At 37.6% G+C, this 282,498-nt stretch overlaps 2 protein-coding genes across 2 annotated transcripts; one reads left to right on the top strand and one right to left on the bottom strand.

Annotated features, from left to right (window-relative positions):
- Positions 1 to 98,344: 98,344 nt before the first annotated feature.
- Positions 98,345 to 133,282, bottom strand: CD200 (CD200 molecule). The gene is made up of 6 exons (XM_060098812.1): positions 133,271 to 133,282; positions 129,467 to 129,548; positions 125,709 to 126,029; positions 122,851 to 123,123; positions 120,701 to 120,808; positions 98,345 to 98,589 (listed from the first exon to the last, which is right to left on the bottom strand). The coding sequence occupies exons 1-6, from the start codon at positions 133,280 to 133,282 to the stop codon at positions 98,345 to 98,347; spliced, it is 1,041 nt and encodes a 346-aa protein (XP_059954795.1).
- Positions 133,283 to 133,381: 99 nt separating this feature from the next.
- On the top strand, positions 133,382 to 272,239 carry SLC9C1 (solute carrier family 9 member C1). Its single transcript, XM_060098810.1, has 29 exons — positions 133,382 to 133,474; positions 163,894 to 164,452; positions 170,828 to 170,932; positions 172,088 to 172,188; positions 174,919 to 175,047; positions 185,033 to 185,198; positions 187,997 to 188,125; positions 193,280 to 193,441; positions 196,575 to 196,674; positions 201,153 to 201,296; positions 202,901 to 203,075; positions 215,288 to 215,369; positions 218,052 to 218,218; positions 219,985 to 220,110; positions 223,761 to 223,855; positions 227,129 to 227,248; positions 236,669 to 236,864; positions 240,352 to 240,540; positions 241,827 to 241,976; positions 243,881 to 243,932; positions 245,155 to 245,303; positions 249,025 to 249,150; positions 250,294 to 250,392; positions 250,922 to 251,095; positions 259,313 to 259,444; positions 259,578 to 259,763; positions 261,251 to 261,374; positions 269,564 to 269,628; positions 272,159 to 272,239. Exons 1-29 carry the CDS (start codon positions 133,382 to 133,384, stop codon positions 272,237 to 272,239), a joined length of 4,176 nt encoding a protein of 1,391 aa, XP_059954793.1.
- Positions 272,240 to 282,498: the final 10,259 nt, after the last annotated feature.

The raw sequence follows: 282,498 nt of genomic DNA, 5'->3' as shown, positions 1-282,498 counted from the left end.
TCTCCCTGTGCTACACAGCTGCTTCCCACTAGCTATCTGTTTTACATTTGGTAGTGTGTATATGTCAATGCTACTCTCTCACTTCATCCCAACTTACCCTTCCCCTTCCCCATGTCCTCAAGTCCATTCTCTACATCTGTGTCTTTATTCCTGTCCTGAGTTTGTCAGAACCTTTTTTTTTTTTTTTTTTTTAGATTCCATATATATGTGTTAGCATATGGTATGTTTTTCTCTTTCTGACTTCACTCTGTATGACAGACTCTAGGTCCATCCACCTCACTACAAATAACTCAATTTCGTTTCTTTTTATGGCTGAGTAATATTCCATTATTTATATGTGCCACATCTTGTTTATCCATTCATCTGTTGATGGACACTTAGGTTGCTTCCATGTCCTGGCTATTGTAAATAGTGCTGCAGTGAACATTGTGGTACATGACTCTAAAAGTGGATATGTTAATGGTATAAATGTGTTTTTATGAGTTCAGATTTCTAGCACTCATTAAGAAAAATGGGGTTGGTTTGATAAACAATGAAGTTAATGTTTTAATGAACTTAGAATTGGGATTCAGATTACGCACGGCAATCTTAGAAGTCTTTGCACCTAGTTTATTTTTTATATTAGCTTTGTGGCATTTTTAAACATTCAATTTGCATAAGTAGTAGCAAATGGTAATAGTTTTTTCTTTTGTTTGTTTTATAACTTTATTTTGAAATAATATTAGATTTACAGAAGAATTGCAAGTCCTATACACCCTTCTTCTGGCTTCCTCTAGTGTTAATATCTTATAACCATGATGCATTTATCAAAACTAAGAGATTAACATTGATACAGTACTACAAAACTACAGATTTTTTTGAGCTGTATGTGCATTTTATTTTTGTTTTTGCCTCTTTTTTTATTGAAGTATAGTTGATTTACAATATTATATTAGTTTCAGGTATACAACAGTGATTCAGTATTTTTATAGGTCATACTCCAATTAAAGTTATTATAATATATTGGCCATATTCCCTGTGCTGTACAGTATATCCTTGTAGCTTATTTATTTCATACATAGTAGTTTGTGCCTCTAAATCGCCTACCCCTGACTTGCCCCTCCTCCCTACCCTCTGCCCACTGGTAGCCACTAGTTGGTTCTCTATATCTGTGAGTCTCTTTCTGTTATATTCATTCTTTTTTAAAAATTTTTTAGATTCCACGTATAAGTGATATCATATAGTATTTGTCTTTCGCTGACTTATTTCACTTAGCATAATATCTTCCAGGTCCATCTGTGTTGTTGCAAATGACGAAATTTCATTCTTTTTTATGGCTGAGTAGTATTCCATTGTGTATATATACAACATCTTCTTTATCTGTTCATCTGTTGAGGGACACTTAGGTTGCTTCCATATTTGGCTATTGTAAACAATGCTGCTATGAACATTGGGGTGCATGTATCTTTTTGAGTTATTTTCATTTTCTTTGGATATATACTCAGGAGTGGAATTGCTGAGTCATATGGTAGCTCTACTTTTAGTTTTTTGGGAAACCTCCATACTGTTTTCCACAGTGACTGCACTAGTTTACATACCAGCCAACAGTGTGAGAGAGTTCCCTTTTCTCCACATCCTTGCCAACATTTGTTGTGTTCTTTTTGATGATAGCCATCCTGACAAGTGTGAGGTGATATCTCATTGTAGTTTTGTTTTACATTTCCGTGATGATTAGTGATACTGAACATCTTTTCATGTGCCTGTTGGCCATCTGCATTTCCTCTTTGGAAAAATGTCTATTCTGTTCTACCCATTTTTAAATTGGGTTGTTTGTTTTTTTTGATGTTTAGTTGTATGGGCTATTTGTATATGTTGGATATTAACCCCTTATCAGTCATATCATTTGCAAATATATTCTCCCATTTAGTAGGTTGTCTTTTCATTTTGTCAATGGTTTCCTTTGTGGTACAGCCATTGTAGAGAGGAATCTGGTAGTACCTGGTCACGTTAAGTATGTCTCCTCAGATTCAATTATCTTGCCGAAGTGGCTAACAGAACTCAGGGAAACACAACATTTATCAGTTATTAAAGGACATGAAGGGTACAGATGAACAGCTAGATGAAGGGTGAGGTCTAGGAAGGTCCTGGGTCCAGAAGCTTCTGTTGCTGTGCAGTGCGGGTGCGTCACCCTCTCAGAGTGGATGTGTTCGCCAAACTGAAAGCTCTCCAAACACCATACTATTGGGATTTTATAGAGGATTCCTCACATAGGCATGGTTCTGATTAACTAACTCTGTTTCTAGCCCCTCTTCCCTTTCTGGAGGATGGGGAGGTGGGGCTGAAAATTCTAAGCTTCTGATCATGGCTTTGTCTTCCTGGTTATGAGCCCCGATTAAAGAGTCCACCTAGAATTACCTTGACAGAACAAAAGATGTTCTTTTTTTAAAAAAACTTTATTTTATATTTTTAAAATATATTTATTTAGTTTTGGCTGCATTGGGTCTTCGTTGCTGTGCGCAGGCTTTCTCTAGTTGTGGCGAGCGGGGGCTACTCTTCATTGCAGTGCGCAGGCTTCTCATCGCGGTGGCTTCTCTTTGTTGGGGAGCACGGGCTCTAGGCACGCGGGCTTCAGTAGTTGTGACACACGGGCTCAGTAGTTGTGGTTTGTGGGCTCTAGAGCACAGACTCAGTAGTTGTGGCGCACAGGCTTAGTTGCTCCGCGGCATGTGGCATCTTCCCGGACCAGGGCTCGAACCCGTGTCCCCTGCATTGGCAGGAGGTTTCTTAACCACTGCACCACCAGGGAAGTCCAAAGATATTCTTTTTTTTTTTTTTTTTTTTTTTAAATAGGAGAAATGTTTATTAATAGGTCCCTCCATCCCTATCAACCAAAGAAAAGGCATACCTTAAAATACTGTCGTGAAATGTCTAGGGTGTGTCTGTCTGTGTTCTTGCCACCCTTCACCTTTAAGTAGCTTTTCAAAAATATGTTATAAACATGTTGCTTCATCCTTGCCCTTTTAGCCTGTTAATGTCTAACTTAAGTAAAGCAGGATGCAATCCCCAGCAAGTTATCTGTTTCTCCTTTCTTGGACCATGCAAATCAAAACAGTCTTCTTCTAATGAGGCTGGTGAAAAGTTGTGCCAATTGTGTTCATACTTCAGCTCTTCCAACGTTCTTTAGTTTTTCTTAAATGAGACATTCTCATCTTTGGGCTTTAATTATTCTGTTTAAAAATAAATTTTCGGGCCTCCCTGGTGGCGCAAGTGGTTGAGAGTCCGCCTGCCGATGCAGGGGATACGGGTTCGTGCCCCGGTCTGGGAGGATCCCACATGCCGCGGAGCGGCTGGGCCCTTGAGCCATGGCCGCTGAGCCTACGCGTCCGGAGCCTGTGCGTCCGGAGCCTGTGCTCCACAACGGGGGAGGCCACAACAGTGAGAGGCCCGCATACCGAAAAAAAAAAAAAAAAAAAAAAAAAAAAAAATTTTCAAAGATACTCTGAAGAGAAACTAAGAAAAAAACAACAAAATAAAAGATTTACCATAATGCAGGTACATAAATATGAACTAAAAATACTTTTAAATTAAAAATTAATCTTTTTTATTTTAAAAATTAATCTAATTAAAATTACAGATTAGGCTGGATAGAATTGATCCATTGCTGAAGCTTAAAAACAAACTAGCTATAAATGTTACTAGTTTTCTACACTGCTGTTATAAGACTTGACTGACATCCGTGATGTACTCTGTAATATTTTTTTTTTCCCACTATATTTTTTTATTTTTTTTATTTTACAAATTTAATCAGTTATACATATACATATGTTCCCATATCCCCTCCCTTTTGCGTCTCCCTCCCACCCTCCCTATCCCACCCCTCCAGGCGGTCACAAAGAACCGAGCTGATCTCCCTGTGCTATGCGGCTGCTTCCCACTAGCTCTCTACCTTACATTTGGTAGTGTATATATGTCCATGCCGCTCTTTCACTTTGTCACAGCTTACCCTTCCCCCTCCCCATATCCTCAAGTCCATGCTCTAGTAGGTCTGTGTCTTTATTCCTGTCTTACCCCTATGTTCTTCATGACACTTTTTTCTTAAATTCCATATATATGTGTCAGCATACAGTATTTGTCTTTCTCTTTCTGACTTACTTCACTCTGTATGACAGACTCTAGGTCCATCCACCTCATTACAAATAGCTCAATTTCATTTCTTTTTATGGCTGAGTAATATTCCCAAAGATATTCTTAGTGCTCTTATCACTTAGGAATTTTTAAGGATCTTAGGAGCCCTGTATTAGGAACTGGAGACAGAGACCAACATATATATTTATTATTATATTACAGGGGACCTATAGAATGTTCATGGTTGTTTTGTTTATGGTGACAGGAGTTGGAAGCAATCTGGGGATTAATCATTGGTAGGGATACCAGGTACTGTACAGCAATTAGTTACATAATAGATACACATGAAACAACATGGATAGATCTTAAACATATTGTAAGTTTTAAAAGTCAGTTACTTCCTTTGTAGTTTCCTCTATTTTCCGTTTTTATTTGGTTATCCTCTTTGACATCTCAAACATAACATGTCTAAACCAAAACTCCTGATTTTATATTCACTGCCAAACAGCAACTACCACAACTGAACTGATAACAATAAAAACCCACTCCTTCCAATTTTCCACACTTGACGTCACTATCAACCCCCCCGCCCCGGGTACTGAGCCAAAATTCCTGGAGTCATACTCTCTCTCTGTCCACCCCTCTCCCACTAATACATATCACATCTCTCAGCGGCAAGTCCTGTCCTCTCTACTCCTGTGACACATCCTGGTGCCTGGGGTTCTGTGTATTGAACCAGCAACCCACAAGATTTTAATGAAGGAGGTTGATTCATGGATCACACTTTGAGAAACACTCTCTTGCCCTTAGTTGAGGAGTAAACTTCCTTTTTGATAAATTTTGGGGCTTCTTAAGGAAAAATTAGAGGAAGATATTTTGGGGGAGCTTTTTAAAATAAAAATCATTTTTGTGATTCCATTGTTAATAGTGAATCAACTGGTCTCAGAAGGTAATACCTTTCCAGATTTATCTCCCAGTACAGCTGATAGCATGAAGTTTATATTTAGGGAACAGGAAGTAGCTAAGAGCTATCTCTAGAGCCAATATTGAATTCCCAGTTCCCTTTAATTGTGTGACCTTGGTTCTGAACCTCCAGATACCTCACCTACAAAGAGAGGCTAACATTTTCTAGCCATAGAATTGTTAGGAGGGTTGAAGATGATGATGCATGTAAAGCACTTAGCACATTCATGCTGTAGCTAGTGTGATGACGATAATGATTACAATTGCTGCCACTCTAGAACTTCTGGTTTTGAGGTCAAAATTATCACATCCAGCAGAGGGCAGTGGAATAGCACAAGATGAAGCATTTAAGCATTCTGAATATGGCAGTTATCAAAAACTGCTTCTCCCACTTTCTCTTTGGGTTTTTTATTTTAATGAGGGAAGGAGGTGGATGATATTGGTCAACATCCTTTATGTTTGAGATCCTCACCCCTTCATTTATTGAAGAACAATGAGATCCAGTTTACCCAGTGTTTGCTTGCAGTTATTTGCAGTTTCAATCATCTGACATTTTCCCTGAGATATGTCCTTCATATCTACCTTTCTAAAATGAGAATGGATTAAAAATTTTTTTTGTTTTATTGATGTATAATTGATAAAATTATAATGTATTTAAAGTATACAATGTGATGGTTTGATATATGAATAATTTGTAAAGGATTCTCACAACACACGCATCATCTCACATATTTACTTTTTTTTTTTCTTTTTTTGGTGAGGATGCTTAAGATTTATTTTCTTACCTAAATTTCAACTGTACAATGCACTGTTATCAACTGTAGTCACCGTGCTATCCTTAGATCCTCATACCTTATTCATTTAATAACAAAGTTTATATAACATTTCACCAACCTCTCCCCTTTTCTCCCAGCCCCTGGAAACCACCATTCTACTCTTTATTTCTATGAGTTTGCCTTTAAAAAATTTTTTTTTTAAAGATTCCACATATAAAGGATAACCTGAGGTATTCTTCTATCTGGCTTATTTCTGGTGAAATGCCCTCCTGAGTAATCCATGTTGCAAATGACAGGGTTTCCTATTTTTTTTAAGGCTGAATAATATTGCAGTGTATATATTAACAGTAGTCGAGGGGAGACCACGATGCAGGTGAGACAGCTGTGAAAAGAGAAAGAGAAGAAAGGAGACTTGGGGAGAAAGAGTCTCATCTTGCAGTGCAGCTCCAAGAAAGTGTCAAGACAGATTAATGGGGATCCAGGAGCGCAGATTGCCTATTAGAGAAGCACCCCATCTGCCAGGAATGTCCTGGTTCTACTGCTGTGTGCAGATCCCAAAGGTGTGGCGGCTGGAAGTCATCAGCTTATTACACTCCTTGCAGGAGGCTCTCTCCAGAAGGGAGATTTGAGTGGCATGCCTCCATGACAACCACAGTGAACACATTTTGAAAATGTTAAAGAAAATTGTTATTGCTTTGATTATTATTATTCCCCTTGATATTGCTGCTGCTACAATTACCACTACGGAGCCCAAATATGTTCATTCACTAAATAGAGGTCAAAAGCCTCTGCTGGGTTAGATACCAGTGGACTCCAGAATTCCAATCGCCATATACCACATCCCCTTCAAAGAACATTTGGGTTGTTTTGAAATCTTGGCTATTGTGAATAATGCTGCAACAAATATGAGAGTACATATATCTCCTTGAGATAATGATTTTATTTCCTTTGGATATATCCCAAAGACATGGGATTGCTGGATCATAAGGTAGTTCTATTTAATTTATTGAGGAATCTACATACTGTTTTCCATAGTGGCTGTACCAGTTTACATTCCCTAACAATGTACAAGTGTTTCCTTTTCTCTGTATCTTCACCATCATTTGTTATCTCTGTTTTTTTTTTTTAATAATAGCCATCCTAACAGATGTGAGTTGATACTTCATTGTGGTTTTGATTTGCATTTCCCTGATGATTAGTGATGTTGAGCATCTTTTCATGTACCTGTTAGCGATATGGATGTCTTCTTTGGAAAAATATCTATTCAAGTACTTTGCTCATTTTTCAATTGGGTTGTGTTTTTGTTTTTGTTGTTTTTTGCAGTTGAATTCTATCACTGGTGATAATGGGCATCCTTGTCTTGTTCCTGATCTTAGCTTTTTGCCATTGAGTATGATGTTAGCTGTGGGCTTATCCATGAATGGGTTTTATTATGTTGAGATACCTTCTATCTGTACCTAATTTGTTGAGAGTTTTTATCATGAAAGGATGTTGAATTTCATCAAATGCTTTTTCTGCATATACTGGGATGATCATGTGATTTTTATCCTTCATTTTATTAATGCGATGTAACATTTATTGATTTGCATATGTTGAATCATCCTTGTATCCCAGGAATAAATCTCACTTGATCATGGTGTATGATTCCTTTCATGTATTGTTGAAATTGGTTTGCTAATATTTTGTTGAGGATTTTTGCATCTATGTTCATTGGGGATATTGCCATATAATATTCTTTTCTTGCAGTGTTCTTGTCTGGTTTTGATGTCAGGATATCTCTGACCTTATAAAGTAAGTTTGGAAGTGTTCCTTCCTCTTCAAATTTTTGGAAGACTTTGAGAAGGATTGGTATTCTTCTTAAATGTTCGGTAGAATTCACTAGTGAAACCAAGCAGTCCTGCAGTTTTCTTTGTTGGGAGATTTTGATTATTGATTCAGTCTCCTTACGCATTATTGTTCAGATTTTCTGTTACTTCATGATTCAATGTTGATAGTTTGTGTATTTCTAGTATAATTCATCCATTTCTTCTAGTTTATCTAATTTGTTGGCATATAATCATTCATAGTAGTTTCCTATGATCCTTGGTATTTCTGTGTTATCAGTTGTAATGTCTCTTTTCTTTCTGATTTTGTCTTCTCTCTTTTTTTCTTAGTCTACCTAAAGTTTCTTTGATCTTTGCTATTGTCTTGCTAGTCTCTATTTTTTTTTTTTTTCTGCTCTGGTCTTTGTTATTTCCTTCCTTTTGCTAAATTTGGGCTTAGTTCTTTTCCTAGTTTGTTGAGGTGTAAATTTCGGTTGTTTATTTGTGCTCTTCTTTTTAACGTAGCCATTTATCACTAAAAAATTCCTTCTTATTATTGCTTTACCTGCATCCCATAGTTTTTGGCATGTTGTGTTTTCATTTTTGTTTGTCCGATGGTACTTTTAAACTTTTTTTCTGATTTTGTCTTTGACGTAATCGTTGTTCAAGAGTGTGTTGTTTAATTTCCATGTATTTGTGAATTTTCCAGTTTCCTTGCCTGTTATTGATCTGGTTTTATTCCAAGTGGTTATAAAAAATACTTGGAATGGTTTCAGTTTTCTTAAATTTGTTGACTTGTGACCTAACGTGATCTCTCCTGGGGAATGTGTTCCGTGTGCACTTGAGAAGGATGTGTATTCTTCTGCTGTTGTGTAGAAAGTCCTGTATATGAACTTCCATTGATCTATAGTGTTCAAGTCAGCTGTTTCTTTATTGATTTTCTGGATGGATGTTCTATCCATTATTGTAAGCAGGATATTGAAGTTCCCTACTATTATTACATTGCTGTCAGTTTCTGCCTTCAGATCTGTCAGTATTTACTTTTGATACAGTGATGTTGAGTGTGTTATGTATTTATAATTTTTATATCTTCCAGTTGAATTGATTCTTTTTTTTTTTTTTTTTTTTTTTTGCGGTATGTGGGCCTCTCACTGTTGTGGCCTCTCCCGTTGTGGAGCACAGGCTCCGGACGTGCAGGCTCAACGGCCATGGCTCACGGGCCTAGCTGCTCCGCAGCATGTGGGACCTTCCCGGACCGGGGCACGAACCTGTGTCCCCTGCATCGGCAGGCGGACTCTCAACCACTGCACCACCAGGGAAGCCCTGAATTGATTCTTTTATCATTATATAATGACCTTTTTGTCTCTTGAGACAGATTTAGACTTAAAGTATATTTTATCCGATATGATTATAGTGAACTCTGCTTACTTTGGTTACCATTTGTATGAAATATCTTTTACCATTTCTTCACTTTCAGTCTACATGTATCTTTAATTTAAAAGCAAGTCTCTGCAGACAGTATATAGATAGACCTTGGTCTTTTAAATTCATTTGGCCACTTTGTGCCTTTTGATTGGTGAGTTTAATATTTTAAGTTAAATTATTGATAAGTGATGATTTAACTTTACCATTTTGTTGTTTTCTGTTTGTCTTTCAGTTGTTTTGTCCCTCTGTTCCTCTCATGATTTTTTATAGTGATTTGCTTTGATTTTTTTGCATCTTTTGTGTATCTGTTATATGTTTTCTTGTTGGTTAGCTCAAGACTTGCATAAAATATCTTGTAGTTATAACCTTCTATTTTAAATTGATAACAAAACTTCAGTTTCGTACAAAGCACTGTCCTTTTACTCTTCCCACCTCCAGCACTTTGTGTTCTTGTAGACATTTGGTTTCCTTTTATATTGTATACCCACAAACAAATGTTTAAGCTTTATATTAGGGTTAAAAGTAATTTATACACCACCTTTACTGTGTTATAGACAGGTCTATGTATGTATATATTTACCTTTGTGAGATTTGTGCTTTCACATGCTTTTGTCTTGCTGTTTACTGTGTTTTTATTTCATTTGAGCAAGTCACAGCCAGGATACCTCTGGGTGTGGGTCCAGCATGCATGGGCATTTGCTGCAGCAGTAGTGCAGCAGAAGTCTCAGGCACAGGCTCATGTGTAGTAGTTGCAGAGATAGGGTCCAGGGCGAGTGCATGTTTGTGGAAGAGGGGTGTCAGCTCTGGCACTGGGAACTGAGGGATCCAGCAGTGTACATATGGCTCTGGCCCTGGAGAGGGGGCAGCATTGCACAGAGGCAGCTCTGGCCCTTGGGGGGAGGATGCAGCTGCTGCTTGGGGGCCAGCAGGGAGTAGGGGACAGTGGGGGTGACTCTAGGCAGCTCCATCAGCTGGATTCAGCATAGGTGTAGACAGTGGGAGTCTTTGGCAAAAGCTAGAGTATCCTCAGCAGTGATTAGGGCTGCTGAGGTCCTCTGGTTCTCTTTTTTCCCCATAGGGGATGGTCACACTCATCCCTCTTGGCAATAAGCTGTGCCACACTGGGGGATGAGATGACACAGGTTTGCTTTCTACACTTTTCTATGTGCCATCCTTAGTTTTTGTGCTCCTCAGGATTTCTGAAGCTATTGTATTCTGGAGTTGTCCTAGAGTTATTTTCCTCAGTATGTAGTTGTTGGGGGGATGAGCATTGGATCCTTCTACTCTGCTATTCTAATGACATTACCTGTTTTTAACTTTTGGGTAAATTCCTAGGGGTAGAATTGTTGAATCATGAGGTAGATGTATATGTAGTTTCATTCAAGAACAAAAAATCCTGTCAAATCTTTTTCTAACATGAGATACTTTTTTTTTAACCCACTAAGATCCAGGAAGGTTTTTTATTCAGCAATAAATAACCATAACATGAGCCCACTGAAGCTCCACAATCCTTTGAGAAATGTACAAGTTCCCCCCTTTTTACGGATGAGAAAACTGAGGCTTAGTGACGTGAAGCAACTTGTGTTCCACATCACTAAGATAATGAGCAACACAGCTAGAATCTTGAGTCAAAGTGTATCAACCTCAGAATCCACATTCTTTGTTGATGAGATGATCAGCAGGTCAGTCTAGAGGGTATAGAATGTTTGGGTTGGGAAAGAATGGGGAAAAAAAGTGAGAGAGATAACCCAAAGAATGAGCTTAGAGAGGGAGCAGGGGAAGCTAGAAGGTATAAGCAGATTTGCCATTGGAATTAAGATCATTCAAGGCTACTCTTTTCACCAGGGTCATCTAGGGAAGCTCCCACCTATGCAAACACCAGAAGGGAATCTGGTGCTTGGCACTCCATACCAGGTCAAAAGACCTGGGGGGGCTCTCTTCATCTTCCTACCTCTTCAACAGGGAAGTGTTGGCAAGGATGTGGAGAAAAGGGTATCCTTTTGTGCTGGTGTTGGGAGTGTAAATTCATTCAGCCACCCTGGAAAACATTATGGATGTTCCTTAAAACTAGAACTACCATATGATCCAGCAATTCCACCTCTTCAGTAGATATATGAAGGAAAGGAAAACAGGGTCTTGAGATATCTGCACCCCCATGTTCGTTGTAGCACTGCTCACAATAGCCAAAATATTTAAACAGCCCAAGTGTCAATGGATGAATCAATAAATGAGATGTGGTGCATATATACATGGCATATATATATATATATATATATATATATATATATATATACACATATACATATGTATGTATACATACATATGTATACACACACACATACAAACACACAGGAATATTATTTGCCAAAGAGAAAGAAGGACATCCTGCCGTTTGTGGCAACATGGATTTGAGGGCATTATGCTAAGTGAAGTAAGTCAGAGAAAGAAAACTGTATTATATCACGTTATACATGGAATTTTACAAAGCTGACTCAGAGAAACAGAGACTAGGATTGTGGTTGCCAGGGGTTGGGGAGTGGGCGAAAACTGAGATGTTGTACAAACTTCCAGTTACAAGATGAATAAGCTTTGGGGATCTAATGTACAGCATAGTGACTATAATTAATAATACAGAATCATATACTTGAAAGAGTAGATCTTAAATGTTCTCACCACAAAAAAGATGAGATACTATTTTACATTCCCATCATGAATGCATGAGAGATCTAGTTGCTTCAAAACCTCATCAACATCCATGTTGTCAGTCTTTAATTTTAGCCATTCTGGTGGCTTTAGTTTTGATCTTAAGGTTTTAATTTGCATTTCCCTGTTGACTAATACTGTTGAACATTTTTTTCTGCTTGCTTGCTGGCCATTTATATGTATTCTTTTGTGAAGTGTCCATTTAGATACTTTGCCCATATTTATTGGGCTGTTAGTCTTTATTTTTCATTTGTAGTTCTTTATAAATCCTGCACTGGAACTTTGGCATATGTATGTTTTTCAGATATTTGCTTCTAGTCTATAGCTTGCTTATTCATTTTCTTAGTTTTGTCTTTTGAGGAATAGACTTTTTTTTTTTTTTTTTTTTTGCTGTACGCGGGCCTCTCACTGTTGTGGCCTCTCCCGTTGCGGAGCACAGGCTCCGGACGCGCAGGCTCAGCGGCCATGGCTCAAGGGCCCTGCCGCTCCGCGGCATGTGGGATCTTCCCGGACCGGGGCACGAACCCGTGTCCCCTGCATCGGCAGGCGGACCCTCAACCACTGCGCCACCAAGGAAACCCAGGAGTAGACTTTTTAGGTTTGATGAGGTCTAATTTTTCCATTTTTTTTCTTTGCTTTCTATATCCTTTTTAAAAAACCTCTCTACCCTTAAACATGAACCTATTTGCTGTTTTTCCTCTAAAGACTGTATCATTTTAGTTATTGTGTTTAACTTTAGGTCTATGTATATGGATGAGGTATGGGTCCATGTTCAGCTCCCATCCCCACCCCATCCCCTTTGTTTAAAGGACTTTCCTTTCTCCGTCGGGTTGTTTTGGTATCTTTGTTGAATATCAGATGATCTTAAAAGTATGAGTCTATTTCTGGATTTTCTCTTCTGTACCTTTAATCTACTTGTCAACTCTTATGCCAATACACCTGGTCTTGATTGATATAGCTTCATAGAAGACTTGAAATCAGGTAGTGTATGTCCTCCAAATTTTTTCTTCTTTTTCCCAGATTGCTTTGGATATTCTAGGTCCTTTGAATTTTCATATAAAATTATAAATAAGCATGTCAGTTTCTACAAGAACAATTCCGTTGGAATTTTTACTGGGGGTGTTGAATCTATAGATAGATTTGGAGGGAATTGACATCTTAACAAGATTGAATCTTCTACTCCACGAATATGGTAAAGCTCTTCATTTATTTAAATCTTTTTTTAATCTCAGCAGTATTTTGTAGTTTCCATTGTAGGTGTTTTGAACATCTGAAATTTATTAATGAATATTTTGGTTTTTATGTAATTGTAAATGGTATTCTGCTCTTTGATTCCTGCTAGTATGAATAAAAATACAATTGAGTTTTTTATATTAATGATATTATTATGTAACTTTATCACAACTAAATTGACTTATTTCTAGTAGTCATTTTGTAGTTCTGTAGGATTTTCCATGGGAACAGTTATGTCATTTGCATATAGAAATAGTTTTGCTTTTGCTTTTTAAACTTTATGCTTTTATTTATTTTTTCTGTTTTATTACAATGATTAGGACCTTCAGTACAATGTTGAATCGAAGTGATATGACAGTGCATCCTTTCCATGCTCCTGATCTTGTGGCAAAAGCATTTGATATTTATCATTAGTTATGTTAGCTATAGGATATATGTCACCTTTAAGGAGGCAGTTCTCCATGAGCCTCCTGTTGCTACACATCTTGCAAGCAGATGTACTAAGCACTATTTTGTTCTGGACTACCTTTTCAAGGATATTTGTATAGCAAAAAGCCTTAAAATATATAGTGTCTCCCTCCAGAGCAAAGGGTGGATCTGTTTACTGTCCAATATGATAATGTCTCCCTCTGGGGCAAATGTTGGGCAGGGTTGCTTGCAGCCCATTACAAGAGATTTGACTTCACTAAACTCAGTGTTTCTCTTCTGTAATGTAAGCTACTGTGTGTGCAGGTGGCACCTAGCCCTCATTGTGTCATCCTGTGAAATTGGGGCTTGAGAAAGTAGCACAAGAAAATGATAATACTCTAGCTACTGCTATTGTTATGAGAAATAAACTGTCCTTTACAGCGGACCTAGGAGATTTGTGTCTTCTGCCAGCATCCATGACAGGCTGATTTGTTAACTTGTAAGTAGAGTAAAACCTGTTTACAGTTCTTGACAATGACCTCTGTCAAATTGTGGAAAGTCCCTTATATTCATAGTTTTATGAGTTTTTTTTTAAAAGATCTGATTCTCAGGACTCTCTCTCTCTCAAATTGCAAATCATTTAATATAGTAAATTTAGAATTTTTGGTATACTTGGCTATCATGCCTGTTGCCTTGCTGAATGATGATTATCAGTGTTCCACCACTACATTAACTTTTGCAAATTCAAATAACTTACTCTTTGTGACATTGAAGGGACTCTGAAAATAAAAAATATATGTACTCCAAGTAGGGCTTTTCCAATAAAAAAATCTCAGACTTTTAAAATCATCAATGAGTTGAATTTTGTTAAGTGCTTTATTTTTATCTATTGAAACTATCATATACTTTTTCTCCCTTTTTTGTGAATTACATTGATATTTGAATGTTAAAGTAAACTTAATACACACTATTTGGTTATAATATATTATCCATTTTATATATAGCTGAATTTGATTTGCTAATATTTTGTGGACATTTTACATCTATGTCCATGAGGTATATTGGTCTGTAATTTTCCCCTCTACCTCCCTCCTTCTTCCTTTCTCTCTCTCTCTGTCTCTTTCTCTGCCTCTCTCTCTCTCTGTATCTTTATTTCTCCTTTTTCTATATTTTATAATATTCTTGTCAGGTTTTGATATTTTGGACACACTGACCTCATAAAACTAGTTGGGAAAACTTCCTTTCTCTACTATGAACCAATAAGATTTATGTAAGATTTTTTCCTTAAATATATGATAGAATACACTAGTGCAGTCATCTGGGTCTATAGTCTTCTTTCTGAGAAGATTTTGATAACAGATATAATTTCTTTAATGAATTTGTCCATTCATCTAAGATGTCAAATTTGTATAAACTTATTCATTATAGTTCCTATATTGTCTTTTTAATGTATGTGTGATGTGTGGGGATAACTTCTTTTTTATTTCTTATATTGGAAATCTATGTTCTTTCTAGCTAGAACTTTATCGATTTTGTTGATCTTTTCAAAGAACTTACTTTTGTTTTTGATAACTTTCCCTGTTGTTTGCTTATTTTATTTCAATGTATTTATATCTTCTCTTTATTATTTTCTTCCTTCTACTACTTTAGGTTTATTTTGCTTTTCTTTTGTTAGTTTTTTGAGCTCTAAACTTAGTCCATTAATTTTGACCTTTCTTCTTTTCTAAAATAAGCATTTAAAACTATATTTTCCTCTAAGCACTGCTTTAGCTGCATTTACAAACTTTGATATATTTTCATTATCATTCTATTCAAAATAGTTTCTAATTCTTCTTATGATTTCTTCTTTGACCCATAGACTATTGAGAAGTCTGTTGTTTAATTTCCAAACTAGGGAGTTGTTCTAAATATCTTACTATTGATTTGTAATTCAGTTGTTGTCAGAGCACATACTCTGCACATTTTCAGTAATTTTAAATTGATTGAGACTTGTTATATTCCAGCATTGGTCTACCTTAGAGAACACACCATATGCACTTGAAAAGAATATATATTCTACAGTTGCCGGATATACTATTGTATAAAAATCAGTTAGCTCAAAGTGATTGATAATGTTATTCAGATCTGCCTTTACTAACAATTGCAAGTATATAACAAATATGTCATTCACTTCAGGCTATGTAGTATGTATGAAAAGGAGGGAAGAGAGGGGGAAAACACCTTTTATCTATGAGTTTTATATTTTAGAACTCTGACTTTATTATAATTTTACATTAAAGCTTTCTCTGTATAGTTACTAATTATTAGAGCTACTGGTTGTGATAATTATGGTTAATTACCCATACCTGCTAATAGAAACAACAAAAGGTCCATCTTAAAAATTACATAAAGGTAAGAGGTTGTTGGTGGACCGAGTGGGAGGAAAAATAGTTAAGAGCAGGAAGAATTAGATCAGAGCTATGGTAGTTTGAGACATGATGTGACGTGCTGTTCCCTGAGTCTGTTGGGTTGTTGCAAGTTTGCTACACCATCCCTTTTCCAGTGAAGGAAAAGAATCCACTATCACTGAGTTCCCACAATGTGCAAAACATTGTGCAATGAACTTTACACATGTACATTCATTTTATTAAGTAGATATAATTATCACCATTTTTCAAATGAGGTAACTAAGAAAGGTTAATTAAATTGTCAGGTTTATGTGGTTAGAGAGCATAGCAGAAGACAATGCTTTGTGTTTATCAACATTTAGTGTAATGTTTTTCCTTCCTAGACATGAAAAGTTTGCTTCCCATCTCCCTGGTAATTAAGTGGGGCTGAGTAATAGTTCTTATCAATGAGATATGAGATGTAGCAGTGAAAAGTCCCTCAAATGTCTTCAGTCTCTCCCCTCCCCTCGTACTCAGATGATGAAACTATGTATGGAGAAAGCCTGTTGAGTCACCACTGAAGGAGTGGTGCCCTATAGTTGCACCAAGCAGATATTTGAAAAGTGAGAAGCAAACTTTTGTTAAACACTGAGATGTGGGAGTTGTTTGTTAGTATATTAAAAAATCTATTCTGATTAAAATAAAGGGAGCTGTAATTTGAACCCAGATTTATTAAACTCTGAAAGCCATTGTTATTGTACTACCTCTTCTGTTTCCCCAAAGGCATAGGAATCAGTGTGGATACAGAAGGAGTGCATAGACATCTTTCATTAGCCAGAGGTGTTGAGCTGGATATGTATATTAAGAACCTAGTAAGCACTAGTTGACTACTTTTTAGACTACAGAAATTGGGCTTTTTATCTGCTCTGTGTTGCTTCTAATTACTAACCACACATCAACTGTACACTGAAAAAAATTCATTCTTGCATAGGTCTTTGTTTTTAATACAGGTCACCTGACCTGTGTAGATATTGCTGTTAATGGCTGTTACAGGACTCCCCAACACTGGTTTGCAAAATTTTGAGTGTAAGTATATATATGCATTTTTAGAAGCCTAGACACTATAAAGAGCTGTGGTGTACAATATGGTAGCCACTAGCCACATGTGACTATTTAAATTTAAATGAATTAAACAAATTAGAATTAAATGGAATTAGAAATTCAGTTCCTTAGTTGCACTAGCCACATTTCAAAAGTTTGATAGTCATTTCTGGCTAAGTAGCTTCCATATGGGACAATGCAGATTATGGAACATTTTCATCATCTCAGAAAGTTCAGGTAGACAGTGCTACTGTAGAACTTACATCAGTTTTCAAAGGAGTCTATGACTGCAAAAAGTTTAAAAACCATTTAATTAGTTTAGGTGTTTGCCTCACGGTATATAAAAACAGCTTTGTCCCTAAGAGGTGGGCTGCACCTGTGTTGATGATTCTGTGGTATGAAATATAATGTCCCAAAGCATAATCCCCTGATCCCCTCAGGTTGTGGTAAAGGGGAGTTAGAGGCTTTCTATGTGGGGGAATCTCAGTCACTTTTTTCTGATGTTTGCATGGGAGAAATCAAGGAAGGGCATTATATTAGTGCGCTTGGGCTGCCATAACAAAATATCACAGACTGGGTGTCTTAAACAACAGAAATCTAGCTTCTCACAGTCCATGATCAAGATGCTGGCAAAGTCTGTTTCTGATGAGGACTCTTCTTGGCTTGCAGATGGCCACCTTCTCACTGTGTCCACACAAGCCCTTTCCTCTGTAGTGTGCAGAGACAGTGGGAGAGAGAGAGGGAAATCTCTTCCTCTTCTTATAAGGACACCAGCCCTATCAGACTGATGACTCATCCTTATGATTTCATTTAATCTTGATGGCCTCCTTATAGGTCCTGTCTCCAAATATAGCCACACTGGGGGTGGGGCTTTAACATGAATTTGGAAGGCAGCGGAATGTAGGGGACACAATTCAGTCCAAACAGGTATTTTCTAGAGATGTGAATCACAGTTCCTATAGTGAATGGCAGGAAATGGGTAATTTCTTCACAGAGTAAGTGCTAAGGGGACACTGAATAAGGAAAAACTTAGTAGTGTCAGCCTGGAGGTATGGAAGGCTTTTGAAGGAAATGAGTGTTTCTCATTCGTTTATTTATTTGAGAAAGAGTTATTGAACCTCTACTGCATGCCTCGCATTATGTTTGGCATTTGGAGCATATAAGATGAACAGGATATGATAAATGCCACTGACCATGTCAAGTTAGCTGGTGGATGTGGAAAAGTGCACACTCAGATCTGGGCAAGGTGCTGGTAGCCTGGAACCTTGAGCTACTGAGTCATGGATCCTGTGTGTAAGCTGGGATCTGTGGTTCAGGGTTAGTGTTTTTGTTTTAGATTTCCTGTGATTTCTATGTGATGCAATTAGAGATAATTAGAGATTAGCTGAGAATAGTTTTGCAGAAAATCTGGCCCCCTGGAGGATTGTTTTTCTCTGATTAGTCTTCCAGCCTCAACACGCAGCATTGCACCTCAAAATACTAGAAAGGAGGGGGAAAAGTCTCCCAGAAGAAGAAAACCTTACTTGGGCAAGGAAGCGAGTATGGGCAGAATGATAATTTAGCCAGGCCCTTTCAGGGTCAACTAATGTTTAAGGACCGTATGTTCTAGACTTTAGGGCAAATTTAATTCCCTTACTTTACAAACAAGTGAACGTAAGCCCAGTGAAATTAAAAAGCTTGCCTACACAGAGTGCTAACGACAGCACCCGGAATAGTATCCTGACTCAGTTCTTCTTAGTGCTACTCGGGTGTACTGGTGTTTATTTTATATTCACAATGTTAGTACAGAAATTGAAAGTAAGCCCACAGAAAATTTTACAGCAATTTGACATTGCCACAACATCCAAGCACTTAATCATTTTTCTATTAATTAACTTCTATTGATTTTACAAAGGTATTGATGACAACAAATTGGAAAGAAGAAAACTGGTCTTTCACCACAGTTAGGTTGCGAAGCACTGCTCTAAACTGTGCCGATTGTCAAATAGAACCTGGCGGATTGGTTAGGTTGATTTAATCCATGTCTGGGGGGCAGCTTAAACACTGGGAGACTCTGGCATACCCAGGAGAACAGTGCTGGGTCTCTGCCCTGCTCCATCCTGCTCTCCATCCATTCCTGCCCACACCAAACATCAGTCTCTCCCAAGGGCCTATCACGGATTCCCTTCTTTTCTATCTCTGCACTCCCTTGAGTTCTCATTTACTCTCTCAGAGTCGAATTTATAGACATGTCTCCCAAAACTCTATTTCCTGCCTCAGCCCCTCTCTCTGACTCCAGTCTCTCATTTTCACTGTCCTGTTCCTCCTAGTAAACTCATTTCAAGTTTATAAAGCACAAAATTCTCTTCTCCCCAACCCAGTCACAGCTCTTTGCAATCACTAAGCTCAGACCCTCAGTTATCCTTACTCCCTTCCAGTTTCTCAATGCCCTATCTAATCATGCATCATCATTCATCAAAAACCCATTTTGATTTTTCCTTCAGAATATTTCTGGCACCTCTCTCTCTTTTCACCTCCTCCGCATCCATGGCAGTTCAGTTCTCTGATTGCCGTGGCCTCCTCACTGGTCTCTCTGCTTCCATATGCCCTTCCTTTTTTTTTTTTTTTTTTTTTTTTTGCGGTACGCGGGCCTCTCACTGTTGTGGCCTCTCCCGTTGCAGAACATAGGCTCCGGACGCGCAGGCTCAGCGGCCATGGCTCACGGGCCTAACCGCTCCGCGGCATGTGGGATCTTCCCGGACCGGGGCATGAACCCGTGTCCCCTGCATCGGCAGGCGGACTCTCAACCACTGCGCCACCAGGGAAGCCCTGCCCTTCCTTTTAACGCATCCTTCAGGCATCCTAAAATGCTGTTTTAGTTGGTAGAAATTTCTCCCATTTAAAAACCTTCAGTGATTGACTGTAAGATAAATTCCAAATCTTTAATAAAGGCCCTGTCCAATTTCCTGGTCCCAGTCCATCTTTCCAGCCTTGCCTCTCACTCCTCCATCACATACCTTCTCCTTCCAGACAAGTGGAATCTCTTATTGTGCTTTAAGACATTCCCTACATTTTCTATATTGCATTTTCTGTTCAAGCTATTTCTTCAGGCTAGTGTGTTCTCCCTCTCATCTCTGCCCACTAAATGCCACTCTTCCTTTAAAGACCAACTCAGATCTTACTCTTCTCTCTTTCTCTCAGCATTGTCAGAAGTGATATTTCTGTCTCCTTAACTATAGAATTTTGATTGTGCCTCTGTTGTGGCACGTATTTCATACTATTTTGCATTATAGTTATTTGTATACATGTAAAATCTTTCCTAGATTACCTGCTCCACGGGGACAGATTTCATATATTTATGTGTGTAACTGGTATGTTGAATAAACATGACACATGGATTATAATCAAAACATAACTTTTTTGTAAAGCAATTATACTCCAATAAAGATGTTAAAAAAATCATAACTTTGGGCCTCCCTGGTGGCGCAGTGGTTAAGAGTCCGCCTGCCGATGCAGGGGATACGAGTTCGTGCCCCGGTCTGGGAGGATCCCATATGCCGCGGAGCGGCTGGGCCCGTGAGCCGTGGCCGCTGGGCCTGCGCATCCGGAGCCTGTGCTCCGCAACGGGAGAGGCCACAACAGTGAGAGGCCCGCATACCGCAAAAAGAAAAAAAAAAAAATCATAACTTTATTTTTGTCTTTCACCATTCCTTCAAACTTTATGAAGTAGTAGCAGCAGTCTTCCCCTTACTCTGGGTAAAGTTCCAACAGGCCCATTGCTGTTCTGATCTTTCTTGAGTAATAGATTGTCGTAGAATCATTTTTGCAAACAGAGTCATAATTCAGTAGTCACTATGTTCAATCCAATGTGGAAGACAAAACCCTTGAATTGACATTAAGCTTTCTCTCTTGGCCTTGCTAGAATGTGCATGCTGTCTATTCTCTTCCTGCTTACTTCGTTCCTCACATTTGATTGATTTTAACAAATTGCAATTATCCATTTATATGCTTATTTGTCTCATCTTTGGCCAATAGGAGCCTCTTCAAGTTGGCTCTGAATCCTTTTGTATAACCCTAGTAATCTTTCATAGCTTCCTTGCTCTTTTTCTGACAAGATGTTCCAGGTTTATTTTGTCCATTTCCTGCCCCAAGTCCTGAATCAACTGTTTCTCCAAGAGGCCCTAGTTTTTGGTTGCTGGTTTTGTTTGTTTCATTTTGTTTTTAAATGGGAAATATTATGTCAAGACCACAATTCGGTTTCTAGAGATGCTCACTGCTACTGGGTTGGTCATTGTTTCTAGGCCTCTTCAGTGGTTACAGCTTGGAAAGATCTCCTTCCCTCCCCCTCTCTCTCTCTTCCTTCTTCCACCTTTCATCCCTTCCTGCATCCTTCCCCCTTCCCTCCCTCCCTGCCTCCCTCCCTTCCTTCTTTCCTTCCCCCTTCCTTCCTTCCTCTCTCTCTTTTCTTTTTCTTTCTTTCTTTCTTTCTTTCCTTTTTCTTTCTTTCTTTCTTTCTTTCTTTCTTTCTTTCTTTTTTTCTTTCTTTCTTTCTTTCTTTTCTCTTTCTTTCCTCTTTCTCTTTCTTTCTTTTTTTCTTCTTTTCTTTCTTCTTTTCTTTCTTTCCTTCTTCCTTTCTTCTTTTCTCTATCCATCTATCTCCTAGCTCTGTGCTAATGTATATACATATTTTAGGATAAAATACTTTATACCTCCAATTAAAATTTGGGAATGCTACAGCATCTTGGACCTCGATATTACATCTCTATTTCCTTCCTGTCACAGAGACTTCTGTTCTCAGAGACATAGGGATTGGAACAATTAGATTATCCTATATTTACTTTATCCCATATTACACACATAATAGGCTTAGGATAACAATATTTTTTATTTCAGAAATTTTTTAAGTTATATTTTTTAGTTTTTCTCTTGCTTTGATTTTTCTTCACCAGAAATTTACATTAACTATATAGTCAAGGACTTTCCTGGTGGTCCAGTGGTTAAGAATCCACCTGCCAATGCAGGGGACACGGGTTCAAGCCCTGGTATGGGAAAATCCCACATGCCATGGGGCAACTAAGCCCGCGCACCACAACTACTGAGCCCATGCTCTAGAGCCCGCAAGCCGCAACTACGGAGCCTGTGTGCCACAACTACTGAAGCCTGTGCACCTAGAGAGCCCATGCTTCACAACAAGAGAAGCCACTGCAACTAGAAGCCTGTGCACCGCAACAAAGAGGAGCCCCCGCTTGCCGCAACTAAAGAAAGCCCATGCGCAGCAATGAAGACCCAGCACAGCCAAAAAAAAAAGACTGTATAATTGATCTTTTTTCCTACTTTCAATACTGCTACTTTCTCTCAAATCCCTTTTTACCTATTCATTTCTTTTGAATTTAAAAACTTGTCTAATTTTTCACCTTCTATTTTATTAAGGCATTATCTGTTGTGCTCATTCACCCTTGTGTTCCTTCTTGTTTAGTCTTTGTTTCTAAAATAAATTTCTTTTAGTTCTAATTCTTTTCTGAATTGTCACCTCATTTTGAGTTTTTCTGATCTAAACTATGTTGTTCTTTCATGTCTTGTGTTATTTAATTTCTTTTAGCTCTTTTTAAATCTGTTCTGTGAACATGTCTTTCCAGCATGCTTTCTTTTTTAAAAAAATAAATTTATTTATTTATTTATTTTTATTTATTTTTGGCTGCGTTGGGTCTTCGTTGCTGTGCACGGGCTTTCTCTAGTTGTGACATGTGGGGACTACTCTTCATTGCTGTGTGCAGGCTACTCACTGTGGTGGCTTCTCTTGTTGTGGAGCAAGGGCTCTAGGCTCACGGGCTTCAGTAGTTGTGGCACATGGGCTCAGTAGTTGTGGCACACGGGCTTAGTTGCTCCGCAGCATATAGGATCTTCCCGAACCAGGGCTCGAACCCATGTCCCCTGCATTGGTAGGTGGATTCTTAACCACTGCGCCACCAGGGAAGTCCCCTGGCATGCTTTAATTGTTGGTAGGGGAGTTATTTTGTTCTTTATTCTCTTTTCTTATAATAACTTTGTATGGGATTTGACCTCAATACTTTCCTGTTTCTTAATTAGTTTTTCCAAATTTTTAGAAGGAGGAATGATTCAAGGTAGCTTTTCTAACTGCAGAGAGCTTTATTGTCTGTTTTTTGTCTTGTTTTTGTTTTTCCTTCAGAGTTCAGAAATATTGTGGCTTGCTTTTTGAACTCTGTTTTCCTCCCCCACCTTCATATGATCCCTTTTTTCTCTTCACCTTTATCACCCCTGTCATCTACTTTGATGCCACCCTTAGTAGTTACTGCTTAGGGTAGGGCCATGTTCTGGGATAGAGCCATGTCCTGGGATAGAGCCATGCGGCTAAGTTTTGAAAGTTCACAGAGACTATGCTTCTTCAGTCCTCTTACAGCAGGCTCCTGTGATTACCTGCTAATGGAGTAGACATGCCCTCCCAGTTTCAGCTGCTATTTCCGTTAGGCCCACTGTATGCTCCAGTGAGTTCCTTGGCTATTTTGGGGTTCTACTATTCTCAGGTCTGTCAGATGCCCTGTTGCATCCCTCTACTTCCTCTTGCACAGAGCTGATACCATGCAGATTTATACCTGTGTGTAGTTTGTCCTCGTTTGTGGCCTGTGGGGCAGTTTGTTACCTGGGGTTTTTGGGTTTGTTGCTTTCGGTTTTTTCGTAAATGCTAGGAGTTTTTGGTTTTGCTATGTAGTTACTCTGTTTGTTTTGATGTGGGAATTTGGAAACATTCCAAAACCATGCTGCTACCACCTCCATCTTCCCAAATGAACAACGAACTCATGAATTACATTGAAAACATAAAACTTTCTAAAATTTATTCTGTTTCTCTTAATAAATCTCTTTCAAAGGGAGGCAGTCCCTTTGATTCTTTACAGTTGCCTTTCTTTTTTAAAAAATAGTGTTAAAATATGGTTGCTTGCTTATTGAACTCTGTGTCCCTCTTCTACCTTTATATGAACGTTTTCTTACATATAAACAATATCTTTACATAGATATACTATGATTTTTATGCTCTCTCACTCCCTCCCTTCCTTCCTTCCTCTCTTAAACCAAAACAAACGCTAATAAAAGGGCTGCCTGTGTTTTCCATTATTGACTTATATTCAGGAGGAACTGCGTCAAATGGTGTCCAAGCCCCACCTATATCTTTCATCCTCACCACTTTGGTGCAATTTGCTGGCACCTGCACTTCTTTGTTTATGGGCTTTCCCTAGCCACCAGAGCCTGCTTCGTTTATCTGAGTAGCAGGCTAGACATGCTAATGCCCCTCTTGAGAGTAGTCTTCAAGTAACAACTGATAAGAATTGATATATTCGGTAGACAAAAAAATGACCTGCTCAAAGAGGTACACATCCTAATCCAGTTAAAAATGGAAGAAGGTAGTCACAATTACAGGGAAATTTGAATATGTTATGCTGCTAGCTTTGAAGATAGAGGAAGGGGACACCAGCCAAAGAATGCAGGTGGCCTCTCAAAGGTGACAAGGCAAGGAAATGGATTCTCCCCAAGAGCTTCCAGATGCAGCCCTGCTGTCACCTTGATTTTAGCCAGTATGACACATTTTGGACTTTTGACCTCCAGAACTGTGAGATAATAAATTGTGTTATGTTTGTGGCAATTGGTTACAGGAACAATAGGAAATTCATAAAAATGGTTAAATACACCAGCTTCCTCAGTGCTTGAGTGGGGGTGACTCAGGCGTATGTTTTGTGTTGGATCTCAGAGTTCCTGGAGGTGGGGATTAAGTGCCTTATCTACAGTGGTACTTTTCTAGAAAACAAACCACTTATTTGCTTCCTTCTCATTCCTCTCCAACTTCTTCACTCCCATATTGTGTTGGAAACACCTCCAAAAATACTGCTTACACTCAAGTCCTTGAATTGGGATTTGCTTCTGGGAAAATGCAATCTAAAAGAGAGCTTGAGGTGGTTTTGGTGAGAGACCGATGTAGGTACTTGTTTAGATTCTTCAAGTTTGGATTGAAGAAGAGAGTTCTATATCAGAAATTTTTATCATTTCCAAGGTGCAGGGATGGAAGGGCCTTGGGAAGTGGGTGGAAGTCTGAGACTCAGGTGGTAACAAAATATAGTCCCTGCCTTTTTCCTCCTGTCTTTGGATGTGTTCATTGTGTGGTTCTTCAGTGCTTAGAGTAAGGCTCTGTGTTGTGAGTCTCCAGAAGTGACACCTAGGGCCTCCATGGTCACCAAGGACTGTGAATCTGAGGTGGAACTTTAAGGCAGATACTATAGATTGGCTCACTCTATACCAGGGTTTCTCAACCTTGGCACCATTGACATTTGGGGCTGGATATTTCTTTATTTGAGGTCTATCCTATGCATTGTAGGATGCTGAGCAGCATCCTTAAACTCCACCCACTAGATGTTATCACCCCCGCCTCAGTTGTGACAACCAAAAGTGTCTCCAGACATTGTCCAATATCCTGGAGGGACAAAATCACTCCTCAGTGAGAGCCATTCCTCATGTAACTCCAACTCCTTTTCATCCTGCCTTCTGGTACCCTGGAGGCAGCAAGTGAAGATCATATTCCCCAGACTCTCTCGTAGTCAGGATTCTGTGTGTGAGACTCGGAACATGGCAGTGAACATCACGAGGCAGCAGACAAGTGATTTTTATGACAAGCACTGTCATTGAGGTATTTGTTTTGCTTTGTTTCTAGAACAGTAGTGGTGATGGCCTAGTCTCTGGCTTCACATGTGTTGAGTGCTGTGGAAGTAGTGTAATTTTGTTGTAACAAGCCTACTGGATAACTGGATATTTCTCTTTGCTGTATTCCTTCTCATTATGTGACCTCTAAGTTGGTTTCTTGGCACTTCAAGAAATTTGAAATGAAATGAATTCTTTTGATTAAACTAACTATAGATGATTCTGCTATCTGAAACACAATCATTTTTACCAGGACTGTGTACAGAGAGCATCACAACCTAAACTGTGGCTTTGGCTTCATGAAGGAAGTAGGTGGAAAGATACTAAGAATTTAGACTTTGAAGAGTAGAAAGCCTGTGAACCTAGTTATATGACATCAAACAATCCTTAGATGGCAGAACCCATGCTGCCCAAGCTCGTTACATTAACCAATATGTTAGAGAAAATTCAAAATGTTAATGTGTGTGTGCTGATTCTTGCTGCTTTCAGTGAAGTCCTGCAAGATACAGATCAACTCAAACTATCGGTGGAAGGAACTAGCACTTGGCTAAGAGAGGCCATGGGCTTGTTGCCTGCAATGTAAATAGACTGAGCCTTTAGTAATTGGCAATCTTGCAGAGTTAAAAGATTCAACTCTGGTGTTTACCCAAATGAGTTGAAAACTTATGTCCACACAAAAACCTGCACATAGATGTTTATAGCAGCTTTATTCATAATTACCAAAACTTGGAAGTAGCCAAGATGTCTTTCAGTTGAATGGATAAATAAACTAGGGTACGTCCAGACAATGGAATATTATTCAGCATTAAAAAGGAATGAAGGACTTCCCTGGTGGCTCAGTGGTTGAGAATCTGCTTGCCAATGCGGGGACACGGGTTCGAGCCCTGGTCTGGGAAGATCCAGTTGCTCCACATGCCGTGGAGCAACTGGGCCCGTGAGCCACAACTACTAAGCCTGAATGTCTGGAGCCTGTGCTCTGCAACAAGAGAGGCCACGATAGTGAGAGGCCCGCACACTGCAATAAAGAGTGGCCCCCTCTTGCCACAACTAGAGAAAGCCCTCGCACAGAAACGAAGACCCAACACAGCCAAGAATATATAAATAAATAAATAATTATTTTTTTAAAAAAAAGGAATGAATTACCAAGCCATGAAAAAACATGGAGGTAACTTAAAAGTATATTATACTGAGTGAAATAAGCCAATCTGAAATGGCAGCATACTGTATGATTCCAACTATATAACATTCTGGAAAAAGCAAAAAGGCGACCACAGTGTTTGCCAAGGGTTAGAGGGGAGGGAGAGGGGTGAATAGGCAGAACACAGTGATTTTTAGGGCAGTGAAACTACTCTGTATGATACTATAATTGGGGATAAATGTCATTATACATTTGTCAAAACCTGTAGAAGGTACAACACCAAGAGTGAACCATAATATAAACTATGGACTTTGCGTGATAATGATCTGTCAATGTTTGTTCATCTGTTGTAACAAAGGTTCTACTTTGGTGCAGGATGTTGATGGTGGGAGAGGTTGTGCTTGTGTGGGGGAAGGGAGTATATAGGAACTCTCTACTTTCTGCTCAATTTTTCTGTGAAGCCTAAAACTGCCCTAAAAAATAAAATCTATTAAAAAAAAATCAACTGCTTTCTTACCCTAAGAGTAAAGGCTACTGTTCAGCCTTAGAAGGAGATAAGTTTCTGATCGCAAGGTTTTTCAAGCAAGCCCCATAAGAGTTGTTTGCCTGATAATGGGAACTAGCTCATTTATAAAAATCAGATTAAGAATTAACTTCCCACTTAATCCTCTTTCAAATAGTCTCAGGATAGCTCTCATTAACTGAGAGCTGGAGGGTGGACAAAGGATAATGGCCAGTAAGTAAGTCTTCTGGCTTAAAAATTCACAACTATACCAGCTCCTTAACTGGTTATTTGTGCATGAAACTTACTGAAAAATAATAGAAGAAAATACTACTAGATTTTTGAGGGAACCCCAAGACTAGCTTATAATAGCCTGTGACTGATAAATATCAACACTGTACTTGGACCCCAACTTGCACAAACAGGAAGTAGAATGATGAAGCTGTGCATTCCCCAAAGTCATCCTTTCCAATGCCCCCCTCAGCTGTGGTCCTAAAGGAAAAAGGATCAGTATAGTAGAGCCTATGATGTATGATCCAGATCCCCTTTAGGACTGAAGGACAATTCTTGAGCTGCTGAGAGTGTTCTCAGCTATCAGTCTTGTCTGGGAAATTGCTGAAGAGAAATACTTCACCAAAGGACACACCACCTTTCCTGAAGACAGCCTACATCCAATGACTTGTTGACGCAGGTATATAAAGTCCCGGTCTTCTCAGCCAAGCTCAAATCTACTCTAAGGGGCCAATCCAGTTTCAGGTGTCCCCATGGTTGGCTGAAGCCTTTGCTGAGACCGTATCACAGCCTGGTGTATCCCTCTGCTTAATACTCTTCTCTCCTCTGTCCTTACAGTCAATGATCCCTAGAGCACTCTTTAATAAAATTCCTGTGTGCTCATCTCAGCCTCAGAGACTGCTGTCCAAGGAACTTAACCTTCAAAAACTAGGAAGAGACTTTAGAGGGCAAAGGCTAGGGCAATTGGAAGCCCAAACATAGGAATTTGTCCACTGTTGCAGCAGCAGGATATCCTCACTCTTGTCAGTAGCTACCTGTATTTCCTTTATACCCTTTTCTGTATAGAAATGTGTATCTTTTTCCTAAAAGCTGAAAAGAAATCATATCGGCATTTTTGCCTTTGGTTTGAAGTAACCTTCTATATAATATGGAACACTGATACAACATGGTCTAGAAAAGGTATGCAGAAACTTATGTTATTTTTATCAAAATGGACAAAATGTTACCTGATTAGAATTTATTATTGTCATATAATAATTTAAACTATCGATACTATATTCCTTCTTCATTTGGGGAGACCAGTTGGTTTAAAAGAGGGCCTCCTTTATGTTATGTTTTATCATTGGAAATAACATTTCATTCAACAATCAAAAATGCTTATAAAATCTTTTTTAAACACTATCATATAAATGTTGTGAGCATATGAGTTACCTTTTAGTTCACAGGTCATAGAACCATGAGAAGCTATGTACAAATCTGATGTGGAGAATATGTGTCCTCCAAATACCTTGACTTTGGACGAGTTAGCAAGGTGAGATGTTGATATTGTCCCTTTTGGAGAGGGATGTGTGTTCTTCCAGGGATGTTTAAGTGCTCAAGTTGTGGATGTGGTAGATAAAGCTTTGGCCCTTCTTAATAATGGAATCTAGAAATTTAGTTGTGTATTTTTTCCTGCCTAGATAGAAAATTTCATTTCCAAGTCTTCCTTGCAGGAAGGTGTGGTCATATGATTAAGTCATGTTCAGTGTGTTGTAAGTGAAAGTTTGGTATTGGATTTCCAGAAAATCTCCTTAAAGAGTCTCAGTCATCCCCAAGGTCTGCTCCCTTTGTCCTCTGCCTCTTTCTTCAAACCTATAACTCAGACATGATGACTAGAGCTGAGACCATTCATCTTACATCTTGGACCCAGAAGATGGATGTCAGAGTTAAGATAGTGAAACAAACAAACAAACAAAACAGGATACAGGGTTGCTGATTAATGAGGAGCCATAATATCAACTCTGTCCTGCCTACCTCTATACTTCTTTTGCATGTAAAATAAACAATGTTCTATTTTATTAAAGCCATCACTATTTTGGACTTTTCCACTATATACAGCTGCACTCAATCTAAATTGATATAGAACTCCAGTGGTGTAATCCTAAAATAGCCTTTTGACCTGTCATCACTCTTCCTAGGGAAGGTGAGGGGTGTGCTACCTAGTGGCCTCCATAGTTACCAGGTACACTAAGCTTCACAGGAGATGAATTAGGCTCAAGAACTTCTAGCTTCTTATGGTATTATGGTCCATCTTCATCTACACTATTTCTAAAAGAAATTTCATGAAATTTTATAGTGAAGCAAGTGTCCTTTTATATTAGTAGAGAATATTTACTGGACAATAATATTTTGACATTTACTGGCAATTTGTGTGATGGAGAACAAAATTACATCATTCAATACATTTTTATTGCCACTGAAATAAATTATCACAAACTAAGTGGCTTAAAACAACACAGATCTATTCTCTTACAGTTCTAGAGACCCAGATATCCCAAATGAGTCTTACAAGACTAAAATCAAGATGTCAGCAGAGCTGGTTCCTTCTGGTGTCTCCAGAGGGGAGAATCTGTTCCTTGTCTCTTCCAGCTTCTAGAGGCAGCTGGCATTCCTTGGCTTGTGGCCACATAACTTCAACCTCTGCTTCTGTTGTCACATTTCCTTCTCCTCCAACTCTGACTCCTTCTGTGTCCCACATAAGGATCATTGTGATTACATCAGGCCCACTTGGACAATCCAGGATAATCTCTTCATCTCAAGATCCTTAATTTAATCAAATCTGTGAATTAGCTTTTGCCATATAAGGTATCAGAGGTTCCACAGTTCCAAGGTTTAGGATGTAGACACATTTGGGAGGCTGACTCCACTTATATAGACATCTTGATTAGAAATCATTCAGGAAAGGTGTTTTTCTAATTTAAAAGCAACAGAAATTGTTGCATATATTTACAGTTAGATATGGTTGCCTTTTAAAAAGGCAGCTTCCATAAATCAAAAACTACTATTAAAATGTTTAAAGGCAAAAACAAACTATTTGCTGAAAATATAGCAGGCAAGGTGACAAAAGTATAATATATTCAATATATGCACTATAAAATTCTTTAAAATAATAAGAAAATCACTGACTCTGATATTTTCATAAACAGTTAATTGTGCAAGAACAATTCACAAATGATAAAACACCCCCCAAATCTGTTCATCCTCATTAAGCATAAAATTCCAAAATAAATGGAAAGTTTTACTCTTAGAAATATGATGATCATAACAAGACATTACTAATGGTAAGAGTGCAGTTAACCAAATCTGGATACTTTCATAACTTGCCCTTAGAAATATATGTTGATCTTCCTTGGAAGTTATGTAGCACTAAGTATCAAGAGTGCTAAAAATGTTCATATGTTCTACTCAATAATACCACTTTTGGGAAATCATCCAAAATGCAACAGAGCAAAAATGCTTATCTTTATCTTTATGTGAAAAATTAGAAAAACCTAAACATCCTACAATAGGAAAATGACTAAATAAATAGTGCTGTAATTATAAGATAGAATATTATTCAGCTATTTAAATGTATGCTACTGGAAAGTATTTTTTCCTAATTCACTTGGAGAAACACCTATGGTAAGGGCAGGGAGAACAATCTTACAAGGCAGCTGAGCAGCAGCTAAAAATCTGCTCAGAAGTCAGGAGAACATGCCTCTCCTGGACCTGATCTTTCTGAGTTCCCTTTCAAACCATTATGTGTGAAAATTTAGGTATATAGTTATCTGAGTTTATTAACACTGACTCCAATTAGCATTAAAGGGCTAAACAGGCCCAAAATTCAGTCAGTTACCATTTCTATGGCTCTACTAGATGTTAGAATATGAAATGCTGCACTTCTGAACTGGTTGGTGAATGGCAACTAGTTGCTGCCCTGACCTGAGCCCTTGAGTACTCCCTGCATCCCTGGCCCCCTGGGATCCTTCCTTGGGACCTATCATTTTGGGATCTCTTCATTATTGAGCAACTGAAATGACCGGCACAATTGGGCCTTCAGGAAGCTGCTGGAGATATATATGTATATATATATTTCATTTCAGGACAAACTTCTCCCAAATTCTTTCTTTGACCTTACTCCAAAATAAAACTAAATCCATTTCCTTTGCTTTGAATTACTATTTACTTCATTTGCATGTTCTTTTTCTCATAAAGCCATGTAAATAAGGAGAGGATTCTACTGCTAAGACAAAGGCGAGTGGAGCATGCGCAGTGCAGCTCTGATAAAGCTTTATTTGGTCCAATTCCCACTGTGCTCTTAGCTACTTTCACTTTCGTAGCTAAAAGGATGTGAATTTTCCAAGTTTCTGCCTGCTTTCTATGCCTGTTTTTCACTATTGTTCCTATTGGTTTGGCTGATCTTCACAGTTTCTCCCAGATTGACTAATTTAATACTGCGATTTTTACTAACTAGCTTTCATGCCCTCCCACTTTCTGCACAATAGATCCCCTCTATGCAGAATATCATCTATTGAACAAGGGGTATGGGAAAGCAAAATAAAAAGTTGTATATTCAACATTGTCATAACTATGCAAAGGTAATGTGTTAGACTGGGTGCTCCAAAAAGCAGACTCCAAAACAGGATAAAATATGCAAGGATTAGATTAGGGGAAACGCCTGTGAGAAAAAAAATGCCAGGAAGAACTATTAGACCACAAAGCAAGTGTGATCCTGAGTGACTGCAGGAAATAGGTAGGGTGGAAGAATCCTAGAGTGCTGTGTACCACAAGAAGGTTTTGGCGAGGCTCTAGGGGAGTTCTTAAGTGAAAGTATGTCATTAGAAGTGTCCTATGTCCCTCGGAAATGGACCTACCTTGGTATTTCTGTTGTGCTCAGTCATTGGCTGGGAAGCAGAGCCTCATGGCACAAATGAGGTGATAAATCTCAGCATGCAGAACCTGGGGCTTTTGGTCAATTACACCCTTATATTTGTAAATCCACAAGGTATGCCACCTTTCTTTTCCATGTAAACTCCCTAGTCCCTCCTGGAAGAACAAGTTCATGGCTTCAGACCCTAACATTTTGCTGAGATCTAAAGCTGTAGGCACATCAAAACATGTGGACATCCAAAAAAGTAAAAGAGAAAACAATTTGCAAAGCAATGATGCATCCATAAATTGGTTCATGACACAAGCGATGAGATAAACATACATATGGCACAAAAATATGAGCATATACAAATATAGTACACACAGGTTCCTGGGATATAAGAGAAGTCAACTCTCTCCCTGCCCATGTTTCAGAAATACAAATAAACAAGACATAGGCACTCTATACTTTTTGTATGAGTGGGAGGAAAGAAAGGAAAATACATTTATCAGGATCCTGGTTTTGTGCCAGTCACTGTGGTAAGTGGTTTCACATTTGTTAAACTTAAAATGTATGTTACTATTTTTGTCTCTTATTGAATACCCATAACAAGGTTCCAGGTAAGTGTGATTATTCCTGCTTTACAGAGGAAATAATGGGTTTCAAGGAGGTAATAGATTCAAAGTTAAGTAACTTGTCTAAGGACACACATCTAGTAAGTAACAAACCACAATACATTTCAAGTCCACCAATACAGAAGTAAGGGGAGAAGGGTGTTTTTGGGTGTTGTCTATATATACATTTTTTATTGCAAGGAATTTTTTTTCCCCAAAGCAACTTCAGTCTTCTAATTTTTGCAGCTGAGGGTAATTTATACTTTTATTTTTTTTTGGATCAATCCTATCCACCTCACAGTATGGGATTGATTCTCTCACCAAACATACACTTTAAAGAGCCAAGGGCAAGAGCTCAGTATCAAGTCAGCATCCTTGCCTATCTCAGGTTCTCAGGTGTGGTGCCAATGACTATGAATCCCAGTTTCAGTAAGTGGCCCCTGCCTTGTTTACCTGTCCAGCCCTCTAGTCTTGTTGTGACTACTTTGACCCCTTCCAGTCTTTTGGAGGGTTACAGCTCTTTCCCTGAAGGACAGGCCCAATGGCTGGACCCTTTTTTAGATCTCCTGTTCTCAGGCCTCTAATTCTTTCTGCCCTTTACTTCTGTGGCCTGTTTGTGAAGCTGATCCATCCTTGTGAATTTTCTGGAATTCAGACCTTTAATCTATTACATTTCTCTGCAAATCAAAGCTTTGTTATGACATTTCTGAGTCTCGTTCTCTATGCAACAGTGACTACCATTAACAAATACACATTTTCAAGTTGTTCCACTATCATTATTTTTTGGCTTATTAATACAGGACTTCCTGGTATCCATCTTGTCCAAATGAAAACCTGTCTTTGGTTCAGAAATAATTATAGATATAATTTACCGATCACTTTATATACGTTAGCTCAGTTAACCAACATAAAAGATAGATATTATTACCATCTGTGTTCTACAGAACAGGAAAAATTTAGATATGGAGCAGATTTGGTTCTCTGGAAGCAGACATCAAAATAGATTAGGGATCAACACCTGTGAAAGAAAGAGGGTATAAGGGAGATTGGGCAGAGAAAGAAGTCAAACTGTGATATAAGCCTGACATAACCTTGGCTGACTGAACTGGAAGCTCTGGGTCAAGTATTGCCCATCGACATCCCATGTGGAGTCAAAATGGCCAGCCCTTTATACACTCTCCTTGCTCCATCACTGGATGCAGGCTGTCATGGGAAAGCATGACCTTGGACAAGGGAAATCTCAGCTGAGCAGACCTTGAAGGAGCATACACCTGGATACAGTCTGCTGACTGCATTCCCCAACAGCTAAGAGCAAATATGTCCTTGAAAAAGGATCTGAGTGGTACGTCTGTGTCTACCACAGACTCTAAGAATGTAGGAAATATATGAAAGAGTCTACAGCTAGTAAGTGGCAAAGATTTGATACCAAGTCTTTTGTGGCTCAAAAGTCCATGCTCGGGCCTCCCTGGTGGCGCAGTGGTTAAGAGTCCGCCTGCCGATGCAGGGGATACGGGTTCGTGCCCCGGTCTGGGAGGATCCCATATGCCGCGGAGCGGCTGGGCCTGTGAGCCATGGCTGCTGGGCCTGCGCATCCGGAGCCTGTGCTCCGCAACGGGAGAGGCCACAACAGTGAGAGGCCCACATACCGCAAAAAGAAAAAAAAAAAAAAAAAAAAAAAAAAAAGTCCATGCTCCCCACTAATTTATAATTGGTTTCCAAATATTCACCCAAACTAGTAGTACCAGAATCACTTTTAAAATAGGAATTTCTTTAAAATATGAATATTTGGCCTCAATCCTGTGAGATTCTAATTCAGTAGATGTGGGTGAGATCCAAGAATTCCACCTAGTTAATAAAAAGTGCCCAGGCTGGTTCAAAGGTACACTCATATACAGAAACTATTGCTATCATTGATGAGGAGAGGATACCAAGTAGAAGAATGGAAATGGTTTTAAACACTGTACTACATTTCTGATAGAAGTTACCCAATGAGTTTTGGAGTGTTAAAAAAATTCAGAATCAAGATTCATCCCCTGGGCTGATGTTATCTAAAGTCGGTGGCAAGACCACTCCCGGACCCTGCATCTTATTTTGTGATTGCTGTTTCTCTGATCACCCTTGGGTAAAAATACTGAAGAAAGCACAGCTGCTTCATGGTTCATGAAAGCAAATTCATCTGTAAGTGAACTGAAGAATTTGCCCTGTAAGTAGCTCCAAAGATGTTTGCAAAATGAATTTGAAGATTCCAAATTCTATTTTGCTTTTTGTCTTTCACTATAAAATCAGAGATAGGTTCATGTTTTTGAAATTGTTTCTAAAATACGATGCAATTACTTTTTAAGATGTAGTCAATTCTTCAAATTTGCACATTTAAATAAAAGTATAATTTTCTGATCAAACAGTACATAATTATAATGGGACAAGGATCAAGATAGAAGCTTAATTACTAGATGAGGTATAAATTTAAAGCAAAATTGATTTGTTGCTGAGCTAACAAACTTTTGAGCCAGGCTTCTTTCAATTCTTCTTTACCAGAATGAAGATAGGAGTCAGATTCTGACTGAGGGTTCTGTCTACAGTGGGGCTCTAAGGACTCCAGCTCTGGAGGGACAAAGGACCAGTCATACTGATAAAAGTCACAAAATAAATATCTTTTAAAAAATACATTAGATGTTACATAAGTTTCCCCCCCCCCAAATTTATCTAATTAGCACAGGCATTTTTATATGAAAAAATCTTTAGAATAGTGAATCATGAAGGTTTTATGCTGAGATAAACAACATTTATAGGACTTCTTTCTGGTTTGGGATAATATCCTGAGATCCTTGGCCTTGTGGTTTATGGCTTTGACTTCTGAGACCATTTTAAAGGGACAATGAGCCTTAACTCGGCTGGTATAGGTCATTTGCATTCCACCTTGAGCATGGGAAAGAAAGTTGTGTAAATATTACATAAATACTGTAATATTTGCAGGATATTTACTCCAGTAATGGAAGTTCTAAGAAGCTATGTGTAGTCGCTCTGTATTACAATGTGGTGGTTGAAATGCCTGAATATTTATGTCCCAACACTGAAGGCTAATATGAGGAAATTACAGTGCTGGTTGAGCCCTTTAAAATCAGGAAGAGTGACTTTTCATTTTTGTTCCTCCAACCACTGCACAGTGTTTATCTGAATCAGTGAACACATGATAACTGTTTTTTAACCTTATATACTTAAAACCATTGAAATTTGGCCTTGGAAGAAAATCACCAGCCTCTGAGAGAAAGACTTACAAAATCAACTTCTGTCAATGACCACATATGTCACAAATCTAGATTTTCAATTTGGAATCTCAAATGGATGAATTTAATTAGCTTCTGTGATTAGAAGCTAAGCTAATTATTACAAGTGGCCTTGGAGAAAACAGTCGCATATTGATCCTGTCTGATCTTGAAATTTTCCATTTCTTCCTTTATTGTTTCTATTCTATTTAATCCAGATAATAACCACGTGAAGAATGTTGAAAATGGAAGTTTCCTTTAACTGATATTCAAGGTGTTATTCAGCTCGGAACTTTATTATTTAGAGAGAACATGTAGCCAGTACTAATGATGATCTCATCCCATTGATATTTATCTACAGACTAAAGATAGTTGCCTTTCCTTCATCTGTTGAGGAAAGGCTTCCTGTCACTCATTTTCTCCATAACCTCAGAAGAAGCTTCACCAGTTTAATAAGCATTCTCATCTTATTTTGGGAAGGTAAATCTAAAATCTCTTACATAAAAGAAGTTTCATAATCACAAGCTGTGGAAAGGGGGGAAATGTATACTTACCATAAGTACTTTTTACCATGAATTTCCTGACCTTGATTTGATTAAAATCTCAACCTAAAGATTTCAACAATATAAATTTCTTTAGAGTTTAATTGTTCATTCGCTGAAGATTGAATGAGAAAAACCTAAATGTGGGGCAAAAAGGGTGGTATGGAAGGAGAAGTTAAAGACTGTGCTGATTAATGGATCAGAGCGTTTGAAAGTGAACAGCCAGTTTGACAAGAAGCAAAACCCACACAACAGAGTACCGCCTAGTCTTTCTGTTCATTTTGTTTCACAGACTACTTGGGCTCTTCTTACTGTTCTCTCCCACTTCCTCTCTCTTCTCTATTTATTTTATAGATGTCACTGGAGTAGGTAACCTGATCCAACTCTGAAGAATTCAGGGGAGGAAGGGAAGCTTTCTACTTGAGCATCTGTGATATACAGGAAATGAAGACATCACCTACCATGCTTGGAATCGGGAAATTGCTTTGGGTCCTCTTCCTAATTCCACTTGTAGGCATCTGGAGTATCAATGGTAAGGCACTGACTTCTTATATTTCTCAGGGTGGGTTGGAGGCAATGCTTTCTCTTGCTGATTGTAGTAGGATGTAGTGTTTATGTCAAGTGAATAATGGTAGATGAAACCAAGTAGTTAGACTTGCTCACTGAAGACATTATAGGACATAAACCAAATTAGAAAACAGTATTTAAGTCACAGTTTGGCTGGTTTTCTTAAAAACATGTTCTGATGGTAAGAAAAGAGAATTGGGCAAACATTACAAATAGTTCAGTAGAAATTTATCCCTCCTACTAGCAAAAGTGTTCTGGATGTCATACAGATGGTGAATATATAGCTTGTTCTTTCCAAACTGAAGCTAGAGGAGTGTTGAGGTACTCAGGTGGGTAGGTTAGGTGTTGGATAACTGGGGTTATATCTGATTCTATGGTTACTCTGGAATAATGTGGCTAAATAAAATCTCGCTACTTGCTTCAGCGGGGAATGTGCCTTGAGAATATTGAATGAGACAATGCTGAGAAATATGGGATCGGAGCATTCTGTCTCTGCTTCTAGTATGATGAAGAAGAATGTTCCTACTTGGGTGTCATATGATATAGAAAACAGCTTGGATTCTGCATAGATGATGTTTGGTCACTTTTGCTAAGACTTTATGCAGGCAAAAAAGTGATGAGTTCACTTGCTCCCTTACATGGTCACAGATGCCCGCATACTGTACAGGGGGAAGGGCTAGAAAAAGCTAGCAGAAGTTTCTGATTTCCTGGTTTCAAATACCTTGCCTTATTATCCCCACAAGCACACATACTCTTAAATTTTTCAAATCAGAAAATATGGTCACTGAAATCCTGTAAATGTCATCTTCAATTCTGAAACTGTGTGGTTTGGACTGTCTTTGTGATGCCAGGATGGCACACAACCAGGTGCAAAATAAAAATCCCCTTCACTTAAGCGTTTTCATGTTTCTAAGTATTTGGTATGATGTTGATGAGGTGTAGGATGGCTGACTAGATTTTTCACTTTAGCTACAACTGAAGTCAAATATTATTAAACAGAAATCATACCAGTTTGAAGAATATATAAACTATTCTCTGTGAAATGAAATAAAAGAATATGCAGTGCTGCATCACACTGGGAGTATGGAACAACTCTGTTCATCCTCTCAATGTGCTTACAGAAGCAGACTTGGTGTTAGAATTGGGTTCATTGACTGGCTCTGTCACTTACTGTGTGACCTTGGTTTAGTTTCTTACCCTCTCTTATCCTTATTTTCCTCTTTTGTAAAATAGAAATAATAATAATTGTACCTAAATTATGGGGCTTCTGTGAAGACTACAAATACACTAGATAAAGTGCCTGGCATAGTTAGTGCACATAATAAAAGCTTGAAAAACATTAATGGTATTTTTGCTAATATTCTTTACATCAAGCAACCCACACAATATTCAGTTAAGTGGGAAGCAAGTTTTAACATTATCATTTAAAATAGTTGAGGTTTTGAAGCTAAAATAAAATGAGTAAATGAAATATATTGTACATTATATTTAGCCCAAAGTATAGTGACATGAATTATTTGAAAAATGAAACGGAAAGCCTTAGATAAAGTACTGGCCAGGTATCTTATCCAGCAGTTTTTGGATTGTAGCGTTACTTGAATTAAATTAGGAATAGAGGTTGATGAGATTTCCTGTGATTTGCTTACTGAATTCTTTACATTGGCACAGTTTCAAACTGTTTAAAAATAATTTTTAAAGATTTTTTTTTCCTTTCCACTTCAAAGCAATGTGAAGTCTGTGTGCCTCTTCCCAGGAATGAGGCTGCATACGTAATAAGGTTGTAAAAAAGGTAAAGTTCTCTACAAATTTCCAGCTTAAGGTCTTTCTTTATAATGAAATTATGCTTGCTTGCCTTTTGTGTTTCTCAAAAAAAAAAAATTAGGGGGAACTCTGTCCCTTTGTATCTAGCATATACTTTCTGTCTGAATGAAAGTAATAAAAGTTTCAGCACCTACACATGGAGAGATTCTTCTGGCAAGAACTAGGCTGCAGGTGGAGATGGCCCTTGTCAGTCACCTGCCTCATCCCCAATGAGCGGCTCCAGCTAAGAGGTCCTGGGACATTGTTCAGCTGAGCATCAACCAAGGATCCCAGCTTCAAGCAGCCAGGAGCACTGCAGTTAATGTCTGGCTATAGCAGAGATTATATATGATCCTGAATAAAGGCAGGAGGAAATCTCTGACCACTGCTTATTGTAATAAAAATCAGCCTAATCTGGTCTAGTACCAGAGGCCACTGACAGTTTGGTGCCTTTGAAAACACAGTGGTTGGGGCCAAGTCTCCATGTGGGTCTTGCATGTGTTCTCCTTCTCCTTTATGGTAGTAGTTCAGTGTGATCCATGGATCCATACTCCACATTCCTCCCAGATTCTGTTGCTCCACCATGAACAGGCCATATCCTTGGGTCAGAGAAGAAACATTGGGGCAAAAGTGCTCTGAATCTGTCTCTCATTCCTTCATATTCTGGTTTTGTAACACAGTGTCTTTATCGGGCATATTTCTCTAGCTCTACTTATTTGTTCTTATTGAAATATGCACATTGTATGCCAGAGATAGAGCTCTGCCTTCTGCCAAATGCCTGTGTATTGTTATTACAAAAATGCCTGTCATAAGATATGAATACCTTTTACGTAAATGTCTAGAAATACATTCTGCAGCTACAGGATTTCCTGGATTGAGGTATGAAAAGACCTGTTCTTGTGTTGATCACAGCCTTGAATAGACTTTCCTAACACTGAGCTCTTTAATTAAGTATTGCTTCCTCTGTCCTATCAAAATTTCCTCTATTGTAATGTTGAAGACAAACAGTTTATCTTGATTCACTGGGACTTTCCTACTTAATTTCCATCATTTGTGAGTTTTGCCTTTACTTAGAGTTCAAAATTTGTTGAAAGAAAAATGTTCACAGGCATTTGTAATCAGGTCCAAAAATGAAATCAACATTTTTCTTTGTTCCTTGGAGGCGCAGTGGTGGAGCAGATAAGATCAGGGACTCTAGATTTCTAGATTACTCTCCCATCTCTGCCATTTACTGGTTCTGTGACTATAACCTCTTTGGTTCTCTTTCCTCATCTAAACAATGGGGACAATAATGATATCGAACTTATAGGGTTGTTGTGAGTATTGAGTGAATTAATTCTGTAAAACTCTTAGAACAGTGACTGAAGTTTATTAGCTAAATTTACATAGTAAGTGCTGTGTAAGTTTAGCTAATAATAATGTTTTAGGGTTTTTTTTTCCCCTTTTAGTCCCAAACTTGATTAGCTTGATAGTTCCCTTAAAGTAGTATTGGGAGATCATCTCTCATTTGGGTTTGACAAAAGTTGTCTATAAACAACTCTTGATATCATTATCTCCCATCATCCCCAACACCAAGAAATGAGAACAGAGTTTGGGAGTCATGAGGCTTGAGTTACCTTGTGTCAGTGAATTGTTGTATCATAAGCAATTTGCTTCACTTTTCCAATTTTCTTCACTCTCTTACCTAAAAGAAGCTCAGTATTTTCCACCTTTCTGGTGTCCTCTCATGGTTATGGACTCTGATCTCCATGCTTATCTCCATGGAAGAAATTACTTGTGTGCCATGTGTCTGTGTGTACACATGCAGGGAATCATGTTAGTATGCTCAGAATCTAAACATGTACAACATGAGGTTCACTTTGAACACAGTCCAGGCGAGTGATAGAGGGGCCATGTAGGCAGTCATAGGGAAACATTAGGTTTAGCTGGTAGAGCTCTGTAACTCCTCCTTTTCTCCTTCCTGATAACCACATTTATCTTATAAGCATAATCTGGAACTTACATGTATCACAAACAGCCCATTGTCCAGAAGTGGCTATAAGGAAGGCTGGGACACTTGGGTTCTACCTGGGTGGTGATGACCCCATTTCTTTTTCTTCTGGGGTATTAGGAGAATTAATATTGGGGGACAATTGGCAGTTTCTGCCCACATAGGTAATGTTAGGTATCTTCTAGGGCTTTGAAAATGCCAATGAATCTCAGTGTGATCTCTGTAGTAGAATGTATTAGGAAGGTGAGGAAGTATCTGGAAAAGAAGTAGAGTTGGACTTTTCTCATGTCCTTCCAACAACACATAACCCACGGTTACTCTGAGCATCACATGTAACCACTCAAACACTGAAGGCAACATTTAGAAATACTCACGTTGGTTTCTTATAAAATGCCGAAGGCTCTCTTGAATGCTACTGTCCACAGCTTCCAAGGTATGTTCTAGGCTTTTCTTGACCTGATTTTCTTCCTAAAGTCACTGTGAGGAAGGTGGAAGGCCTAGCATCTCTGAAGGACAGACCCACCTATACCAGACAGTCTTCCCTACCCAGAACTATTTCCTAAATTGTCAACATGAATCATTTTTCTTTAGGGTCTATTGAACTGGCTAAAAACTTTTGCTATTCCAGAGAGATAATTACACATTGGCCAATGAACTCTCCACCAGAAACTCATCCTTATCACATAGGACAGGCAGAACTCTAAAAGACGAGTGATTCCTTTGGCCTGGGGAGACAAAGGCATGACCAATGGGGTAGAACTGCAGGGAGACATTTGTCATTTGGTGGAAATGTAATGAAGAAGTACTCAGAGAAAGCTTGAGAAAGTACCAAAAAGCAAAGGATTTTTACTTCCTAGTCTTGACCAAGACTAGCCTTCTTTGTTAGTATAATTCTCAAGAATTTCATGTCTCATATAAAAGGACTTTTTTCTATGGGATATAACACATTTTCTATCTCTATTATATTCATTTGGCTGGTGAATATACCACATCACTGATCCATGATCACATCACTGCTGATCCCCAAAAGAAGTAACTGTTCAGAGCAGAGGCACTTGGGGCAGACCTTCTGGGTTTCCATCTTGTCTCTGCCTCCCATAGGCCTTGCACCCTTGGACAATTACTCAACTGCTGTGTTGCTTCACTAAGTTCACCCTATCCAAAAAATAGTAATGCCTGGCATTTATTATTATTTATTGTGAATGAACCACAGTGCTAACAACTCTTCCTATGTGTTCCCATGCACTTTCACAACTATTCTACCAGAAAAGAACTTGTGGTTTGGAGTTAACCAGACCTGGGTTCAAGTCCTGGTCCTGTCTGCCTCCAGCCAGCTGGTGATCTTGAGTAAGTGGCTCAGCTTCTCTAATATTTGGTTTCTCCCACTTAAGATAAAGATAATAATAGTAACTACCTCATAGAACTGCTGTGAAGATAAAAGGAAACAATATATGTATGGTACGTAGACGTGCATAACACATAATAAGAACTCAAAAAATATTAGTCATATCCCTATTTTTCTCCTGTCGGGAGCACCTAGGATGGGTTTACAGTACTTTGATAATGCGAAATATGCTGCACTTGTGGGCAAGTGGCAATCAATATGAAGCAGTGATTCTGGAGGTTACTTTCCAAATGTGACTTAAACTATCTGACCTGATGATCACTAAAGCTCTCTGCTTGTACTATTCTTTAATATCTCAAGGAAAGGAAATGACACAGATACTTTAGATGCTTTGCTAACTGTTAGACAAAGCTATGGCAAATACTAGAATGGCTATATCAAGACAAAAAAATTTCAGAATTATCCCAAACTATATAAAAGCAAGAGATATATGGCTTAAAGTCTTAGATTGCTCAATACTACTGGATTAAAGAGATAGTCTTCAAAATATTCTCCAAAATAGTCATATCACATTATGAGAAATTCTAGCCCTAGAAGAAATTGTTTTAAAATGTGCTCTATAGGGACTTCCCTGGAGGTCCAGTGGTTAAGAATTTGCACTTCCACTGCAGGGGGCATGGGTTCGATCCCTGGTCACGGAACTAAGACCCCTCATGCCACGTGGTGCAGCCAAAAAAAATTTATTTAAAAAATGTGCTCTATAAATACCATATGAAAGCAAACTTAAAGAAAGGTTTCACATACCATTTTAAGAAGATTTTAAAGAGAAAATAGTGATAGAAGATGAATGTGAAAATTCTCTCTCTTCATTTCATGGTCTTTGTTTTTTTCTGTTTTAAAAATTTTTAATTTAATTAATTTTTTTAATACAGCAGGTTCTTATTAGTTATCTATTTTATGCATATTAGTGTATATATGTCAATGCCAATCTCTCAATTCATCCCACCACCACCAGCACCCTCCCCACTATCCCCGCTTGGTGTCCACACATTTGTTGTCCACACCTGTGTCTCCACCTCTGCCCTGCAAACCAGTTCATCTGCACAATTTTTCCAGATTCCACATACATACGTTAATATACAATATTTATTTTTCCTTTTCTGACCCACCTCACTCTGTATGACAGTCTCTAGGTCTATCCACATCTCTACAAATGACCCAATTTTGTTCCTTTTTATAGCTGGGTAATATTCCATTGTATATATATGTACCACATCTTCTTTATCCATTCATCTGTCGATTGGCTTTTAGGGTTTTAGTAGTTAGTAAGTTTCACAAATTACTTACTCCCTTCAGCTCCTGATCTTATTCACACCAGCAGCTACACTTGTTAAGCTGGAAGGTACTGGACCATGCAGTTTTTTGTGGTCGGCACACCTTTCTGATTGGTTGATCTGGGTATCTAGATGACCATGGAGTGTCACTTCTTAAATATTTTGAATATCACTCCTGAATGGACATAAATCAGGCCTTTATGCATTGCATACTTGTAAGGTCTAGTTTTTCTTTAGTGGTTAAGTTATAACCACTAAAGGGTATGTTGAGATACATACATCCTTCACCTCAATGTCTTTAGTCCACATACCTAAGGACTCAGCTGTGTCTGCTCTGTGTCTTAGTGCACAGAGAGCATTAGAGTGTGAACTGGAGATCTTTCTCTTCATGAAGCTCTCTCTGTTCAGTCTCATGCTTTCCCACTTTCATACCTTTTCTAAGGCCATCTCCTTTTGCCATCCCATCAAGAAGGTCATAGACAAGATCAGAAGAGAGATACATAAACACATATTTACTCATAATAGAGTAATGCATGTCACACAAAATAGCATGGGACATTTGGTAGGAGAAACATCAAGTGGATGTGGGTTGCTGGAGTGTGTGTGTGGGGGACTGTCAAGTTTGCATAAAGAGGCAGGGGCAAAATGCCATTTGATGAAGTCTGGGCATTTTCCTGCAGGCACTGTAGAATCTCTAAAGGATTTTAGGCAAAAAAGTCTTGCAGTTGGATTTTCATCTTAAGAATGTAAACTGTGGGACTTCCCTGGTGGCACAGTGGTTGGGAATCTGCCTGTCAATGCAAGGGACACAGATTTGAGCCCTGGTCCAGGAAGATCCCACATGCCACAGAGCAACTAAGCCCATGCGCCATACTATTGAGCTTGCACTCTAGAGCCTGCGAGCCACAACTACTGAGCCCACATGCCACAACTACTGACGCTCACGTGCCTAGAGCCTGTGCTCCACAACAAGAGAAGCCACTGCAATGAGAAGCCTGGGCGCCACAATGAAAGAGTAGCCCCCACTTGCCGCAACTAGAGAAAGCCCACGCACAGCAATGAAGACCCAAAGCAGCCAAAAATAAATAAAAATTAAAAATAATTTTTTTAAAAAAGAATGTAAACTGTGACAGTGATGTGGAGAATGAATTGGTGTGGAGAGGGGAACAAGGCCAAATTTGGAATGTAGAAGACTAGTTGCTAAGCTGCGACAATAATCCTCATGAAGTAGAATGAGACCCAAATTAAGGCAGTGACATGAAAACAAATTTGAATGATATTTTGGATGCTGCATTAACTTAACTTGGTGGCTGATGGAGTGGGGTAAGAGACAAAGATGGCATCCAGGTTCTGGTCCATGTGATTAGGTAGATAATGGTATTTTATACTGTGATAATGGGAGGAGGACCAGATCTGCCCTGGAGTGGGGTTTGGGACAGGAGGAGATTCAACCTCCTCCTTGAAGCATTTCCTGATAACCCAGAAAGAAGGGCTCTCTCCCTCTTGGAGATTTGAAAACTCTGAGAGATTGTATCTTGTTCAATCTTTAAAAAAGAAAAAAACCTTATGGGAAAATTGAAGAGCCAAGTGAGCCTCTTTCTGCATCCCCTTTGCACTAGAAACTGTCCCATAACTAAATAGTCATGAACAGTGGGATGTCCACACCCCTGGGTGTGGGCAATAAGGGGGAATGTTGTCTGTACAGAGTTTTAAAGCAAATAAAAGTTGGTCTACTTTTAATGATCACCATGTACCAGCAATTCTGAAAAATATCAGTGATAAAATGTTCCCCCACCCCCAAATATTTTGGTCTAAGTTCTAAATAATTACCATGATTACTCCTAAGTTTTAATAATATGTATGTAAGTTTCAAATTAGCACATTTTCAGTACTTCCCCTTTAAGAAACATTGCATCTACATGAAAGTTAACTCAGAGAACTTCAAATTCAGCTATATGTGTTCACTTCAAGAGCAAATTCATAATGTTCAGAATCACATGAGCTTGCTCTAGGCATAGTTTTTGTCTCCAGTCCCTGTGGTACTATATATTTCTACATTTAAACAGTAGATTTTAAATAAACAATAATACCACAGTGATTAGAGAGACAAAGAAACAGAACGTGTGTTGTTTCATTTCTTTCATTCCATGCAACCATTTTGAATATTTATTTGTTTAAAATTTAAAACAGTGAAATAGAACACAAACTGTGAGATACAATTGTTTTTCTCATGCATGAACTAAAGTTTATATCTGAAATGTTTTATTGATTAATATATTTATAATTGTATCTTTATAATTTATAATCTTTAAAGTGTTGTTTTAAAATTAGAGAATGGATCAAGAAAATAAAACTTTACATTAGTGGTACACTTTAGTAATGGTCTAAATTATGTCTTTTATAGAATTTCAGTTTTAATAAAATTTGCTTATTAATTACTGGAAAATTACGTACATAAACTACAATATCAGGCTGTAACTAATGGATCCAAGTTCACACTGTTTAGATAGATATAAAATTATTAAAAAAATAGTTGTGCATTTTTCCTTTTTTCTATTGTATTATTATTTTTCAAACATTTTTTAACTTGCATCATTTTATTTTTTTCTTTTTAAAATTTATTTATTTTTGGCTGTGTTGGGTCTTCATTGCTGTGCGCAGGCTTTCTCTAGTTGCGGCAAGCAGGGGCTACTCTTTGTTGTGGTGTGCAGCCTTCTCACTGGAGGGGCAAAATTGGGTAGGGAATTAAGAGGTGCAAACTGCTATGTATAAAATAAATAAGCTACAAGGATATATTGTACAGCACAGAGAATATAACCAATATTTAAAATAATTATAAATGCTGTATAATCTATTACAATTTTGAATCACTCTGTTGAACACTTGATAAGAACATAATGTTGCAAATCAACTAAATCTCAATTTAAAAAGTGCAACCATCACCACTATCTAGTTTCAGAATATTTTCATCACCCCAAAAGGAAAACCCAATACCCACTAAGTAGTCACTCCCCATTCTCCCTTTCTCTCAGCCCATGGCAACCATCAAACACTTTCTGTCTCTATGGATGTTTCTATTCTAGGTATTTCATATAAAGAGAATCATACAATATGTGATCTTTTCTGTCTGGTGTCTTTTACTTAGGATATTGTTTTTGACGTTCATCCATGTTATATCATGTACTAGCATTTTATTCCTTTTTATGGATGAATAATATTCCATTATATGGATATACCACATTTCATTTACCTATTTATCAGTTAAAGGACATTTGGGTTGTTTCTACTTTTAGGCTGTTGTGGACAGTGCTGCTATAAACATTTATGTACAAGTTTTTTGTGGATATGTATTTTCATTTCACTTGGGTATTTTCTTAACAGTGGAATTGCTGGGGCTTATGGCAACTATGCTTAACCTTTTGAAGAACTGCCAGACTGTTTTCCAAAGCAGCTACATTAGTTTGCATTCCCATCAGCAATGTATAAAGATTTCAGTTGTCCATATTCTTGCCAATACTTGTTATTTTCCATGAAAAAAGAAATTCTAGTTTCCCCCATGGGTGTGAAGTGGTATTTCATTGTGGTTTTGATTTGCATCCCCATAATAACTAATTACAATTAGCATTATTTCCTATGTTTATTAAGCATTTATATATCTTTTTTGAAGAAATGTCTATTCAACTATTTGCCCATTTTTAAATTGGGTTGTTTGTCTGTTTGTTTCTGAGCTGCAAGAATTCTTTATATTCTTGGTACTAGTCCCTCATCAGATATATGATTTTTTTTAACATCCTTATTGGAGTATAATTCCTTTACAATGGTGTGTTAGTTTCTGCTTTATAACAAGTGAATCAGTTATACATATACATATGTCCCCATGTCTCTTCCCTCTTGCATCTCCCTCCCTCCCACCCTCCCTATCCCACCCCTCTAGGTGGTCACAAAGCACCAAGCTGATCTCCCTGTGCTATGCGGCTGCTTCCCACTAGCTGTCTATTTTATGTTTGGCAGTGTATATATGTCCATGCCACTCTCTCACTTTGTCCCAGCTTACCCTTCCCCCTCCCTGTATCCTCAAGTCCATTCTCTAGTAGGTCTGCATCTTTATTCCCATTTGCCCCTAGGTTCTTCATGACCACTTTTTTTTTTTTTAGATTCCATACATATGTGTTAGCATACGGTATTTGTTTTTCTCTTTCTGACTTACTTCACTCTGTATGACAGTCTCTATGTCCATCCACTTCACTACAAATAACTCAGTTTTGTTCCTTTTTATGGCTGAGTACTATTCCATTGTATATATTTGCCACATCTTCTTTATCCGTTCATCTTTTGATGGACATTTCAGTTGCTTCCATGTCCTGGCTATTGTAAATAGAGCTGCAATGAACATTGTGGTGCATGACTCTTTTTGAATTATGGTTTTCTCAGGGTATATGCCCAGTAGTGGGATTGCTGGGTCGTATGGTAGTTATATTTTTAGTTTCTTAAGGAACGTCCATACTGTTCTCCATAGTGGCTGTATCGATTTACATTCCCACCAACAGTGAGAGTTCCCTTTTCTCCACACCCTCTCCAGCATTTATTGTTTCTGGATTTTTTGATGATGGCCATTCTGACCGATGTAAGATGATATCACATTGTAGTTTCGATTTGCACTTCTTTAATGATTAATGATGTTGAGCATTCTTTCATGTGTCTGTTGGCAATCTGTATATCTTCTTTGGAGAAATGTCTATTTAGGTCTTCTGCCCATTTTTGGATTGGGTTGTTTGTTTTTTTAATGTTGAGCTGCATGAGCTGCTTGTAAATTTTGGAGATTAATCCTTTGTCAGTTGCTTCATTTGCAAATATTTTCTCCCATTCTGAGGGTTGTCTTTTGGTCTTGTTTATGGTTTCCTTTGCTGTGCAAAAGCTTTGAAGTTTCATTAGGTCCCATGTGTTTATTTTTGGTTTTATTTCCATTTCTCTAGGAGGTGGGTCAAAAAGGATCTTGCTGTGATTTATGTCATAGAGTGTTCTGCCTATGTTTTCCTCTAAGACTTTGATGGTGTCTGGCCTTACATTTAGGTCTTTAATCCATTTTGAGTTTATTTTTGTGTATGGTGTTAGGGAGTGTTCTCATTTCATCCTTTTACATGTAGCTGTCCATTTTTCCCAGCACCACTTATTGAAGAGGCTGTCTTTTCTCCACTGTATATTCTTGCCTCCTTCATCAAAGATAAGGTGACCATATGTGCCTGGGTTTTTCTCTGGGCATTCTATCTTGTTCCATTGATCTATATTTCTGTTTTTGTGCCAGTACCATACTGTGTTGATTACTTTAGCTTTGTAGTATAGTCTGAAGTCAGGGAGCCTGATTCCTCCAGCTCTGGTCTTCTCTCTCAAGATTGTTTTGGTTATTCAGGGTCTTTTGTGTTTCCATACGAATTTTAAAATTATTTGTTCTAGTTCTGTGAAAAATGCCATTGGTATTTTGATAGGGATTGCATTGAATAGTATAGTATGTATGGTCATTTTAGCAATATTAATCCTTCCAATCCAAGAATATGGTATATCTTTCCATCTGTTTATGTCATCTTCAATTTCTTTAATCAGTGTCATAATTTTCTGAGCACAGGTCTTTTACCACCTTAGGTAGGTTTATTCCTAGGTACTTTACTCTTTTTGATGAGACTGTAAATGGGATTTTCCCTTAATTTCTCTTTCTGTTAGTTTGTTGTTAGTGTATAGAAATGCAACAGATTTCTGTATATTAATTTTGTGTCCTGCAACTTTACCAAATTCATTGGTAAGCTCTAGCAGTTTTTTGGTGGTTTCTAGGATTTTCTATGTATAGTGTCATATCATTTGCAAACAGTGACAGTTTTACTTCTTTCCAATTGATTCCTTTTATTTCTTTTTCTTATCTGATTTCTGTGGCTAGGACTTCCAATACTATGTTGAATAAAAATGAAGAGAGTGAGTATCCTTGTCTTTTTCTTGACCTTAGAAGAAATGCTTTCAGCTTTTCACCATTGAATATGTTGTTAGCTGTGGACTTCTTATAAGTGGCCTGTATGATGCTGAGGTATGTTCCCTCCATACCTACTTTGTAGAGCATTTCTATTAGAAATGGATGTTGAATTTTGTCAAAAGCTTTTTCTGAATCTGTTTGGAGATGATCACATGGTTTTTATTCTTCAATTTGTTAATGTGGTGTATCATGCTGACTGATTTGCAGATATTGAACCATCCTTGCATCCATGGGAAAAATCCCACTTGATCATGGTGTATGATCCTTTTAATGTATTGTTGGATTTGGTTTGCTCATATATTTGTGAAGATTTTTCCATCCATGTTTATCATTGATATTGGCCATAATTTTCCCTTTTTTTCTGATATCTTTGTCTGTTTTTGTAACAGGACCATACACCATGATTTTTGCATCTATGTTCATAAGGAACATTGCCCTAAAATATTCTTTTCTTGTAGTATTCTTGTCTGGTTTTGATATCAGGATATTACTGGCCTTGTAAAACGAGTCCAGAAGCTTTCCTTCCTCTGCAATTTTTTGGAATAGTTTGGGAAGGATAAGTGTTAACTAAGTCAGAGATGAAATTGGGATCTACAATCTGTCTCCCTTGGGGAGGAGAGGGCCTAACTTCAGAGGGAAGGGAGGCAGCATTCCCTCCTAAACCCAGTGCCTCTAGGGAATGACTGGAACAAAGAGTGTGAAGGATGAAGTAGTGAGAGGGGAAGTCTAAGAGCAGTGTAGGAGACATGAAGGGCCTTTTAAGTTGTCTCTGAAGATTTCTACTTTTCTAATTTTCTACTCTCCCACCTTCTTATCACCCTCTTTCTTATCACATTGATGATTAATGCTTCTGAGCCTATTAGGAATTCATCAGGACTTTGCTTTGATCTTCTACTCTTGTCTGTCACCAGCCTTCCACTCTGTGATTGGTTCCCTCCTGGAGCTTCATGATCACCTCAGACGTTCACTATCTTCCTTCTAAAATTCCAATTAGTTTTATAAACTCCTTGTCTTTAAAGTTTTCCCACTTTTGGTTCATTTCAGCCAAAAATCTTCCTAATATACTTAATTTGCCTAATAAACTTATTTCATAAAGCCACTTTTTTATTGAGTCCCGTGAAGAACATTCCCAGTGCTTACACTATTGGACTCACACCAATCTGCCTCCACCTATCAAAATTCTACCTCTTCTGTCAAGCCCAGCTCATTTCCTAATTCTTTATGAAGACTTCTATGTTTACACTAGGGGAAGTGATTTCTATTTTCTAGTAATTTTATGCCATTTAAGGTTTTTGCCTCTCATTTATCACAGATTTCTTTGTACTGTAGAAATGTGGGAAAATGTCTTTTATTCCATGAAGGGTTATGATATACTGGCAAGGAGAAACTGTGTCATATTTCTTTGGATCATTCTTGCTTCCTTCACAATAGTCAAATGAATTACTTAGAAATTGTCTTTGAATTGGGTGTGGATTTTCCTTTCATGGAGTGATGAAAACAAACATAATGGGAAGAGTGTCAAAGAAAAATTATTTTCTTTATGTACCAGGGAGTACTCAATGAACTGAGTATGAGGTGAGGAGAAAAATATACTCTGAGGACTTCCCTGGTGGCACAGTGGTTAAGAATCCACCTGCTAATGCAGGGGACATGGGTTCGAGCTCTGGACTGGGAAGATCCCACATGCCACAGAGCAACTAAGCCCGTACGCCACAACTACTGAGCCCATGCTCTAGAGCCCGCAAGCCACAACTACTGAGCCCGTGAGCCACAACTACTGAAGCCTGTGTGCCTAGAGCCTGTGCTCCACAACAAGAGAAGCCACCACAATGAGAAGCCTGTGCACCACAACGAAGAGTAACCCCTGCTTGCCGCAAATAGAGGAAGCCCGCGCACAGCCATGAAGACCCAATGCAACCAAAAATAAATAAACAAATAAATTTATTTTAAAAAATATACTCTGAAATTATATTTCAGGACCATGCTTTTAGTAAATAAATATTGGAGGTATGATAGAAAATCTTTCATTTTTTCCCCTTGAAATATCTTTCTTAGGAGGTATTGGGAATTTTCCTGTTTTTATATCTGACTCTGCTTTGCTTTTTATGTTCAAGTTTAGAATTGGTCCATGTGAAAACATGGTTGTGACAGAGTTGGGGTTTGGATGCTGTAGGGGAAGCAATTATCTCTCAGAAGGAAGAAAAGCACTTTGGAGAGCAAAGTCCTGGGGGGAAAGTCAATAGAGCAGCCACTGAAATACACACTGGCCTGCAACTCTGTCCTCCCCAACCCACCTTTGGTAAATCCCTGATTAGGAGCTTCACAAAGCCATCTTAGCAGGAAAGGGGAGGTGTATGAGTGAGCAGGGTGAGAAGCACAATCTTTATTTATTTATTTACTTAAAAATTTTTTTATTTTATTCATGTATAGTTGTGTTACTTTCATGTATACAGCAAGGTGATTCAGTTATAGCTATGTATACATTATTTTTTTCATATTCTTTTCCATTATGGTATAACACAAGATGTTGACTATAGTTCCCTGTGCTATACAGTAAGACCTTGTTGTTTATCCATTCTTTTTTTTTGAATTTTTGAATTTTATTTTTTTGTACAGCAGATTCTTATTAGTCATCAATTTTATACACATCAGTGTATACATGTCAATCCCAATCGCCCAATTCATCACACCCCCACCCCCACCCCCTGCTGCTTTCCCCCCTTGGTGTCCATATGTTTGTTCTCTACATCTGTGTCTCAATTTCTGCCCTGCAAACCAGTTCATCTGTACCATTTTTCTAGGTTCCACATATATACATTAATATATGATATTTGTTTTTCTCTTTCTGACTTACTTCACTCTGTATGACAGTCTCTAGATCCATCCATGTCTCAACAAGTGACCCAATTTCATTCCTTTTTATGGCTGAGTAATATTCCATTGCATATATGTACCACATCTTCTTTATCCATTTGTCTGTCAATGGGCATTTAGATTGCTTCCATGACCTGGCTACTGTAAATAGTGCTGCAATGAACATTGGGGTACATGTGTCTTTTTGAATTATGGTTTTCTCAGGGTATATGCCCAGTAGTGGGATTGCTGGGTCGTATGGTAGTTATATTTTTAGTTTCTTAAGGAACGTCCATACTGTTCTCCATAGTGGCTGTATCGATTTACATTCCCACCAACAGTGAGAGTTCCCTTTTCTCCACACCCTCTCCAGCATTTATTGTTTCTGGATTTTTTGATGATGGCCATTCTGACCGATGTAAGATGATATCACATTGTAGTTTCGATTTGCACTTCTTTAATGATTAATGATGTTGAGCATTCTTTCATGTGTCTGTTGGCAATCTGTATATCTTCTTTGGAGAAATGTCTATTTAGGTCTTCTGCCCATTTTTGGATTGGGTTGTTTGTTTTTTTAATGTTGAGCTGCATGAGCTGCTTGTAAATTTTGGAGATTAATCCTTTGTCAGTTGCTTCATTTGCAAATATTTTCTCCCATTCTGAGGGTTGTCTTTTGGTCTTGTTTATGGTTTCCTTTGCTGTGCAAAAGCTTTGAAGTTTCATTAGGTCCCATGTGTTTATTTTTGGTTTTATTTCCATTTCTCTAGGAGGTGGGTCAAAAAGGATCTTGCTGTGATTTATGTCATAGAGTGTTCTGCCTATGTTTTCCTCTAAGACTTTGATGGTGTCTGGCCTTACATTTAGGTCTTTAATCCATTTTGAGTTTATTTTTGTGTATGGTGTTAGGGAGTGTTCTCATTTCATCCTTTTACATGTAGCTGTCCATTTTTCCCAGCACCACTTATTGAAGAGGCTGTCTTTTCTCCACTGTATATTCTTGCCTCCTTCATCAAAGATAAGGTGACCATATGTGCCTGGGTTTTTCTCTGGGCATTCTATCTTGTTCCATTGATCTATATTTCTGTTTTTGTGCCAGTACCATACTGTGTTGATTACTTTAGCTTTGTAGTATAGTCTGAAGTCAGGGAGCCTGATTCCTCCAGCTCTGGTCTTCTCTCTCAAGATTGTTTTGGTTATTCAGGGTCTTTTGTGTTTCCATACGAATTTTAAAATTATTTGTTCTAGTTCTGTGAAAAATGCCATTGGTATTTTGATAGGGATTGCATTGAATAGTATAGTATGTATGGTCATTTTAGCAATATTAATCCTTCCAATCCAAGAATATGGTATATCTTTCCATCTGTTTATGTCATCTTCAATTTCTTTAATCAGTGTCATAATTTTCTGAGCACAGGTCTTTTACCACCTTAGGTAGGTTTATTCCTAGGTACTTTACTCTTTTTGATGAGACTGTAAATGGGATTTTCCCTTAATTTCTCTTTCTGTTAGTTTGTTGTTAGTGTATAGAAATGCAACAGATTTCTGTATATTAATTTTGTGTCCTGCAACTTTACCAAATTCATTGGTAAGCTCTAGCAGTTTTTTGGTGGTTTCTAGGATTTTCTATGTATAGTGTCATATCATTTGCAAACAGTGACAGTTTTACTTCTTTCCAATTGATTCCTTTTATTTCTTTTTCTTATCTGATTTCTGTGGCTAGGACTTCCAATACTATGTTGAATAAAAATGAAGAGAGTGAGTATCCTTGTCTTTTTCTTGACCTTAGAAGAAATGCTTTCAGCTTTTCACCATTGAATATGTTGTTAGCTGTGGACTTCTTATAAGTGGCCTGTATGATGCTGAGGTATGTTCCCTCCATACCTACTTTGTAGAGCATTTCTATTAGAAATGGATGTTGAATTTTGTCAAAAGCTTTTTCTGAATCTGTTTGGAGATGATCACATGGTTTTTATTCTTCAATTTGTTAATGTGGTGTATCATGCTGACTGATTTGCAGATATTGAACCATCCTTGCATCCATGGGAAAAATCCCACTTGATCATGGTGTATGATCCTTTTAATGTATTGTTGGATTTGGTTTGCTCATATATTTGTGAAGATTTTTCCATCCATGTTTATCATTGATATTGGCCATAATTTTCCCTTTTTTTCTGATATCTTTGTCTGTTTTTGTAACAGGACCATACACCATGATTTTTGCATCTATGTTCATAAGGAACATTGCCCTAAAATATTCTTTTCTTGTAGTATTCTTGTCTGGTTTTGATATCAGGATATTACTGGCCTTGTAAAACGAGTCCAGAAGCTTTCCTTCCTCTGCAATTTTTTGGAATAGTTTGGGAAGGATAAGTGTTAACTAAGTCAGAGATGAAATTGGGATCTACAATCTGTCTCCCTTGGGGAGGAGAGGGCCTAACTTCAGAGGGAAGGGAGGCAGCATTCCCTCCTAAACCCAGTGCCTCTAGGGAATGACTGGAACAAAGAGTGTGAAGGATGAAGTAGTGAGAGGGGAAGTCTAAGAGCAGTGTAGGAGACATGAAGGGCCTTTTAAGTTGTCTCTGAAGATTTCTACTTTTCTAATTTTCTACTCTCCCACCTTCTTATCACCCTCTTTCTTATCACATTGATGATTAATGCTTCTGAGCCTATTAGGAATTCATCAGGACTTTGCTTTGATCTTCTACTCTTGTCTGTCACCAGCCTTCCACTCTGTGATTGGTTCCCTCCTGGAGCTTCATGATCACCTCAGACGTTCACTATCTTCCTTCTAAAATTCCAATTAGTTTTATAAACTCCTTGTCTTTAAAGTTTTCCCACTTTTGGTTCATTTCAGCCAAAAATCTTCCTAATATACTTAATTTGCCTAATAAACTTATTTCATAAAGCCACTTTTTTATTGAGTCCCGTGAAGAACATTCCCAGTGCTTACACTATTGGACTCACACCAATCTGCCTCCACCTATCAAAATTCTACCTCTTCTGTCAAGCCCAGCTCATTTCCTAATTCTTTATGAAGACTTCTATGTTTACACTAGGGGAAGTGATTTCTATTTTCTAGTAATTTTATGCCATTTAAGGTTTTTGCCTCTCATTTATCACAGATTTCTTTGTACTGTAGAAATGTGGGAAAATGTCTTTTATTCCATGAAGGGTTATGATATACTGGCAAGGAGAAACTGTGTCATATTTCTTTGGATCATTCTTGCTTCCTTCACAATAGTCAAATGAATTACTTAGAAATTGTCTTTGAATTGGGTGTGGATTTTCCTTTCATGGAGTGATGAAAACAAACATAATGGGAAGAGTGTCAAAGAAAAATTATTTTCTTTATGTACCAGGGAGTACTCAATGAACTGAGTATGAGGTGAGGAGAAAAATATACTCTGAGGACTTCCCTGGTGGCACAGTGGTTAAGAATCCACCTGCTAATGCAGGGGACATGGGTTCGAGCTCTGGACTGGGAAGATCCCACATGCCACAGAGCAACTAAGCCCGTACGCCACAACTACTGAGCCCATGCTCTAGAGCCCGCAAGCCACAACTACTGAGCCCGTGAGCCACAACTACTGAAGCCTGTGTGCCTAGAGCCTGTGCTCCACAACAAGAGAAGCCACCACAATGAGAAGCCTGTGCACCACAACGAAGAGTAACCCCTGCTTGCCGCAAATAGAGGAAGCCCGCGCACAGCCATGAAGACCCAATGCAACCAAAAATAAATAAACAAATAAATTTATTTTAAAAAATATACTCTGAAATTATATTTCAGGACCATGCTTTTAGTAAATAAATATTGGAGGTATGATAGAAAATCTTTCATTTTTTCCCCTTGAAATATCTTTCTTAGGAGGTATTGGGAATTTTCCTGTTTTTATATCTGACTCTGCTTTGCTTTTTATGTTCAAGTTTAGAATTGGTCCATGTGAAAACATGGTTGTGACAGAGTTGGGGTTTGGATGCTGTAGGGGAAGCAATTATCTCTCAGAAGGAAGAAAAGCACTTTGGAGAGCAAAGTCCTGGGGGGAAAGTCAATAGAGCAGCCACTGAAATACACACTGGCCTGCAACTCTGTCCTCCCCAACCCACCTTTGGTAAATCCCTGATTAGGAGCTTCACAAAGCCATCTTAGCAGGAAAGGGGAGGTGTATGAGTGAGCAGGGTGAGAAGCACAATCTTTATTTATTTATTTACTTAAAAATTTTTTTATTTTATTCATGTATAGTTGTGTTACTTTCATGTATACAGCAAGGTGATTCAGTTATAGCTATGTATACATTATTTTTTTCATATTCTTTTCCATTATGGTATAACACAAGATGTTGACTATAGTTCCCTGTGCTATACAGTAAGACCTTGTTGTTTATCCATTCTTTTTTTTTGAATTTTTGAATTTTATTTTTTTGTACAGCAGATTCTTATTAGTCATCAATTTTATACACATCAGTGTATACATGTCAATCCCAATCGCCCAATTCATCACACCCCCACCCCCACCCCCTGCTGCTTTCCCCCCTTGGTGTCCATATGTTTGTTCTCTACATCTGTGTCTCAATTTCTGCCCTGCAAACCAGTTCATCTGTACCATTTTTCTAGGTTCCACATATATACATTAATATATGATATTTGTTTTTCTCTTTCTGACTTACTTCACTCTGTATGACAGTCTCTAGATCCATCCATGTCTCAACAAGTGACCCAATTTCATTCCTTTTTATGGCTGAGTAATATTCCATTGCATATATGTACCACATCTTCTTTATCCATTTGTCTGTCAATGGGCATTTAGATTGCTTCCATGACCTGGCTACTGTAAATAGTGCTGCAATGAACATTGGGGTACATGTGTCTTTTTGAATTATGGTTTTCTCAGGGTATATGCCCAGTAGTGGGATTGCTGGGTCGTATGGTAGTTATATTTTTAGTTTCTTAAGGAACGTCCATACTGTTCTCCATAGTGGCTGTATCGATTTACATTCCCACCAACAGTGAGAGTTCCCTTTTCTCCACACCCTCTCCAGCATTTATTGTTTCTGGATTTTTTGATGATGGCCATTCTGACCGATGTAAGATGATATCACATTGTAGTTTCGATTTGCACTTCTTTAATGATTAATGATGTTGAGCATTCTTTCATGTGTCTGTTGGCAATCTGTATATCTTCTTTGGAGAAATGTCTATTTAGGTCTTCTGCCCATTTTTGGATTGGGTTGTTTGTTTTTTTAATGTTGAGCTGCATGAGCTGCTTGTAAATTTTGGAGATTAATCCTTTGTCAGTTGCTTCATTTGCAAATATTTTCTCCCATTCTGAGGGTTGTCTTTTGGTCTTGTTTATGGTTTCCTTTGCTGTGCAAAAGCTTTGAAGTTTCATTAGGTCCCATGTGTTTATTTTTGGTTTTATTTCCATTTCTCTAGGAGGTGGGTCAAAAAGGATCTTGCTGTGATTTATGTCATAGAGTGTTCTGCCTATGTTTTCCTCTAAGACTTTGATGGTGTCTGGCCTTACATTTAGGTCTTTAATCCATTTTGAGTTTATTTTTGTGTATGGTGTTAGGGAGTGTTCTCATTTCATCCTTTTACATGTAGCTGTCCATTTTTCCCAGCACCACTTATTGAAGAGGCTGTCTTTTCTCCACTGTATATTCTTGCCTCCTTCATCAAAGATAAGGTGACCATATGTGCCTGGGTTTTTCTCTGGGCATTCTATCTTGTTCCATTGATCTATATTTCTGTTTTTGTGCCAGTACCATACTGTGTTGATTACTTTAGCTTTGTAGTATAGTCTGAAGTCAGGGAGCCTGATTCCTCCAGCTCTGGTCTTCTCTCTCAAGATTGTTTTGGTTATTCAGGGTCTTTTGTGTTTCCATACGAATTTTAAAATTATTTGTTCTAGTTCTGTGAAAAATGCCATTGGTATTTTGATAGGGATTGCATTGAATAGTATAGTATGTATGGTCATTTTAGCAATATTAATCCTTCCAATCCAAGAATATGGTATATCTTTCCATCTGTTTATGTCATCTTCAATTTCTTTAATCAGTGTCATAATTTTCTGAGCACAGGTCTTTTACCACCTTAGGTAGGTTTATTCCTAGGTACTTTACTCTTTTTGATGAGACTGTAAATGGGATTTTCCCTTAATTTCTCTTTCTGTTAGTTTGTTGTTAGTGTATAGAAATGCAACAGATTTCTGTATATTAATTTTGTGTCCTGCAACTTTACCAAATTCATTGGTAAGCTCTAGCAGTTTTTTGGTGGTTTCTAGGATTTTCTATGTATAGTGTCATATCATTTGCAAACAGTGACAGTTTTACTTCTTTCCAATTGATTCCTTTTATTTCTTTTTCTTATCTGATTTCTGTGGCTAGGACTTCCAATACTATGTTGAATAAAAATGAAGAGAGTGAGTATCCTTGTCTTTTTCTTGACCTTAGAAGAAATGCTTTCAGCTTTTCACCATTGAATATGTTGTTAGCTGTGGACTTCTTATAAGTGGCCTGTATGATGCTGAGGTATGTTCCCTCCATACCTACTTTGTAGAGCATTTCTATTAGAAATGGATGTTGAATTTTGTCAAAAGCTTTTTCTGAATCTGTTTGGAGATGATCACATGGTTTTTATTCTTCAATTTGTTAATGTGGTGTATCATGCTGACTGATTTGCAGATATTGAACCATCCTTGCATCCATGGGAAAAATCCCACTTGATCATGGTGTATGATCCTTTTAATGTATTGTTGGATTTGGTTTGCTCATATATTTGTGAAGATTTTTCCATCCATGTTTATCATTGATATTGGCCATAATTTTCCCTTTTTTTCTGATATCTTTGTCTGTTTTTGTAACAGGACCATACACCATGATTTTTGCATCTATGTTCATAAGGAACATTGCCCTAAAATATTCTTTTCTTGTAGTATTCTTGTCTGGTTTTGATATCAGGATATTACTGGCCTTGTAAAACGAGTCCAGAAGCTTTCCTTCCTCTGCAATTTTTTGGAATAGTTTGGGAAGGATAAGTGTTAACTAAGTCAGAGATGAAATTGGGATCTACAATCTGTCTCCCTTGGGGAGGAGAGGGCCTAACTTCAGAGGGAAGGGAGGCAGCATTCCCTCCTAAACCCAGTGCCTCTAGGGAATGACTGGAACAAAGAGTGTGAAGGATGAAGTAGTGAGAGGGGAAGTCTAAGAGCAGTGTAGGAGACATGAAGGGCCTTTTAAGTTGTCTCTGAAGATTTCTACTTTTCTAATTTTCTACTCTCCCACCTTCTTATCACCCTCTTTCTTATCACATTGATGATTAATGCTTCTGAGCCTATTAGGAATTCATCAGGACTTTGCTTTGATCTTCTACTCTTGTCTGTCACCAGCCTTCCACTCTGTGATTGGTTCCCTCCTGGAGCTTCATGATCACCTCAGACGTTCACTATCTTCCTTCTAAAATTCCAATTAGTTTTATAAACTCCTTGTCTTTAAAGTTTTCCCACTTTTGGTTCATTTCAGCCAAAAATCTTCCTAATATACTTAATTTGCCTAATAAACTTATTTCATAAAGCCACTTTTTTATTGAGTCCCGTGAAGAACATTCCCAGTGCTTACACTATTGGACTCACACCAATCTGCCTCCACCTATCAAAATTCTACCTCTTCTGTCAAGCCCAGCTCATTTCCTAATTCTTTATGAAGACTTCTATGTTTACACTAGGGGAAGTGATTTCTATTTTCTAGTAATTTTATGCCATTTAAGGTTTTTGCCTCTCATTTATCACAGATTTCTTTGTACTGTAGAAATGTGGGAAAATGTCTTTTATTCCATGAAGGGTTATGATATACTGGCAAGGAGAAACTGTGTCATATTTCTTTGGATCATTCTTGCTTCCTTCACAATAGTCAAATGAATTACTTAGAAATTGTCTTTGAATTGGGTGTGGATTTTCCTTTCATGGAGTGATGAAAACAAACATAATGGGAAGAGTGTCAAAGAAAAATTATTTTCTTTATGTACCAGGGAGTACTCAATGAACTGAGTATGAGGTGAGGAGAAAAATATACTCTGAGGACTTCCCTGGTGGCACAGTGGTTAAGAATCCACCTGCTAATGCAGGGGACATGGGTTCGAGCTCTGGACTGGGAAGATCCCACATGCCACAGAGCAACTAAGCCCGTGCGCCACAACTACTGAGCCCATGCTCTAGAGCCCGCAAGCCACAACTACTGAGCCCGTGAGCCACAACTACTGAAGCCTGTGTGCCTAGAGCCTGTGCTCCACAACAAGAGAAGCCACCACAATGAGAAGCCTGTGCACCACAACGAAGAGTAACCCCTGCTTGCCGCAAATAGAGGAAGCCCGCGCACAGCCATGAAGACCCAATGCAACCAAAAATAAATAAACAAATAAATTTATTTTAAAAAATATACTCTGAAATTATATTTCAGGACCATGCTTTTAGTAAATAAATATTGGAGGTATGATAGAAAATCTTTCATTTTTTCCCCTTGAAATATCTTTCTTAGGAGGTATTGGGAATTTTCCTGTTTTTATATCTGACTCTGCTTTGCTTTTTATGTTCAAGTTTAGAATTGGTCCATGTGAAAACATGGTTGTGACAGAGTTGGGGTTTGGATGCTGTAGGGGAAGCAATTATCTCTCAGAAGGAAGAAAAGCACTTTGGAGAGCAAAGTCCTGGGGGGAAAGTCAATAGAGCAGCCACTGAAATACACACTGGCCTGCAACTCTGTCCTCCCCAACCCACCTTTGGTAAATCCCTGATTAGGAGCTTCACAAAGCCATCTTAGCAGGAAAGGGGAGGTGTATGAGTGAGCAGGGTGAGAAGCACAATCTTTATTTATTTATTTACTTAAAAATTTTTTTATTTTATTCATGTATAGTTGTGTTACTTTCATGTATACAGCAAGGTGATTCAGTTATAGCTATGTATACATTATTTTTTTCATATTCTTTTCCATTATGGTATAACACAAGATGTTGACTATAGTTCCCTGTGCTATACAGTAAGACCTTGTTGTTTATCCATTCTTTTTTTTTGAATTTTTGAATTTTATTTTTTTGTACAGCAGATTCTTATTAGTCATCAATTTTATACACATCAGTGTATACATGTCAATCCCAATCGCCCAATTCATCACACCCCCACCCCCACCCCCTGCTGCTTTCCCCCCTTGGTGTCCATATGTTTGTTCTCTACATCTGTGTCTCAATTTCTGCCCTGCAAACCAGTTCATCTGTACCATTTTTCTAGGTTCCACATATATACATTAATATATGATATTTGTTTTTCTCTTTCTGACTTACTTCACTCTGTATGACAGTCTCTAGATCCATCCATGTCTCAACAAGTGACCCAATTTCATTCCTTTTTATGGCTGAGTAATATTCCATTGCATATATGTACCACATCTTCTTTATCCATTTGTCTGTCAATGGGCATTTAGATTGCTTCCATGACCTGGCTACTGTAAATAGTGCTGCAATGAACATTGGGGTACATGTGTCTTTTTGAATTATGGTTTTCTCTGGGTATATGCCCAGTAGTGGGATTGCTGGGTCATATGGTAATTCTATTTTTAGTTTTATAAGGAACCTCCAAACTGTTCTCCATAGTGGCTGTATCAACTTACATTCCCACCAGCAATGCAAGGGGGTTCCCTTTTCTCCACACCCTCTCCAGCATTTGTTGTTTGTAGATTTTCTGATGATACCCATTCTAAATGGTGTGAGGTGATACCTCGCTGTAGTTTTGATTTGCATCTCTCTAATAATTAGTGATGTTGAGGAGCTTTTTATGGAGAAGCACAATCTTTATTTCACAATTAGTTCCCACCATGTCATCAAAAGCCTTCTTTCCTCATGGCCTTCTCTACTCACTTGGGACACCTGCTGAATGTTCATCTTGTTATTCAAGTGCCAAAGGGTGTCATATAGGCTGAATTGTGTCCTTATACTTAAGGAGTGGGAAAGAGGGAGTCAAAGCAGAGAGAGGAAGATTGTGTTGTATTTATACAGTCTTTGTTTGAGATTCAAAATAAACTCAGGGATTTACTTTGTGTCCATGATCTTGAGGTGATGATCTACAAATTTTGCAAACTGCCTTTGAGCTGGTTTATTGGGTTATCTGTTAGTATGTAAATGCAGGAGTCTTCTCAGAGACTAGATCTGATTTTGGACACACTTGAGTATAATCCTCATTGTTTTCACAATCAATTTCAATTCTTTATCTTGTCTTTCTATTTCAAAATGGACTCAAAATAATTCAGAACACCCTCTTATAAGTAAGTATCAAACTTGCCAAATAAAATTAAGGAAACTAAATTGTTAAGTGGTTGGAAAGTAATACAAGTTGCATCTTCTTAATTGAGTGGAATTGTCTGTATTAGGTTATCTGTTGTGGGAATCTTAGTCCCTATTCCTATCCATTCCCTTCCCCCAGACAGCCGAGTTTGTCACTTTGGTAATGATTTGGCTGCTTGCCCAACCTAAACAATAGCTGCTGCATGAACAATACAGCATTTGTTACCGCTCAATTACCAAACCATTTCATGCCCAGATCCAGTAGCCCGTGACCACATTTACCCCAAAACCAAGTACATGGGGAAGGAATATATAACTATGTTAATATATCTAGAAATAAAGCTTTCCTACATAAAAAAATATTAACACAAGTACAAAATTGAAAGATATGCAATGAATTCTGATATTTTCTAATTTGTTATGTTTCATTTTTTGAAGTTATTTTTTATGTTAAGTTGTTCCACGACCCACTAGTAAGTTACAACCTATCATGAACAAAAAGAGCCTTAATGCACATTAACATTGATCAATTGTAATGGGAACCAGTTGTATGCCCACAGAAGCATATCTGGAGATACAAAAGGTACCTGAAGATAATAAAAGTATTTGGAGGTATTAGGGTTATGAGACAACAAAAAGGCACTATGTTAAATGAACTTCAATTTAGTTTCAGAAGCATGTTGGCTTGAGTCCCAACTTCCATTTACTAGCTATCAGACTTTGAGCAAGTCTTGGGACAAGTGCTCTTCTCAAGGCAAGTGACTGGATAAAAAATATTCCTTACTTTTCTTAAGTGGTGAATATGAAAATTAAATAAGACAATGTAATGAAAGGGTGTGGTAAAATGCTTTCTGAAAGTTGTTATGGATATTGTTTTCCAGGGGATTAACCCTAGCAGAATAAAAAACTTTTCAAAAGATAAATTATAACCTAGAGTCATTCACATATGCTCAGCAATAAAGCAAGAGGTGGGTGAGAGTACTGAGTCCTGGAGTTCTTGGGAGAAGCCTCTTGAAGGTGAAAATAGAGGCATCAGCTGGAACTCCATTCAAGTTCTGACAATTCAGAGGGTGTTACCTAATGTATCTCATATTTCCTAGCCGTCTTTAGTACTGACTAACATTTCAGATACAAGGAATGCCTCAGGACCACCCTCCAAGGAAGAGATGGTGGGCTAACAATGGACCCTTTATAGTTTGCTTCCTTTGGGGGTTTTACCTCTATTCATTACCTGTTTCTACCTATTCTGCTGCCTTAGATGGCACCGAGGTGAGTTCCATCTTCTCTCTGCTGCTCTATGTCACACACTTGGGGTTCAGTTAGAAGGGCTGATAGGTTTTTAGTTGGTTTTTGTTGGCTTTTTACACACTATTCTGCTATAAACTGTGGACAATGATTTCCTAGGGGACAACTCATCTTTCCACCAGAAAGCCAAATGGATTAATTCAGGTCTCCTCTGGTCATGATAAGGCATGCTAAGCACAGCACAGTGCTCCAGTCAGGGTTGTGGTGAGGAACCATATTTTTGGGACTTATTCATTTTACTCGTGTCAATCTTAGGAGGAACTCTTCTAAATTTTAAGGGTGTTGAAAAGGAGGTTGAAATAATTTCTCGGATCAACATGTCTGACTTGAGTTAGTTTGTCTCATCCTGTGTTTTACAGCCACATCACATCATGCCAGTCATCCGCACCCCTGTCTAAATGAAGACCCAGTGTCCCCAGAGGAAATTCATATGTCTGTGCTTACTGTTGCCATCATAAGCACATGTTTGAACTGTATCCCCACCCAACAATAATGCATTTGAAAAATGTGGGTTTGGCTATGATGGGAGAGGTGTGATATTTTGAAAACAATTCTGTTTTTGTAAGAATTCACTCAATGTCACTAGCAAACATTGAAAGACAGTAAGAGAGAGATGTATGGTGACTTCTGGTCTAGCTCGGGTCAAAACCAACCCAGTCCTCCTCTCTCTTTCCTTTTTCCCCTTTGCCATCTCGTCTAATCCATTTCCCCACAACAGCAGCAGCCACAGTGTCGCTATAGAGACTAAGCTGGACAGAGCAATCCTTATGTCTGCCATGAGAGAAAGCTTTGTCTGAGCAAAAGTGCTTCTGCTGTTTTGTGGTGAGGACTTCCAGAGCCCAGAACCTTCTCAGGATAATGAGGGACTCCTCTGTAACTCCAAGTCAACATCTGCAACTCCAAGGCTCTTTCCATGGTCCCCCTCCAGTTTTTGCCACCTTTCTTCAGGCAGCTGGAGCTTCAGAAAAAAAGTCAGGGGTAAATCTTTTGATTTACCCCATCCGAAGTGAACTAGGAGATACTGACTATGTAGGTGGCAGGACAGCAGTGTGTGTGGCATTAAGTATAGAATGTCCCCAGAACAAGGATTCCCAGGCTTTTTAAAGTGATGTGCTAGATCCTGCCCCTTCCTCTTGGATATGCCTTTCTGGAGTGAGAAGTGAAGAACCAATGAACAAAATGGGCAGCATGAATTCTCACAAACAGATGTGTATGTGCCATGCTAGACACAGCAAATAAACAAGGCTAAACTAATAATGATGCTTTCAATGGCATGCAAGTGGGTGAGCATGGGTGGGGGGGTATCCCACCTCTGCTCTAAGGACTGAATTTCCATCCTTATATTTCAATCATCAGACTGCAGACAGCAATCTGATTCCAGAACCCCTATTCTTAAATAACCCTAACTTATAGGAAATTGAGGAAGAATTTTGTTTTGTACTGTTTTTTACCCCTTTTGATTTCTTATTTCTCTTTTTGAATTCCAGGGGAACAAATGAAGCTTTCTGATAAAACAGGAAGGGAAAGTAACCTGGTATGTTTGATGTATCTGTTAAAACAAATGCAGTCTATGTTATACCACGCTAATATTTATATATTTTAAAAAATTTAATGAGTCTATGTAACACTTACCATGTGCCAGGCACTGTTCTAAATGCTACATATATTGACTTACTTTTAAAATGTGTTTATTTTAATACATTTACTTTCATCTGCAGCAAAGATGCTTCAGGATAAACAAATCTCGTAATAAGTGGTCCTTTGGAAGAGGATGTAAGGCAGTGTAGAACCTAAGCAGAAAAGTCAGAGGCTGAACTCTACAACCTTGACTCTGTTCTCTGCCTGGTATGGGACTTCAGGCTATTCATTTGTTCTCAAAAAATGCCTTAAAGAGTTTCCAGAAGGGAGTTGGGAGTTAATAAAAGAATGAATCATAAATAACCTCATAAAATGAGGTATGATTTCTTCATAAATCATACCAGCAGACAAAGAAGCATGATCACAGGTCTGATTACTATGCAAAAGTCCCTCATAATGTTTGTGGTCTCATTAAGGAAGAGACTTCGCAGACAAAGCAAAGGGCGTTTTGGAGACAGTGCAAAGTTTTCCCACAAGTGTTTCTTTTGGGTTCAATGTTCTGTAAATACTGGAACTCAAAACAGAATGCAAGATGAGGCAACATGTTTCTGAAAAGAAATTTTATGAAGCTCTGACTAAAAGCAAATAGTCATAAATGAGATACTACAAAAAGAACTTATGTGGGTGTTTCCATTAAGAAGAGTAGAAATAAACATGTAGTAAACTTCTTAAAATTTCCAGAAATGCCAGAGGCAAATATAGCCCATAGTTCTACATATAATATTAAATGGTCCTCAGCATTCTCCACCAGGTTGCCTGATTTTAAATAAAACTAAATAAATTCAACTTGATAAATTTGTATTAAAATTTTAGTAAGCATCAGTAAGCATCATTGTGTTGGGTGCTAAGGTTTTGTTTCCTCAAGTACGGAAAGTTCTTAAATGTGATTTTGTCGGAAGCCATCCTGGAGCCATTGCACCATGAAAAAGTCATGAATAATGGAAGGCATACCGCACTTTTAAAAAATAAAAAAGGGGGAGATGTCGGAAGCCATCCTGGAGCCATTGCACCATGACAAAGTCATGAGCAAAGGAAGGTGAAATTGCAAGGCAGCGCCGTGCCAGGAAGGTGGACTACAGCTCCATTGTTATGTTTTATGAAATAAATTTACATACAGGGGCAATTTTGGGGGGATGTTGCTCCACGTGAAAGAAAAATTCCTCTAGGACTCCCCCTCCTGAAACTACTACAGAATGGGAACTACCCACTAAAGCCCTGGGGAAATAGGTAAAGAATTAAGAGCCTGGAACTAAGGGGATGTTTTTATGAAAAACACCCTCTAGTATGGAGTTATGGCCATGGGCCGGAGTTCCTGATGACGACATAGGAAATTTATGGTTCTATTATAAAGGAAGATTAATTATAGAAAAACAAATGACTAGAGCAGAATTCATTACCAGGATAGGGAGAAAACACTGTCTTGGTTGAAGAAAACAACGAGAAAGAGCATGCAGGTACATTGTAAATATTTTCATGGAACCATTGTAAAAGGTTGCTCATGCAAGAAGAAAAATAGGAACAAGTAGCTTTAACTTTTACAATTAATATAATCATATAACTGCTTAACTTGGTTACTAAGAAACAATCTGTGATTAATGGGAACTTGGGGAAATATTTTAATAGGACATCTAGAAACTAGGGGATATTTGTTTTAAAAAATCTTTATAGAATATTTTGAGGTTTGATTGTGCTAAGATTGTTTGGCCACATACCTGGTAATGTAATCAACTACAATATATAAACCTGTGATTGTAACAAAAAAAGAAGAATGAAAAAGAAGAATCAAGAATAAAGACATGAGAGAAAGAAACATGCAATGCTGAAGTAATAGAATTATTTCCTTCGCCGACGCTATCCATCCCTCGGGTATCCCTGGAATCGCTGGAGCTGGACTCCGGCATGATTTCCTTTCTTCCTATAGTGAACAACAACAACAACAAACTACATTCTGTTATGATCAGGCCTAAGAACTATGACACCATTTAAAACAGTAATCTAAGGAGACCTTTAAGATGGCAGAGGCATAAGACGTGGAGATCACCTTCCTTCCCATGAATACATCAGAAATACATCTACATGTGGAACAGCTCCTACAGAACACCTACTGAACACTGGCAGAAGACCTCAGACTTCCCAAAAGGCAAGAAACTCTCCACGTACCTGGGTAAGGCAAAAGAAAAAAGAAAAAACAGAGACAAAAGAATAGGGATGGGACCTGCACCTCTGGGAGGGAGCTGTGAAGGAGGAAAAGTTTCTGCACACGAGGAAGCCCCTACACTGGTGGGGACAGGGGGTGACTGGTGGGGGAAGCTTCGGAGCCACAGAGGAGAGCACAGCAACAGGGGTGCATGGGGCAAAGCAGAGAGATTCCCGCACAGAGGATCAGTGCCGACCAGCACTCACCAGCCCAAGAGGCTTGTCTGCTCCCCCGCTGGGGCAGGTGGGGGCTGAGGGCTGAGGCTGCAGCTTCGGAGGTCAGATCCCAGGGAGAGCACTGGGGTTGGCTGCATGAACACGGCCTGAAGTGGGCTACTGCGCCACAGCTAGCCAGGAGGAAGTCTGGGAAAAAGTCTGGAACTGCCTAAGAGGCAAGAGACCATTGTTTCGGGGGTGCACGAGGAGAGGGGATTCACCTAACTCTCTGTAGAGAGAGCACCACCTAAAAGAGTTACAGAGATGGGCCTGAGCCGCGGCTATCAGCGTGGACACCAGAGATGGGCATGAAATGCTAAGAAGGCTGTGTGCAAGCACAGGTCACTATCCACGCCTCCCCTCCTGGATGTGCAAGCACAGGTCACTATCCACACCTCCCCTCCTGGAAGCCTGTGCAGCCCAACACTCCCAGGGTCCAGTGATCCAGGGACAACTTCCCTGGGAGAACACACGGCACGCCTCAGGCTGGTGCAACGTCACACCGGCCTCTGCTGCAGCAGGCTCGCCCTACATTCCGTACCCTTCCCTCCCCCACGGCCTGAGGGAGCCAGAGCCCCATAATCATCTGCTACTTTAACCCCGTCCTATCTGAGCAAAGAACAGACACCCACAAGCAACCTACACGCAGAAGCGGGGCCGAATCCACAGCTGAACCCCACGAGCTGTGTGAGCAAAGAAGAGAAAGGGGAATTTCTCCCAGCAGCCTCAGAAGCAGCGGATTAAATACCCACAGTCAAATTGATGTACCCCGAATCTCTGGAATACCTGAATAGACAACGAATCATCTGAAAATTGAGGCAGTGGACTTCGGGAGCAACTGTAGACTTGGGGTTTGCTTTCTGCGTCTAATTTGTTTCTGGTTTTATGTTTATCTTAGTTTAATATTTAGAGTTTCTTTTTATTGGTACATTTGTTTATTGATTTGGTGGCTCTCTTCCTTTTTTTGTTACATATAGATATATATATACTTTTTTCCTTTTTCTCTTTTTGTGAGTGTGTATGTGTATGCTTTGTGTGATTTTGTCTGTATAGTTTTGCTTTTACCATTTGTCCTAGGGTTCTTTCTGTCCTTTTTTTTTTTTTGTATAGTTTTTAGAGCTTGTTATCATTGCTGGATTTGTTTTTTTGTTTGGTTGCCCTCTTCTTTCTTTCTTTCTTTCTTTTCATTACTTTTAATCTTTTTAATTTTAATAATTAAAAATTTTTTTTATTTTAATAAATTTATGTTATTTCATTTATTTATTTTCTTTATTTTTTTTCTCCCTTTTCTTCTGAGCTGTGTGGCTGACAGGGTCTTGGTGCTCCGACCAGGTGTCAGGCCTGTGCCTCTGAGGTGGGAGAGCCGAGTTAAGGACATTTGTTCACCAGAGACCTCCTGGCTTCACATAATATCAAACAGTGAAAGCTCTCCCAGAGATCTCCATCTCAATGCTAAGACCCAGCTCCACTCAAGGACCAGCTAGCTACAGTGCTGGACACCCTATGCCAAAAAATTAACAGGACAGGAACAAAAGCGCATCCATTAGCACAGAGGCTGTCTAAAATCATAATAAGGTCACAGACACCCCAAAACATACCACCAGGTGTGGTCCTGCCCACCAGAAAGACAAGATCCAGCCTCATCCACCAGAACACAGGCACTAGTCCCCTCCACCAGGAAGCCTACACAACCCACTGAACAAACCTTACCCACTGTGGGAAGACACCAAAACTAATGGGAACTATGAAACTGCAGCCTGCGAAAAGGAGACCCCAAACACAGTAAGTTAAGCAAAATGAGAAGACAGAGAAACACAGAGCAGATGAAGGAGCAAGGTAAAAACCCACCAGACCAAACAAATGAAGAAGAAATAGGCAGGCTACCTGAAAAAGAATTCAGAGTAATGATAGTAAACATGATCCAAAATCTTAGAAATAGAATGGAGAAAATGCAAGAAAGCTTTAACAAGGACCTAGAAGAACCAAAGAGCAAACAAACAATGATGAACAACACAATAAATGAAATTAAAACTTCTCTAGAAGGAATCAACAGCAGAATAACTGAGGCAGAAGAATGAATAAATGACCCGGAAGACAAGATAGTGGAAATAACTACTGCAGAGAAGAATAATGAAAAAACAATGAAAAGAATTGAGGACAGTCTCAGAGACATCTGGGACAACATTAAACACACCAACATGCGAATTATAGGGGTCTTAGAAGAAGATGAGAAAAAGAAAGGGACTGAGAAAACATTTGAACAGATTATAGTTGAAAACTTCCCTAATATGGGAAAGGAAATAGTTAATCAAGTCCAGGAAGCACAGAGAGTCCCATACAGGAAAAATCCAAGGAGAAACAAGCCAAGACACATATTAATCAAACTATCAAAAATTAAATACAGAGAAAAAATATTAAAAGCAGCAAAGGAAAAGCAACAAATAACATACAAGGTGATCCCCATAAGGTTTACAGCTGATCTTTCAGCAGAAACTCTGCAAGCCAGAAGGGAGTGGTAGGGCATATTTAAATTGATGGAAGGGAAAAACCTACAACCAAGATTACTCTACACAGCAAGGATCTCATTCAGATTTGACAGAGAATTTAAAATCTTTACAGACAACAAAAGCTAAGAGAATTCAGCACCACCAAACCAGCTTTACAACAAATGCTAAAGGACCTTCTCCAGTCAGGAAACACAACAGAAGGCAAAGATCTGCAGTAACCATCCCAAAACAATTAAGAAAATGGTAATGGGAACATACATATCGATAACAACCTTAAATGTAAATGGATTAAATGCTCCAGCCAAAAGACATAGATTGGCTGAATGGATACAAAAACAAGACCCATATATATGCTGTCTACAAGAGACCCACTTCAGACCTAGAGACACATACAGACTGAAAGTGAGGGTATGGAAAAAGATATTCCATGCAAATGGAAATCAAAAGAAAGCTGGAGGAGCAGTTCTCATATCAGACAAAATACACTTTAAAATAAAGACTATTATAAGACACAAAGAAGGACACTACATAATGATCAAGATTCAATCCAAGAAGAAGATATAACAATTGTAAATATTTATGCACCCAACAGAAGAGCATCTCAATACATAAGGCAAATGCTAACAGCCATAAAAGGGGAAATCGACAGTAACACAATCATAGTAGGGGACTTTAACATCTCACTTTCACCAATGGATAGATCATACAAAATGAAAATAAATAAGGAAACAAAAGCTCTAAATGATACATTAAACAAGATGGACTTAATTGATATTTATAGAACATTCCATCCAAAAACAATAGAATACACTTTCTTCTCAAGTGCTCATGGAGCATTCTCCAGGAAAGATCATATCTTGGGCAACAAATCAAGCCTTGGAAAATTTAAGAAAATTGAAATTGTATCAAGTATCTTTTCTGACCACAATGCTATGAGATAGATATCAATTACAGGAAAAAATCTGTAAAAAATACAAACATATGGAAGCTAAACAACACACTACTAAATAACGAAGAGATCACTGAAGAAATCAAAGAGGAAATCAAACAATACCTAGAAAAAAATGACAATGAAAAACAATGACCCAAAACCTATGGGATGCAGCAAAAGCAGTTCTAAGAGGGAAGTTTATAGCAATACAATCCTACCTCGAGAAACAAGAAACATCTCAAATAAACAACCTAACCTTACACCTAAAGCAATAAGAGAAAGAAGAACAAAAAACCCCAAAGTTAGCAGAAGGAAAGAAATCATTAAGATCGGATCAGGAATAAATGAAAAAGAAATGAAGGAAACAATAGCAAAGATCAGTAAAACTAAAAGGTAGTTCTTTGAGAAGCTAAACAAAATTGATAAACCATTAGCCAGAGTCATCAAGAAAAAAAGGGAGCAGACTCAATCAACAGAATTAGAAATGAAAAGGGAGAAGTAACAACTGACACTGCAGACGTACAAAGCATCATGAGAGAATACTACAAGCAACTGTATGCCAATAAAATGGACAACCTGGAAGAAATGGACAAATTCTTAGAAAAGCACAACCTTCCAAGACTGAACCTGGAAGAAAGAGAAAATATAAACACACAAATCACAAGCACTGAAGTTGAAACTGTGATTTAAAATCTTCCAACAAACAAAAGCCCAGGACCAGATGGCTTCACAGGCAAATTCTATCAAACATTTAGAGAAGGGCTAACACCTGTCCTTCTCAAACTCTTCCAAAATTAGAAGAGGGAGGAACACTCCCAGACTCATTCTACGAGGCCACTTTCACCCTGATACCAAAACCAGACAAAGGTGCCATAAAGAAAGAAAACTACAGGCCAATATCACTGATGAACATATGTGCAAAAATCATCAACAAAATACTAGCAAAGAGAATCCAACAGCACATTAAAATGATCATACACCATGATCAAGTGGGGCTTATCTCAGGAATGCAAGGAGTCTTCAATACATACAAATCAATCAATGTGATAAACCATATTAACAAACTGAAGGAGAAAAAACATGATCATCTCAACAGATGCAAAAAAAGCTTTTGACAAAATTCAACACCCATTCATTATAAAAACACTCCAGAAAGTAGGCATACAGGGAGCTTACCCCAACATAATAAAGGCCTTATATTACAAACCCACTGCCAACATCATTCTCAATGGTGAAAAACTGAAACCATTTCCTCTAAGATCAGGAACAACACAAGGTTATCCACTCTCACCACTATTATTCAACATAGTTTTGGAATTTTTAGCTGCAGTAATCAGAGAAGAGAAAGAAATAAAAGGAATCCCAATCAGAAAAGAAGAAGTAAAGCTGTCACTGTTTGCAAATAACATGATACTATACATAGAGAATCCTAAAGGTGCCACCAGAAAACTACTAGAGCTAATCAATTGATTTGGTAAAGTAGTAGGATACAAAATTAATGCAGAGAAATCTCTTGCATTCCTATACATTAATGATGAAAAATCTGAAAGGGAAATTAAGGGAACACTCCCATTTACCATTGCAACACAAAGAATAAAATACCTAGGAATAAACCTACCTAAGGAGACAAAAGACGTGTATGCAGAAAACTATAGGACACTGATGAAAGAAATTAAAGATGATACAAACAGATGGAGTGATATACCATGTTCTTGGATTGGAAGAATCAACATTGTGAAAATGACTATACTACCCCAAGCAATCTACAGTTTCAATGCAATCACTATCAAACTCCCAATGGCATTTTTTGCAGAACTAGAAGAAAAAATTTCATAATTTGTATGGAAACACAAAAGACCCCGAATAGCCAAAGCAATCTTGAGAAAGAAAAACGGAGCTGGAGGAATCAGGCTCCCTGACATCAGACTATATTACAAAGCTACAGTAATCAAGACAGTATGGTACTGGCACAGAAACAGAAATATAGATCAATGGAACAGGATAGAATGCCAAGAGATAAACTCACACACATATGATAAACTTATTTTTGATAAAGGAGGCAAGAATATACAATGGAGAAAAGACAGCCTTTTCAACAAGTCGTGCTAGGAAAACTGGACAGCTATATGTAAAAGAATGAAATGAGAACACTCCTTAACACCATACACAAAAATAAACTCAAAATGGATTAAAGACCTAAATGTAAGACAAGACACTATAAACTCTTAGAGGAAAACATAGGCAGAACACTCTATGACATAAATCACAGCAAGATCCTTTTTGACCCACATCCAGAGAAATGGAATTAAAAAAAATAAATAAACAAATGGGACCTAATGAAACTTAAAAGCTTTTGCACAGCAAAGCAAACCATAAACAAGATGAAAAGACAACCCTCAGAATGGGAGAAGATATTTGCAAATGAAACAACTGACAAAGGATTAATCTCCAAAATTTACAAGCAGCTCATGCAACTCAATATCAAAAAAACAAACAATGCAATCCAAAATGGGCAGAAGACCTAAATAGACAATTTTCCTAAGAAGGTATACAGATCACCAACAAACACATGAAAGAATGCTCAACATCACTAATCATTAGAAAAATTCATATCAAAACTACAATGAGGTATCACATCACACCAATCAGAATGGCCATCATTAAATAATCTACAAACAATAAATGGTGTAGAGGGTGTGGAGAAAAGGGAACCCTCTTGCACTGTTGGTGGGAATGTAAATTGATACAGCCACTATGGAGAACAGTATGGACGTTCCTCAAAAAAACTAAAAATAGCACTACCATATGACCCAGCAATCCCACTACTGAGCATATACCCTGAAAAGACCATGATTCAAAAAGAGTCATGTACCACAATGTTCATTGCAGCTCTATTTACAATAGCCAGGACCTAGAAGCAATCTAAGTGTCCATCAACAGATGAATGGATAAAGAAGATGTGGCACACATATACAATGGAATATTACTCAGCTATATAAAGAAACAAAATTAAGTTATTTGTAGTGAGGTGGATGGACCTAGAGACTGTCATACAGAGTGAAGTAAGTCAGATAGATAAAAACAAATACCGTACGCTAACCCATATATATGGAATCTAAAAAGAAAAAAAATAGTTCTGAAGAACCTAGGGGCAGGACAGGAATAAAGATACAGTAGTAGAGAAGGGACTCGAGGACACAGGGGGGGGGAAGGGTAAGCTGAGACGAAGTGAGAGAGTGGTATGGACATATATATACTACCAAATGTAAAATAGATAGCTAGTGGGAAGCAGCCACATAGCACAGGGAGATCAGCTCGGTGCTTGTGATCACCTACAGGGGTGGGATAAGGAGGGTGGGAGGGAGATGCAAGAGGGAGGAGATATTGGGATATATGTATATGTGTAGCTGATTCAATTTGTTATAAAGCAGAAACTAACACACCATTGTAAAGCAATTATGCTCCAATAAAGATGTTAAAAAGAAAAAGAAAAAGACTCAACAGACATATAAAATAAACTTATGGTTACCAAAGGGGATAGCAGGGTGGGGAGGGGAGGACACAATTTAGGAGGTTGGGATTGACATACACACACTTCTATACATAAAATCGATCAACAACAAAGACCTACTATATAACACAGGGAACTATATTAATATCTTGTAATAACTTATAATGGAAAAGAATCTGAAAAATTTTATATATATATATATATATATATATATATATATATATATATATATATATATACACATATATAAAACTGAATCACTTTGCTGTACACCTGAAACTAACAGAATATTGTAAGTTAACTACAATAAGAAAAGAGACCCCAGAGAACTCCCTTATCCCTTCCACCACGTAAAAACTTATGAAGACCCAACAAGAAGACAGGTGTGGATGAAACAGGAAGCCAGACACCGAATCTGGAGGTGCCTTGAACTTGGACTCCAGCCTTCAGAACTGTGAGAAATAAATGTTGTTTAAGCAACCCAGACTATAGTATTTTTGTTACAGCATCATGAACGAACTTAGACACATGTATTATTCAGTATTATGGACTATTAATTAGTCTTAAAACAAAAAAGTAGATTTTAAGAGGGGTTTACATCAAATAAAGTTATCCATAATTACACTACTGTGTTGTAATATCAACTAATGCTCTAGTATATGCACCTGTTTGCTGAATTTATGGCCAGCCTATATTTTGACACCTCTACCATCTCTTGAATTTTGCAAAACATATTTTAAGTATTAAACAAATGACTGATAAAAGCATTTCTTATCTCAGTGCTTGATTACTATTTTTTTCCAATCTATGTGACCAAAATTTATTTTCTGCCTCTCATCTATTCAAGCTCATCAATTTACATCTGAAAACAGGTGGATGGATTTTCGCCAAGATTAAAAAGTGTGTTTAACACAGTGAATTGATTCATCAGTAAGTGACTTTATAAGCCCACATAATTCAAAAGTCTAGAATAGTTCATCTTCAGAGAAGCTTGATGAGAAGACTATATTAAAACTATCAGAATCTGGATATTTTAGTCCATCTTTTGGTTCTGCTCACCTCTATTTTGGATCAACCCTCAGTCAGGCTTTGTCTGCAGCAGCTCTAGAACCCCAAGTGCAGCAGGAAAGAGAAAGTCCTGGTCTCAGGAAGCTCAGAGAGAAGCCTCAGAACGGCATCTCAGTGATTGGTTGTCCAGACTTAGACCCCATGCACATTCGTGAATCAAACTGTGACCAGACCAAACTGTGGTGCCCAAATATGTTGTCTAATTAGGATTTGGCCACAAGGGCATCCCCAGAGCCAGGTGTAAGGTCAACTTCACTCTACACATATGGACAGAAGCTTGGGGAAAGGTGACTCCCCAAAACCAAATCAGGATCCTGTGCTCACAGGATGGGAGTCTTGACCTTGGTAGCAAGACCAACAAATGCCCATTATAGATGTTCTGATATACAATATAGTCTCTGTAGTACATACAAAAGTTACTTTGGGGGCTTCCCAGAAAGAAGCAGTCATTCTTCAGGAAACATCAAATTGATGTTTGGAAAGATGCCCATAAACTGCTGATCTGGAAAGACCATTCATATTAAAAGGCCATTAACAAATAAAGAAAACACTGGCTTCCAGTACGAGCCAAAAATAAAAATCATACAAGCAGAAGCCTCAGCTTTCCGGTATTAATCCATCACTGTGCTGCATCTTAAGAGAACTATCTCCTGACTAACCAGCAACAGAATTTATTTAATTTGACAATCATTAACATTCTGAATAGCAACACCTGGGGGGTCAGCTAGTGATCAGATAAAATTATGCATCTTGAACTTGTTCTCTCTGAAATCCAAGGGTCCACATATGCTGGCTATGTCCCACTCTACCAAGATTCTGACAGGAAAGAAGGGGCCCTCTTTAGTCATTAGTCTGAAGAGGTTGATAGAATATAAATGACTTTCTGAAGCTCTTTCCTTTCATGGTACAAGGGAGTGCTGTCCAAATGTAGAAGGAAACATACTTTCTTTGCCATCAGTTAATAAACTATTTATTGAACACTCAAAATGTTGTTAGCCCTACCAGAGTGAACTTGGTTAAGAGAGTGACACCTGCCTAAATTCATACTCCCTGTTTATCCCATTCATAGCTACTTTGGGCTTTTCATAAAATTCACATAATATACAGTAAAAAAAAAATCAGTATTCTGAAAGCCAGCTATGTTGTACCAGGCAGTGTGTTAGATGTTAGAAATCCAAGAAAGACATTTTCCCTTTCTTCATTGACTTTCCAGGATAGTAATTAAGATATTAAGCAAATAACCACACAAACATTAATTACGTTTGTAAGCATTATAAACCAAAAAAATCTGTGGTATGCAATGAGAGCTAATTAATATGAGGATCTAACTTAGTCTGGAGGTTAGGGAAGTTTGCTGGAGAAAATGAGATCAGGAATATGAGCGACCATAGGAAAAGGGGGTGCATCGTCTTGAGTCCCATCAGGTGACAGTAACTTAAACAGGGGAAGTTTAATATAAAAATTATCGAGCTAAGATAGGAGACTCACTATGTACATGGAAAGAAAACTCTGAAAGGTACCTTAGGGCTGGGTAGCATACCTAAGGAAGGACAAATTTGCAAGGAAGGTTCAGCTTTCATTGAAAGAGGTTGCTGAAAGAGATGTGGTTGTAGAACACTGGAGGGTGGAGAAGATTGCCAGATGGCTTGGGCCAGAGCTGGTTCACAATCTCTGGGTAGGGAACGGGCAGGCAGACTGGTAGGCAGCCATGAAGAAAGGGTGGGACACACAGTGGGAGTTGAGGGCACCATTGGAATGGAGAGGATTCCTTTATATGAACCCAGTACACTCCCATGTGCAGCTCAGGCTAGGGCAGCTCAGGGCCAGCATGTGCACACATGGGGCTGAGAGTACAAAAACAATGACCTGAGCTAGGGAACAGGCCCACACTATCTGAGCCACTGCTCTAGTCAAGAATTAAAGAAAACATATGGCCAAATGCTGGAGAAAGCTGTGCCATGCAGGCATCTCACACTGATGAAAACTATATGGTCCAAGCACTGAAGAAGAAATCATGCTCTCCAGGAGCCTGGCAAATGAGACACTGGAAAGGGAAGGAAACTCCCTGCTCCTACAGTATCTCTCCAGTGCCCTCAGCTGATAAGGCTTAACATCATGTCAGCTGCCAAAAGGAAAATATTTAAAGGGCCCAGATCTATTTTTACAGATCAGGCAACAAGGTGAACTTGGAGCTGAGAGGCAATACATTGATAATGGCACAGGGGTAAAGTATGTTTCAGGCAGAAGGAACAATACATAGGAAACTCTTTGATAAACCCTCAGTGTGGTCAAGCTGCTGAAAGAAGGCCATGTGGCCCAGAGAGATTCATTTAGAGGGGTAGGATGAGACTAAAGAGGCTGGGAGAGGCCAGAAAGAAATTCACATGGGCTTAAGTCATAAAAAAAGAAAAAAATTACTGGCTCTCATAATAGAAAATTCTAGTGGTAAACTGAGCTTCAGGCAAGGGTATATCCAGCAACTCAAATATGGACAAAAGGAAATAATTTATTACCTGTCCCCCTCTCTGCTTTCTTCAGATGTCTTACAGTGTTAATGTAACTATGGTTCCATTTTTTGCATGTGATAGATGCCAGTTTTCCTAGAGGTTCTGTGTTTCTTTATTCACATCAGGAAAAGATTAAAAAACAAAACAAATCTCACCCAATTCTCTCTTGGAAGAGTAGAATGCAGCTTTTCCCTAAGAATCCAATAAACACCTCCTGCAGTCTCTTTTTCTCAAGTTGGTATGTGTTTCCTGAACCAGACAAATGCTACGTGCTGACTGGATAAAACCAACAAAGGCCCACCCTTTAAGACAACTTAGATTATGGGTGGGATCACCTTCCTCAAAAACACATAAAAATTGGAGTTATGTTTCAGGGACGGATAGGGAATGGAGTCTGACTGACCAGCAAACTGACTAGCAAAAATGTACACCTCATGTGAGGATTCTATTCTAACAATAATGTAAAGCCTGAGATGGGTTTCAGAAAATCACTAGCTCTTGTATGGGTAATTAACTGGGGGGAAAAGAAGGGGTGGAGGGAGACAAATCTTAAGCCTCTGGAAGTCATCTAGGTGAGCAAGAACGTTGCCAGCAGAAAATGGAGAGGTGGAGGTGGATTCCAGAAATATTTAACAGGTAGAACTTTTTTTTTTTTTTGCAGTATGCGGGCCTCTCACTGTTGTGGCCTCTCCCATTGTGGAGCACAGGCTCCGGACACGCAGGCTCAGCAGCCATGGCTCACGGGCCCAGTCGCTCTGCGGCATGTGGGATCTTCCCAGACCGGGGCTCGAACCCGTGTCCCCTGCATCAGCAGGCAGACTCTCAACCACTGCACCACCAGGGAAGCCCCAACAGGTAGAAATTTTGAGACTTGGTAGCAAGTTGGATTTGGAGACTGAGTGAGAAGGAGGCATCAGTGATAATACCCAGGGTTTGAATGCCTAGGAAGGAATGGAGATTCCTTTCACTGTGGATTCTGATGGAGAGGAAGTGCTTGAGATCAAGTATCACTTCAGTTTTAGACGTGTTGAATAAGTGAGCACAGTACTGGAGAAAAATTACAATGCCAGTATTTAGGGATTTGTTTCACTATTTCCATATCCAGGAGTTTTATTTTAAAATGAGATCAGAACTCATAAAATTTAAAAAACCCACAAAGCTAAATATATAATATATTTCAAATGCAAAAATTTATGTATGTATTACAAAATATCAAAATAAAATGTAAACTTATAAGTGAAGGTAAGTTACCATTCTTGCTAGCTCTGCTGCTTCCTTCAACATCAATTCCTTTAGCCCCAGGGCATCTTCTGAGCTTTGTCTCTGATGTAGCTGGTCCCTGCGAGCATCAGTATTAGCATCCTATGCTTAGCTCCCAGAGCTCTCCTCTGACCTGGCCCTGTTCTGCAGAAATTTTACTTGTCTTTCTTATAGCCTTGTACTGCCCATGTTCTAAAACCTCCCCTTCCTTAGAGAAGAGATCCTCCCACTTCAGATGGCATCTTACTCAGGCCTTTCTCAGTCTTTTTTTTTTTTTTTTTTTTGGTGGAGATGGGGTAGGGAGAGCAAAAGGAAGATGGAGAAGGAGACTAGGGAACTGCAGGGCCTGGCAGGGCTTGTGGTAAGGGTGTTAGGGATGAGAGCCAGAGGAAGGGAGAACAGAATTTGTCTGAAGAAAATCTACCTTCTTCTCTTCTTCAGCCCTCTATTAGTCTTCACTATTTGAGACTTCTGGAATTCATTTTGTGTCTGAATCACATTTTCTAAAGAAAGTCATTATTCATGTTTCAATGGAAATTTGAATTCAATGTTAATGGACTTCTTTCAGTAAATGAACAAAAATATGTTTTGAGAAATTTCCCTTAATAAGAATTCTGGGTCAATATGAAAGTTAAACTTTAACAGGAAGAAACTGCCTTTTATTGATATCAATAGCATCATTATTCATTGGATTTTCCATAAGTCTCTTGTAATATTTTTTCCCCAGAAAATGACTCAATGAATTAAATGAAGGAAATACACAATCATAATGAAGTTACAAAGATCACATAATACTTCTTGTATGCAAAAATAAAATTTTAATGGAGAATCCAAAGGAAAATTTTAAAAATACCGTTCAAACACAGGGAGAGTGCAGTTCAGTGAGAGAGAGACAAAATGAGAAATAGAAGAGAGAGAAAGAGAGAGGATGTGATTTTGCATGAATCACGTGTGTTTTCTAGACAAGCTACTTGGTAACAGGAGATAGCCCCTGCCATAAGAATGGACTGTTCCAATGTCCATTTGTAGTCTTTTGTTTAGGTCTTGGAACAATGTTAGTTAGGACAGTAGTGTCCTAAAACATCAGTAACAACCTATTTAACCTTCGATATGTCTGAAATTCTGCAACAGCAGTGACTTACCAGCCAATAAGTTTGTGACACAATAAAAATGCATTCAAATTCACAGCGTTGGATTCTGGGCACGTATCTCTGCATTCAGGAAAGGGATCAAGTTCTCCATATTCTATACACCAGTAATAGGGACAATCTCCTGGAGAAAGGTGAGGATACCAAATGAACAGAGCATGGCTAAAGAAGGGCTCCAGGAGACTGAAGTTGGAGCAGGTGTGGGGCTTTTGGCTTCTTGCTGAATAACACCACAAAGACAATTTTAGTCTTTGATTTCTTTTTTTAAAAAAAGATTATATTGGAGTATATTTGGTTAACAATGTGTTAGTTTCAGGTGTACAGCAAAGTGATTCAGTTATACATATACATGTATCTATTCTTTTTCAAGTTCTTTTCCCATTTAGGTTATTACAGAATATTGAGCAGAGTTCCCTGTGCTATACAGCAGGTCCTTTTTTTTGTTTGTTTCTTTGGTTCCTTTGGTTCATTTGTTATCCTTTGGATAACAAGGAATTATTCATACCAAAATTTCAATAGTGCTGAGGTTGAGAAACTGTGGTATAGAACATCATCTTGGAATTTGTTAGAAATACAAATTATCGAGCCCCACCCAGAAACAGAGGGCAGGGCCCAGCATTTGTGATTTAAGAAGTCTTCCAAGTGACTTTGATTTTCAAGTCTGAGAACTACTGGCAGAAATATTACCTTGACTGGACTATAGTTTGTTTGTTTGTTTGTTTGTTTGCGGTACGTGGGCCTCTCACTGTTGTGGCCTCTCCCGTTGTGGAGCACAGGCTCCAGACGCTCAGGCTCAGTGGCCATGGCTCACGGGCCCAGCCGCTCCGTGGCACATGGGATCTTCCCAGACTGGGGCACGAACCCGTGTCCCCTGCATTGGCAGGCAGACTCTCAACCACTGCGCCACCAGGGAAGGCCCCTGGACTATAGTTTTTAGATAATGTAAATCTTTTGCCAATTTCACTACTTTATGATATTCAATTTCACCATAAAATTGCTTTCAAAACATTTCACAACCCTACAGAGACCATAATTGAAAATGGTTTCTTAACCTTAATTTTCAGAGAGGTGTGACCCAGCTCATAGCCTCGGGTAATAGCAATAAACTGAAAAAAAAAAAAAAAAAGGAATTTCTTTGAAGAGAATTTTTTTGACGGCTGGATAACCTGTTAAAGAAACTAAGATCAGTCATTTTCAGGTGGGATGTCAGTGATTTCCTAACGTGGTTAATTTGACATTCTCAATGATGAAAATTGTCATAATAATAAGATTGACAAATCAGAATATCTCACATCAATAGTCTGACTTGGTGACCTAAGTATACTGGTGATACAGGAAGGATGAAGGATTAATCCAAAATTTCACCTAAGGCACATTGCAGACCTTTATATTTGACATCGAGTATATATTTATAGTGAAATGGTAAGGTTTTAGTGAAGATGAAGGAAAATATGGGAATCCCCCCAAAACTAAACAAAATACACACTATTTATAGTGTAATCTATGGATCAGCAGTGTTGGCAGCATGTGGGAGCTGTTAGCCATGCAGAATCTCAGGCCCCACTGTAGACTCATTCAATCAAATCTACAAGGGCTATATTTTCATAAGTTCTCCAGGTGGCTCATGTGCACGTAAGAGTTTGAGAAGCGCTAGAATAACTCAAGAACAATGTTGTCTAAGAAGCTGATAATTTCCTTGCTGTTGATATATGATAAAAATGTCTTTATGAGTTCCATTACTAATAACACTTGAATGCACAAGGAAACTAAATTCAGTGAATTCTGTTCTCTGATTTCCTTGGATATGAAGCATCTTAGTTCAGAAAATTTCCTAATCATCTTTCTACTGTTGCCAAAGTTGTGTAATTTTTCATTGTCACCATCCAGGCAGATAGAAGAAGGAAGGTCATGTCTATAATATACAGTTCTTTCATCTTTTCTTTCATTATTCCTTCTCAGTCTCCCGTTACCATTGCACAGTTTGTACTTTCATTCATTCGACAAATAGTTTTTAAGCATCAAGTGTGTGCCAGGCTCTGTTCTAAGTATTGGCGGTTTTTGGAATGAAAAACATAGCTCATGACTATGTTTAAGGGCATAATTTCTAATAAACTATATACAAATAAGATAAATGACAGACTCTCAATTATTTGTTTTCAAGTGTCAAGTGAATCTGACACAAGTTTAAAACATTAAATGGATGAAGTAAGTGACAGGTTTATAATCTAATGTTATTTGATCATATTTGGTACATGTTTTACAAATAGTTCCCTTTATGAACTTTCTATTGTAATAGTTTCTTTCTGTTTCTTAATCTTTGGAATGGATGACAAATAAATGAGCAAAGATAAAGCAGTAGAAAGAGGTCTGGAATGAAGGACATCTCTGTTTGGGCTCCCAGGTCAGTCTGTTTGCCTTGGATTAGTCACTTTCTATTCTATCAATTCAGCCAATGAGTCAGGATATCCCCTCCCATACTAAAGGGAAAGAAAATTTAATTTAATTTTTTCATGTATCTGATACTCTTTCAGGCAAGGTACACTGGAAAGGGCACTGTCCTTGGTGTTGGGAGAAGGGGATTTGAGTCCTGGCTTTGCCACGAGCTAGCTACGTGACTGAGTCCATCCCGTCACATTTCTGAACCTCAGTTTCCTAATATGTAAAATGACAATAAATGTAGTAAAATGTATGAGAGTGCTTTGATATAAGGATATCATTAATCATGTAAGAAAGAATTATTAAGTTTTGTGTCTTGCATTATTTCAGAAATACTGCTCATTCAGGGTTGTTATCATGAAATGAGGAAGTAAGCTCCGGTAGATGGAATTCTAAATAACAGAGGGGTTACTGTAAAACACACTTGCTGAATTTGCTTACAATAGCCTCCTGAAGACCCAGACTTACTTTTGTCTAATCCTATCTAGAATTTCCAACAACCAATCTCCTGAATATACTTATTCACCTAACTTAACCATCAAATGACTCTAACAAGTGTCTGTCACTTGTAAGTCCAGGTTGAGGTATAGCTAAAGAGAAGAGGTTAGCTATATTCAGTCCCTGCTGAGTTCTTTTACAATAATTTTCTATTAACATACAAAGTAGGTGTGAGTGACTAGTCAAAGGAGCAACATTTAAGGCAGATATTCTCTCCTGGGTAAGCAAAATAAGTCTTTTTTTTAAACTGATAATTGATAATTATTGATTAGAACTGTTTCACTGTGCCTATATAATTAAGTGAAACCAGTTATTATAATCTATAATTTTATCATCTCATAAAAGGGGGAAAGTACATATAAAATGAGATATTCTTTCACTTTTATCACTAAACTCATATTTTTGGTTTTTTTTTTTTCCTCCCTGTGTGTGACCTCTGAAACTTATGCTAAGATTTGATTGATTGGCCCTTTAGGAGAGACTTTTCTGAGAATTTATTTGCATTCTTTGTCCAATTTTATTTTATTTTTTGATCACAAAAGTATTATTATACATAACTTTGCAGTTTCTGTGTCCTCAGCTCCCTCTTTTTTCATGTCCAACCAGTCAGAACCTCCCTGTTATTGCTCCTCATCAATGCAAAAAGAAAGAAAACTAACATTATGCTCTGCTTTCTCACTTAATCCCATTGAAAACAATGCCAAGAATTAGTCACTGATGAGGACATGTGGGCGTGAAATTGTCAAATTTATCATTATGTAGTTAGTACATTGCAGACCTTGGATTTGCACGGAGGTTTGACTCCAAACCCCATCATACTATTATACTACTTATTTCTATCCTGCTGGGGGTCTCTTTTAGTACTCACACAGTTTTGGACTGAAAGTCCAAATTTCCTTTCAAATCTGTATCATTTAAATCACAAATACATAGTATGAATACCATAAGTGCTAAAATATTAAGTCACAATGCAATTTCAAATGAATGAAGTACTTTAGTATTTGATAGTTCTTTTATACACATTACCTCTTGTGCAATAGTACAAGATGAATCTTTTTTTTTAAATGGGGAAGTCAAGGTTTAGAGGGGTAACTGACTTTTGGGAGATGGAACAATGACGTTTGTGACAGAAGGTGAACCTTGGTTTTCTGGCTCCAAGTCTAGAATAGCTGCACTATTCTACTATGTTCAAAGTGTTCTGTTGAGGAAACATCTGTAGCTTTTCTTCCTGGGGAGCACACCTTCAGAGGAAGGACAACAAAAATCTCAGTGATCTTTGACAGTGGTTTCCTTCCACTAAGGATTTCAAGAGTTGCCCACCCCATTTCCTTTCTATTTTCCAGTGAAGGTCTAGAGTGGTTTATAGTCCCTGTGGCAGGTATTTGAGCTTTTTTTTTTGTCCTGGAGATATGCTTCTTCTCTCCCCTTACTTCCTTATGGCCTCATTCAATGAGAAGTTCAAGCACAATTTGCAGTGTGGCTGCAGAAACCTTGTTGCTAACTGGAGAGCAGCTGAGCCTAACTGTTGCAAAAACCAATCTCACTGGCTGCTATCATTGCCAAAGTCGGGAAGGCTCTTTGTCCACTCATGCACCTTTATCGGAGCTCTTGCTGTTCTTGGGTAACTTTTTCTCTCAATTTCCTTAGTTTTCTTGTGACATTATCCATGTCTAAGTTCCTTTCCTTAGTATGTAGGGACCTGAGGGCTTTGCCCTTGGCTGGGTTTCTGAAGGCTGGCACTGAGTCTGATAAGAACATGCGGCTTCACAAAGGAAAAGATTGTTGAGCAAAAGGGAAACAAAACAGAATCCTGGAGAAAGTGAAGCTGTGAGTCGAGTAGTCCAAACAAAAAATTCTTTAAATAGGGTGAGAGTGTGTTTCATGGGAAAAAATCAGATGCAAGGCCAAGAGGCCAGGACAATGGTGAGGAGAAAGGCAAGGGCTAGCTTAAAAGTGCCTACAAAGACAGAGCGTGAGGAATTTTATTGAGGCATCCAAGATCGAGATAAGAACCTTTTAAAATATTCCAGGGGCACAACATTCATTATAATCCCCTTACTCTTCACTTGAGAATAGCAATTCCAAGTGAGATGGAGAGGATGGAGCTTCAAGTCAGGTTGGATACTCCATTGAGAAATTTGGGAAAAATTACCCTGGGCTCAGTCAAAGGACGTTTTGGAACACTTGAACAATACGACCAGGACTTACACTTAAAAATATTAATTTTCAATCCACAAAAAACAATTATCCCAGCGCCACAGGGGCAGTTCTCTATCTTCCTAGCCATTCTATTTCCCACTACCTAGTAGTTGAGTTCAAGTCTGACACATATCCTGCAACTCCCTGTTCTTCTTAAACTATTTTCATTTATCTCCACTGACTCCTTTAGGCATCTGAGGTTATGCTCTCATTCTAGAGGCATAAACAAACTTTGCTCCCACACCTTTCCTTTACACTTAGGAATCTCAATTCCAGTGCCCCAACACTTCAATTAACCCCCAAATAATTCCTCTCCTTCTTCCAAGATTCCTGGGGTATCTTCTTGGAACACTTATCATGTGTCTAAACCAATAAACGATTAAACAACTCTACAGACATTAAGTAACATGATATATATCATCACATGAGTCAGTACATGATTAATTTCCAAATGTGTGCCAAAAACTGTAAGTTAGGAGAGTGAAGTTAGAAATGATGGACTTTTTAAAAAGGGAAAATATACAGAACTTTTTTCTTTTCCTTTTATAACTGGCAAATCTAAAATCATGTTGTTTGGACTTCCGGGTAAGATGGCGGAAGAGTAAGACGCGGAGATCACCTTCCTCCCCACGGATACACCAGAAATACAGCTACACGTGGAACAACTCCTACAGAACACCTACTGAACGCTGGCAGAAGACCCCAGACCTCCCAAAAGGCAAGAAACTCCCCACATACCTGGGTAGGGCAAAGCGGAGAGATTCCCGCACAGAGGAGCGGTGCCGACCGGCACTCACCAGCCCCAGGGGCTTGTCTGCTCGCCCGCCGGGGTGGGCGGCGCTGGAAGCTGAGGCTCGGGCTTCGGTCAGAGCGCAGGGAGAGGACTGGGGCTGGCGGCGAGAACTCAGCCTGAAGGGGGCTAATGTGCCACAGCTAGCCGGGAGGGAGTCCGGGAAAACTCTGGAGCTGCCGAAGAGGCAGGAGACTTTTTCTTCCCTCTTGGTTTCCTGGTGCGCGAGGAGAGGGGATTAAGAGCGCTGCTTAAAGGAGCCCCACAGACGGGCGCGAGTCACGACTGAAAGCGCGGAGCCCAGTGACGGGCGTGGGACGCTGGGGCTGCTGCTGCCGCCGCCAAGAAGCCTGTGTGCGAGCGCAGGTCACTGTCCACACCGCCCTTCCGGGAGCCTGTGCAGCCTGCCACTGCCGGGGTCCTGGGATCCAGGGGCGGCTTCCCTGGGAGAACGCACGGTGCGCCTCGGGCTGGTACAACGTCACGCCGACCTTTGCCGCTGCAGGCTCGCCCCGCACTCCGTGCCCCTCCCTCCCGCTCGGCCTGAGTGAGCCAGAGTCCCCGAAGAGGCTGCTCCTTTAACCCTGTCCTGTCTGAGCGAAGAACAGACGCCCTCCGGCGACCTACATGCAGAGGCGGGGCCAAATCCAAAGCTGAGACCCAGGAGCTGTGAGAACAAAGAAGAGAAAGGGAAACCTCTCCCAGCAGCCTCAGAAGCAGCGGATTAAAGCTCCACAATCAACTTGATGTACCCTGCATCTGTGGAATACATGAATAGACAACAAATCATCCCAAATTGAGGAGCCAGGAGTCAGTGCTGTGCCTCTGAGGTGGGAGAGCCAACTTCAGGACACTGGTCCACAAGAGACCTCCCAGCTCCACATAATATCAAACGGCGAAAATCTTCCAGAGATCTCCATCTCAACACCAGCACCCAGCTTCACTCAACGACCAGCAAGCTACAGTGCTGGACACCCTATGCCAAACAACTAGCAAGACAGGAACACAATGCCACCCATTAGCAGAGAGGTGGCCTAAAATCATAAAAAGTCCACAGACACCCCAAAACACACCACCAGACGTGGACCTGCCCACCAGAAAGACAAGATCCAGCCTCATCCACCAGAACACAGGCACTAGTCCCCTCCACCAGGAAGCCTACACAACCCACTAAACCAACCTTAGCCACTGGGGACAGACACCAAAAACAACAGGAACTACGAACCTTCAGCCTGCAAAAAGGAGACCCCAAACACAGTAACATAAGCAAAATGAGAAGACAGAAAAACACACAGCAGGAGAAGGAGCAAGATAAAAACCCACCAGACCTAACAAATGAAGAGGTAATAGGCAGTCTACCTGAAAAAGAATTCAGAATAATGATCGTAAAGATGATCCTAGATTCTATTTCCCAAATCCAAAATCTTGGAAATAGAATAGACAAAATGCAAGAAACAGTTAACAAGGACCTAGGAGAACTAAAGATGAATCAAGCATCGATTAAAAACACAATAAATGAAATGAAAAATACTCTAGATGGGATCAATAGCAGAATAACTGAGGCAGAAGAACGGATAAGTGAAGTGGAATATAAAATAGTGGAAATAACTGCTGCAGAGCAAAATAAAGAAAAAAGAATGAAAAGAACAGAGGACAGTCTCAGAGACCTCTGGGACAACATTAAACACACCAACATTCGAATTATAGGGGTTCCAGAAGAAGAGAAAAAGAAAGAGACTGAGAAAATATTTGAAGAGATTATAGTTGAAAACTTCCCTAATATGGGAAAGGAAATAGTTAATCAAGTCCAGGAGGCACAGAGAGTCCCATACAGAATAAATCCAAGGAGAAATATGCCAAGACACATATTAATCAAACTGTCAAAAATTAAACACAAAGAAATCATATTAAAAGCAGCAAGGGAAAAACAACAAATAACACACAAGGGAATCCCCATCAGGATAACAGCTGATCTCTCAGCAGAAACTCTACAAGCCAGAAGGGAGTGGCAGGACATAATTAAAGTGATGAAGGAGAAAAACCTGCAACCAAGATTACTCTACCCAGCAAGGATCTCATTCAGATTTGATGGAGAAATTAAAACGTTTACAGACAAGCAAAAGCTGAGAGAGTTCAGCACCACCAAACCAGCTTTACAACAAATGCTAAAGGACCTTCTCTAGGCAAGAAACACAACAGAAGGAAAAGACCTACAATAACGAACCCCAAACAATTAAGAAAATGGGAATAGGAACATACATATCGATAATTACCTTAAATGTAAATGGACTAAATGCTCCCACCAAAAGACACAGATTGGCTGAATGGATACAAAAACAAGACCCATATATATGCTGTCTACAAGAGACCCACTTCAGACCTAGAGACACATACAGACTGAAAGTAAGGGGATGGAAAAAGATATTCCATGCAAATGGAAACCAAAAGAAAGCTGCAGTAGCAATTCTCATATCAGACAAAATAGACGTTAAAATAAAGACTACTAGAAGAGACAAAGAAGAACACTACATAATGATCAAGGGATCGATCCAAGAAGAAGATATAACAATTGTAAATATTTATGCACCCAACATAGGAGCACCTCAATACATAAGGAAAATACTAACAGCCATAAAAGGAGAAATTGACAGTAACAATCATAGTAGGGGACTTTAACACCGCACTTTCACCAATGGACAGATCATCCAAAATGAAAATAAATAAGGAAACACAAGCTTTAAATGATACATTAAACAAGATGGACTTAATTGATATTTATAGGACATTCCATCCAAAAACAATAGAATATACATTTTTTCTCAAGTGCTCATGGAACATTCTCCAGGATAGATCATATCTTGGGTCACAAATCAAGCCTTGGTAAATTTAAGAAAATTGAAATTGTATCAAGTATCTTTTCTGACCACAATGCTATGAGACTAGATATCAATTACAGGAAAAGAGCTGTAAAAAATACAAACACATGGAGGCTAAACAATACACTACTTAATAACGAAGTGATCACTGAAGAAATCAAAGAGGAAATTTAAAAATACCTAGAAACAAATGACAATGGAGACACGAGAATCCAAAACCTATGGGATGCAGCAAAAGCAGTTCTAAGAGGGAAGTTTATAGCAATACAATCCCACCTTAAGAAACAGGAAACATCTCGAATAAACAACCTAACCTTGCACCTAAAGCAATTAGAGAAAGAAGAACAAAAACATCCCAAAGTCAGCAGAAGGAAAGAAATCATAAAAATCAGATCAGAAATAAATGAAGGAAATGATAGCAAAGATCAATAAAACAAAAAGCTGGTTCTTTGAGAAGATAAACAAAATTGATAAACCACTAGCCAGACTCATCAAGAAAAAAAGGGAGAAGACTCAAATCAATAGAATTAGAAATGAAAAAGGAGAAGTAACAACTGACACTGCAGAAATACAAAAGATCATGAGAGATTACTATAAGCAACTCTATGCCAATAAAATGGACAACCTGGAAGAAATGGACAAATTCTTAGAAATGCACAACCTGCCAAGACTGAATCAGGAAGAAATAGAAAATATGAACAGACCAATCACAAGCACTGAAATTGAAACTGTGATAAAAAATCTTCCAACAAACAAAAGCCCAGGACCAGATGGCTTCACAGGCGAATTCTATGAAGCATTTAGAGAAGAGCTAACACCTATCCTTCTCAAACTCTTCCAAAATATAGCAGAGGGAGGAACACTCCCAAACTCATTCTACAAGGCCACCATCACCTTGATACCAAAACCAGACAAGGATGTCACAAAGAAAGAAAACTACAGGCCAATATCACTGATGAACATAGATGCAAAAATCCTCAACAAAATACTAGCAAACAGAATCCAACAGCACATTAAAAGGATCATACACCATGATCAAGTGGGGTTTATTCCAGGAATGCAAGGATTCTTCAATATACGCAAATCAATCAATGTGATACACCATATTAACAAATTGAAGGAGAAAAACCATATGATCATCTCAATAGATGCAGAGAAAGCTTTCGACAAAATTCAACACCCATTTATGATAAAAGCCCTGCAGAAAGTAGGCATAGAGGGAACTTTCCTCAACATAATAAAGGCCATACATGACAAACCCACAGCCAGCATCGTCCTCAATGGTGAAAAACTGAAACCATTTCCACTAAGATCAGGAACAAGACAAGGTTGCCCACTCTCACCACTCTTATTCAACATAGTTTTGGAAGTTTTAGCCACAGCAATCAGAGAAGAAAAGGAAATAAAAGGAATCCAAATCAGAAAAGAAGAAGTAAAGCTGTCACTGTTTGCAGATGACATGATACTATACCTAGAGAATCCTAAAGGTACTACCAGAAAACTACTAGAGCTAATCAAAGAATTTGGTAAACTTGCAGGATACAAAATTAATGCACAGAAATCTCTGGCATTCCTATATACTAATGATGAAAAATCTGAAAGTGAAATCAAGGAAATACTCCCATTTACCATTGCAACAAAAAGAATAAAATATCTAGGAATAAACCTACCTAAAGAGACAAAAGACCTGTATGCAGAAAATTATAAGACACTGATGAAAGAAATTAAAGATGATACAAATAGATGGAGAGATGTACCATGTTCTTGGATTGGAAGAATCAACATTGTGAAAATGACTCTACTACCCAAAGCAATCTACAGATTCAATGCAATCCCTATCAAACTACCACTGGCATTTTTCACAGAACTAGAACAAAAAATTTCACAATTTGTATGGAAACACAAAAGACCCCGAATAGTGAAAGCAATCTTGAGAACGAAAAATGGAGCTGGAGGAACCAGGCTCCCTGACTTCAGACTATACTACAAAGCTACAGTAATCAAGACAGTATGGTACTGGCACAAGAACAGAAAGATAGATCAGTGGAACAGGATAGAAAGCCCAGAGATAAACCCACGGACATATGGTCACCTTATCTTTGATAAAGGAGGCAGGAATGTACAGTGGAGAAAGGACAGTCTCTTCAATAAGTGGTGCTGGGAAAACTGGACAGGGACATGTAAAAGTATGAGATTAGAGCACTCCCTAACACCATACACAAAAATAAGCTCAAAATGGATTAAAGACCTAAATGTAAGGCCAGAAACTATCAAACTCTTAGAGGAAAACATAGGCAGAACACTCTATGACATAAATCACAGCAAGATCCTTTTTGACCCACCTCCTAGAGAAATGGAAATAAAGACAAAAATAAACACATGGGACCTAATGAAACTTCAAAGCTTTTGCACAGCAAAGGAAACCATAAACAAGACCAAAAGACAACCCTCAGAATGGGAGAAAATATTTTCAAATGAAGCAACTGACAAAGGATTAATCTCCAAAATTTATAAGCAGCTCATGCAGCTCAATAACAAAAAAACAAACAACCCAATCCAAAAATGGGCAGAAGACCTAAATAGACATTTCTCCACAGAAGATATACAGACTGCCAACAAACACATGAAAGGATGCTCAACATCTTTACTCATTAGAGAAATGCAAATCAAAACTACAATGAGATATCATCTCACACCAGTCAGAATGGCCATCATCAAAAAATCTAGAAACAAGAAATGCTGGAGAGGGTGTGGAAAAAAGGGAACACTCTTGCACTGCTGGTGGGAATGTGAATTGGTACTGCCACTATGGAGAACAGTATGGAGATTCCTTAAAAAACTACAAATAGAACTACCATATGACCCAGCAATCCCACTACTGGGCATATACCCTGAGAAAACCATAATCCAAAAAGAGACATGTACCAAAATGTTCATAGCAGCCCTATTTACAATAGCTCGGAGATGGAAACAACCTTAGTGTCCATCATCGGATGAATGGGTAAAGAAGATGTGGCACATATATACAATGGAATATTACTCAGCCATAAAAAGAAATGAAATTGAGCTATTTGTAATGAGGTGGATGGACCTAGAGTCTGTCATACAGAGTGAAGTAAGTCAGGAAGAGAAAGACAAATACTGTATGCTGACACATATATATGGAATTTAAGAAAAAAAATGTCATGAAGAACATAGGGGTAAGACAGGAATAAAGACACAGACCTACTAGAGAATGGACTTGAGGATATGGGGAGGGGGAAGGGTAAGCTGTGACAAAGTGAAAGAGCGGCATGGACATATATACACTACCAAACGTAAGGTAGATAGCTAGTGGGAAGCAGCCGCATAGCACAGGGAGATCAGCTTGGTGCTTTGTGACTGCCTGGAGGGGTGGGATAGGGAGGGTGGGAGGGAGAAGCAAAAGGGAGGGGATATGGGAACATATGTATATGTATAAATGATTAAATTTGTTATAAAGCAAAAAATAAAATCATGTTGTTTCTAGGCGTGAAAGTCTATTATGCAACACCTGAGTTGTTTATTTAAACAATTCAGTTTGTTATACTTAAAATATATACTTGTCTTATTGAAAAACTCTGGAGGAAAGGAGTCCCCTTGCCCTCATACTCTTGTTTTTCTTTTGAAGAAGTTGGGAGGCAAAAGAACAAATGCCTAGAGAAAACAACTTAAATTTTTCTCTTTTTATCCAAAGAATTTACATGTCTAGTCAAGGAACATAGAGACTGGTCCTGGGGAAATTTCCTGGGGGAATTGCCTTTGAGGGGTGAGGAAAATTTACAAAGGGGAGTAGAAGTGGAGGGACAGTTTGCCTTGTCAGAGACAAGTGTGCATATGAACACAAACACAGCAATGTGAAATGTTGCAACAGAGGTTTTTGAGTCAGAGATGGGCAAACATAGAAGCTTTAGGTGATAAGGATCTTATTTTCCCTTTAAAAATACTCCAATCTAAATGAAAAGTAAGTGCAATATATAATTTTTTCCTTCTGATAAATTCTGTCTCCAATTATAACATATTTATCAATCTACTCAACAAATATTTACAGAAAACTTCCCTATGTGACGAATATACAGGGTATGTTCTCAACAATGACAAGTACAAAGGAACCATTTACATATACATTTATGAGCTAAAAATTAAGACAAAAATTTGAACACAGAACTGCTCTTGAAAATCCAGAGCAGACAGCTGTAAGTGTAATGTAAGTATAGTATGTAGGTTTAGGCAAAAATGAGAAGGATCCATTTACCTCAGAGAACAGAGTTGCCTCAAGCTTCCCTCAGAGATGGTATTGAAAGAACCATAAGACTAACAATATGGCCCAAGGAATAAGCTATAGGAATCATCTCACTTAAAATTAAAAAACACTGTCACTGGATGCCAAGTAAAACACAAGCACTTCTCATATAATAGAAGCTCAATAAACATTTATTGAATGGATGAATAAATGAATCAGAGTCATTATGACATGTATAACAGTTGTCCTTGTTTGGCAGTAAATATAATATTTGATGGCACAAAAAATGGACATCTGGTTCCCACATCAAATTTCATTATTTCCAAAAGGTATGAAGAAAAAACAAAACTCTAACAATCTAGAAAAAGAAATAAATACTAAGATTGCCCTCCTAAGAGATTAAACAACATTGGTAGTTGACAATGATCTATTCCTTAAATTTCATGTCAGTGGATTTCATATTTATTATATTACTCTTTATTCCTTATAAAGCCTTTCTTAATAAATTAGTTTTAAATAAATAAAAACAAATTTTATGAACTAACAAAACAAACCTCATTATTTTGTCCCCTGCCGAAGTGTAGGGTCTGTAGTGTCAGGGAGGAATTGAAGCTGAAGCTGAAGCCGGCAAGGAGTGAGCAGACAAACCTCTAAAAGCCCTCCTATGAGGAAGATCTAGGAGCGTCATGGAGTCCATTCTGCTGGCATTTGGGAGGATTTTACTAACCAGCTCATTTCTCTGTTTTTCTATCCATAATGAAGTTTTGTAAAACAGTCTGAACATATGATAAAATACTGTTTTTTGAATGCCCCTTAGGACCCAAGACACTAATATGACTCTACGGAAGTTATTATGGAGCCACGTTAACCCAACTTATATCTGCCATTGAATTCAGTACTGGGAAGCACAGAGTCTACAGTAAAGAAATGATCCTTTCTCAACCTTTAAACCAGCTATTAGTGAAATAGATCTGAATTCCATGTCAAAATATCCTATAGTTTGATCAGAGTTTGACTGAGTCAGCTATAGTCCATTAATCTGCTGGCACCTTCTCTAGAAGGAATGATGAGGAAGCTCAGCATTGTCTTCCAAGGAATAAAAAACTACTCCAGACCTAAAATGTTCCTAATCAATGACAAATTTAAAAGAATTTCAGGGATGCAGAAGTGGTTTTCATTCCAAGACTGCCCAGAAGTCACCCTGGAAGAAAAATATAGTGCCTTAATTGTTCACACTTATTGAAAATTAGGCATGCAAACATACTTGAATGTTATTTTTTATTTAAATTTATAATAGCTTAAATATATTCTTAAAAACAGAATTCAGCTAATATGATACTTAATGGTGAGAAACTGGAAGCTCTCCTGCTAAGATCAGGAACAAAGCAAGAATGTCCCCTCTCACCACTCTTTTTCAAGATTTTACTGGAAGTCCTAGCTAATGCAGAAAGACTATATATATATATATATATATATATATATATATATATATATATAGAGAGAGAGAGAGAGAGAGAGAGAGAGAGAGAGAGAGAAATAAAACTGTTTTTGTTAGCAGATGGCATATGTGGACAATTCGACAGAATTGGCAAAAATATTCCTGGGTCTAAGAAGTGATTATAACAAGGTTGCAGGTAAAGATTAATATACAAAAGTCAATCACTTTCCTATATACCAGCAATGAACAACTGGAATTTGAAATGAATAACACAATGCCATTTCCATTATTACCTCCCAAAATGAAATACTTACGTATAAATCTAACAAAATATGTACAAGATATATATGGGGAAAACTACAAAACTCTGATGAAAGAAATCTAAGAACTAAATAAATGGAGAGATACTCCATGTGCATGGATAGACTTATTATTGTCAAGATGTTTGTGCTTCTCAGCTTAATCTATAGATTCAACATAATCCTAATTAAAATCCCAGCAAGTTATTTTGTGGGCAACAACAAATGGTTTCTAAAGTTTATTGGCAAAAGACCCAGAATAGTCCAGACAATATTGAAGGAGAAGAACAAAGTCAGAAGACCAACATTATCCAACTTCAAGACTTAACTATAAAGCTACAGGAATCAATACAGTGTGGTATTGGTGAAAGAATAGACAAATAGAACAATGGAAGAGAATAGAGATCCCCAAAATAGGCCCCATAAGCATAGTCAACTCTTCTTTGACAAAGAAGCAAAGGCAACACAATGGGGCAAAGAATAGAGACAAAGATCTTATACCCTTCACAGAAATGAATTCAAAATGGATCTTGAATTTAAATATAAAATGCAAAACTATAAAAAGCTCAAGAAAATAACATAAGAGAAAAATTTAGGTGATATTGAGCATGGTGATGACTTTTTAGATACAACATCAAAGGCATGATACACTAAAGAAAGAATTGATAAGCTGATCTTCATTAAAATAAAAAGTCTCTGCTCTTCATAGGGCACAGTCAAGAGAATGAGAAGACAAGTCACAGACTGGGAGAAAATATTTGCAAAATGCATGTCTGATAAAGGACTGTTATCCGAAATATAAAATGAACTCTTAAAACTCAACAATCAGGCTACAACCCAGTTTTTTAAAAGGCCAAAGACCTGAACAGACAACTCACCAAAGAAGATACACAGGTGGCAAATAAGAGCATGTGTAAACAATGAGCTACCACTGTACACTTATCAGAATGGCCAGAATCCAAACATTAACAATACCAGTCCTGGCACAGACACAGAGCAACAGGGACTCTCATTCATTTCTGGTGCGAATGTAAAATGCTACAGCCACTTTGGAAGACAGTTTTGCAGTTCCTTACAAAACTGAACACTGTTAATCATATGATCCGCAGTTGTACTCCTTCGTATTTACCCAAAAGAATTGAAAACTTATGTCTGCACAAAAAACTTGCACAGGGATGTTTATATCAGCTTTATTTATAATTGACAAAACTTGGAAGTAACCATGATGTCCTTGGTGAATGAAAAAACAAACCGTGGTCCATCCAGACGATGGAATATCATGCAATGCTAGAAAGAAATGAGCTATCAAGCCACAAAAAGACATAGATGAAATTAAATGTATGTTACCAAGTAAAAGAAGTCAATCTGAAAAGGTAACACATTGTATGATTTAAACTATATGACATTCTGGAAAGGCAAATCTATGAAGAGAATAAAGGACTAGTGATTGCCAGGGGTTGGGGGGAGAGAAGGGATGAACTGGCAGAGTACAGAGGATTTTTAGGGCCTGAAACTATTCTATATGATACTATAATAGTGGATACATGTCACTGTACATTTGTTGAAACCCATAGAAGGTACAACACCAAGAGTGAGCCCTAATGTGTAGTATGGACTTTGGGTAATAATGTAGCTTCTTTGACTGTAACAAATGTACCACTTTGGTGCAGGATGTTGATACTGGGGGAGGCTGTATCTGGGGAGTGTGCAAAGAGTATTGGGAAACTTCATTTTTACTCTGCTCAATTTTACTGTGAACCTAAAACTAAAGTCTATTTTTTTAAAAACAGTAAAAAGTAAAGTCTATTAAAAAATAGAATTAAACATTTGCCGAAACTGAAGCACCTCTAAGAAACCTCCAGTCATCTGAAACACAGCAAGTGAGACTTTCCTTGATTTGATAAATAATAATATCATCAATAACCATAATATAGTTAACATAGATTGAGCACACAGCTCTTGAGAAAATTAACTAAATCTTTGCAAACATTATCTTCTTTGTTCCTCATTGCAAACTTATGGGCCAAGTGTTGTCTTTAACTCCTTTTACTTATAAGGAAAAAGATGTATAAAGATCAGTGAGTTGCTTGAGGTCACAGAGCTAGTAAATAGAAGAGACAGAGCCAATCCAAGGCTCTTGCTTACCAACCTGGCGTTCTCTTCTGTGGGATGGAGCAGGACCTAGGACACCAGTATGAAAAAAAAGGACTGAGTACAGAGTCCATCTGTGCCTTTATTTTATTTATTTATTTATTTTTAAATTTCTTTTGGCTGTGCCAGGTCTTAGTTGCGGCACATGGGATCTTTAGTTGTGGCATGCGGTATCTTTTTTTTTTTTTGGTTGCAGCAAGCAGACTTCCTAGTTGTGACATGTGGACTCTTAGTTGTGGCATGCATGCAGGATCTAGTTCCCTGACCAGGAATCGAACCCAGGCCCCCTGCGTTGGGAGCACAGAGTCTTACCCACTGGACCACCAGGGAAGTCCTCATCTGTGCCTTTAAAAAGCTTTGCTTTATGAGTTTTCCAGAAAGCTGCCTGTTCCTCTCTTTTGAGCCCGTAAGGACAATGGCAAAAGGCCTCTTTCTTGTGCAGAAGGTGGAAAGCAAAACCTGAAGGGTCTTCTCTGCCCCTTGGGTGAACTAAAGCCGAAAATGCTGAAGAAGCCATTGAAAGAGCATTCTCGCATTTCCTGTTCTCCACTCAGGCATCCACGCATGTTCTCCGAGTGGCTGTTATGTGAAGATACGGTTCTGGACACTGGAAGTATAGGAGTGGACAAGAGAGAGAAGGTTCATATTTGAGGTAGAGGAAACAGCAAATACGGATAAAACCCCTGAGCTGAAACCTAGCAGAAGCCTGACAGCAGCCAAGCTCCGTGTGGTTCAACCCTGGTGAAGCTGTGTGAAGTCACTGTAGGAGAAGGCGCTGGCAGGAGGAGGAGTTTGGGGCAGCCTGGGAGGGTCAGCAGCAGGGCAGACGTCTACTGGGTTTACATTTTATTGCATCCAAACATGTTTCTCCTGATCTGCTTTCCTGTCTGTTTCTGCCCATTCACGCCCACGTGTTGACCCCAGTGCAGATGGAGATCCTGCACCTACAAGGGGAGGATGTCTGGCTTGGTAGCACTGTCTGCCAGGAAAGTTTATTATGTTCAAAAGTGAGGCAAGGGGAAGGAGGGACAATTGAGCTCTGTTTCCTGAGTCACAGAACAGGCACCAGGCTCTGCTGAAAAGGCACAAATCACAGCCTTGTTTTCCAACGAGGCACTGCCCACCAAAACTTCTTCAGGGCAAAGAGTTCTGGAAGGAACCAGTCAGATTCATTTTTACCATGTCAAGTATGTGTGTGTGTTTTGGAAGTGGGAGCCATTTGGAGAGGGATTTTTAGCTGCCCCTTGCATAGTTTTCCAGTTAAGGGGTTTTGGCATCTACCTTTCTAGGGATCCCTAATACATTCTCTCTGCTCCACTGAGAATGAAATTCTATGGTCCTCTGAACACTGTTGTTTCTCTCTCCTGCTCAGGCTCTTTCTGTTCTGGCTGTCTTTCAAATTCCTTATTTTCAGCCTCAGAGTCACTTTTATCAAAAAGATTTTTGGATCCATCCCAGAGTGACATTAGTTGGCTTTTTTTTTAATCTCATAGAAGCTTTTGTGTGTAGGAAACAATACTTACAGTAGCCTGTGTTATCAGCGATGTTGCATCTTCTACAGTTATAAATTGAAAACCCTGCTCTTCTAAAATTGTTAAACACAATTGCAAAAAACATTTCATATAATGGATTTCCTCAGGAATTGCAAGCCACTAAGAAAGCGGACATGCAAAACCCATAAACAAAACCTTCCTAAACATATAAACAACTATAATAAAGCTAATAATAGCAAAAACTTATACAGATGATCCTTGAACAACACGGGTTTGAGCTGCATGAATCCACTTATATGTGGATTCTTTTTCCAGTAAATACACGCTACAGTACTACATGGCTGGTTGAACCCATGGATGCAGAACTGTGGATAAAGAGAGGTAGGGGAGGCGGGCAGCTCCCCTAATCCCTTGCTGTTCAGTGGTCAACTGTACATTTACATGATTCTCATAAGCATTTCAACATCTTAAAGCCTAAACTCATAAGTTTAGTAAATCAGATTATCATAAGTATTGAAAATTGACTACAAACATAAATGGGTAATACCCCGTAAGTGTTTCAGTAAAAATCATTTGTCTACTATGTTAGTTTCTCCTAAGTATCTTTAATATAAAGCATATACAAAGCAGTAAAATGATTTTTTTAAACTTGATATATTTGCATTAAAATGAATTTTTGCAGAAAACATCATATTTAGTTTTTCATCTTCTATGTATTTATTTTTTGTACAGTCTTAGGTCTGCAAAGTCATTTACTTAACTAAGTAGAACAGAATCATGATTTCAGGCCCACCATAGTAGCTGAAATTATTTACTCAGAGTCCTCGGTCAGAGATTTGATACCAATGCTATGGATTGGGGGTTATTGGTCATTGGTCAAGGAATTAAAACTTGGAAGATGTAAACCAGCACAAAACACATCCCAAGAAGATTCAGCTCAGGTTTACAGGCTAAGTCTCTTAAAGGGTTCTACTATGTCAGTGGAGAACCCACTAGTATATCAATTTAGTTCATCATGTAAGTCCTGGTCCTCTTTTCAGTATCACCCTTACCCAACTTTTGTCATATTTACTTACAACATTTTATTACATGATTTAGATGAGTACTGTAACACATACCCAGATTTCAATCTCTTTGCTTTCTGATGGGAATACAGTTGTGCAATATTGTATATTTTATTGCTTTAACAACCACCATTATTTAAGTTGGGCAAAGCAAGAAATGAGGACATAAATGGAGTAAAGTTCAACAAAACTATGCATATTAGCTTCCTACAACTATTGTAATAAAGTACCACAAACTGAATTGCTTATTCTCTCACAATTCTGGAGGTTAGAAGTCCAAAATCAAGGTGTCAAAAAGGCCATGCTCTCTCTGACACCTGTAGGGAAGGATTCTTTTTTGACCCTCCTCTTCCTAGCTTCTGATAACTTGCTAGTAATCTTTGGCATTCCATGACTTAAGATTCATCACTCTAATCCTTTGTCTTCATGTGGAGTTCTCCCTGTGTCTCTGTTTCTTCACATGGTATTCTTTTTATAAGGATATTAATCATATGAAATTAGAGGCCCACACTACTTCAGCATGAACCCATCTTAACTTAACTAGTTGTATCTTCAATGACTCTATTTCAGTGTAAATTCACATTCTGAAGAACCAGGGGTTAGGACTTCAATATATCTTTTTTTTTTTGGAAGACACAATTCAATCTATAACACCGTGTAGAATCAATGGATTGTAGATCCTGGTCATGTGAAGCAGAGTTTCTCAATCTTGGCACTATTGACAGTTTGGACTGGATAATCCTTTGCTGTGGAGGGCTGTCATGTGCATTGTCTGATGTTTAGCAGACGACCTCTACCTGGTGGATTCCAGAAGCACCCTCTTAGTTGTGACAACCATAAATGTTTCCAGACATTTCCAATGTCTGCTGGGGGTTGGAGGTTAGAGGTCAAAATTGCCCTCATTTGAGAACCACAGATAAAGGATAAAGAAAACCACCGATAAAGGATAGCTGGAGTTGGAATATTGAGGATAAAAACAGGAAACATAGGAGGTTGTCTTATGGCGGTGGGAAGTGTGACATGTGAAAAGGAGGTCATGAAGGGTAGCAGTTTTGTAATAACAGAGATTAGGATATGATCATAGGAGTGAATGCCTGAAGAAGGGTGAGAACTAGATTAGTGTAGGGGAAGAGGCCAGGGAATGAAAGAATCATCTACATACATATTGATATAATCAATAATTATGACAGAAGTAGTTTTGGAGCCAGTGACAGACAGGAATTAAAATCTTCAAGGAATGAGGGGTAGTGACCTGGGAAAGGTAATAACTGTAAGAAGGAGGAGAGTTTAGTAAATTATCTGCTCATTTGAGACCTAACGAAGGGGCTTTTCATGGAATCAGAAAGGAAAATGACCTAGAAGTGGCAACGGGGAGCAAAAAAGATACCTCCCCACACCATAGCCCAGTCCAGTGGTACAAGGAAAGCAAAACCAAGGCAGAGGACTTCAGGGGAACACTGTTCTCAAAAGGGCACCAGGTTCAGTTAGTGCAGGAGATAAAAAGGAAACCTTTAGAAAAAGGTTGAAGATGTAGGGGAGTTTGCTGATGACTGGTCATATGTTCCAGGGAACAGAGCTGAAGGATTTTAGGAGTTGGGGATTGGTAGGAGGCACGGTCAGGAAAGGGAATTCACAGCACCTTATAAAGATTTGTGTCTGAAGGAATGAGCACTTTTCTAGGAATTAATCCTGGGCTTCTAAATCTCTCTCATGGCTTAGATACCAGAAAAATAACTTTCAGTATCTTAGAAAGAAATAATGGTTTTAGAATGGCATGAAGCCTTTGAGTAAATATAGAATGAAACACTCACCCCTTCAAAAAATACCTGTTATATTTTGCATTATCTTCTATAATTTGATTCTATAATCTCATTATGGTGATGGCAACTCCAAAGGAATTACAAGAATAGTTCTGTCAAAGTGGCTCAAAAAGGGACCAGGAGGGGAGCAAAAACATGAAGTAGAAGAAGTTTGCTTTTTGTGACCAAACTTTCACCCCCAAAGCCTCAAAAAGACCCTAGATATTCTTATGCTATATGTTGGGCTCTGGGCCATCAGTGGAGCACTCAACTCAGACCCTAACTTCTCCAAGCCCTCAGGCTTCCATGCCCCAAATATATCTGCCCATAGTCTGTGTCACATCACCTTCAGGTAGTGGCTCTTAACTTTTTAGAGGATCACAAACCCATTTGGGATTCTAATGAAAGCTATCGAACTTTTCCTCAGATGTCAGCATTCAATCACATGTTTGAAAGGTATTTACAGAAAGCTCAATCTGTGCAAAGCACTATTTTCACAATATTACACAATACAGATATCCTTTTTTGCACTCACAGAGCTTATGTTCTAGAAGGGTGGTCAGACATTAAATAGCAGCTTATACAATTAATTATTCCCTTTGGTTGAAATACTGGTTCAAGGAGAGGATATATGGGGCACAGTGAAGAGGTGTGAATATCTGAACTAGCTTGGAGGGGGCAGTTCTGGAAGGTTTTTTTAAAGGAAATTTTATCAGCTGATAGCTGAAGATTCAGTAGAATTTAGCCAGTCAATTGGAGTGGTGATATTAAGGTGGGGAAAACTCATTGAAGAGCAGATTGAAGAGCATGTATCAAGGCCCTAAGACAAAAGGAAAAAAATGAAAGATGAAAGAGTGTAATGATGATCCTGAGTCTTCTCTTCACCCTTTATCTTCTCCTTTGCTCAATCGGTTTGAAGTTCCTTTTACTAAAAAATAGATTGGGAATACCTGGCAGAGCGTCATATCTGTGCAACCATTTCCCTGAAGTTGATTTCATCTGATGCTTTCTACACTTGGAGAGGCACAGACTTTCTTACAGGCAAATATGCCTTTTTTTATATTATTATGACCTCCTTCTTTGGGCCGCTAGCCTGCCTGAAGACACAAAACTCACATAATTGCACTTAGGCTTAAAGTCAACTAAACAATTTTCCCTGTGACCAACCTTCTATTTTCACACTCCTTGAATCTGCTTCAATTAATAGAATGTGGTGGAAATGACATGTGCCAGTTCCAAGCCTAGGCCTGTGCACTTCCATTTGATTTTTCTTGTACCTTCTCTAATTGCTACAGGAACATGCCCAAGATAGCCTGCTGGAGGATGAGAGACATATGGAGTAGAACCAAGGTTTCCTGGGTGACTGCCAACTGACTCTCAGACATGTGAGCAAGCCTAGCCAAGAACTGTAAAGCTGTCCAGCCAACCATGATGGATCCATGAGCAATACAAAATGGTCATACACCCTGATATTTGATGGTGGTTTGCAACATAATCATGGCATTAGATATCTGGCACAGTCATTTTGGCCAGAGAGTCGGGCAAAATTGTACAATAAGTGCTGATCCTATTATAGATCTTAGGTTATATTCTAAGAGCCATAGAAAGCCATTGGAATATGTAAATCAGAGGGATGTCATATTCAGAATCTAGAAAGACTCCTTGGGTACATTTGTAGGGAATGGATTGGCAATATTTCAGACAAGTGATGATAATGTCTAGAATAAAGGTAGTAGTGGTGGAGATGCAGAGATGTATATTTTATTTTTAGGATGTAACAGTAATAGAACTTTGAGTAATTGGATATGGGGACAGATGAAGAGAGAAGTGTCAAGCATGCCTGCCAGATTCTGGTTAATATGCTTAGATGGATGATGCTATCTATTGTGATAGGGAAAACTGGATGAGGATGAGGTAGGTCTGGGAAAGACCAGAGTTCAGTTGTGGACCATTCAATTCGAGTCTCCTGTAAGGTAGAGATGTTGGTAAGAAGTTGCATACATTCATCTGAAACTCAGAGGAGAGGTCTGAGTTAAAAGTAGTAATTTTGGAGCTGTTAGTGTATTGATCATAGTTGAAGCCATGAACATGGATGAGGTCATACAGGGAAAGAGTACACAGTGAGAAAATGACAGGTTCTATATCCAAGCTTTCAAGAACTGCAAAATTAAAAGGTTAGGTACAGGAGGATGGGCTGGAAAGATAAAGGGGAAAATCAAGAGCACATAATATCACAGATGATAATGGAAGAGAGAGTTTAAAGAAAGGGAGTCTAATGTGAGATACTGTGAGAAGAGGTAAGAAATATTCCTCGAATGTAGTGATATGGAGGTCACCAGAATCCTTCCAAAAAGCAAAACTTCGCTAACAATTTCAAGAGGATGGTAGAGGTATCCCATCACATACACCTGAAACCCAGGTTAAAAACTCCTACCTGGGGCCTCCCTGGTGGCGCAGTGGTTGGGAGTCCGCCTGCCGATGCAGGGGACACGGGTTCGTGCCCCGATCCCGGAGGATCCCACATGCCGCGGAGCGGCTGGGCCCGCGAGCCATGGCCGCGGAGCCTGTGTGTCCGGAGCCTGTGCTCCGCAACGGGAGAGGCCACAGCAGTGAGAGGCCCGCGTACAGCAAAAAAAAAAAAAAAAAAAACTCCTACCTGTGTCTTCCTAAAAGCCATCTAATCAGATAACCTAATTGGATTCAAAGTATTAATTCTTTACTATCTCAAAGACAGGGGAAAAGTTTTAGTTGACTTTAAGGCCAACTGCAATTATGTGAGTTTTTTGTCTTCAGGTAGGCTAGTGACCCTAAGAAAGAGGTCATAATAATATAAAGAAGGCATATTTGCCTGTAAGAAAGTCTGTGCCTCTCCAAGTGTAGAAAGCATCAGATGAATCAGCTTCAGGGAGATGGTTGCACAGATATGATGCTCTACCAGGTATTCCCAATCTATTTTCCAAACAAGGTCAACATTGGCTTCCTCCTGCCCTGTAAACAAATCTTCTTGTTTGGACTTAACTGTATTATTCTTAACCGAAACAGAGATAATGGACGATGATCTGAATAAAACCTGGGTATTCCTGAGAAGTGATTCCAGAAAACTATAGTCAGAAATATGTAAATCTGACTCCCAATTCCATGCAATGGACTCTCTCCCTCCTGACCCTTCAACTGCTGAACCATTACTCCAGTTGCCAGAGGCCAGGAATTTTATAATTCTGTCCCTCACACTCTTGAGCAATTCTAATAATTAGAAAGTTCATCCTTTCACTTTCTCCCAGTTGGTTCTATTTCTGTTCTCTGGATCTTTGTATTATTTTCCTGGGGCTGTTATAACAAATTACCATAAATTTTGTAGCTTAAAACCACATAATTGATTCTCTCACAGTTCTGGAGGCTAGAAGTCCAAAATCAAGGTTGCCCACAGGGTTACACTTACTCCAAAGGCTTTGTGGGCAGTCTGTTATTTGCCTATTCTAGCTTTTGGTGGCTCCAGGCATTCCTTGGCTTATTGCCACATTACTCTGATCTCTGCTTCCATGGTCACACTGCCTTCTCCTCTCCTCTATATGTGTCTTATGAAGACACTTTTCATTAGATTTAGGGCATGCTGAGATAATCCAGGATGATCTCATCTCAAGGTCCTTATCTTAAATTATGCCTGTGCAGACCTATTTTCAAATAATATCACTTTCTTAGGTTCTAGGGACTAAGATGTGGACCTCATTATCTTACAGAAGAGTGAAGTGGACTGTTTCATAGCACCGAAGGCTGGATTTTAAGTATTAATTCCTGGAGAAATTCTCCAAGTTTTGATCAAAACCACTTCAAAAAGTTAAATCACATCACATTTTTTTCATCTAATTATGTCGTTTTGCCAGTTTATAACTGGAAAAATTACTTAGCCTTCCCAAGCCTCCAGGATTTTTGTTGTAACTGTAATTGTTGTTTTTGTTGTTGTTGTTATCAAATAGGATAATGATACCCTTTCATAGGGTTGTTGTGAATATTAAATGACATAATATATGAAGAGCAATCAGCACTATGCCTGCCAAAATATCACACTGCTCAATAAATGTTCGTTGTTATTATTATTCTTTTATAGTAGTTTGAAGTTTTTAATGTGTAACCAGTGATTCATCTAATATAATACTTATAATCCCACAGTTGAGTAGGTATCATGTCAGGAGATCTAGACTCGGCAAGATATTACCCCAATATTAGTTTAAAGATAATTTTTACTTGGCCCTTCTCTTCCCCAAAGTGACTTGAAGCAGTTTCAAAATATATATGTGTATATATATAAATATATACTTAAAAAGCAGTAAATTTGGAAAATCAACCAAGTGAAAGGTAAGTATTCATATCAACCATAGTGGTAGACTCAATTCCATCAACTGAGTGTCATATTTGTCTCTTACAAGAATGTTAGCAGTGGCTCTGGCTCTTCTGGATGGTGGAATAATGGGTTAATTTTTTTATGTCTCTCCTTCCCCTGTTTTTACTCTTCCGTACTTTATAATTTTTCTATAATGAACATGTATTCACTTATTATTTTTGTAATCAGAAAGAAGCTTCTTAACTGAACGTTGCCTTCTTGATAGTCAAGGGAAGAGGGGAAAAAGTCAGTCACTTATATAGTAAAATCAGAAAGGAGGGAGTGTGTCAATTCCTTCAGGAAAATATGTTTTTCTAGTATTGTTTTTACTTTGAATACTAATCAGTATAATATACTTTGAACTCAGCATAATTTCTCAGCAAATACATTGACAATGCCCCCAGCTGCTTCTTGCAGCACTGATCAAAAAAAGCAGAAGGTGTATGTGATTCTGTAATGGGCTAAGATTATGTGGTCCTTAGACAGTTACTCCTAAAGATCACTGTGAAGTGAGCCCAAGAGTGAGTAGAAAGGCATCACTCCTGGATCTGGTTCATCAGCACTGAGTTTGAAAATGTGCCCAGAGCTGGCTATAACAGCTTGGAGTATCTGGGGATGATAAGTATGTGTTTAAAGTTTTGCAATAATATTGTGTTTAGTATAACTCCAGAAATGATGAAATATCTGGTCTAGATGGCTGGCCCTTAGCCTGTAGCCACTTTAAACTAAGAGCAGGAACACTCTAGTCATTGAGGAAGACAGTGACACTACCAGAAGGTGTGAAGTAAATATCACTCCAACTGTATCATCTGCAACAGTGCGCCCTTTGATAAAGCACTGGAGGTTAAGAGAGTCATCTCGACTGGTCAGAGAAACTATTGCAAAGCTCTCTGCCATGTATCCTGATCATGCTGATTTTCTTTTGAATCCAAAAGTAAATCCTGCCTGATTACCCAAATTGTCAGTGCCTGATCTTCCTGTCAACTCTTTCCTATTATGACCTTTGTCAAGAGAGTGATCGTAAAATCATTTTAACACCTGAGCTTTGATGGAAGATTGAGAGCAGAGAATTTGGGATTATATTTCCATTGATAAAGATCTAGAGTAATGGAATTCAAGGTTGTTGGCTGAGGAAAGATTTTATTTGGAAGCCAGATGAAAATGCGGCAGAGATGAATAGACTGTGAAAATAGAGGTAATAATCGTATTCTTGCTCAGAGGAAAGTCTTCGCTCGAGTAGCCCATTAGTAGCAAAGTTGGAACACAATTCTTTTTTTTTAAATTTGATTTATGAGATTTTTCAAACATATACAAAAGTAGAGAGTAGAGTATAAAGAACCTTAATTTCAACAGTGATCAACATATGGCCAATCTTATTCTCTATCAACCATCTCCAAGATATCATATCATTACACATGTAATGATGTGGAATCAAAGTATAAATTGAATTATAATAAATACATTTGTAAATTTTATTTCCCATTCATGACAGTACTTCATGTAATTTCACAAGTTGTTTTTAAATACATGCAGGTAGGTTTATTTTGTCTGTCCTTAAGTTTTAAATTTCTCCAGGAAAAGAAGTTTTTTCCATGCCTCCCTCTGCAACTATCTCTCAGCACCCAGGACAGTTGGGTGGTTGAAACAGTGCTTCATAAATGCTACCCACTGCAAGATATATGCTGCTGTTCTGGTCACCGTAAACACAGCTAACAGAATATTGATAAAATAGCAAAGATAAATGCAGTGTTGCTCTATAACAGCTATGTGGTTAGAAAATTATTATATATTTAATTGGTATAAAAGCCAATTATCACAAACTTCATCTAATGACATCATCACCTCCATTCCATCTTTTTATTCAAGAAATCAAGTCAAACACAAACCCCAAACCTGTGAAATCACTTTTTTTCTTTCTCTTCATCTTTTCGCCATTTTTGTAATGTTCCCTTTAATATGTTTTGCTTTTGAAACCTGATGAGTAGAAATTCATTCAAGTCTGACTTTATAAGTGTTAGCTTTATAAGTGATTCTTGGGGCTTTTAAAATATTTGTTTTTAATCTGATATGTCTGGAAACTTTCTCCTCCCTAACCAAGAATGTGCTTGCTGTCTCTCTCTCTCTCTCTCTTGCATCAAGATCCACCCACCACCCCTCAAAATTACCTTTGCTGAAAAGAATCAAAACTATTCCAGTCAAGGGAAAGAATTTTCCAGAATTTAAGTGTCAAGTCAAAACTACATATAATCTATCAAACCAGATGTTTACCTGTTCACTGCCAAAGAAGCTGGAGGTACATCAAAAATCAGTGACGGGAACAGCTTTGAACCTCATGCAGAAGGAGGCAGTTCAGGAAATTTTGGGGTTCCAGTAAGCCCTGTGGGCCTGCAGGTATATTTAAACTTAGGAAATGGTTTTTCTTGGCTAACCAGACTATGGCAGGCCATGTAAGAGTCTTTTGTCTGTAACTACATTGGGAGTTTCTGCTGCCTGGTTTTTTCCTGTGTCCTGGTAAAGTCTTGTGTGATTTTAGTGAGTCACTTGGCATTCTGAGGCCTGTTTCCTTATCTCTGAAATCTCTTCATTCTGATTTTCTATGATTCTAACTCAGTCTCTTTCAATGCCTCTTGGCATGCAACAGGAAGTATCAGCTTACCCAGGGGCATAAGTGTCAGTCAATTCCTGAAGTGTCAGGAATTGTTGCTGATCTTTATTTACATAAGATAGTGGCTTCTGATGACACTTTGAGGGTAGGACCCAGTCAAATCAAATACAACTTGGTAGGCCTAGAGTTCCCTCAAAGAATACATTCTCGCTTTCCAAGCGATTTGTAAATTAAAGTTAGCTCTAAGACAAAGTGGAGAAAAGCATCTCCTTTCCCCAAGTGGTTCCAACCAGGCATGGGCAGCTGCAGAACTAGCTTGGTCTCTCAGAAACTCACTGGGACAAGTGAAAAAGGGGAATAAAATTCTAAGCTATCTTTGAGCTATATTTCACAAACACTGGCCTAGGACAGAGCTACCCACCCCTGAAGGTATCAGTGTGCTTCCATCCAACTCGTCACTGTTGCTGAAATTTCAGTGCTTCCTCATGTTTCTTAACTAAGAACCACCAGGTTTACTAATCAATACATTACATAAGAGCATTTAATTAAAGACATCATCTGACTTATTTTTATATGAGATATTTACAATATTGTCTTTGATTTAGAAGAAGGGAAACCAATGTGTGTACAAGTTAAGGGAATTATATACAAAGCTAAACAGCAATGACAGATCCAGAATCATGTGGTATTTGAAATGCATCATCTGAGCAGTTGGTCTTCAGTGCCTTTTGCTGTTGGACTAGAAAGTGAAAGCTACTTCCAGAAAAACACAACTCTCCTTTTGAGTTCCAACTCTTTTGAGTTGAGTGCTCCACTCTCTAGGCTAATATGATTTAGGTGAAAAGTACCTAAGTATCTGTTGAATTCTCTGGAACCTTTGAAATTCTGGTAAGGTCCTTCTATCATGACATATTATCAAATCTGGTAAAGCAACATAATTCTAGGGAGAGCTTTCAGCGGTATCCATTTTTGCATCTTCTTTAAGTGTTTGGAGAGCTCTCTGCCATTTCTTATGGCAGGTGGTGGCTGTTAATACTCTGGAGCAAGGTGGCAAAACTGTATTCAGAAGCTGATCCTCAATAGAAAGGACTTTAACTTTTGTGGGATATTTTCGGTTTTGGTTTTGGTTTTATAGGGTGCCGGCATGGTTGGGTTCTGGGAGGGCTCTCTTCCTGGTTTGCAGACAGCACCTTCTTGCTAACCAGGTTTGCTTTGCCCAACACTTAGCAAGCCAAATTGCTGAGACACCAACTTTTGTGTGTTCTATTCCTTTGGTCCTATCCTCAGCACAAGGAAAGGCCAAATCATACTGGATGATGTATTAGGGTCCCTGCTTCTGTTGAAGCAAAGACCAGTAGGTTTTCTCTCTGTTCAACCAGAAGGAAGCTCCCACAGCCAGCACTCCTATCTCCACCTCAACCCCACATCCACTTCTGGACAAGGGTGGGGCTGACTGTGAAAAGGGACTGGGAAGGACATGAGGCCTGTGTTGTTTCAGTGGGGGTTTTGAGGTCACAGGGCAGACACACCTCAGCACATAAACTTGCACAGGTTGGGAGCTATACCCCTTCATACTTGAACCTTTACAGAAGACAGACTTGGTGCATACCCAATTTAAAATTGAGGACATGTAAACTCAGAGAGATTAAGTGACTGGTCCAAGATCAACACATTACTAAATATCAGGGATGGAACTTAAACCCCATTCTTTTGGTTCTAAATCCATTATGCTTGTCTCTATGCCTTATGACCAACAATTTCTAAAAGTCCTTTTCTGCTCTCTAGTTCAATCATACTCTCCCACAGGGCAGGAGAGATGCTCCAGTACAAAGCTGTTTGAACTACTCCTCCCTCCCATAATGTATTGGCATAAAATTGATTTGTTCAAGAAATATTGCTTGACTGCTTATACTAGGTGCTAGGGAAAAGCAAGCCAGTAAGCCAACAGATTAAAAAACCTCTGCCCTTATGAAGCTTACAATCTATTAGAAAGAGACAGATAATAAAATAAACAAGTAAAGCATGTAGCATGCTAGATTTTGATGGATGCAAGGGAGAAAAATGAAGCAGGAGAGGGAGACAGAAAGGGTTTGTTGGGGAAAAGGCTTATGTGGCCACCTTTGGGAAGAACATTCCAGGCAGAGAGAAAAGTAAGTGCCAAGGTCCTGTGGTGGAAACCTGTCTGAATGTTAGTGAAAGCAAGAAGGCTAGTGTGGCTGGCAGAGCATGAACAGGAGAAAGAGCAGCAGGAAGTGATTTCAGAGAGTATCAGGAAGCCCAATCATGTAGAGCCATATAGCCCATGTAAAGACCTTGGCTTCTCCTCTAAATAAGATGCGAAGCACTTGGAGATTTTGTGCAAAAGAATGACACGATTTGTCTTGACCTATATTTTAAAACAGATGTGAGAAGAGACTGAAAAGGGGAGAAAGCAGAAGCAGGGAGATTAATTAGAAAACTATGTCAACAATCTGGGAGAAAGATAATGATGGTTTGGGCCAGGTGGTAAGATTGGGGGTAAGAGTTGGATTCTAAATATATTGATAGAGCAAATAGGATATACTGACAAGTAGGATTTGGGATGAATGACAGTAAGAGTGGAGGGAACAGAGAGAGCACTGGGCAGGAAGTCTGGGATTCTGAGTTGGAGTTTTAGTCCCATGTCATGTTTTCAGTGTTACCCAAAGAAAGTCACTGAAAAGCTTAAGGCTTCATTTTTCACACCTATAAAGATGGGCTTAAAAACCTTCCCGACCTCACAAAGCTCAAATGAATATGATGTCTATGCAAAAGTGGCTTGCTTACAATTGAATCACAGCTCTCTGTGACCCTGTCCAAGTTTATTAGCCTAAGTGACTGTGGTAGGGAGACTGAAGTCCTATCTGGAACATTTTGAGAGCAAATATAAAAAACAAAAACATTACAGTTGTGAAGAATTACTTTAGGAAGCTTTATTTTTAGAAAGTTAAATCTCTTTCTTGATGAGCTAAATGACCACAGAAGAAAGTTGGTCCAAGAGAACTATTTTAACCAAAGCCTCATAATCCCTAGTCATACTATGGGATTTTGTACTCTTTGAACTTGTATTTATGAAATGTTACCTAGGTGGTGGTTAATAAATTCCAACTGCTCCCCCCAAATCTTCACCTTCAGTTTGAGTTCTATTTAAGCACAAAAAACTTCTTTTGGTTCCCCTTGTCTCTGAGCTCATTTACCATCACCCTGGAAAGTTTCTAAATTTTTACTGTCAAGAAAATTTTGTGATTGAGTTATTCAAAGTGACTCGAATGTTTACAACTTTCCCAACCTGGCTGAAGCATACAAAGCCCAAACTGTCTCTTTCCAATTCATAGATTCGGAAGAAACTCCCCTAATTGAAAGGTTCAGGATGAGTAAGGGGCAGTTGGGGAGCACCTCCCAGGGGTGAGAGGGCAGGAGTCGCAGGGCAAGACTGGTGCTACCCAGGGATCTGCCTTGTCAGACAGAGCTATGTGCTCTGAGTCACACCTTCCACCTCCTCTCTTTGCTCTCTATGACCCTCCCAAGTCTTTCCCATCAAAACCTACCTATTCTAAGTCCAAGTCTCTCAATACCCTGCAAGGTAACTGATAAGCCATTTAATAAGCCAATTTAAGTTGAATTGCTAGTGAGGAAGAAGGAGTAGACCTAGGCCTCTCTGTACTTTAAGGGGAACTTCCAGAAAGATAATGGCCTAACTAAAATTATGGTGGAATGGTGGAATGCTTAGGCACTGTGAAGATAGCTGTTTCGTAAAGGAGAGCCTTTGGGAGAGACTCATGAAATCTCATAAGATGGTCTCCTTCTTTGCCTATACGTTAAGTGAGCAGTCCTCAAAATTGTCCTTGAGACCAGTTCCGGGGTTCCACAAAGTCAAAACTACTGTCATAATCACATCAATTCCTTATTTTCATTGTCTCACAAGTGTGCTGTGGAGCTTTCCAGAAGCTACCTGATGTGTGATGTTGCTATCACCCTGATGACTAATGAAATGCATGCTTGTAGATTTTTGTTTTTAAAGTTTATCAGTTTTAATCTCAAATATGGTAAATATCGAGAGATAATTCGCTTTACAAGAAAGCTCTTTGGGGTCCTCAATAATGTTTTTACATGTGTAAAGGGGTCCTGAGACCTTTAAATGTTTGAGAACTTCTGCTTTAATTTACCCTGTCTGATCTGGCAGCTGAGATACCAGAAAAAACAGCAAAACCAGAAGCAGGATGATAATTCCTACTAAATTCAAAACTGTGTGAGCTAATCCATTTTCAAAGGTTGGTATCTAAAAGCAAAATCAGATTGACATCTATATACTAATATGTATAAAATAGATAACTAATAAGAGCCTGCTGTATAAAAATAAATAAATAAAATTAAAATTAAAAAAATTCCCAAACAAACAAACAAAAAAGCAAAATCAAAACAGCACATACAAGGAAGTACTCCAAAGTTGACTGGGTTATATCAAAAGGACACAGGCACCAACATGAAGCAGCTTTCACTGGTCAGATCAAGAACATCTGATCTGTGACATTGTGACAAATCATAAATGCCAACAACATCTTTTAGGGAGTAAGAGATAGAGGGGAGGATTTCACACACAGAGGAAAAATATACAGATAATCATTAATGCCCACATTTTCCACATTCCCTACGAGAATATCATGAACCAAATATTTAGAGTTGACACTTTTAATTATTCAGTATACTAATACAAATATACGAAATAATACAGAATTAAATAGCATACGAAAACCTTACTAAATATATAAATATTCAATTCAACAGTGAAAACAACCTAAGTTTTAGTTTTTAGTTCCTAGGTCACTGGATAGAGACAAGAAAGCCAAAGATACTGAAAAAGTCACCAACTTGGTCCTATGATTAATTAAAAGTTCAAAATTGTTCCACTAGTTAGAATCATATGTTTACAACAAAGGGATTTGTACACCCATACATGCTTCCCCTGCTATTGTGAGAAGTTAACTCATGAGAAAAGAAGCTGGGAGAGACAAAGCATTTGAATTAGCTGACTGCCATTCAGGAAACTTTCTAAATGCCGTATTTTCTAAATATGTCTTCATTATACTAGGCTGAATTTAGAATGACTAAAATAGGGCTGGGTCATATTATGAAACAAATGGATGAGAAATGCATGCCTTTTTAAAAATGCGAGCTGCTAAGACTAATAATATTTAGTCTGCTATAAAAACAGATAAGTAAAGTTAAGGTTGCCAACATTACTTCACAATAAATTCAGTTCCACTTCCACTGTGGTAAATATCACAGAAGTACATGAAGAATAGCAGTGAAACTGAGGGTTCTAGAAAGACCAGTTATTAGCAAAACAGTAAGCAGGCAGTGGACTAGATACCAAGTGATGAGCAAATAGACTTACGGACCAAAGCAGAAGGGAAGAAGAGGTGGAATAGCCACAGAAAGGCAAAAGGTAGTCTCAGAAAAGTTCTTTGGTCCCTACCTTCCTGTATTCTTCTCTCTATTTTTCATTTCTTTTCTCTTTGTTTATTCCTTTTTTTTTTTTCCTGGAATTACAACCATTTTTGGAGCAGAATGGCAAATTATTTGGTCCAAATCCTTAATTTTCTGTATGCAAACGTGGAAGCTCATTGAGATAGTGATTAACATAGAGTTGCCACCAGTAGGAGTCAAAGTCAGCCTCTGAGCGGTGGCTCCTGATTCTAAGTCCAGTACCTTTTCAACAGCTCAACACGGCATTGTTTTACAAAATCAAGTCCTACAACAGACCTGAGAGGTAAAATGACTTCCTCTTGGAACTCACAGAAGCATTGGGTAGCCTAGATGGCAGTAGAAAGTCTTGAAATTCTTACGCCTTTGACTCCAATTTCTTTTGCTCTTTTAGGTTCCTTGGAGAATGACCCTCTTTCTCCTGCTTGCCTCCTGAGTCAGATTCAAGTAGACCAGGGAATTACTTTCAGGGTTCTGTGTGACTCTTCTATGGCTCTGGGTAAAAGAAAGATCAAGATATTAACTTTGAACATTTATAATTTCTATTCTAATAGATTTTAAGAAGATAAATAACAGAAGGATCAATAAACACAGAATTCTCCTGTGCATATTTTATCAGCCAAGAGAAGGAAGTAGACATTCCTGACACAACATGATGTGAGGCAACTGTGACTCTCTTTAAAAGGACATGAGTAATTCTAGGAAATAATAGTTTGCTATTCCTAAGTAAGACTGTACTTGCTCAGTAATACACTTAAGACTACAAGTAAAAGAACACGTTCAAGAATTCCAAATGATCTACATGTATTTTATTTATAAGACCTTGGGCTTTGTTTCCTGTGGATATCACTTACTGGAGATCGGGTTGGGAATGGTCACAAAGTAGACAGATAGAGGTCCTTTCAAGGTTATTAGCTTTCTAACACTTAAACTTGGAGCAGGTGGGCCTCTCTACAAGGCATGTAAACAGTGAAGTAAAAGACCTCGGATATCATCTTGGTTCCACATCTCACTCTCCGTGTAATCTTAAGTAATTCTTTACCAGAAACTGCAAAGTTCTGCATGTTTTAACTGTGCCAACATTTCCAGTATCAGTGATCTGTTCAGCCGTGAAAGACAGAACAGCTCAGGCAAGAATGCCCAGGCTTACGGGTCTGTTAGCCACCTACTTTGTGATTGGATTTTGTTATGACATTTTGATATGATGGGTGGCATTTGCACGCATTCAAGGGTGAAATTTTGTAGACAAGTAGCCTTGGAATGCAAGATTCCTCCAAGCAATTCTAACCTAGTAGGTTCAATAAAGATTGCTTCACACTTTTCTCATATAAAGCACCCTTACTTCTGCTTGGAACTAGGAGGACACTGGGATAGAGGTGAGGGTTAGCACTCACCCAGCCTTCATCTGGGAAGTGTAAGTACAATTATTTAGCAAAGCAAAGATTCTCATTTTTTGGGAAACATATATCTTTTGTATTATCCTTCCAAATAATCACCAATTTCTGCAACATAAATTATTTACTGAGCACCTCTGTTATTTGATGTAGTACTAAGCTTAAAATAGGAGAAAGTCCATCCACTGCATTACAAATAACTCAATTTCATTTCTTTTTATGGCTGAGTAATATTCCATTGTATATATGTGCCACATCTTGTTTATCCATTCATCTGTCGATGGACACTTAGGTTGCTTCCATGTCCTGGCTATTGTAAAAAGAGCTACAATGAACATTGTGGTACATGACTCTTTTTGAATTATGGTTTTTTCAGAGTATATGCTCAGTAGTGGGATTGCTGGGTCGTATGTTAGTTGTATTTTTAGTTTTCTGAGGAGCCTCCATACTGTTCTCCATAGTGGCTGTATCAATTTACATTCCCACCAACAGTGCAAGAGGGTCCCCTTTTCTCCACACCCTCTCCAGCATTTATTGTTTATAGATTTTTTGATGATGGCCATTCTGACTGGAGTGAGGTGATACCTCATTGTAGTTTTGATTTGCACTTCTCTAATGATTAGTGATGTTGAGCATCCTTTCATGTGTTTGTTGGCAATCTGTATGTGAAATAAATCAGAAAGAGAAAAACAAATACAGTATGCTAACACATATATATGGAATCAAAAAAAAAAAGGTTCTGAAGAACCTAGAGGCAGGACAGGAATAAAGATGCAGACATAGAGAATGGACTCGAGGACACGGGGAGGGGGAAGGGTAAGCTGGGACGAAGTGAGAGAGTGTCATGGACATATATACACTACCAAATGTAAAATAGATAGCTAGTGGGAAGCAGCCGCATAGTACAGGGAGATCAGCTTGGTGCTTTGTGACCACCTAGAGGGGTGGGATACTGAGGGTGGGAGAGAGACGCAAGAGGGAGGAGATATGGGGATATATGTATATGTATGGCTGATTCACTTTGTTATACAGTGGAAGCTAACACACCATTGTAAAGCAATTATACTCCAATAAAGATGTTAAAAAAATAATAGGAGAAAGTGACATGATTCCACCCAAGATATAGTGTTTTACCAACATTACCATTATTAGCATTGCAAAGAACCTATTTGTAAGGTTAGATTATTGTGAAGCGAACTGAAAAAAATCAAGGCAATTATATAGATAATGTGGGCTTAAAAAAACCCACTTTTACCTGAAATAGTTAGATACTTGAAGAAAAGTGAGGTTTGGAATATACATTTCATATGATTGTCTAAATCTTCTATTAGTTTCCAATTCAGCCTTGACCCAATCAAACACAAGAAGACTGCTACTCAAAATAAAGATTTCTAAAAATTAGGTGATTATCTATGATGATCTGCCCCAAAGTGAAGCTGTTGTTTCTGAGAAGCTTGTGATCATTGGTGGGTTGGCTAATGAGAAATAAAAGATTATCCTCAACCTCAAATTTTACTTCACTGTAGTATGTGTGGAAGGGGCAACAACTGGCTTTAACAGAAAGAACTATCATGAAATGATGGAAAATTTCCCTAGGAAATTTTAATTTCTCCCATTTTCTATTTAGTAATAAAGTACTGATTCATAAAAGAAAAAAAGAACGTTCTTTGAAAACCTATTAACCTATTATTGTATTGCTGTAGTCTCATGGGAAGTAACTGTGATGATTCCATTAGGAATGGTGCAAAGAGAAGTCACCTCTAGCTCATCACTAGTACAGCTTTACAGTTGAAAAACCCAACATCACACTCTCTGACATTATACAGAATCACAGGAAAACTGCAGGGAACCTGACTTCTCTATGAAAATAACATCTGTCATTAGAGATTACCCTTCTGTCCACAAACTATAAATTTGCTTATGTTTTTGTGAGCAACAAATTAGTGATTTTAATCTAAAATAAACTTTTTTTGGTCATTTGTCTAACAAAGAGTTGAACTTTACTTAACAGACTTTTCTTACTTACCAGATTTGTCTTAGTATTGGGCAGCTCCAAGGAGATGACTCTTTGTCTACTCATATTCAATAAGCTCAAGAACAAATTCATCTCTACTCTTTCTCTCCCCACAAACTCTGAACACACACACACAAACACACACACACACACACACACACACTCTCACACTCAGTTCCCCCTCTCCACTTCTATTTCTGTTCATATCACCATTTTTTCAGGTCACCAGGTCCAGAATCTTGGTGTCATTTTTGACTGATCATGTTTCCCCACCCATCCAAAAGTTTTATGTTTCAGAAGATAACAAAAAGTATAAGAGAGAGAGAAAGCAAAAAACACAAAGTAAGGGTAAAGAAAGATATTCTGTAATAACCTAAATGGGAAAAGAATTTAAAAAAATAGATATATGTATATGTATAACTGAATCACTTTGCTTTACACCTGAAACTAACACAACATTGTAAATCAACTATACTCCAATATAAAATAAAGATTAAAAAAAAGAAAGATGGAAAGCAAATGTGGTAGCACTATTCACTTTCATCACAAATTGATAATCAAAATTTGTTACTTGAAGAAATAAAAAATGTCTCTATCTTTGATGATTTTCTTCTCTTTCTCCCAGCTTTTTGTATTACTTAAGTTTTGGTCTTAACAAACCAGTATTCCCTCAGCCTTGAGGGTTTGTCTCCAGCATAACTGACATTTGATTTTACTAGCTATTTAAGTATATGGAATCAAATAATCTTAAGCTGACTCGCTTCACTTCAGCAACTGAATAAGGCATTGAACAATCATATTTCCCAGAAAATACAAGACTTAATGAACAAAGGACAATTATTTTGCAAATGCCCCTTTCTAGTGAAATTTACCTTGGGCTTGAATAGTTTGTATTATAAGATTCTTGTCGAAGGGGACTTTTTAAAATGAATTTAAACACTTCATACTTTTCTGCTTGTACTTTACAGAAGAATACAGTAATATCAGCAAGCACAGACAGAAATAAATGCAACTAACAACAGCACCTTTCAAGTCAGGAAACTATAACTGGAAGAACATTCCGGCAGAGGTCAGGAGACCAGGATTCTAATCCTAGGCCTGCTGTTAACTAACTGTGTGACCTTAGGGAAGGAAGTCAACTTCAGTTCCTAACTGGAAAAGTGAAATGTTTGGAAAAAGTGGAATCAAACGGCTTTCTGCCTTTGACATTTTGCAGAGTGCTAAGGAGTTCTATGGGTTTAGGTTTATGTGCAATAAGATTATCTGATTTGCAATCTCCTGTCCCGTACAGAACAAATCCCTTTATCTACTTTTGCAAAAGGTTCATTGACACTGGTGATTTGTTGCTTTTCTTATAAAGTCACAAGAATTAATCAGGTGTTTATATAAGGCTTATGCAAAATTAAATGTTCAAAAAACTTAGAAGGGGAAAGATATTAGTTTATGAGACATAAAATAAAAAGGAAAAAAGGTAGCATTTGAGTGAGATTTTTAATAGAAATGTAAAATAACACTCAAAGCCAACATTTTTTTCTTCCCTCTCTGTCAGTCATGTGAGCTGGAGAAAACTCCCATACCACCCCTTCGTCTTGGGAAATTCCCATTACATACAACATAAACTGCAGCTTTGCATTAGCTTTCATAAATTATGCACTGTCTTCAGAAACCAAAGAAATTTAATTCTTCCCAGCTGGCTGACACCTCTTGTTTGATAGCATCTCTTGTTTTATATTGTCTCACAGTGTTTAAGACTCAGCATCTATGAGGTACTGAATTTGCAATTAAAAAAAAATGGAATTGAACAAATCCCTTTGAAAATGTACCCTTCCATTCATTCACTCATTCATTCTTTTAATGAACATTTATTGACCACCTGGTATACATAAGGCACTGTGATAGTTGTTGTAGGGGATGGAGAGAAATTAACAGTGTATAAGGGCAGAATGACATGATGCAGTTATTATAAGTATGGATCACCTGTATGTTGCTTAGAGTGTCTGGGCCATAGTGAGGGTATAACATAGAAAGCACTGCTCAATTAGTGATCATATCAGACAAGTTCACAGTCTCTTAAGTGGGGTAGCTGACCTGTGGAATGCTGTAAAAAGAGAAGAGACTGTCCTGGGTGGAATGAACACAGACTGGGTGCCAAGACTTACCTGCTTTTGCCATTAGATGATTCCATAGTGATTGAATAAACATTTTCCACATTTCCTCTCATCAATCCTTACTCTCAATTTATAAAATAATTGGTCTTTAAACCATCTTGGCAAATGAAATGCAGAAACTAATGTCCAATTGCAAGAAAATGACACTGAAGTGTTTTAAAATACCATCAACATTTATGTATTCTGGAAACACCAAACCAAACACATGGTTGTCACCCCTTTACTTATATCTTCATTTGACCCCCAAACTGTCATTAAACAATCATTTTTTTTCTTCTTTGTACTTCCCCTGGGGACTCACCTCGGTCTTGGTTCCGACGATGTTTCCAGTATAGTAGGATTGAAATTAAGACCAGAAGAATTACCAAGGAAACAATACTTAATAGTAGTGGAACTGAAAACCAAAAGCCTGTGGATATTGAAGGGAGAAAAGGAGAAACAAGCCATAAGTGGAAGCTGTAGAAGCAAAAAGTGATAAAGAGACAGTTGTGATGAGTTTGTACTAGGGCTGAGCTTTTGATGAAAATTATTCTTAAATATATATATACTGAGGTCTATATTCATGACCTCACATTATTTTAATAACATTTAAATAGTAATAATCGCTAACATGTTTTATGTAGTTACTAAGTAGTAGGAGTTTGAATGTGTTACCTCATTTAATCCTCAAAATAGCCCAAGAGTTAGGTCTTATTATAATTATCTAACAGATTAAAAAAACAAACAACTGAGGCTCAGAGAAGTTAAGTAAGCCCAAAATCAGTGTAGTAAGTGGTAGAACAAGGCTTGGCCAGAGGTCTGTTTGCCTTCAAAGCACATATTCTTTGCCATACTGTCCATTAAAGTAATACATTTATTGAGGCATTTTTGAAAAATACAGAGAAATATAAAGGAAAAGAATAAAGAATCTCATGATTCCAACCCCCAGGAATAACTCATCTCAATGTTTTTATTGTGTTGCTTCTCATCTATGCCTTTGTTACTAAATCTCTTTCCAATAGTCAATAGATGCAACTTAGCCTGAATGTCAGCCCCTCAGTGTCACTGTGTAATACAAAGGCAGAAGAAGCACTCCCTGATTTGGGAGTCTCCAGCATCTTCTCCATACCTTTATAATGGAATTTGTCACATCATACTTTAACTGAGCACCTTCAGATTTGTCTAATTTCACTAGTTCTAGTGCTCGACATAATGCTTTAAGCATGAAAGATTTTTAGTAAATGTTCGCAGAATGAACAAACATTATACAAATGATGCATAAACATTATAAATGATATAAGTCAATTTTGGCACTCTTGGAAAGACATGTTCCTTTTCAGATTTTTGTTTTTCAGGGAAATTTACCCTTCACCGTGGCTGAATCTGAGGATCTCTTCACAAATGTCCAAATCTAATACTGCAAACCTCTTGAGCAAATTTACCTAAATGTTTACTTTTTGATTAGTCTGCTTTTTCAAGGACCCCAGAAATGACTACAGCATATGTTTCACTAGAGGCCACCATACCAATGAGGTCTAAACTTTTCCAGCTTTTATTGTTTACAGTGTGCCCAGAAAAAAGCAGCAATATCTTTTTATAGGAGGCTTCTTACTGAGTGCCTCATCCAGAGTTAGTGCTTCAAAACTACATAGAGAAAGAAAACTGTGGCTGTCATCACTAAAGTGTCCTATCTCTAAAACCACCGCTTTCTTTATTCTCTCTCCCATAATCTTTACCTCTTGTATTGATGAGGCCCAGAGACAGCAGTTTAGATAGAAACGCAGGAGAGCAAAAGAGGTCCTGAACAGGAGGCAGTTTATTTTAAAAGGGGGTGAGGAAAACATCTCAGATTGGCCCCCTTCCTAAAAGCCCCTTTCCCACAGTGTAGATTATGCAAAGGTTTCATCCTGGATGTGGCTTCTTCCAGGAAAACATCCTAATCCCTCCAGATTGAGCTGATGCTCCTTCTCCCCACTCTCAATCCTCCCATGGTGTACCACAGCTGTCTTTTTTTTTTTTTTTAAGTAGAGAAAGGTTTATTGCAGGGCCAAAGAAGAACAGGTGGCTCATGCTCAAAAACCCGAACTCCTACTATTGAAGCATTTATCATGAAGTTTTACAATTGCCCAGCTCCTTTTGCATTCCCCCCTAGACTAGAAGCTCCCTGTGTGAAGGGACTGAGTCCTCACTGTTGTGTTTCTGGCATAACAAATGCTCAGTTAGTAGCACGGAAGAATAAATCAATGGATGGATCTCAGCAAAAGTGTTCAGTATGTGGGCAACATACCACATTTGCCAAGGTAAAATCGGCTTTATTGGCTTCCTCAACTCTGTTTTTCTTTCCCTACTTATCCCATTCTCTCCCTTATCAGCTCCTTTGCTAAAGGCCAAGAGGCTCTGCAGAGCATTCATCACCTTGCAGGTGTGTGTCCACAAATGTGACCACGGTAAATCTTGCCCTCTCTCTCTTACCTTTGTTCACAGTTTCCCTGTAGTTGGTCACAGTCCCCAGGTGCAGTACCTGGCAGATCACCTCCTTCCCCACCTGACTCTTGGGGTCTTTGATCTGGAGGATGCTGGTGACAGACGTTGTCCCATTGGGGTGTGAGAGAATCTCAGTACTGTTCTCAATCTCTGGCCCAGAGACCTTCCAGGAGATCACAGGGGCTGGGCGAGCATTGGCAGAGCAAGTGATATTTAGGTGGTCTTCAGATAATTTATAGTGAAGGAATACTGTGGGCTGTACTGGGACAAAAAAAAATGATCTGCCATCAGTTAAGCATGGTGTGAGTGCCACACTCTCCTCAGAGAGATGAGAGAAAGATCTTTACAGAAAGACAGTGGAGGCTAGAAAGATAAGGTAGCACATCCAATCCAAACTGGGGCCTTCTGGGTTCTTCCTGTGTCTAATGCTCTGAATTGCAGGATGGAGACGGGCCTAGTACAACCCTGTGACAAGTATGATCCTCCCTGTAGTTTACCTCTAGGAGAATTAGCTGGATGGACAGAAGGTACCTTCTCCCCCAAACAGTGCAGAGCCTAATTATTCTTTTCTCTTCCATGGGCAATGTAATATCTCTGCCTTCTTCTGGGTACCCCTCTCAAATAGTTTGACAATGACCACCAATCGGCACCTCCATACAAGTAGTCTGCACTTCTTAGAAGCACGAGGGCAGTTTCAGAACAGAGAGCCCATAGGGGGGCTGCTGTTTAGAGAAAGCCTTTTTCTGTTTGGAACTGGGCCAGGGAACAAGATGCATGGAGCAGACTTGGCAAGTCCCTGTTTGAAATACCTATACATAATGTCAATTAGAAATTCAGTCAGTAGTCAGAAAATCACAGAATGACAGTTGTAAGGACCGTGGAGATCACCTTATGGAGTTAACAGAAAATAACTAGCTTATGAAAAAAGGACATTATTTTTAGGTCAGCTGTATCCTGTTCCCTTTCAAAAGTCCCTTGATTAATGGGTTCATTTCCCTTGGAATATACAGTTTATCTCTGCTGAGCAAATGCAAACTTGCCTTTCTGTGGTTGGCTTTGGAGCCCACAAGATAATTAAAGGGCAATGCTAAATGAAAGCTTGTCTGTGCTCAGAAGTTCAAGAGGTGGGTGGGTGGCAATAGGCTGGAGAAAATGAGCCTATAGGACTGTGGCTCTGTCCAGAGTGCCCAGATTACTAACATCAATAAGCCCTAGAGGAAGAGACATAAGGTAAAGGAAGACGAGTATGGTTGATGTGGCCAGACTGGCAGCAGGGTTCTCTGGTGTATTAAAGAATGACTTAGGGCCTCCCTGGTGGCGCAGTGGTTGAGAGTCCGCCTGCCGATGCAGGGGATACGGGTTCGTGCCCCGGTCTGGGAGGATCCCATATGCCGCGGAGCGGCTGGGCCCGTGAGCCATGGCCGCTGGGCCTGCGCATCCGGAGCCTGTGCTCCGCAACAGGAGAGGCCACAACAGTGAGAGGCCCACATAACGCAAAAAGGAAAAAAAAAAAAAAAAAAAAAAAAAAAAAAGAATGACTTAGATGAAAGCTATAAGGTGTGGCTGGAAAGGATCAGTGTGGAAAAGAACTACAGAATTACTCGCTAGAAGATGCAGAGGAGTCTGCTTTTTGGGCAAAAAAAAATAATACAAAGATTATGAGTAAAGAAGGGGGAGTAGGAGAAAGAAAGATGAACAAAAAAGAAAAAGAAAAGGAAACAGAACAGAAATGAGAAAAATATGACACAAGAAGGAAAAGGAAGAAAAATGGTAGAAAGAAGGAAGGAAGGAAGGAAGGAAAGGAGAGGGAGGGAAGAAAAAAGAGCAAGGGAGGAAAAAAGGAAAGGAAAGAGGAAGGAAGGATTGGAGGAGGGGAGAGAGAGAGAAAGACAGGGAGACAGAGGGAGACAGAGGAATGAAAGAAATAGAAATCAAGAAGAAAGCCTGATGCAAGATCCTGCAGAGAGGACTCATTACAGGCAAAATAAGTGAAAGAAACTTGTATTTGATGTTGTCTTACCTCCCTTGCATTCTTATTTACTGAGCATCTTCTTATCCCTTGTCCAATATTCTTGGTGTGCACGAACTCTCATTTTAACATGCCTAATAACCCTGTCTAAGTTTGTCGTTTCCCTTCTAAAACTACCACCAAGTGTGCCATCCTCCAAAGTTACCCCTTATTCCTAATTCTCAATTCTTGATCTCAGCTAAGCATCAGTTAAGAAGAAAGGAATCTTATCAAACTAAGCCTCTTGGATTTTAAAAGAATGCTTATTATTCAGTTAAATCTCTGGTAGGCATCAGGAATGAAGAGCCTCTGATGCATGTCTCCTTATCAATCCTGATACAGCTACACTGAAACAAAATGAGAGGGACCCCCATAACTGGCTCCAGCTTAGCCCAATCTGGCTTTGTCCTTAGATCCAAAAATACTAAAGCTGTTAGAGACCCTAGAGATGATCTACTTCACACTTCTGGTGCAGATAAATAAACTCTGGTACAGAGTGGACAGGACTCTTCTAGGGCCACATGACTGCTAATTGCAAAGCCAGGTCTGAACCACATCAGTGCTTATGGAGAACTTATCCTCACTATGGTCCTTAATTTACTCTTGTTGACAACAGTATTTGTCAGGGCAAAGATAACTCCAGGTAGAGATTCAACATAGTCCTTTGAATTCTCCAAATAACAGTAACCACAGTTACAGTAGACATGAAAGGTCAAGTGTCCTCTCATGAGCCTTTCTGGGGTTAGGATCCTGAAAAACTAGGCACTACCACTACATTCCAAACATTCTGCAAAATAACATTTCAAGCCAGAGACAATGTATTCTCAGAGACTCTCACCAAAGAGAGTGAGGCAGGCTATTCCTGAGATCTTCCCAGAACCAAAGGTATTGAAGAGGCACTTGTAACACCCTTCATCTTCCAAGGTGGTATTCCAGAAGGTAATGGTTGAATTCATGAGTCCCAGCTGGGTGATGTTTAGCTTGTCCTTATAGGCAGGCTGGACTACAACCCCATGGTTCTGGCTAAAGGTGATCATGTTTTCTGGGCTTACAGCCTTGATTTTTTGCCATGTCACAATCAAAACTTCCTGGGGATTTTGCAGAGAGCATCTTAAAGAAGCAGGTGTGTTCAGCAACTTTCTTACATCTTGGGTCTCCACTTTCATCATGGAATCATAAAAAACATTTATATTTTAAATTTTAATACATACACAAATATACATTTTTTGATTAAAAACAATGCATGTTCAAAGTCAAATTTAGAAAAGATACAGAAAAATGCAAAAAAAGAAAACAACATTTACCTACCTTCCTGATGTTGCTAGAGAAATATAAGTTCAAATATTTGTTCAGTCTTTAAGAGTATCAGAGTAGAAAAATAAGAAAGCAAACTCCTAGTGACCAGAAATTACACGAAGAATCCCTGTAGGCTGGAAATTAGGTGAAGTGAGGTTGAAGATGGAAAGTGCCAAATAGGATAGAAGCATCACCAAGTGAGTTTATGCCTGGAGCAGTAACAGCTAGGAATAAGAAAGGGCCAACGGACAATAGGCAGAGTGATTAGTTTAAGTGAAGAAGGTATAGCAGCTCTATACATTCCACACACATACCTGCAAAGGAAGGAGCAGCAGTAGTGATGTCTGCCTTCAGGAAGCAGTGAATATAGGAACACAAGATAGATATTCAGGACAGTGCTCCAGGAGGCTGATAGTACTGGAAATTTGACCACCAAATGACAATCTACACATTCCCCCATTTTTACTGTATACAGTGCAGAATATAAGGTATGGCAATAATTTCTTCCCCCTCCAATGCTGACTAGTCATATTGATATGATAGATGACTCAATGGGAGATCTCAATAAAACAAATAGCCAAACATTTGAGAAAGTTAACACAATGATAGAGGAATAATAAACTCTACAAACCCAAGAATTCACCAAATGAATAGAGATATCATAAATAAACTTATTTATTATCATAAATAAATTTATTTATTTATCATAAATAAATAAATTTTGATGTGAATAAATGTGATATCTTAAGTGTGAAAAGGAACCAGCACTGTAAATAGTAGAAACTATAGATGCAGAAAATGAGAAATCTAAACTCTTAACAGACTTAGCAGAATGAATATCACTGAAGAGTAAATTAGTAAGTAGGAAGACCAGGTCATAGAATTTTTCCAGAATGTAGCACAAAGGGATAAAGATATAGAAAGGATTAAAGAAAAATTCAAAGACTAGAATGTTTCAGCATGAGTACAGTAAGAATTTTAAAAGGAGAGAAAGGGGAGAATAGAAGACAAAAACACTGTAAGGAACAAAAATGTATTTTTCAAAATGATAAAAGGAGGAATCTAAAATAAGACATACTAATCATGAACCTTCATGCACCTAACAACATAACTCTGAAATATATAAAAAGCTAATAGAACTACAAAGAAAAATCCATAAATCCATAATCATAATGGGAGAGTTTTTCATTGTTCTCTTGGAATTTTCACTTCCACTTATTAAAAAAATAAGTAAGCCGCATAGCACAGGGAGATCAGCTCGGTGCTTTGTGACCACCTAGAGGGGTGGGATAGGCAGGGTGGGAGGGAGGGAGACGCAAGAGGGAAGAGATATGGGAACATATGTGTATGTATAACTGATTCACTTTGCTGTAAAGCAGAAACTAACACACCATTGTAAAGCAATTATACTTCAATAAAGATGTTAAAAAAATAAGTAAAGCAATAAAATCAAATATAAGGATATAAAACATTTGAAAAACAAATTTTTATATATAAATTATTATATATGTATGTGTAGTATGTGCATACGAGCATGTATATGTAAACTTTTACCCAAAAGAAAACATACAATCTTTTCAAACAACATGTGGAACATACCCCCAAATTGAACTTGAAATAGTATACAAAAAAATGACCTTGAACTCTGTCCATAATGCAATAAAGTTAGAAATTTACATGCTTGTTTTAACTCCTTAATTACACCAGAAATCATAACAAGAATTATAAATCACTATGAATGACAATAAGAATATAATATATTAAAATCTGTAGAAATTTACAAAGTAGCTCTCAGACGGAAATATTTAATCCTAACTTAATTTACTGGGAAACAAGAAAGATTGAAGAAAATGAATACACACAGATATCCAAAATTCCCACCCCACCCAAGAAATGATAAAAGTAAATTAATAAAGTTAAAGGCACAAATTAATAAAATGGTACACAAAATTTTGACTTAAACACCAAAATCTGTTATTTTTTTTTTAGGACTAATAACACAAATAAACTGTCTAGAGTAATTAGAAAAAAAGAAGGCAGCATAAACAAACAAACAATATCCAGTCAACAACATCAAGCATGAAAAGATGGGCATAGCAACAAATACAAATTGGAACCCGCAAGTGTTGCATAATTCCAATTTTAGTGAGGTGTACTCTTGGTAGATGTGAAAAGTTCTGGGGGGAATACCGGTTGTTAGGACTGGGGTTTCCAAAAGGTTTGTTGAGATTTTGCAGAGCAGATATCTGAAGAAATTGCTGCTTTTAGAATAGAGAGTAGAAAAGGGATCAAAACTAGAGTTTTAACTTCTTGGGTAACTTTTCTCTCTGACTAATAATTTAGTGGAAAGCTTACAATTCTTCGCCACATATATGAAACTCCATTTAGGGTTGGTAAATCCTATGTTGTACATGGTATGAAACTTCCCTTTCCTACCCCTGTGAAGGCTGATGTAGTACAACATCACTCAGAACGTCCTAAAAGGCCAGCAGCAAAGTGAGGTGAGGTCTCCTATGGAACCGAGGAGAAGGGACTGGCACAAGTAGGAAATTCAGCAGATGAGTGGAGAGCATAGGTGTATGTTTTATATGATAGTCTATGTGAACCTATGTAATTTCCATATTTCATTATTTTTAGTATATTTCTGTAAGAGGGACACACCCAATTTAAGGCTTATTACCAGACTACCTTCCCAAAAGGCCATATTCATTCACACTCCCTTAGGCATTCCCATATCTTTACAAACATAGGGAATTATTATTATTATTATTATTATTATTATTATTATTTTATTTATTTATTTTGTGTGTGTGTGGTACGCGGGCCTCTCACTGTTGTAGCCTCTCCCGTTGCGGAGCACAGGCTCCGGACATGCAGGCTCAGCGGCCATGGCTCACGGGCCCAGCCGCTCCGCGGCATGTGGGATCTTCCTGGACCGGGGCACGAACCCGCGTCCCCTGTATCGGCAGGCGGACTCTCAACCACTGCGCCACCAGGGAAGCCCGGGAATTATTATTTTAAACATTATTCAATTTGATAGGTGAAAAATATCTTAATTTAGGAAGAATTTTTTCATGTCTGGTTTTATCTATGAAAAGTTTCTTAATGTTAAAGTCTTTGAAAACATTGGAAAAAATGTGGAAAGCAGAAAGAACCACTCCCAGTCCTCCAAACGAATTACACACTTAAATAATTCATGCAGACAGATGAACTAACACAGCACAAACAAGAGTGGCCAAATGTCTCCACTCCAAAAACTGTGTTTCCTGGATTCCACGCAGGGGAATTGAGTATCTTTACCTTGTGCCCTGCAAAACATCATGGCAGCCAAGAACCAAATCAGTTGGAAGGTAGACAGATGACAGAAGAGCCTCCTCAACACCTGAAGACAGAAAGCAGAGTACAGAAGTGGGCATTTGGATGTGGACAAAGCTAAGGAAGCTTCAATCTAATCGCTGTCTCAGGAAATGTTGCAGCTAAAGTTTTAACCACCGGAAACCTTTGGTTTTGTGGAAGCAGAACCAGAGACTATAAATGGAAGAAATAACAGAGGGTGCTCAGGGTATGGGAAGGGAAAGGCAGCAGTGTGGTTCCTTCATTATGGCCATCAATAAGCAATTTGAGGCCTTGTTTCCAAAGCCACCACTGTCAAGACTGCTGGGAAAACAAACTGCCATAAGTATACCCAGAAAACATAGAGACTGCAAGTGCTGAAGAACATTCACTCCCCAAATAATCCACATCTTTTTATACTAAAAATGTAACTCAGGTTGTAACCGCTTGGCAGAATATGTGACTGTTGACGTAGATTTTCCTGCAGATTCTGCACAGTTTATGTAAATTTTACCTTTTAAAAACCAGTAATGGCGTTATTTTTTTCTTCATTGCTTTATTTTCATGTGTCTGGCAGAAATCCTTGGCCTTTTTACAAATCATGGTGGTATTTAAGGGAATATTATTCTGGGTATAATTTTGCTATAAAATGAAAGAGTGGAATGGAGACAGAATAACTTTACTCTGCAGCAGCCTCATGGCTGGCTTTGGTCTACATTAGTGTGTTCACTGTAAGGAGGTACCAGCAAGGAATGTAAATTTTCCCTATATTTTTTCCTATATTCTATATTTTTCTATAATTGAGGTGTGTAAGAAATATAGGTTTCTCTGTATTTTTCTTTAACTGAACTTTATTTTTATTTCATGTTGCCATTCCAACTAGAGGTAGAGACTTAATTTCAGTCAATATCACATAATCTCTGTCAGTTTAGCCCACCAACACTTCACAATTGTCCCAAACTCTGGCACTGCATCCACAGTCCTGGGAATGCCAAGCCGTGGGACAGGACCATTAACCCTTGGTTACAACAATCTATCCATGCTGGCACTGTGTTCCCCTCAAGTCATCCTGATCATCGGTTTGTGCAATTAAATCTTGCACTTACAGGATGTTCTCTCATGTTTCCCGATTCTCCAGATTCTGTGCTCCTGGATTCTTCTGTGCTGAACAAAGGCGAATTCTACAAGGTTCTCTGACTAGACTCCCATGTATCTGTCCATCTCTGTTTTACAGTTCCCTTGCCATGATGGGCAGGCTTGCCTCTTCTCACAGTTCCCCGCAAGAAAGCAAGGCACAGGTGTTTTCTGTTCTTTGATTTCAACACCTACCTGTAAGTTCTATTCACCACCCTCCTGGACTCCCTACTCCCGGGGGCCAGGCACAGAGCATCCTTTTCAGGACACAAACCGACACTAGTCAGTCCCTCTTTGCTCTCCCAGCCTAGGGTTAAAGAAGCTGCTTCCTCCATCACCTTGTATTCTTCCCATCAACTTTTTCTGGGATGAAGGCCTGTCCTTGGTCTTTCAGCATTTAGGCTTTTAAAACTCAAATGCTTAGGCTCTTGCTATTTCAAAACTTTGGCTTCTGAGTGTCCATCAACAGATGAATGGATAAAGAAGATGTGGCCCATATATACAATGGAATATTACTCAGCCATAAAAAGAAATAAAATTGAGTTATTTGTAATGAGGTGGATGGACCTAGAGTCTGTCATACAGAGTGAAGTAAGTCAGAAAGAGAAAAACAAATACCGTATGCTAACACACATATATGGAATCTAAAAAAAAAAAAATTGTCATGAAGAACCTAGGGGCAAGATGGGAATAAAGACACAGACCTACTAGAGAATGGACTTGAGGATATGGGGAGGGGGAAGTGTAAGCTGGGACAAAGTGAGAGAGTGGCATGGACATATATACACTACCAAACGTAAAATAGATAGCTAGTGGGAAGCAGCCGCATAGCACAGGGAAATCAGCTCGGTGCTTTGTGACCACCTAGAGGGGTGGGATAGGGAGGGTGGGAGGGAGGGAGACGCAAGAGGGAAGAGATATGGGGATATATGTATATGTATAGCTGATTCACTTTGTTATAAAGCAGAAACTAACACAACATTGTAAAGCAATTACACTCCAATAAAGATGTTAAAAAACAAAAAAACTTTGGCTGCTGAAACTAAAAAGTTTTCTTTGGCATTCTAATTCCACACCATCATGCCACATGGAAATCCAGGCTCTAGCAAAGGCTGTGATGAGGAATGCAAATAGTTTGGCTTTCCGAGTAAAAATCTGTCTTTTAGGATAAGAGAGAAAGCAGACACACACCAAAACACAAGATGTACGAACTGGGGGCCAGGAATGTTTAAGAAACAGAAGCACAGTGATTAAGGCAAAGGGAATTAGAAAGAAAGCTTTGCTATTAATTATATACACATTTCCTCTGGCTGACTTGAGTTCAGGCTAGCACCAATACTAGATGTGTACGCTAGGACAAATCATTTTACCTCTCTGAAATGCAGAAAAAAATAATAGTACCAACCTCCTCTCTGTTAAAAAGACTAAATGAGATAGTATATGTAAAGCTCCTAGAACAGTGACTGATATATAAAGCACTAAATCAATGTTGCTGTTATCTCTTTGGGTTACTATGAGAATTAATTAAGCATTTAAAGTATTTAATACAGTGCCTAAGGTATGGTAAAAGCCAATATATGTTAGGTAGCTTAAACAATTCATTAATCAGATCACACAATAATGGAAATAGAGAAGTCCATTTATAACCTTTGTCAAGAGGCCCAGGGTTCAGAGGCCTCGGTCTTACCTGACAGCTGCCCATCTACGTTGCCCCTATACATACCTCTTCCCTGAAAATTTCTAGGTCCAAATCCTGATCCACATACAGTCACATGAACTTGGAAAACTAACCTCTCTGCCTGTTTCTTTATTTGTAAAATTGGGTAATAACTCCTCCTTTGAAGGAGGGTGGTGAAGATTAAGAGCACCTGGCACTCAGTAAACACTAGCTCTAAGGCCACCATTCTCCTTTGTTAAGGAAAATAGTGAAATAACTGGCTGTGTGATCCTGCCAATAAACTATATACAAAAAAAAAATTACCTTCAGGCATTACTTGTATTTAGATTTTAATTTTTATTATTTTTATCAATTACCAATGTAAATGAAAATCCTCTCCTTCCTTCATTTTGTCATATACACAGGTCCTGAATAAACAAAATGTCTGTCTCTCGCGGATACCCAGGGTTTTAACCCTGATTTATCCAATCCTTTATGGCTTCCCAAGGCAAAGGCCCAGAGGATGCAGAAAGAGGCTGGAGCATCACAGAGGGAGCCAGCTCTCCTGGATATCCTGAGCCTGAAATTCTGCAACCCCACCCCAGGTTTCAGGGCCAAAACGGAGCCAATACAGCACCCTCTATCCCCGCCGCCAGCGCCCGCCTCCCAGCCCAGTTCCTGTCTGAGGATGTCAAGGATCTTCGGAGAAGCGTCTCCGGAGCCTGCGCCTGGCAGCATCGTTTTTCCAGCGCACTGGGACGGAGAACCGGAACGCCAGGAATGGCCTGTAAACCACCCTTTGGGCAAAATCCGCTTCTCAGCAAGGTTAAGAGCTGAGAGGAAAGCGCTAGCAGAAATCCCACCTCCGAACCAGACTGGGGAAAGCCTCAGCCCGGCGCTCTCAGCCCGCCGCCGCCCCAGGGCCCCCGGAGCGATGTTGCCCACCCTGCGCCCCCTTTCCCACGCCTGGCCCGGCTCACCAGCCACTCCATCCTCGCTCCTGGCCGCGCGGGGTGTTTGGCTTCAGCTGGGAAGCCCGGAGGGATCTCACACCGGACCACACAGAGCTCCTCCAGTTCTGTGGAGCAAGGATGCGCCCCGCCAGCGCCTGGGGAGAGCTGCCTCACTCCTCCTCCGACACAAATACCCCCTCCTCCCCACCCCCGCCCCGCCCCCAAGCAGAGGCATGAAGGCCAGTTTTTTCCAGTTTACTTGTAGGGGATAAAACAAAATAAATAGTACTCCTCTTTTCCTATCTTCAAAATGATTCGCAGTTTTCAGAGGTGGCAACTGGAGAAACAGAAAATGTTTGAAAAAATATACACCGTTTCCATTTTCATTGTACAGACAGAGAAGGGAAACAGGGAGAGGTGGGAAACATGAATTGTTTCACTGCGTTGGCGCTTGGAGGAATGGCAGTCTACACTGTGCAGCTGGCAAGGGCGAAATGATTTTTGAGAAATGTTACACAGTTTCCACAATTACCACCTCGGAAAATCCAAATATTTTGAAGCTGAATTTCAACAATAGACACTTTACAAAACAAATGTATATTTATTTATTTATTTATTTTTTTTGTGGTACGCGGGCCTCTCACTGCTGCGGCCTCTCCCGCTGCGGAGCACAGGCTCCAGACGCGCAGGCCCAGCGGCCATGGCTCACGGGCCCAGCCTCTCCGCGGCATGTGGGATCCTCCCAGACCGGGGCACGAACCCGTGTCCCCTGCATCGGCAGACAGACTCTCAACCACTGCGCCATCAGGGAAGCCCCTGTATATTTATTTTTATCCAGAACCAAATTATATATTGAAGTTATCAATGCTGTAATGATCTCTCCTTTCATGATGTGACTGGGTTTTTTTCTCTGTGTGAGTTTTCTTTCATTTGTATTGATGATGAGGATTCTTCTCATTTTAACAAGTTCCGGAGTTCTTGGCTCTTAAACAAACAAAGAAAGACAAACAGATCAATGAAGTGTTCAATTCCTAAAGCCTTTTCTGTTTTCCTAACACCACCCCTATGACAAGGTGCTGAGACAGAACTTTTTTACCTAAGGATCCATGGGGCTGTAAATTCCAGGGCGGTAACTAAAATAATGACCGATTTTCAGAAAAACACAAACATATTGAAAGGACTAAAATATTCATGGAGTGGCAAACAGGATACATAAAAGAAAGCCAACTTATAGACATAGAGAAATTAAGATCAAATTAAGGAAATCGAAAGAAAAGTCTTAAAGCTTCAAAAATGACAAGTAGAGACACCAAGAAAGAGGATCAAAGTGACTTTATTTTTATTATTTTTTTAAACAGTTGTGTTTTATTTAATGAATTAATTATTTTTATTTTTATTTTTAGCTGCATTGTGTCTTCATTGCTGCACGCAGGCTTTCTCTAGTTGCCGTGAGCGGGAGCTACTCTTCGTTGTGGCGCGTGGGCTTCTCATTGCAGTGGCTTCTCTTGTGGAGCACGGGCTCTAGGCGTGCGGGCTTCAGTAGTTGTGGTGCGTGGGCTCAGTAGTTGCAGCACGCGGGCTCTAGAGCACAGGCTCAGTAGTTGTGGTGCACGGGCTTAGTTGCTCCGCTGCATGTGGGATCTTCCCAGACCGGGGATCGAACCCGTGTCCCCTGCATTGGCAGGCGGATTCTCAACCACTTGCAACCAGGGAAGTCCCCAGAGTGATTTTAAATGTCACAAGGCAGTGCTGGATGCAAGAAGGCAATGAGTTAACTTTCAAAATATTGAAGAAAAATAACTTTGAATTCTACTTTGTCTTTTATAAATATTGCTACACAGGTATATTTAAAAAACACTTTTAATTTTTTGATTAAATGTGTTATTCATAGAGGAAAGTGCATACATCATAACTACCCAATATGAATCGTCATAGAGTGAACATACTTGCATAGCCAGAAGCAGATAAAAAACTGACTATTCCCAGCTCACCAGAAACTGTCCTACTCTCTTTGCCTACCCCTCCTGTCACTGCCACCCTCCCACCACTCTTACTTTCAACATCATAGACTAGACTTGCCTGTTCGTAAACTTTGTATAAACGGCATCATAGAGTATGTCCTCATTTGTACCTGGGTTCTTTCACTCAACAGATTTGAAAAATTCATCCATGTTATTGCATGTAGTTGTGGTTCATTCATTCTCACTGCTGTATACTATCCCATTCTTTAAATGCCACATTTATTTATCTATTCTGCTGTTACTAGACATTCGTTTGTTTCTGTTTTGGGGTTATTTTTAATAGTGGTGTTATAAACATTCTTATACATGGCTTTTCCTAAACACATGTACACCATGCTGTTGATTATTTTTTTGTTTTTGCCAGTTTTATCTTTTTCTATCACTTTACTTTAAAATTTTCTCTATTGTTTTTCCCCCCCAAGTATATAGATGATATTTTGCAGATGATATTTTAACATTTAAAAAAATCTACTTAAAGACTCTGTCCTAAATTTTATTAGCAAAGTATTATAAAATGACAGGATAAAAAAAGATTTTGTTAAGCATATAAATCTCAGAAAATTTATTACATCAAGACTCTCCTTGAAAATATTTTCAAAAGAAGTATTCTAGAAAGAAAGAAAAATTAATCCAGGAGGATGCTACATAGAAAGATATGCAGAAAGGGTAAATAAACTCATCAAAATTGATAACTGCCTAGAAAAGTCAAGATCCCCAAAATTGTAAGTTCATAATTCAATAATTCAAATGTGCATGGAAGGGGGTAAGAGGTTAGATAATAAGATTATGACAGGTAGGTGAGAATTTTGCCAAGATGTGTATGTTTAAGAAATAAAAATATGAGTTCTTGGTAAGTTAAGGCAAAACACCAGAAGAATAGCATAAAATATGATTCAAACTAGCAAAAGAATATTTAACCTAGTGAAAGACAGCATAGGAGAAAAGAGAAAAATGTTGCAAGTATGAAAGTGAAAGCCAAAAATAAAATGGAAAAAATGTTCTATTATATTAGTATTTATGACATATGTAAATAAGTTAAAAACACAAAAGATAGAGACTTGGGATGCAGAAGAGTGAACAAAAGAGGGGAAAAAAAATCCCTGCCATCATGGAGCATAAACATTGTTTAAAAATTCTTTGGAAAAGAAGAAATGTGCTTATATAATTTAACACTTTGCAAGAAAGGAAAAAATGATGTTTAAAATTCTTGGACAAATTTAAAGGAGCACTCAGAGCTAAATTATCACCTGAAATATATATATCAGATACCAATGTTGAGCAAAAGAAGCAAACACTGAACTCAACAAAATAAGAAGGGCAGATACAATAAAACTACAGGCAAAAATCAATAAAAAGGAACAAAATTGAATAAATATAAAAGGATTTTTTTCCTAGAGATTGATTGAACAAACCTATGGCAAAATTTACTAAGAAAAATAGAAAACAAAAAGAAACAATATAGAATGAAGGTTAGAAATAATACTGGTATAACAAATAGAAAAAATAATAAGACAGTATTATAAACAACATATCAATTAAAAAATTCTGAAAGTGACAGATTGATCATAAGAATTTTGACCATTTTAATTGACATTTTAACAACATACAATCTTCCAATTCATGAACATGGAATGTCATTCCATTTGTTGTGTCTTCTCTAATTTCTTTCATGAATATTTTATAGTTTTCACTCTACAATTCTTTTTTAAACATTTTTTAAAAATTGAACTAATTAGGGCCTACTGTATAGCACAGGGAACTCTACTCAATACTCTGTAATGATCTATATGGTAAAATAATCTAAAAAAGAGTGGATATATGTATAGGTATAACTGATTCACTTTGCAGTACAGCAGAAACTAACACAACATTGTAAATCATCTATACGCCAATAATTTTTTTTAAAAAAATTGAAGTATAGTTAATTTACAATGTTGTGTTAGTTTCAGGTATACAGCAAAGTAATTCATTTATATATACATAAATATATATATTCTTTTTTCAGATTCTTTTTCATTATAGGTTATTACAAGTTACTGAATATAGTTCCCTGTGTTGTATAGTAGATGGTGTATGAGCATTTTACTTATTTATTTTTGTTTTGTTTATTTATATATTTATTTATTTATTCCTGTTTTCTTGAGATATAATAGAATACAGCATGTATAAGTTTATGGTGTACAGAATAATGATTTCACTTACATACATCATGAAATAATTACTACAATAAATTTAGTGAAGATCCATCATCTCACATAGATACAATAAAATAAAAAGGAAAACTTTTTCTCCTCATGATGAGAACTCTTAGGATTTACTCTCTTAACAACTTCCATATATAACATAGAGCAGTGTTAATTATATTTATCATGGTGTGCATGACATCCCTAGTACTTATTTATCTTATAACTGGAAATTTGTACCTCTTGACCAGCTTCATCCAATTCCCCCTCCTCCCCATTCACTGCCTGTGGTAACCACAAATCTGATCTCTTTTACTATGAACTTGTTTGTTTGTTTGCTTGTTTTTGAAGTAAAATAGACCTACAACACTATGTTTGTTCCCAGTGCACAGCATAGTGATTCAATATTTCTATACATTACAAAATGATCACCACAATAAGTCTAGTTACCTCCTAGACCATAAAAAGATATTACATAGTTATTGGCTATATTCTCTACACTATACCTTTCATACCTGTGACTCATTTATTATGCAACTGGAAATTTGTACCTCCTAATTTCCCTCATCTATTTCTCTCATCCACCCATTCTATCCCCTCTGGCAACCATCTGTTCTCTGTATCTATGACTTTTTCTATTTTGTTATGTTTGTTCCTTTGTTATGTTTTTTAGATTCCACATATAAGTGAAATCATATGGCATTTATATTTCTCTGTCTGACATTTCATTTAGCATAATACCATCTAAGTTCATCTATGTTGTCACAAATGGCAAGATTTCATTCTGTTTTATGGTTGAGTAGTATTCCATTGTATATATATACAAAATCTGCTTTATCCATTCATCTATCAGTGGGACCTTAGGTTGCTTCCATATCTTGGCTATTGTAAATAATGCTGCAATGAACACAGGGGTGCATATATCTTTTCAAATTAGTGTTTTCATTTTCTTTGGATAAATAACCAGGAGTAAAATTTATGGATCGTATGGTAGTTCTATTTTCCATTTTTTGAGGAACTTACATACTATTTTCCATAGTGGCTGCACCAATTTACATTTCCACAAGGGTTCTCTTTTCTCTACATCCTTGCCAACACTTGTTATTTGTTGTCTTTTTGATAACAGTCATTCTAACAAGTGTGAGGTGATATTTTATTGTGGTCTTGAGTTGCATTTCCCTGATGATTAGTGATGTTGATCCTGATGTCATGTGCCTGTTGGCCATCTGTATGTCTTCTTTGGAAAAAACGTCTATTCTGGTCCTATGCCTATTTTTTAATTGGCTTGTTTGTTTATTGATGGTGAGCTATATGAGTTCTTTGTATGTTTTGGATATTAACACCTTATCAGATATATTGTTTGAAAATATCTTCTCCCAAACAGTAGATAGCCTTTCTATTTTGTTAGTTCCCCCTGTGTTCATTGCAGCAATATTTACAATATCCAAAATTAGTTTGATGTAGTTCCATTTGTTCATTTATTTGTTTGTTTGTTTCTCTTGCCTGAAGAGACAGAGCCAAAAATATATTGCTAAGACTGATGACAAAGAGCTTACTGCCAATGTTGTCTTCTAGCAGTTTTATGGTTTCAAGTTTTACATTTACATCTTTAATCCATTTTGAGTTTATTTTTGTATATGGTGTGAGAATGTAGTCCAGTTTGATTCTTTTGAACATAGCTGTCCAGCTTTCCCCAACATAATTATTGAAGAGTCTGTCTTTTCCCTATTGTATATTCTTGCCTCCTATATCACAGATTAACTGACCATATAAGTGTGGGCTCATTTCTGGGTTCTGATTCTGTTCCATTAATCTATGTACCTGTTTCTGTGCTAGTACCATATTGCATTCATGACCATAGCTTCATAGTACTGTTTGAAATAAGGGAGAGTGATACCTCCAGCTTTGTTCTACTTTCTCAAGATGGATTTGGCTGTTTGGGGTCTTTTGTGTTTCCATAGAAGTTTTAGAATTATTTGTCCTAGTTCTGTGAAAAAATACTTTTTTCCATCCCCTTACTTTCAGGCTAGTGTATCTTTGGATCTGAAGTGAATCTCTTATAAAGAGCATATATATGGGTCTTGTTTTTTATTCATTCTGTCACTTTATATCTTTTGATTTGCACATTTAGTCTATTTACAATTAACGTAATTATTGATAGGTATGTACTTATTTTGTTAATTGTTTTCAGGTTGTTTTATAGTCCTTTTTTGTTCCTTCTTTTGCTTTTTTCTCTTGTGATATGGTGACTATTTTTAGTTTTATTTTTGGATTTCTTTCTCCATTTTGTGTGTGTATATATCATAATTTTTGGTTTGTGGTTACCATGAGGTTTATATATAGTAATCTATATATAAATTATTTATATATACATGATTATTTTAAGTTGCTGATCTCTTAAGTTCAAACTCTTTTTAACAGCCTTACATTTTTACTCCTCCCTCTAAGTTTACTGTTTTGACATTATATTATTCATCTTTTTCTTTTGTGTAGCCCTTCACTACTTATTGTGAATATAGTTGATTTTAGTACCTTTGTCTTTTAACCTTTCTACTAAGTTTATTAGTTGACTTACTACCTTTATTGTATACTTGCCTTTACCAATGAGATTTTTCCTTTCATAATTTTCATACCTCTAGTTTCTGTTCTTTTCTTTTCTGCTTAGAGAAATTCTTTATACATTTCTTATTAAGCTGGTTTGGTAGTGAACTCTTTTAGCTTTTGCTTGTCTATAAAACTTTTGATCTCTCCATTAAATCTGAATGAAGGTCTTGCTGAATAGAGTATTCTTGCTTGTAGGCTTTTTTTGCTTTCATCACTTTAAATATATCATGCCACTCCCTTCTGGCCTGCTGAGTTTCTGCTGAAAAGTCAGATGACAGTCTTATGGGAGTTCCCTTGCACATAACTTGCTACCTTTCCCTTGCTGCTTTTAAAATTCTCTCTTTATCTTTAATTTTTGCCATTTTAATTACAACGTGTCTTGGTGTGTTCCTCTTTGGGTTGATCCTATTTGGGACTCTCTGTTCTTCTTGGACCTGGATGTTTGTTTCCTTTCTCAACTTAGGGAAGTTTTCAGCTAATATATCTTCATATATGTTCTCTGTCTCTTTTTCTCTCTTCTCCTTCAGGGCCCCTTATAATGACAATGTTCGTGCACTTGATGTTGTCCCAGAGGTCTCTTAAGCTGTCCTCATTTTTTAAATTCTTTTTTCTTTTTTGCTGTTCAGCTTGAGTGATTTCCACACTCTGTCTTTGAGTTCTCTGACCTATTCTTTGTATCATCTAATCTACTGTTGATTCCTTCTAGTGTATTTTTTAAATTTTCATTTATTGTATTCTTCAGCTTTGTTTAGTTCTTCTTTATATTTTCTAATTCTTTGTCAAACTTCTCACTATGTTCATCCATTCTTCTTCCAAGTTCACTGATCATCTTTATGACTATTACCTTGAACTCTTTATTAGGTAGATTGTTTATCTCCACTTTCTACCTCTTCTTCTAAGGTTGTAACCTCTTCCTTTATTTTGAAACTATTCTTGAGTTATTTCATTTTGCCTGATACTCTGCTTTTATTTCTATGTATTAGGTAAACCTAATGTTGGGTAGGTGGTTACATTTTCAGATTTGGAGGAGTGGCCTTATGAAGAAGATGTCCTATGGAGCCCTGAAGCACAGTCCTCTCTGTTCAGCAGAGGTATATGCTCTAAGGGTTCCCCTATGTGGACTGCATAGGCCCTTCTGTTGTTGTGGGACTGACTACTGTGGGTCTCTGATGAGCATGGCTAGTCCTTAGCATGGTTGGTTGTCAGGCCTGCCTAGTACAGAAGTTGCTGGCCACTGGTGGGTGGAGCTAAGTCCCAGGCCTGGTGCCAGCTCACTGATTGTTGGGTCTCAATCCTGTTGCAGCTGGCTGTTGGGCTCAGGGGCTCCTGAGGCTGGTACTGGCCCACTGGTGTGCCAGACTGGAGCCCATGGAGTGCTGTGGATGGTGTCTGTCCACTGCTGCACCCCAGAGTTTGTGGGCTGCTCCTTGCCTACTTGTGGGCAGGGCTGGGTTCTGGTATGGTTGACTGTGGTGACCTAGGAGTCCCAGAGCTGGTGCCTGCTCACTGTTGGGTGAGACCAAGTCCCAGGACTGGTGCTGGCCTGCTGGTGGGCAGGGCCATGTCTTGGTGCAGCTGGGGCCAGATTCCACCAGTATCTATATCCCCAGGGTGAGACAAAGTTGCCTCCTGCCTCTTCATGAAGCTCTCCAAGATCAGCAAGTTGGTCTGACTCAGGCCCTTTTAAATTACTGCTTCTGCCCTGGGTCTCTGTCGTGTGAGATTTTTGTGTGCACGCTTTAACAGTGAAGTCTCTACTTCCTAGAGCCCTCTGGCTCTCCTGAAAGCACACCCCACTGGCCTTCAAATCCAGATTTTCTAGGTGCTCATCTTCCTGGTGCAGGACCTCCAGGCTGGGTTGTTCAATATGGAACTTGGACCCCTCACTCCTGAAGCTCTGCAATTGTGATTATCCTCCTGTTTGCAGGTCTCCCACCTGGCAGTGTGGGTCTTGACTATACTGAGTCTCCATTCCCCCATCCATCTTGTTGTGGTTTCATCTTTATATCTTTAGTTGTAGAAGATATTTTCTGCTAGTCTTTGGGTTGTCCTCATTGATATTTGCTCTTAAAATGGTTGTAATTTTGGTGTGCCCATGGGAGGAGGTGAGCTCAGGTTCTTCCTCCTCTACCATCTTGGCCAAGTCCAAGCCTATATGAGCCTTTTAATGTGCCATTGAATTCAGTTTCCTGGCATTTTGTTGAGGACTTTTGCATACATATTTGTTACAGCTATTGTCCAGTAGTTTTTCTGTTCTTGTGTTGTCTTTGTCTGACTTTGGTATCAAGGTAAATCTAGCCTAATAAAATGAGTTTGGAACTGTTCCCTCCCTTTCAATTTCTTGAAAGAGTTTGCGAAGCATTGGCATTAAATCCTGTTTAAATGTTTGGTAGAATTCAGTAATGAAGCCATCTAGTCCTGGACTTTTCTTTATTGGAAGGTTTTTGGTTACTGATTCAATCTGCATACTAGTTATCAGTCTGTTCAGACTTTCTATTTCTTCATAACTTAGTTTTGATAAGTTGTATGTTTCTAAGAATTTATAGATTTCTTCTAGGTTATCTAGTTTTTTGATATATAATATATCACAGTAGTCTCTTATGATCCTTTTTATTTCTGTGCATCAATCATAATGTCTCTTGTTTCATTTCTGATTTTATTTATTTGAGTCTTCTTTCTTTCCTTCTTAGTCTAGCTAATGGTTTGTCATTTTTTTATCTTTTCAAAAACCAACTTTTAGTTTTGTCAATTTTTTCTATTATTTTTTTATTTTCTATTTCATTTAATCTTTGTAACTTCCTTCCTTCTGCTAACTTTGCGCTCAGTTTTTTCTTCTTTTTCTAGGTCTTTAAGGAGTAGAATTAGGTTTTTTTATGCAATGCCTATCAATATTCCCATAGCATTTTTTTACATAAATAGAAAAAAACAAATCTATGATTCATATCGAACACAAAAAACCATCAATAGCTAAATCAATCTTGAGAAAGAAGAATGAAGCTGGAGGTATAACACTTCCTGATTTCAGAATATAGTACAAAGTTACATTAATCAAAACAGTATGGAACTGGGGTAATGACAGACATATGGATCAATGGAATAGAAGAGAGAACTCAGAAATAAATCCAAATGTATACAGTTGACTGATCTTTGACAAGGGTGCTTGACAAGAGAGGGTCCAAGAACACATGATGGGGAGAGGATTGTTTCTTGAACAAATGATGTTGTGAAAACTGGATATCCACATGCAAAAGACTGAAATTAGACCCTTATTTTACACCACACAGAAAAATTAACTCAAAATGAATTAAAGACTTAAATGTAAGACTTGAAACTGTTAAACTCCTAGAAGAAAACATAGAGGAAAAACTTCATGACATTCGTCTTGGCATGATTTCATGGATGTGACACCAAAAACACAGGCTACAAAAGCAAAAATAGACAGATGGAACTATATCAAGCTAAAAAGCTTCTGCACAACAAAGGAAACAATGACAGCATGAGCGGGCAACCTAAAGAATATGAGAAATATTTCCAGGAGTTGTTAAGAGTCATAAAACCATCACAAGCATGCAAATGTTGGTTTCTCAGTATCAGTAATGACATTTAAAACCATAACTTATTCATGTATGTTCCAGATATGGAACAGAAAACAATTACTCAGATACACAGACAAGTAGCTCCAGGATAGGCAACGGCATTTGATCACTGTCAGGGTTTGTCCTCCATGTGAATCTTGGAGGTCTTTCTTCAGCCCCAAAGTGCTTGCACAGGAAACTGTCCTGAGCCTCTGCACCTAATTTCTTCCAATTATAGTCACATCATCTGGCCTAATGAGTTTCTAAAAGTAGTTTTCATTTTATTTAGAGCATGTTTCCAGATGTGTTTTTAAATTAATAAGTGCTAGTAATAAAAGATAACATGACCCTGGGGAAAAAAATTTGCAGAACATATATCTGATGAGGTTAATCTCCAAAATATATACATATAAAGAGCTCCTATAACTCATAGCAAAAAAAAAATACACACAAAAACAACAATAAAAAACCCTAATAACCCAATGAACAAATAGGCTGAGAATTTGAACAGATATTTCTCCAAAGATACAAACACCCAAGAGGTATATGAAGAAATAGTCAATGTCACTAATTGTCAGGGAAATATGAATCAATCCACAGTGAGATATCACCTGACATCTGTCAGGATGGCTATTATTAAAAAACAAAAGACAACAAGCGTTGGTGAGGATGTGGTGAAGTGACAACCCTTGCTTGTTATTGGTGGGAATGCAAAATGGTGCAGCTACTATGGAAGACAGTACAGAGGTTTCTTAAAAAATTTTTAATAGAACCACATATGATCTAGTCTCACTTCTGGCTATTTATCCAACAGAATGGAAATCAGGATCTCAAAGAGATATTGGCACTCCTGTATTTATTGCAGCACTATGCACATTAGCCAAGGTGTAGAAACAACCTAAATATTCATCTGCAGATGAATGGATAATGCAAATGTGGTAGAAACAACCTAAATATTCATCTGCAGATGAATGGATAATGACAATATGGTGTATGTGGTGGAATACTATTCCGCCTTAAAAAGAAAGAAATTCTGAAATATGTGACAACATAGATGAACCTCATGGGCATTATGCTAAGGGAAATAAACCAGTCCCAAAAGACAGATCCTGCACAGTTCCACTTATGTGAGGTATCTAAAATAGTCAAATTCATAGAATCAGAGAGTGAAATGGTGGTTGCCAGGGGCTAGGGAGAGAGAGAAGTAGAGAGTTACTAGTCAGTGGGCATAAATTAAGCAACATGAATTAGTTCTAGAGATCTGCTCTACAACATTGTAGCAATAATCAACAATATTATGTTGTAGGCTTAAGATTTTTATTAAGAGGGTAATGTCATACTAAATGTTCTTACCACAATAAAACAAAATGTTAAAAAGAGAAATAATATTATACAAATTATAAGAAATTTAAAATGGAATAATCCAATAATTTTGAAAGGAAATAACTGAAATCAAAGAATTCCCCTGCCAAAAAATCCATAGATCCGGATGGCTATTAAGGAATAGAAATCTCTATCTTATATATGTTTCTAAAAAGAGAAATACTGTATGACTAAATTCTTTCTTTGAGTGTTAATTTCAAAACCTTAATTTGAAACTTTTATTTCAAAGCAAGGAAAGATGATTCAAAAAAAGTCGAAGTATAGTCTTGTTTTACTTATAAAGCAGCAAAAATTCCCAGAATGGTTTAGCATTTGCAAATCTATCAATGTAACTTATCATGTTAGTGAACCACTTTGGAAAGTTCATGTCACTATCTCAACAGGTACAAAAACATTACTTCTTAAGTTCAACAACCTATATATGTTAAAACCACAGAAATTGGAAATAATGAAACATCTCCTAAACTTGATAATATGCTTAAAGACCAAACATTGCAGAAAATATCATACTTAGAGAAATTTTAGACATAGTTTTTAAATTTAGAAATGTTTTAAAGCAAAAATGTCATTATGTGCAAGGGAGATAGTTATCTATGTGGAAAATCATTAGATCAATAGAAAAACTTTGAGTTAATAAAGAGTTTAGCAAGGTTTCCAGCTACAGGTTAAGTCACAAAATCCATAACAGTTCCTAAACCACTAATAACAAGTTAGAAGATTTCATTTAAAAAATAAGATACCATTAATTATAGCACACAAATAAAAAGTACCAAAGAATTAACTTAGCAAAAGTTCCACAAAACCTACAGAGAGAAAAATTTTAAACTTTCCTAAAAGACATTCAGAAAGACTTGGATAAATGGATAACATATTTATAGGTGGAGTAAATTACACTGTAAAGATACCAAACTTCCAAAATTAAATTAATCTATAAATTCAATGTAGGACTAAGAAAAATTCCAGCTGTATTTTTTTAAGAACTTAATAAACGTATTTCATGATACATGTGTATGTTTGTGTATCCCTGAATTGAAATATCAAGTTAGAAAAGAAAAAAGGGAAACCTGTCCCTACCACATTTTAACACCTAACACAAGACCATAGTAATAAAAACTATGCATCCATGAAAAAAATATTAAACAATGGAACAAAAGTTCCACCTGAGAGAGCTGGAAACAGAGCTCATCAGTAAGGAAAGGATAGATCGTGTAGTAGCTCATGTTAAGAAATCTGGATCATTATATGATGAAAATTAACACTATATTATCAAGTCTACATTATGTATAAAGGTTTAGAGACCTAAATAGAAAATAGAAAAATATAAAGCTAATAAATATGATAATATTTTTGTGAACTTAGGTGGATGAGGACTTCTTAAATAAGACCCCAAACTCAAAAGTAGGTAAAAAAGTGATGGATTTAACAATATTAAAGCATTAAAGACCCCTGTTCTTTTAATGATATAACTGAGAAATTTAGTGGGGTGATGCCAAATAGGGAGAAGTAATCAATATCTAGTATTTACAGAATCTATGATATTCTACAATTTCTACAAATACAGTCCACCTACCCGAAGTCACACGAAGATGTAGACAAGAACTTCACAGAAGGGGAGTGCATAACAAATATATATAAAACAGGCTCATACTTATTAATAATCAGAAAAAGCACACCCCAAATCAGAGTAGCCATTCAATTGGTGACAGTGGGAGGGGTGAATAGACAGTGAATGAATAGAAACATTCCAAGACAGTAATATTAATATAATCTCATTTGAAATTACTAATTCATGAAATTGGGTATATAAACAAATTTTTCCACTTATTTTTAAAATAATAATTGCTGCTACCAAACGGATGATTTAATATGGAAGGGTAAGTCTTAAATTTGAAGTATACACAATGACAGCAAAAATCACACATCTGCCAATTACCTGTGTTCATTAAGGTGTGTGGTTAATTAGGGTGTCCATGCCAGGCTGTCTCAGCTGGGGTGTGCTTTCAAGCACATTCTCAGACCTAGAGATATAAAGACTGAGATTATACATAGGATGAATACAACCCAAACACTCCCCCTAATGGCAGTATATTGTAAGAGCATGCTATCAATAAAAAATTGGGAGATTAAAACTCTCTTGACAGATCAAAATAGTTTTTCTTTTTTTTAAATTTAATTTTATTCATTTTTTTACACAGCAGGTCCTTATTAGTCATCAATTTTATACACATCAGTCTATACATGTCAATCCCAATCTCCCAAATCATCACACCACCACCTCCACCTCCCTACCACTTTCCCCCCTTGGTGTCCATTCGTTTGTTCTCTACATCTGTGTCTCAATTTCTGCCCTGCAAACCAGTTCATCTGTACCACTTTTCTAGGTTCCACATATATACGCTAACATATGATATTTGTTCTTCTCTTTCTGACTTACTTCACTCTGTATGATAGTCTCTAGATCCAACCACGTCTCTACAAATGACCCAATTTCGTTCCTTTTTATGGCTGAGTAATATTCCACTGTATATATGTACCACATCTTCTTTAATGATTCATCTGTCGCTGGGCTTGTAGGTTGCTCCCATGACATAGTTATTGTAAATGCTGCTGCAATGAAGATTGGGGTGCATGTATCTTTTTGAATTATGGTTTTCTCTGGGTATATGCCCAGTAGTGGGATGGCTGGATCATATGGTAATTCAATTTTTAGTTTTTTAAGGAATCTCCATACTGCTCTCCAAGGTGGCTGTATCAATTCACATTCCCACCAACAGTGCAAGAGGGTTCCCTTTTCTCCACACCCTCTCCAGCATTTGTTGTTTGTAGATTTTCTGATGATGCCCATTCTAACTGGTATGAGGTGATACCTCATTGTAGTTTTGATTTGCATTTCTCTAATAATTAGGGATGTTGAGCAGCTTTTCATGTGCTTCTTGGCCATCTGTATGTCTTCTTTAGAGAAATGTCTATTTAGATCTTCTGCCCATTTTTGGTTTGGGTTGTTTGTTGCTTTAAAATTGAGCTGCATGAGCTGTTTGTATATTCTGGAGCTTAATCCTTTGTCCATTGACTCATTTGCAAATATTTTCTCCCGTTCTGATGGTTGTCTTTTCATCTTGTTTATGGTTTCCTTTGCTGTGCAAAAGCTTTTAAGTTTCATTAGGTCCCATTTGTATATTTTTGGTTTTATTTCCATTACTCTAGGAGGGGTGTCAAAAAAGATCTTGCTGTGATTTATGTCAAAGAATGTTCTTCCTATGTTTTCCTCTAAGAGTTTTATAGTGTCCGGTCTTACATTTAGGTCTCTAATCCATTTTGAATTTATTTTTGTGTATAGTGTTAGGGAGTGTTCTCATTTCATTCTTTTACATGTAGCTGTCCAGTTTTCCCAGCACCACTTATTGAAGAGACTGTCTTTTCTCCATTGTATATCTTTGCCTCATTTGTCATAGATTAGTTGACCATAGGTGCGTGGGTTTATCTCTGGGCTTTCTATCTTGTTCCATTGATCTATGTTTCTGTTTTTGTGCCAGTACTATATTGTCTTGATTATTGTAGCTTTCTAGTACAGTCTGAAGTCAGGGAGACTGATTCCTCCAGCTCCGTTTTTTTCCCTCAACACTGCTTTGGCTATTTGGGGTCTTCTGTGTCTCCAAACAAATTTTAAGATTTTTTGTTCTAGTTCCGTAAAAAAAATGCCATTGGTAATTTGATAGGGATTGCATTGAATCTGTAGATTGCTTTGGGTAGTATAGTCGTTTTCACAATACTGATTCTTCCAATCCAAGAATATGGTATATCTCTCCATCTGTTGGTATAATTTTTAATTTCTTTCATCAGTGTCTCATAGTTTTCTGCACATAGGTATTTTGTCTCCTTCTTTTCTAATTTGTATTGCTTTTATTTCTTTTTCTTCTCTGATTGCTGTGGCTAGGGCTTCCAAAACTATGTTGAATAAGAGTGGTGAGAATGGACTGCCTTTCTTGTTCCCGATCTTAAGAGAAATGCTTTCAGCTTCTCACCATTGAGAATGATGTTTGCTGTGGGTTTGTCATATATGGCCTTTATTATGTTGAGGTAATTTCCCTCTATGTCCACTTTCTGGAGAGTTTTTATCATAAATGGGTGCTGAATTTTGTCAAAAGCTTTCTCTGCATCTATTGAGATGATCATATGGTTTTTCTTCTTCAATTTGTTAATATAGTGTATCACATTGATTGATTTATGTATATTGAAGAATCCTTGCATCCCTGGGATAAATCCCACTTGATTATGGTGTATGATCCTTTTAATGTGTTGTTGGATTCCGTTTGCTAGTATTTTGCTGAGTACTTTTGCATCTATATTAATCAGTGATATTGGTCTATAATTTTCTTTTTTTGTACTATCTTTGTCTGGTTTTGGTATGAGGGTGATGGTGGACTCATACAATGAGTTTGGGAGTGTTCCTTCCTCCACAAATTTTTGGAAGAGTTTCAGAAGGATGGGTGTTAGCTCTTCTCTAAATGTTTGATAGAATTCACCTGTGAAACCAAATGGTCCTGGACTTTTGTTTGTTGGAAGATTTTTAATCACAGTTTCAATTTCATTACTTGTGATTGGTCTGTTCATATTTTCTATTTTTTCATGGTTCAGTCTTGGAAGGTTATACCTTTCTAAGAATTTGTCCATTTCTTCCAGGTTGTCCATTTTATTGGCATAGAGTTGCTTGTAGTAGTGTCTTAGGATGTTTTGTATTTCTGCGGTGTCTGTTGTAACATCTCCTTTTTCATTTCTAACTTTATTGATTTCAGTCCTCTCCCTCTTTCTCTTGATGAGTCTGGCTAATGGTTTATTCGTTTTGTTTATCTTCTCAAAGAACCAGCTTTTAGTTTTATTGATCCTTGCTATTGTTTTCTTTGTTTCTATTTCATTTGTTTCTACTCTGATCTTTATGATTTCTTTCCTTCTGCTAACTTTGGGTTTTGTTTGTTATTCTTTCTCTAGTTCCTTTAGGTGTAAGTTTAGATTGTTTATTTGAGATTTTTCTTATTTCTTGAGGTAGGCTTGTATAGCTATAAACTTCCATCTTAGAACAGCTTTTGCTGCGTCCCATAGGCTTTGGATTGTTGTGTTTTCATTGTCGTTTGTCTCTAGGTATTTTCTGATTCCCTCTTTGATTTCTTCAGTGATCTCTTGGTTATTTAGTAATGTATTGTTTAGCCTCCATGTGTTTGTGTTTTTTACATTTTTTCCCTGTAATTCATTTCTAATCTCATAGCGTTGTGGTCAGAAAAGATGCTTGATACGATTTCAATTTTCTTAAGTTTACTGAGGCTTGATATGTGACCCAAGTTGTGATCTCTCCTGGAGAACGGTCCATGTGCACTTGAGAAGAAAGTGTAATCTGCTGTTTCTGGGTGGAATGTCCCATAAATATCAATTAAATCTATCTGGTCTATTGTGTCATTTAAAGCTTGTGTTTCCTTATTAATTTTCATTTTGGATGATCTGTCCATGGTGTAAGTGAGGTGTTAAAGTTCCCCACTATTATTGTGTTATTGTCGATTTCCTCTTTTAGAGTTATTAGCAGTTGCCTTATGGATGGAGGTGCTCCTATGTGGGGTGCATATATATTTAAAATTGCTATATCTTCTTCTTGGATCGATCCCTTGATCATTATGTAGTGTCCTTCCTTGTCTCTTGTAACATTCTTTATTAATTAATTAATTAATCTATTTATTTATTTATTTATTTATTTTCTGTGGTACGTGGGCCTCTCACTCTTGTGGCCTCTCCCGTTGTGGAGCACAGGCTCCGGATGCACAGGCTCAGCGGCCATGGCTCACGGGCCCAGCTGCTCCGCGGCATGTTGGATCTTCCTGGGCTGGGGCACAAACCCGTGTCCCCTGCATTGGCAGGTGGACTCAACCACTGCGCCACTAGGAAAGCCCCTAACATTCTTTATTTTAAAGTCTATTTTATCTGATATGAGTATTGCTACTCCAGCTTTCTTTTGATTTCCATTTGTATGGAATATCTTTTTCCATCCCCTCACTTGCAGTCTGAAAGTGTCCCTAGGTCTGATGTGGGTCTTTTGTAGAGAGCATATAGATTGATTTGTTTTTGTATCCATTCATCAAGCCTGTGTCTTTTGGTTGGAGCATTTAATCCATTCACGTTTAAAGTAATTATTTTTATTTTTTTATTATTTTTTTCTTTTTTTTGCGGTATGTGGGCCTCTCACTGTTGTGGCCTCTCCCGTTGCGGAGCACAGGCTCCGGATGCGCAGGCCCAGCGGCCATGGCTCACGGGCCCAGCCGCTCCGCGGCATGTGGGATCCTCCCAGACCGGGGCCCGAACCCGTATCCCCTGCATCGGCAGGCGGACTCTTAACCACTGCGCCACCAGGGAGGCCCTGAAGTAATTATTGATATATATGTTCCTATGATCATTTTCTTAATTGTTTGGGGTTTGTTTTTGTAGGTCCTTTTCTTCTCCTGTGTTTCTCACTTAGAGAAGTTCCTTTAACATTTGTTGTAGAGCTGATTTGGTGGTGCTGAATTCTCTTAGCTTTTGCTTGTCTGTAAAGCTTTTGATTTATCCATAGAATCTGAATGAGATCCTTGCCAGGTAGAGTAATCTTGGTTGTAGGTTCTTCCCTTTCATCACTTTAAGTATATCATGCCACTCCCTTTTGGTTTGTAGAGTTTCTGCTGAGAAATCAGCTGTTAACCTTATGAGTTCCTTTGTATGTTATTTGTCATTTTTCCCTTGTTGCTTTCAATAATTTTTCTTTTTCTTTAATTTTTGCCAGTTTGATTACTATGTGTCTCGGCATGTTTCTCCTTGGGTTTATTCTGTATGGGACTCTCTGTGCTTCCTCGACTTGGGTGGCTATTTCCTTTCCCATGTTAGGGAAGTTTTCAACTATAATTTCTTCAAATATTTTCTCGGGTCATTTCTCTCTCTCTTCTCCTTCTGGGCCCCCTATAATGTGAATGTTGTTGCATTTAATGTTGTCCCAGTAGTCTCTTAGACTGTCTTCATTTCTTTTCATTCTTTTTTTCTTTATTCTCTTCTGCAGCAGTGAATTCCACCATTCTGTTTTCCAGTTCACTTACCCTTTTTTCTGCCTCAGTTATTCTGTTATTGGTTCCTTCTAGTGTAGTTTTCATTTCATTTATTGTATTTTTCATCTCTGTTTGTTCTTTAATTCTTCTAGGTGTTTGTTAAACATTTCTTGCATCTTCTCCATATTTGACTCTATTATTTTTCTGAGATCTTGGATCATCTTCACTATCATTATTCTGAATTCTTTTTCTGGAATGTTGCCTATCTCCGCTTCATTGAGTTTTTTTTCTGGGGGTTTATCTTGTTCCTTCATCTGGTACATAGCCCTCTGCATTTTCATCTTGCCTATCTTTCTGTGAATGTGGTTTTTGTTCCACAGTCTGCAGGATTGTAGTTCTTCTTGCTTCTGCTCAAAATATCTTTTCAATAATATTTTTGATCAATGGCCTTTAATAATATTTTGATATGATTTGTCTCCTTGGAGAATATCCCTTTTATATTTCCAAGTTGATACCTCTGGTCCTAATCTGCTCTGTAAACTACAGATTCATAAATCTGGATCCTTCTACTCCCTTGCTTTAATTACTTCAATGGATTGATATTGCAGACCCTTAAAAGCCCAAATGCCTTTCCAGGCCTATGGGCCTTACCTGTTCTGGCCCTCGCTTCAATCTCAAAATTATTGTTCTAGTTACGCTGACTTTCTCATTTTTCTTTGGACACATCAAACTCATTCTCACCTTGGGACCTATACCAACTCTTCCTTTTTGTCTGGAATACTCTTTGCCAAGAACTTTACTCACAAAGTTTTTTTACCCATTTCTCATTTTAAAAGTCACCTCCTCAAAGAGACCACTCAAAATAAATTGGCCCCATCGTCTCTTTCAATTATATCATTCTGCTTTATTTTCCAGATAGTACTTATCACTACCCAGTATTTTCTCATTTCCTTGTATCTTTCCTTGACTGCCTCTCCCCACTGGGACATAAGCTTCTGAAGGCAAAGAACCTGTTGGTTTTAGTTGTGACTCTGTCTCCCACACTGAGAACAATGCATAACAATGTATAGGGATTCAGGAAGTATTTTTTGAATAACTGAATCAATATTTTATTATATTAGTCTTGTAAAGTAAGACCACTGTCATCTTACTGTGGCTTTGTCAGGTACATTTATCTCAAGTTTCCAATCTCAGCCTTTTTTTTTTTTTTTTTTTTTTTTTTTTTTTTTTTGCAGTATGTGGATCTCTCACTGTTGTTGCCTCTCCCATTGCAGAGCACAGGCTCCAGATGCGCAGGCTCAGTGGCCATGGCTCATGGGCCCAGCCACTCCATGGCATGTGGGATCTTCCCGGACCGGGACACAAACCCGTGTCCCCTGCATCAGCAGGCGGACTCTCAACCACTGCACCACCAGGGAAGCCCCAATCTCAACCTTTTTTACCACCTAGAGTTCATCCTCCTACCAGTTGTCTGAAGTCCATATGTTCTCTCCTATCCAAATCTGTCCTCAAGAAAGAATCTTAAACTCAATTTACCATAAGCATGAATGATTACTAATAGCCTACCTCTATAACAATCCCAAGTAGCATATCATTTTAATAAGAATAAATCCTTGACTGCAAAAATTACCAGGGATATACAAAGGAGTTTTCCATGATGATTCTTTCCATTATGAATTCTTCCAGAGCCCTTGGAATTTTTCTGTTTTTTTTTTCTTTTCAAATTTGAAACTATACCTATTTAATCTATCTTTTCTATCAAAACAGGTAGTAATACAACTTACTTTTTCTTTCTCTGAACAATACAGATGATGATAAATAACATGCATGGAACAGTAATGAATGCACCAACTATACGCAGCCAATTATAAGAAAAACCAGCAGTACCTAAAAAACACAAACCAGAGACATGTTCTTTGGAACTATACTTCTTTTTGTACACTGTACTGACATTTTGGTACCTTTAAACTGTAATGCTTTTTTGATTTACCATTGCTTTGTTGACATGCAAATTGATACTGTAAGATTATTTGTCACATTTCATTTTGTAAAATAATATACTGATATATATTCAAATTGAAGAGAGACAATATTTATTTTCATCCTGCTACTCTCAGGAATTTTAAAAAGTATAACCACCTAAATATCCACTTAGATATAATCACTTAAAAGTGATTAAGCAAGGCTTCCCTGGTGGTGCAGTGGTTGAGATTCTGCCTCCCAATGCAGGGGACATGGGTTCATGCCCCAGTCTGGGAAGATCCCACATGCCACAGAGCGGCTAGGCCCATGAGCCATGGCTGCTGAGCCTGTGCATCTGGAGCCTGTACTCCGCACCTGGAGAGGCCACAGCTGTGAGAGGCCCATGTACAGAAAAAATAGACAAACAAACAAAAAACAGACCTGCATATGCTGTCTACAAGAGACCCACTTCAGACCCAGGGACACATACAGACTGAAAGTGAGGGGATGGAAAAAGATATTCCATGCAAATGGAAATCAAAAGAAAGCTGGAGTAGCAATTCTCATATCAGACAAAATAGAATTTAAAATAAAGGCTGTTTCAAGAGACAAAGAAGGACACTGCATAATGATCAAGGGATCGATCCAAGAAGAAGATATAACAATTGTAAATATTTATGCACCAACATAGGAGCACAACAATATATAAGGCAAACGCTAACAGCCATAAAATGGGAAATCGACAGTAACACAATCATAGCATGGGACTTTAACACCCCACTTTCACCAATGGATAGATCATTGAAAATGAAAATACATAAGGAAACACAAGCTTTAAATGGTACATTACACAAGATGAACTTAATTGATATTTATAGGACATTCCATCCAAAATGGCAGATTACACTTTCTTGTCAAGTGCTCATGGAACATTCTCCAGGATAGATCATATCTTGGGTCACTAATCAAGCTTTGGTAAATTTGAGAAAATTGAAATAGTATCAAGTATCTTTTCTGACCACAATGCTATGAGACTAGATATTAATTACAGGAAAAAAACTGTAAAAAAATACAACAAACACATGGAGGCTAAAAATTACACTACTAAATAACCAAGAGATCACTGAAGAAATCAAAGAGGGAATCAAAAAATACCTAAAAACAAATGACAATGAAAGCACAATGACCCAAAACCTATGGGATGCAGCAAAAGCAGTTCTAAGAGGGCAGGTTATAGCAATACAATTTTACCTCAAGAAACAAGAAACACTTCAAATAAACAACCTAACCTTAGACCTAAAGCAATTAGAGAAAGAAGAACAAAAAAACCCAATATTAGTAGCAGGAAGTAAATCATAAATATCAGATCAGAAATAAATGAAAAAGAAATGAAGAAAACGATAGCAAAGATCAATAAAACTAAAAGGTGCTTCTTTGAGAAAATAAACAAAATGGATAAACCATTAATCAGACTCATCAAGAACAAAAGGGAGAAGACACAAATCAATAGAATTAGAAACGAAACAGAAGAGGTACCAACTGACACTTCAGAAATACAAAGGATCATGAGAGATGGCATGTTACTACAAGCAACTATATGCCAATAAAATGGACAACCTGGAAGAAATGGACAAATTCTTATAAAAGCACAAACTTCTGAGACTGATCCAGGAAAAAATAGAAAATTTAAACAGACCAATCAAAGCACTGAAATTGAAACTGTGATTAAAATCTTCCAACAAACAAAAGACCAGGACCAGATGGCTTCACAGGCAAATTCTATCACAAATTTAGAGAAGAGCTAACACCGATCCTTCTCAAAATCTTCCAAAATATAGCAGAGGGAGGAACACTCCCAAACTCATTCTATGAGGCCACCATCACCCTGATAACAAAACCAGACAAAGCTGTCACAAAAAGAGAAAACTACAGGCTAATATCACTGATGAACATAGATGCAAAAATCCTCAACAAAATACTAGCAAACAGAATCCAACAGCACATTAAAAGGATCATATACCCTGATCAAGCAGGGTTTATCCCAGGAATGCAATGATTTTTCAGTATATGCAAATCAATCAACATGATACACCATAGTAAGAAATTGAAGGAGGAAAACCATATGAACATCTCAATAGATGCAGAAAAAGCTTTTGACAAAATTCAACACCCATTTATGATAAAAACCCTCCAGAAAGTAGGCATACAGGGAACTTACCTCAACATAATAAAGGCCATGTATGACAAACCCACAGCCAACATCATTCTCAATGGTGAAAAACTGAAACCATTTCCACTAAGATCAGGAACAAGACAAGGTTGCCCACTCTCACCACTATTATTCAACAGAGTTTTGGAAGTTTTAGCCACAGCAGTCAGAGACTTAAATGATATAAAAGGAATCCAAATCAGAAAAGAAGTAAAACTGTCACTGTTTGCAGATGACATGATACTATATATATAGAATCCTAAAGATGCTCTCAGAAAACTACTAGAGCTAATAAATGAATTTGGTAAGGTAGCAGGATACAAAATTAATGCACATAAATCTCTTGCATTCCTATACACTAATGACAAAAAATCTGAAAGAGAAATTAAGCAAACACTCCCATTTACCCTGGCAACAAAAAGAATAAAATACCTAGGAATAAACCTACCTAAGGAGACAAAAGACCTGTATGCAGAAAAGTATAAGACACTGATGAAAGAAATTAAAGATGATACCAACAGATGGAGAGATATACCATGCTGCTGGATTGGAAGAATCAATCTTGTGAAAATGACTATTTTCACAAGCAACCTACAGATTCAATGCAATCCTTATCAAGCTACCAATGGCATTTTTCACAGAAGTAGAACCAAAAATTTCACAATTTGTATGGAAATAAAAAAGACCCTGAATAGCCTAAGCATACCTGAGAAAGAAAACTGGATCTGGAGGAATCAGGCTCCTGGACTTCAGACTATACTACAAAGCTACAATAATCAAGACAGTATGGTACTGGCACAAAAAACAGAAATATAGATCAATGGAACAGGATAGAATGCCCAGAGATAAACCCAGGCACATATGGTCACCTTATCTTTGATAAAGGAGGAAATAATATACAATGGGGAAAAGACAGCCTCTTCAATAAGTGGTTCTGGGAAAACTGGACAGCTACATGTAAAAGAATGAAATGAGAACACTCCCTAGCACCATACACAAAAATAAACTCAAAATGGATTAAAGACCTAAATGTAAGGCCAGACACTATAAACTCTTAGAGGAAAACATAGGCAGAACACTCCATGACATAAATCACAGCAAGATCCTTTTTGACCCACCTCCTAGAGAAATGGAAATAAAAATAAACATGTGAGACCTATTGAAACTTAAAAGCTTTTGCATAGCAAAGGAAACTAGAAACAAGATGAAAAGACAACCCTCAGAATGGGAGAAAATATTTGCAAATGAAGCAGCTGACAAAGGATTAATCCCCAAAATTTACAAGTAGCTCATGCAGCTCAATATCAAAAAAAAAAAAAAAATCCAAAATTGGGCAGAAGACCTAAAGAGACATTTCTCCAAAGAAGTTATACAGACTGCCAACAAACACATGAAAGTATGCTCAACATCACTAATCATTAGAGAAATGCAAATCAAAGCTACAATGAGGTATCACCACACACCAGTCAGAATGGCCATCATCAAAAAATCTACAAACAGTAAATTCTCGAGAGGGTGTGGAGAAAAGGGAACCCTCTTGCACTGTTGGTGGGAATGTAAATTGATACAGCCACTATGGAGAACACCATGGAGGTTGCTTAAGAAACTAAAAATAGAACTACCATACAACCCAGCAAACGACTGGGCATATACCCTGGGAAAACCATAATTCAAAAAGAGTCATGTACCACAGTGTTCATCCCAGCTCTATTTACAATAGCCAGGAAATGGAAACAACCTAAGCATCCATTGACAAATGAATGGATAAAGAAGATGTGGCCCATATATACAATGGAATATTACTCAGCCATAAAAAGAAATGAAATTGAGTTATTTGTAGTGAGGTGGATGGACCTAGAGACTGTCATACAGAGTGAAGTAAGTCAGAAAGAGAAAAACAAATACCGTATGCTAACACATATATATGGAATCTAAAAAAAAAAAAAAAAAAAGGTTCTGAAGAGCCTAGGGGAAGGATAGGAATAAAGACACAGACGTAGAGAATGGACTTGAGGATACGGGGAGGGGGAAGGGTAAGCTGGTATGAAGTGAGAGATTGGCATGGACTTAATATATGCTACCAAATGTAAAATAAATAGCTAGTGGGAAGCAGCTGCATAGCACAGGGAGATCAGCTCAGTGTTTGTGACCACCTAGAGGGGTGGGATACAGAAGGTGGTAAGGATACGCAAGAGGGAGGAGAGGTGGGGATATATGTGTATGTATAGCTGTTTCACTTTGTTATAAAGCAGAAACTAACACACCATTGTAAAGCAATTATACTCCAATAAAGATGTTAAAAAAAATCTTCATATACTTTACTTACCTCATGTTATGCTCTCTGCTTTTCATTCACTTCTCTTGATTTTCATGTTCAAATTATAAACAAATCTTTTTTCAAATAATTTTCAAAAATTTCTTGGTCTGAAACTATGTACACAGTATTGTAGAATATCTAAATAAATATCACATGTTTGTTGCATACATAGTATTTCATTTGTCAACAAAAGACTGTGATGATGTCCTACCTGGGCTACTTTCATGAGTGTGGTTTTGTAGCAATTCTTTACCTTCCTAAGCCTCAGCATTTTCATCTGAAAAATGGGCTTAGTGGTACCTGACTCACAGAATATTGTGAATATGAAAGGAGAACATATAGATGTAATGCTGGTTATAAGTAACCATAGACATTTTAGTTATCATGGGTGATATAGTCCCTGCCCTCAAGGAAAAAGGGAAAAGTACTAAGGGAAGTCAAAAGAGCAACACAAAAGAGTAACAAGCTAATGATTACTATTTCCATAACAATTTCTATAACTGTGCTTACCACGCTCCTTCATTATTACTTGTTCACATGCATGTGTCTCTTACTAGATTCTGAGTTACTTGGTGACAGTTTTCTCCATTTTGCATTTTAGATGCAGAAGTAAGTTAAGGAGAAGAAACCTGAACATAATGGTTTCCTGTACCTGTCACACTCTTTTTCTTTCTCAGCATATATCACCCCACATTTAACTTTTGATTGAACCATCTAGCTAAATTCAAATGATACTTGCCCCATGAAAAAATCTTTAACTAGAAGTTATCGTGATATTTTTCTCTGCTATTCCTATAGAACATTAGTTATTGCCTTTACTGTGAACCAAACTGATTTTAGATGGATTTGAGTTAAATATCTTTAATCAAATGATTTTTAAATGACTGGAGAAAAGCAGGACTTGAATACTTATTAAATCTTTGATGTGTTTCAGGTGTACCTCAGCTTGTAATGATAAGCAAACCCACAAAAACCCCAACAGATATGACAACACAAAAATGAAAACTTCTTAATGACCAAGAAGAGCCTCAAAACAAGTCAAACTTAAAAGGCAAACGGGCTGCAAGGAATTGCAAAACTAACTAACTTGCAAAGAGTTCATTTGCTTCCAGCAGGTTTCTGGCTCCCCTGTTTGAGCTACTTGGGTTCACTTCAGAAGCAGTGCTTATTACATTTCTTTCATTCTCTGTTTACTAAGTCACTGTTTCAAATATGCTCAACTTAAACTGTTTGCTAGTTGTCAACAACTTGGATAGCTACATGATTAACATGCAGACCCAAACATAATGTCCTCTTCACCTAACCTTATGAAAGTAAAAAGACTACAGCCTGCACTTCCCTGGTGGCACAGTGGTTGAGGGTCCACCTGCCGATGCAGGGGACATGGGTTCGTGTCCCGGTCCAGGAAGATCCCACATGCTGCGGAGCGGCTGGGCCCGTGAGCCATGGCCGCTGAGCCTGCGCGTCCTGAGCCTGTGCTACAGCCTGGTATTTATTTGCCATTGATTTCCACCCAAATGCATTTGAGAGAAAAAGTAGAAATTTACCTGATCCTTGTACCCAGAGGGGTAGCATGAGGAGCTGGATAATAGGATGGATGCAAAGCCCATGAAATTTGATGATAAAATCTTCACTAACATTTGCAGTATTTCATTTTCTAACTGAACTCTGGAACTGAAATGCAGCATTACAGCCAAATCTGTTACTCAGTAACCACTTGCTCCGAAAATCTGAAAATCCGTTAAAACATTGTCTTGATTTTTAACTTCCTGTGTGCCAACCCTGTTCAGAATCCTAGGTCTATGCATAAAACTTTACTTAAACATATCTGCCTGCTGTCCTGTAGCTGTCACGTGATTCATACACAAGGCCTCAAAACTTACCTGCTGACTTGCAAGAAAATTTAATTAGCTCTTCTTTGGGTAGTGTTACTAACCTTTCCCAGTTTTTTATGTATGTCATGCATATCAAAATAGTTTACCCACAATGAGATCAGGTGAAAAGACTGCTTTCCACAGAGGTATGCTAAGTGTCTAAAAATCATTCCACTCGGGATCTAATCCTTAAAATCCATCTCCTCAAACAGCTGGAGTGGGAAAATTAAAAAATAACTTTCCTGTAAAATCATTAAGCAGTTTCAAAGTAAATACTATTTATGTATTAAAATGAAAAAGCAAACAAACAGATCATTTTCACCTTCCCATAAACTCCTCTCTCTATAAACAATTTTAAGTAGAGGGAAAGCACTCCTTGCTTGGTGCTTTTGGTTTCTATTTTTCTCCCTTCAGTTCCAACCCAGCCACCTGCTTATTGGTGTTTTATGCACATGAATTCATACCAGCTTCCCCAGAAGGTCTTCCTCCTGCTGGAATCCTGGAAAAGCAGTGTTCATTCTCTACCGGTTCACACCATACTTTTTTTTTTTTTTTTTTTTTTTTTTGCAGTACACGGGCCTCTCACTTTTGTGGCCTCTCCTGTTGCAGAGCACAGGCTCTGGACATGCAGGCCCCGTGGCCATGGCTCACGGGCCCAGCCGCTCTGCGGCATGTGGGATCTTCCGGGACCGGGGCATGAACCCGTGTCCCCTGCATCGGCAGGCGGACTCTCAACCACTGCGCCACCAGGGAAGCCCATACACCATACTTTTTTAATGTGAACAATTCATTTGAAAGTGAGGATTTTTTTTCCCTCCTGCACTTCTGTTATTGCTGGTTTAATGATTAGGGTCTTCTGGACTGTATGTCCTCTCTTACAAGTTACGGTTGGTGATCTTTATCCAGAACCCCCTAGAATTACACTTAATTAGCCAAACAGACCAGGGGTGGGGCATTAAAACCAGGGCTAGGACTTGGGGAAATTAGTGTTCTCAGAGAAGTGTAGTTAAGCTTAGCTTCTCTGGAGTGAGATCATTAATCAGCTTCCAGTTAGTACACACATAGCCATACCCTCACCCCACCCCGTGCTAATGTGTGCACATACTGAACATGTTTTGGGCACTAAGCCTTTTCTTTTCTCTTTTTGTCACTCATAAATCCCTATAAAAATTACCCTCTCCTCTCATAACTTCTCCCTCAGCTCCTGTCTCAGGAAAACAAAAGCCTCTATTGGCATAGATGGTCCCTACCCTCCCCCTACCTCATATACCAATATCCATCTCTTTCCTATGGCTCTAGGTATTGGAGGTCTTTCCTGACTTCCCTTAAGACAAAACTTCCCACTATCTAAATTCCAGCTTCTAAACCCACACTTATAAGTAAGTCTACTACCCACCTGAGAGAAGTTGCCTTGGTAATGAGACAGAGAAAACTCAGTTTTCAAAGGGAAATGGAAACTGATGCTGAATAATGAATATATTACCTCTGGTTTGGGGAGTTCTTCCTGAGATAGAGAAAGAACTCATTGTGAATAAAACATATTAGGATTAAATGCCTAGCAGCCCCTGAGTCAGGGAGAAGCACTGCTGCTATGTTGGGGAACACGAAGTTCTATTGAGGTGAAAACCCTGCTGCTGATTCTTTTCTTGTGAGTAATAAAGATGTGAACACAAGCATTATAACTTTAAAGAATGACTGGGATACCAGCAAAGTACACTAAAGGAAACCGTGTCTAAAAAAGTAAAGGAAAGTGTATTAAGAATGATGTATCTCTAAGTATAAAATATCAATAAAGAGATTAAAAGTTATAAAAAGGAATGTACAGAAATTCTGGATTAGAAAAGTATAACTGAAATGAAAAATTCACTAGAAATGCTCAACGACTGGTTCAAGGGGGCAAAGGTTAGAATCAATAAACTTGAAGATAGATCTAGTCTGAGAAACAAAAAAGACTGAGGGAAAATGAACAGAACCTCAGAGATCTGTGGAACACTATCTGAGCACCACCATATTCGTAAGGAAAGTCCCAGAAGGAGAAGGGATACAGAAAGGGGATAGAAAGAATATTTTAAAAAATAATGCCTGAGGGCTTCCCTGGTGGCTCAGTGGTTAAGAATCCGCCTGCCAATGCAGGGGACACGGGTTCAAGTCCTGGTCCGGGAAGATCCCACATGTGGCAGAGCAACTAAGCCTGTGCACCACAACTACTGAAGCCTGAATGCCTATAGCCCATGCTCCGCAACAAGAGAAGCCACCACAATGAGAAGCCTGTGCACTGCATGGAAGAGTAGCCCCCGCTCACCACAACTAGAGAAAGCCTGTGCACAGCAACGAAGACCCAATGCAGCCAAAAATAAATAAATAAAATAAATAAATTTTTTACAATACCCAAAAACTTTCCAAATTTGATTAAAAAAATCTTTAGTCTACATATCCAAGAAGATCAGTAAATTCTATGTAGAATAAATACAAAAGGATCCACACCAAGGCACATCATAATCAAACATAATCAAAGACAAAGAGAATCTTGAAAGTAGCAAAGGATTTTCAATAACATTAACAGCTAATTTTTATCAAAACCCTTTGCAAGGCAGAAATAGAGACACAGATATAGAGAACAAACATATGGACACCAAGCGGGGGAAAGCCAGGGGTGGGATGAATTGGGAGATTGGGATTGACATATATACACCAATATGTATAAAATAGATAACTACTGAGAACCTGCTGTTAGAGCACAGGGAACTCTACTTCACATTGTTGTACAGTAGAAACTAACACAACATTGTAAAACAACGATACCCCAATTAAAATGAAAAAGTGCTAAGAGGAGTGGTCAAGATGGAGGACTATGAAGTCACTGAGCTCACCTTCTCCCATGGGTACACCAAAATTACAACTATTCACACATAAATTATTGATGAGAAGAAACTGGAAGACTAGCAGAAAATATCTTGCACCACTAAAGATATAAACAAGGAGCCACAATGAGACGGATAGGAGAGGTGGAAATGTGGTACAGTCAAGACCCACACCCCTGGGTGGGTAACCCACAAATGGGAGGATAATTACAATTGCAGAGGTTCTCCCAAAGAAGCAAGGGGTTCAAGACCCAAATTGGGCTCCCCAACCTGGGGATACTGCACCAGGAAGATGATTCCTCCAGGACACTTGGCTTTGAAGGAAGGCAGGGCTTGCTTTCAGGAGAGCCAGAGGGCTATAGGAGATAAAGACTCCACTCCCAAAGGACACACACAGAATCTCACATGCTTCGGGAACCAGGGAAGAAGCAGTCATTTGAGAGAAGCCTGGATCAGAGCAACATGCTGATCTTGGAAAGCTTCCTGGAGAGGCAGAAGGCAGCAAGGCCTTGCCCCAGGGACATAGACACTGGTGGCAGCCATTTGGGGAGCTCATTCTGCCATGTGGCCTAGGTGCTGGCAAGACCCATTTTGGAGTCCTGCCTCTAGCTTATAAGTGCCAGGACTCAGCCCCATCCATCAGCCTGTGGTCTGGGACACCTTCAGACAAGCAATGGGCTGAGTGGAGACACAGCTGTACCCACCAGTAGGCTTGCTGCCCTAATACCCCAGAGCCCACACCTGCCTCAGGACCTGACCCTGTCCACCAGAGGACCCTGGACCCAGGTGTCCTCTGGCACTATCCCTGGGACCCACAGGGTCCTGCAGCCAGAGACCCTGGGATCCAGTTCCATCCACCAGTTAGCTGGCAGTAGCCCTAGGGCCAGCCTCACCCACCAGTGGGTAGGCACCAGCCCCAGGGCCACGGCAGACCTTCAGTCAGCTACCCTGGGATGTGGAATCACCCACCAGCAGGGCAACACCAGCTCAGAACGTGCCAGACCTTGCAGCCAACCATGTCAAAACCCAGCCCCCCTTACCAGCAGACCTACACAAGCTCTGAGACCTCCAGGGTCCTGTAGCTCAAGACTTGGGAACCTGACTCCACCCACAAGTGTGGCAGCTCTAGCCCTGGGATCCTCTAGGCACCAGCCCCACCCAACAGAAGGTAAATACCAGATCTGAGACAACTTGGACACCTCAGCCAGCCACCATGGGATCTACCCCACTCACCAGTGGGCCAACACCAGCTTTGGGACAGCCCAAACCCAACAGCCAGCCATGTCAAAAACCAGTCTTACCCACCAGCAAGCCAACACTAGATCTGAGGCTGCCAGCCCCACATTCACCCACTGCAGCATACATCTCTGCCCACCAGTAGACCAGAACTACACCAGGACTTCCTGAGGCCATGTGGCCAGCAGCCTTGTGACCTGAGCCTGTCTTCCAGTGGCTGGGAGCCTCCTTGCAAGGCAAGGCATGTCAACCAACAAAACCAGAGTCCAGAAGGACCCATATAGGCAAAATAGGGAGCACCTCTAGAGCATAGAGCCAAATAAGAATCTAGATTTCAAAATCATTACAAAATTCCTTCCCAAATATTTTATGATGAGCATGGGAATATGAAAATTGGCTCTATGGTAGTATCACTAAGTAATTTCACTGAAAATATCCTTTTCATATTATGTTTAAAAAAAAGAAATGAGTCTATCATTATTCCAAAAAATTTCCCTAGATAAAGGACTCAGAAGATAAAATCTATCTTGCCTGTCTTGATTGCATTCTCCTACATGGTTAGAATAGCCATTGTCTCCCTCTCTCTCTTTTGTGTTTCCTAACCCAGCAACCTGCACCCTCATATTTCAAAATCTCTATCACTCTATCTTATCTAGGAGTCTCACTCCCACCAGAATTCTGGGAAAACAGTGTCTATTGGCTCTTTGCCAGAAATCCACTGTTCCTAAGTTTTAAATTAATAGAGCATACAATTTCTGGAGGTTCCTTTTCACCCTTGTTTATTTTATTTTATTTTTTAAATAAACGTCCTTAAGGCTTCAAGGGTTGCCGTAGATGTGCAGGGGCAATGATGCTGTGTAGCACCTTCTAGGACTGTATTTCGTCAGCCAATCAAGTCAGGGGTTGTGAAGCTGAAGCCAATGGGTTCAGACCAGGGGCGGGGCTTACAGAAAGAAACTGTCAGTGAGGTAGCAGTTAGTTGCGGCTGTTCTAGGGTGAACGGATTAAGTAGCCTCCACTTATTACCTGCATACCACACGATACTCCTCCTGAGGCTCGAGATGGTGAGTCCTCCCTTGGCTTCCCCTTCAGGAAGTTGCCCTTCCCCTTGGGTAATTTCTTCCGCAAAGAAGAACAAACGCTCCCACAGTATTCCAGCTACAGATTCAGCCAGCCACTCCCTCTTGTAGTTTCCAACTTTCCTATGGCAGCCAATCAAACACTTTTCCGAAGATCAACCAGCCTTTCAGTGTGAACTTCTGTCCCTTAGCCCCTGCCCCTCCTCCATTACACTTCCCATATCAACTTTCCAGACTGCTGCTCACCTGCCTGGTGATTGCTCCCTTTGCCTTATGAGGCACCAAGAGGAAAGCACACTGATGCCGTGGTGAATCTCCTCAGGTGTATGCAGCAGAGCCGAGAGGGAGGAAGGGCTCGTTCTGAGTGAAGAAGCCTTAGGAGGGCGACAGACTGCTCACCTTCAGAGTCTGTGAGTAAGGCCCCGCTGTACTGTGTGGAGAGTCTTCTGAAGAGACAATCCAACCCCAGTTCTGTATCTGTCATAAATCAATGAGAGCTTTACAGCGAATGAAGATTACTGGGATCCCACAGCTCTCTTTTCAGGATAATTTTGTCACCAAATTCCTGCAAAATGTGGTGATTAAGAGGAAGAAAGGGCTTCCCTGGTGGCGCAGTGGTTGAGAGTCCGTCTGCCGATTCAGGGGACACGGGTTTGTGCCCTGGTCCGGGAAGATCCCACATGCCGCGGAGCGGCTGGGCTCGTGAGCCATGGCCACTGAGCCTGTGTGTCCGGAGCCTGTGCTCCGCAACGGGAGAGGCCACAACAGTGAGAGGCCCGCGCACCGCAAAAAAAAAAAAAAAAAAAAAAAAAAAAAAAAAAGAAAGGAAGAAAGATTTCCCATTTTCAAGTACAGAGTGAATCAGTACGATTTCCACTCCATGAGAGAGAATTTCTCAAGGCTGAGTGATGTTGAGGACAAATCCATATGCCATTTTTGAGAGGACAGTTATTAACTCCACACAGAAAGAGATTTGAGGCATTATTTAATTTATTGATAAGTTAATATAGGAAACCTATGTGGCAATTTCAAGACAAATCAATATTTTTTACTTAATGAGACATTAACTCATAAACTTATTCAAAATTGTCAAAAGTCAATTTAAGCTGAAGAAGAGTTTTAATTACATTGAAAATCTGTTTAATCTAAACTGCTACTTCTTTACCCATATCCTTTAAAGTATCAAACTAGAATAATATTAGCATTTACATGCTAACTTAACATGAGATCATTTTGGTCAGGGGAAAGGTTTGTTAGGAGAATTTGGAGTAGAGGTTGAAGAAGCCAAATTGAGTATTTACAGCCAAACAGGGAAATTCTGTTGAACTTGATCATATATGTCCCTAAAGTTCAAGAATAATTAAGATTTGGAGTAATTTTATTCTTTTATGAAAGGGATTTATTAGAATTGAATGTATAAACACTTATTAAGGTTTTCTTTCTTTATTTTTTTATTGGGGTATAGTTGTTTTACAATGCTGTGTTAGATTCTACTGTACAGCGAAGTGGAGTTCCCTGTGCTATACAGTAGGTTCTCATTAGTAATCTATTTTTTACATATTAGTGTATATATGTCAATCCCAATCTCCCAGTTCATCCCACTCCCTTTCCCCTCTTGGTGTCCATACGTTTGCTCTCTACGCCTGTGTCTCTATTTCTGCCTTGCAAACAGGTTCATCTGTACCATTTTCTTAGATTCCACATATATGCGTTAATAATATATGATATTTGTTTTTTCTCTTTCTGACTTACTTCACTCTGTATGACAGCCTCTAGGTCCATCCACATCTCTACAAATGACCCCATTTTTTTCCTTTTTATGGCTGAGTAATATTCCATTGTATGTATGTACCACATCTTCTTTATCAATTCATCTGTCGATGGGCATTTAGGTTGCTTCCATGACCTGGTTATTGAAAATAGTGCCGCAATGAACATTGGGGTACATGTGTCTTTTTGAGTTATGGCTATTCAGGTTTCAAATAAACAATTTTAGAAATGAGAGAATGCTTATGGGAACATGTATCCCTGCTTTTAGTTTGGAAAACAATAGTGTTCTTAACTGTATTAAATTCTGAGAACCCATAGGAATGTATAACTATGATGCAGAAAATATTTTTCCTTTTTTGGTCAAACCCATTTGCTCCAGAATATTTAGTCCAGGAGTAACAGTGAGAAAATTAATAGGTGAAATTGACAATATTTTCCTATATTTGCTCTCTTGTTGCTGAGAGCAAATACCATCAATCTATCACAATGTTCTTCCCTAATGGCACAGATTTCTCCTAGAGCAGTGCTTCTAAATAATGGCTGATTATTAGAATCACTGGGAAGTTTTTAGGTTCCTAATACTCAGGCTGCACCTTAGACCAATTAAATTAACCTCTGTGGTGCCACCCAGGTATCTGTATTTTTAAAACTCTCTGATTCCAATATGCAGTCAAAGTTGAACATCTCTGTCTTAGAGGGATAACTGAGCTTGCTCTCCTCTGTCACTTAAATTACTATCAAGATCTCTTGGTCTACTTTCAGTTCTTAACATGTTAAAGTGAGGTTAAGGAATTTAGAAATCCTTTGAGTGCAAGAGGGAAGAGATATGGGAACATATGTATGTGTATAACTGATTCACTTTGTTATAAAGCAGAAACTAACACACCATTGTAAAGCAATTATACTCCAATAAAGATGTAAAAAAAAAAAAAAGAAATCCTTTGAGGAAAAATGAAACAAACCAAAAATAAGCAGCCCCAAACATCAGGGAACTGGTCTGACACCCAGAGCTAGATGTCACCTAGTGTTACTACAAGCTGGTCTGATGCTCACAGCTAGTCCATGTTGTTCTCCTATTGGACATAATCTCACAGAACATCAAAATCAGATGAGTTCACTAGGAGACTGTAAATAAAGTTGGACAAAAAGAAGTCACCATGCAACCCATACAGTACCAAACATCCCCTCCCTCATCTAAAATGAGTGGCTGCTGCTTCTGTACTCATCACAGCTTTATCCCCATTCTAATCTGCTTTCTCTATACATAAGATTTATTGAGACACCCAATCACAGAATTGTCCTTGCTTTCTGACAGCACCCAAGTTATAGTAAACTTTCACTTAGACCCTCTCTAAAATTACCCAGATCCACAATTAGTCATTTCTAACATCCTTTTACTGAACGTCCCAACAGTTCCCCAGGGTGAATGGCCTCCCTCACTGAGACACATAATAAACCAAACTTGTCAACTACAGATGTGTTTCTGGGGTCTTCACCAGAAGGGCATTGATACCCTTTCTCAAAATATCTGACTCAAGAATATTGAAAATAAGCTGGCTTTGAAACTGAAAACTGAGCAATGTTTCCTTTGAATTGGGTGAATCACAGTGGTTACTAACATTGGCTACACATTAAAATTGCCTGGGGAGACCAAGCTGCCACCTAGACTGATTTAAATAGGAATCGCTGAGGATAAGACTCAGGCAATAGTATCGTTATAGCTCCCCAGGTGATTTCAAATAAAATTATAAATACAGGGAGAGGAATTACATAGACTGGGAAACTATACAGATTAGAAAACTGAGGCCAACAGCAAGTTGCCCAGAGTCTTTTACCCTGCAAGCAGCAGCCCATCAGATCTTTGCGTGCAGAGAGTCGCTATCTGACCAGAGAGTCGGCACTTTTACATTGGTGCTAATATGGTACAACGTTTGTAAACAGTGTTCACAAGGCCCTTTGATGCTGGTGATACAATACCATGTGGAAAGAAGTAGAAAGTATAATTATATAAAGATGAACAGAACTATGTAAATAAAATATATAAAAGTCACTAGATGACATGACTGTGCATATTTTTTTTTGTTTTTGAAATGCTTCTTTACATATTTATTTCAAAAATATTCACAATATGCATGTATTCATTTAATTTTCTTTCAAAAGGTTGTTTTTATAGTCAGTAAAGAGCATATTATAAAACATATGTATGTGAAATATGAAACTGAAAAAGACATTGCTGGATTGTGAGAGGAAGTTTAGTAATAACGAGTTGATTGCTTAGCGAGGCAGCCAGATGAGATGCTAATAGACACTAGAAAAGGTTAAGCCAATATTATGAGAGAATTGGAAGAGTTCCCTGCATGAAGTTTAAGACCCCGATGCAAAACTTTCCTCACCATGGGAAGCAAGTGGGATTGGCAGACTGCAGCTATTACCTATTTCTTCAAACCAAGACACACCATGGCCCTTGTTCCTTTTCCAAGAAGTAACAATAGAAACATGTAACAACTCCCTTGTTTTAAATCATTTTGTTTTCAATATTTTTCTTAGGTCCTTGGTTGCTATAAAAATATTTAAAAGTTAGAGAAAACATGGCCCAGCAATGTCTCAAAGGAGATAAAAGAAGGTTGTTATTAAACATCATCATGGGGCCTCCCTGGTGGCGCAAGTGGTTGAGAGTCCGCCTGCCGATGCAGGGGATACGGGTTCGTGCCCCGGTCTGGGAGGATCCCATATGCCGCGGAGCGGCTGGGCCCGTGAGCCATGGCCGCTGAGCCTGCGCGTCCGGAGCCTGCGCGTCCGGAGCCTGTGCTCCGCAACGGGGGAGGCCACAACAGTGAGAGGCCCGCATACCGCAAAAAAAAAAAAAAAAAAAAAAACATCATCATGGTCTATTCATTTCTGTCTGGGTAGAACAACAAAAGAGATCAGAATATTCTCACCACCACCACTTCTTACTTTGGAATAGCTGCCAAAACATGCTTCCAGAGGCTCAGATAAGCTGAGAGCAAACCCCTCAGTTGTCCATCCTCAGAACTAAGTAACCTGCACCAGCTTGTGGTCCTGGTGACTGGTTAGATGAAAAATCCTCTTTTCAGCTGGATAGATACAGGGCGAAAATAGCTGAGTAGTGCTTGGTATCATAAGAACACAGGATGACACTGGCTCATCTCTATCACTTGGGATTGTAATTCTTCTATCATTTACATTGAAAACATAATAGAAGAGGGAGGCATCCCTAATTTTGGCACACCCTAAGAAATCACTAGAAATAACTAAAGAGAAATATAGGCTTTTTATTTATTTTTTAAGAAAAGCTGTAGAAGGCCAACAAGAAGGAAAATCTTATGTTCTTTTGGTCCTAGGTGAATTTTGCAGAGTCCTAAGAGTTGGATTCAGATGGCCTATGAGAAACCACAGGATGAATGGCACTGTTTCTAATTTCACTCTTCTTAACAAAGGATTTACCAACATATGGCTGGATTTTTTTAGGAATACATTCATGAAAACTTCTCAGGAACTCCCTGAAATCATTCTAATATTGTCTTTGATCTGTACAATTGGAGGTAGGTGTAATTCTTTTTATTTAAGTGTGTTTTGTGGATGTATTTTGTAAATGTCACCATAGAGAATTAAGAAAAGTAGCAATAAGAGGAAATTAGATTTTTTTTCCTAAATTCCTACCTCTATACCAAGATTTTCAATCAAATGAAATAATAATAATCTGCCCCTGAGGAGAGACCATGTAGATCTGATCCACGTTCTTCACCTCTACTGAGTTCAGAGTATTCATACCTTCTTACTTGCTAGGTCGTGGTTAGATTTAAGTGATGTGGAGAATTGAACCAGATAAGCAGAAAATCAAAGGTTAGGGATTTTATTGTTACCTGCGTCATCATAAACTAGAGTTTCATTCATATTTTAAAATTAGCTGTCCCACAGATTTCTTCACTTGGAAAAAGAATTTTCAAAGTGATAGGTCTTCTGAATGATTCAGTTACTTTTTAACCCCTTGGTAGGTGTTCCCTTAGGTTTTGTTCAAATGGTAAATTATGCCCAGCTTTTATGAGAAGAAAAGAACACTATAGAAATCAAAAGAAAGCACATTTTTTTGCATGTGCTTTTGACCTGATTAGAAATTGTATTACAAAGAATTAGAAACATTAAACTGAAGGAAATGCTGATATTGCTTATTGCAGTTTGAAAAAAATTATGAACAAAGTTAAATATTCATTATAGGCTTTCTAATGGGTAGTAGGTAATTAGTAATAGGTAGCTAGTTTTTCTCATTATTAAATTATTATACTAATTCCTCATTGTTATCTTGGGAATCAGCCAGGCTATTTCATTTAAGATTAGTAATTTATTAATCCCTCATTGCAGGATTGCTAAAGAAATGAATATCTGATTTATAGTATGTACATAAACTGCTATAAATATTTTAGTAGGAACACAAGAACCAATGATTACTAGCAATATTTAATAAAGATTCTAAGAAAATGATAGACTTCTTAAAAGAAGTAAAGCATGAATTTAGTGGATGACCAATTATAATGATTCTATATGCTTAAGTGTGAAGGAGGGTTTCAGTTACAGGAATATATATAGTAAGTAAGGGGTGGTGCAGTATTTCATTGTCCTCAGTATTAAGAACTCATGTCAAATTAAAGTTCTATAAATGTGGTATTTCACTGCCTTTCAATAGACATATTTTTTTGCAGCATTTTTGAACCTACACTTGAAAGACTTTCCAATTCCTCTCCCTGTGATATTATTTTTATTTGGATGCAGTTTTGAAATGTTAAGTTTTACATCTGACCAGGTGTGTATAGTAAATATGAGTATTTTATATATCTGACTATATCTAAGATTTATATAAATACAAAGATGGCTTAAGACAATTTGTAAACATATTTCTTCACTGCTCTGCCAGTTGATAGATGCTTATGATATGCATAACATCGTATCAGCTGTGTAGAAGAAGGAACCAGGCATGAAAGAGCTGAAATCCAGGTAACATAGTCAAAACAGAGCCTAGGTCTGAAGCTAGGTAGGCAATTCAGAATGAGTACACATACAGCTGTTAAGAATGTGAGTAGCTGAGTATTTAATCATAATTCAAAACCTTAGACAAGAAATTGGTAAACAAGATACAAGCCCAGAGAGACTTTGAGCTACTGATACAGGACTCTAGTAGCAAGAGAATTCTGACATTGAACCAATCTATTGCCTCGGGAATGTTTCATAGTGTTCCCATTAGAATAGAGGCTACTCTCTAAGTGAACCTGCCTTAGAATATGTCAAGAAACATACACTGAACCTCTTACATGGAGTTGGAAGTGAGGAACAAGACAAACTATATAGTTTGGCATATACAGTATTACTAAATAGTTGGGAACAGCTGGAGTCAGGTAAAGGAGAGACAATATGCTTACTACAAGGAATATAGAATGCATTATTGACACATTAAATAGTCCTCTAGCCCAGGGGTTGGCGGCAAAGTGTCTTCTGTAAAAGGCCATATATAGTGCATATTTTAGACTATGAAGGCCATATGATCTCTGTCACAACTACTCAACTCTGCCATTGTAGTTTAAAAGCAGCCAGCCATAGACAATACATAAGTAAATTGGTATGGTTGTATTCCAATAATACTTTATTTACAAAAACAGGCATTGAGCCAGATTTGTTCCTAGCGCCCATAGTTTGCCAACACCTGCCCTAGTTAATCAGTATATAAATACGAACGTGTGTGAAAATGATTGACTTTCCCAAACAAATTTAACCAGTGATGTTAAAAACCATAATGGAAACTATGTATCCATGCCAGAACCAGAAGCAGATTACTCCTTCATTTGTCATGAACAGGTTTAATAATCATCTGATTTTTGACATAAATGCAATTTTAAGTACTTCTATAAACTTTACTATTTGTCAACAACTCTTTAAAGGAAGAGACCATATGTTGAGAACGGTTTAAGATTTTACTCAACTTTCAATCTAATAATTTTGCTTGCCACAGTTTCACGGTCCTGGCAAAAGACACGGGACTCCTGGGCTAGAAACAAGGACTTTATTACTCATAGCAATGGCAGAAGCCAGAGTATCAACATTTTCTTGCCCCTGTTCCATGAGCCCCACAGGGAGAAAGTAAAGAGGGCGAGATGAAACCTGAATACACAATGGGTTGCATGATAGGAGAAGAAATCTGAACTTAGAGAACTTGAATATTTTATGATGGGCAGTGAGCTCATCTGCCCTCTTGCTCCAGAGAGAGATAATATCTTTATAGCACTGGACAGTATAGTAAACCTGCCTTTTTCTCTGGAGGGAGACACTTGCTTTATCTTCCAAAGCTGTTAGCCATACAAATATTCTTGAAAGAAAATATTCCTGGAAGAAAAGCAGTCAGTGCCTCCATCCGTAGCATACAGAGAAACACAAGGGACCCATGAAGAATCATCTCCCAAATGCAAGGAGAGTGCCTAACACAGTAGGTTCACAGTGTTTCCTTAATGAGTGAATGTTGAATGGATGTGTTAACGAACCAAACTGGGTCTGCTTGCCCACAGGCAGTAAAGCCAATCTACTGACAGTAGGTTGTGGTGAAGGAAAGTGCAGCGTTTATTGTAAAGTGCCGTACAAGGAGTATGGGACAGCTAGTGCTCAAAAAGCCTGAACTCCCCAATGGGTTTCAGCAAAGCATTTTTAAAAGCAAGGCAAATGAAGGGAGTCCCAGGGTATGTGATGATCTCATGCACAATTCTCTGATTGGTTGATGGTGAGGTAAAGTGAAAAGATCAAAAATTGTTGCAAATATTTCCTGGTTCCAGCCAGACTCCTGAAGGGATGTGTTAATTTCTTTCATTTGGTGGGGGCGTTTGCATCTGTAAAACAACTCAGGAAATGTGCATGAGATGCTATTATCTAGGTACTTCAGAGAGGACCTAAAGCAGAGGATATAAGGGAGACATCTCTCTGGAGAAGGCCCCATAGGGTCCTGCTTGGTTACAGATGCCCATATAGGATTTAAAACTATAAACTAAATATTCTTTGATAAACACCATTAATTGGTTATTTCATAATTGGCATTACCTTCCCAGTCTCTATCCCTGCTATTCTTCCATACACATCTTCTGTATAATCCATGGCTAATTATGTAGTTTCTGGAAATTGATATGACTGTTTAGTCCTTTGTGGATTTTGTGCATGATGATCCATCTACCTGAAATCTTTTTCTCTTGTATGCCTGAAAATCTCCTACATACCCTTTAGTACTTTTGTCAAACTGTTTCCTATATCTATTCTTAAAATAAATAAATAAATAAATAAATAAATAAATAAATAAATAAGCATAGAGATGTTCATTAACCTTTTGCTGTAGTTGGTAATGATCTGATGCAAAATTATGAAAATCCAAGAGTTAAGACTTTAGCACTTACTATGTTGTGATTTATCTTTTTATCTTGTGCTAGGCATAGGAGTGCCTGGCATGTATTCCATGCTAATAGACCAACAGATAAATGAGAAAATAACATTTTTATATTATTAGGTCCAAAAATATACAGATGCCATACAGTGGATGGATCCACATTTAGTTTTTGATATATTTACACCAATAATTATCTTTAATGTTGCATTTGACATGGATGTTTACCTGCTCCACAAGTTATTTTGGCAGGTAAGAAGTGTTATTTTCAATAATATTATTCACTCATGAACTACTACATGTTATCTATGTTCAGATTTTTTTACATTTTTAAAAATCAACTATATTTACATATAATTTATATGCAGTAGTATGCATACATTTTGAGAGTACAGTTTGATGAGTTTTGACAAATATCAACCTATCAAGATATAGAAATTTCCATTATCCTAGAAAATTCCCTCAGACTTCTTTGAAGTCAATCCCTCATCAACGCCTCAGAGAGGTAAGTACTGATCCAACTTTCTCTTTTTTAATGATTCAATTTCATTTGATTTACCTTAGAAATTCTGTCCAAATATTATGTAATTTTTGGTACAGATAGTCATTTGCAAGGTCATGGGGTACAAGTGCAAAGACTAACTTTCTCATTACTTGTCATTTCTATATATTATATTTCTTTTGAATATTAATTCAAAGGGAAAAGTAGGAAATCATTTCTATAACCTTGTTATTAAAGTCTCAAATAGATGCCAGGTGAAAAAATTTGCATAGTGACTATTACAGGCATATTTTCAAAAGTCATTCCTAAGCAAGATAAATTATATTCAATTAAATTGATTAAAAAATCCATTACATATTGTTTTTAGCAGGTTCTTCAAGATTTACATAACAGTTTCATTGTCTTACATGTATGACTTAGATTCACAATCAAAAATAAGTCTCCACTTTGATACCATTGTAGTTTTCTTTTTTCCAAAAGTTTTTACTTTTGATGAAGTTCAATTCATCAATTTTTCTTTTAGAATTTGTGTTTTTATGTCCTATTAAAAATTATTTGTATAATCTAAGGTCACTAAGATCTTTTGTTATGTTTTCTTCTAGAATTTTAATAGTTTTAGATTTCACATTTAGGTCTAAGATCCAATTTGAGTTAATTTTTTTATATGATGTGAGTTGGGTGTTCTGTTTCATTTTTTTTTCATATGGACATTCAATTTTTACAAAATCATTTTTCTTCTTCCAGTTTTATTGAGATATAATCAAGATAGAGCACCATACAAGTTTAAGGGTTACAGCATGACTTGTATACATCATGAAATGATTATCATAATAAATTTAGTGAACATCCATCATCTCATACAGATACAAAATTAAAGAAATAGAAAAAAATATTTTTCTCTGTAATGAGAACCCTTAGGATTTACTCTCTTAACAACTTTTGTGTGTAACATACAACAGTGTTCACTATATTCATCATATTGTTGTACATCACATCCCTACTACTTATTTATTTTATAATTGAAAGTTTGTACCTCTGGACTGTCTTCATCCAATTCTCCCTCTCACACCCCCTCCCACCCTGCCTCTGTTAACTACAAATCTGATCTCCTTTTCTATGAGTTTGATTGCTTGTTTGTTTGTTTTTGAAGTATAATTGACCTACACCACTGTGTTAGTTCTTGTTATACAACACAGTGATTTGATATTTATATACTTTTCAAAATGCTCATCACGATGTCTAGTTACAATATGTCACCATACAAAGATATTAAATAGTTATTGCCTATATTACCCACACTGTACATTTCATACCTGTGAATCATTTATTTTGCAACTGGAAGTTTGTAGGTCTTAATCTCCCTCACCTATTTCTTTCCTTCTCCCAACCCCTCTCCAGGTGGCTACCTGTTTGTGCTCTATATCTATAAATCTGTTTCTGTTTTGTTACATTTGTTCAGTTAGCATAATACCTTCTAGGTCCATCTATGTTGCCACAAATGGCAAGATTTCATTCTTTTGTGGTTGAGTAATATTCCATTGTGTGTCTGTGTGTTGTTTGTATATATATATACACACACATATATAAACCGCATCTTCTTTATCCATCTATCAATGAACATTTAGGTTGCTTCCATACCTTGGCTATTGTAAATAATGCTGCAATGAACATAGAGTGCACATATCTTTTTGAATGAGCATTTTCATTTGTTTTGTATAAATACCCAAAAGTGGAATTGCCAGATGATATGGTAGTTCTATTTTTAATTTTTTGAGGAATCTCCATACCATTTTTCATAGTGGCTGCACCAATTTACATTCCCATGAATGGTGCGTGAGGTTTCCCTTTTCTCTACATCCTCTCTAAAACTTATTTGTTGTCTTTTTGATAATAGACATTCTGACAGATGTGAGGCGATATCTCATTGTCGAAATCAGGGATTTGCATTTCCCTGATGATTAGTGATGTTGAGCACATTTTCATATGCCTATTGGCCATTTTTCTGTTTTCTTTGGAAAAATGTCTATTCAGATCCTCTGCCCATTGCTTAATGGGGTTGTTTGTTTGTTTTTGATGTTAAGTAATATGAGCTCTTTGTACATTTTGGGTCTTAACACCTTATTCGATATATTGTTTGCAAATATCTTCTCCCATTCAGTAGGTGATCTTTTTGTTTTGTTGAGAGTTTCCTTCACTATGCAAAAGCTTTCTAGTTTCATGTAGTCCCATTTATTTATCTTTGCTTTTATTTCTTTTGCCTGAAGAGACATAGCCAAAAAAAATGTTACTAAGACTGATAACAAAGATCTTACTACCTATGTTTTCTTCTAGAAGTTTTTCAGGTCTTACATTTAAGTCTTTAATCCATTTTGAATTTATTTTTGTGCAGGATGTGAGAGAGTAGTACAGTTTAATTATTTTGCATGTAGCTATCCAGTTTTCTCAACACCATTTATTGAAGAGGCTGCCTTTCCCAAATCGTATATTTCTCCCTCCTTTGTCATAGATTAATTGCCTATATAAGTGTGGGTTCATTTCTGGGCTTTCCATTCTTTTCCTTTGATGCATGTTGCTGATCTCTTAAGCTCACATGCATTTTAACAACCCTGCATTTTTATTCCCCCCCTCACATTTACTGTTTTTGACATTATATTTTACATATTTTTGCTTTATGTATCCCTTTACTACTTATTGTTGATATAGATGATTTTACTACTTTGGTCTTTTTACCTTCCTACTAGCTTTTAAGTGGTTGATCTACTACCTTTACTGTATATTTGCCTTTACCAATGAGATTTTTCCTTTCATAATTTTCATATTTCTAGTTGTAGCCTTTTCCTTTTCACTTAGAAGTACATTTAACATTTCTTGTAAAGCTGGTTTGGTGGTGCTGGACTCTTTTAGCTTTTGCTTTTCTATAAAACTTTTTATCTCTCCATCAAATCTTAATTAAAGCCTTGCTGGGTAGAGTAGTCTTGTTTCTAGGTTTTTCCCTCTTATCACTTTAAATATATCATGCCACTCCTTTCTGGCCTGCAGAGTTTCTGCTAAAAAGCCTGCTGACCATATTTTGGGAATTCCCTTGTACGTAACTTGTTTTTCCCTTGCTGCTTTTTTTTTTTTTTTTTTTTTTTTTTTTTTTTTTTTTTTTGCGGTACGCGGGCCTCTCACTGTTGTGGCCTCTTCCGTTGCAGGGCACAGACTCCGGACACGCAGGCTCAGCGGCCATGGCTCACGGTCCCAGCCGCTCCAAGGCATGCGGGATCTTCCCAGACCGGGGCATGAACCCATGTCCCCTGCATCGGCAGGTGGACTCTCAACCACTGCACCACCAGGGAAGCCCCTCCCTTGCTGCTTTTAATATTCTTGCTTTAACTTTATGATCATTACCTTGAACTCTTTATCAGGTAGATTGCTTATCTCCACTTCACTTAGTTCTTCTGGGGTTTTATCTTCTTCCTTCATTTGGAACATATTCCTCTGCTGCTTCATTCTACCTAATTTGCTGTTTTATTTATATGTATCTGGTAAGTTAGTTATATTTTCCAACCTTGGAGAAGTGGTCTTTTTTAGAAGTCCTCTGTGACCCAGCAACATACTCTCCTCTCATCACCAGAGCTGTATCCTCTAGGAGTGCTTCCTATGTGGGCTTTGTGGGTCCTTCTGTTGAAGGAGGATGACCACTATGTGCATTCTGGTAGATGTGGCTGACCCCCAGTCCAGTTGGTTGCCAGTTCCTGACTTGAGTGGATGCTGCCAGCTGCTGGTGGGCAGGGCCAGGCCACAAGGCAGCGGCCTGCAGAGCCCTGGGTGGTCCTGGGGCTAAGGCTGGCCCACTGGTGGGCAGAGCTGGGTTCTGGAGTGGGTGGTTGTGGGACCTAGTATCCTGGGTCTAGTGTCTGCTGCTGGTGGGTGGGCCCAGTTCCTGACACAGCTGATTACAGGGTCTGGAGTACCCCAAAGTTCATGTTGGCCTGTTGGTGAGTAGGGCTGAACCCGGAGGTGGGGAGCTGAGGGGTCAAAGATGTCTCAGAGCTGGTGTCAGCTTGCTGACGGGCTTGGTGGTTGGGTCCCAGGGTTGGTGTTGGCCTGCTGATGGACAGGGCCATGGTCCGGGGGTCCTGGAGCAAGTGCTGTCCTGCTCATCTGGATGGCTTTGGTGCTCTGGTGGTCCCTGGGCTCATGTCCACCCACTGGTGGACGAGGATGAGTCCTGGGGCTAGTGCCAGCCCACTGGTGAGTGGAGCTATGGCCTAGGTTATCTGGCTGCAGGGCCCTGAGGGTCCTGGAATTGGTGTGTTGGCCTGTTAGTGGACAGAGCTAGGGACTGGGTGGTCCTGGGGCTAGTGCCAGCCCATTGGTGGGTGAGGCTTGTCCAGGGGCTAGTGCCAGCTTGATGGTGGGCAGAACCAGGTCCCTACAGATGGCTGTGGATATGCAGGGGATCCCAGAACTAGTGCCAGTGCATTGGTGTGTGGGGTTGGATCCTAGGCCTTTTGGTGGACAGGGCTGTGTCCCAGGATAGTTGTATACTCAGAGAATGTTAAGGCAATTGGCCTGCTGGTGGGTGGGGCTATATTCTCACCCAGGTAGCTGCTTGGCCTGAGGCGTCCCAGTACTTTTGCCAATGGGCTGGTGGGCAGGGCCAGGTCCTGGCACTAATAAGCTAGAGGGAGGATTCCAAAATGGCACTTGCTAGCACCAGTGCTCATGTGGTAGAACAAGGTCCTCCAAATGGCTGCCACCAGTGTCTATGTCTCCAAGGTGAGCTCCAGTTGCATCCTTCCTCTCTGAGAGGCACTCCGAGATCAGCAGGTGGGTCTGACCTAGACTCCTTTCAAATCACTGCTTCTGCCCTGGGTCCCAGAGCATCTGAGATTTTGTGTGTGCCCTGTAAGAGGGGAGTATCTATTTCCCACAGCCATCTGGCTCTCCCAAAAGCAAGCCCTGCTAGGCTTCAAAGCCAAATGTTCTAGAGGAATCATCTTCATGGTTCAGTACCCCCAGGCTGGGGAGCCTGATGCAGGACCTGGACCCCTTGCTCCTTAGGGAGAGCCTCTGCAATTGTAATTATCCTCCTAGTTGTGGCTCACTCACTGTGGGTATGGATCTTGACTATACTGTGTCTCTGGCCCTTCTACACATCTCATGGTTTGTTTTTTTGTGTTTTTTTTTTGAAGTATAGTTGATTTAAAATATTATATTAGTTTCAGGTTTACAATGTAGTGTGATTCAGTATTTTTGGAGAACATACTCCATTATAAGTTATTATAAGATAATGGCTATAATTCCCTGTACTATGTAATATATCCTTGTTACTTATCTATTTTATACATGCTAGTTTGTGTCTGTTAATCCCATACACTTAATTTGTCCCTTCTCCCTTTGGTAACCACTAATCTGTTTTCTGTGTCTATGTGTCTGTTTCTGTTTTGCATATACATTCATTTGTATTAATTTTTTAGATTCCACATATAAATGATATCATATAGTATTGGTCTTTGTCTGGCTTATTTCACTAAGCATAATATATTCTAAGTCCATCCACATTACTGCAAATGGCAGAATTTCATTCTTTTTTGCATTGGTTGTATAGTGGTGAGCATAGGTGCCTTCCATTCTTTTTATGGCTGAGTAATAGTCTATGGAATACATATACCACATCTTCTTTAACCATTTATGTGTTGATGGGCACTTGGGTTGTCATGGTTTGTTCTTTATATAGTTAGTTGTAGAAGATCTTTTCTGCCAGTCTTCTGGTCTTTCTCAACAAAAGCTACTCTGTAAATAGTTGTAATTTTGATGTGCCAGTGGGAGGAGGTGAGCTCGAGGTCTTTCTATGCATCCCCCCCGCCCCCGTCTTTGCCACTGTCCTCTATATTCAAAAATTTTAAAACTTTACTCCAAATTATAAAACAAAGAAAACAAGGAAAAAGTATAAAGTGTGGGAAAAGTAAATTCAGCTCTATATTTTAGTGAATAAACTATATCTTTTCAATTGTCTAGCATGTTGAAGACTCAAGAAAGAAATTATGGAGGAAAAATGTAACTCAAAAAAATCTGACTGGCAGAACTTAATGCCACTTATGATTTTAACTCTGAGATACTATAAGAAAGCTATTATTAAATATATTAGGTCCAGTAAAAGGAAATTACTGATAAAAGTTGTGTTTCAAATACCCACCTCCTAAAATTTCCCACACCCACACGTAAAAGAACAACACAGAGAAGACTACTCACAGAAACAGCAATAATCCTAATTCACAAACTATTATGATTATTTTATAATCATGTGATATTTGAACCCCTCCAGGAAAGACCTTGAGAAAAAATACTCTAGATTATAAGCAGGATGTGCATTTCTTTCAAAGTAATCAATACAGTTTTGTAAGTATAAAGCTGTTACCTAAAATACATTAGAATCAAAACTATTAAAATAATTTACACTTGAAACAGAGTCCAGGCAAATGAAATTCAGACAAATTACAAAAAAATGAAATTGAAAAGAATAGAGATATAATAGTAGTTTGAGCTGGTTCTAGTGTTCCCTGTCAAGCCATCTCCTGAGTCTCTGTTCAACTGGGGGGTCAGCTGAGGTAGGATGAGCTAGCTGGATGGCTCTGCTCATATGTCTTTTGGTTGGTACTGTTAATATTGGCTATAGGCAATGAGTGTCACTGTACATGTATCTCATTATCCAGGCAATTATTCCAGGCTTCTTCACATGGTGATTTCAGAGTCTCAAACATCAGCAGGAGAGGGCAAACTTGAAGTTACTAGTGCTTTTTAAGAAAAATTTTTTATTGAAGTATAGTTGGTGTATAACATTTTATAAGTTACTGGTGTACAATATAGTGATTCACAACTTGTTAAAGTTATACTCCATTTATAGTTATTATAAAATATTGGCTATATTCCCTGTGTTGTATGATATATCACTGTAGCTTATTTTATGCATAATAGTTTGTATCTTTTAATCTTCTACCCCTATATTGCCCCTCCACACTTCCCTCTCCTCGCTTTTTAAGTCTCTAGTTACATCATGTTTGCTCTTGTTCAGTCAGTATGGAAGATAGCTACAAAATTGTGTGGATTCAGGGAGCAGAATTACTGCAGCCATTTTTGCAAACAATATACCATGTGATTTATTGAGGTATCAACAGCTATTTGGTGGAAGAACAAAGATTTGGATATCCTGACCCTCAATCCTCTTGTCTCAAAGCCTCATTTTAATTTGTTCCTTTGAACAGGAGTTAGAAATACAACTCCCTCGACCACCAAAACCTTAAATTGGGAATTCAGCCACCCTAGAGGTAAATGACCTAGGGGACCTTGATTTTCTTTCACCATTCTGATGCTGTTATCAAGCTTTATCTACCAAAGACTCCCTCTCAATAGTGTCAGGCCTCCGTAATGCCATATAAGCACTCTGTCATTGTTCTGTCAATTTTAAAATTGGGTTAGAAATGTCTGATTAAGTGACTTAACCAAAATCACTCAGGACTAGCACCCAGGCCTCCTGAGTCAGAGTCCAGTTATTTCCCAACTGGACCCTAACTCTGCAAGAATGTCCCTGTACAAACAAAAGACTAAAATAATCAGAAGGAAGATAGCTTTTAATATTTTAGCTCTTCTGAATTCTCTTTTTCATTAACTGCATTAGGTATGTCTTTCTCCAGTGCCTATTGCAATGCCTCATTGCATAGTAGGTAGTGAATAAATGTGTAATAAATAAGGGGGTAAGAACTTGTACTTTTTCATTTTTCTTGATGTAGCAAAAGCTGAGACAGGAACCTGGGGATTTTATTTGATTTTACTTCTCTGGAGAATTGTTTTAAATGGGAATGATTAGTACACTGCTGGTGGCTGTGTTTGTTGGTAAAACTTTTTGGAGGATATATTAGTAATCTCTATGGAAAGTCCCAAAATGATGCATGTCTTTAATTTTACTCATTGAAATTCTAAGGATATAATTAAGGATGTATGATATTGTTGTTTTTAATTTTATATTGGCAGTAAGAGCATTTTTCAACATCATTATGAAATTCTTAGCTATCCATTTTTTTTAAATTTTATTTTAAAATTGAAATATAATTGACATATAACATTATATGAGTTTCAGGTGTACAACATAATGATTTGATATTTGTATATATTTCAGAATGATCACCAAAATAAGCCTAGTTAACATCCATCACCACACATAGTTACAAATCATCTTTCTTGTGATAAGAACTTTTAAGACCTACCCTCTTAGCAAATTTCGAATATGAAATACACTATTGTTGTTAACTATAGTCACCATACTGTATATTGCATCCCTATGCTTTATTTGTTTTATAACTGGAAATTGGTATCTTTTGACCCCTTTTACTCATTTCACACCTCCAATCCCCCACCCACCCCCACTGCCCGCCTCTGTTCTCCATATCTATGAATTTAGTTTTTTGTCTTTTTAGATTCCACATGTAAGTAAGTGAAATCATATGTTATTTGTCTTTCTCTGTATGACTTATTTCACTTAGTATATGCCCTCAAGATCCACCCATATTGTGGCAAATGGCAAAGTTTCTTTCTTTTTCTTATGGCTGAATAATATTCTATATAGATACCACATTTTCCTAATCCATTCATCCATAAATGGACATTTAGCTTGCTTCCATGTTTTGGTTATTGTAAATAATGTTACAGTGAACATGAGGGTGTAGTTGTGAATTGTCATAGGTACTTTAAGGCACAATCACCACATTTTCCCAAGCACATTTGGTAATAAAATCTTTTTTAAAATTTTTTTTATTTTATTATTTTTTTTTCTTTTTGCGGTATGCGGGCCTCTCACTGTTGTGGCCTCTCCCGTTGCGGAGCACAGGCTCCGGATGTGCAGACCCAGCGGCCATGGCTCACGGGCCCAGCCGCTCCGCGGCATATGGGATCCTCCCAGACCGGGGCACGAACCCATATCCCCTGCATCGGCAGGCGGACTCTCAACCACTGCGCCACCAGGGAGGCCCGGTAATAAAATCTTGCTAGATAACCACCACAGGTAGAATAAGAGAAAGTAAAGGCAATGGTGGGAAGGCAGAAGGCCAGGATCCAGTCCTAGAATAACAGAATGCCCCTTCCTATCATTTTTCTGGTCCTCTGCCCTTTCTATATATTCCTTCTATTATTTTGTTTTCTCTTTTTTCCCCTCTTTTGTAACTTCTTTCTAAATTTGTGTTCTTTTTTCTATGTTAATAGGCTATATCTCAGTTTTTATGCATTGTTAAATGTGTGTGTATATATATATATATATATATATATATATATATATATATGGTATGTATGTATATACCTTCACACATATACATCTATATTCAGTGGCCTTATCAAGAAAATTAAAAGTTCATTTTTTTTCCATTATGGTTTATTACAGGATATTGAATATAGTTCCTTGTGCTTTAGAGTAGGACCTTGTTGTTTATCTGTTTTATATGTAGTAGATTGTATAAAAGTTCCTTTTTAACTATAATATGGTATTTCCTGTAACTGGTATTTCTTAGGTCCTAAGAATCTCATTGCAATATTTGTTCCTTATTTCCAGAGTTGCAATCACATAGTTGTTAAATAAGATAATTTAAAATTTCCCTTTAATGGATTGAATGTGATTCTACATCTCCAGTATCCTGATTATCTGCATTTAAAAATGGAATACAAATGCTATCTGATTTTTCTATCTGTAAAATTTCTTTGCAGATACTTTTAATTACAATTCCTGGCTTTTTGATTAATTATACCTTAATTCTTTGGCATTTGGCATCTGTGAACAAATTAGTTTTGAAAACCACCACATGGTTATTATTTTCAGCTATCCTTGTGAGTTCAGATCCTATGCTGACTTCATCTGCTATAAAAGACCTGGGTAAGTATATTTTTCTCTTTTCCTATATTTAAAATATATTCCATGCTTAAACTGTCTAGTTTTAAGATCTTTTGTTCACTATAGCTTTTCACTATGTGAAGTGGTGTGCTGGGACATTGGGCATTGAGCATAGAGATTCAGGTGGTGATGATTAGAACAGAAGGAAATGCCAGTGATGGGCTTACTTAGTATTTTAAGTCTTACATTCAGTTGTGGAATAGGGCAGGGGATTATCTGTAATCCTTGACTTTATGCATGCATCTACCTTGAGCCAACAGAGTAGTTCTGGGGGAATTGCAATATTGCATGTACATTGCAGTGACATTTCTATTAACCAAAACCTCTTTTCTGTTGAAAACACTGTCGTTAAGATAATGTTATTTGTAAAAAAAAAAAAAAAAGAAAAAAAAGTCTTTGGAGTGTTTGTCACCATTAAGACTAAAAGCCTAAAAAGTCAAAAACAATAAAATCATTAATGATACAGTGTGTACTATTTTAGGAGAAAGAAATCTATATTTAAAAGTATAAAATACCAAGTCAATGTAACCCAGAAAAAAATCCAAGAGCCTCATTCAAAAAAAAAAATTACCTAATTTGTATTCCCTCAGCTATTTTTTAGTAATAAGAACAAAAACATTTGCTTTAAAGTAGAATTAAAGTATAAGTTTAATATGGCATATACATGCACATACACACACACACTTTTTATGGCCACCTGAAAAAGAAAGAGCTCTCTGAGGCAAGTAGAAACAGAGTAGTGCATAAACCTCAACTGTACCTATGTGAATAAAGAAAAGCCAGATCTTTAAGACAAGGAGATTTGTCTGTCCCGCAACGCTGCTTCTATGAGACTCTGTCAATGTCAGGTCCTTTCCTACTCAAAAGATTTGGAAGAGTTCTATGCTACCTGAGAGAATTCCATACTCCTCTTAATTGGAATCTAGTTACTTATTCCACTGACTTCCTGGCTTACCATTGTTGAATTTAAATAATTTCTTTGGGTTAAGTTACAAGGTTGTTCTCATAAACTTTAGCCATCTTGCTATTACTTTTGGAATTTTTTTCTCCTCAATTTGCATCTTTAAATTTTTTTTTTAAATAAAGTATCTTTCTCTTGGCAACGTTTTTGTCTGAGTTTTCAAAGCAAGACTTTTATATATTTTTTATTTTATTCTCAAAAATAAAATCTGCCCAGGCCAATGTCTGGAGTACATGAATACATTCACATTGTCTTGAGCTTTTTAGGGTCCACTGACTTCTCTTATGTTTCTTGTCTGTTATTTATTTCCAAATACTCACATTTTGTTATAGCCCCATTTTCTAAAATGGAATAGTTATACAACAGTGTCAGTTAGGGTTTGTCTTTGTCTTTGTTTTTGACTAAAAAAAAACACCAAAACATAGTGGCTTAAAACTACAATTACATATATATATATATATATATTTTAACATCTTTATTGGAGTATAATTGCTTTACAGTGGTGTGTTAGTTTCTGCTTTATAACAAAGTGAATCGGTTATACATATACATATGTTCCCATATCTCTTCCCTCTTGCATCTCTTTCCCTCCCACCCTCCCTGATGGCATGGGCTGGGCTCCACTGATCGTGGCTAGGCTCACTAATGAATCTCCAGTCAGCTGGAGGGTCATCTGGAGACTAAGTGATCTAGGATGGCCTCAACTAGGAAGATCCACCTTTCTTCCATGTATTTCTCACATTCCTCCAGAAGGGTAGCCAGGGAATGCTGCCATGGTGGTGGCAGGGATCCAAGAGAGAGGAAGTAGAAATCTTCCTCAAGCCTCTGCTTTCATCAAGTCTCATTAAAAAATAATAATAATAATTGTTTTAAATTTAAAAAAACAGAACTCTTTGGTGAGAGAAACTGCAACATCCTACAGCAAAGCATCTGGATGCAGGGAGAGGTGAAGAATTGGACCATCAAGGCAATTGAACTTCCACAGGAACAGACTGCCTTGGCTTTTCTTCTCTTCCAACAGCATACTTACTGTATTAGATTGTGATCACAACTATAGAGTGGTTGGTTCACAGGGAGGGCTTTTACCATTTCCTTAATAATATTTCCTTTATATGGACATTTTGAAAATCATTAAAGATACTCAAAGTTATAGTTTTGCCCCTACAGGCACATTGAATAGCAAAGAAAAAATGATAATTGATGGATATCTAAACTTAGAATATCATCATAAATAGAGGAGGATTAGGATGGAAGTAGATTATATCAGGGTGCTCTCTATTAATGGAGCTTGATTTCTAAAATCATTGGAAGTGATGTATGGGAAAGTCAGACAATTTCTAATTATAGTGTGATTATCAGGACAATTGCCTTAATACTTTGGTTAGGTACTGTGGTATAAAGCCTTAGTTTATAAATATACTTTATTCCTCCACCATCATTTTTTTCTTGTCTTAAATGCATGATGTATGTATTTATATAAGCCAAGTCTCAGAATTAAAAGTAATAAATTTTATGTTTTCATCTGTGCTTTGAAACAAGGAATGAGAGCTCTAGTTGAGTATCTTACTTACATAAACTATAATCAACCACAATTAATTCGCTAACTAATCATGGTGATCTAGACTTAACTTGTAGTTGATACATAACGAAATTTCCTTGAAGGGAGTTTACAAACATGACTAAAGTATACTTAAGTATGTAGGAAAAGTATGTGATATAAATACATAGCTAAGAATATCCATCTAATTGCTGATAAAATTTTATTCTTCAACATTGATGAAGTTTTTCCCACCTTAAAAAAATATTTTTCCTTCTGCAGGTCTTTCTAGAGGCCTCGTCAATTTAATTAATGGAGAAAGTCTGATGACCTCTATAGTGTCTTTAATAGTGTTTACTAGTATTATGGATATTAATGTTGGCTTGCAAAAAAAGATTAACTATTCCTTAGGTAAGGACTTATTTTTTTCTTAATTTATTAAAATTAGAATCCTGTATTTTCTGAAAGTTGACATGGATTTTGTAACACCTTACCATAAGTTATGCTTATACAAACATAATCGTATTAGTATAATGATTTACTCTTTACAAAGCACTACCACACATCCCTTATTTAATATCTGTTGTAGTTTTGTTGTGGGGCTGAGTTGGGACTTTTCACGAGGATGCATATAGAAGCAACATTCCACAGGCTTAGGCTGAACCATAATGCTTGATAACAAGAATGAGGAATGTTGTTTTTTATGTGTTGAAGATGAACTCAAAAGATAAGCCAGGTAGTGCATCCACCAGTGGCGAGAGGAGGTGGCTTCCCTTCCCTTCGCCCTGGGACTATCTCCCTGCAGGCAATATAGAAAGCTGTCAGCTCAGGGAGGAAATGTGAGTTATAAACCATCTATAAGGCCTGAGTGCAGTGCTTGTAAGCAAAGAGATTGTAATATGCCTGGAAGCTCATTTACCACATTCAGATAGCCCTGAACAATAAGTATTTTATTTCCTTTATCATATGTGTATGTGTGCATGTGTGTGTATGAAATAAATGATATATGCACACTATAATGAGTGATTATAAAGTATTTATAAAGTATACAGATAAGTAATTATCACTCAGGACCAGAAATACAGTTACCAGCACTTCCATGAGCATCTTATATGTCCCTTCCCCATGCTTTCAGTGGTTCTCAGAGTGTAGTCTCAATAAAATTAGAAATGAAAAAGGAGAAGTTACAACCAACACCACAGAAATACAAAGAACCATAGGAGACTACTATAGGCAACTGTACGACACTAAAATGGACAACCTAGAAGAAATGGACAATTTTTTAGAAAGGTACAATCTCCCAAGACCAAACCAGGAAGAAATAGAAAATATGAACAGACTAATTACAAGCACTTAAATTGAATCTGTGATTTCAAAAACTCCCAACAAACAAAGGATCAGGACCAGATGGCTTCACAGGTGAATTCTACCAAACATTTTTTTTTTTTTTTTTTTTTTTTTTTTTTTTTTTTTTTTTTGCTGTATGCGGGCCTCTCACTGCTGTGGCCTCTCCCGTTGCGGAGCACAGGCTCCGGACACACAGGCTCCGCGGCCATGGCTCGCGGGCCCAGCCGCTCCGCGGCATGTGGGATCTTCCGGGATCGGGGCACGAACCCGTGTCCCCTGCATCGGCAGGCGGACTCTCAACCACTGCGCCACCAGGGAAGCCCTCTACCAAACATTTAGAGAAGAATTAATACCTATTCTTCTGAAACGATTCCAAAAAATTGCAGAGGCAAGAACACTTCCAAACTCATTCTATGAGGTCACCATCACTCTCATACCAAAACCAGACAAAGATACCAAAAAAAAAAAAAAATTACAGGCCAATATCACTGATGAACGTAGATGCAAAAATCCTCGGCAAAACATTAGCAATCCAAATCCAGCAATACATTAAAAGGATCATACACCATGATCAAGTGGGATTTATTCCAGGGATGCAAGGATTTTTCAGTATCTGCAAATCAATCTATGTGATACACCACATTAACAAATTGAAGAATAAAAACCATATGATCATCTCAATAGATGTAGAAAAAGCTTTTGATAAAACTCAACATCCATTTATAATAAAATCTTTCCAGAAAGTGAGTGTAGTGGGAACCTACCTCAACATAATAAAGGCCATATATGACAAACACACAGCTAACATCACATTCAATAGTGAAAAACTGAAAGCATTTCCTCTGTGATCAGGAACAAGACAAGGATGTCTGCTCTCCCCACTTTTATTCATCATGGTTTTGGAAGCCCTAGCCACAGAAATCAGAGGAAAAAAAAGAATTAAAAGGGATCCAAATTGGAAAAGAAGAAGTAAAACTGTCACTGTTTGCAGATGGCATGATACTATACACAGAAAATCCTAAAGACACTACCATAAAACTACTAGAGCTCATCAACGAATTTGGTAAAGTTGCAGGATACAAAGCTAATACACAGAAATCTGTTGAATTTCTATACACTAACAATGAAAGATCAAAAAGGGAAATTAAGGAAACAGTCCCATTTACCACCACATCAGGAAAAATAAAATGCCTAGGAATAAACCTACCTAAGGTGACAAAAGACCTGTGCTCTGAAAACTGTAAGACGCTGATGAAAGAAATCAAAGATGACACAAACAGATGGAAAGATATACATGTTATTGGATTGGAAGAATCAATGTTGACAAAATGACTATACTACCCAAGGCAATCTACAGAGTCAAGGCAATTCCTATCAAATTACCAATGGCATTTTTCACAGAACTAGAATAAAAAAAATTTTAATTTGTATGGAAACACAAAAGACCTCGAAAGCAAACTTGAGAAAGAAAAACAGAGCTAGAAGAATCAGGCTCCCTGACCTCAGACTATACTACAAAGCTACAGTAATCAAAACAGTATGGTACTGGTATACCATACTGTTTTGATTACTGACTATTCTTTTTCCAAAAAGAATCACCCCTCTGATGTCTTCCTCTAGGGAGCTGGTTCAGGAGGTGGACAATTAATTACCCTACCTGTGCATAAGAAGCACTTGCTTTCAGCATTGTTATGTATCCAATTATTTTACCCAGGCCATGGCAGCTTGGAACAACAACTGGAACCCCAGTTTAGCACAGGAAGGTACATCCTCTTTAAATGCTTCATATATGCCATCTGTGGTGTATAAGAAAACCAAACCAACTATCTACATACAACCTTTTCCAAAATCCAGAGTGCAAAACAAGGTGACACCATACAGCACTTAGAGAGTTTTTACCATAAAACTTGCTGCAGATAAGGCATTCCTGAAGATGAATAAGGTGAACAAAAAAGAATTGTTTATATTCAGAAGCATCTTAAAAACTCAAGAGCCACCCTTGGGGAAAACTGAAAAATGTAAAATGTAGTCATACATGCTGGTCAGAAGGATCCAAGCCCAGCCCCTATACCTGATCTAGTATTCTACTAGGTCCCATTTAAGATAGTACATACTGCTCACAGAATTTCAGGGAACTTTATCAGAGGCAACATCTACAATCTAATCAAAAGAACTTTCTTGATATTCACTGAGAAGCAAAAAAAAAAAAAGAAAGAAAAAAGTAAAAAGAAAAGTACTGATGTAGAAGTTAATTCATTCATTAATCCAACAGTTATTTGTTGATATGTACTATGTGATAGCTCCTATTCTAGGCCCTGTTGATTCAGCCATGAACATAATAGTCCTTGCTTTTGTGGAGCTTGCCTCAAAATTTTGACTATAATCAATGGTATAGAATTTTGGTTTTGATTAGATTTCAGAGGAGTAAAAACTTTTAAGTAATCACTGTTAAAATGATAATAGTAACAACATTTTATTACAAATGTCTGCTGTAGGAAGAAGAGAAGACTGAACTTATTTTCTTCGACATCAGGACTTTCTCTGAATTTTTAATAGAAGAATTTCCCTTAAGAAAGTTTCTTGTTAAGTTTTACTGGTATTTCATTTATATCAGTTAACACAACTGTGAAACAGTAATTTTTGTAGTAATCATTATTTTATAACATGTAATTATTTAAACAGTATTGCTCTATCTTTGAAGTGAATGCATATTTCATAATAGGGAAAACCAAGAAGTTTTTGCACTCAGAGGTTCTTACCTTTTCCTATTTGTATATTAGAAGTTTAAGAACATTGTAAGAAATAATGGATTTGCTTTGAGGCTTTTCCTGACCTAATAAATCCATTCAACACATATTGTACTCATTAAGAGCTATATTTCTTTCTTAAAGGGGAAAGCAACTTTTAAACTGGGTCTTTTAACTCCAGTTCCCTGCATCCTTCTGAAACAAGAGTAGGCCTCCAGCCTATGTTTCATCTACAGGAGGTGCTGGATTCCCAAAATTATCATCATGGTCAACTCCATACCTAGAATGGATGTGACTTAGAGGGTCATTCATGAAATTCTCCTCCCAAGTTCACACTATCCCTACGGATGTTAAATCTTTCTGCTTGGCATATCTAGAAACCATGGCTCCCTTTCAGCCATAGGAATGAGACTAGGTAGAGAAGGAATCTAAATAGCCTCAGTACTCTTAACAGTGCCCTTTCCACCAGTGGACATGATTAAGGATTCATAAATGGATTTTCTCCTTCATTTTACTATCTCAGAGCATAGTTCTAGTATTTACTTCCCCAAATTTAGCCTTGTTTTTTGATGTGGTTGCTGTTGCTGTTTTCTGTTGGCCATTCTTAGTTTCGATTTTGTTCTTGCTCTTCACATATTCTGTTGAAGTTGACCCTTCAGGCTTTCCTGACCCCAAGACCCACTCTCATCTGTAATTCAAACTTTGCTCCTCTGTTCCTCACCCTGTAAAGGTGGGAAGGACTTCCTCACCCACTGAAAATGCCTGATTCCAGCACTCAAGGCTATCAAGGGCTTAGGTTTTCTGTTTTCCTGGGAAGGGCATCATAACGACTGTAGAAAGGAATTTGGCAAGATATAATAATATCAATAAAGGATCAACTATCCTTTAGTGTAGTAATTCCACTTCTGGGGCATAAGGAAGTAATCAGAGAATTACAAAATAATTATGTACAGAAGTATACACTGCAGCATTGCTTATCAGGGAAAAAACTGGAAAAAATGAAACACCCAACAATAAGGAACCAATTGGATCGGTTTGGCAGGCCAAGACAATACAGGAAATTCACTCAGCTGGGACTCAGAGGCATTCCTTTTTTTGTATTTCTTTGTGGGTATTATGTTAGACCTGGAAAATAAGTTCCATGGGTTTAGAGACTTTCTACTTCTTGTTTATTACTGTTTTTCCAAAATGTATTACAATTTTGGCACTGAATAAATATATATTCCCTAATGGGGACTGAAAAATGCTCTTAAACTAAACTGATCAAATTTTACAAATTTGCATCTGACTTTTAACATTTGAAAAGAAACTCTTTCAATTTAGGAATAAGAAAATACCCTACATCTACCCCAAACACTATGAGCTATTTTTAAAGATAATGACAAAAAGAAAAGTTGACCCAGATTATCACTTAAAATTAAGAGCAAGTAAGTTCTATTAATTATTTTCTGTTTACTCCCCTTTCTTACAGCCTATAGTATCATGGATAAAATTTGGTCATATTGTATAGCAAGTCTCTTGTTTGGAATTCTAACTTCAAAACTGGTACAATTGTGGATGTCTACTGTTTTTGGAGATGACATGAATCATATAAGTCTCAGCATTTCAATTCTGTACCTCATCTTTTATATTTGTAAGTAAGAGGGCTATGCCTAAAATTAAATGATGTAGAAAAATTGAAAATAAAGATGTGGGAAATATTTAGGCCAAAAAAGAAAAAAAAAACCAACTGATCTAGAAGGAATATTTTTGAAAATAATGTATCAAAGGAGATTAAAAATATTAATATGTATACAATGGGAAACAATGTACCAAGATATATAAAGACAATTATAAAAGACAAGAGAAATTTGACAAAATCATAATTACAATGAGATACTTTAATATGCCTTTCTTAGATAATTTCATAACCAACTGACAAAAAAATGACTATGGCTATAAAAAGATTTAAATAAAAACTCAAATGCTTGGCTCACAAGATATATAAAGAGTTTTATCTTCCAAAACAGAGTGCTTATCCTTTATATATACCTATAGACATTAACAGAAATAAACTAGACTAGAAGAACATTACAATAAAATTTCAAACATTGTTCAACTACAATGCAATTAAATGCTACCTACAAAAGGAGAGTCTTTAAAAATAAACATTCTAACTGCCTGAAATTAAAAAAAACTTTTCTTGGTAACTCTTCAATCAAAAAGGAAGTAAAAATAGAAGTTACAGATCAAGGAAGGCTAAACATTAGAAACTCTATCAACATTACTAATCCATTTACCACAACTCCCTTCTCACAGAAGTATGGCAGGCAATGATAATTAGCCATATCACTGTTCCCTGACAGAGCCTCAGAATCACTTTTAACCCAGCCCTTTAGACAGCTACACAAATGATTTGGAGTTGGCATGTGTGATAATACCTACTTCCCAAATTACACTATGTCTTTCCATTACATTTAGGAATAAGAGTGTTGCCTAGCCTCATATCCCTGATTAGACACAGACGTAGAGAATGGACTTGAGGACATGGGGAAGGGGAAGGGGAAGCTGGGACGAAGTGAGAGAGTGCATGGACTTATATATACTACCAAATGTAAAATAGATAGCTAGTGGGAAGCAGCTGCCTAGCACAGGGAGATAAGCTCTGCTTTGTGACCACCTAGAGGGGTGCGATGGGGGGGTGGGAGGGGGAGACTCAAGAGGGAGGAGATATGAGGATATAAGTATACGTGTAGCTGATTCAGTTTGTTATAAAGCAGAAACTAACACACCATTGTAAAGCAATTATACTCCAATAAAGATGTAAAAAAAAAATTAAAACTTTAGGCACAAAAAAAAGTCCTTTCTTTTGAGCAGTAACAAAGAAAAATTATGTAGTCAATGTGTTTTTTTTTTTTTTTTCCGGTACACGGGCCTCTCACCTCTGTGGTCTCTCCCATTGCGGAGTACAGGCTCCAGACGCGCAGGCCCAGCGCCCGCGGCCCACGGGCCCAGCCGCTCCGCGGCATGTGGGATCTTCCCAGACTGGGGCACGAACCCGTGTCTCCTGCATCAGCAGGCGGACTCTCAACCACTGCGCCACCAGGGAAGCCCGTCAATGTGTTTTTAAATTGTTTAAATATGTATTTACATGCTAAACTGAGGAATTATTGGAGTTGTTTGTATAGGAAGTGGAGTTTTAAATTGTCCAAATATCTGTTCATCATAATAAAATAACTTCAAATGAAAAAAAAATACATATGTGTATTTGCACAAAACATTTCTGGAAAGAAAGAAGAAAAACTTGATACCAGTTACCTATAGTATGGAGCTGCTAACATATCACTGTATGCTCTTTTGTGCTCTTCATATGCTTTAGCATGTGTCTGTTTTCCTCTTGTTTAAATAAATGGCCAAAAGAACAACAACAACAAAATTTTAATTTGTACTTGTTAACTAGAACAATGTCTGCTAAACATTAAGAGAAAAAAAATAAGCCCATTACAGAACTGTATTGCTGTATAATCCCTCGGTAGTTTTTTTAATGTGTGACTGTGTATATGTATGTTAGAAGCAAGCCTCTGTGAGTGTTCACAGGGTACTCCACTCCTCTCTAAGATCTTGATCCAATTATCTTAGGCTTCCAGTTCTATAGTCTATGAAAACCCAAAGATATCTCCTCATAATTTCTGAAAATTTCTGGAGTTTTCTTCATCATAATCTCTGCTGCCTCCTCATAAATATATAGCAATTTCTTCTTCTTAGTAAACTCTAGTGAAGATGGGGACAAGGAGAGCTCACAAGGAAAATTACGTTGTGTAGTTCACAACTCTATGAGATCTAACAGCTACCCCTATCTCCTCACTCTTCCATGTTTCCCACTTAATTTTTACCACTTGTCTCCAGTATAGAAATTCAGCAAGTAGCCTTTAATGCTTGGAGTTGCCTTCTGGGTGTCTCATTCTGTACTTTCAAGTAGCTTATCTTATGATTTTTTCTGGGCAAATATAGTCCTCTCTTCAATAGAAATTCCAATCAAAATGTTCTTTAAAACTATACCTGAAGCCCTGGCAGTGGAATTATGGGTATTCCTTTTTTCTAAAAAATATAATCTCTATACTGTACCATATTATTTGAATTTTTCAAAGTGATAATATATCACTTTCATAAGGTACTTTCAAAATTATTTTTCCCTCTAGCTCATGAAAGCTAAGAGAATGTTAAAGAATATTCCATAGTTTTGTACACTTTTCAGTCCCTGACAGTAAATTCACCAAACCAAAATTAAACTGGGGAAGTAGATCCATATTGGGTTTCTATTGGCTCCACTCCCTTAGTCTTGTCACAATATCAAACCATTTCTATCTCCTATTGTCTTCTAAGAAAAAGTATGTGAAGTGGGCTAGTCCATAGAGAGCTCACCAGCTCACTTCTATTTAATTCATCCAGAGCCCCTCTGAAAAAATTAGACCTGTGGAGAGTGCTCTAGCCTCACTAGGGCACATGAAGAGATTTGTGAACTCCACATTGTTGCCAATGATCAGAAGCCAAAGCAGTGCAAGGATGTTCATTACAGACTTTTCTTCACAGTTGGGTATGAATCTGAGGAGGAAGAAGGACAATGGGTGGTGATAATAATTTGTGATATTATCCAGTTGAAACCAAGTGGGGTAGCCTCTCTATATGAAGTCACTACTATCAGATATCTGATGTTTTCATCTCTGGCAAAATCTGTGCCACTGTTGATGTTAAATTAATATTTTATATTTGTTTCTTTAAAAAAATAGGTAAGCTATTTGGAATGTCTGGAATATTTACCATCGTCATTATGGGACTTTTTTTAAATTCTACAAGTTTTAAACCAGGAGTTGAAGCACTTCTGCTTGAGTGAGTGGCTAGCGTATTTTCACTTTGTTTCATACATTAGAAGTTATAATATTGTAATAGTAACTACATCTCATCTACATGGTCAAAATAAGATACTGACTTGAAAACTAGCTAACTAAAAACCCGTTCTAAAAACTCTGTTGCCTGTGTCCTCTAAACCTCCATCTTTAAGCAAAATTTGTAACCTCACTTTGAGTTCATGTTGACTCTGTTTCACCACTAATTCCCTTAAGTCTCTGACCATATTACTCAGTAATGTTCAGTCTAATCCCCTAGACAGGGGCTAGGATTAAGGTAAGGCAACTGAGGCCTTCATCTCAGGCACAAAATTTAAGAGGGCGCCAAAACACTCAGTAATCAAAGTAAATATTTTAATGCAATCTTTTAAAACTGAAATTAATACAAAAAATCCATGGTGAAAATAAAAAATTTTAAAAGAAAGATCAATATTACTAATAGTTCCTTTTGCCTCAGGCTCCAATATGGATCAGTTTGGCACTGCCACTAGAATGGAAGACCAATATTTTAAGGACAGTGAAGAGAGGCCATGCAAAGCCAATTAAAAGATTAAGCTGGGGCATTTAAATACAATTGGAAGTGTTAAAAAAGAAAATAGAAGAGTACAAATTGTGCCTTGCTCAAGGGCACCCAGCTGAGGGGGTGAGTGGAATCTGTGTCAGTCTTGAAGAAGGGTACTTTCTGTAATGTTCCAATACATGGGATGGGAACTTGGCCTAAATCACACAATGGCAACATATTAATATGTGTTAACAGAGGCCCTGAACATAATCAATGAATTTTTGGCTTTTGGGAGAACATTATAGAAGATGAAATGAGTTCAGAAGAGAAGCTGAAAAGTATAGGATTTTATAGGATTTGAGAGCATGTCACTAAAATTTCATGTCAATTACAATGGAAGCCAGTTGTACTAGCAGCTAGGCAGCATTAATTGGGCCACACTGTAGGAAGAATTTAAAATGTTATGCATGTATTTATATCTATGGGAAGTGATTCTGAAGGCTCCCTTCATTCTTGCTGTAACTGAAAGCTGGATCTCCCCTGAAGACATTATTTCCCTCATGTTCCTTAAAGGTTATAGTGTCTTTCTCACCTGCATCCCTGGTGCTGTAAGCTTAGGGTTGAGGTGGGTGATTTTTCTGTACCTCAGTTATTTCTATATTGTTTTTCTTATTCTTCCCCAGAGGAGCCCAGTTTTGAAGCTCACGCCATCAGATTATACCATCAGCCACCCTCTTGGTTGTAGTTGTCTCTAGAACTCTGAGTCACACTCTCCATTCTGTGAAGATCTTGGCCCCTGTCTCACTGCGACTCTCTCCAACATCATGCTGTCACCATCCTTAGTGGCATCAATCAATATTCACACAGTTGATCCTACCATTCCCTCACCTTTCAATTCCAAGACTTCCTCTCCTGTGAGCCCATCTATCACTCTGCTTCGGCCACCCACTTTATGCTCATACAAATAATAACTTCATAATCTCAATTTCAGGAATCTTACTATCTAAAATATAATATGTGCCAGCTCCTACTCTCCAAGACAGTAGAAATCTAAGATAATAATGGTAAATCCTAGTAGATCCTATAAGAGTCTACAGCAGGTCCATGCTACTCTCTAAGAGAAGAGGCACACCATCTCCCATCTTTTCAGCTTAACCCCCTAGGATCCCAATTCTAACAATTCTGTTGTCACACTGAGAATATAACGCATTGAACCTATGATGTTTTCTGACCCTCACCCACCTCACTTCCTCCTTACCCAGATCATTTCTTTTGTTTAAAACCATCTAATAACTTCTCATTTGGCTACAAGTCAAAGTTGTTTCAGTGGCAAACAAATGATATGTTTGTCCCCCTCTTACTTCTGTGATTCATTTCTACCAATCTCACCCTCACCCACGCTGCTCTAGCCACACTTGTTATTCCTCAAATATACCAAACAGGCTTCCTGTTTGGGCTTGTGTTCTTGTGCTTCTGCTCTTGAAATGTGCTTCCTTTACATATTGGCATAAGTAGCTGCTAATTTCATGCTTCTATTTCATGCTTCTATTCATACATCACCGTGTTAGAAAGAAATTCCCCAAATAAGAGATACTTCCTTGTCAACCCATATAATTTTTTTAAGTCATATAGTACTACTTGGTTTATTTTTATTTTTTAAATTTTATTTAAATTTTATTTATTTTTGGTTGCATTGGGTCTTCGTTGCCGTGTGCGGGCTTTCTCTAGTTGCCGCGAGTGGGAGATACTCTTTGTTGCAATGCAAGGGCTTCTCATTGCAGTGGCTTCTCTTGTTGCTGAGAACAGGTTATAGGTGCATGGGCTTCAGTAGTTGTGACACTCGGGCTCCGTAGTTGTGGCTCACAGACTCTTGAGTGCAGGCTCAGTTGTGGCGCTCGGGCTTAGTTGCTCCGCAGCATGTGGGATCTTCCCGGACCAGGGATCGAACCCATGTCCTCTGCATTGGCAGGTGGATTCTTAACCACTGTGCCACCAGGGAAGTGCCAACCTGTATAATCTTTTATTCTTGACAAACTGATGGCCCTAAAATGTCCAGGCCATAAGGTTTTATCATTCCTTTAAGCTAAGGGCTGTGCAACGTTGAGACATAAAAATGACACAGATGCCTAGATCTATAGTATCAAAAGCTATGAGGGTGAGAGCATGGGATGTCTGATTTTAAAAAACTCTTCCCAGGGCTTCCCTGGTGGCGCAGTGGTTGAGAGTCCGCCTGCCGATGCAGGGGACACGGGTTCGTGCCCTGGTCCGGGAGGATCCCACATGCCGCGGAGCAGCTGGGCCCGTGAGCCATGGCCACTGAGCCTGCGTGTCCGGAGCCTGTGCTCCGCAACGGGAGAGGCCTCAACAGTGAGAGGCCCGCATACCGCAAAAAAACAAACAAACAAACAAACAAACAAACAAAAACTCTTCCCAGATGATACTTATATACAGAAAGGGTTGTGACCCTTTGCTCCCGTAAAAGGTCTAGATTTGTTAGGATAACTCATGAACACCAAATAAAGGAAACAGACTTTTTTTTTTTTTTTTTTTTTTTTTTTCCTTTTTGCGGTATGCGGGCCTCTCACTGTTGTGGCCTCTCCCGTTGCGGAGCACAGGCTCCGGACGCGCAGGCCCAGCGGCCACGGCCCATGGGCCCAGCCGCTCCGCGGCACATGGGATCCTCCCAGATCGGGGCACGAACCCGCATCCCCCGCATCGGCAGGCGGACTCTCAACCACTGCGCCACCAGGGAGGCCCAGGAAACAGACTTTAAAAAAAAAATTCAGAGGCTTTTTTCTGTGTGCCTAACTGATTGCACACATGCACACAAACACATACATGCGCACGTCTATTAGATGGATTTGGAGCTTGGTTATTCAACTCATATCCACTCTGAATTTGGTGGGCATTGATTCCTTACAGAATCTGGTTTCCTCCTCATAAGATTTCTCCCGTTAATTTCTACCATATATGAAAGAGTCTTGATAACTCTTCAATACATGTCGCTTAATTGATTTGATTACATTTTGTGCTAATCTCAACAAGACTGAGATTTTTGATATTTGGAGGCATTTTCCCACAGTGTTTCATATTGAAATTTTCTCTGGTAATGCCTAGGTATTTGTGTTTCAGGGACAGAGTCTGGCAGCATATGGGTAAAACCAAGCTCTTTTTCCTCTCATAAAATGGTGTTCATGTGCCCTTTTAATCTTTTCCATTTATTTTGCTATACATATAATGTCAACATTAAAGACATGAAATATACAGAAAGATAACAAGATGTTTTAAATAGCTATGGTCCCAACACCAAAAAATGACAAATACTCGTGTCTGAGTGTACTTTTTCAAACTGCTTTGCCTGCAGCTGATGAGAACATGAGCTTTGGGAATGATGCAGAGTTTTCCTGGGCTCTGGAGTACTTGAATAAGTACAGACTCAGAAATCACAAAAGGAGAATCTACAAAGGGCATTCATGTGAATAAAAGATTCATTCCCATATTCTAAGTGCTAGCTAGATTTTGGGCAAAGGCTTAATTCTATCACTATGTAAATCAGACTAGTAGTTCAGTATTTCCTTTTAAAATAAACAATTTTAGATCTTCCTAATGATACAAGGACTTCACAATCAGTATTTTCCAGCTACTTGAACCATAGTGCCTGAATGAGTTCTGTCAAATAGCATAGCTACAACCTAACATGTCTTTCAAAGTCAACCCAAATAGAAAGACACTAATTTACATTCAGTGTAAGCTGGTTAAAATTGCTTTAGAAGTATTTGTTTACTTACCTTAGTGCTCCTTTCTTCCCAGTTAAATTATAAGCCCCTTGAGTGTTGGTGAATGCCTTATTCATCTTTATTTTCTTTATAATGCCTAGCACAATGCCTTACATAGATAAGTCTTGCATTGAACATGTTAGATTAATTAACTATATTTACATTTTTTTTCTAAAAATGCAGATTCTGGAATTGTCTATCATTTGTTGCTTTTCTTATGGTGTTCACTTTCACTGGACTTCTAATTCCTGCACATACATATTTATATATATCATTTTCTGATATATATTATTCATTAAATATCTGCTTAACACTTATTGTTTTCAGGTAAGAAAGTCATTTGAATATTTCTATTTATAAGACATTGACTAAGCCTGAAGACATTCTTTAAATGACAGAAATGTTTCATTCCTTAGAATGAAAAATTCACTCAAACTTTCCAAGGAATCATCAGCAAATTAGCACTCAGTGTTTTATTCAATTTTTAACTACATTTCAAAGCAATGCAAGCGTGTTGTAAAATTTTTGAAAATTAGAAAAAATAAAAAAATTTCTCATAATCTTACTACTTAGAGGCAACCACTACTAACGTTTCATATATTTCCTCCAGTGTTTTTTATTGTTTTTTATTCTATGAGGTTTCATGAAGTTAAACACCTATCATAAATAAAAATGTTATCTTGCTTTGTTCGCTTAATATTATATAACAAATAACTTACTCTTAATAAAGTGTAGCTGGAAATTGCTTTTTAAAAATCAGGGAGGGACAAATTAGGAGACTGGGATTGATATATACATGCTACTATGAATAAAATAGATAACTAATAAGGACCTACTATATAGCACAAGGAACTCTACTCAATGCTCTGTAATGGCTTATACGGGAAAAGAATCTAAAAAAGAGTGGATGTATGCATATGTATAACTGATTCACTTTGCTATACACCTGAAACTAATACAGCATTGTAAATCAACTCTACTCCAATAAAAAAATTTAAAAAAGAAAGATAACCTTCTTTCCTCCTAAATTATTATTCACTATTATTTGATATCTGCTCTGTTCGGTGTTCTGACAATTCTGGCATTCTGCCATGTTATGTTATGCGATGTTATGTTGTTACTTTTAGGTAACATTTTTCTAGCTTTGATTCAAAAAAATTAAAAATAAATTAAATGATCACGTCTAATAAATAAATAAATAAAAATCATATGGAAGTCCTCCTTGTAAATGTCTTTTTTTGCCTAAATAATTTTTGTAGCCCCCTTTCCAGTGTTACATAAGCAGTCTGCTTATGTAACTGAAAAGGAGATGACATAGAAGAGGAAAACCACCATAACAATTCTTTAATCTCCATCACCGAAATTGTTAACATTCTACTTCCATCTAGGAAGATTAGTTGGGACTCAACATCAAGTCAGCCAGTGCCAAGTAAATGGAAATTCGCCCCAAATTATCTGATACAGTTAGTGTAAAATATAAGAATGATCTGTGACTAAAAGAAGAAATAGAAATGAATTAACTGATACTGGGCAGATTCAATAAGATTAAAATCTACTAAGAAAAAGAAAGAGATGACATTATTTTCTCTCGTATTTATTCGATTTGCTTTTATTTGTTTTTGAGATCTAGAATAGAGTATATCTACAAAATATCTCTAACACTTTCTTTTCCACCTGGAGAAGCACCACTCAAAGGTGATGTGGAATTACTCTACTACTTTCCTAAGAGAAAGAAAGAAAAAGAATAATACCATTCTCTTGGTATGGAATGCCCTTCTGCCTTCCTTTTGTGCTATACAAACAGAGTGTGAAAGATGGTTCATTTGTCTGAGAGTTGAGTTCCACAGGGAATAGATTGGAATAGCATAGAATGGGATGGAAAGAAATTTCTATGACAAAAATAACTTTTTAAAATCTGTTTTGTCTTTTAGACTTCTGGTCTTTCTATTATTGAGCCCTCTTTTGTCTCGACTTGGTCATGGTTTCAGCTGGCGCTGGGCATTCATTATGGTCTGGAGTGAAATGAAAGGGACTCCTAATATAAACATGGCTCTTCTACTTGCCTACTCTGAATATTCTCTTGGATCTGAGAGGGAGAAATCTCAAGTAAAGAAAGATGTGGTTTTTTATTAGAATATTTTATGAAAACTGTTTCTGTGTACTAAAATATGCTTTTGTAATGAGATCGCTCAACCCCACTTGGAATGTGGGAGTGATTTAGCTATGATGGTAAAACTGGGGAGGGGAAAAACAACTGGCAACTTTCCTCTTCTCCATTCTAGCTTAAGGATTCCTAAATCCCTTCATCATACTCCTAAAAGATAGGTTTATTGTACAAGTTAAGGGAATTAAAACTTATAAGTCATTTAAAATATTACCTGATACAGAGTATGCACTTAATAAATGTTTCTATTTTTATTTACTTCTAACACCTACTCAAGAAAAGCAGAAACCTACTTATAATTGGCTCTATTGCCTTCTGTAACTTTATGAGGCCACATTTAGTAATGCTAGGAACCAAAACATTTTGTTTATTAACGGAAGTTATCTCTAAGATAGAACCCCCAAACTCTGCCTAACAGAATATAATGGGTATGACTCTCCCTCTACCTCATCTCAAAATAAGATAATTTCAAGGAGCTCTTTAAGAAATTTTCTATGCAAACATCACAACACATCTAATACTTCCATCGTGGCTTTTTTTTTTTTTTTTACATAAATTCCAAGAGTAAAGGGAACAGTGCAAAGGCCATTATTATGTATACTCCAAACATTAGAAAACTAAATATTCAAACACTGCTTTCTAAACCAAAGTATCTAATATTACATGACCTCCTCCTTCTTTTTAACTTATCTCCACCTGCCTGAATAAAAATCAGCATCATCATCATACATCCTGACCAGTATAATGGTGTACGTTGCACATGGATATGGGTTCCGAAATTTTTAATTGGTTGCTATTTACTGTGTGACCATCCACAAGTTATTTAATTCCCACCACTTCATCCAAAGTGTCAGTTTCCTCACTCCAAAACAGATTTAGTAATAATACCAATGGTTTGCTAATAAATATTTAACAAGTAACTTTCTCAGAGAGAGGAAGACCCTAAGCTGTAGTGTTTGCCAGTTTCTGTTGTGTAATCACTGGCACCAACAGGAATATCAATCTGCTCATAAACTTCCTGAAAATTTATTGATCAGCTCTCACAAACTTGTATGAGCCAGGTCTATCTGGCTATCTCACTATCTCCAATGTCTCAAAGGGTTATTATGATAAATTGAAAATATACCTAAAATGCTTAACACATTGTTTAGCATATAGTAAATGTACAATAAATCTGAGCTATGATGATGATGTTGATGATGATGATGTTGCCATATAGACTTGCTTTCAAATAAAACTTTGGTAAATAAAATCGTTTGAGAGATGTCTCAGTAGTAGTTAACTAGTTGAGAAGAAAGTAGCACTCCTTACTTAATTTAATTTAGTTGAATCTTACAGCTAATTTATTAATACAAAGAGGCACTACAATGAAAGCTTAAAGTTTTAACTTAATCCTGTCTCTACTACTCACAAGTTCAATGACTGAACTGAATATGTTCCAAACAAGTACATAAAAATATGTGAAGCAAAAACTGAGAACTAAGAGGAAAAATAGACAAACTATATTTGGAGACTTTAACACTCCTTTTTATAATTTGTTCAACAAAGTGTAGAACTAGATAAAAAATCAGCAAGGATATGGAAAAACTAAGCAACACCATCAACCAACAGGATCTAATTGACATTTATAGAATCATATCAACTGATACAGAAAAAGCATTTAACAAAAATCAATATCCATTTATGACAAAATCTTTCAAAAAATAGAAATAGAAGGGAATTTCCTAATGTTGGTAAAGAACAGCTACAAAAAAATTTACAGGTGGCATTATAATAAATAGTGAAAGACATTTTCACCCTATAATTGGGAAAAATCTAAGAATGTTTATTCTTACTCTTTTTATTAAACATCATGATGGAAGTTCTAGCTTGCTCCATAAGACAAAAAATAAATAAAATAAAATAAAGGAAAAAAAACACATGAATATTGAAAAGGGAAAAATAAACTATCCTTATTTGCAGATAATATGATTATCTATATAGAAAATTCCAAGGGTCTTCAAAAAGAAGAGAACAAAAAGCCCTACTAGAACAAATAAGTGAGTTCAGCATGGTCTCAGGATACAAGATAAGTATAAAAAATCAAGTATTTCTATATACTACCAATTGATACAAAGAAATGAAAATTAAAGATACAATTCCACATACAATCATTCAAGAAATAAAAAAGAAAGGAACTAAAATAACAAAAACAATTTTGAAAGAGAAGAAAAAATTGGAAAAATCAGTATACCCAATTTTAAGGCATTATTATAGTTATAGTCATGGAGATTAGATAGTATTGTCAGAGAGAGAGAGACACGTGGAACAGAACAGAGAACCCAGAAATAGATCCACACAAACATCCCCAACTATTTTTTGATAAAGGTGCAAAAGCAATTCAATAGAGGATGTCTTACAAATGGTGCTGAAGAATAGGTCATTCATAGGCAAAAAAAAAAGAACATTGACTCTAAGTCTCACATCTTTTACAAAAATTAATTCATAGTGGGTCACAGAATTAAACACGAAATGTAAAACTAGAAAACTTTTTAAATTTGGAATAAAATCTTTGGGACCTAGCATAAGGCAAGACAGCAAAAGCATAATCCATAAAAGAAAAAAAAAGAAGAAATTATACTTCATCAAAATTAAAAACTTTTAACAGTCCAATGGGCAGAATACAGGAAGAGACATTCCACAGAAGAGGATATACAGATGACAAATAAACATAAAAAATGGTCAGCTTCATTAGCCACTAAGGACATGCAAGTTGAGACCACAAAAAGATATCTCTCTATTAGAAGGGCTAAAATGATATACGGTGATGAAACTAAATGTTGGTGAAGATGCAAAGAAGCTGGACCACTCATACATTACTAGTAGGAATATCAAATAGTAGAGTCACTCTGAAAAAGAATTGGGCAGTTACTTAAAAAAATTTACATACGCAAAGGAAGGGGCCCAAAGGGCCTGGGGTAGCATGGGTGCTTCTGGCCTGGACACATAGAGCTCCCATGCTAAGTCTGTCAAGGTCAAGGCTACAGCAACTCGACAAGACTTTCCACTATCCTCAAGTCAAGCAGTTATTGCTGGGAGCTTGGAGGTATCAAAAATTCGTGCCAGAAGACACACTGTGCCTGTCCCTTAAACATTTGCCTTTAAAGGCAGATTCAGGGCACTACACTCTCTTTATGAACCAGCCCACCTGGCAGCAGCCTGGTGAAGCTGCCTCCTCCACTCAGTCTCCTCCATCAGGAACCATTTTCTTCTTTGAACACCATCAGGGACACCTGCAGCAGGGGCAGGGGGCCCGGTCCAGCGAGAACCCAGGAACTCAGAGATTTCTCCTGATTATGTCCCAGAGTGACAAGGGGAGGACTAGAGCTGTGTGGCTGACAGGGTCTTGGTGCTCCAGCTGGGTGTCAGCCCTGAGCCTCTGAGGTGGGAGACCCAAATTCAGGACATTGGTCCACCAGAGAACTCTCAGCTCCTCATAATATCAATCGGCAAGAGCTCTCCCAGAGATGTCCATCTCAATGCTAAGACTCAGCTCCACTCAACGACCAGCCAGCTCCAGTGCTGGACACCCCATGCCAAACAACTTACAAGACAGGAACACAACCCCACCCATTAGCAGAGAGGCTGCCTAAAATCATAATAAGTTCACAGAAACCCCAAAACACACAACCAGACATAGTCCTGCCCAATAGAAAGACAAGATCCAGCCTCATCCATCAGAACACAGGCACCAGTCCCCTCCACCAGGAAGCCTACACAACCCAATGAACCAACCTTACCCACTGGGGGCAGACACCAAAAACAATGGGAACTACTAACCTGCAGCCTGCAAAAAGAGGACACCAAACACAGTAAGTTAAGCAAAATGAGAAGACAGAGAAATACACAGCAGATGAAGGAGCAAGGTAAAAACCCACCAGACCAAACAAATGAAGAGGAAATAGGCAGTCTACCTGAAAAAGAATTCAAACTAATGATAGTAAAGATGATCCAAAATATTGGAAATAGAATGGAGAAAATACAAGACACATTTAAAAAGGACCTAAAAGAACTAAAGAGCAAACGAACAATGATGAACAACACAATAAATGAAATTAAAAATTCTCTAGAAGGAATCAATAACAGAATAACTGAGGCAGAAGAACAGATAAGTGACCTGGAAGATAAAATAGTGGAAATAATTACTGAACAAAAGAAGAAAGAAAAAACAATGAAAAGAATTGAGGACAGTCTCAGAGACTTCTGGGACAACACTAAATGCACCAACATTCGAATTATAGGGGTCCCAGAAGAAGAGAAAAAGAGAGGGACTGAGAAAATATTTGAAAAGATTATAGTTGAAAACTTCCCTAATATGGGAAAGGAAATAGTCAATCAATTCCAGGAAATGCAGAGTCCCATACAGGATAAAACCAAGGAGAAACATGCCAAGACACATACTAATCAAACTATCAAAAATTGAATACAAAGAAAAAATATTAAAAGCAGCAAGGGTAAAGCAACGATTAACATACAAGGGAATCCCCATAAGGTTAACAACTGATCTTTCAGCAGAAATTCTGCAAGCCTGTAGGGACTGGCAGGACATATTTAAAGTGATGAAAGGGAAAAACTTACAACCAAGATTACTCTACCCAGCAAGGATCTCATTCAGATTTGACAGAGAAATTAAAACCTTTACAGACAAACAAAAGCTAAGAGAATTCAGCACCACCAAACCAGCTTTACAACAAATAATAAAGGACCTTCTCTAGGCAGGAAACACAGAGAAGGGAAAAACCTGCAATAACAAACCCAAAGCAATTAAGAAAATTGTAATAGCAACACACACATCGATAATTACCTTAAATGTAAATGGATAAATGCTCCAACCAAAAGACATAGACTGACTGAATGGATACAAAAACAAGACCCATATATATGCTGTTTACAAAAGACCCACTTCAGACCTAGGGAAACATACAGTCTGAAAGTGAGGGGATGGAAAAAGATATTCCATGCAAATGGAAATCAGAAGAAAGCTGGAGCAGCAATTCTTGTATACGACAAAATAGACTTTAAAATAAAGACTATTACAAGAGACAAAGAAGGACACTATATAATGATAAAGGGTTCAATCCAAGAAGAAGATATAACAACTGTAATTATTTATGCACCCAATATAGGAGCACCTCAGTACATAAGGCAAATGCTAACAGCCTTAAAAGGGGAAATTGACAGTAACACAATCATAGTAGGGGACTTTAACACCCCACTTTCACCAATGGACAGATCATCCAAAATGAAAATAAATGAGGAAACGCAAGCTTTAAATGATACATTAAACAAGATGGACTTAATTGATATTTACAGGACATACCATCCAAAAACAACAGAATACACCTTCTTCTCAATGGCGCATGGAATATTCTCCAGGATAGATCATATCTTGGGTGACAAATCAAGCCTTGGTAAATTTAAGAAAATTGAAATCATATCAAGTATCTTTTCTGACCACAGTGCTATGAGACTAGATATCAATTACAGAAAAAAAAATCTGTAAAAACTACAAACACTTGGAAGCTAACCAATATGCTACTACATAACCAAGAGATCACTGAAGAAATCAAAGAGGAAATCAAAAAATACCTAGAAATAAATGACAATGAAAACACAATGACCCAAAACCTATGGGATGCAGCAAGAGCAGTTCTGAGAGGGAAGTTTATAGCAATACAATCCTACCTTAAGAAACAAGAAACACCTCAAATAAACAACCTAACCTTACACCTAAAGCAGTTAGAGAAAGAAGAACAAAAACCCCAAAGTTAGCAGAAGGAGGGAAATCATAAAGATCCGATCAGAAATAAATGAAAAAGAAATGAAGGAAACAATAGCAAAGATCAATAAAACTAAAAGCTGGTTCTTTGAGAAGATAAAGAAAACGGATAAACCATTAGCCAGACTCATCAAGAAAAAAAGGGAGAAGACTCAAATCAATAGAATTAGAAATGAGGAAGGAGAAGTAATAACTGACACTGCAAAAATACAAAAGATCATGAGAGACTACTACAAGCAACTACATGCCAATAAAATGGACAACCTGGAAGAAATGGACAAATTCTTAGAAAACCACAACCTTCCGAGACTGAAGAAGGAAGAAATAGAAAATATAATCAGACCAATCAGAAGCACTGAAATTAAGACTGTGATTAAAAATCTTCCAATGAACAAAAGCCCAGGACCAGATGGCTTCACAGGCAAATACTATCAAACACTTAGAGAAGAGTTAAGACCTATCCTTCTCAAACTCTTCCAAAGTATAGCAGAGAGAGGAACACTCCCAAACTCATTCTATGAGGCCATCATAACCCTGATACCAAACCAGACAAATATGTCACAAAGAAAGAAAACTACAGGGCAATATCACTGATGAACATAGACGCAAAAATCCTCAACAAAATACTAGCAAACAGAATCCAACAGCACATTAAAAGGATAATACACCATGATCAAGTGGGCTTTATCCCAGGATTGCAAGGATACTTCAATATATGCAAATCAATCAGTTTGATACACCATAATAACAAATTGAAGAATTAAAACCATATGATCATCTCAATAGATGCAGAAAAAGCTTTTGACAAAATTCCACACCGATTTATGGTAAAAACCCTCCAGAAAATAGGTATAGAAGGAACTTACCTCAACATAATAAAGGCCATATATGACAAACCAACAGCCAACATCGTTCTCAATGGTGAAAATCTGAAACCATTTCCAGTAAGATCAGGAAAAAGGCAAGGTTGCCCACTCTCACCACTCTTATTCAACCTAGTTTTGGAAGTTTTAGCCACAGCAATCATAGATGAAAAAGAAATAAAAGGAATCTAAATTGGAAAAGAAGAAATAAAGTTGTCACTGTTTACAGATGACCTGATACTATACATAGAGAATCCCAAAGATGCTACCAGAAAACTGCTAGAGCTAATCAATGAATTTGGTAAAGTAGCAGGATACAAAATTAATGCACAAAAATCTGTTGCATTCCTATACACTACTGATGAAAAATCTGAAAGAGAATTTAAGGAAACGCTCCCATTTACCATTGCAACAAAAAGAACAAAATACCTAGGAATAAACCTACCTAAGGAGACAAAAGACCTGTATGCAGAAAACTACAAGACACTGTTGAAAGTAATTAAAGATGATACAAACAAATGGAGAGATATTCCATGTTGCTGGATTTTTAAGAATCAACATTGTGAAAATGATTATCTACCCAAAGCAATCTACAGATTCAATGCAATCCTTATCAAACTCTCAATAGCATTTTTCACAGAACTAGAACAAAAAATTTCAAAATTTGTATGGAAACACAAAAGAACCTGAAGAGCCAAAGCAATCTTGAGAAAGAAAAATGAACCTGGAGGTATCAGGCTCCCTGACTTCAGACTATACTACAAAGCTACAGTAATCAAGACAGTATGGTACTGGCACAAAGACAGAAATATAGATCAATGGAACAGGATAGAAAGCCCAGAGATAAACCCACACACATATGGTCACCTTATCTTTGATAAAGGAGGCAAGAATATACAGTGGAGAAAAGACAGCCTCTTAGTAAGTGGTGCAGGGAAAACTGGACAGCTACATGTAAAAGAATGAAATTAGAACACTCCCTAACACCATGCACAAAAATAAACTCAAAATGGATTAAAGACCTGTTATAAGGCCAGACACTATAAAACTCTTAGAGGAAAACATAGGCAGAAAATTCTATGACATAAATCACAGCAAGATCCTTTCTGACCCACCTCCTCGAGAAATGGAAATAAAAACAAAAATAAACAAATGGGACCTAATGAAACTTAAAAGCTTTTGCACAGCAAAGGAAACCATAAACAAGACCAAAAGACAACCCTCAGAATGGGAGAAAATATTTGCAAATGAAGCAACTGGCAAAGGATTAATCTCCAAAATATACAAGCAGCTCATGCAGCTCAATAACAAACAAACAAACAACCCAATCCAAAAATGGGCAGAAGACTTAGACATTTCTCCAAAGAAGATATACAGATTGCCAACAAACACATGTAAGGATGCTCAACATCATTAATCATTAGAGAACTGTAAATCAAAACTACAATGAGATATCATCTCACACCTGTCAGAATGGCCATCATCAAAAAATCTACAAACAATAAATGCTGGAGAGGCTGTGGAGAAAAGGGAACCTTCTTGCACTGTTGGTGGGAATGTAAATTGGTACAGTCACTATGGAGAACAGTATGGAGGTTCCTGGAAAAACTAAAAATAGAGCTACCATATGACCCAGCAATCCCACTACTGGGCATATACCTTGAGAAAACCATAATTCAAAAAGAGTCATTTACCACAATGTTCTTTGCAGCTCTATTTACAATAGCCAGGACATGGAAGCAACCTAAGTGTCCATTGGCAGATGAATGGATAAAGATGTGGCACATATATACAATGGAATATTACTCAGCCATAAAAAGAAACTAAATTGAGTTATTTGTAGTGAGGTGGATAGACCTAGAGTCTGTCATACAGAGTGAAGTTAAGTCAGAAAGAGAAAAACAAATACTGTATTTTAATGTATATATATGGAATTTAAAAAATGCTTCTGAAGAACCTAGGTGCAGGACAGGAATAAAGATGCAGACATAGAGAATGGACTTGAGGACAGAGGGAGGTGGAAGTGTAAGCTGGGACGAAGTGAGACAGTGGCATGGACATATAGATACTACCAAATGTAAAATAGATAGCTAGCGGAGAGAAGTTGCATAGCATAGGGAGATCAGCTCGGTGCTTTTTGACCACATGGACACGTGGGAGAAGATGCAAGAGGGAGGGGATATGTGGATATATGTATACGTATAGCTGATTCACTTTGTTATACAGCAGAAGCTAACACAACACAGGGAAGCAATTTTACTCTAATGAGGATGTTAAAAAAATAAAATAAATAAAATGTTAAACCTTAAGAAAGAGCAAGAGAGGGAGACAGAGACAGACAGAAAGAGATAGGGAACAAATTACTGACATCCAGAATGAAAAAGAGAACATGACTACAAATTATACAGTTATTAAAGTAGTAATAAATAGAAGTTATGCATAACTTTTTGTCAGAATAATTCAATACCTTAGATGAAAATGGTTAGACTCCTCAAAAACACAACTTACCCAAACCGACACAAAAGAAAATAGAAAATCTGAATAGCTCTATATATGTTAAAGAAATTGGGTATATAAATTAAAACTGTCTCACAGACTAGAAGCCCAGGTGGCTTGACTGGTAAATTCTGCCAAACATTTAAGGAATAAATGATAACAATTCTACATAAACTCACTCATAAAATAGAAAATGATGAAACACTTTCTTATTTTATGTGACCAGCCCACTCTGATACTAAACCCCAACAAAGATAATTACAAACAAACAAAACCATTAATTAAACATGATGCAAATATTCTTAGAAAATATGTAGCCAATTAATTTTAAATATATAAAAAGTATGATATTATGATCAAATAGACTTTATCCAAAAAATATGTCCAGAAATATTAGTTTAACATTCAAAAAACTATTTGTGGAATCTAAAAAAACTGAGCTCATAGAAACAGAGAACATATTGGTGATGGCCAGAGGTGGTGAGAGGAGACAGAGGAAATGGATGAAGGCAGCCTAAAAGTACAGACTCCCAGTTATAAGGTAAATAAGTTGCCAAAGAAAGTAAAACCTCCACTTTTACCTCACACCGTATGTAAAAGTGCTTAGAGATGCATCATAGACATAAATATAAAATCAAAAACCCTAAACTTCTGAAGAAAACATGAGAATACCTTTGCAACCTTGGAATAGACAAAGGGTTTTTAGATTAAAAAAAATAGTAATTGGAGTTCTCAACATTAAAAATGTTTGCTTACCAAAAGATAGCTTTACATAAATGGATAATGTAAGTCACAAACTGAGAGAAAATATCCATAACACATATATCGGATAATGCACATTTTTCTGTAGTTTTCTAGTGAAATATAGCTAATATGCAACTTTGTGTTAGTTTCAGGTATATAGAAAAGTGATATTCTTTCCCAGATTCTTTTCCATTATAGGTTATTACAAGGTATTGAATATAGTTCCATGTGCTATACAGCAGGTCCTGTTATTTACTTATTTTATATATAGTAGTGTGCATAGGTTAATCCCAAACTCCTAATTTATCTCCCCCCACCACTGCTAAACCCTTTGGTAACCAGGGGTTTGCTTTCTATGTCTGTGAGTCTATTTCTGTTTTGTAAATAAGTTTATTTGTATCATTTTTTAGATTCCATACGTAAGTGTATCCTATGATATTTGTCTTTCTCTGTCTGATTTACTTCACTTAGTATGATAATCTCTAGGCCCATTCAAGTTGTTGAAAATAGCATTATTTCACTCTTTCTCATGGCTGAGTAATATTCCATTGTGTATATATCTTCTTTATCCATTCATCTGTGGATGAATATTTAGATTGCTTCCATGTATTGTAAATAGTGCTGCAGTGAAGATTGCTGTGCATGTATCTTTTCGAATTAGAGTTTTCTCCAGATATATGCCCAGGAGTAGAATCATATGGTAACTCTATTTTCAGTTTTTTAAGGAACCTCCATACTGTTCTCCATAGTGGCTGTATCAAGTTACATTCTCACCAACAGTGTAGGTAGGCTCCTTTTTCTCCACACCCTCTCCAGTATTTGTTATTTGTAGACTTTTTAATGATGGCCCTTCTGACCGGTGTGAGGTGATACCTCATCGTAGTTTTAATTTGCATTTCTCTAATAATTAGCGACATTGAGCTTCTTTTCATGTGCCTGTTGGCCATCTGTATGACAATGCACTTTTATCCAGAATATATTTTTCAAAATTTCTACAATTTTATAATAAAAGAAAAACAACCCAATTTTAAAAATAGGCAAAAGAGTTGAACAAATATTTCAAAAATAAAGATATATACCACTAAGCACATTAAAATGCTTAACATCATTACTCTAGGGGACTGCAAATTAAAACTACAATGAGAAACATAATACTCAATTTAAATGAAGGTTTTAGAACTGTCAAATCTCACCTATAGAAATAGAAATAGGAAGAGTGGTTGCCTCGTGTCGGGTGGGGATTGATTGGAGCAGCACTGGAGAAATTTGGAGGGGTATGAGAATATTCTACATCTTGATAGGACTGAGGGTTATATGGGTGTATGCACTGTCAAAACTTATCAAATGATACATAAGTACATTTCAATGTGTGTAAATTATACCTTGGTTTTTCTAATTACCAGTGTTTGGGCTGAACCCTTGACGAATTAAATCAGAATATTCAGTGGCACGATCCTGGGCACCAATATTTTAAAGTTTCTCTGGTGATCCTAGTGTGCAAACTTGAAAGCCTCTGGTGTGGTTTCATGCTCTGTCTATAACCTCCATTTGTAGCCAAAGAATAGAGGACTGGCTAAGAGTTTAAAATAAGTTCTGGAAGTTAGAATTCCATAAAATGATGGAAGTATGTAGTATCAAATTGAAAAGTATTGCTTCATCTGTCCATGGAGATTAACTTGGGATATAAGTGGAGAAAAAAAAACAGGTGTCACCAAAGCCATCAATTGTTCCTCCCTGCTGGCAATGAGATGCCAGAGAGGCAAAGTATGAGGTGGAGCAAACATACCAAGGCCTCTGAGTTGTTCTCTTTTCCTAGGTGGAGAGAATTATTTCATACAGATGTGCTGATAATGTTGAACAAAGAACTGTGTGGCTGGGTACATGGAGGTGTGTATGGTGGATGAGAATTGGTGAAGCACAGGTATATTTCCAGGGCTCAAGAAGTGCAGTAATGGAATTTAAGAACAAGTATTTTCTACTAATGTCTTCATATGTACATAAATATTTGTCAAACCATGTGTCCTGATTTTTGGTTTGGTTCCAGAAATGTGAATGAAGCACATGCAAGAAGATAGAGAACCCCCAGAGTACTTTCATCATGGCTGACATCCAAATTCCCCTCTGCCATGAGTATCTATTGACATAGTACATCCTAGCTTAATTTACATTGGTAAATATAGAGTATATTATATGACATTGTGATGAAAACTTACTTTTTTTTTTTCTATTCCAGATATTATTTCATGGAGTGTCAGTATCCTTAGTTAGCCTGATTGTCAATAGATTTATTTTGCCAATGGCAGTTACTAAACTCGGTAAGCCCTGCAAATTCATATTCTGAGTGAAGAGAAAAATATTCCAAACATGTTAAAGAATTGTTAATAATGAAGAAAGAAGCCATATAAATACAAATCAATGGTGTCTAATTGAAGAGGAAATTGGATCTCTATGTAAAGTCATATGAATTGTTTAGGCCAATAAGCTTGTTAGGCCAATAAGCAATAATCTTGTACCCCAGTGTTCATTGCAGCACTATTTACAATAGCCAGGACATGGCAACAACCTAAATGTCCAACGATAGATGAATAGATAAAGAAGATGTGGTACATATATACAATGGAATATTACTCAGACATAAAAAGGGAATGAAGTTGGGTCATGTGTAGAGATATGGATGGATGTAGAGTCTGTCATACAGAGTGAAGTAAGCCAGAAAGAGAAAAACAAATATCATATATTATTAACACATATATGTGAAATCTAGAAAAATGGTACAGATGAACCTATTTATAGGGCAGGAATAGAGATGTAGACATAGAGAACGGACATGTGGACACAGAAGGGGAAGGGGAGGGTACAACGAATTGGGAGATTAGGTTTGACATAAATACACTACCATGTGTAAAATAGATTGCTAGTGGGAACCTGCTGTATAGCACAGGGAGCTCAGCTCTGTGCTCTGTGATGACCTAGATGGGTGGGATGGGGGCGGGGTGGGAGGGAGGTCCAAGAGGGAGGGGATATAGGTATACATATATATAGCTGATTTACTTCATTGTACAGCAGAAACTAACATAACATTGTAAAGCAATTTTACTCCAATTAAAATAAAAAAGATTACTTATTTACATTAGTCCAGTTTAAGTAAAATTATACAATAAGTTTATTCAGTTATTTGACAAACTTTTTGTTAAGAGCCTCGTATATGCCAGTCACTATTCTAACTGATAGTGATGCATTATGAAGACAAGAAAGATTTCTGAGTTGATGGAGCTTATGTTGGAGAGAGGAGAAACAGGCAGTAAACAAGTCAAATAAGGTAATATCAGAGAGTCATTTTTGTATAAAAATAAACAAACCACATATAAATAAAATAGAAAACACAACAGGTAATAGATTCCTGAGGAAATTAGAAAATGAGTGTGTTCAAGGAAAGAAGGTAAGGTGCTGGGACCTTCGAGAACAATGCCAATAGTGAGGGAAGTCCAGATGGGAGAGGTAGGGAAAGAGTTAGATAATGAAGGACCTTGAATTTTAAGATTTTATTCTAAGGGATAGATGGATTTCTTGGTTGGTTTTAAGCAAGTAAGTGTAATTTTATGAATAAGGTCCTTAAAAAGATAACTCTGGCTCTGTGGATAGCTGATTAGGAGCTATGAAGAGAGTAGAAGCAGAAATACCAGTTTTAGGAGGCAACTGCATTATACAATATGACTGTTTCAATCCCCTACTTTTTTTTTTTTTTTTTTTTTTTTTTTTTTTTTTTTTGCGGTATGTGGGCCTCTCACTGTTGTGGCCTCTCCTGTTGTGGAGCACAGGCTCCGGACGCACAGGCCCAGCGGCCATGGCTCACGGGCCCAGCCGCTCTGCGGCCTGTGGGATCTTCCCAGACCAGGGCACGAACCCGTTTCCCCTGCATCGGCAGGCAGACTCTCAACCACTGCGCCACCAGGGAAGCCCTCCCCTACTTTTTAACAATTGATAAATTGAAATCTAAAGAGTTAAAAGTTCTTGTCTAAGGTCACATGGCTTGATAATGGCAGTTAAAGAACTAAAAACAAATTGCTCTAATGCGTTTAATCCATTGTATTCTTAACTGCTTTATCACCCTTTCTTGTTACACGCAGAGTTTTCATTCATATGGCATTTTGTAACCAATCTTAAATTTCATCTTTATGGATAATATTGCACCTTCATCCTCATATTTGCAATAAAATCTTTTCTTCCATTTACTTTTTTTTCTGTTTTTATTTTCTGAGCCTTAACATAGTAAAATGGGAAAAACAGATTAAAGAGGTAAATTTCTGCAGTTTATCAGATGTTCTACTTAGTAGCTAAATAAACCTAAAATTCTTATTGTGGAGCATCTGTTTACTTGCACTGAGAGCAGTGAACATTTGTTCATGGAACATTATTGCTTTCCAAAGAAACTTCTATGGCTCAGAAAAAGGGAATTTGTGTCTGGTAGTAAGATTCCTTCAAACATTATTGAGGTCTGGAGATATATATACATACACACACACACACACACACACACACACACACAGTTGATCCTTGATCAACATGGATTTGAACTACACCAATCCACTTATAAGTGGATGTGAATTTTTTTTAATTAAAAAATTTTTTAATATGTACTTCAGTATAACATGAACCTGCTTATTGAATCTGAGGATGAAGAACCATGGATATGAACGGCCAACTGTAAAGTTATATGCGTGGAGGGTTGGCACCCCTGACTCCCATGTTGTTCAAGGGTCAAATGTATACATCTGGAGATAAATAAATATATATTATAAATACTTATATATATGACCTTATGTATAGGTGGGAAATATATGTATATATCTACACATACACTGTGTACATATATGTATATGTATATCTATACCTCCTGCATATATCTCCTACACATCTATATGTATATGTGTATATTCTATATATATTATCAAAATGATGATGTCTACTATTTATAAAATGTGTTCTTTGTATCAAAGGTCTTCATGATGTCACATCAACAAAGTATAAATCACTGTATTATACATTTCAACACTTTCAAGAACTAACCGTATCTGCAGCCTCTGCACTCAAATTTGACAAAGATCTTGCTAACGCAGATTGGAACATGGTTGAGAAAGAAATTATACTGCAAAACCCATATGCAGTAAGCAAGTAATATCTTTTGTTTATTCCTTCAAAGTGGATATGATTGCCCTTAAATAAGTATAAATGTTATAAATATTAATTCACAATTCTTAGGGAATTTTGTGACCACTATGGGGCAAAATAGAACTGACAACCCCTTTGAGTATATCAAGTATGTATTGTAAATTCAAAAGAAGGACTAGTGTATTGGAGCAGCCTTTAAAAGACAGCATAAAAAGAAGAGAGTGAGCCCTAGAAAATGGCTAGTTTTTTTACTGGGCTGAAGATGGACAGCATTGATTCAGTGTTTATTTAGGCTATTATATAGCCAAGTACTTGCTAAGCCCTGGTTTATGGTTAATATTACTTTGTAATGTAAAATAAAATTCAAAGCCAGTGTCATACGATTAGATGTGGTGAAATGTCACCTCCTGCTTCTGAGATATGCTTTAGAATCTCCATGGTCAGACTTCTAATTCATATATGAGTTCATAATTCATCAGCAGTCATGAATGCCACAAGGAGAAATAATAAAAGTTGTCCTGGTATCTGCTCAAGGCTTCTTCTGGGTTGTCGTCTCCTATATTACGTCCAATTTTCATTGCAATGTTTTTCTGCATCACACCATATGAGGGGCTAGCTTCTATGACTGTAGACATAAGATAATTGGTTGCTATGAAATAGGATTTCTAAAACTCCATTTTAAATCCTCTATGGTGCTTGAAGCTCCAGATCGGGGCCCAGAATCAAGCCTTGTGTCTGCAGGAATATTGCCAGGATTTCTGGATAAGAAAAGTACCAAGTCAAATCTAAGGATTTTTTATAGTAGCTCCCAATATCTGATTGTGGCCTTTGTTAATCTGGCTGCATCAGAATCACCTGGAAAACTTATTAAAAAATACGGATTGATTTCCCAGCTTCTACCCAGGAGATTCTGATGCAGATGGTTTGAGGAGGGTCCCAGGAATATATATTTTTAATCCATTTACCCAGCTAATTCTAATGCAAAGTCAGGGTTAAGGGCACCACTCTGGTATTTGATCTGTCTCAGAAGGCAGATAATTAAACAACTACATTGTCCTCTTTATGATGCTGACATGAGGGATATTCTAGTGTTATAGATAGAACATTGGCTTTAGACTCAGAAAATCTGGGTTCATATCCTAGTTTTACCACTTAATAAATGCTTTGTGATCTTTATATAAACCTTTTATTTTATCTAAGCTTCTACTTTTTCATCTATAAAATGGAGTTATCCATATACCCATCTCCTAACAGCCATGTTCACTTTTTATTCTACCTTAAGTGATTAGTTTAAAGCAGTGGTTGTCACACTTTAGCTGTAGCAGAATCATGGAATGGGTTTGTAAAAACACAGATTGCTGTCCCATCTCCCCACAGTCTCTGATTCAGCAGGTCTATGGTGGGGTTTGAGAATGTGCGTTTCTAACAATACCCAGGTGATGCTGCTGGTGCTGGGGAACCACACTTTCAGAACCAGTGGTTTAAAAGTGTGATCAGAAATGTAGTAGCTTTTATAAACTTTTACCAATGTCATGCAAAGGTAAAAATATGATATAACTCCTTCCCGCCAAATTGGCAATTATTTTACCTTCTAGATGACTGTGCAAACAATGAGAAAACTCATCTGAACATTTTTCTGTATCTAGCAAAATTTCTATACTTTTTTAAACCAAAATGGTATGTGAATCGCTTGAGGTTTATGCTAAACAATATGTTAATGTTCATGTATTATTTTTTGGGTTTGATTTGTGTTTTATTTAGTTGGGCCAAGAAGAAACAACAGAACATCAAAAAGTGAAATGTCTACACTGTAACAAGGAAATAGATGAGACCCTTAACATTGAAGCAATGGAGCTGGCCAAGCGGCGTCTCCTGTCAGCACAAATAGTTAGTATTTTATTATACGCTTTTTAAATTATTGTCCTATCATTTATATCATTTGCAAATTTTTTTTCCCATTCAGTAGGTTGTCTTTTCGTTTTATCAATGGGCTCCTTTGTTAAGTTTAATTAGGTCCCATTTGTTCATTTTTGCTTTCGTTTCCTTTGCCTTAGGAGACAGATCCCAAAAAATATTGCTACGATTTATGTCAAAGAGTGTTCTGCCTATGTTTTCTTCTAGTTTTGTGGTTTCCAGTCTTACATTTAGGTCTTTAATTTTGAATTTATTTTAGGATGTGATGTGAGAAAATGTAATCTCATTCTCCTACATGTAGCTGTCCAGCTTTCCCAGCACCTCTTATTAAAGAGACTGTCTTTTTCCATTGTAAATTCTTGCCTCCTTTGTCATAGATTAATTGACCATAGGTGCTTGGGTTTATTTCTGGGCTCTCTATCCTGTTCCATTGATCTACATGTCTGTTTTTGTGCCAATACTATACTAAAAAAATTAAATTATTGGCTAAAATTATACTGAAAAGTTTCTCCCTTGCTTAAGACATCTTGGTTATGCTCACCTGCACAGCTTAATAGATTGTTTACAAAGGCAAAGGGAAGTTTGGCATTGTCTTAGGAATCTGCTTGACTGCAAAGACAAAAAAGAAAAGGACAAAAAGAAAAAGAAATCCACTCAAATTAGCTTAAGTAGAAGGTGTGTTTTTTGAGGAACTTGGAATTTCACAGATCCCAATGGCAGGAATTACAGCTGAGCTCTACCACCAGATGCATTATGCAGTCATTTCCATGACACTGCCTATATCTGGACCAAACCAGTTTTTCCTGAAAGAATACCACCAAGTCCACTAGTAACTGCAGGTATAGGTTAGTAGGTTTTCATATCAAATCTTGGGTAAAAATTAAAGAAATTCTGTAGCACAGCAGCATATAGGACTCTGTGAGGAAATGCTAATAGCCCAGTTACCATTTTCTATCCAGGTCAGAGACAGAGTCTTGACCAGTTGCCATGACTCATCCTCTCAACATGTTCATGTTGGGACTTCCTCACTGCCTGTGGAACTGTCATGCATTTCTTAGCTGTTCCATGCATATAGGATTCTGCTTGCTCAGTCTAACTTGGGAAATGGAAGATCTTTAGGGTATGATTATTCCCTCCTCAGAAGTAGTCCTGGCAGACAAGCTGAGTCACAAAGACAGTTTTCCAAGGACCTAAATAACTTCTTTAAACAATTGAGCCAGTGCCATGAAGGGTGAACTTATGCCCATATCATGCTTTGTTCCACCAGCAGATTTTATGAGATCATGTCTTTGAGTCGCTTCCAGATTTTTAATTTATTTCAGGAAAATATAGTATTCAGGAACCCTTAAAATCAATGCAGGAGACTCCATTTTTAGTCTTGCTTTTATTATTAATATGATATGTGACTCAGAACATATTCTTTTTTTTTTTTTTTTTTTTTTTTTGCGGTATGCGGGCCTCTCACTGTTGTGGCCTCCCCCGTTGCGGAGCACAGGCTCCGGACGCGCAGGCTCCGGACGCGCAGGCTCAGCGGCCATGGCTCACGGGCCCAGCCGCTCCGCGGCATATGGGATCCTCCCAGACCGGGGCACGAACCCGTATCCCCTGCATCGGCAGGCGGACTCTCAACCACTTGCGCCACCAGGGAGGCCCCAGAACATATTCTTTTAAGTTGTTATTCTCCCCATCTGTAAAAGGGGAAATTATGCTACCTGAATGACCTCTTAGATTCCTTCCACTCATGATAGCCTGTGTTTTCTGCAATATATACTTCCTGTAACTTTTTGATTTATTGCCTTAAATGGTTTTTTTTCTACTATTATATCTTCATTGATTTTTGTGCTGTGTGTTAGGTCTTAATCCAGAAATCCTATTTTTCAAAATATATTGGATCTCTCTGTTCTATTCTCCAGATCTTCATCTCACCTCATATATTTTTAGCCTTTCTTTGTTCTAGACATATTTTCATGTGTATCTTAGCTGGTTGATTTGATTTCTGCAATCTCAATGCTAATGTTCACTGCTCCCTACAGTATTAATTGGTTATTGCAGTTTTCAAAGCTCTGAGAGTTCTTATTTAAATCTCAGCCAGCTCTTGTTAACGGGAGCAATATCTCCTCCACTACTGTATGTTAGAAGAGGGGGACTTCCCTGGTGGTCCAGTGGTTAAGACTCCACGCTCCCAATGCAGGGGTCCCGGGTTTGATACCTGGTCAGGGAACTAGATCCCGCATGCATGCTGCAACTAAAGATCCCACATGCCACAAGGAAGAACCCACACGTGGCAATGATGATTCTGTGTGTGGCAACTAAGACCCAGAGAAGACAAATAAATAAATTAATTAATTTTAAAAAGAAAGAAGATGAAGCACAGCATGGTAAGACAGTGGCACAAGAGAGCAGCACAACATAATGGGGGAAAAGAGAGGCAGGCTTTAAATTCAGAAAGAACTGAGTTTCCAATGTGATCTTGAGAAAACTGCTCAGCTCCCTGAGGAGCCTCATCTTTCTCATCTATGCAGATTCGTATACCTTCCTCATAAAGCTGTTGCAAGAATTAAATAATTTTCTGTAAAACATAAATTATTATGTTAATTCAATGTATATTAGAGAGTTCAGAGATGGCAGTTATTGTTAGGAATCAACTATTCTCTAAATTCTTCTTACATTTTGGTGTGAAGGATCACTTAAGAGTTAACATTTTTCTAGTATCTAACTGCTTTGTCATTTATGTCGCTAAGCTTTCATGAGCTCCATATGACTTTGAGCTTTCTTATTTCCCCCACAAACTACAGTGCTTATCTTTGAGGATACTGAAAATATTTTAATTTTACATTATTTTGCAAGTATTTTAATGAAGTTTAAGGAGAAAATGATACTCTATTGAATTCCTTTCATTACTGACAAATAACCTTTTGACCTTTCATCCTTAAATCTAGTTCTGCCCCTTTCTAGGATCCCCCAAGAGCAAAACCATGTTTAAATGTCCGTAAATAATTGTGCAGACAGAATGTCTTCTATGGAACCAGGAATCTTTAGTCATATCACACATCCCAATTTAGGAAGTTGATTCTCAACAATGTTCAGCACACAGAAGCCGAGTGGGTTCTCAGTATATGGACTGAATGAATGAATGTCTGTGTTCTGCACCACAGGAGCAGTTCATTTCATGCTGGGAATAGATAGGAGACAAGAGAGTTCTGTGGTCAAAATATTTGGGGAAGTGGAATTAAATAAAGATATAAATCAGAATCTCTTACTGTAGAATTTCTCAGAGTCTTTAATATTCTAATATGCATTATAAACTTTTAAGATGGGGATACTTTGCAACAGTTCCCACACTTATTTGGCCACAGAACTCCACTTATTTTTGAAAACCTAATTAACATCTAGAGGAACCTAGTTTCCTGCATAACCATTTTCATTCCACCCAAAACTCAGACCTACCTTCTGCACTGACCTCATGGTCTGGACTCCATAGAAAAAAAATTTTTTATATATAAAGATACTAGATTATTTGGGGATTTTGACTTCTTTCTCACAGGTTATTTTTCCATAAAGAAAATAATATATTGTCCCTGTTACCCATATTATAGAATGATTTGATTCAACATTTCTTTTAGGCAAGCTACCAGAGACAATACAGGAATGAGACTCTGTCCCAGAGTGCAGTCCAGGTGCTGGTAGGTGCAGCAGGAAGCTTTGGTGAGAAAGGAGAGTAAGTACATTTTCAGGAGAAGGCTTCCATCCTAAGCCACTACATTTAGGAAATTGTGCAAATGAGTTTCTCGCTTTTGTCCGGTAACTTGAGATCATCCAGTGTTATGCGTGCAAGCCACTGCCTGCTCTCCACCCCACAACCAGGTCAAATCACTTGCTTCCAGTTTCCCAAACTTGCTCCACTCATCCACACCTCTGTGCATTTGAACTAGCTGCTGCTTCTGACTGAGATGCTCTTCCCTTTCTCCTTTTGCCCACCCCTGCAAAGCTAAGCTGTGGTAAACCACTCCTCCTTCTAGGCTACACAGATACCTCACTGAGGTCAAAGACTTCCTTAGTCCTTCCAGGCACATCTTCCCAATGCACAACCTTTCCTGATATACTCATAATGATTTCTTTAGATGCAAGCCTCCAGAGTCAGCAATGAGTTCCTCAAAGTCAGCATGATAGGGAGTACCCTCAGATCATCCCCTGTGGAGTGTATGACTGGGAAGAGGGACGAGTTAAACTGCAGTGCAGTTGCGACAGTGACCACCCAAAACCCAGACATACCTTCTTGTTCTAGATCTCACTTCTGGTACCACGGACACCAAAATTTCCTGCTCAAGTTGTCCTAAGCTTATTTCTAGGATTGCTTGGGCCTTTTCCCTCATGGCATGATCTTACAAGCAAACTGGGCCCTTGGTGTGCACCCCTCAAACCTAAGACATGTGCCGGCCTGGTGTCCACTCACATGCACTGTCTTGAGATACAGTGAGAGATAAAGTTGTGTGTGGGAAGAGAAGCGCCAGACACTAGAGCATGCTCTCACTGCAGTGTGCGTTCAGATTTTCAAAGAGCCTAAGAGTTTTAATTTCAAGCCTCGCCATGCAAATCATTATGACATTATCTTTCCATATATGGTGCAAGTCCTCCACCTGCCCTCTTGCTCTAGGACCCTCAAATGCTTAGGGGACCTGAGCGGTGTTAGTGAAGTAGAGGGAGAAGCCTGGGCAGATGTGATCAATTTAAAACAATATGATTCATACTTTAAAGACAGATGCAGTAAGTACAGCAGAAGTTTTTAAATGAATGAACAAATGACATGCTGAAAAGTAGTATCACTGCATTGTCCTGGAGAGGTTAACATATGTAGAATACATATAAAACAGTACCTATATAGAGCAATTCAGCCCACCACCTTGATTTTTCCTCTAAAAACCCACGAAGGCAGAAGCAACATATGCCTCTGAGGACCCAGAGTAAATGGGGTTAAGGTTTGAAAGGACTCGTAGTGGGCAACAAAGGCAAATTTTGAAACATTTATTACATTTTCATTCATACATGCAAGAGATAAATATTGAATACTGATGTGTGCAAAACTATACGCCAGCACTGGGGAATATCAAGATCAGTGAAATGGTGTTCAGATCAGAGAACTTTCTCTTAATTACACTTGTGCTCAGTGCTTGCTGCTTTGTTGTGTTGTTTTGGAGTTGATTTCACCATCTGCTGATCATTCCTATCCATAGCCCCACCTGTTGGGGTAACCTGCAGCAAGAAAACAAGTCTAAAGATAAAAACAGTAGGGGGTTAAATAGAGGTACCAGGACCAGTGCTAAGTGCCTGCGTAATTGCCTAAGAAACAATACTTTGAATATAGCTTATATTTATTGTCTTGTGTCAGACACAGTTTTAAACATATTACCCATTCAATGTCATAAAAATCCTATAAGTGCTATTATTGTCTTTATTTTGCAGGAGGGAAAGTGGGGCACAGAGAGATTAAATAATTTACCCAGGGTTATTTAACTAATGAATTACAGAGCACGGATTCAAAGCTATCCTACCTCACTATCCAGTTAGAGAGATCATACTCTTCTCCTAAATCAGGTCTAAACAGTGAATATGTTGATATAAAATAGGAACTCAGGAGCCTGAAAAACACAGTAATTTGGCCTGTAAAATATCACACACATTGATATCACAGATGTTTAGGATTCATAAGAACTTGTGAAATGATCAAGTCTTAGCTTAGACATTAATTCCTTCAGGAAGGTTCCCTGATTCCCCAAGACTATATTCAACACCCTCCTTTGTGGGTCCAGAGTGTCCTCTTATTGTCTCTGCAGAATGCTTACTACACTTAACTGCAACTGTTGTTTGCATGTTTTACTCCACTAGTTTTCTGGATTCTTGAGGGCGGAGACCAGTATTTATAGTTTACCCCATGCATTTATCAAGCATAAAAGGTGCTCAATCAAATATTTTAAAAGTCAGAAATGAATCAAGTCATATATACATTCATGATTTTCCGTGTAATTACCACATTATTATATTGAATCACAGAGAACGGAATAACCTCCTTCTTTTTAATTATATCAGTATCCCTGTAACAGAGAAATTGCCCAAATTTTAGGGTGAGAACATCATAATCCACAGGAAGAACAAGGTCCACCTTTGTACTTAAGTCACCAATGCCCTTCCATTAAGCTTCATTTTAATGTTGGGCCTCAGATCCAGGGATGGAGCCCCATCCTCCTTCTGATGAAGACAATGTAAGTATCTGGTCAGCAGCAGGTAAGTTCCTCATAAACCAAGGGAATTTGCTGAGCAAGACCAAATCATAACACATAGATCTGAACTGCCTCAACAAAAAACCCAGAAGAAACCTACAGGCAGCTTGGGGCAAATGTCTTTTGGGGGTTTATGAGCACCAACTTCTCCAAGTAACCATTTTTGCTCTTTCACTTCTCCACTTGTATTTTCCCCATAAACTCCCTGATTACTTTCCCAGAAGGTGCAAGAAAAGAGATGGGCGAATGTGTGAGTTGGTCTAGATGCCTCATATATGCTTTCTTATTTAAGTTTCCCAGGCTGACATAAATATTTTTACTTCCATTCTGAGAGCAAACAGGTTAATGAGGTAATTTGTACACTGCCACCCAGATAATGGAGGATCAAACACAAAAACCCACATATATTTGAATCCCAAATATTGGAATCATGGTATGCTTTCTCTCCCTGAAACTTGACTTCTCTATTTTGAACCATTTATCGCCATTTTTTTTTTTACTCTCTGTTTAATGATGAGCCCCACAATCTAACCTCATAATTATATACTCACCTTTATCTACATCTTCATGACTTGGACCTATGCCCATGAAAGTGTCTCATTTCCTGTCGTCACTGACAAAATAGTTTTCCTGCCTCCTGACAATACTGCATTAAACTTATCTCAAAAATTTTAAAGCATGTTTAAAGGTTCTTCTTCTTCTTTTTTTTTTTTTAGATATATGAGTGCTGAGACAATAAAGAATTATTCTGAAAGCAAAACAATTCTTGCCTTTACTAGAAAAGTATTGCTCAATTGGGTGTATAATACGAAAAAGGAAAAAGGGATCCCATCAAGGTAAGTGCTTTTAAACCTTACTAGAAATGCTATTATAATCATTTGAAATTTCCTTTTATTTATTTTTAAAAATTTATATCCTGAATACTTTGTAAAATATTTTGAGGTGGTTTACAACCAAATTACTTATATACATACAAAAAGTTATTTAAAGAAAAAAAGATATAGTGTAATAACTTTTATTATAGAGGTAAATTTCATACAAGATTAAATGTTAACCATTTTTAAGTGTACCATTCAGGGTTATTTAGTATATTCACATTGGGCAACCATCTCCTCTGTCAAATTCCACGGCATTTTCATTGCCTCAAATGTAAATTCAGTGCCCATTAAGCAGTCACTCCCCATTCCCTCTTCCCCCCAGCTCCTGGATAGCACTAGTCTGCTTTCTGTCTCTATGAATTTACCTATTCCAGATGTATTATATAGATAGAATCATACAACATATAGCCTTCGGTTTATGGATTCTTTTTTTTTAACATCTTTATTGGAGTATAATTGCTTTACAATGGTGTGTTAGTTTCTGCTTTATAAAGAAGTGAATCAGCTATACATATACATATATCCCCATATCTCTTCCCTCTTGCATCTCCCTCCCTCCCACCCTCCCTATCCCACCCTGGAAGCAACCTAAGTGTCCAGCGACAGATGAATGGATAAAGAAGATGTGGCACATATATACAATGGAATATTAATCAGCCATAAAAGGAAACGAAATTGAGTTATTTGTAGTGAGGTGGTTGTACCTAGAGTCTGTCATACAGGGTGAAGTAAGTCGGTTTCTGGATTCTTTCACTCAGCATAATGTTTCTTCCACATTGTAGCATGTATCTGTAGCATAAGGTTCATCTACTTTGTAGCATGTATGAATACTTTATTCTTCTTATTGAATACTTTATTTTTCTTATGAATACTTTATTCTTCTTATCTTAAATAAAATACTTTATTTCTTCTTATGGCTGAATAATAGTCCATTGTGCAGACGTGATGTATTTTCTTTATCCATTCATCTGCTGATGGGTATTTGAGTTGTTCTCACCTTTTGGCTATTGTAAACAGTGCTGCTATGAACATTTATGTACATGTATTTGTTTGAATTCCTGCTTTCCATCTTTTGGGTATGCACCTAGGAGTAAAACTGCTGGATCATATGAAAATAAAATTTATTTAATTTAATTAATTAATTTAATTTCTTGAGGAAACACCAAATTGTTTTCCACATATGCTAGATAATTATGAAATCAGGAAATGTGAATCCATCCATTTTATTTTCTTTTTCAAGATTGGTTTAGCTATTCAGGGTTCCTTGCAATTCCATATGAATTTTAGGATTAGCTTGTCTATTTATGCACATAAAAAATGTCATTGAGATTTTCATAGGGATTACATTTAGTTTGTAACTTGCTTTGAGTAGTATTACTGTCTTAAAATATTAAACTTTCTGATTCATGACCATGGGATGTCTTTTCATTTATTTAGATCTTTAATTCCTGTTAGGAATGTCTTATAGTTTTCAGTGTACATGTCTTTGGTAAAATTTAATCTTAAGTATTTTTATGCTATTTCAAATAAAATTGTGCTCCTGATTTCATTTTTGTAGTGTTTATTTCTAATGTATAGAAATACAAGTTATTTCTGTATATTGATCTTGTATCTTGAAGCTTTGCTGAATTCATTTATTAGATCTAGTTGTTTTTTGTGAATTCTCTAGGATTTTCTGTATTTAAGAGCATATCACCTAGGGATAGAGATAAGTTTACTTTTTCCTTTCCAACTGGGATGTCTTTTATTTCTTTTCTTATATTCAAGAGAGGTCTCCCTCTTCTCAATGGGATTATCAGTAAATACCAAATGGATATTTTTGTACTATGGTTCTTTTAAAGCCTTCAATAGTGACTTAGGCCACAACTTTCTGAGTACTTATTTCTGTTGATGTAACAAAGAAGTGGAGATTTGAAAAACTAGGATTTATAATCAATCTACATTTTAGGTTGTCTCTTATATATCATTCATCTCAGAGTAGGTAGTACAGATTCTGGAGTCAGATGGCTTAGTTTAGAATCCTAGTCTTTATCATTTATTAGCTGGATAAGTTTGAAAGGTCTCAGTTTTCTCATTTGTAAAACGGATAAAGTAATAACTATGTCATATTCTGGAGACTGATATATGTAAAGCACTTGGCAAAATAACTGGCACATAGTAGGTACTAGTATGTACTAGTTGGGTTCACCTCTGCCTTCATTATGGGATTGTTGTAAAGATTACATAAATAGTGTGTGTAGAAGCACTTAGTCCAGAGACTAGCACTAAGTAAGCACTTAAATGTTAGCATTTATTATTAAGTGCTAAATAAAAATTGAGTTCTCTAACCAGTGGATGAAGTCACTATCAAAGATGAAAAAACACACAAGGAAACAAATAATCATGAGAGTGAATCAGCAGAAATAACAGCAGCAGATTTATAACCCTAAGACTTCAGTTATTAAAATTATCCAATATGGACTATAGTATTAATGAAATGTTGAAATTAGTAAGTGATGGAATCACAAACATGAACAAGGCCAATCACCAAAAGAAGATTTATATAATGAAAATGAAAAAAATATATAATTTATATATAAATTATATAACATGGAAAATATATATAATAGTTTCTACCACCTTTTCATTGCTTCCAAGGTAATTACCCAGGTCAGGTCTCAACACAGCTGGAGGGGGAAATATAGTGGCTGCTTCAGGAGACTACAACTTGTCAGCTGACGAAATTACAGGACCTGACATCAGCAAATACTAGTAGAACATATAAGAGGATGGATCTTGAGGATATGGGACCAGGGCTGCAACATAAGGCCAGATTGGGGAGAAATTTATTGGCACAGAGGTCTTGTACCTGGTAATTCAGGATTCAACATTCTATCTAGGACACTTGGAGCTGGTGCTATTATATTCCTGAGATGGTTCTTTGAAGCTTGACCAGGCCAATAACCTACAATAAATGAAGTGCAGATGATAAAATTGGAATATTTAACTAGATTTATTATATTAGAATGAAGAACCAACCTCATGATTTTGTTCCTTGTGAAAGAACAGAGGATATTTCCCTTCACCAAGGCAACAGTGAGAAACTCAATGATAGATGTCCTCTGCAGGACATGGTTAACCATCATTACGTCTGCTGTGGAACAGGCCTCTCTAGTATCAAAAGGAAGTAGGAGTGGCAGAAGACAGATGGCAACACTTAAATGTCAGAGGCAAGGTGGGCATACTTTATTTTGTGGACAGCAAACCTGGAGTAGCAGTCAGAGTGTTTGACCTAAGGATGGGTAACAAATATTGAATATTAAAAGACAATATAGACAAACAGTTAACTATGGTATTACTTGACTTTTCTCAAGGTAGAAAGGGAGAGCTGTTGAGCAAAGAGATGAAGTCAATTACTGCAAGACAGCTAAGTCAATTCTCAGAATCAGAGTCCTTGAGAAAGAACTGCAGCACCACAAATATGTAGGATAAATATTTCCTCAATCTTCTCTCAGATGGACATTTAATCATTTTACCAGATTTCCTGTGCATTGGGAAAAGAAAATACTCAGACTCTGTTAGGACTTTGGGTTATGGAATTTAAATGATACTGATACCAAAGGCTTGAAATACTATTGTGTTCCTCAAGTTAAACTGGGAGCTTTTAGGCCAGATAATTTATGGAGTTTCTGACCCAGTCTGTCTCATAGAAGTCCACCAGGTCCACTGTGTGGTTATTTCCCTAAGTCCCTAAGTGTATAATTGGGATGAATATACTTAGTGTCTAGCTGAACACATACATTTTCTTGTTGACCTATATCATAAGAATCATGGCAGAAATGGCCAAGTGACCAAGTGGAACCCTTGGCCAAAATAGTAATAAGAAGCAATATAGCATTCCAGGAGGAGTTTAAAAACTAATGCCAACATTAAAGATTTAAAGACATTGTAAGTAATTCCCATCATATCCCCTTTAATTTATCTATCTGACATAAACAAGTCAGATTATAGTCAATTATCAATTTAAGCAAAAGGTAACCTCAAGTGTAATGCTGTGCCAGATGTGACTTTATTGCTGGAAGAAATTTTAAAAAGCAGTTTGTTCTCTCATCCAAGATGGTGGCATTGAGGCTCCTGAACTCAATTCCTTCCATGGACACACCAAATCTACAGCTAAACATGGATGAGTTCTCCTTGAAAGAAATCCAGAAACAGAGCAACTCCTACACATCAGGCTAATGAGAAAATACCTATTTTGAAACAGGTAGGAAATGCTGAGACACACTTTCACCATAAAACTCACCCCCGGCACAGACATATAATTGGAAGGGAACACAGAGCTCCCAGTCTCTCCCGAGAAGCAAAGGGTTTGAGCCCAATATCTAGCACCCCAACTTTTAAGACTTCACCCTGTGGGATAGGCCCCCAAAATACCTAGTTCTGAAACCTAATGAGGCTTATAACCACAAAATACACAAGACTAGAACAGACAAAGAAACAGTTCTTAATGTGTTCATGAGGATGTTGTCTTCTTGGAAGGAGCTTGTGTAAAATTTGGCACCCTGGCTTTTGTGGCTTCCACACAAAGGACACACCTCTTGATTGCCTGGCTCTAGTGGCCAAGGGGGCTTCTATTTTAGGACCCACAGGACTGTAGCAAACAAAGAAACACTTCTTTTTTTTTTTTTTTTTTTTTTTTTTTTTTGCGGTATGCGGGCCTCTCACTGTTGTGGCCTCCCCCATCGCGGAGCACAGGCTCCGGACGCGCAGGCTCCGGACGCGCAGGCTCAGCGGCCATGGCTCACGGGCCCAGCCGCTACGCGGCATATGGGATCCTCCCAGACCGGGGCACGAACCCGTATCCCCTGCATCGGCAGGCGGACTCTCAACCACTTGCGCCACCAGGGAGGCCCCCAAGAAACACTTCTTAATGGGATACAGCTCCAGGGCTCAGTGCAGATGGAGCAGATAGAAATACCCATCTCCCAGTCTTTCCCTGAAAGAAGTCTATTTGCATACCTCAAAAGCTGCTACCTGAGGAGTCCTGTTTCCAATCAGCTTGCATCTAGGTGATGAATGATACTCTCCACAATGGGACACAAACAGGTCTTGGCACATCCTCAACTACTGGGAGCCACTAAGAGCAAATAAGGCAGCTTGGACAATCACAAAGGTTTGAGAGACAACCAAGAGCTCATGCTAGGCTGAATGATAAGGTTTATCTACACAAGACCAGTCCATCAAAACCAAAAGAGGTGGCTGTTTTATCTAATGTGCAGAAACCAACACAGAGCATGAAGGAAAATGAAGAAACAGAGGAATATGTTCCAAACAAAAGAACAGAATAAAACTCCAGAAACACCTTAATGAAATTTAGATAAGTGATTTATCTCTTAAAGAGATCTGTTATTGTGATTTATCTGTTAGAGAGATCAAAGATGCTCACTAGGGTCAGAAGAAGAATGTATAAACAAAGGGAAAAATTTAACAAAGAGATAAACAATATAAAAATGTCCCAAACAGAAATCACAGAGCTGAAGAATAACTGAGCTGAAACATTCAATAGAGGGGTTTAACAGCAGACTAAATCAAGCAGAAAAAAAAAGATAAGCAATCTCAAAGACAAGGCAGCAGAATTCGTCCAATCTGAGGAGGAAAAAAAAGAATGAAAAAGAGTGACGATAGCTTAAATGACTCATGGGACACCATCAGGTGGACCAGTATTTACATTATAGGGGTGCCAGAAGGAGAAGAGAGAAAGAAAGGGGCAACAAGCTTATTCAAAAAAAAAATAATAATAATAATGGCTGGAAACTTTCTTTACATAGGGAAAGAAACAGACATCCAGATCCAGGAAACTCAGAAATTTCCAAATATGATTAATCCAAAGAGACCCACACCAATACACACTAGGTAATTAAATTGTCAAAATTTAAAGACAAGGAGAGAATATTAAAACCAGCAAGAGAAAAACAATTTGTTATATACAAGGGACACATACGCACCAATAAGACTATCAGCATATTTTTCAGCAGAAACTTTGTAGGTCAGAAGAGAGTAGCATGATACACTCAAAGTACTGAAAGAAAAAAAAAAAGAAAAAACTACCAACCAAGAATTCTCTACCCAGCAAAATTGTTCAGAATTGAAGAAGAGATAATGAGTTTTTCTAGGCAAGCAAAAGCTGAGGAATTCAGCACCCTCAAGACCAGCCTTACAAGAAATGTTAAAATGGACTAAAGTCCCTTTCAAGATAAAATGAACAGGAATTTTTTAATAACAGGAAATCATATCAAAGTATAAATTTCATAAGTAAATAAATATATAGTAAAATTCAGAGTACTCTAATGTTGTAATAATGGTGAGTAAGTCACTTATAAATCTAGTATGACGGTTAAAAGACAGAAATACTAAAAATAACTACAATAATTTGTTAATGGATACACAAGGTAAAAAGATGTAAATTGTAACATCAAAAACATAAAATGGGGCCTCCCTGGTGGCGCAGTGGTTAAGAGTCCGCCTGCCGATGCAGGGGATACGGGTTCGTGCCCCGGTCTGGGAGGATCCCATATGCCGCGGAGCGGCTGGGCCCGTGAGCCATGGCCGCTGGGCCTGCGCATCCGGAGCCTGTGCTCCGCAACGGGAGAGGCCACAACAGTGAGAGGCCCACATACCGCAAAAAGAAAAAAAAAAAAAAAAAACATAAAATGTGGAGAGGAGGAGTAAAAATGTAAAGATTTTAGTATGCATTCAAAGTTAAGTTTATCTTAAAATAGACTGTTATAAATATAAACATGTTTTATGTAAGCCTCATGGTAACTACAAAGCAAAAAACAATAGTAGATACACAAAAGATAAAGAGAAAGGAATCTAAGCATACCACTACTGAAAATCATCAGTAGATAGGTATGGATTTACTATTACCATTTGATAATTGTTTTCTTGCTACTTTATAGTTCTTTGTTCATTTCACATTCTCTTATCTCTTAAATTGATGCAGCCACTGTGGAAAACAGTATGGAGTCTCCTCAAAAAATTAAAAATGGAACTACCACATGATCTAGCAATCCCACTTCTGAGTATATATCCAAAAGAAATAAAAACAAGATATCGAAGAGATATTTGCACTCCCATTTCACAGTAGCATTATTCACAATAGTTAAGATATAAAAAGAACGTAAGCATCCATCAATGGATGAATGGATAGAGAAAATACAATGGAATATTATTCAACCATGAGAAAGAAGGAATTCCTGCATTTGTGACAACATGGTTGGATCTTGAGAGCATTATGCTAAGTATAAGCCAGACTGAGAAAGACAAATACTGCATGGTGTCACTTATATGTTAACTCTAAAAATAAGTCAAATGAAAAAAATGAAATAAAATAATAGATTTTTAAAAGCCAACTCATAGGGACTTCCCTGGTGGTGCAGTGGTTAAGAATCCGTCTGCCAGTGCAGGGGACATGGGTTCAAGCCATGGTCCAGGAAGATCTCACATGGTGTGGAGCAACTAAGCCCATGTGCCACAACTACTGAGCCTGTGTGCTGCAACTACTGAAGCCTGCATGCCTAGACCCCATGCTCCGCAACAAGAGAAGCCACCACAATGAGAAGCCCATGCACCACAACAAAGAGTAACCCCTGCTCACCACAACTAGAGAAAGCCCGTGCACAGCAACAAAGACCCAACACAGCCAAAAATAAATAAATTCATTCATTCATTAAAAAAAAATAGTCAACTCATAGAAACAGAGAGTAGAAACCAGAGCTGAGGGTTTGGGGAAATAGGGATTGGTAAAAGGTTACAAACTTTCAGCTATAAGGTGAATAATGCCTGAAGATCTAATGTAAGACATGGTGACTATAATTGAGAACACTGTACTTTATAACTGAAATTTGCTAGAGAGTAGAACTTAAATGGTCACACCCCCAAAAAAGAGCTATGTGAGGTGATGGATGTGTTAATCAACTAGATGGGGGGAATCCTTTCACAATGTATATGTATATACATTGTATTGTATATATACATGTATATATGATGTACACTTTCAATATCTACAATTTTTATGCCAGTTATACCTCAATATGGCTGAGTTTTTTAAAAAATAGAAAGAAAATAAAAACAGTCTGGGGAGAGGGCTGAGAAGGGCAGAGGCAGTGTTACCATAAACTTAACAAAGCTTAGACTCTATGGCTCCTCCCTCACACTGGCACTGCCTGAGGCCTTGGAGGATTTTTGCAATTTGATGACAGCATCATATATGTATTCATAATTTCATCTTCTTTTCCTTAAAAGGGCTCCAAATTGTAAAAATTTCAGGTCCTGTGTAACACGGATCTACCTCTAAGAATAGCAAAGTAATCCAGCACTCACCCACTCTTCAATCAATAATTGATTAATAATTTCATTTGAGTTTTAGCAATAATAATGCATTATTATACTAGTTGAATAATTTAAAAATAAAATTAAAAATACATTAAGTAAGGCTTCCCTGGTGGCGCAGTGGTTGAGAGTCTGCCTGCCAATGCAGGGGACATGGGTTCGTGCCCCGGTCCGGGAAGATCCCACATGCTGTGGAGTGGCTGGGCCCGTGAGCCATGGCTGCTGAGCCTGCATGTCTGGAGCCTGTGCTCCGCAACGTGAGAGGCCACAGCAGTGAGAGGCCCACGTACCACACACACACACACACACAAAAAAAATAAAATAAAATACATTAAGTAAATCCTCTCACTCACAATTCTACTGTCTAGCATACTCAGCATAAAAATAATTTTTCAGAGCATGTATGTTAATTTAAAGTTTTTAATAAAATGTGACCTAACCTGTTCCACTACCACACATTCTGGGATTTGTTCCAGATTATATGCCTTGACAAGGAAAAATGCTCATGATCCATTGCTAAGAGAAAAGAAAAAAAAACAAAACAGGTTACAGAGCAATATGTATGATATAATTCCTTTTGTATTTATAAATATGACTATATAAACAAAAATATTGGAAAAATGTTCAAACTAGTAATAGTAGCCATCTCTGAGAAGTGGAATTATTAGAAGGTGGGAGAGATTTGCTTTGGTTTTTTTTTAATATTTCCAGTTTGAATTATCCCTGTCTTATGATCTGAAGTATTTCTACTAAAAGTATAAGTAACAATGAATGAGAGGTGAGGAAAGTGAGAAAGAGGGAAAACCAGCCTGAAGACATTTAGCAGAGGAAGAAATTAAAGGAAAGTATATGAAGTAGGATGCCAGAAAGTGTATGGTAGTGATAGCTACTTCTCAGAATTAAGCTGGGCTTTGTAGTTATTGATGATTAGAACAGAACTGAGCATATGTTGAAATTAATTCAGTGTAATTATTTTATCAGATAAAACTATCTTTTTTCTTTTTACAGACATTGCTTTCTTCGTGTATGTCATAAAATAGTATTTACTGATGAATTTGAGTATGTTGGATACCTTGTGATACTAATGAATATGTTTCTTATTATAATTTCTTGGATATCTGTGTTAAACAATATCTATGAGCTTGAATTAACATATGCTAACTACTCTTTTCTTGCATTTTATATCGTGGAGGCACTACTTAAGGTAAGCTAAAATGTGATTTTGTGTGTGTGTTTGTGTGTGTGTGTGTGATATGTCTAACAGGGAGATTTCCTAATTTCATTTTTCAACACTAGCTACAGACAGTTTTCCAAAGGAGTGTATAAAATTCTCCCTCACTCCTCAAACAAATTTATTTTTTAAAGGTGATTTTAGGGTGACAATAGAAAATATTCATACTTTAAGGATTGATTTTGTATTTGCAAATTTTTAATTAGTGTGTGTCAAAGGGATGCAGAGTGAGTTACAAAGGTATTGGCAAAGTTCTTTAACTTAGCAGAGAGGTGAGCACCTGGATATTCATTTTATAATTTTTTTTTTAATGGAAGATTCTTTGTTTCTTTCTTTCTTTCTTTCTTCTTTCTGTCTCCCTCTCTCTCTCTCTCTCTCTCTCTCTCTCTCTCTCTCTCTTTCTTTCTTTCCTTATTTTTGTCTGCTTTGGGTCTTCGTTGCTGCGCGCTGGCTTTCTCTAGTTGTGGTGAGTGGAGGCTACTCTTCGTTGCGGCGTGAGGCCTTCTCATTGCAGTGGCTTCTCTTGTTGCAGAGCACAGGCTCTAGGTGTGCAGGCTTCAGTACTTGTGGCATGTGGGCTCAGTAGTTGTGGCACATGGGCTTAGTTGCTCCATGGCATGTGGGACCTTCCCGGACCAGGGCCTGAACCCGTGTCCCCTGAATTGGCAGGTGGATTCTTAACCACTGCACCACTAGGGAAGTCCCATTTTATTGTTTTTATACTAGATAGATAAACAGATGGATAAGTAGATTGATAGAAATTCATTTATACTTGAAAACATTTCATAATTTGATTTTTTAAATCCAGTATAAAGGTAGCTGTTAAATGATGGAAATGTATTGATGGGTCCACAAACTGATAATAGTATTGTGTCATATGGATCAAGTTGTAATATAAAATATTTTTAGCCAGACGATTTAAATAGAAGAATTATATATGATATTCCAACAAAGTGTATGAAATCTCAAGTTGTTAGTGGAAAATTAAAATGCTACTGCAGAGCTGTGATTGGTGGGGGGAAAGGGAATGGCTTCACATTCAATCACATTGTATGTAATAAATTCCAATTAGTTGGAACGACTATAGGAGGTGTCACCTAATTAAGAAGAAATAAAGCAATTAGGGTTAGGGTTAGTACCAGGGTGAGTGTGAGTAAAGGGTTCCCTAAAATCACTTAATATGTACTATAGTGGAAAGAACACCGAGCTGGGATACAGCAGACTTGGCTCTGGTTTTTGTTTTCTCTGACAAACAGTTAGCTGTTCACCAAGTCACTAAACTTTTCCCAACCTCAGTTTCTTCTTCTATAAGATATCAGGGTTGGCTTAAATGAGAGGAAACGATCCTTCTAGCTCTGTGGTCTTTGTACTTTGCCAAGTTTAAGCTGCTGTCACAACTGTGCATAGCCATAGCTCCTTCAATCAGGCCCACTTAAGAGAGCAGAAGAGGACTGCAGAGACATCGCTACACTTCATAGCTAAGAGGATACTCCCAAATGTGCAATTCTGTTCTTGTCTCTCCCTTCTATTTAACTCAGGATTCATCTTCACTGCCCAGTTTACAAGCTTGCCTTCACTTATTTTCTTTGCTGTCTTTTCTACACAAGTTCAGTTCTGCCCCCTTTGTACTATGCCTATTAAAATATTCATTATGTTAATAACAACAATAATAAATGATCACTAAGGTACCAGGTATCATTACAATTATAACATTTCAAATCCTTAAGTTAACCCTTTAATGTAGATATATACTATGACTTGCATTTTACAGATGAGGGACCTGAGTCTCTGAGAAGCTGTTTAAGTTCACATAGCTAATGATAGTAGAGTTTGGATCCAAACCCTCAAAGTTTGTGTTCTTTCTAATACACAATTCTACCTTAAACTTTCCTTCTTGTATTTTCAAACTTTTCCCAAAACACTCCTCAACCTATTAGAGTAATGGATCTTTTGAAACTTTCTGAGGAAGGGTAATCACTCTTCTATATCTGAGTGCTGGAGGCTTCCATTACCTGAATTTCTAACCATTCTTTAACAACCTTATATTTAACAAACCCCTCTTCCTTTGAAGCCTACACTATCCTTTTATACCAAGCTCTTCCTCTCCTGTGGCTGTATTCTATTGACCTCCAAAAAACTCCTTCACACTTCTGAATACTTGGTATCTGGATAAAGTCTTACTGTTTATACCAGTTCTTTCAAGTTCCTAAGAGAATGATCTAACCTATATTCTGTTTCAATAAGAAGGAAATGAGACATCTACAGTAGCTGAATGGTGCCTTGAGCAGGATCTCGCAAGACTAGGATCTGGTCTTCTGCTCCCTAGATTCAGACACTGAATTTCCTCAGCCCCGCCAAATGTGAACAGACTCAAGGGAAATGACTCTCTACCACTAAACACACAACAGTCTGTTTACAAACAAGGCATGACAGTTTCTTAATTTGTAATCGAGCTTACGCTTTCCCTGGCATAAATATGTCTGTCTCCTACAGTCTCTGAATCATAGTGAGTAGGGGAATCAGGCTGCTAAAAAAGACAAATTAATCAAATATACAAATCTGTATCTTAAGTATAATGATAGAGACCTGCACAGGGTGCTATGGGAAAAAACGGAGTTCCTTACACAGAATAGTAGGTTCAGAGAAGGCAGGCTATTAAGGAAAGGATATGCTTGAGTTGAATTCCGAATAATGAATAGGAGTCAAAGTAGAGAGTATGTGAGTGAACGAAAAGAACAAGGGAAAACTTAGAAGCAACAATGTGACACATACAAGGAACATTATTCCTAATGGCAGGAGCTTAGGGATGGGTTGGTCAGGATGGAGATTGGAGAGATGTTAAATCTGTGTGGAGGATATGGAAAATGAGACAGGAGACACAGACATGAATTAAATAATAAAGGGCCTCATGGGTCAGGCTATCTCAACCACTTCCCTGGCATCAACTACCATTCATAGTCTAATGATTCCCAAACTCATGTCTCCAGCTCAGATTTTATTCCCAGCCTCAGATCATATAGACAACTGATGACTGGATTTCTACAATAAAATACTGTGCAAACATCTCAAACAGTATATTCAAAACAAATGTATCATCTCTAAACCTACTCTTGCTTCAAAATTCCCCTGGAAACCTAATTTCCCAGGTTGGATTCCACAATCATTTTTGACCACTCCTACTCTCTTAGTTATAGTAGGTTTTCAATAAATTTTTTTAAATAAATAAAGAACGAATTAGTAATTTAGTAGGTATTTTGAATATTTTATCTCTTGGAATAGATGTTTCAATATTTTAACCATTTAGTTTCAAGTTGATATGCTCACTTTCTAGTATTTTAGACAAGTAGAATCTTAATGTAGATCAGAGAAAACCTAATGATTAATGTTTCAGTTATTATGGAAAATGGTGTAGTAAAAGCAAAAACAAATAAGATAATACAATTTCTTTTTAAATCGACAGATAGCAGCAATGCAGAAGGAATATTTTTTACATGCCTGGAATCTATTTGAGTTAACAATTCTGTTAATTGGCATCATAGATGTAATGCTTATTGAGACAAATTCTATTAGTTATCATACTTTTGATTTGATTCAAACAGTGGCTTTTATAAAAGTTGTTCGATTTCTTCGCATTCTACGCATTTTGAAGGTAAAGAACTATTAAATCATGCAGTTTCAAACTTCTGACTGCTTCATGAAATATGGACTAAAATCAGTTTACTAGTTTTATGGTTTCCACTTTCTGTTGGGCTGATGTTTATATTTTAGATCCCTTTGACAAATTAAGTTTTATAACAGATTATATTATGAATATCCAAGTTATATTAGAAATTTGTTTAGCACATGAAAGTACAGAAATACCCATCACAGCTTCTCCTTTGAATAGAGAGCACATGAAAACTCCAAAGTAATGTTTATTCTTATGAATACCTGAAATAAATGATGGAAATCAACAAAACAAACCATGTAGCAACAAAGCAAATAGTATACATTCATACAAATTTAGAAACCGAAAAATACACATTTTGTGTTATATAAACTCATAATATTATAAAATCACAGCATCAAAAATGACCTTTGACTGTCTAATTAATGTCTTCCTATAACAAGTATAATGAGTAGTTATTTATTTCTATATGAGTGTGGAGATTATGGAGCATGGACAAGAAAACTTAGGGATCAGCCAACTCTGCTGAAGTTAGGAGACTGTACAAGAGTAACAGATAACCTGGGGACTTAAACCCTTAGCAAAGAAACAATGAGAAGTTAATTGTGGGGTCAAACAGGGAGTATAGTTGTGGTGGACTCTCACTCAAATGAACCATCTAGTGAAAAGTTTAGTGGGAGGTTTAGCAGGTAAAAGTGACAGTACTTTATAGACAGTCATTTTTTTTTTTTTTTTTGCATTACGCGGGCCTCTCACTGTTGTGGCCTCTCCCGTTGTGGAGCACAGGCTCTGGACGCGCAGGCCCAGCGGCCATGGCTCATGGGCCCAGCCGCTCCGCGGCATGTGGGATCCTCCCGGACAGGGGCACGAACCCGCGTCCCCTGCATCGGCAGGCGGACTCTCAACCACTGCGCCACCAGGGAAGCCCCTATAGACAGTCATTTTATGGCCTAAGCCCAGAAGATTAATCACATTGTTTTCCAAGAATTTAAACCAGTTGAAAATAGCATGCAATTCTCTCTAAAGGAAATAAGTAAAGAATAAAGTCTTAACTTCACAGAGATATCTAATATTATTAGTTATGGGGAAATAGCTCTAACCATGAAATTATAGAGATACTATGAATAAAATAACTAAGAATTTTGACAAGTTACTATAGTTACCATTGAGAGCATGTCATTTTTTATTAATACCTATTTTAAACTAACCAACATAAAATCAACTATAATTTGTACAATTTATATTAAATAGTGGTCCTGTTTTTTTAGCTCGTAACACCAAAATTGCTGCAGATATTAGATAAAAAGATGAGTCATCAGCTGTCCTTTAAGTATGCTATACTAAAAGGATATATCCAAGGTGAAGCAGACATAATGACTATAATTGATAAGATTGCAAGTTCTAAACAGGTTAAACAGGTGAGGAAAACTTTAAATACTAAGAAAATGGTTTATGTCCCTCACCCCTCAGTTTCCCTCACCCATCATGTCTTCTGTCTATATATGACTGTTGACTCCTGGTTTGCTAAGAAATGTCTGTAAAAACTGAAACTGATCAACATTTAGATTACTCAAAAGGCTCCTTACTGAAGTGTCTATGCCATATTAACAAGTTACGAGGATCTTGGAGCATATCTTTTTGTCCTTGTGGAGCTGTCATGAAACCCATGTGCAGCAGTCAGCTTCTGTCAATGCAAGTTCCAGGATCTGTCAGGCTACAGATGCATTAAATAGGAAATATTGGAGGACAATAAGTGATGGCAGGGTTGAGCCAACAGACCTTCCTCATAATTCCCAAAGTCTCCTTCTATTTCTCTATATTCCTGATTTTCCCACAGTAAATAATGAAAGAAGTAAAGGATGGGGATATGGCAAATGGCAAGAAGTACCAATAACTTACTTAGAGGGAAACCACATCTAATTCTCTCATTATACAGATGAGAAAAATGAAGCCAAGAGAGGTTAAATGATTATGCCCAAAGTCACACACATAGCTGATAAACAGCAAAGAGAATACTAGGGCTTAAGTTCTAGACCTTATTTTTCATTTTCTCAATTAGGCAGATTATATGTCCCCACAAATTTGCCATCTATGTGGAATTAAGCAGTCACCTTTCAAGATAATTTAGAACATTTGAATGCTATATTCTTTTTTTTTTTTTTTTTTTTTTTTTTGCGGTTCACGGGCCTCTCAGTGTTGTGGCCTCTCCCGTTGTGGAGCACAGGCTCCAGACGCGCAGGCTCAGTGGCCATGGCTCATGGGCCCAGCCACTCCGCAGCATGTGGGATCTTCCCGGACCGGCACGAACCCGTGTCCCCTGCATCGGCAGGCGGACTCTCAACCACTGCGCCACCAGGGAAGCCCTGAATGCTATATTCTATATGCTATATGCCCAAAGCTTTGTAGTTGAGCACATTAACACTCAATATGTAGTTGAACACAAAGAGCTGTATCTTTTCTCTCTTCACCACCTGTAACTATAAAACTATTTTGCTGAATTTTGTTACCTTTTATAACCACTCATATCGAGGATACACAGTAGAAAATACAGAAGGACTTGAATCTCTAAGATATTGACCAGTTTCAGTCTTCATTTCTGCTCCCACATAGTTTGGTTAAAACTTCTATCTCATTTAAGGTTGAAAGCCACACCTGTTTCCCAAATTTGGAGGCTCTCAAAAATTGAATGGGAGAGTACCTAGCATGCCTGCATTTTTCAGAATCAATAGTATTCTGAAGTAAGTTACTTTAAGAAAAAATATACGACTTACCTTTAGGCTTCTCTAAATTAGCCTAAGTAATGCTGCTTCTTATCCTCTCCACCACTCTTGCTGGAGTAAAATAAAATTCATTGCACAAAATTCAATTCTAATTCCTGAAAAGTTCCCCATCATATATTTCTTTAAAGTTATTTTTTAAATTCATTTTATTTATTTATTTTTGGCTGTGTTGGGTCTTCATTGCTGTGCGCAGGTTTTCCCTAGTTGCAGTGAGTGGGGACTACTCTTCGTTGCAGTGCGCAGGCTTCTCATTGCAGTGGCTTCTCTTCTTGCGGAGTACAGGCTCTTGGCACACAGGCTTCAGTCGTTGTGGCACGTGGGCTCAGTAGTTGTAGAGCATAGACTTAATTGCTCCACGGCATGTGGGATCTTCCCGCACCAGGGCTCGAACCCATGTCCCCGGTATTGTCAGGAGGATTCTTAACCATTGCACCACCAGGGAAGCCCTAAAGTTATTAATTTAGGTTAAAAATTCATCAGTTGCAAATGTAAGGACATTTTATAACAGTTTTGTCTCCCAAAACATTTCTTTTGTTCCATAGATGTTATTAAGGAGGGTAACGAAGAATACAGGACATGCTATGAAAGAGCTAGGTAGGTACCTCTCACCCTAAAGATCTAACATGACCATCTCTTATCATCATTTCTTCAGAGAGGCAATGGTTTTGATAATGAAACTGATCTTTAAGGAGACCTACTTACTATCAATAATAAAATGAATAACTTCAACAATCAACATGATCGTATCTTTGGCTGGATGAGAATAGTGTAATATTACCCCTCCACATTTGTTCTCTCTGCCTTATACCACAATGAAGGCCTTTTAATTTCTGTTTAAAGAAAACACATTTGCATGCCATGGTTATGCATGTCTTTATCACTTTATAAATTCTGTTTTCTTCCAAACATACCTTCCTGAGCAACACAAGGAAAGAAGCTATTTTTTCCTCCATTTGCCACAGAGTTGCCATCTGAGGATTTAGGCTTTAAAATGAGTTGAAATCGGAACAGAGCCTCACAGATCACTGATGTGGCTGCTAGGAGGCTCAGTGCCCAAACGTGACAACACCCTGTTCTCTGAATCACACCAATTCATGGTCCTAGTGCAGCACAAATCCTGGGAGTGAGACAGACACATCCCTATAGCACAGTGTTTATGTGTATGGAGAAGAAGGGGATTTGGTACCAGATGGTGGACAACAACACAGCAAGCCTGGGAATGAGGCCAAGCATGAAAGATCTTGCATGGCAGATAGTTGTCAAGCCAGACAAGAGGTCATGCCCGAGAAAAAGTCCTAAATGGGTGAAACTCTCATAGGCATCCAGGAATCCACATCAGACAGGCAGGAGAACATAGATAGATGAGTCATCTAGATGCCCAGGCAGGACGGGTGGAAATGATCCAGGAGGAGTGAGAGAACTTGATCAGAAGCCATATTTAAGCACACAGTCTGTAGTCAGAAATCTTCATTCAAACAGAATAAAAAATTGGGTCATGAACTCCAGACCTAGAGCCCAGGAGAGCCTCTCAGTGTCCAGCATAGGTGTTTCTGTATAATTTTGATCCTAGGACTAGGGCTGTCTGTCTTTCATGGGCTTAGACACAGGTATGGGCTGCCAACAAGAAAGTGTCAGGCAGAATTCTGTAACTACTGGTGAATTTTGATTGATTGTAGAGGCCTCTTCAGGGAGAGATATATTTCCCTGTGGTGAGGGTTATACTCCATGGGTTAAAAGAAAAAATATTAGCTTACTGTCCACATGAAATATTTAAGCAATGTCCTATTTCCTCTGAAAATATTTTGTTATTTTTCAGGCTACTTAGAGTATGACCACCCAGAAATCGCTGTCACTATGAAAACAAAGGAGGAGATTAATGTCATGCTCAGTTTGGCTAGAGAAATTGTTAAGGTTTTCAGGTTAAAAGGAATTCTTCATAAAATAGAAGGTTTTGAAATTAATAAGGTATGGTAGAATATTTTCAAAGCAAATATACTTACTCGATATATAATCATTTATGATCATCAAACCTACTTTTGGCTCTTTCCAATATAGGCCATTCCTGCAATATAAATATATAACTTAAAATAGTTGTCTTAAAAAAAGCACCTACCAGAGAGAGTTTCCTTCCTGCAATTCTATTGGTCAACTTCCCTTTCTTTTCTTGCCATAGTGAGGGAAAACTTCTTTCTATGCTTTGCACCCAGACTAAAGGTATAATGAAACTATTCCTCATCCTAGCCTAGACTGGGTATCAATATGTTCCTGGGAGTTACCTGTGACACTGAAAGAACTTTTTCCATAAAAACTATGATTTATAAGAACACTCAATTATAGGGTAAGAATTAATTACATTTCCTTTCTCTAAGTTATTTAAATGGTACTGTGACATGTAAAAAGTTAGAGAGGGTCCAAACTCATTCTGTAAGTATAAAATTTATGCCCCAAATCGAGAATAGTATAAGGGAAAAAAAGTTATTATACTTGTGAATACATATATAAAACTTTTTAACACAATAGTAGCTAGTTGAATCTGGCATAATACACTATGACTAAGAAGGTTTTGTCTCCCAAAATAGCTATATAACTCACTTATTAAGAGATCAAAGAAGAAAAGTCATTTGATAAAATCCAATTCTCACTCAGAATGTTCAAAGGCTAATAAAAGAAGTAACATCCTTAACTGGATTAAAAGTATCTATTAAAAATCTGAAGCAAACATTGTATTAGATGGCAAAACATTTAGAATTATTCCCATTAAAGTCAGGAAAAAAGAAGAACAGTATCATTCCAAGTAGTGAATGCTGTGCTTATAAGTCTTAGCCAGATCAAGAAGAAAAATAAAAGGAACTTGAGAGATGGAAGTTTTGGAAAAAGGATAAAACTGTTATTGCCTATTGATTGTTTAATATAAAACCCTAGAGAATTAACTTAAAATTGATAATATAGGATCAATAAAATAATTCAATAGGGTCTCCAGAAACAAGATCAACTTTCAAAATTATTCCACAACTAAAGAAAATGTGGAAAAATATTGTATTCACAATAGTAATTAAAAACTCTAAATCCTTAAGAATGAAAGTAAGGTAAAATATGTATAACGCCACGTGGCAAGAACTAAAGGGAATAAAAAAAATAAGTCTCCTTGAAAACAGGACCATGGAAATTATAGCATCTGAGGAATAGAAAGTAAAAGATTGAAGAAAAGTGAACAGAGACTAAGGGACCTGTGAGATACCATCAAGTGGACCAACACATGCAATGTATATGTCCCAAGAAGACAAGAGAGAGAGAAAGGAACAGATGGGAAATTTAAAGAAATATTGGCTGAAAACTTTCTAAATTTGATGTAAGGCATGAATATTAACATCCAGGGAGCTCAGTGAACTTCAAGTAGGGTGAACTCAAATAGACCCACATCAAGGCACATTGTAATCAAATTGCTGAAAGATAAAGAGAGAATTTTGAAATCAGCAATAGAGAAAAAATTCATCACATACAAAGGATCCTCAATAAGATTATCAGCAGATTTCTCATCAGAAACTTTGGAGACCAGAAGAAAGTGGGCTGATATATTCAAAGTGCTAAAAGAAAAAATAGTCAACTAAGAATCCTATACCCAGCAAAAATGTCCTTTAGAAGTGAGAGGGAAATTAAAACATTTTCAGACAAACAAAATCTGAGGGAGTTCATTACCACTATAACTGCCCTGAAAGAAATTCTAAAACATGTCATGAAGATTGAAATGAAAGGACATTGGACAATAACTCAAACCCATATGAAGAAATGAAAATCTCAGTAAAGGTAAATACATGGGCAATTATTAAAACTAGTATTATTGTAATAATTGTGTCTGACTCCATTTTTTTGTTTTCTATATGATTTAAGAGAGTAATATATTTTTAAAGTAATTATTAGTCTAAAAGCTAGAATTATAGCTTTGGCTTGTAATGTCATATTTAAGAGATGAATGCATTTAAAAAATTTTTTTAGTTTGTGTTTTGGACAGACAACACATAAAGATATAATTTTATGACATCAACTGCAAGGGGTGGGGATGAAGCTGTTAAAGGAGCAGAGTTTTGTATGTTATGGAAGTTAAACTGTTATAAATTCAAATTAGAGTGTTATATTCTAGGATGCTAAATGTAATTCCTGTGGTAATAGAAAAGAAAACAACTAAAGAATTACATATAAGTAAATGAGAAAGGAGTTTTAAATGTTTCACTACAGAAAATCAACTAAATACAAAAGAAGACAGTAATGCAGAAAATGAGAGACAAAAAATGATACAAGATAATGAAAAGACAATCCACAAAAAGGTAGAGGAAATTTTCAAAATAAATATATCCAAAAAGGGCTCATGTTCAGAATATATAAAAATATCTTACAAATCAATAAGAACAGGACAGAAAATTCATTTTAAAAAAATCAGCAAAAGATTTGAACAGGCACTTCCTAACAGAGAATATTCTAAAAGCCAATAAACAAGAAAAGATGCCAAATATCATCATCATAAGCTTAATGCAAATTAAACCCAAAAGTAAATACAAGTACACAACCATCAGAATACTTAAAATTAAAAAACAAAACAAAACAAAACAAACAAAAAAAACCCTGACAATACCAAGTGTTGGCAACTGGAACATTAGAGTGGGAATATAAACTGATGCAATCACTTTGGAAAATTATCTGGCAGAATCTACTAAATTTGGACATATACATATCTTAAGACTCAGAAATTAGATTATATAACCATATATACAACAGAAATTAGTACATATGTACAGCAAACAAGTACTCACTGCAGCATTTCAAAAGTCTAAAACTGGAACAGCCCAAATGTCAACCAACAACAGATAAATAAAGCTGTGGTATATTCATAAAACATACTGCTACACAACAGTGAAAATGAAATGAATGAATGTTTGCTCCTTGCAACATTATAGATGAATCTCAGAAACATAATGTTGAGCAAATGAAACCAGACACAACTAAGTACATACTCGTTGATTTCATGCAGATAAAGCTCAAAACCAGACAAAGCTAAACTATGGTAATAGAAAAAGAGTGAGTAATTTGGGGTAGAAGTAATGACTAGAAGAGAACATAAGGGAGGATTCTAGGGTTCAATAAATGTTTTATTTTTTAATCTGGGTGCTAGTTATGCAGATATTTTCATGTGGTAAATGTTCTTTGATGGACATTTATGATTTGTGCACTTTTTGCATATGTGCTATACTTCGGTAAAAGATTTATTTATTTTTCTTAGTTTCTGCTTTATAACAAAGTGAATCAGCTATACATATACATATATCCCCATATCTCCTCCCTCTTGCGTCTCCCTCCCATCCTCCCTATCCCACCCCTCTAGGTGGTCACAAAGCACCGAGCTGATCTCCAGCTATGTGGCTGCTTCCCACTAGCTATCTGTTTTACATTTGGTAGCTGGGACGAAGTGAGAGAGTGGCATCGACATATAAGATTTACTTTTAAAAGTAATTTGTGACTTCAGAATAATGATAACATAGAAAAATACTATAACATGGGAGAGACTGAAGGTTTCCATGGAAGGACAAAAATCTCAGAAGAGCAAGAAAAGGAAATAGTATAAAACCATAATTGTTTTAAACATTCTGTGAACACCAGTTTTGTTCATCTCCTTTCTTAACTTTTGTGGTTTTAGTTAATAACGGCCAGAAAAAGAGAGATACTTGATCTTCAACCTATGTACAAACCTCTTACTGTTGACAAAGCACTCTATCATATTCCATGGCTAGATAAAGACCAAGACCATATAAGCTTTATTCAGGTAATATTTGTATTTGCTAGTAATACTATCTCTAATGTATCAGCAAATGATATTTTAAAAAGTAAGGATTTAACCATGATACTCTTTGGTTTTAAATTATCTAAATGTCATTGATTACCTGTAGGATAAAATCAAAATCTCTTTCCATGACATGCAAAATTCTCCCACAGTCTTCCTCCTGCCTACCTCTCCATCTTTACTTTCTGTTACCCATGTGTCATATACCCCATACTCTATTTATACTGAACCACTCGTGGTACCCCAAGAACTTTATACTGTTCTTTAATTCCATTCCTCTGTGAGTGCTATTTACTTATCTTGAAATGCTCTTTGCTTTCATTTCCCCCCCCAAACCTCCTCTGCTTATTGCTTCTCTGGAAACACCCCCACCAAAGGTACTCTGAAAAGCAGGCTTTAGAGTCAAATACCCCACCAATAGAAGAACATCCTATGGTCCATCCAGAGTTTGGAGGACCAAAGGAATCAACACTGTAACTATATACCTTTATTATAGCATCATTATATTACATTACATTACAATTATTATCTTTACATCTCTCTCCCCTACTATAATTTTTACCTCATCCAGCTTTTGAATATTCTACTCCTACTATATAGCATCTCACATAGCAGGTGTTCAATAAGTGTTTGTGGGATGAACAAATAAACAGATTTAACCTGTTCTATTAACATCTTTTTCTATATCAAATAAGTACCAAAAGACAAATTATATTTTTTTCATCTGCTTAAAATATTTTGAATGAATAAATTTTTTTATTACTTCATCAGCTGTTTAGAGCACGAGTATGTATAAGACACCTATGTGCCATTAGCTTGCATCTGTCCTATTTTTCATCCAAATGAAATATTTTCATCCTTCTACTACATTCTTATTCCTAGATTAGATTGTTTTCTAATCTATATATGAACACCCCATCTGAAATTACATATACCTGTGAATATCCACCTTCTTCTCTTTGTTAGCCATAATTCCTATTTTCTCTTACAAATTTATTACTACACAAAATTTCAGATATTTTTGAGTAACATTTACTTTAAAAATGTACAACTTTTTAAAAAATGTAAACTCCAATCACCACTAAAATATTATTTATAGCTTATGTATTTGGTGATATTTTTTAGGAAAGATCCAGAGTTGTAACATTTGATTGTGGAAATGATATATTTGAAGAAGGTGATGAGCCCCAAGGAATTTATGTAATTATTTCAGGCATGGTAAAGGTAAGGCAGAGACATTTATAAATGCACTTGTGAGCACTAGTTAAAAAGTTACATAATAGAGAATAAATACCTTTCAATGTTAAGAATTCCATTATTCCTTTTTTTGGACAGCAGCTGTTATCCAAACATCAATTTTCTTCCTCAGACACAATGATAATACCAGCCATCACCTTTAAGCCATACATTCCTATTGATAACAAGAAACCTCAAAGGATCAGCATTAAGATGAAAAGTTATAATATAAATTGTTATTTACCTTATGTTTGAGTTGGGCTTTTAGCCATTCTAAGACAGGTATAGGTTGGGTGAGTAGGTGGGATCAGAAAGATCAGAGTATTTAAGAATGCTGTCTTTCCCAAATCATTGCTAATTTAATAAATTCACTTTAAAAGTTATGAGTAACACATGTTCTCAAACAATATATAAATATTAAAACTGTTAAAACCAAAGGGGGAAAAAGCCATAAATTAAATAGTTTTAGTAAATTAACTGAAATATGTATTTTTTTTCTCTCTTTGTTCCTGAACAGCTTCAAAGATCAAAGCCAGGTTTGGGAATTGACCAAATAATCTGGGAGTCAGAGGAGAAAGATGACCAAATAACTTACACAGACTTTGTGATCAGTGGGGCAATAATAGGAGAGCTAAACTGCTTGACTAATGAACCCATGAAATATTCTGCCATCTGCAAAACTGTAGTGGAGGTCAGAAAACATCACCTTATGTCTTACTGTTGTACCTTGTTAAATATCTAGTACAAAATTTAAGGTTATTTTTGTACTTGTATATATTTACAGTCTAGTGACAATTTTTTTAAAAATAGGGATGATAAAGAAATAAAACTTGTTATAAAATTTTATGAACACACTATAATGTCCGAACAAAATGGTTTGTAAAAGTTAACCTATCATATTGAAACAAGGATTTAACCAGAAAAACTGGTTATATGAGGTCTCTCATGGAAAAATTAGATGGGATATGTTAACTATCAATACCATAATTTGGAGGGTAAGGAAGGGAAAAAGTCAAAGAGCTGGGATTTATTACTAGAAAAGTTGAGCAAAGTGGATGGAAGTTTCCTGACACACAATTGAGGACAAAATACTCAAAGCAGCAGAGGCTCCCACTGGCCTAATGTGAACTCAGAAAAAATAATGACTGTAAATAACTGAACCTCCAAAATATATAAAAGCCCATAAGTTGATAATGGCACCTATTTTTTTATTCCAAAAAGGTTGCTAGGATATCAACTTATGTCTCTGAAAATGGATTGCTTCTTTTTTTTTTAAAGGACAGTCTTTTATTTATTATTTTTTTTACTATATATATATATATTTATATATACACACACACATATATATATATATATATATATGTATATATATATATATTTTTTTGCCATGCTACACAGCTTGCAGGATCTTAGTTCCCCAACTAGGGGTCAAACCCGGGCCCCTGGCAGTGGAAGCCCAGAGTCCTAACCACTGGACCAGCAGGGAATTCTGGATTGCTTCTTTTAAAAAAGAAAAAATTAAACATTTATCTTGCCTTTCCTCTATGAACTCTTTCAAGGAAGCTAAAAAGAAAAAAAAATGATGAAAAATTCTTCTGTGTAGAAGAATTCCAGCTAACAAATGTAGAATGACAGAATTATAATATCTCCATTTTACCAGCCCTAATGAAGTAATAAACCTATTCAACAATCACCAATTGATGCTAAAACTACTAAGAAGAATGTTAATGGGAAACTTTATAATGAAAAACCAGGGTCACACTACCTAAGGACAATCTTAGCATCACTAAAATAATGACAACTGGGGCATCACATACTTCATGATCTGATGCAACAGAAGGACTAGCACCATGCAGTCTTCTTGCACAAGAAAAGAGAAAACCACAAGCCTCTAAATCCAACCAGTTTACAGAAAATGCAGGAAGGAGAGAAACAAGTTAATTGACACCAGGAAAGAATAATTAGCTAAACCTAAAATGTGGAAGGTCCTACAGGCCAAATGACCTGTTTCTTTCTTTTTTTTTTTCAACAAATCAAAGGAATAAAAAGGGAGGGGAGGAGGAAGAAGGCAAGGGAAAATTTTTAAAGTCTCTATCATTCAGCAATGCATATTAGAATATTTACAAGTGAAATTACATGATGCTGGGCATTTGCATAAAAATACTCTAGGCTTTTGCTTCTGGATATAATGAAGTTACTGAGAACGTGGTAACATATTCATCATAAATAACTATAGAACTTGACAAAATATATGAGACAAATATTTTCAGTCATTGGAAAACAGGCAGTGTTAAGTTTGGAAACCTCAAGAGAAGAGAAACTTACAAGTTAAGCCCCACATCCACCCTGACCCTCTCACTGGGACAGTTTCCAACCAAAGTGCAATAAGAAACCAAGAGGAAGGCCATGATCCTTCTGAACTGAAATGGGAGAGATTAGAAATTGTGGCAGCTAAAGTGGTTAGAATCTGTAGAGCTGGGCATAGGAGCAGGAGTTGCACACAGGAAGAACTGAGGAATCTGTGTGGTGGTTCTCCACAAGTCCTTGGTTGAGGGATAGGGTGCACATGCACAAGATGAGACAAAACTAAATTATCAGATTGCTAAGAATGGACCAGAGATATTAGAGGTCAAGGAGTGCCAGGGATTTGAGATGTTTAAGGTTCTGTCTTGCCAGAAAGGATAGAACTTTTAAAACCTCAGGCATGCAGGTGAGAGAACGGAAGGAATAGACCTTAGGAGTAAATACCATGATCTAGTAAGGCTAGCTCTAGATTTACTATAACAAAGATTGAGAGCAGGCTCTGGCAGACTTCACAGTGGAGACAGAATTTGGAGGTTAAGTACCATTAAATTACACAATCATGGAAAATACCTAGAGTTTTCTACTGATTAAACAAATCAACCTATACAACCTATACAAGCTCAAGGTTATCAGACAGTAAATGAAGGGCCTACTACAACAAAAATAAGCAGTGCTCAAAGGAAGATAACAGAATCTGGAATCTCTACAATTTATCATCAGCAATCATGAATTACTAAACAAGCAAAGAAACATGAACGTGTGACCCATAGTGTGTGTGTGTGTGTGTGTGTGTGTGTGTGTGCGTGTGTTTGTGTCAGGGGTGGGGGAGGTTAATAAATAAAAAACCAACAGTGAGATTGTCCAGAATATGGATTAAATGAAGACATGAAAGAGCTAAGAATAGATTCAAAGAACTAAAGGGAAATATGTTCAAGCAACTAAAGGAAAATATAATCTTTATGAGAGAAGACATAGGAAATATTGAAAAATAGAAAAGAATCTAAAGGAAATTTTAGAACTTAAAAGAGTAGTTTGGAGATGGCAGTAAAAAAGTCAGGAAAGGAAAAATGCCACTAATAAAGGCAAATATATAGTAAAAGTTGTGGATCAGTTAATTAAGCTATTATAAGATTAAAAGACAAAAAATTGTAAAATCAACTATAACTACAATAAATAGTTAGGGATAAAGATGAAGATGTAAAATATGACATTGAAAACATAAAACCTGAGAGAAGGGAGTAAAAAAAAGTAGATATTTTAGAATGTGTTTGAACATAAATGACTATCTGTTTAAAACAAGTAGAGGGCCTCCCTGGTGGCGCAGTGGTTAAGAGTCCGCCTGCCGATGCAGGGGATACGGGTTCGTGCCCCGGTCTGGGAGGATCCCATATGCCGCGGAGCGGCTGGGCCCGTGAGCCATGGCCGCTGGGCCTGCGCATCCGGAGCCTGTGCTCCGCAACGGGAGAGGCCACAACAGTGAGAGGCCCACATACTGCAAAAAGAAAAAAAAAAAAAAAAAAAAAACAAGTAGATATAGCTATAGGTCAACATATATGAACCCCATGGTAACCACAAATCAAAAACTTACAATAGACACACAAAAACTAGAGAAAAAAGGAACACAAGCCTACCACTAAAGAAAATCATCAAACCACAAGGGGAGAAACGAAAAACGGAGAAAGGAACAGAGAACTACAGAAACAGCCAGAAAACAAGTAACAAATAGCAATAAGTACATACGTATCAATAATCATTTTAAATGTCAGTGGACTAAATGCTCCAATCAAAAGACATAGGCTGGCTGATTGGATAAAAAAACAAAACCCATTTATATGCTGCTTACCAGAGACTCACTTCAGAGCTAAAGATACACACAGACTGAAAGTGAAGGTATGGGAAAAGATATTTCATGCAAATAGAAATAAGAAATCTGTGGTAGCAATACTCACATCAGGCAAAATAGACTTTAAAACAAAGTCTATAACAAAAGCCAAAGAAAGGAATTATATGATGATAAAGGGATCAATAAAAGAAGAGGATATAACACTCATTAACATATATGCACCAAATATAAGGAGCACCTAAATATATAAAGCAAATATTAACAGACATAAAGGGAGAAATTGACAATACAGTAATAACAGGGGACTTTTAATACCCCATTTACATCAATGGACATAACACCCAGACAGAAAATCAATACGGAAACAGTGGTCTTAAATGACATACAAGACCAGTTGGACTTAATAAAAATCTACAGAACTTTCCATTCAAAAACAGCAGAAGACAAATTCTTTTCAAGTGTACATGGAATGTTCTTCAGGATAGATCACATACTAGTCCACAAAACAAGTCTTGACAAATTTAGGAAGAGAGAAAGTACATCAAGCATTTTCCCCAACCACAGTGATATGAAACTAAAGTCAATTACAGAAAGAAAACTGGGGAAAACACAAACACGTGGAGACTAAAAAACATGTTACTGGACTTCCCTGGTGGTGCAGTTGTTAAGAATCCACCTGCCAATGCAGGGGACACAGGTTTGAGCCCTGGTCTGGGAAGATCCCACATGGCATGGAGCAACTAAGCCTATGTGCCACAACTACTGAACCTGTGCTCTAGGGCCCATGAGCCACAACTACTGAGCCTGTGTGCCACAACTAATGAAGCCCTCACACCTAGAGCCCGTGGTCCACAACAAGAGAAGCCACCGCAATGAGAAGCCTGTACATTGCAACGAAGAGCAGCCCCCACTTGCCACAACGAGAGAAAACCCATGCACAGCAACGAAGACCCAATGCAGCCATAAATAAATAAATAAGGAAAGAAAGAAAGAAAACAAGAAAGAAAGAAAGAACATGCTACCAAGAAAAACAGTGGGTCAATGAAAAAATCAAAGAGTACATCAGAAAATACCTCAAGACAAATGAAAATAAAAACACAACTTTGCAAAATCTGTGGGACACAGCAAGAGCAGTTCTAAGAGGGAAGATTCTAAGCAATACATGACCACAATACATGACTACTACTCTGAAAAACAAGAAAGAAAGAAAATTACAGGCCAATATCTATGATGAATATAGGTGTAAAAATCCTTGATAAAATATTAGCAAACTGAATTCAACAATATGTAAAAAAGATCATACACCATGACCAAGTGGAATTATTCCAAGGATGCATGGATGGTTCGTTATCTAAAAATCAAACAATGTAATTCACCACATTAACAAAATGAAGGATAAAAATCACACAATCATCACAGGAGACACAGAAAAACGATTTGACAAAATTCAACATTCATTCATGATAAAAACCCTCATCAAAGTTGGTATAGAGAGAACATATCTCAACATAATGAAAGCCATTTATGACAAATCCACAGCTAACATCACACTCAATGGTGAAAAGTTGAAAGCTTTTCCTCTACAGTCAGGAACAAGACAAGGATGCTCACTCTCGCCAGTTATATTTAACTTTCCATTGGAAGTCCTAGCCACAGCAATCAGAGAAGAAAAACAAATAAAAGGCATCCAAACTGAAAACATAGAAGTAAAACTGTCACTATTTGCAGATGACAAAACCCTAAAATCTCCACCAAAAAAACTATTAGAACCAATAGAGGAATTCAGTAAAGTTGCAGAGTACAAGACTAATATAATTCTTTTCAATACACAAATAATGAACTATCAGAAAGAGAATAAAAGAAAACAGTCTCGTTTAACCCATCAAAAAGAATAAAATATATAGGAATAAGCTTAATCAAAGAGGTAAAAGACCTATACTCTGAAAACTATAAAACATTGATGAAGGAAATTAAAGATAATACAAAGAAATGGAAAGATATCCTGTGTTCATGGATTGGAAGAAAATATTGTTAAAATGTCCATACTACCCTAAGCAGTCTATAGATTTAATGCAATCCTTATCAAACTACCCATGACATTTTTCACAGAACTAGAACAAATAATCCTAAAATTTATATGGAACTACCAAAGACACAAAATTGCCAAAGAAATCTTGAGAAAAAAGAGCAAAGCTGGAGATAGCATGCTCCCTGACTTCAGACTATGCTACAAAGCTTCAGTAAGCAAAACAGTATGGTACTGGCACAGGAACAGACACAGATTAATGGGACAGAATAGGGAACCCAGAAATAAATCCACGTACTTATGGTCAACTAATTTACCACAGAGAAGGCAAAAATACACAATGGAGAAAAGACAAGCTCTTCAATAAGTGTTGCTGGGAAAACTGGACAGCTACATGTAAAAATGAAATTAGAACTTTTTCTCACACCATATACAAAATAAACTCAAAATGAATTAAAGACCTAAATGTAAGACTGGATATTGTAAACTCCTAGAAAAGAGCATAGGCAGAACACTCTTTGATATAAATCGTAGTAATATTTTTTTGGATCTGTCTCCTAAGGCAAAGGAAACAAAAGCAATCTTACAAGATTTTCCATGACAAAGGAAACCGTCGAGAAAACAAAAAGACAACTTATTGATTGGGAGAAAATATTTGTAAATTACATGACTAATAACAGGTTAATATCAAAATATATAAACAGCTCATATAACTCAATATCAAAACAACTCAATTACACAATGCACAGAAGACCTGAATAGATATTTTCCAAAGAAGATATACAGAAGGCCAACAGGCACATGAAAAGATGCTCATCATTGCTAATTATCAGAGAAGTGCAAATCAAAACCACAATGAGATATCAGCTCACCTCTGTCAGAATGGCTATCATCAAAAAGTCTACAAATAACAATGGGACTTCCCTGCCAGTCCAGTGTTTAAGACTCTGTGCTTCCACTGTAGACACCCCAGGTTTGATCCCTGGTTGGGGAACTAAGATCCCACATACTGCATGATGCGGTCAAAAAGTGAAAAAAATAAAAAAGTCTGCAAATAACAAATGTTGGTGAGGATATGGATAAAGGGTGGCCTAGTACACTGTTTGTGGGAATGTAAATTTGTGCCACTATGGAAAACAGTATGGAGGTTCCTAAAAACTAAAAACAGAGCTACCATATAATCCAGGAATTCTGCTCTTGGATGGGTATATGAAGAAAATGAAAACATTAATTCGAAAAGATACATGTACCCCAGTGTTCACAGCAGTATTATTTATAACAGCCAAGACATGGAAGCAACCTAAGTGGTAATGTATATATATATATTATATACATATATATGGTAATATAACTAAGCCATAAAAAAAGAATGAAATTCTGCCATTTGCAACAACATGGATGGACCTGGAGGGTATTATGTTTAGTGAAATAAGTCAGAGCAAGACAAATACTATAAGTTATCACTTATATGTGGAATCTAAAAAAAGAAAACAAACAAATTAATATGACAAAAGAGAAATGGACTCACAGATACAGAAAACAAATTAGTGGTTACCAATAAGGAGAGGGAAGGGGGTGGGACAAAATAAAGGTAGAGAATTAAGAGGTACAAACTACTATGTATAAAATAAATAAGCTACAAAAATATATTGCACAGTACAGGGAATAGAGTCAATACTTTGTAATAACTTTAAGTGGAGTATAATCTATAATAATACTGGATCACTATGTTGTACACCTGAAACTAGTATAATATTGTAAATCAACTGTGCTTCAATTTTAAAAATTGGGCAAAGGATTTGAACAGATACTTCACAAAACAATATACAAATTGCCCATAAACACATGAAGAAGATAATCAATATCATTAGCTCTCAGAGAAATTCAAATTAAAATCATGATAAGTTATCACTACACACCTACTACATTGGCTAAAAATAAAAAAAAACTGAACACAGGGTATTAGCAACGATGTGAAGCAACTGAAATTCTCATACATGGTTAGTTAAAGGGTAAAATGTTACAGCTTCATCTGAAAACAGTTTGGCAGTTTCTCATAAGGTTAAATACACACTTACCTTATTACCCAGCAACCCCACTCATAGATACTTACTAAGAGAAATTAAAACCAACATACACAATGCTTGTGTATTCATAACAACTTATTCCTAATAGCCAATAGTCTGTTCATTGTTAGTATCCGCATTTTATTATTGACCAAAACACTTGCTCTATTCAAATAATGTGTTTTTAGAAATACTTATGTTTTTATAAAAGGTTAAATGATCTTTGATACTTTGTTTTCTATTTTTTTCAGAATCTATAAGAATAATAAAGAACCTCTCATTGGATCATGTAGTCTTTTAGTGCTTAGTGTATGACAAGATGGCACAAATATTTACTAAGTAGATACGTTTTATTAGGTTTCCAGGAAATAACATGAATCTATATAATTTAAATTATTAGCTTTAATGTTACATATATAAATGAGAAAACCTCATTTCATTAAATCATGGGCGCACAGGATGAAATTTTAAACTGATATCCTCTGGGACTTCCCTGGCGGTCAGGTGGTTAAGACTTTGCCTCCCAATGCAGGGGGTGTGGGTTCCATCCCAGGTTGGGAAACTAAGATCCCACATGCCTCGTAGCCAAAAAACCAAAACATAAAACAGAAGCAATATTGTAACAAATTCAATAAAAGACTTAAAAAAATGATATCCTCTTTTTTCCAGGCATACTTTATTCCCAAACATCACTTGTATGAAGCTTTTGAACAATTCTGTCCTCACATTGAATATAAAATGTGGCTAAAACTTGGACTTTCTATTACTGCCAAAAAAATCAGGGAACATTTATCTTATGAGGTAAGAGGTGTTTATATAAAATTGTACTTCTCTCTGAGTGAAATTGTCCTAAAGTTTTGTTAGAAATTAACTATTTAGGAATTTATATTAAACTTTATAAACAATAGACTATGAAATTGTGTTTTTCTTATAGGATTGGAATTACAAGATGCAGTTAAAACTCTGTAACATTTATGTAAAAGATATACCAAAGAACACCAAAACTGATATCTATGATGAAACTGTAATTTATGTCATCCTCATTCATGGAGCTGTGGAAGATTGTCAGTTACGAAAAGCTTATAAGGCTCCTTTCTTAATTCCTATAACATGCCATCAGGTAAAGAAATATTGATTCATATCTTCAGGTCAATATGCCATTTGTCCAACGTGTTAATATTAGAAAAATTGTCACTTTTCCACCTTCCCATTCTCTCCCTTTCCCCCACCACCTCCATACACACACACACACACACACACACACACACAAAACACACACACCAAATTAATTGATTGCTTTGGCACTGGGTAGCCCAAACACCAAGCTATTCCTATTCACTGTCAATGAATTAGGCCAAGCTATACATTTTGACCACAGTTAGATTTTGGTGCAACTGTAAATAGCAAAAGAGGACCTATTAAGTTCATGTACATATTGCAGAAGGACTACTCTCTCTGGACTGTAACAGCAGTGCTCTAAAAATATTCTGTCAGTACCATGCTGAAGTGAGTATCAGTGGTATTTCCCCAGCTACTTTGAAAGTGAATGTAGAAATGAAGGACTTCTCATATTTAAGCTGTTGTGTTACCCTTCCAATTAAAATGAGAAGCTGTGCCATGAGAAGAAAGAAGTAAGACTGTATTGTGTGTGTGTGTGTGCGCACATTGGGGTAGAGTAAGAGAGGCACATGTCAGGAGGAATCAGAGGATGCATAAAATACAGCTAAAGAAAGTAACTTGAAAGAGGGACCTAGAGTCAATTAAATCAGGTATTTTTTTAAAGCAACTATGACAGAAACAGTGCTAGATGCTAAAGTGGTCAAAATGAATGAGGCTTTCAGCTTGCCCTCAAGAGATCTCTCAACAAAGCGAAAAGAAACATATATAAATAGATTAATAAATATTTACAGCTATGGTAGAAGTGCTTAAAAGGTAGATTTGGGACACAAGGAAAAAAATGAGGTGGGAATAAGAGGAATCCTAAGCTGAGAAACAGTCACAAGAAAATTTTCTACGTGGATGCCACTAGCACCAATTTGATGCCAAGTGAGAGGAAGTAAAACATTATTCTTAACTATGGTGCTCCTCAACTCTATTCTTGAATACATAATAATAGAGCTTAGTTGGGGGTGCTGGTTGGGAATTTAGATGACCAAGTAAGAGATTCTCAAAGCAGCCCAAACCTGCCGAACTCTGTCTACTCTCCTAGGCATAAAACTCTGCTCACTGTGGATTTGGGCACCAATGTTATTCAAAGCATATTGAAGACAGTCACAAGGTTGGAAGATTTCTTGAAATCCACTGATTTTCAAACTTTCTTCCTGCCACATAGAAAAACTTTCTGGGTGATATTTTAAAGGGTCATTGATGATTAACTCTTGATTATTTTTCTCATTTGTAATAAAAATGAGAAAAATAATTAAAAATCAGTGAAAGTATGTAGAATATTGACTCTCACAAAACTAACATACCCAGGTATTTAAAGGTATCTAATATCTCTTGATACTGTCAATTTTCAGGCCCAGATATTTAGAGAGGGTCTGAGATAGTAGCCCAACAGAGGAACATTCAACTGTATGATATAGCTTGTAATCTGTCAACTTTCAGATACAAGGCACTGAAGATTTCACAAAGGTAACAATTGTTCAAACTCCGATTGATTCAAAAAAATTCAGGTGGAACACTAGAAGGTATATAACTTCACGTAAACCAGCTCATCCTGAAACATCAGGTATGTTAGATTTTTCTGAGTAATTGGGAACTTACTTTCCTTTTGTAAAATACTCCTATATGTATTTGGAAACTTGTATGCTTTCTACCTAGAGTATTGAGGAATCCTTTTATCTGCCATATTTGATATCCAATGTGTGAATTAAAACTGAAAACATCTAAGTTATTAGAAATTTTAATATTTAATCTATAAAAACAAACACATATAATTATAATATGTATTATATATTATACACATTATTCATGTATAAAAGTAATTAATGAGGGAATTTCTAATTCATCCCAGAAGTTAAAATATTTTATATAGCAGTAATAGTGAAAATATTGTTGCACTGTCTGAACAACAGAGATATAAATAATGTGACTAAATAACCTTATTATTTTAAAAAAATTTTTTTGAATTTTATTTATTTTTTATACAGCAGGTTCTTATTAGTCATCAGTTTTATACACATCAGTGTCTACATGTCAATCCCAATCACCCAATTCATCACACCACGACCCCCACCCCACACCGCTTTCCCCACTTGGTGTCCATATGTTTATTCTCTACATCTGTGTCTCTATTTCTGCCCTGCAGACCAGTTCATCTGTACATTTTTCTAGGTTCCCCACATATGCATTAATATATGATATTTGTTTTTCTCTTTCTGACTTACTTCACTCTGTATGACAGTCTCTAGATCCACCCATGTCTCCACAAATGACCCAATTTCATTCCTTTTTATGGCTGAGTAATATTCCATTGTATATATGTACCACATCTTCTTTATCCATTCGGCTGTTGATGAGCATTTATGTTGCTTCCATGACCTGGCTATTGTAAATAGTGCTGCAATGAACATTGGGTTGCAGATGTCTTTTTGAATTATGGTTTTCTCTGGGTATATGCCCAGTAGTGGAATTGATGGATCATATGGTAATTCTATTTTTAGTTTCTTAAGGAACCTCCATAGTGTTCTCCATAGTGACTGTATCAATTTACATTCCCACCAACAGTGCAAGAGAGTTCCCTTTTCTCCACACCCTCTCCAGCATTTGCTGTTTGCAGATTTTCTGATGATGACCATTCTAACTGGTGTGAGGTGACACCTCATTGTAGTTTTGATTTGTATTTCTCTAAAAATTAGTGATGTTCAGCAGCTTTTCATATGCTTCTTTGTCATCTGTATGTCTTCTTTGGAGAAATGTCTCTTTAGGTCTTCTGCCCATTTTTGGATTGAGTTGTTTGTTTTTCTAATGTTGAGCTGCATGAGCTGTCTATATATTTTGAAGATTAATCCTTTGTCCATTGATTCATTTGCAAATATTTTCTCCTATTCTGAGGGTTGCCTTTTCATCTTATTTGTAGTTTCCTTTGCTGTGCAAAAGCTTTTAAGTTTCATTAGGTCCCATTTGTTTATTTTTGTTTTTATTTCCATTACTCTAGGAGGTGGATCAAAAAAGACCTTGCTGTGATTTATGTCAAAGAATGTTCTTCCTATGTTTTCCTTGAAGAGTTTTATAGTGTCCGGTCCTACATTTAGGTCTCTAATCCATTTTGAGTTTATTTTGTATATGGTGTTAGGGAGTGTTCTCATTTCATTCTTTTACATGTAGCTGTCTAGTTTTCCCATCACCACTTGTTGAAGAGACTGTCTTTTCTCCATTCTATATCCTTGCCTCCTTTGTCATAGATTAGTTGACCATAGGTGCGTGGGTTTATCTCTGGGCTTTCTATCTTGTTCCATAGATCTATATTTCTGTTTTCGTGCCAGTACCATATTGTCTTGATTACTCTAGCTTTCTAGTATAGTCTGAAGTCAGGAAGTCTAATTCCTCCAGCTCCATTTTTTTCCATCAAGACAGCTTTGGTTATTCGGGGTCTTTTTTGTCTCCAGACAAATTTTAAGATTTTTTGTTCTAGTTCTATAAAAAATGCCATTGGTAATTTGATAGGGATTGCATTGAATCTGTAAATTGCTTTGGGTAATATAGTCATTTTCACAATATTGATTGTTCCAATCCAAGAACATGGTATATCTCACCATCTGTTGGTATCATCTTTAATTTCTTTCATCAGTGTCTTATACTTTTCTGCATACAGGTCTTTCGTCTCCCTAGGCAGGTTTATTCCTAGGTATTTTATTATTTTTGTTGCGATGGTAAATGGGAGTGTTTCCTTAATTCCTCTTTCAAATTTTCATCATTAGTGTATAGGAATTGTAGAGATTTCTGTGCATTAATTTTGTATCCTGCAACTTTACCAAATTCATTGATTAGCTCCAGTAGTTTTCTGGTGGAATCTTTAGGAATCTCTATGTATAGTATCATATCATCTGCAAACAGTGACAGTTTTACTTCTTCTTTTCCAATTTGTATTATTTTATTTCTTTTTCTTCTCTGATTGCCATGGCTAGGACTTCCAAAACTATGTTGAATAATGGTGAGAGTGGACATCCTTGCCTTATTCCTGATCTTAGAGGAAATGTTTTCAGTTTTTCACCATTGAGAATGATGTTTGCTGTGGGTTTGTCATATATGGCCTTTATTATGTAGGTAGGTTCCCTCTATGCCCACTTTCTGGAGAGTTTTTATCATAAATGGGTGTTGAATTTTGTCAAAAGCTTTTTCTACATCTATTGAGATGATCATATGGTTTTTATTCTTCAATTTGTTAATATGGTGTATCACATTGATTGATTTGCATATATTGAAGAATCCTTGCATCCCTGGGATAAATCCCACTTGATCATGGTGAATGACCCTTTTAATGTGTTGTTGGATTCTGTTCGTTAGTATTTTGTTGAGTATTTTTGCATCTATATTCATCAGTGATATTTATCTGTAATTTTCTTTTTTGTAGTATCTTTGTCTTGTTTTGATATCAGGGTGATGGTGGCCTCATAGAATGAGTTTGGGAATGTTCCTTCCTCTGCAATTTTTCGGAAGAGTTGAGAAGGATAGGTGTAAGTTCTTCTCTAAATGTTTGGTACAATTCACCTATGAAGCCATCTGGTCCTGGACTTTTGTTTGTTGGAAGATTTTTAATAACAGTTTCAATTTCATTACTGTGATTGGTGTGTTCATATTTTCTATTTCTTCCTGATTCAGTCTTGTTAAGTTATACCTTTCTAAGAATTTGTCCATTTCTTCCAGGTTGTCCATTTTATTGGCATAGGGCTGCTTGCAGTAGTCTCTTAGGATGATTTGTATTTCTGCAGTGTCTGTTGTAACTTCTCCTTTTTCATTTTTAATATTATTGATTTGAGCCCTCTCCCTCTTTTTCTTGATGAGTCTAGCTAATGGTTTATAAATTGTGTTTATCTTCTCAAAGAACCAGCTTTTAGTTTTATTGATATTTGCTATTGTTTTCTTTGTTTCTATTTCATTTATTTCTGCTCTGATCTTTATGATTTCTCTCCTGTTAACATTGGGTTTTGTTTGTTCTTCTTTCTCTAGTTCCTTTAGGTGTAAGGTGAGATTGTTAATTTGAGATTTTTCTTGTTTATTTTTCTTTTTCTTTTTTTTTTTTTTTTTTTGCATTACACGGGCCTCTCACTGTTGTGGCCTCTCCCGTTGTGGAGCACAGGCTCCGGACGCACAGGCTCAACGGCCATGGCTCACGGGCCCAGCCGCTCCGCGGCATGTGGGATCTTCCCAGACCGGGGCACGAACCCATGTCCCCTGCATTGGCAGGCAGACTCTCAACCACTGCGCCACCAGTGAAGCCCTTTTCTTGTTTCTTGAGGTAGGCGTGTATAGATATAAACTTCCCTCTCAGAACTGCTTTTGCTGCATCCCATAGGTTTTGGATCATTGTGTTTTCATTGTTATTTGTCTCTGGTATTTTTTGGTTTCCTCTTTGATGTCTTCAGTGATCTCTTGGTTATTTAGTAATAACTAAATTTAGTTATTAGTTATTGTTTAGTTATTGGTTAGCCTCCATGTGTTTCTGTTTTTTACATTTCTTTCCCTGTAAGTGATTTCTAATCTCATAGTGTTGCGGTCAGAAGAGATACTTGATGTGATTTCAATTTTCTTAAATTTACTGAGGCTTGATTTGTGACCCAAGATATGATCTATCCTGGAGAATGTTCCATGTGCACTTGAGAAGAAAGTGTAATCTGCTGTTTTTGGATGGAATGTTCTATAAATATCGATTAAATCTATCTGGTCTATTGTGTGATGTAAAGCTTGTGTTTCCTTATTAATTTTCTGTTTGGATGATCTGTCCATTTGTGTAAGTGAGGTGTTAAAGTCCCCCATTATTATTGTGTTATTGTCGATTTCCTCTTTTGTAGCTATTAACAGTTGCCTTATGTACTGAGGTGCTCCTATGTTAGGTGCATATATATTTATAATTGCTATATCTTCTTCTTGGATTGATCCCTTGATCATTATGTAGGGTCCTTCATTGTCTCTTGTAACATTCTTTATTTTAAAATCTATTTTATCAGATATGTGTATTGCTACTCCAGCTTTCTTTTGATTTCCATATGCATGGAATATCTTTTTCCATACCCTCACTTTCAGTCTGTGTGTGTTTCTAGGTCTGAAGTGGGTCTCTTGTAGACAGCATATAGATGGGTTTTTGTATCCATTCAGGAAGCCTGTGTCTTTTGGTTGGAGCATTTAACCCATTCACCTTTAAGGTAATTATCGATATGTGTGTTCCTATGACCATTTTCTTAATTGTTTTGGGTTTGTTTTGTAGGTCCTTTTATCCTCTTGTGTTTCCCACTTAGAGAAGTTCCTTTAGCATTTGTTGTAGAGCTGGTTTTGTGGTGCTGAATTCTCTTAGCTTTTGCTTTTCTGTAAAGCTTTTGATTTCTCCATCAAATCTGAAAGAGATCCTTGCCGGATATAGTGATCTTGGTTGTAGGTTCTTCCTTTCATCACTTTAAGTATATCATGCCACTCCCTTCTGGCTTGTAGCGTTTCCCCTGAGAAATCAGCCATTAACCTTATGGGAGTTCCCTTGTATATTATTTGTCATTTTTCCCTTGTTGCTTTCAATAACTTTTCTTTGTCTTTGATTCTTTCCAATTTGATTACTATGTGTCTCTGCATGTTTCTCCTTGGGTTTATCCTGTATGGGACTCACTGCACTTCCTGGACTTGGTTGGCTATTTCCTTTCCCATGTTAGGGAAGTTTTCGACTATAATCTCTTCAAATATTTTCTCGGGTCCTTTCTCTCTCTCTTCTCCTTCTGGGACCCTTATAATGCGAATGTTGTTGCATTTAATATTGTCCCAGAGGTCTCTTAGGATGTCTTCATTATTTTCCACTCTTTTTTCTTTATTTTGTTCCATGACAGTGAATTCCACCATTCTGTCTTCCAGGTCACTTATCCATTCTTCTGCTTCAGTTATTCTGCTGTTGATTCCTTCTAGTGTGTTTTCATTTCATTTATTTTATTGTTCATCTCTGTTTGTTCTTTAATTCTTCTCTTTGTTAAACATTTCTTGGATCTTCTTGATGTTTGCCTCCATTCTTTTTCAGAGGTCCTGGATCATCTTCACTATGATTATTCTGAATTCATTTTCTGGAAGGTTGCCTATCTCCACTTCATTTAGTTGTTTTTCTGGGGTTTTATCTTTTTCCTTCATCTGGTACATAGATCTCTGCCTTTTCATCTTGTCTATCTTTCTGTGAATGTGGTTTTTTCCCCCACAGGCTGCAGGATTATAGTTCTTCTTGCTTCTGCTGTCTTCCCTCTGGTGGATGAGCCTATCTAAGAGGCTTGTGCAAGTTTCCTGATGGGAGGCACCCGTTGTGGGTAGAGCTGACTGTTGCTCTGGTGGACAGAGCTCAGTACAACTTTAATCCACCTGTCTGCTGATGGGTGGGGCTGGGTTCCCTCACTGTTGGTTGTTTGGCCTGAGGCAACCCAACACTGGAGCCTACCTGGGCTGTTTGGTGGCGCTAATGGCAGATTCTGGGAGGACTCACACCAAGGAGTACTTCCCAGAACTTCTGCTGCCAGTGTCCTTGTTCCCAAGGTGAAACAGAGCCACCCCCCACCTCTGCAGGAGACCCTCCAACACTAGCAGGGAGGTCTGGTTCAGTCTCCTCTAAAGTCACTGCTCCTTCCCCTGGGTCCTGATGCACACACTACTTTGTGTGTGCCCTCCAAGTGTGGAGTTTCTGTTTCCCCTAGTCCTGTTGAAGTCCTGCAGTGAAATCCCACTAGCCTTCAAAGTGTGCTTCCCTAGGAATTCCTCCTCCTGTTGCCGGACCCTCAGGTTGGAAAGCTTGACATGGGGCTCAGAACCTTCACTCCAGTGGGTGGACTTCTGTGGTATAAGTGTTCTCCAGTCTGTGAGTCACCCACCCAGCAGTTACTGGATTTGATTTTACTGTGATTGTGCCCCTCCTACCCTCTCACTGTGGCTTCTCCTTTGTCTTTGGATGTGGGGTATATTTTTTGGTGAATTCCAATGTCTTCCTGTCGATGATTGTCCAGCAGCTTGTTGTGATTCTGGTGTTCTCGCAAGAGGGAGTGAGAGCACGTCCTTCTATTCTGTCATCTTGGTTCAGGGCCCCAGTAAATAACCTTAGTATAAAGCCTATTCATACAAATTTTGCATGAATAAAGTTGAATCAGAACATCAATGATTATAATAAATACTATTAAGCCATTGATTAAAATTTGGAAAATGAGTTTGAGGTAGATTTAAAAATTAACTGGTAAATAATTAAATTATGGAATAAATAGTAATATAATTTAATATTTATCATTTCACTGAAAAGGACATAGTTCTAAATTTAGAAATATAGAAATTAATTTTAAAATTCTGTGTCAATAAAAATATTACCAATCAAGAGATCAGCAAAGGACAATTCATGGAAGAAAAGTTATATTGAAAACAAAATGTAAAAAAGTTCAACACTACTAACATTTATAGAAACAGAAATTAAATATTGGTCTGTTTAATTAGTGAGATTTTTAAAGAATTATAATGCCTAATGCTCAAAAAAATGTTGTGAATCTGGTATACATTCTTACCTTGATACCAGTACTAATTGATAAAATAAATTTATCACAAGATTCCAAAAGCCATAAAAGTTTTTATATCCTTTGCCTAAATAATATAATTTCTATTTATGTTATTTATACCTCAATAAAAAATTAACTAATAATATAATTTCTAGACATTTACTGTAAAGAAATAAAGCAAAATAGTGGAAAAATGTAATTGACCATTATTTATAAAAATAAAAAGTAGAAGTTATCAAAATGGCTAATGATAAATGAATGGTTAATTAAATTAACACATTAGTCAACATGATTAAATGCTAAATAACCATTAGTCAATTAATTTCCCATGTAGTAACTTGGAAAAGACCAATGATACACGTCAAATAAAAATACCAATAATACAACATTGTGTTGCTAATATTAAACAAATTTTATCTTTATTATGTTACAATTATATACCTTTGAATCCATGTGGACACACAATACTGTCATCACGTGAGTCTCCTCTCGTCTTTAGATTAAGCAGAAATGGGACATGGTATTGAAACCTTCACCATCTTCTCTTTCTTCAGCCATCTCCCCTCCTCATTCTCTAAAACATAGCCATACCAAATCAAAACATATCACATAATCTGGGAGACCTCGTATTTTCTCATTCCTGAACTTTTGCACATTCTTTCTTTTCCTTCTTCCTGGAAGTTCTAAACATGCCTCTCCCCACATCTCCCCATTCCACGGAGCTAACTTCTTATTCTTCAAATCTCAGCATCACTGATACATTCTAAATTCACAACACTTCACTCTCCTTTGTGCTCCCATAGCCCGCTATGCACACAGTCTTATTTTCCCATTTTGTATTTTTTTTTGCTGGTCCGTCTGCTCCAAGAGGGTATGGATCATAACTCGTTTGTTTTCTTATGTATCCCCATTGCTTACCAATGGGCCTGGTATGCTCAATACATATTAATATAAAAGTATTTTGGGGATGGTGGGACAATAAATGATTTTGTCTCTCTACTTTCCAAACCTTCTGCACAATTGTTACACAATCTTAATAATAGAGGACTTTTAATCTCTTTTTTGAAAAGTGACCCCACTTGCTACCAATTGAAATTACCACCAATTTCAGATCACATGTCCTGGGTGTAAGTGACTTGAACATGGTTGACTTTGAGAGTCAGACTATTTGATACAGTCCTTTGTTTCAGTGCTTGAACTAACGCAGTCTTTTCTGAAGCAGCTGCAAGCAGAATAAATGAAGAACACCCTCAAGAAGAGACAAGTACTCAGGTAAACTGAGAAATAGACTGAAAGTACAGTCAGCCCTCCATATCCTAGAACACGGAACCCGTGGATACTGAGCGCCGACTGTACTATGCCACTTTATATAAGAGACTTAAGCATCCATGGATTTTGGTATGCGTGGGAAGAGGGAATGTGGTCCTGGGACCAATCCCCTGCTGATACCTAGGGACGACTCTATCTCACTAGATCTACACCAGCCTACCTGTAGACTGGATTTTAGGGAGTTCCAGGTGGGGTAGAGAGTTTATTTAATTTTTTTAAATAAATTTTCTTTTTTTAAATTGAGGCATATTTTTTAAATTTATTTATTTTATTTTTGGCTGTGTTGGGTCTTTGTTGCTGCACGTGGGCTTTTGTCTGGTTGCAGCCAGTGGGGGCTACTCTTCGTTGTGATGTGCAGGCTTCTCATTGTGGTGGCTTCTCTTGTTGGGAGCACAGGCTTTAGGCATGCGGCCTTCAGTAGTTGTGGCACACAGGCTCAGTAGTTGTGGCACACGGACTCTAGAGTGCAGGCTCAGTAGTTGTGGCACATGAGCTTATTTGTTCTGCAGCATGTGGGATCTTCCTGGACCAGGGCTCGAACTCATGTCTCCTGCATTGGCAGGCAGATTCTTAACCACTGCACCACCAGGGAAGCCCAATTGAGGCATATTTGACATATTAGTTTCAGGAAAAATTTATTTTTAATTCTTGTCTTTTCCAAGCTGGTTGTATTTTTCTAGGAGATGTTGATTATCATTCCCAGAATCTGAGAAATATCTACTACAAATACATCAGAAAATTGTATATTTGATTGTTAAAAATGTTTTACATCAGTTAAGTCTATTTGCTCTATTAGAAGTAGGCACCAGGGGCTTCCCTGGTGGCGCAATGGTTAAGAATCTGCCTGCTAATGCAGGGGACACGGGTTCGAGCCCTGGTCTGGGAGGATCCCACATGCCACGGAGCAACTAAGCCCGTGAGCCACAATTACTGAGCCTGCGCGTCTGGAGCCTGTGCTCCGCAACAAGAGAGGCCGCGATAGTGAGAGGCCCGTGCACCGCGATGAAGAGTGGCCCCCGCTTGCCACACCTAGAGAAAGCCCTCGCACAGAAACGAAGACCCAACACAGCAAAAATAAAATTAATTAAAAAAAAAAAAAGTAGGCACCAAACTCAAAACACACGCCCCCTTTCCCCCGAAACTCTCCTCATGAGTGTATGTTGAATGAAAGGTGATTATAGGTTCCATGGGGGATGTTGAAGGTATTTTTCTCATGTCCGTCTTAAACTCAAATGTGTCGAAGTTGTCAGATCTTCAAGAGGCCAATACTCTTCTTTAACACACATGTTCTCATTCTGCATAAAATCAGGAAGTTCATTTTCTCCCTAAGTATTTTGGAGTCTTCCTGGGGAAGCTTTTCCTCAAACCCGCCCTGGTTGTTGCTTGTTACCTAGAACTCCTGACCCAATATCTTTGGGGCTAAGAGTATGGGCTCTAGCATGAAATTCTCTGGTTTGTCTCCTGGTTCCATCACATATTAGCCATGTGACCTTGGACAAGTTTCTCAACCTGCCTGAGCATCACTTTTTCCCTGTCTATACAACAGGGATAATAACAATGCCTATTTCATGTAGTGCGACTACATGGGGATTAAAGAAATGGGAAGTACGCTGCATAGTATTTGACATATAACAAGCAATACATACACAGAATGTCTATTATTCTTTGTTAACCCCTTCTTAACATTGTAAACTACTTCTCCAAACCTCTTTTGCTCTCCCCATGTTAATTTTCTTAAAAAAAAAAATGGATACAGTCACCTCCTCTAATTCTCGCAAACACAGTTGCTGCTGAAGACTAGGAAATAACAAAGGGAAATTACAATTAAAAAACAAAAAAAGAGGAGTAAGACACTTAAGATAAAATATTAGATGGCTTCGTCTAGCTTACCGATTAAGCCATCTTTCTCCTTAGCCCTGGCAGGCTGCCAAGCCTGTAGGATTCATCTGAATAGCATATTTGAGGGGATGGAGGGAAGAGGCAGGGAAGCTAGTGCTCTCCCGGTACATTTTGCCCCAAAATACTGCTTTTTCTTAATTAAAAAAAGAGATTGCGTGATGGTTGCTAACATAGGGGAAGTAGTGTTAAAGTGAGAGACAGTCCATTAAATGGTAGAAACATCAGCTACTGAGACATACAGAGATCAACAAATTGTGTTATTTAGTAAATGCTTTTTTCTCCCTGATGTCAGATCTTGGCTATGTTTCGGAGCCAGCTCTCTTCCTACTCACCTCAAACCATTGCCCTACTACTACCTCCCCAGAATTGTAGCTTTACCTTTACATAATGAAAAAGCCTGACACAACATAAAGTGGCTCCTTACAAAATGTTTTGGACCCCACACAGTGCTGTCACTGGCAGAAGTCCCAGTTCTAGGTGCCCTGATCTACAGACCAGATTTGACACCAGCTCTGCTTTATAAATCTGACCCTTATTAACAGTCACAGACTTTGACTCCTATCTCCATTTTTAGAATCAACAGCCTACAGAATCAATTGTTAAGACCACGGAGGATAAGAACATCTATGAGGATGCCTATAATAAGCCTAAATGAAAGTCTGGTAAGCTGCCTCAGTTTCTCCAACATGATCAGGAGCACACCTGTCCCCAGAGATGTAGAAGGAAGCCAGTTTATTTGCCTTTGTGTGATAGTATGATTATACCACCTTCCACTAGCCAGAGATGCTTCTAATGGCACTAGCTCTAAATTCTAATTTGGAAAATCAATTTTAAAATAAGATTCCTTTATCTGGATTTCTGAAAACTTTGTAGTCTCATGGTTCCCTCTCTATATTCTGCTATTTAGTCTCACATGCAACACTGGTTGCTCCCAATTTGGCAGGTCATTTTTCAGGCAGCCATGCACTGTGGAAGATGTAAACAGGCAATAAGCTATGACTTCATGTTCAAAAGTTTATGTTCTAGTTAAGGAGGCAAAACATACCACACAGAAGGCAATTAAAATAACAATACGAGATACACCGTGGACAGCGTCAACTGAAGCTAAATGAATTCAAAAAAGAAAAAGTAGCTACTGAGCATAAACAAAGTCTTTGTAGAGAAATGAAGCAGACGCTCAGAATAGAAGACACAAGAGAGCAAGACTTTGGGGGGAAAATGAGTAGACCAGCCTGACTGTTGGCCATTCCAAATGTGGTGTCTCTGGGGAAATATGTGTTTATAAGTGCTTTATATGACTCTATGTTACATTAAGAGTATCACCGGGTTAAAAATGACCTTCAGATAAATCTTATCTCCATTTAAAAAACGTTAGCTCTTGCATACCACTTCCTATGACAAACATCATATTTAAAACTAGATTTAAAAGCTAACAATACACCATTGAAAAGGTGTTTGCAAGAATTATTTGCAACACATGGGAAAAATGTATACAAAATGATGAGGAAAACACTATGATTCCAACAGGCAAACTTATGAACAGCCAGTTCAGGGAAAAGACAATACCCAGAATATAGAGAAAATAAAAAATGCAAAACTAAATAACAATGAAATATTAACATTTGTTTTTTTAAATGAAAAAATTTTATTCAATGGTAGAATTATTTCCTTTGAAATAACTGAAAATAGAGTCATACTTGTTTTCTCATATTTAGCTGGTAGATAAGTAAAAGTAATTTGTTAACAAAAGTCATAAAAATGCTTACACACTTGGGCTCAGCGTTTTTTGAAAAAATCAGTCTGAAAATTGAAATCCTAAGAGAGTAAAAATCAATCCAAAGAGAGTAATCCAAAGTATTCAAGTAGACATATGTACAACATGTCTAGTACACTACTATTTCTAGGGGCAAAAAATTTAAAAGAGCCTAAGTGTTCAACAATGAGAAAGTGTATAATTTCACTACAGAACATCCATACACGGACTATCATAAAACCATGAAAAAGACTGGTTGAGTAGTCCAATGTAAAATATAAAAGCTGAAGGCAAAACTGTACTTATACTTTGTTAGCATAAAACAAGGCCAGAAAAGATAAATACAAATGATGTAATTAAGTGGAAAGGTGAGAGTAGGGATGGTCTTATTTACCTCTCTTATTTTATGCAGTTTTATTACTCTTATAATGAAAAATATGATTATAAAACTATCAAGGATTATTCAAATATAAATTACTTTAAAGTTGTCTTTTCTTTTCTACCACCATTTACACTCAGCAATCCATAGTGTTAGGAAAGGGAGTGGTAATAGCCAGAGTTGAAACTCAGTAAGTGATAATGACTCCAGTGAGTTATTCCCACAATGGAAAACCCTCCTCCTGATAATGCATAAAATACCCCTGTCCGGTTTAGCAGACGTCAAGGGCTACTTGGATTCGGACTCCCAGTTTAAATCATGCTGCCACCCCTTTATGAGGATGAATGATTCACACTCACTTGCTCAACTTCCTTCCTTGGCCTCATCAATAATGACCAGATGTTTCTTGTGAGAATGAAAATGACCCTCCAGTACATCTTATCCCGGGTTGTGGGTCAATGTTGAAAGATTCCAGTTCTTTTGCCTTTGTTTTCTTTCCTTTCCATTTTTTTTAGAAATGGTTGACAAGACTGTTTTGAAGACTGACACATGCATTGGCACTGCTGTCATGAGATGCCTCCTGTTTTTGAAATGCATTTCCCTACCTCGAGGGAGAAACTTCGAGTTGGATCCTGTGCAAATGTTCTTGGTGCCACAAGGAAAGAAGTTTGGACCTTGCAACTGTTCCGTTTAAAATACTTTTTCTGCAAAATTTCCTTGATTTAAAATATGTATTATTTAAAATATGTAAAACACCCCAGAAAATTTTAGAATGAGTTTTAGTTTTAGAGCCAGAAAATAAGCTTATGCCGCCTCAATAATTTGCATATTACTCTTAAAGCAAAAATGGTTTGCTTCACTTTATGAAAATTAAATGCTATTAAAATGTATTTTAAATGTTGCTCTTGAACCAAGTATTGATTTTTGTCATTCATTGCACTTCACTCATCTTGGAAGCACTCAGTGAATTAAAATAGCAAAGAATGGAAATGGATTTAGACTGAACCATGTAACTCAGTCCTAAGCAAAACTGCCAGTGTCCATTTTGTTCATCATTATATTTACAACAATGACCACAATACCCAGCACATAATTTTAAAAGATAATCTTAACAGTGAAGAGATATTGTGTGCTTTCTGTATGCTGGTATATGACAAATGCTGTACAGTTATGAACGTACATAATCTTCACAACAACCACGTAAGGTAGCTACTATTATTTCCAATTTACAAATGAGTAAATTGAAAGAGTGAGTGTGAGCAATTGCCAAAAACCTCCCAGCTAGTAAGAGGCAGAGCAGAGAGTTGAAAACAAGCCTGTGATTAGCTATTTCACCATATATACCTCCAGTATGGTAAGTCTTAAATAAGTATCTGAAGAATTTATAAAAATTTAAATATATGTCTTTAGGATCATGCTCCCACCCAGGGGTTGGGAAATGTTATTCCAAACTTTTTTCTTGCTACAACTGGTGGGAGGCACAGTTTTCAGAAACCAAGTGTAGAGACTCCATTCACAAAATGTGCTTGTGGAGAAGACGGTTTGGTTTGTTGCTCTTGAGAAAGTCAAATCAAACTGCTATCACTTCTCTCCAAAACTAAACTCAACCAGTTCTTTTCCAGTGATAGTTACATGGCAGCTCTTTTAATGTCTGAAGAGACATTATTTTTTGTTACTGAGATGTAGTTGATGTACAATACTATACAAGTTACAGGTGTACAACATAGTGATTCACAATTTTTAAGGTTATACTTCATTTTTAGTTATTATAAAATATTAGCTATATTCCCTGTATTGTGCAATATATCCTTGTAGCGTATTTATTTTACACATAACAGTTTGTACCTCTTAATCCCCTATCCCTATATTGCCCCTCTCCCTCTCCCCACTGATAACTACTACTTTGTTCTCTATACCTGTGAGTCTGTTTCCTTTTTGTTATATTCACTAGCTTGTTTCATTTTTTAGATTCCACATGTAAGTGATATGTATTTGTCTTTCTCTGTCTGACTTATTTCACGTAGCACAATACCTGAGGGATCTTATTAATGAGTACCCTTCCCCTCCTGAGTTCTGAACCAAGTGAAAATTAAGACAGAGGATTAAGGCACTTAGAACCTAAAACACACACATCCCACTCTCCCCACACCGACACACACACCTTTATTAGTGACTGAGCTGACATGGGATACATGGTTGCCTTTGACTCCCAGATTTGGACAGATTTACCACTGTAGACATTTACCATTAAGCTTACTGCATAGCTGAGAACAGTAGAAAATAAGATTTCTAAGGGCAAGTTCGCCCCTAAAAGGAATAAGGAAGAAGGGGCTGGACAAAGAACATCCAGACTCTGCTTCCAAATTCATTAACCTGATAAGCCTCTCCACCTCAGCCGAGTGAATGAGGAGGTGGTGACAGGCCAGGAGTGTTAAGGCAATGGAGAGTGAAGCCCTCAATCTGGACCAGAAATCAGGAGGGGGAAGAAGTGCTCTCCACCAGTAGCCATCACTGACAGCGAGCTTAGTGTGCACCAGGCACTCTTCTGAGGGTCTTGCCCTCATTTCAGCTTAAGCCATCATTACATGAACTTTAGGTGGTAGGTACTGTCATCATCCCATTTTAAAGAGAAAGTAATGGAGCTTAAAGAATTCAGAAAAGTGCTCAAAGTCACAGCTAGACGTGATGACACTGGTACTCAAATCGCCCAAATACATTCAGAATAATTTACAATGCTTTTTAAGTTCTCTAGATTTTTTTTGGGGGGGGTGGAAATCTAAGCCAATGGAGAAGAGAAGGATACACTCCAAAAAATATTAGTCATTGTCAGTGTCTGACTAGGTCCGTGTCCTTGAAGGTAAACATTTCCACATGGGGAAAGAAGCCTGAACAAGGCACTGAGATATGAAATAATTGCAGCACCTTGCAAGGTGTATACCCACCCTCCTCAGCAGGGTATGGTGATGGTGTGCCCAGGCCTCCTCCTTCACCAGAAAGAACGTAATGCCGATTTTGGCCTGAGAAGGGTGCTTAGAGCTCATTTCCCCTTGACTCCTCAGGGGAAGCCCACTTATTTGCTTACAAGGCCCAGAATATTGTCTGCTTTTAATATTTTTAAATAAGGGCTTTACTTGGTCTTTTGACCCTTGGAATTTTGTTTTTAACTTAGCTTTTAACTTTCACAGTGTTTAAACCTAGTTTGAATTATTTTTTTTTCCCTCCAGAAACATAACTTAACCTTCTATATTCTATGTTAGTCTTACTAATGAAAAACAGAAAACTTTGCTGATGAAGGAACATTCTTCCCAAGGGTCATTCATTCTGAAACAGTAGTCTAAGAAATGACAGGGAAGAGTGCTGTACCATCCACCTTCCTGGGTACATTGTAGGAGCCCTCTCAGTGAGCTGAAAAAATTCCCATTTTGTTTCAAATAGTCCCATTACCATTAAAAATAATCCTCTGTTTTATTATTGCCCCCAGCAAGTCATATGCTAACATCCCTCCCCCAAAGCTCACTTAGAGAGGTATTGGAGCTGTGTTCCTACCTCCTTTTTGAAACCAAATACTCCTTATATAAACAAATGATCCCTTTTAAAATTGCATCAAAATAAATTAATTAATTAAATACTTAGGAACAAACCTCACCAAGGAGGTGAAAGACTTATATGCTGAGAACTACAAAACATTAATAAAGGAGACTGAAGATGATTCAAAGAAATGGAAAGATATTCCATGCTTCTGGATTAGGAGAATTAATATTGTTAAAATGGCCATACTACCCAAAGCAATCTACAGATTTAATGTGATCCCTATCAGATTACCCATGACATTTTTTACAGAACTAGAACAGATAATCTTAAAATTTATATGGAACCATAAAAGACCCAGAATTGCCAAAGAAATCCTAAGGAAAAAGAACAAAGCAGGAGACATAACCCTCCCAGACTTCAGACAATACTGCAAAGCTACGGTAACCAAAACTGTGTGGTATTGACACAAAAACAGACAGATCAATGGAACAGAATAGAGAGCACAGAAATAAAATCACACACCTATGGACAATTAATCTTTGACAAAGGAAGCAATAATATACAATGGAGAAAAGACAGTCTCTTTAGCAAGCAGTGTTGGGAAAGTTGGATAACCTCACATAAGTCAATGAAGCTAGAACGCACCCTCACACCATACACAAAAATAAACTCAAAATGGCTTAAAGGCTTAAACATAAGACAAGACACCATAAAACTCCTAGAAGAGAACATAGGCAAAACATTCTGTGACATAAATCATGCCAATGTTTTCTTAGGTCAGTCTCCCAAGGCAATAGAAATAAAAGCAAAAATAAATAAATGGGACCTAATCAAGCTTATGAGCTTTTGCACAGCAAAGGAAACCATAAAAAAATGAAAAGACAACCTACACACTGGGAGAAAATATTTGCAAATGATGCAACCAATAAGGGCTTAATTTCCAAAATATACAAACAGCTCACATAATTCAATAACAAAAAAACCACAAAAAAATCCAATCAAAAAATGGGCAGAAGACCTAAATAGAAATTTCTCCAGAGAAGACATATAGATGGCCAAGAGGTACATGAAAAATACTCTTCATTGCTAATTATTAGAGAAATGCAAATCAAAACTACAATGAGGTACCACCTCACACTGATCAGAATGGCCACCATTAGAAAGTCTACAAATAATAAATGTTGGAAAGAGTATGGAGAAAAGAGAACCCTCTTACACTGTTGGTGGGAATGTAAATTGGTGCAGCCACTATGCAAAACAGTATGGATGCTCCTCAAAAAACTAAAAATAGGATTGCCATATGATCCATCAACTCCACTCTTGGGCATATACCCATACAAAACTGCAATTTGAAAAAATATATGCACCCCTATGTTCATAACAGCACTATTTATAATAGCCAAGACATGGAAACAACCTAAATGTCCATCGACAGATGAATGGATAGAGAAGATGTGGTGTATATATACAATGGAATATTACTCAGCCATTAAAAAGAATGAAATAATGCCATTTGCAGCAACATGGATGGACCTAGAGATACTAAGCAAAGTAAATCAGAAAGAGAAAGACAAATACCATGTGATATCACTTATATGTGGAATGTAAAATATGACACAAATGAACATATCTATGAAACAGAAACAGGCTCACAGACATAGAGGACAGACTTGTGGTTGCAGGGCAGGGAGAAGTATTGGGAATTTGGGATTAGCAGATGCAAACTATTATATATAGGATGGGTAAACAACAAAGTCTTACTATATAGCACAGGGAAATATATTCAATATCTTGTGATAAACCATAATGGAAAAGAATATGAAAAAGAATATATATGTGTATAACTGAGTCACTTTGCTGTACAGAAATTAACACAACACTTTAAATCAACTATATTTCGATACCATTTAAAAAAATAAAACCAAATACTCCTTAACGAGGAATATCAGCAATTAACAGTCATAGTTTTCAAACACATAACTCTCTGACATTAGGCAGGATTCCTAATCAACTCATATTATGTACCCAAAAGTAAGTAGTTAGAAAATTATACTCAGGAAGGCCTTTCAATATTATCCCATCATGCAGCCTTCACCCTCTCTATGAGACTTTTTGCAGGGAAGGCAGAATGGTGATGTCTTAACTAAGCCATTATATTCCTGACTCTATAAGAATTCTTAAATAAACCAGTTCTTTTCCTGTCATAAAATGCTCCAAAATGATTTTCCTTAGCCTAAATAGCTCTCCCAGCTCCCATCTCTAATCACAAAAGTCTAAAAAGGACTACCTAGGGCTTGATTTATACCATCTGTTTTTTTTGAGACTGAAAAAGTTCAAAGAATCACTCTTATCCAAAAGACCTCTAACCAGCCTTGGCAGCTGAAGTCAGTCTGAAGTTGAAAGTGCCAACTAAATGTCACTCGCCATCTGGTTCTACAAGGATTGAGTCATTAGCCACTGCAGTTGCTGACTTTCAACACACCCTGAAAGGGGTTCAGGGTGGAGATAAGGAATAAGGCACTCTGTGCTCTGGGAAAATTGGCATATATTTTCAGGAGAAAATTTTATAAACCTAATTTCTTGTATCTTCCTGTACTTAGAAAGGTCATTAACAGAGATATCTGTTCTTTGTGACTAGCAGCAACCTTCCACTGAGATGTGTGCTTGACTGCATGTACCCCTTCTCCAAAAATCACATACTGACCTCCCTCCTTACATCTTCAGAGCAGCTCCTCAGAGCTATTCCCAGGCTATAGTCCTCAATAAATCTCCAAATAAAACTAAACTCACAGCTCTCATGTTGTGCTTTTTTTTTTTTGGTCGACAAAAGCCACACAAGAATTGGGAAGCCATAACACACTCCAGACATGTAAATAGGTTTCAGCCTTTCTGGACACATTGGAGTGATACAGACCTAAGTTCAAAGTCAAGGTCATCTTTCCACAAGTACTTATTGAATAGGAAAATGAATAAACTGCATGCCCTGTTTGCACTTATATCCTAGATTTACTATTGGGGTGTCTTGAGCAAGTCCTTTGACTTCGGTGAGCCTTGTGTCCTCATCCATAATATAGAAGAAATGGTATTTATCCCATAGAATTCTTGCATGAACTAATAAGAAATTATACCTAAAACATTTAACACAGTATGTAGATTATAGAAAGCTCTCAACAAATGATTATTCTGATTATACTATCCTATGATCTTGGAGATATAGCAAAACAGGCTTTGCATTGGTAATTAATTCTCTTACAGAAATGCCTAAGGATAAGAAAGTTAACTTAAAGATTCCAACTGAACCTTCCTCTGATTTCACCATCATCTGCTTACAAACATCCAGGCTTTTATTTAGAATTTAATTCATATAATTTCTCATATGTATTAGGCACTGGAGTAAGCACCAAGAAGGACAGAGAATGTATGATTCGAAGATTTGTTATTTTGGCTTCTTTGCGTGGGTGTGTGTATTTCTGGACTTTCATTTGTGGAGCAGAGGTAGATTATTTAGTCCAGAGTTGTTTTCCCAACAATAAATGTGCATATTATACGTGTCCTGCTCCTTCCTGCTATGTTACACAATCATAAGAAATTTTCATGATCAGTAGCTAACGCTTCCACAGCTCAGCTTCTCCATCTAATGGCCTGAGTAAAACTCAATGCTGAAAGTTAGGGAGCCATCCCCAGCCTTTTCTTAAATTACAATAGAAGGTTGATTTCCAACACTCACCCCTATGGTGTTGACTCTCTGAACGCAAAGAAGGCTTTGCTCAATGCTGGAACTAATTAAGCCACCCTTGGGGCACCGTCCAGGCTGTTTCCTCAAGCTGCCCTACCCAATGTCTAGGATAACTTAATTTATACTGGTGAGGAGTCAACAATTGCCCTACTCACTGACTAACTCCCTTGTCCATTTTGTCTTTCCTCCATGATGCTGAAAAACTCTGGTTCCCTGCTTCTGACCTCTAGGTGGTACAACACGTAGAGAGGCCACTGAGGAGAGGCCACTGAGGAGAGGGACTTTAAAGTAAATTTTTAATTTCTTCCTGAAAGTAATAGGGAAGAGAAAGGTTAGTTATAACAGTGTGTCAAGACACCTTCATACTCTCTCTCTCTCTCTCTCTCACACACACACACACACACACACACACACACACCACTTTCTTCACACACAGAATGGCAGACCATTGGCTGTTATCTCAGATTTCCTATATATGGTGTAGGGGAACAAAACTTGCCACCCTAGACTATCCCTTTAGCTTGAGAATTATTTGGATTGGAGATTTTTTAAAAAGCAAAAGGCTCAAGAACTCTTTCTTTTTACCCACCCCCTCCTTAACTGCCTAAAAGAATTTAGACAAGGAGCCTGGTCCAGGAAGAGCACTACCACCAGAGATACCTACAAAGAATTCGGGCTACGTGTAGTATGGGGAGTTCAGCAGAGCCTGGAACCCAAAGTCCTGTCTGTGTCCCGTTGTCTCTGCATGGCCCAGCAAACATTAGTTACCCAACATTTACTTCTCCATCTCCATGTGAATTGCCTTCCTCCCCTTTGAAGTCTCAAGTCCCTACCCGCTTCTTCTTCTCTCAGAAGGCATATTAGCCTCAGCTGCCTAAATTGTCCTTGGGCCTCATATTCTTATGGAGCCCCCGTAAGTATATAATTAAATTTGTTTTTTTCCCTGTTAATCTGTCTCCTGTGGATTTAATTCATAGACGAGCCAGAAGAACCTAGAAGGGTAGAGGAAGTTTAGTTTAGTTTTGTTTTTTTTCTCCCCACAACAGAATAGAAAGCTTTAGATAACTTGGAAGAAATTCCTTAAAATTTATTGTAGTTATTCAACTTGGGAAAGGAAGTGGTTTTGACACAGGAGAATGGGAGAAAGAGATTAGGGCAGTCCCAGATTTCTTAGATCTGTATGTAGTAGACATCCCTAATTTTTATATATGCTTTGTTAAGAATTTTCTTTCTTCACTGTTCAACTAACTTACTGAGGAGAGGGTTTCCTGAATTTCAGATATTCCCAAGATAAGAAAATTTGCTATCTTAATATCTTTCCTAGGATAAATTACCCAAGGGATTAATGAAAAATTGAATGGAGGTTCTGTTGGAGAAATATAATTAAAAACACACAATCTCCTGCTGCCCCAGAAAATCTCTCCACAGAAGTAGAAGGAAGAGAAAGTTTTATTACTGAATAAGCATTAAACCAGAATGTAATGAGAATCATAGGCAATCCGCTAAGGAGATTAC

Source organism: Mesoplodon densirostris, chromosome 5 (assembly GCF_025265405.1).
Source record: "Mesoplodon densirostris isolate mMesDen1 chromosome 5, mMesDen1 primary haplotype, whole genome shotgun sequence".
Taxonomy (NCBI): domain Eukaryota; kingdom Metazoa; phylum Chordata; class Mammalia; order Artiodactyla; family Ziphiidae; genus Mesoplodon; species Mesoplodon densirostris.
The sequence above is the reverse complement of the archived record's forward strand: the minus strand, read 5'-3'. Positions and strand labels throughout refer to the sequence as shown.

Coding starts and splice junctions, on each gene's coding strand:
- CD200 (XM_060098812.1), bottom strand. Junction 126,030..129,466: donor GATGTTTTGCAGGGCACAAG/GTAAAGATACTC, acceptor CCATGATGAAAG/TGGAGACCCAAGATGTAAGA. Junction 120,809..122,850: donor CAGGGAAACTGTGAACAAAG/GTAAGAGAGAGA, acceptor CAATATCCACAG/GCTTTTGGTTTTCAGTTCCA.
- SLC9C1 (XM_060098810.1), top strand. CDS start 133,382: ATGCGCCCCGCCAGCGCCTGGGGAGAGCTGCCTCACTCCTCCTCCGAC. Junction 185,199..187,996: donor ATCTGCTATAAAAGACCTGG/GTAAGTATATTT, acceptor TTCCTTCTGCAG/GTCTTTCTAGAGGCCTCGTC. Junction 259,445..259,577: donor GGGAACATTTATCTTATGAG/GTAAGAGGTGTT, acceptor TTTTTCTTATAG/GATTGGAATTACAAGATGCA.